The sequence below is a fragment of the Haliotis cracherodii genome, unplaced genomic scaffold, assembly GCF_022045235.1.
Source record: "Haliotis cracherodii isolate W230 unplaced genomic scaffold, xgHalCrac1.p SCAF_5, whole genome shotgun sequence".
In the NCBI taxonomy this organism is placed as follows: domain Eukaryota; kingdom Metazoa; phylum Mollusca; class Gastropoda; order Lepetellida; family Haliotidae; genus Haliotis; species Haliotis cracherodii.
Genome location: NW_027266308.1, coordinates 24424545 through 24692027, shown reverse-complemented (window position 1 = coordinate 24692027; position 267483 = coordinate 24424545). Strand labels below are relative to the sequence as shown.

The following is a 267483-nucleotide window of genomic DNA, read 5'->3' as shown; positions in this document are numbered from 1 at the left end:
CGCTGGACGGCCATGCAGTGGGGACAAGTTCTATTCACTGACGAGTCTCGTTTTCACGTCTGCCACAGCGATGGACGGATTCGAGTGTACCGACGTCGAGGTGAACGTTCCGTCAATCATTGTGTCATGGAAGAAAATCGGTTCGTGGGCGGCAGCGTTATGCTATGGGGTGGGATTACAGCAAGACAGAGGACCCGTTTGATAGTGGTAGAGGGAAATCTCAATGGACAGCGCTACCGCGACGAGATCATCGGCCCTGTTGTTCTACCGTTTTGCGTCGTCATGGTCCAGGCATTACCTTTCAACGTGACAACGCCTGGCCACATATTGCTCGACTTGTTCAGGATTCTCTTCAACAAAACAACGTGATTGTCATCCCCTGCCGGCCCGCTCCGATGATCTCTCACCAATCGAGTACATGTGGGATGAGATGGATCGGCGCCTTCGACGTCAACCACGTGTTTCACAGACACTCCAGGAACTTCGAAACATGCTCCAGCAGATATGGACAGATATCCAACAGGACTTTGTGCGACGCCTGGTCCATTCCTTGAGACGAAGATGTGTTGCTTGCATCGCAGCCAGAGGTGGACACACACGCTATTGATTTGTAAATTGACATTTTTGCATGTTCAGGCAAAAATGGCTGGTAGAAAACAAACAAATGAGGGCCAAAAACGTGGGTCTACATGGAGCGACGATGAACTGAGATGTCTTTTGGGAATATGGGAAGAGAATTGTATTGAAGAACAACATGAAAAACCCCAAACAAAAAATGGGTCTATTTATAAAACGGTTGCAAGCGAAATGCCTGAGAAAGGTTTCGAGAAAACACCAGATCAATGTAAAGTACGCATTCATACTCTAAAAAGATCGTACAGAGAATGTAAAACAAGAATAAAAAGAGTGGTAAGGGTAGGAAAACCTGCAAATTCCTCGAATAACTGGACGTCATTCTCGGAAACAGACCAGCAGCATCGCCGCTGAAAGTGATCGATACTGTAAGGAAGAAAGCTGGACTCTGAAGCTGGAAGAAGCTGATGATTGCTTGGTTGGTTGGTTGGTTGGTTTGTTGTTTAACGCCGCAGTCAGCAATATTCCAGCTACATGACGGCGGTCTGTAATTAATCGAGTCTGGACCAGACAATCCAGTGATTGATATAATGAACATCGATCCACGCAATTGGGATCGAAGACATGCATCAACCAAGTCAGCGAGCCTGACCACCCGATCCCGTTAGTCACCTCTTACGACAAGCATAGTCACCTTTTACGGCAAGCATGGGTTGCTGAATACCTATTCTACCCCGGAATCTTCACGGAAGCCGATGAAAGTGATAATGATGATAATGATTATGGGGATATTCCACAGTCTGTCAACGATGATATCAGGAACATTACACCTCTTGAGAGAGAAGATGATCACAGCAGGGAGAAGCAGTCGTCAGACACAAAAGACAAAAAGGATGAAGGATTGGTAGAAAAAAGGAAGAGAAGAATCAGCTGACAAAGTGAAGAGCGAAAAGAAGAGGATGCGAAAGACAAGGTTGGAAGCGGCGCTGAAGTCAGTCATGGGTGGATTTGGTGCAGCCAATGAGAAAGCAGAGGGCAAATTCGTGGTTATTGAAAGACGAAAACTTGATTTGGAGAAAGAAAATTTCGACTTCGAAAAGGCGAAAATAGAATAAGAGGAAAGACAGAAGAGGGAGGAACGTGAACATCAGCTCAAGATGATGAAGATGATTATGGGAGCAATCGGCTAACGACAGGCAGGGCAACCACATTCAATGCCATCATTCCCTGTGAGCATGAGTTCTATGCATTCTGGTGAAGGTCAGGTTTACAGAGGTCAAGGTCCTTCCTCATTCTCGTATTCAAGTCATGGTCAGTCGTCTGGCTATGTACCTTCATGGCCATCTACAGACACGGATAAGCAGGAAGAAGGCACATTTTTCAATTCGTGAAGAACTGTATTCCTATGAAGAATTAAGGACACAACATCCATTTACATACAGAACATTAAAGAAACAAAATTTATTTTAATTTGTGAAAACGTTTGATATTTGTTGATTTACACTTCACGTTCGAAGTCAAGAGTAATAATTCACTCTTGACTACAAATATGAAACTTTAAGTTTATTACGCTTTTTTTACTTGCACAAGGCTGTGCGAGATGATCATGTAAAAATCACATGAAAGCAAATATTATTAAAAAAGGTTGAAAACGTGTAACTCTCTGTCATTGTCGAATATGCACTTGCTTGTATGGTGTCGTAAAACAATGTTAACCAGAATTTTCTTTCTCTCTCTCCCTCTCTCTCTCTCTCTCTCTCTCTCTATTTGTTAGACGTAACTTTGAATGGTTTAGGCAATAAACAAATTAAAGAAATAATCTGTTCAGTTGAATAAAATATTATTTCCTTCAGTTAAGTAGCTAAAATGGCTGCTAAGTTTAATGATTCACACACAACAAATTGCTCAAAGTTCGTTGTTCAAGAAAGTCTGTGCAATGTCATCCCTAAGGGTCCTTGCACACGGACAGGTTCGTCACCTCCATCCTGTACGCCCACTTGTTCATCTGCGTCATCATCTGTGTCTTCATTCCCCTCATCCCTGTAGGTTTCATTGACACTCTCACAGATGTTATGCAAGACATTGCAACAGCCAATCACTGTGCAAGCAAACTACACATCGACATGTTCATGTCGGTAAACATGTATCGATGGTCACAAACTCCCTGTAGGATCAGTGAATAAAAACCCTTCCTGTTCGAGTACATGTATCAATATATCAGCGGCCAATGGAAATATGAACTATAGGATTATCAGGTTTATACGTAAAGATGAACTGTAAGAATATCAGGTGAAATGTGTGAAGATGAACTATCAATTTATCAGCGGCCAATGCAGCCAGTCTGTCTCTTCAAAGTGCTGCAGAACAACCATGTCATACCACTCCTTGTGTAATCGCCATGTGACTGTTTGGGGGCGATGATGGGAATGTGACTACCATCAATGGACCCTGCACAGTTAAGAAAATCCCATCTCTCCTCATACCCTTTTACCACATCCTTCAGGGCTTCCCGCGCAGGGAATTTGACATACTCATCCAATAGGACTTGCCTCGCACACCTGATGGACACAAACACACACAGTAGCCTTCCCAACACCAAAGCGATTACCGACTGTCCTGTACTCTGACGATGATGCAAGACAGTAAATGGCAATTGCTACCTCCTTTTGGACACCCAGTGGTTCTTCAACGGTGTCTTGGGAAGGAGAGAGTTCATCTTCAAGTCTTCTGCAAATGAAATCCAATGTTTCCTTCCTCGTTCTCTAGCCAGTCTGTCTCTTCAAAGTGCTGCAGAACAACCATGTCATACCACTCCTTCCACAATTTACTCCAAATTTACTTATGGGATTTATACTTTGTATTAATGCACAGCAAATATACTTTTGCTCACGTGTGTAAATTTGCATAAGTATGCAAATTTGCAAAAATGCATTTTTTTGCCGTATAAACAGAGTTTATAGTTTTATCCTTGACATCATTCATTGATGTTGAAGTAAATTTCACTTTGTGTCATCATGTCATAGCTAAAGTGCTGCAGAACAACCATGTCATACCACCCCTTCGACTGGGGTCTTCTTCTTATTTCTCTAACATTTGATCAACCCAGAGCTAGAGCTACACTAAAGAAATAGGGAAATGTTTTGCGCTTGCGGAAACTTTCCAGTCAGATTTTTTTTTATGACAGAATTTACTTATGGGATTTATACTTCGTATTAATGCACAGCACATATACTTTTGCTCACGTGTGTAAATTTGCATATGTGTGCAAATTTGCAATTTTTTGCCGTATAAACAGAGTTTTAGACAACTGGTCCACCCGTGCCCCCTAATCACCTTTTACGACAAGCATGGTCGCCTCTTACGGCAACCATGGTTTGCTGAAGACCTATTCTAACCCGGTTGTAGGAAAACTGTTAGGCTTTTTCCCTAATGGTGCTAGTAGTATTGCATGCATCAACCACGACAGCGAGCCTGACCATCGGACCCCGTAAGTCGCTTCTTACCACAAGAGTGGGTGGCAGTAGACCAGTTCAAGGGTTAAGTTCAAGGGTTAAGAGATAAAAAAGCAGTCTCGTTATATATGTGAATCACTAACATATGGTACCTTTGAAGATCCGGGTCAGAACAGGTTTTCAGCAACCCATGGTTGCTGTAAAAAGCGACCATGCTTGTCGTATGAGGCGACAAACGGGATCGGGTTGTCAGGCTTGCTGACTTGATTGATGCATGTCATCGTATCCCACTTGCGTAGATCGATGCTCACGATGTCAATCTCTGGATTGTCTTGTCCAGGCTAAAGTATATAAAGACCGCCGTTATATAGCTGGAATATTGCTGAGTGCGGTGTTAAACAACAAACAAACAAAGAACAAATATTTGGTTCGTGATATATTTATTGACAATTGTAGACAAGATGATAAACTATAACTGTAAAATGAAACAACTGTTGGCTATTTCTATTAATACAACATCGTTACAATTTGTTCCTCAAGTACTACTTCCAACAGCTGACATTACTTTGAACGTATGATTTTTAATGAAAGATACATTAGAAAATGACATAATAAATCCTTAAGTTTTAAGGTTTTATATTTACCCCGTGAGAGAAGGGTTGGGTGTTGGTGGGGTGCAGGGGTGAAACATACATATCATTTTTCAAGTCTTTGAATGGCATTTAGAAGTGATACGCATAAGGAAGAGAAGACAACTTCTTTATTATGAAACACAACGTTTCGGAGTATATGCTTACTCCTGCATCACCTCTACCAGATAATATTCTATTAATATGGTCTCTGCCTCTACCTTCTCATTAATTATGTTCATACATTTGATGTCATTCAAGAGATCGGATTCACTGAATGTAAAGGTGCTGTGTTAATAAAATGTCGAAAAAACATGACTTTTTTTCTCGGTCAGCCATTATGCATTCACAATCAAGAAAGGGATCGGCAATAAAATAACCTTACATTATAGGTTGGTGTTTGTGTTAATATTGGACGCGACGTTAAACCCCATTTCACCTCACCTAAACTGGTTCCATTGTTACAATGTTAGGTAGAGAGGTGCCCAGTCAATGTTTGTGTCCGCAAAGCGCTTAAGCTGGGCCCCGTCTCCAATATCACAATATAGGAGCCGGTACAGGCCAATGAGACAATAGCTGTGAGCGCCTTCGAAATATTAACATACACTATGTTATGTAATTTTTCATTGGTCGCTATTTTAAGACGACGCGCTACCCTTCTACAAAAGCCTCCACTGAGAAACGTCACAAACTACTTTAAGTCATTTTGTTAGATGTGCCACCGTCGGATGCAGGAAAGACCTTCAAACTTTAAATTGTAATTAATTGTAGGAAATTAAATTTCCAAAATTATTTTCATCATATATTTTACGTACATGATATCGATATGTAAGAGAAATGATAGTAAACATAGTCTAGCGTATTTCTTTGCATGAACATTTCGCAGGTTTTCGAATACACCCCGAAATTGTGCTATGCGAGAAAAATATTTATCATACACTTGTCAGAAAACTTTGAGCGAATAAAATATTCTCAGGTATTTGAATGAGATACGCATGTAGGAAGTTTATATATGTCGACATATGTAGAGCCACCCATAAAGTATAAATGTCGCATTGAAAATATTCCTAACTTTGTCTTTCCATTCCATGACGTCGAAAAAGTTTATTTTAAGAGGGTTGGTGTTCCATTTTAAGGAATAAAGAATAACTCGTAATAAATATGACGTGACTCTTCTGACAAAATAGAAATGTGTTGTACGACTCGTATGTGGTTGCAATATATTTATTGGATGATTACGTTTAAAATGATAAAACCTCTGTTGAAAATATTGAAATTGGAATAGAATAGCAATTACCCATGGCCGATGTTGATATTTTCTAGCTATATATTTTTAAACAACATTCAAATGCAATACAATTATTAATACCAACGAAATAAGTCAATGTCCGTTACTCAACAAATGGGCAGAATCATAATGGATGGTTTCTATTCATTCACCCAGTCATCACTTCTAACTTTGTACAACGTTGTAGCTGAGTGACAGCAGTATGAAGGTGACATTCCGTTTCAAAGTGTTACAAATAATACTATAGTGGTAATGTAGTCTAAGATTGCACCTGGGTGCGTCCAGAGGCGTGTTCAGGAGGGCGGGCGCTCGCGATATTACGCGAGCACGCGCTGTTGAACACAGCTAACCGCGCGAGTGTACGCGTGTACTCGCGATCGAGCCCGAGAGGTAGTTCGCCTCGTAATCCAAGATGGCGTCGCACATTGAACAAATGTTTGCCTTTGGCGAGAATGGAACCGATGTCAATAGAATAATCTTTAAGACTAGATCTACCATCAAAAAGTTATTTTTGCATTTTCAATATATTGACCCGTGATGATCAGGGAAGACAATAGGTCTTCCGCAACCCATATGTTTGCCGTAAGGATCGAGTGATAAGACTCGCTGACTTTGGTGATGCATGTCATCGTATCCCCATTGCACAGACCGATGCTCATGTCGATTGCTGGATTGTCTGGTCCAGCACAGGGACATGTAACTAATAATAAAAATAAACACTTTGTTATCATGAACATCAAAGTATGAACACATCAAACTTATGATGAAATTAAATGTGTGAATCTATGACACTTGTGGACAGGGCTGTTTTGATTCCCGGTGACGCCATTTTGGATGCTGTGCCGCGAGAGCGAGTACGCGCCTTCCGTTCAGAAAGGCGTGATATTGCCTCACTGTACTCTCGCGCGGGCGCTCGCCCTCCTGAACACGCCTCAGGTGTCGATTTTCTTTTAAACATGGATGGTATTTAGTAACTATTTACATAAACCTGTGTTAAGTGATTATGTTGATAATTTTCAAGATCGTTGTAAAGATGGTATGGGGTCTTATGGTATGCGTTCTTAGAAAACTGCTTTCCATATTACTGAACATGACAGACATGGGCATCATCCTCAAAAGGAGTTATCTCTGTGGCATCGAACCTTTTATTAATGCATTACAGCTATCCCCAAACAATCAGAGAGAAGAGGTTCTCTTACCTCGTCTCGGGCATTGTTGTCTTGCATATCTCAATATTTAGCATAATAAAAACATTTCTGCACAATGTACAGTTCATTATAACTGCATTGTCAAAAATATGTGACTCAACGTAAGGTAATGATGTAACACTGTCCAGATTAAAGAAATATCGTATACAACACTATATATATATAAACTTATCGATTTCTTGTCCAAACAAACAGGAGATTATCAAAGGTAGATACACGTTATGGCCTAGATCTACGTATAATATCATATCGAACATTGACAAATATCCAAAGTAGGCGAAAAAATGTATGAAAGATATGAAAAATCTACAAAATAATTATAACTGTAAACAGCAGGATACAATGATCGTGTGTGCTTTCATTCCAAGAAAGACCTTCACCTCCAAGAAATTACCTAATATGTTCAACAACGTTGGCGTATGACATCACGACCGGTGACCGACTTTTACAAAATGGCGTGTTCACTGTCAACAGTACGCGGGATTTTAAGATGGGACTTTCGTTAATTCAGGAATCGTGCATGCATAAATGTGACATGTAAGTAATCGGAAACATTCCGACAATTAGTGTACTGTTATTTGTTGTGATATTTTTCATTGAAACCAACGGAAATAGTCAGAAATTCCGATAAATACCGTTGTCGTTGTGCGTGATTTTGCGTCAGTCATGGCGTCACACAGGACGGAAATTTTGACAATTTCTGTTGAAAATATCAACCATTGCAATGTATCTATTTTAAGTTCCCTAATTCTCCATACGATTCTCTTCCCATGCATATTCTGAAATTGTTGTGCCAATGTATTCAATGAATAGACGAATGGATAGTTCAAAATAGGAGAAAATGCTACACTGTGTAAAATCTGAATTTTGCCCTGTTTACATTTCAAACAAGTGTAGTTTTTCGAGCACAGCGTTCGTTTTCACACCTAATTTATTTTGATTGATTTCATCTACACACTTTGTATTGGTGACAAGGACCATGTGTCATTTGCTTCTACTCTGTATGAGGAATTCAAGGATGTATGTATCGCAGCTGAGTATTAAATTAATGTGATGTTACAGGCATCTCATAACCGGTATATGTGAAACGTGATTTTGTAAACACTATCCAATATGACGGACTGTGACTGCTGCAGTTTGAATTTTATTCGACTTCACAGTGAGGGTTGAAGAGGAGGGACAAATATGTCCTTCTATCATCCAAGGGGAAAGCCTGTGTCAGTTTCTCTATTTCATAACATTTTTAGGAATTTTGTAAGCCTTCATTCTGGACAAGGTGTAAATGGACCTCGTTGCCCGAAAATCTATAAAATCTTCGGCCAACCTTTAGAATTCAGTACCGTATTCTAAAGGTGCTCCAAAATATAGAAGTGAATTCTTGTAAATAAATATGTCAACAATGCAGCTCTTTTAACCATTTAGAGGGCAGGATCTAATTGTTTTAGGTTTATGTGAATATACAAACGCAAACAAAATCATCGAATTTCAGAAATACAATTTTTCAAATATTTTCTGTCTTCACTTAGAATTCAACCCATGAACCACTTTTAATCTGCCTTAGCGCTCCAAAAAATTAGCGAGACTGTTGTCAGTTGATTTTGTTTGTCTATTTTCCACTCTATAAAATTGCCCGCCATCAGATTTTGGTTTAACCACAGCAAACGCAAGATGACACGCTTTTCACAGGTGTGTCCCTCCCTCCCCTGTATCGGTATATTAGCGTAGCCATTTTTGAAAATCACCGGATGTGACGTCAAATATACACGCTGAGTGTTTTTTATTTTGGCCTGTACCGGCTCCTAGCTTGGCGCAAGTTGACGACGCGCATAGGGAGCCGGGAACCAGCTTACAAAGCGCTAAGCTTGCGGCGCGTACAAAGCAGTGGAACCAGTTTAGCATTACTTCCCCCCGTCAACCCATCTACGCATGCGCGAAGCGGACATTTCAAAACTAAATTGGGGGTAATGGTATAACGAAAGTAAAGTCTGTAAACTTGATATTTGGTACTTGTGGCCTTGTGTTTTCAGGCATTTAACAATGAATCATACAGAGGAATATTCTGATGAATGGGAACTGAGCAAAGAAAATGTGAGACCGCGGAAACAAGGTCGCAATGTCTCCTCGCTGTCAGCTGCACTTCAACCGCAAGATGATCAAATGATGATCATCAAACAACAAAAACAGTAAGTCTAAACTATATACAATTATCTTAGACTACGTCTGTTGCCCTGTTGGTACAGTTTTCAGGCTGCCAGCTGTCGGGATGATAGTCAAGGTCCGATCAACCCATGGCTGCCTTTGATCAATGTTAATATATAGAACAAAGTAGGCATATGTGTCATTTTGAGCATCTGCTGAAGCTTAGAGCCATTAACATGATTCATGTTTGATTATGTTTATAATCAAGATTTATGATACTGCTTCACATATCTTACGTACCTTTTCGATCTTTGGGGTTAGTTGTGCTTGGGGTAAAGTAGGTTATCCCAAACTCTACCATTGTCTACCCTTAGGCTTTGAACCCCCCTTTCCAATCAAGCACCCTTTTGCGATCATAAGGGTTTGGTACACCTTTCCAATCAAATGCCCCTTCACAATCCTTTATTCCTTTACCATCCTTAGGGTTAACTGTGAGGTAGGGTATGGATTAACTATCTGTTGTAACAAAATAATTCAATGTAATTTGTGGAAACTGCATTGTCAACTTTTGAGGTTCACAGAGATGGCTACTGCGCATGTGCATAAACGTAAACAATCAGGTGCTGATTACTTGGTAAATGAGAACTAATTATTTGTGACAGCACCCGTGGTGAGGTGTTGGCTAATATTAGATAAACTCAGTTGCCTACCTTAGCTTCAAGCTGTCATCGCGAGTTCGATCCGAAATCCGAAAACGTGTGTCCGGTTAAGTGCACTACTCCTGATTTAACATTCCTGGTGATCTTTTGAAAACTATATATACTAAATTGTAATGTCTTTCCTAATTACAGAGTATTTGAAAGTGAGTTGCGGACATATGCAGGTCCCGATCCACTTGACACCTGGGACAGGTAAGCAGCAGCAATTTGATCATGTACATCATTCTCCGCATCTTTTTGTCACCTCGCATAACTAGAACATCATGAATCCCAATAATGAGGTAACTGAAAAGGGAACTCATACAGTCCATTGAATGTCATCATGGTCATACACAACATTGTTTAACGATAAATTATGCTAACATTTTATAAATGATTAATTCTGCATCATCTTGGACATGCTGAATGTGATATGGTGTATCAACAATGCTGCAAAGAACATGAAGACGTTGACTCCTTCAGTTTATCATGTCAGAGTATATTTGTCTTTTACTAGTGTTAGCCATGTTTACAAGTTTGTTATCTTATAATTATGTTTGTTTTCCATTCAGATACATTCGCTGGACAGATGAAGTATATCCTAAGGGTGGGAAAGTTGGCAAACTAAGAGCCTTGCTAGAGCGATGTGTTACAATTTTTAAAGATGAAGAGAAATACAAGAATGATCACAGATATGTTGACGCTTGGATAAAATTTGTGAGTTTTTACTATTTTAGTGGTCACGACTCCTTTCCGATCTTTAGTTCACCTTACAGTAATCTTGATTTGTGGAAGGTCTCTATGGTTGTTAAAATGGTCCGTATTTGGATAGATATAAGTCTTGACCTTGATCATTTTAAAGTACAGATTTGTTGTATCCTTTCTTGATGAATTGATGCAGCTTTAGGCTTGTCATCCCCTGATGTCTAAATGGTAACCTGTGAAGATCAGGGCAACCCATGCTTGTTGTAAGAGACGTCTAACGGGATTGGTTGGTTCTGCTTGCTGACTTTGTTGATGCAATATCATCATTTCCCAATTGCGTAGATCAATAATGCTCATGATATAAATCACTGGTTTGTCTGGTCCAGACTCGATTATTTACAGACAGCTTTCATAGCTTGAATATTACTGAGTGTGGCGTTAAACAACAAACAAACAATGCTAACATGATTTGTAATAAGTGACCACTGCAAAACTCATCTACTCAACACTTACATTGAATTATATCTGAACTCTGAATTCCAGGCCAACTTCTGCAATGATCCAGCAGAGATGTTTGCCTTCATGTTTGACCAGAGCATTGGTTGTGAGGTGTCCTTCCTGTACGATGCCTGGGCTACAGTGCTAGAGGATACAGGGAATACAAAGAAGGCAGATGCTATCTATCAAGAAGGGCTGCGAAGAAATGCTCAACCTGCTGAGTTCTTGATAAGAAAACACCAGTAAGTTACACTGATACAACCTAGTAATATACTTGTATGGGAAACAGACTTATTCAACAACTTGTTTTTGCTTAGTAAACAAGGGTAAACTATTTTGTTTGCCATTAAAACTGTTTTCAATATGTTAAAGTGAGTAAGTTGGTTTTAACACCATTTTTAACAGCATTCCTGTTTTATCACGGGGTGTCAGCTTAATATGGGAGGAGATCCCGAAGTGATGCAGGTCTCAGATCCTTACCACTTTGGTGAAACCCAGTCATAGGTTTCTGGCGTGCCCAAGGGATGCAACTCATCACAGCGTATTGCGGCACCTTAAACGACTGGGCCAAATAGGTATAGAATGCTCACATGGCAGACATTCAAAACCATTTACCCATGGATATTCTGTTGCCAAGTCTCCAGGGTCCGGTTCCACAAATCTATATTAGCACTTCAGCTGTAATAACTCTAGATATCTATCTAGACCTGCTCAGAGACTGATGTTCTTCCCCAAGGCTGCAGTAAATGTCAGTAAAACTTCCCAATTTAGTCTAGCTAATGTCACTGACTGCCTGTCTAACTTTGGCCACAGTACATCCAGGAACAAGCAGCTGCTGTGTTTAAGTGCTAACATTTGCACTTAATCGCTAATTATCACATCACTATTTGCTTAGGTAATCTGCTTATATTTGTTGGGTAGGTGGATGTTATCAATTTTGGATGACATTATGATATTTTATTTTGAGGTAGTGAATTTTTCCTGTGTTTTGTACAGAGAGTTTCAGGCTCGTGTTGCTCGTGGCCTGATGAGATCAGAGGTGATGGAAACAGAAGATAACCTCCTGGAAGAGGAACAGCGCACAGCTCTAGGCCCACTGAGAACTGTAGGAAGGCGCCACCAAGTTGGCACAGCCAGAACGGGAGCTGCCAAGAAATGTAAGTGTGGGAATAGGGGCAGTTGGGTAGCCTGGTGGTTAAAGTGTTCGCTCGTCACACCGAAGATATGGGTTCGATTCCCAACATGGGTACAATGTGTCAAACCCCTTTCTGGTGTCCCCCTTCGTGATATTGCTGGAATATTGCTAGTATGGGATTGCCAGCATACATCATGCTGTATTGTCAAATGTTCCTCAGAGAGGTTCTCAGGGTAGAATTTTGTTTAAGCATGAGCTGACTAGAATGTAGACACTCTATTTAATTATATATTTAGAGAGCATGATATTGGTGGCTTGATCATCGTCTACAGAGGATGTGAGAAGATGGTACAGTTATTGTTGTTACACTGGCAATAGGGGCTAAAACAAGGACAGGCCAGTTCAGAGTCAGTATGCTGTGTATGAGTGTGGAAGCCATGTAGAACAGTGTAGAACTGTGCATGGTATCTCACTGGGCTAGCAGTATAAAACTGTCATTAATCTGCAGTTGTACAAGCAGCCACACACACATGCATGCATGCACATTGTCATATTAGTGCAATGACTGTGATGTTAAATTCCATTTCACCTCGCCTCATATTTGTAGAAGTGAACACTGTTTGGGACCTTTTCAGCTTCGCATGGAGGTGTGGTAAAGTGTGACGCAAACAAGCCGAAACAGACAAGTGGTTCAGGCTTCCAGATCTACACTGATGAGAATGCAGAGATAGCCTGTAACCCCCAGCAGACCGGGGAGTGGGAGACTGTCCCCAAGACAGGCACCACCAACAGGGAGAATGAGCAGAAACCTGGTGTCTGGACAAAAGCTAGGGTAGGTGTCCTGATCTCATTAACCATTGTGGGAATATTTAGGCAGAATAGGTGACTCGATGCTTGTAAAGTACTCACGGAAATGAAAAAAACCCTGTTTTTCTCAATTAAAAAATCGACACAAAGTGTTACGTAGCTGTAAATACGAAATAACAAAACAACTCGAAAAGTACTAGTCTGGATTTGCTAGTTTGATCTCAGTGAACAATACAAAATGTACTTTACAGGAGGTAATTTGTCGGCACTTTCAACATTCAAAAATAAAACTAAGTCCAAATTGACATAGCAGAAACAGACTATAGGCATTATGCACCTGTTCACCTTGATCTACTTACAGCTGGTTATGCCCTGTTTCACAATAGTCTGTTTTATGTACAGTTTTACACACCTTTATGTGTAAAAAGGCATAAAAAAATTTGATACGCTGTATTTGTGCCACGGCCCAATTAGTACTAATTTAGTTGTTTGAATATTTACATATTTTGTACATTAACTGCATTTATTTAAGATCTGAGGTCGAAAAAACAGGGTTTTTTCATTTCCGTGAGTACTTTAGTAAATCTTATAAAAACCTGTCTCGGAATACCTTCTCTCCCCCCACCCCCCACTCTGCAGCTGATTCTGCAGATATACGGCATTCGACACCATGATATCTCACCAGACGCTCAATTTCCTATGGCTGACAGGTGATCAGAGCAGGAAGGGCACTTGTAGCGTGACAGGCGCTCAGACGATGAAGGGCACTTGGTGTGTGACAGGCTCTCGGCATTGGACAAGCTTTACCCAACTGAGAGGCTGTACGATGCTGATCGGGATGTTTGTGTCCTGTTGTGTCCCAAGGGCCTGAGGTTGAGCCCCAGATGGTACTATCCATGCTATCTGTGAAGGATAATGGGTTGTACTCCCATTCGGTCTTTCACCGCTCTCTGGCTGTTCACCCGGTTAACCACCCCCATAGTGGGGTTCCTCCACCGGAGGGGTGTCCGGTACTTCGCGTACCTGGACGACTTGCTAGTCGCAAATCGAATGACGGACACCCTGTCACGCCATCTCGTTTTCGCACGTCGGCTCTTGGAGCAATTGGGGTTGATTATCAATCTCCCCAAGAGCGAGTTAACCCCTTCTCAGAACTTGCAGTTCATCGGAGGTCGGTTCAACACAGTGTCCCATCGCCTCTTTGTCCCCCCAGACCGGTGGAACAAGATTCAGGCAATGATTGCCAAAGTCTTAGCGGTGCAACAGACTGTTCACTTTTGGGAACAGCTGTTAGGGCTACTTGTATCAGCCCAGGACTGCACCGAACGGGGTCGTCTCCAACTCTGCCCGCTGCAACGGTTTTTAATCCAGTTGTTAGCAACGGAGGTGAACAGTGCGACCGTCGCCCTCCCGGATCGGCTCCGACCGCCTCTGGAGTGGTGGACGGTCCCTTACAATGTCTTATCAGGAGTCTCTATGAGGCCCTACCGGGCCACGTTGAACCTGTATATAGACGCCTCTCTAGTGGGCTGGGGCGCCCATCTAGAGGGGGAGGGGAGCTCGGGGCTGTGGTGCGCAGACGAACTAGGTCTTCACATCAATTGTCTCGAGTTCAAGGCAGTGATCAACGCAGTCAATCACTGGAAGCATCGTCTCGTCGACGCCCGGCTCATGCTGGCGACCGACAACACGACGGTAGGGTCCTATGTGAACAAACTGGGGGGAACCCACAGTCACTCGCTACTCGATCTCACGTTCGAGTTTTACGCTCTGGTGGACAGTGTCCCGTGCCAGATACGCGCCTGTCACATCCCAGGTGTGCGGAACGTACTGGCCGATGCTCTATCGAGGCCTCGGGATCTGAGCCCCACAGAGTGGATGCTGAACCCAGTGGTGTTTCAGTGGCTGTGCGAACGTTTGGGTCGTCCGATGGTCGACCTGTTCGCAACGCGGTTCAACAATCAACTCCCGTTGTTTGTATCACCAGTCCCGGACCCGAGGGCCATCGATCACGATGCTCTCGCGTTAGACTGGACGGGCTTGGACGCTTATGCTTACCCGCCGACATCGTTGATACCACACATTCTAAGCCGGCTCCGAGGAGTTCGCTGTCGAATGTTACTGATCGCGCCCATGTGGCCGAACAGATCGTGGTACCCCGACTTGCTGACCCATGTCACGCAGTCGCCACTTCCTTTGATCCACCCTCACACCCGTCAGCTTCATCCAAACGCAGGGCAGTTCAATCTGCACGCGTGGATGTTGTCACCGAGCGTCTGAGGAGTAAAGGTTTTTCTCGCCGGGCGTCTCGGGCATACGTTAGTATGCATCGTGATTCTACCCAGAAGGTGTATAATGCACGTTGGGTTATTTTCACGAAGTGGTGTTGTAAACATCACATTCATTCGCCAGATAAGGTATCTGTGCAGGATATTGCTCCTTTCATGTCTCACTTACGAGAGACCCGGAAACTCCGGGGGTTCCATTGCCAACTATGTCTCGTCCGTTGCTACTGTACGGGACGTTGCTATGGGTACCAGTCTCTCCAAACAGCCGGTGATAACAGCATTTCTCCTCTCCTTTGCCACGGCGGCACGTGTATCCGACATTCATGCACTCAATGTCGCCAAGGTACGATTCGATAGGGGTGACGAAGGAGCGGTCCGCCTGGGCCTGCTCATGGGCTTCGTCGCCAAGAATCAGAGAATCGGGCAAACGGAGAGAGAATTCACTGTAAGATCACTCAAAGAAATCTTACATCCTGCTGATACTGAGGACAGAGCGCTGTGTCCGGTTAGGGCCCTTAAGTATTATCTTAAGGCTTCGAATGACCGTAGACAAGGGCGTGACCGTCTGTTCATATCGTGTAACTCTAATCGCACGGTTGACATAACTCGCAACTCGATTGCGTTATGGCTTCGTTCTGTCATCAATCTGGCGTACCGGTCTCGGGGGTTACCGGTAGCGTGGTCAAACCCGCATGAGATCAGGGCGCTAGCGGCAACATTTGCCCTACACTCGAATATCTCTGTTCGCAGAATATTACGAGGTTGTTACTGGCGTTCTGACTCGGTTTTTGCCAATCATTACCTCAAACAGGTCGCTGATGCCGTCGTGGGTAGATTTCGCTATAGCAGCAGTTGTGGGAGACAACAGCCTCGGTATAACAGTGGTAACGTATTACTTATAGAATATTCCGAATAGGAAAATTCTACAAAATCTCATAACTGCATCGACTGCCGTGCAGTGTACCATGTGTACAGTCATCTGGGCGTTGACAGCTGCTGAAGCTCAGTTGGACGTATAAGATAGCTACGCAATAAATCATAAGGAACAAAGGAGAATGAGGCATGGTTCGTTTCACAATAATACCTTGTTCTTTTATGACGTCTTTTCTAGAGATTTGGACATATGCTCGAAACTTGGCCTACAAAACAGAAATAAACTTACTTACTTACACTTCCCTTATTTATTTCTGAAGTACAATGGGCCCATTCTGACAATGAAATGAAGTAACCATGTCCTAATAATATCTGTTTACACTTTGCTTTTTACTATTCAAGTCTGATCATTGTCTAGGAAAGGGCTTGACACAGATGTGATAAGGTCTTACATTTGGTGCTCGAGTTTTCAATGAGCAATGTTCATAATGTCAATGTTGTACTTACCTGTGAAAATCCAGGTTAGAATAGGTCTTCAGCATCCCATACATGTCGTAAGTGGTGACAAACAGGATCGGGTGGTCAGACTCGCTGACTTGGTTGATGCATGTCATCTTTTCCGAGTTTCGTGAATTGATGCTCAAGATATCAATCACTGGATTGTCTAGCCCAGACTTGATTATGTACAGACCGCTGTCATTTAGCTGGAATATTGAAGGGTGTGGCTTTAAACAACAAACAAACAAAACATACTAACTTAACAGTATTATCTGTGTGACCCAACATGTCCACTCAGGTTCTGTGAATGTTAATGCTCTTCTTGAAACAGGTTCCCATGAAGAATGCAGCCCTGCTTGCAGCCAATGCCACCCCCAGTTTCACAGTCCATGTTGATGATTGTGTGGACCAACCTATGGTGTAAGCTTGGAAACTTTTCCTCTACCCACTATCAGAAATCCCCAGACAAAACATGTTTAGTAAACTATTTCTGGTACTGATAAACTAACAATTGCTAAATTATGCTTTAATACAACCATGTTATAACTAACATAAAAATAAAAATATACAACTGTATCTAAATCAAGGTCATGACTAGAAGTACATCCTCTCAGATCATTTTCACCTGTGATGACATAATATTCTCCTGGGCTATTTCAGGACACCACAGAAAGGATCAGTCCTTGACCCACAGGTGTTGAGGTATGTATAGTGCTAGCTGTTGTGATTGAACTGTCCAAATGCTACCCAGAGAGGCACGGATATCATGGGATTATTTTCCATGCTTATGAAATTTACTATTCAAAAGAAGTTACAGACTACCTGATTCTTACATATTACTTAGTCTGACATATTAACTTTAGTAACATGAAGGAATCGGGTGATCTTAACTTCTTTTGAGGAGTTTTGTCGGGATTTATAAAGATCCAGGTTAGAATACCCATGCTTGCTGTAATAGGCAACTATGCTTGCCGTAAGAGGGGACTAACAGGATCGGCGGTCAGGCTTGTTGACTTGGTTGATGCATGTCATCGTATCCCAATTGCGTAGATCGATGCTCACGATATCAGTCACTGGATAGTCTGGTCCAGGCTCAATTATTTACAGACCACCATCATATAGCTGTAATATTGCTGAGTGTTGTGTTAAACAACAAACAAATGGTAGGGATTTCTTATGATTATGGAAATGGTTATGTCGCTGTACTTTGTAGAATGTAACTACTTGTATTGTGTTGGTGTATACTGTATCTGCTTGTACTGTGGTGGTGTAGTGCTCGGAAGCCTGAGAAGCATGTCAACCCCCTAGCTCCCATGCAGCAGACCGCCCCGGCCGGGGGCCTGGAGATGAGGCCCATGTACAATAAGGGCAAGATCTACCGCGGCCTGGAGGAGTTTTCCTTTGAGGAGCTGCGAGGTGCACGCTGGCTGACCAAACAGAAGGCAAAGGAAGACCAGGACAGAAAGCTAGCAGAGGAGAGACAGAAAATAGAAGGTAAGACAGCTTGAACTCGGTAATACAGTGTGTGCCTGGACTTTTCTATTATTTCTGCAATTATTGACAATGAAGGGTTGAAAGTGGAGAAGTGCTTTAACATATGATAATATACTATGGGTAACTATCACTGACAAATGTTGAAGCTGACTTTAGCATTAATCTTCGCTCTCAAAATGATGCACTACATCCAAATGGGCAATCATTATCTGGGAAATGGCAAGTTCCCTCATACCAGTTTCAGTATTCAGAGGTAACACATATTCAAAGCTGATCATACTATCATACTGATCAGTGGATGTTTACTTGTAGAGGAGGCCATTCGTCTGAAGCAAGCAAGGGAAGAGCTGGTGAATTATCACCGCTCGATCCGTGAACAGTTACAGGCGGAGAAAGAGAAGATGATGGAGGATCTACGCAAGCAGATGGCATTGCAGCAGGAGCACCTAGAGAACCAGAGGTGGGAGATATTTCCTCCTTACACATGTGTTTAAACATACATGATGAAGCTGTTAAGAAAATTTAAGTCATGTCAGTTATTAGTTCTTCAAATTTGTTTCCAATACATAGATGATTTTATTGCAGGGATTTACCGGGGTTATTTATTTTGGGGATCCTGGGGACACAAAGCCTTTATTTGTAGGGTCCCGTCCCAGAGAAATGTAAAAGAATTGAATACAGTACTCTACCAAAAGTGACGTAAGATCGTGCATCCTCAGAGGCTATTAATAAGAAAAAGATATGGAGTTAACCAACTGAAACAAATTTACAGACACGTGAAGATCCTGGGTAGAATAGGTCTTCAGCAACCCATGCTTGCTGTAAAAGGCAATTATGCTTGTTGTAAGAGGCGACTAACAGGATCGGGTTGTCAGGCTCGATGACTTGGTTGATGCATGTCATTGATCCCAATTGCATGGATCGATGCTCATGATATCAATCACTGGATTGTCTGGTCCAGACTTGATTATTTACAGACTGCCGTCATATAGCTGGAATATTGCCGAGTGCGGCGTAAAATAACCAACCAACCAACAAATTTACAAGTGCTTGTGCTAGAAGATCGTGAAGTATTCGACTGTGTTTTATTTTTATATGATAGATTTAAATGGTATCAAATAATGAAATAGCAGCATTCATTCCTGCTCATGCTTACAAATTTCCTGCATCCACTGGCTGCAATTTTTATTTAAGTCAGACTAATTCTATTGTTTTCTGTTTTTAAATTTCTGGCCAGGGGCAAAAACTGGGTTCTGTGTTTTCTTGGTATGCAGAATTCTGTGACACAGGTCTTGATCCTAAAGCAATGTTAATGTCAATAACATGTATCAATTTGGATTTCCACCAAACCAAAGTTGATATGCAGTGATATAACTGAAATACTGTTCCAAGCAATGATAAATCCAACTCGTTCATTCACTTACTCTTTGTGTAGGCTCACACAGACGCAGCAGGCCCAGTGTGCCGTGGATCAGGATATTCAGCAGCATCTGCAGAGACAACTCAATATTAGCCACACCCCAGATACACAGGAGAAGAGCAGGTAAATACTGACACTCACGACAGATACACGGGACAACAGCAGGTAAATACTGACACTCACAACAGATACACAGGAGAACAGCAGGTAAATACTGACACTCACGACAGATACACAGGAGAACAGCAGGTAAATACTGACACTCATGACAGATACACGGGACAACAGCAGGTAAATACTGACACTCACGACAGATACACAGGAGAACAGCAGGTAAATACTGACACTCACGACAGATACACAGGAGTACAGCAGGTAAATACTGACACTCACTACAGATACACAGGAGAACAGCAGGTAAATACTGACACTCAAGACAGATACATGGGACAACAGCAGGTAAATACTGACACTCACAACACATACACAGGACAACAGTAGGTAAATACTGACACTCACGACAGATACACGGGAGAACAGCAGGTAAATACTGACACTCACTACAGATACACAGGGGAACAGCAGGTAAATACTGACACTCACGACAGATACACGGGACAACAGCAGGTAAATACTGACACTCACGACAGATACACGGGAGAACAGCAGGTAAATACTGACACTCACTACAGATACACAGGAGAACAGCAGGTAAACATGGTAAATACTGACACTCACGACAGATACACAGGACAACAGCAGGTAAATACTGACACTCACGACAGATACACATGAGTACAGCAGGTAAATACTGACACTCACGACAGATACACGGGAGAACAGCAGGTAAATACTGACACTCACTACAGATACACAGGAGAACAGCAGGTAAACATGGTAAATACTGACACTCACGACAGATACACAGGACAACAGCAGGTAAATACTGACACTCACAACAGATACACAGGAGAACAGCAGGTAAATACTGACACTCACGACAGATACACAGGACAACAGCAGGTAAATACTGACACTCACGACAGATACACATGAGTACAGCAGGTAAATACTGACGCTCACGACAGATACACAGGAGAACAGCAGGTAAATACTGACACTCACGACAGATACACGGGACAACAGCAGGTAAATACTGACACTCACGACAGATACACAGGAGAACAGCAGGTAAATACTGACACTCACGACAGATACACAGGAGTACAGCAGGTAAATACTGACACTCACGACAGATACACATGAGTACAGCAGGTAAATACTGACACTCACGACAGATACATAGGAGAACAGCAGGTAAATACTGACACTCACGACAGATACACGGGACAGCAGCAGGTAAATACTGACACTCACGACAGATACACGGGAGAACAGCAGGTAAATACTGACACTCACGACAGATACACAGGAGAACAGCAGGTAAATACTGACACTCACGACAGATACACAGGAGAACAGCAGGTAAATACTGACACTCACTACAGATACACGGGACAACAGCAGGTAAATACTGACACTCACGACAGATACACAAGAAAACAGCAGGTAAATACTGACACTCACGACAGATACACAAGAAAACAGCAGGTAAATGCTGCAACTCACACTCCAGATACACTGGACAACAGCAGGTAAATGCTACCACTCACACTCCAGATACACAGGACAACAGCAGGTAAATGCAGCCCCTCGCACTCCAGATACACAGGACAACAGCAGGTAAATGCTGCCACTCACACTCCAGATACACAGGACAACAGCAGGTAAATGCAGCCCCTCACTCTCCAGATACACAGGACAACAGCAGGTAAATGCTGCCACTCACACTCCAGATACACAGGACAACAGCAGGTAAATGCAGCTCCTCACACTCCAAATACACAGGACAACAGCAGGTAAATCCTGCCCCTCACACTCCAGATACACAGGACAACAGCAGGTAAATCCTGCCCCTCACACTCCAGATACATAGCACAACAGCAGATAAATGCAGCCCCTCACACTCCAGATACACATGACAACAGCAGGTAAATCCTGCCCCACACAATTTAGTTTATATCTAGACAACAGCAGATATTGAGATCCAAAATTGTCTTTTCAGTGAACGACTGACCCGCCAGCTCACCTTTGATGATATGACTTCCCATGGCAACACAGAGAATGTGCCCCCTGGTCTGTCAGCACAGTTGCTGGCATCACGAGATGCATGGAAGAAGAAGGAAGCCCACACGGACCCCTCCACCAGTCTCAACTCCAGCCAGAGGACACCAGTCTTCAATACTTCAGTCAGCTCCTGTCACTCTTCATCGGGGGCCAGGCCCAAGTCTCGGGGACCCACGCCAGACAGCAACAGTTTCTCACATGGACGGGGGGTCAGTGGTCTTGCAAAACTGTTTTTCATCATGATGCTCAAAAATACATTGAATGCACAAACGTTTGTCCAGAACATTTTGGAACAAGTTTGTCTGAAACTATGTGTATGTGTACCCTTGATAATTTCTATTGGTTTCTTGCCCCCAAATCTTTTCTTTCATACTTACAGAGTCACAATAAACTTACGGTCAATAAATTAATGTGAGTGATGAACCGTGGCCTAAAATGTTTATGAAATTAATGTGAGTAGATTACCTTTGAACTTGAAAACCTACCAAGCAAACAATAACATCAAGACTGCAGAATTAGAATACCACGATATAGTTTGAGAACTTCAACTGCTTGACATGTGATCCAAATCAATTAAATAAAAACAAAACAATTTCAAGTATGGCATTTTTGAATGGGATAGATGAGGCCATGTTGTTTCATGAGTTAGCCTAATACGTTGAGCGTCTTGAGGAATGTTATGTATTCACAACTGCTGTTACAGTGCTGTTTTCACTACGTGGGTGAGCAGTGTTTGTTCTTGTTATCATAAAAAATTTTTATGGGTTTCCAAAGGTGCAACTGACATAACTGCTTGATGAACTTGTGTGAAAGAAATGAACACACTTGCCACTGAACTTTGTTGGAAGCGCCTTCTAAATATAGCTGTATTACCTTTTTTTTTGTGAATATGACTTGACAGTGTACTCCAATATTTCCAGATAAAAATGTGTCACTTTATTAATGCAAAAAAGGGACACACATCTTGTGCATTAATTTCATGAATCATGATTTTCATTACAGGATTTTCTCTTTATATGCAAATTCTAATGTCCATTTGCTTGTTTCCATGGTAAACGTTGCTGTTTCAGAGTTTAGTTGCCCCATCTCCTACTGTGAACACTCAGGAAGCACTGAAGGTTGTCCGGGGAATGTTCAACGCCTCTCTGGACTGTGAGAAACAGTATGGCTGGCCTGGTGAGGAACCCACGGGAGAAGTCAGTGGAGGTGAGATAGATCCTGCCTTGTCATGGGGTACTGGGGCAGATTAGGTCCAGAGTACCATGCTTGTCATTCGACTAAACTGACAAATACATGGCCTGGTTTAATGTCTTGGATATAGGTTGTTGCTCTTGCAGTTAAAGTTTGATATGTATCATGTGTCATTTGTAATACCTCTGTAAAGAATCTTGCAATTCCATTTGTTAATTCATACAACATAATGAAACAATAAATTTCAATGTGGACACCAAATTGTGTAACTGACACTGACCTCAAATATTGCCTCATCACAAGATCAATATTGTCCTGTCACGCGTCTGCTAGAAAACAAGATGGCATCAGGTACTAACATTTCATGGTTCACAGCTAAGTTACTGTTATGAAACAGAGACTTCATGAACTTTAAAATGAATTTTTATGTAACAAAATAAAAGATTACTGTTTACAAGGTCAATATGCAATAACAAGGACCGCCGGATGGGACCCCTCAGGCGGTCAGACTGCCTCAGGGGTTGGGACCTTGTTTTCATATAAATATTTGTAGTATCATGTATCGCAATACAGGTGTGTATGTAACGTGTATTGTATGGAAGGCCACATATTGTAGTGCGTCAGATTTTGTGTAACGTTTCACCCTTATTACTTACTGTGACTTAAAACAACATTCTCTTACCAATTTTCTCGGAATTCATCTTCTGGTTCAGAACATGTATGGGTATTTACAGTCAGTGTTTATGTTTTTTTAGCTCCTGCTGCTGTGATAGCCCCTGTTGGCAGTCAGCCCTTCGCCATCTATGATGAATCAGAAGAGCAAGCTGTGCCAATGATTGCTCAACAGGATCCAGCTGTTGACAAAGAGAACACGTGAGTGATTGTCAGTTTGTAATGAATTGGCCTCCCTCTTGTTGACCCTTCACGTTTTGACATATCTGATGCAACACTTGGCTGATCAAGTTTCATTGATGATCCAATCAATGTTTTGTTTAAGCAGTGAAGAATATACATGAAAGGTACACTGTTGTGACAAGATTTAATAGGCTGAAAGGGTAGCCTTGTGGTTAAAGCGTTTGCTTTTCATGCCGAAGACTCAAGTTCGATTCCCCACATAGGTACAATGTAGGAATCCTGAAAACCATGAAATCAAGTAAAACCATACTTGCTCACTCACTCACTTGAGAATGGTAGTGATATTGTTTGATGTTAACTTCCAGGCCCCCAAAAGATTACAGACCTGCTCCTCGGCGCCACAACTTGTCTGGTTACCTGCAGCCATCAAAAGGTCTCCCTGTCGACCCTGATGGGGAGCAGGATATAGTCATGGTGGAAACTGTCAAGGTAGGCACATCTCTCCATCCCTCAGTGAAGCCACCTCTGTCTTCATCCCCAGCGACCGATATGAAAGGGAATAGGTTGTTCTGATGATTTGGCTTGCTGACTGTGCCATGAAACAACATTCACTCAGCCCTACCATGTTCAACGAAGGGGTCTCTTCAAAGTCCATTTATACTGTGCCAAATCCCATCACCAAGTGAATGCTCATGGTGCTACATTATCATTACCCCGATCAATGGATCAATGTGCTGTCAATTTTCATTCTCAGCCCCCAGGAATAGACAACCCAAGCTGCCTGTGAGGCACTAGAAGGTTAACAGTCACCTTACAATCCCATCCTACTTTTACCTTCCCTAGCTTGAACTCATTTCTGAAGCAATAAATGTTTCACACTATGCATTTGTCTTTCTACTTCGATCCTAAGTGGAAAACATGCTTCAAGTTAAATAAAGGTTCTAAACAACAATTCACCTGAACATATCTCACATCACCATGGTCACCTCCCAACAACCTAGGTCATACACATCTGTATGCTGATTGACCTACACACGCTGAACACATGATTTCCCTAGCCAACTCATTCTCTTGCTAACTGCCTCTTAGGATAGAAGAAGAAAGAGAAATGCATAGTGTGAGATAAGATAAGTGTATGAATATACAATTTATTGTAAAATTAACTGAAAATGTCTCTTACTCGTGCTGGAGGTCCAAAACCCAAAATTAAAAAAGTCTGTTTGTTCAGGTTATGTCAGGAGACGATTCTCCCGAAGACTACATCGAACACATGCCCATGACTGACATGACACTGGCGACCGTTGGATCTAGTGAGAGCTTTGCTTCTGCCGCCTGTCTTGCATCCACCCCTTATTTATCAATGGGGAAGTTACCACAGCTGCCGAACCCCCCACTCAGCCAAATCAAGGCACCCCAGGAACATCCTGATGACAGGTCACCTAAGACTCTGCAGAACACACAGCAGCCAAGCTTTGATGTTAGTATTGCACCACCATCTAAAACATCTCTCAGGTGAGTACTCAGCATTAGTCCTAAACTGGAACAATATAGAATTATTTTGTTACACCTCTTTTAAGAATCTTACAGTTCCATTGGTTAATCTGTGTTAGAGGACAAAACAATACATTTCAATGTAGACCCCGCAATCATTGATTTGTCACATGAGTGGAATTGACTTGTCATGTCATGAATATTGACGTGGCTGCTGGAAAACAAGATGGAATCTGGTACAAACATTTCACTGTTTGCAGCTGAGTTACTGTTATGAAACAGAGGATGGTTTAAAGGCTTCATAAAGTTTAAAGTGAATTTCAATATAACAAAACGAATGATTACTCTTGACGAGGTAAATATGTGAAAACAAGGACCCTCGGACCCGACCCCTGCTGTGGTCAGACTTGATCTCGGCCAGTAGACTAAGTCTGGTCAGAACACCTCAGGGATGGGGTCCTCAGGACCTTGTTTTCACATATTGACCCCATCAAGAGTAATTATTTTTAAAATGATGTGTGTATGCCAATAGTAAAGTATGTTAGCCTTTGTAGTGAAGCATGTCAGTTCAGAAACTATCTTTGTTTAGTCCTATCTTTGAGGGGAGTACCGAGGGCAGTGGTGAAGAGTCCAGGTGTCATCCCAGCCACCTCACCTCTAAACACCATGTGACCACCACAGAACTTTGTCCTGGCACCATCTCGGACAATCACATGCATCACGAGATTGACATTGCTGACTATGTGGCACCTGAGCCGGATGAGAAGACAGAAGCACTGCTGTCTATGTCCATAATGATCAACCCTCATGACCCTTTTGACCAAGCCGAGATTGATGAAGTCTTGTCCAGTCTGGAACGCCCTTTAGAAGAATACAGGAACTACTATCGTATCAATGCACCCTTGCCTCATATGATCACTTCATTTGTTCTTCTAGGTAAGCGTTCCTGGGATTTAATATTAACCTATCTCACAAATAATGTGCCCTGTTATTAAAGGTTTCTTTAAGAGTGAAACTACTTAAGTCACGAAGAACAATTTCAACATGCACTCAAGTTGATATGTCAAGTCCAGACTAGCATTTTCCCCCCAAATATTTGTGTGATAGCAAGCGATAACGGCATGAATCGTTAGAAACTCTGCACTGTTGACAATAGAATTGAATGAGCGAATGATTTGTCTCTTTCCAGGAACAGAGACCTACAACATCTCAAAATGTATTGGTGAAGGTGGTTTTGGCAGTGTGTACAAGGGAAGATTATTTGACATGGACAACTTGGATGATTTATGTGACATGGAGGGGGAGGAAAAAGCTCTCAAGGTAGGCAATACAATGAGGTCTTAACCTTGGTTCAACATCACTTATACATTCCAGTATTTCATTCGTATGTATATAATAAAAAGAGATCTTAACCTTCTTTCAGTGTAAGCAAAAGCATGAGGTCATAACCTTCTGTCCATGTAAGCAAAACAATGAGGCCATAATAACCACATAGTCCATGTAAGCAATATTGTGAGGCCCCAATTATCACTTCTCTCAAGTTAAGCAATATCACTCTGTCTTGGTCTCCTTTTCATCCCCTGCCGGGCCAGAATGGCTAAAGGGGGATAATGTCGTGGCACAGTCCGTCCGTCTGTCCTTTTGTCCGTCCGTCCCACAGAGGGTACTAAGCTTGTGAAATCAACTCCTCCTACAGTTTCCAGAGAATATCCCTGACACTCTACACACAAGATGTCGACATGTTGATGATTCGCATATCGCAGTCCCGTTTCATTTTGACGAATTTTGACAGAGTTACTGTCCCTGTTTTATGGAGCTTCATTTGCCTAATTGTGAGAGAGGGTACTAAGCTTGTGAAATCAACTCCTCCTCCAGCTTTTAGAGAATATCCCTGACACTCTACACACAAGATGTCGACATGTTGATGATACGCATATCGCAGTCCCGGTTCATTTCGACAAATTGTGACAGAGTTACCGCCCCTCTTTTACGGAGCTACATGAAATCTACTCCTCCTCCAGTTTCCAGAGAATAACACAATATCTAACTATAACTATAACTTTAGTTAGTTTCCTTGTATAAGGCTTTTGTGCGTGAGCTACATCCTTATGACATTAGCATTCAGACTGGATTACTCCCAGCAAAATGTTCTGCACAATTTGTTTCAAATGCAGTGCCATCTACTGATTTTATTTCATAAAATATAAAGAAAATATAAACTCGTTAAAACAATTCATGCAGGGGATGTTGTGCTCTCAGAGCACTCTTGTCTGTCTATGCAATATCATGAGGCCTTGTTGATTACGTAGCTGATCTATTTTATGTATAAAATCTGACAGATTTAAACTGACATGGAAATAGCTTTAAAACTGCCGAAGGAACATCCCCATGTTACCAAGCATTACTGTTTCAGAAATTACTAGGAAGACAAACCCAGTCTCATGTTTACACCTCTTGTACCTCTTGACTTGAGACCATCAGCTCGGGCAATCAATGTCAGACAATGTAAGGTTTGCAGGTAGTTCACTGAGGACTTCCTTCCTACAGCGTCAACCATTAAGCTTCCTGGCTGTTATTTCTTTATTCATGCCATCTTCACTTTCTTGAATGAAATGGAGATTTTTGTTTGGCAGGTTCAGAAGCCGGCTTGTCCCTGGGAGTTCTACATCTGCAATCAGATCAGTGAGCGCTTGAAGGAAATCTGTGACCCCATGGATGTGGTAAGCTCCATCATTCTGTTCTATGTACTATTAGTGATAGAGGTAACACCGGCTGTAAGTGGTACAGGTAACACTGGCTGTAAATGGTACAGGTAACACCTGCTGTAATTGGCACAGGTAACGCCTGCTGTAAGGGGTACAGGCAACACCTGCTGTAAGTGGTACAGGCAACACCTGCTGTAAGGGGTACAGGCAACACCTGCTGTAAGTGGTACAGGCAACACCTGCTGTAATTGGTAAAGGTAACACCGGCTGTAAGTGGTACAGGCAACACCTGCTGTAATTGGTACAGGCAACACCTGCTGTAAGGGGTACAGGCAACACCTGCTGTAATTGGTAAAGGTAACACCGGCTGTAAGTGGTACACGTAACACCTGCTGTATGTCACATTGTGTTTTTCAGAGTGATTCCCTGATGACTATCGACAAGGGTTATTTCTATGATGATGGCAGCTGTCTCATCAGTACATTACACACCAAAGGTTCCCTGCTGGTAGGTAACACCCTATGGTTTCTTCTGTCTCTGCTCTTGTCTAAGGGTAAACTTTCTGAACAGAATTGTTTCTAGACATCCGGCGCCTTCCTACGTTGTATATGAAATAGTAATAAATGGCTTTGTTCTTTGTAGTCGCTGGTGAACTATGTCCGCTTACAGTCCACGCTGCGTAACGACATGGAGCCGCTTGTGATGTTCATGACGATTGAGATGATGCATATGTTGGAGAAACTGCACAAATGTCACATCATTCATGGAGACATCAAACCTGATAACTTCCTCATCAGAGACATGTAAGGTTACCCTAGGCATAGACTGGGCATGACTGATTCTGCTCAGGCATGCTACTATAGGACTTAAATAAATTCATAAATAATCCTCTGATATGAGCTCCCTCGGAGACTGAGGCACCAGTGGTGGGACAGTATGATTTGGATTCAGGCCCTATTCAGTATGGTGACATTTAAGTGTAGGCATGTCTTGTAATGGATCCAGGGGCGGGCGGGTAACCTAGTGGTTAAACGATAGCTCGTCACGCCGAAGACCCGGGTTCGATTCCCGACATGGGTACATTGTGTGAAGCCCATTTCTGGTGTCCCCCGCCGTGATATTGCTGGAATATTGCTAAAAGCGGGGTAAAACCATACTCACTCACTCACTGTAATGAATCCATCTCTGCTTGTATTGTAAAACAGTTTAGTGTAGGTATGTCTTTTAATTGATCAAAACAGTTTAGTGTAGGTATGTATTGTGCTGGATCCAGCCCTGCTTGTATGGTGAGACAGTTTAGTGTAGGTATGTATTGTGCTGGATCCAGCCCTGCTTGTATGGTGAGACAGTTTAGTGTAGGTATGTATTGTGCTGGATCCAGCCCTGCTTGTATGGTGAGACAGTTTAGTGTAGGTATGTATTGTGCTGGATCCAGCCCTGCTTGTATGGTGAGACAGTTTAGTGTAGGTATGTATTGTGCTGGATCCTGCCCTGGTTGTATGGTGAGACAGTTTAGTGTAGGTATGTATTGTGCTGGATCCAGCCCTGCTTGTATGGGGAGACAGTTTAGTGTAGGTATGTATTGTGCTTGCTTCAGACCCTGCCTGTTTGGTGAGACTACAAAGGAAGAAGTATTTGGCCACTCTACTCAAACTCTGAAGCTGATCGACTTTGGGCGCAGCATCGACATGACCAGATACCCTCCTGGCACCACCTTCCTGGCAAAGAACACAACGACTGGCTTCCAGTGTATTGAGATGAGGACCGACATGCCCTGGACATATCAGGTTTGAACTCAACTCCAATCTTCGTCATGTTTATTATCTGTGGCTCATAGGCTCATTTTAGGTCACCTGACTAAGAGTCAAGTGAGCTTATGTCCACATCCTCTCTTTTCTAATAGTGATTTGCATGTTTTTGCAACCCATGCTTGCCGTAAAAGGCGACTATGCTTGTTGTAAGAGGCGACACACGGGATCGGGTGGTCAGGTTTGCTGAGTTGGCTAATGCATGTCATCGATTCCAATTGTGTGGATCGATGCTCATGATATAAATCACTGGATTGTCTGGTCCAAACTTGATTATTTACAGACTGAGATTATATAGCTGGAATATTGCTGAGTGTGGTGTTAAACAGCAAACAACAAAAAACAAAAAAAAGCATGTATTTTCATGATGATTTTACTTTTGTTAGAAAGTACCACTTGAATGAAACAAGACCCAGGCATTAAGAATCCTTTGTGATGCAAATAGTTGTGTAAATACCAGTCTATGTATGCAGATGCAAAATAAATCTCATCGAAAATAGGATTAGCCAATATTATGTACACCATGCTATAACTATTTGTGTCATGAAGGAAATGTTAATTTCTAAATGGATACATTTATCATGTTTATAGTGTTATACAGTACAGTTGTCCCATTCATTTTATGTTAACAAGTGATCTATGTAAGCACTCGTTTCATTTTCCACCTTTGGGATTTTCGGGTTAGAAAAGGTCCCCCAGCAACCTTTGCTGGTCATGGGAGGGAACTTAATGAATTGGGTGTTCAGGCTGTGTTTTGCTTACAATATCAGTCACTGTATTGTCTGGTTCGGTTGTTTCAGTCTTGTTATTTACAAGCCGTGCTGGGTTCGGCGTTAAACAGCAAACAAAATGTTTCCTTTTCATGGCCTTTTGAAATGACTGTGACAGTAGTTGATTGTTTTTCAGACTGACCTGTTTGGATTGATTGGTACGATACATGTTCTGGTGTTCTGTGACTACATGAAGGTGTACCAGTCACAAGGCGTGTGGCACATGACAAGCAGCTTCCAGAGGTAGGATTTCATGATGTTTTTATGTCCCCAAATGGAGTGGAGAAACATTGTTTTTGGATTAGTTCCTGTTGGTGTTGGCATTCCCATCCTATTCCAAGCCAAAACTTCAACATCGTTCAATGTTTTTCTTAGCATATGCATTGCTCATGAGCTTAACTGCTGCCTTTTGCCGTTATGAATTTTTTCTAAAATTTATTTTGTTATGTTTCTATGGAAACAATTTAGACTTCGTCTCAAACAACTTTAGACTTCGTTACATAGCCCTAACTCTCAAACCAATGAATAATGTTTTTACGTATCCTGCATTACTTATTAATGCATTCACTGCTTACCTTACGACAACAAGAAGGACAGCGTAACTGCGATGGTCCTGGGCGAAGAGATAAAGTTGTTGTTCTGAAGTCCCACAGGCAGGGATGTGAAGAAGGTGACCTTAGGTGTCATCAAGGTCACATGACCGCGAGGGTGGTCAGTAAAAGTGGGATTTCAGAACAACTTATCTCTTCACCCACGACCATCGCTGTTATGCTGTCGTTCTTGTTGTAAAAAAAATATTTAGATTTTACTAAGTTTTGTATTTAACTATACATGTGCAATGACCACATTGCTCAATAAAATTAAAATTTGAAAAACATGGAAAGGCAATATTTCTTCAGGGATTTGGGGGGTTTATCTTTGCAAATGGACACATTCTAGTCTTGTGTGTTATTTGGAGTGACTGGTGAGCAGATCAAGTTTTATTAGGGACCTATTCTTATTGCCTAGAACACATCTAGGTCTTTGAGTGGCATTTAAGAATTGGCTATGCAACTTATAACAAAATAGTATGAACGATCACATTCTTTATTATAATACAATTGTAGCAATTGTTGATTCTAACACTTGCTTAAATATGGTGTTTGAATCTATTGTCTCATCTCTCCTCAGGAAGTGGAATGTTGGTCTTTGGAAGAGTGTGTTCCATCGACTTCTCAACATACCCAGCTGTGATGAGTTGCCGGACCTGGCTGCCATCCGCTGTGAGCTGGAGGACTACTTCATGGCGAATCTTGTTACTAAGTACAACCAGGTGGCGCTCCACATCACCACTCAACTAGGTGAAAAAGTGAAAAACTGAGTGATGCCTACAACCACTTGGCTCTAAGTGTTGCCATGTGTGACTATGCTTGTTGTAAGAGGCGACTAACGGGATTGGGTGGTCAGACGCGCTGACTTGGTCGATACATGTCATTGTATCCTAATTGCGTGGACCGATGCTCATGATGTCAATCATTGGATTGTCTGGTCAAGACTCGATTATTTACAGACCGCTGTCATATAGCTGGAATATTGCTGAGTGGGGAGCAAAACAACAAACAAACAATTAAACCACAGGTTCATTTATCACCGTGGAAACAAGTATTCTAAAACACAGTACCAGTTCTCTAAAGCATGGGTGGATGTATCACCATGGAAACAGTGTACCAGTATTCTACAACACGGATATAGATCTCCATGAAAACATTGTATAGTGCTTCAAAATACCTTTGTGTGTATCTCCATGGAAACAGCATACTAGTTCTCTACAACACAGGTGGATGTATCACCTTGGAAACGATGTACCAGTGCTCTACAACACATGTATGTATATCTCCATGGAAACATTGTACCAGTACTTCAAAAAGACCTGTGTTACATCTCCATGGAAACAGCATACAGGTACTTTAAACAGGTGCATGTATCTCTGTGGGACTTATCTCTAGAATGCAAGGAATATATGTAATTCAGGGAGAAAGCTTACTTTAGAACACAGGTATCTATATTTCCATTGAAACTTCTTCCTCTTGAATCAAGGGGCATGTTTATCCAAGGAAAATGGCTTGCTCTAAGTTGAAAACAGAGCCATGAACCTCCAAGAAAATGTTTACTCAAAACCACATCCAATGATCCATGTCACTCAGAGAGACAGTTTCTGAACACAAATACCTGTATTACCAAGGAAACAGCTTTTTCCGGAATGCAAGGACATGTATTGTGGAGATTACAGCGGTAGAAACTAACATTTTTAGTCCACTAGTCTTTATAATGATAACATATAGCAAAACCCTTAAAATGGCAAATTTCTACTAGTCCTCATGATACCTCAACTATTGGTCAGTTTTGCAAGAACTACAGGACTAGTGCCAATTTCTAACACTGGATTACCTTCTAGTAGATCAACTAGGGAGTGTTTGACTCCTGCTGACTGTGGGCATCCTCTATCTGGATACTGAGTGTGCAGGCATGTAGGGGAGTATATATGTGAATGTGAACTGGTGGGATTGGCTGCAGAGTATATATGTGAATGTGAACTGGTGGGATTGGCTGCAGAGTATATATGTGTGATCTGGTGGGACTGGCTGCAGAGTATATATGTGAACTGGTGGGATTGGCTGCAGAGTATATATATGTGAGCTGGTGGGATTGGCTGCAGAGTATATATGTGAACTGGTGGGATTGGCTGCAGAGTATATATGTGAACTGGTGGGATTGGCTGCAGAGTATATATGTGAGCTGTTGGGATTGGCTGCAGAGTATATATGTGAACTGGTGGGATTGGCTGCAGAGTATATATGTGAACTGGTGGGATTGGCTGCAGAGTATATATGTGGACTGGTGGGATTGGCTGCAGAGTATATATGTGAACTTGTGGCTGCACAGCATTATGCTACTGGCATGTTGGCATGCAGGATGACTTCATGTAAAATAGCTCATACAAATGCTGAGACTATATCTGTTGCATGACTTTGAAGACATAATTTCTAACGTGTGAGGAACCATTTTCCAACATGACTAAATAGCAGGTGCCCTCTCACCATCTCTCTTCTCTCTGAGTATATTGTGTGTGAGAGTGTGTACCCCCAATATGTCAGTCAATGTGAAAAATTTCTGAAATTTCCACTTATCATGCCAAAGGCAATTTAATAATATATTTCAGTCATTTTACAAAAATTAACTGAAAAATCTGTCCATTTATTTTATTATGACATTGAATTCCAAATATGTTGACATTGAATTTCATCACCCAGTGACTGAAAATGATAGGATTTTAAGTACATGAAAGTGTGTGTGTGTTGTAAATTTCTTCTTATCCAATTAGTCTATTGTGATGTTTGAAAGCCCTTTTGAAATTCTTAATAATTTGTAGTCAATTAAATGGACAAATTTTTCAGGCATTTTGTAAATTGTCTAAGTGAATCACATTTTACACATTGACTGTAACACACACACATATATATAGTATACACATTTACTCAGGACTACCTAGTTAGAAGAGCCAACATTTAGCCTGAACCGTGCAGAGACAGACATCACCCTGTTTGGATAGACTGATCATCAGTTTGTTGGCAACAGATGTGGACTACACTGTATCTGCCTTGTACATATTCCTTCTGATCATGTGCACAGAGCTGCATGCTATCGTCTCTATCTAATCTTTTCTGTCAATATTGTAATGTTAAAGGCCTAGGAGTTGTACATAGTTTCATCATCAAACTGTACAGAATAAACCAATACCATGCAAGTTTTTATGACTTATTGTATAATATTGTTTTGTTTTATTTCTATATATTATGATTACATTTGTAAATGGTGCATTTTCAAAATATTGTGAAATGTTCAATTGACATTTTTGCAGTGTTATTTGATATGTAGAGATATCGGTCAAAGTAAATCTTTCCATATGATGACCTGGACACAGAAGCATCACAAATTCACAATAGGTGTTAATGATATGACACACATTATGCATGAAATCTCTCCGACTTGATTTGAATAAACATTCAAAGCGAAAGTCAGGGCGACATGTGATGTCAAACATTTGTGGCACTCTACCAGTATTTTATGTTTCTCTATGGCCATTATTTTTGTATTTGTTACATCATGGATGCAGTGACCTTATTTTCTTGAAAAATTAGGGTGAAAAAAACTCCATAAATCTATATTTACAACCTTTTTGTTTTTTGTTCACCCCAACGCATCATACCCGCAAATTATTTTGAGATTGCTGTTTAAATAAAAAATCATCTATAAAATTAATTATGCTCAAATTTGACATAATAATGGCCTGATCATTCAGTCAAAGAATTCCTTGCATAATATCAGCCCAGAGAGGGGAGGGTCCGGGGTTCGATCCCCGGCCGCGTCATACCAAAAGACGTTTAAAAATGGTACTTCTTGTTACCCTGTCTGGCGCTCGACATTAAGGGGCTAAAACAAGGACTGGTTGGCTCGGAGTCGGTATAATGTGTCTGAGTGGGGTATTCATGTTAAACTGCGGCATGGTATCTCAGTGGGCTAGTACTATTAATCGGCATCAGTACAAGCAGCCACACACACGTCACTATATAAGTGCAATAATCTTGGACGCGACGTTAAACCCCATTTCACCTCACCACCTTGCATTGTTCCTTGTCCTTGATATGCAGACTTTGCTGAAACTAACACCCTTTGACTTCCAAAGAAAATCAACAAAAAACAATGATGGTGTTAAACATGAGTTCATCATTTTCTTCTTCTAATTTATCCCCCCCTGCTGGAAATATTTGTAAAACTTTCTTTGACCCATTTTTAAAAAAAGAGCTTTTGAAAAAATGATATATTCCCTCCTACTTTGACAAAAACGATCTTTGATCCAAAAAATCAAAACATAAAGGCCTATCATGACTTGGTGTAAAAACATAGGAACCTTGCCAGAATCTGCTGTCATAGCCCCTGACCGTGAACCTTATCCTAAGGAAGTCTTTATGCTGCATGGGCAGATCAAATCAAATCATAGGATTTCCTGGGCATTTTGAGAACACCATTGATAACATCTAGATGACTGTTAGATCTTCTCAGCTGAGATAGAGGTACAACAACTTTATTATGTGGCAACAAGTAGTTCAATTGACATAGAAATTCCCTGAGACCGATGGACACTAAAATCTGAAGGTAAGAGGAGGAATGAGATTCAGTCTGTGCAACAGAGATTCATTGTGAGACATGTGCTGTTAAGTGCATCCTATCTTCCCTGCTAAATATAGACTGAAGTGGCACTGGCACAGACTGATATTATATTTCTGGTTAATCATTTTTAGAAAGTGCAATGGTAATATTGAATCGTGATGTACAGCCAGGGCAGATGACAAAGTGTCAGTCATTCAGTGCCTCACTCAAGCTAGTCTGCTGCCTGTATAGCACCAATGTCCACAAGGGTAGCCTTGTGATCCACTGCCTCAAGGAACTTGTTGAGATCTGAAGGCGAGATGCCAGTGCTGGCTGCATTGGTCATTGGATGGAAGTAGAGTCTGGTGTATGTGTCTCCTACAAAACGCGAATCCATGAGCAACTGCACATCTTTTGCTTTATCATTGATCAGCCCAAATACAGTGACGCTACCCTGCTGCAGTCCAAGCTTGTCGGACAGAACACTCTCGTCTGCAAACCGCAGCCCACCTGGTGCCTTCACAGCTTTAGCCAAGTCATTTAATTTAATGTCGGCATCATGTGCAGCACAGAATAAATACAGCTTCTTCTTCTTGTCTCTAAGAAACAGATTCTTGGCAAACATTCCCTCCAGATGAGCCACATGAGGAATTGCCTGCTCTACGGTATACACCTGGAACAGATATTAAACACTTAGTACATTTACAAAATAACTATCAGCAACCGAATTACCAATGATGGCTAAGAAAATTAATTTTGTCTGACTATGGATTTTCTACACAGCTCTAGATAACTTTTTGAGCAACTAAGTTTTTACTCGAAGGTTCTATTTTAATTGGGTTATTACATTTTTCATTGGGTTACCCATATTTTTTAATTCATCTATTCATCACTCTGTTGGGTTTTTCCCAAAATGTGTAAGCATTTTGGGATTTAAAAAAATAAACAAATTATGTTTTAGATGTATATAACAGTTCTAATTATAGGCTTGACTTGGAAAGTAAATTAGCTTGTAATCGTGTTTGGAAATTAGCACCTTTGTATGCATGCTGAAAAAGTTTCAATGCGTATTTACGCATGGTGTTTTCAAACAATTGAGTTTTCCATTTTATGAATGCGTTTCTGTATGCAAGTTAATTTTAATTGGTTAATTTTACTAAATTTAAAATAGTTAATGAGTGATATCCACTTCTGACTCCAATGCACTGAACATGTGTGCTAGAAAAGGAGTGTTTTAGGAAATGCATTTTAGTCATTGTTGAGTGGAGAGGAACCTATTCTGTTTTTAAATTTTGAGTTGGTTCATCGTTGATTAAACACATAAACCTGAATGCATCATGTCTGCCATGAATTTATCTTACCGACATGTTTTAATGTGACATTGTAAAAGAATTAACAAAAATTCAAAATTGATAGAAAACAGCTGTTTGAGCTGAGGTTAGCTTTGCTAAGTCACGTGACTTTCATCAACCCAGAAAGCGTGTGCGGCCTTTTGCTTTGAAGCGAGGTATAAGGGATTCATTCTGCCTATCATAAATCCAGGTGCAGTCTGTATTGCTCGTAGAGGGGTATAAGAGATTTATTACCCTGCTGAGAAATTTATTACCCTCCAAGGCCGGTTACACTGTATTTTATCAAGAATATGTGTATCAATCATATCTCTTCAGTCTGACATGGAGGCAAGATAAAAACAATTATGCAGTCTTTTACAAGTTGTAACTATAGAATATCTGCAGCATGGAGATTACACCCCAAAAATTTATCCATAATGAGTCTGTTCAAAGATATGTACTCAATAATGACCAACTAGGTAAAGATGACATGTAATGGGTTGTAGATATGATAAAATCGAAATATGTTAGTCTAACATTTCATGCGAATTTGAACCTAATATCCACTTGCTTGTATTGTCCAAATATAAGTCTTGAATTATCTCCCTTGCGCCAACCACACCTTGCCAGGGTGTTCGAGGCGAACAAGTTACTGTGTCAATGTATGAACAACACTTGGCATTCTTCATTATTTGCACACAATCCCGCTCCAGTATTCTCTACGTGTTCGCACCCTGTAGTAAATAATGCTTGTAGAATACAAGGAGCAAAAAATGTTGTAATTGCATTTCTCGTCAGCAGGGAGTTGCATCACCCGTGCACTCGCTCAGAAACTATCCCTCCGAACATGCACTAGAGTAATTTAAAGGACAGAAATGTGATGTACACCGTATACAACTGATCCTCGTACCTCAGGGTGTTCATGGGTATCACAGTCAAGTCCCATCTCCGCTAGCTTGGCCAGCAATTCTTCCTTTCCAACACGCGGCGTTTCGATTGACGCCATGGCTGCTGGACTGGTAAAGCGCGGCAAACACAAATCTCAAGATCATAATGGAATATATCGTCAAGCCGAAACCTCGGGTTTCGGCTTGATGGTTATGGAGGTTTACAGACTACCCTGGCCTAATTGGCGAAAAGGACGAGGTATGTACTATAATCAAGGACGGGTCCAGCATTTTTAAAAGGGAGGGGACAACACTCACCCTCCACCCTTCACCCTCTCTGGGTCAGCCTATGATAATTGAGGTAAGTATATTTGGATTGGATCTGCACAATTAGAGAAATGGGCTACACATTCATAAATTATTACAAAGGTTATATAAAATATGTTTATGTGCATAAGGGTGGACCTTCTTTTCAACACTAACATGCTTTGGACGTATGGCTGACTACAAATGTAGAGGTTAATCTAAATTGTGTCAAAAGAACAACGAAATGTTTTTGTAAATGTTTTAAACATGGGTCTTTGACCCAAGCTGATTTTGTTTGGATATATAGGTAAAGCTAGTATAAAGAACATCACCTTGGATCAAAATAGGATTTTCTCTTGAAGTTAAAACCTCGGCCTTGTTTGTGCACATTATGTCATATAAATTGCTTGTAATAACATGATACGGTATAATGTCTCAGGCGTTTAAAAGGCTAGTTACTGAACATGTTAAAGTTGTCAGGTACTTTAAAATTAAAATTTTCAGTAACGAGCCTCTTTCTTCTTCGTTCTTAATGACAACGGTGTGTCATTTGCTCACTGCATCTAGAGTTGTGTCCCTTGGGCATCTTCCCGCGGCAAGTGTGGCCACTTGCCACTTGCCTGTATCAAAGCTGAGGGAAAACAAGACTTTGTTTAATAGGCTAGTGAACGCTCTTGCCTCCGGAAGATGAGCTCGCCAGAAACCTGTCACTGTGTGTTCGAATCACGGTTCGCGCCGTCAGCAAAGTCACCACTACGGGCTTTCCTCCCACATGGCTGACACGCCGTTATATTACTGGAATACTGATCAACAGTGGCGTTAAATCAACTCACTCGCTCATTTCTGTAGCTCACTGAATCTTATCCTACCTCGTTCTTTGACCATGTTAATGTTTGTTTGTTTGACTCCGCACTCAGCAATATTCCAGCTATATGATGGCGGTCTGTAAATAATCGGATCTGGACCAGACAATCCAGTGATTAACATCATGAACATAAATCGATTGGGATCGATGACATGCATTAACCAAGTCAGTGAGCCTGACCACCCGATCCCGTTAGTAGCCTTTTACGGGAAGCATGGGTTCCTGAAGACCTATTATTCTACACTGGATCTTCACGGGAATCAGAGACCATATAATATTATATGGTCTCTGCGGGTATGGAATCCCCAAGGGAGCAACAGATTCATGATAAGGGGAGCTAGTTGATAAATGAGTGAGTTAGGTTTAAGGCTGCTTTCAGCAGTATTCCAGTTACATCATGGCATGTCAGCTTAATGTGGGAGGAAAGCCTGAAGTGATGCAGGTCTCCGATGTTTACCACTTTGGTGAAACCCCTGAGCACTGGTAAGGTGCTGACAAACCTAGAAACATAATGGGGAAAACGGGATTCAAACCCACCATCATAGGGTTCTGGCATGCCCAAAGTAAGTAACTCTGCACTGCGAATTGCAGCGACTGGGACACCCGTGAAGATACTTGATAACTTGATGAATACTACTAGTACAAGGAATCATTAATCAGGAGCATCAGATTCTTTATTGGTGAGGTGAAATGGGGTTTAAGGTTGTGTTCAAGATAATTGCGCTTATATAGTGACCTGCATGCACGTGTGTTTGCGTGTGTCTGCTAGTACTAGTCCGGACTAATGCTGATTTATAGTGCTAGCCCACTGAGCTACCATGCCACAGTTTAACAGTCCTTGTTTTAGCCCCTTAATGACGAGCAACAGACAAGGTAACAAGAAGTATGATCTTTTAACGTCTTTTGGTATGACGCGAACAGGGATCGAACGCACAACTTTCGCTCTGTGCAGACGCTTTACCACTAGACCATGGAGGCAGTCAGGTTCTTTATATTTTATGCAGTAGCAACCACTGGACTGGTGAACAGAGATGAGACCAGGCAGCGGCCTGACGTGAACAACAGATGCTGGAAGTAAAAACAGCTGTTTATTACAAAAGTGTAAGCATAGTACAAAATACATCCAGCAGATCTGCATACAGCAATTGCATAATCAATGCTCATAAATGCAACAATGGCATGTTGTGGAAACAAAGCTATTTATACAACCAGGATGAGGTCTGCCTCCTTCCGCTAGTGTAAAGGAATGCTTCAACAAGTGAGTGAGTTAGTTTTAACACTGCTTTTAACAATACATGTATTCCAGTTACATCGCAGTCCATCAGCTACTGTCAGGAAAGCCTCAAATGATGCAGGTCTCGGGCAATTACCACTCTGGTTACCCCCACGAGCGGTATGGTGCTGACAAACCTAGAAACATAATTTGAGATTCGAACCCATGATCTTAACTTTCTGGTGTGCCCAAGGGACTCAACTATGCACCGTGAATTGCAGCGCCTTAGATGACTGGGCCACTGTGCATCCTTCAACAAGTCAACTGAAGCTGGTTTACATGAGTTAAGATGATTGAGCACTGATCATCTTCACCAGTGAAGCTGGATATGGAGCATTTGAGTGAGTAAGTGTTGTTTTACACAACTGTCATCAACATTTGTGTTTAATCAGTCAACATGTAAATAATCAAATTTGGGTCTGGGCAACCAGTGGTTGAAAGCATGAGCAATGATCCTAGACAAGGATGACATAGTCAGGTCACACATAGTTAACACCTGATCATGATGATAACAATCATATAACTGGGTACCTACTTGCAGACTGAGTATTCACATTAATCACCACATGCCTTGGTGATATCGCAGACAATTGCATTGTAAAGGTAAGGAAAACAATAAGTGGAATTTACTTATGAATGAAAAGTTTGAAACATTGATTTTCATTTAATAGTGAATCTTGTGTCAAAAGAGAATGAAATATTCAATGAACAAGATATGGAAAATATCTTCAAGTTTTAAATAGGAACTACTATTGAAATGATAGTTGACTCCATACAAAATTGCTGATGAAAAGTAGGACCAATACCCGTCAACAAGAATTTGGGATCCAATCTGTCTAGTCCTGGGACCCATACACAAAATGATCTTGGCGCTACGACCATCGTAAGTCTGAGTTAAAGTATTGGATATTTCACAACTTTAACGGTACTGTTAAAGTATATGAGATTCGATCACCTTAGCACTACGACTGTTGTAAGTATGTGTTAAAGTATGGAATAATTGAACACCTTAGCGCTAAAATCGCTTTATGGAATGGGGTCCTGGTGTGCACTGGTGAGATTAGATCCACTAATCTTGACAAGAGACCATACTGATGTGAAGCAACACTGCAAACTATGGAGACATATGCACATTTTTCCATTTGTACTATCAGTATATCAACAGTATTGGTTAGCCTCAATGAGACGTGACATAAGCCAAACCAATATGTAGCATCCCGTCCTGTTGCGGCAGCAATAAATACCAGTCAATATTGGTTAAACAATCAGTGAAAGAGAAATAATCCAGGGTTGTATAAATGATTCACCTAAATAAAGGACATATTTGTATCAACAATCACAACCATTCACAATGGGGTGGGTGGTATTAGGGGTGAAACGATACAGCAAGGTCACGATACAATACGTATCATGATACATATCGCAATACACATGTTGGCATCAAATTGCATGGAAACTCCTTGATTAAATATTTCGGAGCATGTTCTAAAGGAAAAGCTAGCTGCAGATAGGTCTGTAGCTGCTACTTTTAGTAGTGAACTTGAAACACTAATCACAACACATTTTGAGATATTTGACTGACAAAATTGCTGGGGGGTCATTAAATAAGAAGTAAGTAATATATTTTAGCAAGTGTATCGTCTTGTATCTATACAGAAGAAAATGTATCGTGTACCATATCATTGCATGAAAACGTTACGATGCACCGGTTCACCGATTTATCATTTCACCCCTAGGTGGTATATGAGTGTGTGAGAGAGGGGGGAGGAGATTCACCGAACCAGCAGTACAGTACAAGAAGTGCAGGAAAGATATACTCAAATATATTGTAAAAAGGTTCAAAATGTACTAGTCATGAGGCTTGATTTTCAAAACTGTTGCTGGCCATTGTGAAGTTAAGGTCCACTGCAATAAAAATATACTCATCCAAGGGAGAAATGACTGCCCTTTATCACTTAGCAAAGGTTTGCTAATGTGAACTTTAGACCTCCAGTGGACATCAATATGCAGCAATATGTCCTACTGGTTTATCTGGTTCAGAATCAAAGCCATTTTTATTAGAACCAAGCACTGAATAAATATCTTAGTAAAACAACAACCCCACAACACGCAAATGTTGTCTCGCTTTCCATGAATGAAGATGTACATTGCAAGTTCAGGGTGCCATTGTACAAAACAATCTTAGCGCTAGGATGATCATAAGCCTATATTAAAGTAGTGGAGTTGCGATCACCTTAGCTCTATGATGAGTGTAAGCCTATGCTAAAGCATGGGAGTTACGATCACCTTAGCTCTATGATGAGTGTAAGCCTATGCTAAAGCATGGGAGTTACGATCACCTTAGCGCTAAGACCCCTTTGTACTACAGCATCCAGATTCTGAAACCAAGGATGTTTCATTTACAAGTGGATTACTGCCCTTCCTTCAAGGTCATACAAATCCCTTTACCATGAATCAAATGATATGTCTGTATAATATATATGAGTGTCTGAAAATACATGATGTCAACCCATAAAGAAAAATGAATTTGGATGTGAGAATGTGAAACAAACTTCAATACAAGACGCATGGAGTGCAGAGTTCCTGGAAACAGAACAGTTGGAACTGACTTTTGAACAAATGCTTTTGACAATCTTTGACATGATGTAGACACGTCATTTAATGACCAAATAATTCATGTAATGAAATATTTACCATAAGCACAGAAATCAATGCAGTCACAGAACAAAGGATGGCAAGGTTGTTGCTTTGTTTGTAACCATCACACAACATGTCTTACAAGGAACATGGATCTATTTTGACTAATAGAAGTTGTTACTACAAGCAACGTCTCCTTATGACTTCTCTGTGCCCTTCTGAGGACAACATCTTTTCCCTTCACATAGCTCTGAAGTTAAATATTAGTGATGGGACGATACCTTGGTGGATCGCAAATTTTTACTTCTCGATACAAGTACCGATCATAGTCGAACACTAAATAAAAACATTGATTCTTATCTTAAATGTTTGCATTAATGACTTAGACCAAACACTAATTAGTAGTGAAAATATTTTCATCCATTGTGCCACATTTCATACTGCCAACTGTAAATCGTCTCTTTTCCAGGTATTTGGCCATCCTGTCTATTGAAAAGATGGCTTACACAAGACAGATAAGAGCACTTGCAAGTATCATGATAGGTATCAGATCATGAGCATGATACGTATCGGATGTCACAGTAGATGTATCGTCCCATCTCTATTAAATATATGTATGGACGATCAGTTGGAAATATAATAAGAAAAAGATTATAAAATTTTATCACGACAGCTTAGGCACTGGTCATTTCTTACATGGTGGATGGGTCAGAGGCTTTTGATGCACTAATGTACTGAAAACACTGACCCTCCCCTCATGCTTGTCATATTTTTTTTTTATAACATGCCCCATGTCCTGGTACGTTTTTTCATGACCCTCCCCAAATATGTGTATTATTTTTTGGTGACCCTCCCCAGATTCTGTCGGTAACATCGCTGCAGTCAGTGTGGAAGCAGCCATTACAAGATCTTGAAATTTGAGCTTACCCCAAATGTAGTAACCCTTATAATTTTGCTTATGTCTATGTGAATGCCATCATAGTGAATTTTGAAAAGGTTTACGACTGACCATATTTCCCAGATGAATTTTTAACTTTTTGTTTGTTTGATCAGATTGGTCAGATTGCAGACAAACGGAAAATCACCCAACTTCTCCCTTACTTTTTTACTATACCAATTCCATGATAGTTGAAATGAAATAGAAATTCAAATTGACAAACAAAAGAATTTAACTGGGATAAGAGTATTCAGCATCAAGACTGTCATCACTTGTTTGTCAAAAATAATGGTCAGCCGGTCGCGAGTTCAACTTCAAGCATTGCTGTAGCCACCTGTCACAGTGGGGAGCTTTGACTGGCGGCAGCGATAGTATAGATATGCTCTGTGAAAGGGCTATCGGTGTGAGGAGCTTGCCAATCCCTACAACAAATGACTGGTCCCTTTGTATGCTCATGCAATAGCAGATTTAAATGAAGGATTTTTTCAGCCATTTCTTCATCACAGTAACTTCAAAAGGAAGCCAAACTTTCTTCAAGCTTGTTAATAAAAATACTTGATCAGACTATGTGAAATCGAAAAATAAAAGATGACACCCTGACTTATGTATAACAACACTACACATCCTACACAGAACTAATGCTGAGGTCTAAACACGAACTTGCTAGTTGATGTGCTACCAGACGGTTCCACAATCTTTATTTTACATTTCCCCATCAGTAAACACCACTACCAGACTCTGTTCCATAATCATTGTTCTATATTTCCCTAAAAACATTCAATGCCACTACCAGAGGAACTATTCCTGTCTATCAACTGTCTGATCAGTAAGAACAAAACTCTTTTAAGTGAAAATGTTTAGTGAAAGCCGCTCTTTTGATATTTCAGTATCTGAACTCTGTAATAACACTACATGGGTACAGAAGTCAGACAAGCATTTATTGTGTCTTCTTCTGAAGGCCCGTCCATTTCACTGACTCCTTGTATAACTTCTCCTGCAGCTCTTCATCCAAAGACTTGCCGGTCAGCTCACTCAAAGTGCAGTCTCTGAAAAACAGAGTAGAGTCTCGCACTGTAGAGAAAAAACTAATGTGCCCTTTGTTGCAGACAAGATTACAGTTCACTATTTTTATTCATTAAAAAACATTATTAAGCCCGTTTATTTCTGGACTAGACAGATTTCAGTTGTTCATAAATGGACAAAGTGAATTTAGGAGTATAAATTTGGTCTGGTATTGACAATGATCTGGATTAGTCAGAACCCAGGTTAGACATTCCAGTGTAAATAGTTGGTGATTTCATGAAGATTTCATGTCTATCAAAATGATGAGGTTGTCAAGGTTTCAGTCAAATTAAAAAGTGAGATTTTCTTGCTCTGTTATCATGGTTAGGAGCCTTATTGATTTCAAGATGATCTAAATTATTCACTTGATTTTCAAAATAAAAGCTTTCTTTTTTTTCACTTGTTTCATATATGTTTAGTCACAAGCCTCTGTTACAGTATGGAGATCAATGCCCAGAGTACACTTGAAACTCCATTATACAAACAATTTTATCATTTAAACATGCTAAAAGCCAGGAAATCCTAGGCATGGGTGGTGACCAACAAAGGATGATGATCAGGACAAATTTGGGATTCCAACCCATGAAAATAGGTTCCTTTTGTGCCTGGGGCACATAACTCTTCACTACTGACTGTGACACCTAAGAGAACATGGCCTCCTGTTCCCTAACAGTCTTGTATTCATATTCTTATATGTAAGTTATGTTAGTGGCAGTGGGAACTCGAATCTGTTGCTATCATGTAGGTACAGCAAGTCTCCTAGAAACTGCCCCATCCAGAGACTAAAGCAACCAAGGGCAGATAACTCAAATCACTTCCTGTCAAAATCACCACAGCAGGCAACATTTCATTTGCTGTCACCAACGTTCGCTACAAATATATTAACAGTTTCCACTGCCACTAATATTATATATGTCAATGGTGAGGTGCACTTAACTTGTGGTTATGCACCCTACATAACTTAACTAGTATACAGTGCAATACCCTGTGCACTCAAAAGAACCCACTCATCCGATGGTAGATGACCAGATGGTGGAAACACTATGCGTACATTCACCCAAAACACAAATGTCAAAACTTGTGGTGTCACCCTGGGCAAATGTGCCTCTGTTCACCCATCAGGGAATGGGTACCCAAAATGTGTTAAAAACTTCAAGCGCCCATAGGCAGCTTGGGTTGTATACTCCCCAGGGAGTTGAGAATGATAAAACTGAAATGCAAGCAGATCCACTGGTCGGGGAACAAATGAAACCACATTTGAGCAGATACTATTACGTGGATACCTGTGATATATAAATGTATTATATTAATAATAATAATAATAATAATAATAATAATAATAACTCATTCATGTCACTCAGAGAAATCTAAAACCATGTAAATATACCCCATGTCAACATGAAGAAGAACAATGTCCAAGGATTTGCGAGATGCCATTACAACGTGCTACAAAGACTACTTACTTGTAGTATTTTCCGGACACGCCATCTATAGATTTTGAGCATGCCAGAAGGAGTGTGGTTTGAGCGCCATCTGCTGGTGTCTTCATGACGAACCACACAATCGGAGAGAAGCTGACACGCAGGAAACTGTTGTTCTTGAAGGGGAGATGGCGATGTCCATTCGAGTTGACAATTCCAGGGTTGGTCACGTTCACGATTACCTTGGTGTCTGGAATATCAATAACCATTATTGATAAGTCTTAATGAACGAAAAACAATATCATACAGCACACAAATAATAGACTTCCAAATCACTCCCATAAGAAAGTATGTATTCAGAGCTCCAGATAAGCTTTACGTGTTGTGGGTATTTTACCCATGCATTTTAAAATCATTGGGTATCAGTAATTCTATCTGGGTATTCAAATCTCTGTTACCAACTAGTTTTTACACATGTGGGTATTTAAGTTAAATATTTAAAAACACTATTCATCTAGTCCCTGCAAACTGGCGTTGTGTGGGTTCGAGAGCTTTGTAGGACTGAAAAATACCACGATACTTTTTCCACAAGAAAGTGTGATGGCAAATGATCGTGATGTAACTGTCATCGTGGAGTTTGGCAAGGTTGACAGAATGCCCGTTTATAATTTCAAAATAAGTTGCTGATTTGCTAATCGAATACGCAGGGTTACTTCACAATATTTTGATGATACTCACAAGTTTTATTTTTGGAGCTTATCTGTAATGTTCGTTGCGTATTTGATACGCTTGGATTTTATTTTACTGCGTATTTCTGCATTTATGATGCATATTTTACGCAGATACACAGATACGCAGCTTACCTGGAGCTCTGTGTATTGCAGAGGTGGATCAAGGATTTTGGAAAAAGATCCCCCTTAGTTATAAACTCTGCTTATGTGAGTGAGTGAGTTGGGTTTTACACCACTTTGAACAGTATTCCAGTTATAACATGGTATGTAAGCACAATGAGGAAGAAAAGCCCAAAGTGATGCAGGTCTCAGAAGTTTACCACTTTGTTGAAATCCAGGAGCTCTTGTATGGTGCTGACAAACCTAGAAACATAATCAATGCGAACCGTGATTCGAACCTATGATCATAGATTTCTGGGATGCAACTCTGCACAGCGACTTGGCCATCTGTGCCCCAACGCTTATATCCTGCATGCAGTGAAAATGAGGGAAACAATGAATGACTGACTACACATAGACATACCATACTAGCTACCTAATCAAGCTGACATTCCTTGAGAGACTCCACTCGTTACAAAGCCCAATCCAGGAAGCATTGCTCAAGTGTCTGACAGTAAACATTAAATAATGGAGAAACTAATGTATTGTAGCTTGAAAAATGCTGATCAGGCAAAGATTTCTTTGTTGTTTAATTCTACACAAAGAAATATTCCAGCTGTCCTTCGACAGCCAGTAAATAATCAAGTCTGGTGCAAACAAATATGAATACAATGGCTCAGTATCTAAACAGAATACTGCAAACAATTCTGAATCTTAATGACCTCTCTCCTTGTATCAAAGCTTATCCAATCTACCGCGTGTTAAGCCTGCAGGTCTAGCAATGTAAACAGGTAAATGGGTACCAACTTGCCGGCCAAAACTAGTATTCAAAAGTATACATGGACCTTCCTGCAAACCAGTGTTTGACGTGAAGTGTAAACAAGTAAATTTACCTAGCTTTAAGCCAGCGATCCACATTTAGTATAAACATACCTACCTTTAAGCTAGCAGTTAATGTGTAGTGTAAAGAAGTAAACATGTACCAACCTTTAAGCCAGCAGTCCACTTGTAGGGTAAACAAGTAAACATATACCAACCTTTAAGCCAGCAGTCCACTTGTAGTGTAAAGAAGTAAACATATACCAACCTTTAAGCCAGCAGTCCACTTGTAGTGTAAAGAAGTAAACATGTACCAACCTTTAAGCCAGCAGTCCACTTGTAGGGTAAACAAGTAAACATGTACCAACCTTTAAGCCAGTAGTCCACTTGTAGGGTAAACAAGTAAACATGTACCAACCTTTAAGCCAGCGGTCCACATGTAAACAAGTAAACATGTACCAACCTTTAAGCCAGCAGTCCACTTGTAGGGTAAACAAGTAAACATGTACCAACCTTTAAGCCAGCGGTCCACATGTAAAGAAGTAAACATGTACCAACCTTTAAGCCAGCAGTCCACTTGTAGTGTAAAGAAGTAAACATATACCAACCTTTAAGCCAGCAGTCCACTTGTAGTGTAAAGAAGTAAACATATACCAACCTTTAAGCCAGCAGTCCACTTGTAGGGTAAACAAGTAAACATGTACCAACCTTTAAGCCAGTAGTCCACTAGTAGGGTAAACAAGTAAACATGTACCAACCTTTAAGCCAGCGGTCCACATGTAAAGAAGTAAACATGTACCAACCTTTAAGCCAGCAGTCCACTTGTAGTGTAAAGAAGTAAACATATACCAACCTTTAAGCCAGCAGTCCACTTGTAGGGTAAACAAGTAAACATATACCAACCTTTAAGCCAGTAGTCCACTTGTAGGGTAAACAAGTAAACATGTACCAACCTTTAAGCCAGTAGTCCACTTGTAGGGTAAACAAGTAAACATGTACCAACCTTTAAGCCAGCGGTCCACATGTAAAGAAGTAAACATGTACCAACCTTTAAGCCAGCAGTCCACTTGTAGTGTAAACAAGTAAACATGTACCAACCTTTAAGCCAGCAGTCCACTTGTAGGGTAAACAAGTAAACATGTACCAACCTTTAAGCCAGCAGTCCACTTGTAGGGTAAACAAGTAAACATGTACCAACCTTTAAGCCAGTAGTCCACTTGTAGGGTAAACAAGTAAACATGTACCAACCTTTAAGCCAGCAGTCCACTTGTAGGGTAAACAAGTAAACATGTACCAACCTTTAAGCCAGCAGTCCACTTGTAGGGTAAACAAGTAAACATATACCAACCTTTAAGCCAGCAGTCCACTTGTAGGGTAAACAAGTAAACATGTACCAACCTTTAAGCCAGCGGTCCACATGTAAAGAAATAAACATGTACCAACCTTTAAGCCAGCGGTCCACTTGTAGGGTAAACAAGTAAACATATACCAACCTTTAAGCCAGCGGTCCACATGTAAAGAAATAAACATGTACCAACCTTTAAGCCAGCGGTCCACATGTAAAGAAGTAAACATGTACCAACCTTTAAGCCAGCAGTCCACATGTAAAGAAGTAAACATGGACCTACCTTTAAGCCAGTGGTCCACGTGTTGTGTAAACAAGTAAACACGTACTAACCTTTAAGCCGTCGTGCCAAGTGTAATGAGTACAAGTTGACGGCCAGTTTACTCTGAGCATATGCTTGTCCAGGACTGTAGTCCTCTGTCATGTTGATGTCATCAAAGTTGATCTCTCCGAGGTTACTAGCAGCTGCAGAAGTGTTGACGATACGACTTGAACCGGACGCCTTCAGGACATCCAACAGTAGCTCCGTCAGCAGAAATGTACCTGAAACCAGACAGCAATGGGTGAAACCTACCAAACAAATGTTTTCTGTTGCACATAGCATTCATCTACAAACTCTAGATTACATTTCTTTACAACAACAACAACAAAAATAATAATAAACTTCTATCGCACATTACTCCATGCACAATGGTTTGCCAGCATGGTACCCATGATCATGGTAAACACCCGAGACCTGCATCTCTTCAGGCCTTCCTCTCACATCAAGCTGACATGCAGAGACAACTGGAATACTGTTCAAAGCGGCGTTAAAACCAAACAACTGACTCCAGAAACACTCCACTGGGGGCACCAGAATGGGCTTTACACATTGATGAGAATCGAACCCAGACTGTTGGTGTGACATGACATACGAACACTTCCACTACCAGATTCTCTCCTCCTCTCCTCCCCATGGAGGGCATAAGTAGAAAACAAACAGAAACTACAATATCTACCTAGATAGTTGACACCAAACTGCATCTCAAACTTCTCCTCTGTTAGAGTCTGGGGGCTCATCATCACGCCTGCATTGTTGATCAAAATGTCAAGCTTCTTTTCCTCTGTAAAAAAAACCCCATCATGTTAATTTGCAGCCAGGTAAATGAGGTACTACTTGACACAGGTTTCATTCTCACTACCGCTAAACAAAGATCTGGGGACATCCAATTACAGGTCACGTCAGACCGACCTTTGCGAACTTTGACTGAGCAATGTGATGACTGACAATAAGTCGACATTAGCCAATCAGAAGGCACCTTTCTTGGGCTGTATGGCACTAGTTTCAAACTGGTGAATATGCTTAAAAACATATTCTCGATTACAAATTTGAAAACTGAACAATAGAACATTCTGGAATGGCTAATAGATGGCCTAAATTGAATGGAATCAGTCATAAAACCTGTAACTGTTGTTCAGAATACAGTGTTATATTTTTCGAGGTTGCATGACGACTGTCACTTCCTGATCTGGTAAGCGACGCTCTGATTAGTCGGATGAAAGGTTGTTCTGATGTGACCAGTAATAGGATGTCCTCAGATCTTTGTTGAGTGGTAGCAATAGCAAGAACTAAGATCTGATTTTAATAAGACTGATCACAATCAAACTTCTGACAAATGTAAAATGCATTTGTGGTTTTATGTGTCCTATGTTAGATTTTATACCTTGAGTCCGAAGGGACGCATAAACTTAACGAGGGACACTTAAAACCATATATGTGATACTGCCACAATGAATTTATCTTGCCGACATGTTTCAATCTGCCATTGTCAAAAAATTAATTCAAATTGAAAATCAATAGAAAACAGCTGTTTCACTGAGCTGAGGTTAACAGTGTGCTGTGTCACATGACTTTCATTGACCTGTAAACAACGTACCCTTTTGGTTTGTAGCGGGCCATAACAGATCTATTCTCCCGCTTAGAAATCCACATGCAGTCAGTATTCTTTGTGATGGGGTATAAGGGATTTATTCTCATGCTCAGACATATATTTTTCTCCCAGACGGGATACGTAGTTTGTATCAAGATCGCGTGAATCAGATCTCAATGTTCTGACACAGAGGTAGGATAATGGGCTGTCAGTGGGTTGAACCAGGTTACAATGGGTCTTACCACTTACAGAGGTGAGGTAAAATGGGGTTTAACGTCACGTCCAAGATTACTGCACTTATAAAGCAATGTGCATGTACGTGTGTGTGTTTGTGTGGCTGCTTGTACTAGTCCGGACTGATGCCGATTTATAGTGCTAGCTCACTGAGATACCATGCTGAAGTTTAACATGAATACCTCACTCAGACACAGTATACTGACTCTGAGCCGACCAGTCCTTGTTTTAGCCCCTTAATGCTGAGCGCTAGACAGGGTAACAACAAGTATCATATTTTAACGTCTTTTGGTATGACACGGCTGGGGATCGAACCCCAGGGCTTCCACTCTCCGGACGCTCTACCACAAGACCAAGGAGGCGGTCTACCACTTACAGACCCCACAAGATTACAGTAAATACTACTGCTGTTAACAAAACCGTTTTATGGATATAACCATGACCCATCATAAAGAAATAATCCTCATATACATGGAACTGAATGGTAACAAATATTTAGACAGAGTTGGTTTCTCACTCTTCTTGAAAGCTTCCACAAACTCTCTGATAGACTTGAAGGAGCCCAGGTCACACTTCATGACGGTCACCTCCTGCTTGTGGAGCGTCTTCATCTCATTCGCAGCCTCCTGACCTCGAGCCTCATCCCGGCATGCTATGATCACCTTCGCACCTGCATGGACAACACAGAAACAAGCTACATTGGTATATCATCTTCACGGGGGTTCACACCGTCACTGACGTTGACATGTTAACTTACAACAATGATACCAAACAGATATGAAAAGAAGCGTGCTGATCTAGAGGTCAAATAATCAAGCAAAACAACTTGTCATTCTCGAACCCTGCTGATATAATAAAATGTGCATTCAATAAAGGTATTTTTCTGATAGCACCTTGATGTTTCTAAGCCCCTACCCATGATTAAACCATAGGTGTGGATTTATCACTATCAACAGGTAGCCAGCAGGGCTTGCTTCTTTTAAAAGTTACTGGCCCTTCTCCAAACTAACCTGCCTACAACCAAATGGTGGAGGCCACAAAGTGGCCGGACATGACGTTGCATAGCAACCTAGCAGGGCTCTGGAAATTGTAGAGAACTCCTCACCCCTAAAACTATTTTTCCTGAACTCTGAGATTAAGTCTTGGCTTCCATTTGCCTCGTTTCATGGCAATTTATGAGCAAATAAGGAAGTTGTTGTACACAACATTACAAAATGGTAACTGGTTGGCATTCTACCAAGATGATCGACCCCTGTATCAACCAAAATTGATCAAAATTATACAGTCTAAGATTTGCAATCTTGCACAACACTTCAAGTCAATCTGAGCTTGAACTTGAAATCCTTGGCATCTTTCTTCTCAAACATTCTATTTCAGACCACCTTGCAGACTTGCAGTATTATACCATACACATGAATTATAAGTTGGCCAGGTAGTGGTCACTTTTTTTAAAATGATCACGGTTAATGGTGACCATCCTGACAATGAGATAAACCAGTGAAAAATTCTGTCATAAAATTCATTCTGAAACCCACAAGTACAGGTAGGTGCTGACAGACCAAGGACCATAAGGTGACACCTACTATCAGTAGATCCTGGTACAGCTAGGGGATGCAACTCTGCACATTAGGAATGTTGGTAGCTCAGACCACTGTGGCACCACAGGAAGGTTAGGCAGTACTTGTACACTAGACATGCTCATTATGTTCAACAACACAAGGCTCATGACCCAACAGTTAGGAGTTGACCTACCTCTCCTGGCCATATATAACGCTGCAGCATTGCCGATCCCTGAGTTGCCACCAGTGATAATAACAACCTTCCCTTCCAGTTTTACTTCCTCCACAAACTGTGCGCCCCGCAACCATTGTCTGCAGATAATATGTGGATTAAGTTCATCATACACACATGAATACAGACATAATCATTCATTGCGTTATAACTACTCCATAAACAACACTAAACATTTAAACATTCCTGAGACTTGGAAGAAATGTAAGTAAAAATTCCCAAAATGGAAATAAACATTTTCCAATTCATATAGTTATAACTAGTGCTATGGCTTTGTAGAGATGACTTGTATTTCACTGATAACAGGATCAAGATAGATGAAGAGGCTTTAATGCTTACTTTAACATTATTTCATTGGATGTATTGTTAAAATATGTCTGAATTACAGAAAACATGAACTTCAAAGCAAATTCCAATTTTGAACAAAATAATGATTCTTCCCAATTTGACTGCCAAGGGCACTTAGTTTGGAATCATGGATAAATGCCTGTGTTTTGTTCATTATGATGTGTTATCAGCTTGCTCAGACTTCCACAGATATGAAACAAAATGATCACATTACAAGTGATTTTCCATCAGGAGAATTTATTAATTTTTACAGGGATAGAACTTAGAATCAGAAAAGTTGGCTTAGTTCGTATGACAAATAAGGTTAAACTTTTCAACATGTTTAAATGAAAATGACTTCTTACAGCTTGATTAAACACATACATAGGTCTTTGGGTTGGCTAGCTACAAAATTGTAGTAATGTACTACAGGAATGCATCAAGTTTACCAGGTTTACTGCCTCGACTGTGGGGAAATTTGACTTGTTCATCAGAAAATCACTGTAGAAGTGATTGGGTCAACTGTATATGATGTAGATTAAAGTGTAGCTAAGTGCTGATCATGCAACATTTTTACAAGGCTACCACACAGACCCTTATGGTAAAGAAAAAAACCACATGTTTTTCTTTTTATCATTACATAATCACGATAATTTAAGTTGCCTGATAATTGATGGTGCCTGTTTTTCAACCCTAAATGAAACCTTTCTGCCTCTGATCAGGAAAAGTGTAGTCTGTGCGCCTTGCTTAAAAAGACCTTGGAGATCCTTTTTGATAGGTATTTAATTTGTTTAACAAGATTACATTTCTACAATTTTCAAGTTGTACAATCCCACTTATAACAATATTGCGTTGTTGTTTTTCGAGTTATGGTGCAGCGTTCATTGAAAAGCAAAAACATTAATGTGCAAAACACTTTAAAAAGGAATGAATGAAATGAAACTAATAGCTGGTTTCATGGAACCATAACCAATAACATGCATAATGCATGAGCATTTGTGATCGAAATTAGAACAATGGTTCGTCAGTTTAGTCTGAATTAGAACTATACCTTGCTGCATAAAATATTCCGACAGTAACACCGATGATAATTGGCCACCAAGAGGTAAAAATCTTCTCAGGGTCAGGGAACGGCAGCTGTGGTGAAGACATGATGAAGGATCAATGAAAACACGCCCAGTAATGCACAACCGGTCCGGAACTCGTTTCGTGTAGAAAAAGGGGGAGGTCACTCTATTTTACTAATTCTCACGTTGACATGCTGAGTTCCATGTTAATTCTTCTGTGTTAGTACTTTTTTATGGTTTATTAGTTAGTTTAGCCATGTTTGCGTACATAAAATGATGGTCTACAGCGGGATCACCTTATTACTGCGGGACTATTGTCGGTAGCTTGTGTTTGATGGTGTTAATGTTGATAAACAGCCTTCTCTGCAGGATCGGTGCAACTTTGGCTTGACGGAAAGGTCAGCACGTGACAGTGAGTAAGTTCACAAGTTTATGTTATGTCCGCCAGTCAGGGAGTCACCTTTTTAACTTTCTAAAATTAAGGAAGGTGTTGCTCCTCCCATTTCCCTGTTGCTGATGACAAATTGTACACTATGTCCCATAGATCAATTTGTTTTCAAAATAATGATTAGTTTTTATGATTTTTTTCCATTGCGTCCATGTGCCACAAAAAATTTAACAATTATGCATCAGATTTGTTTGAGTGATTTAATATAACGATTTTTTTGCTTTTGCATTGACATAATGTTACTAATTTACCATCACATTTCAAACCAGGAGAGAACTTCTTATACCTGCTGACCGATATTACGATGTCTTATGAATAAAATGTGACTATTAAATTGTTCTGTAGAAGTTAATATATATGGAAAATCAACCTCCATAACAGCTATCACACAAACCAGCAATCTCCTTACCCATGGTGTGAGATTTTGCTCATAATATCAACCACTGGTTAATGTAATTGCTATAGATAAATCATAGTATTTTATATTGCCTGAAGGGATTGAACCAAACACTTTGACTGTCTTATATCAATCATGTTAATTATATTTTGTTTTGTAGACAATGGGTTCCTACAGTATGCCGAAGTATGCCGTTCCTTTAAGTGCTCTTGGTACATTCATGGGAGGAATATATCTCTTGAAGTGAGTGCAGATAGGCCAATGTGTGGGCGGCCATTCGGTAAAAAAATACAAAGTTGATAAAACAAATGATAAAGGACAAAAGTAAGCAATTATAGTCAAATGTTACCAAAAAAAATAATGTTACAAAAAAAGGTACATACAAAACAATGAACAACTCGCAAACCAAAGACTTTATATGTAAAGAAGGAACAATGTGTACTAAAGAACGTCAGTGCACAAAAAGGACACTAAACTGCTAAAGGGCAACGTTGACAATAAAGAAGGCCAATGGCACACCATTTTGTAAAACATTCCGAGTTTATATAGCTTGTTCTGCCATGTACATGATAAATGCATGCCAAATGATGTTGATTTCTTATATTCTTAACATTTTTTATGAATTAATATCGTGCTGAATATTTTTGTATCAACTTTAATCCCCTACCTGATGTGCTGTATACAGAGACTACATGGGCGGAGGGAAGTACACCGGTGAGGAGAGGTTGCCTGGACAGACCATCATCATCACTGGCGCCAACACTGGCATAGGGAAGGAAACGGCAAGAGATTTGGCCAGGAGAGGTATGTTACACTGGTCTGGATGAAGGTAATCTGAATGATGGATGGTCAGGCTGAAACGATACAGCAGGGTCATGACACGATAGATACATAGATTACGATATGAATTGTATCACAATAAGGATACCGTATTCGATGTAATAAGCACACAGGGCGCTCTCAAAATTAGAAATAGGGGGCGCTTATTGGAATTAAATTTTGGTAAAAAAACCAGAATTGAAAGATCATAAATTTTGTTGTTTGGCGAACGCAGAAAATAACCGCTGTCAATATTTTACCCCTTTAGATATATATGTCTCTTACAAATAATGCTACCTGCATGCTTGCACGTATTAACTTACATATCTATGTATTTGTGATAACTTAACTCCACCAAACGATGAGTAAAAACGATTGTCGACGCCCTTTGTTCCAAACAGGAAGTGCCGGTAATCAGCAGGTAAAGTTGAGAAATGAAATATAAACATCGGCTCTGTGTTTGTGATTTTCAAATATTACCTTATATTACTTACCTTATTTTTCGGTGAGATTGATGATGTATTTATCACGTCGCCAGTTCAACAATCAATTTATACAGCCTGTTAATAAAAATACTTCAACCACCTACCCAAGATTAATTTATAAATACAAAGATCCTAAAAAGTAGATCTAGTTTTTAATCATCATCGTTTTCAGAAGTAACCTTACTTCGCATAACAGCACTGTCACAGGCTAATTTGCTTATCATGTGACTGGACTTTTCTCTCGTTTTCATACAAACACTGAAATCGGAACAGACTGATGCTTTACATATTGTTTTGAGTAATTTTTTGCTACTAAAACTACGACTGTGAGGTGCACGATAATACATATTTATGCATCAAAGTGACCGTATCGCTACCTCTCCGTATGGCTTTGATGACACCATCAAATGAAAACTATGCAAATGGAAATAGTTCTTCGGGTTTTGAGATATTTTCTCACTGAAAGTTAACCATGACAAATGTTTTTCTTGATGTATAGACTCGTAAAAAAACGAAACAGAAGAAAACAAGATCATTGTTTATACATTGATAAATATGAGTTAGGCTGTCGCAGTATATGGTAAACCAGGTTTCATGGAAAGTGTTGAACAGAAGTTGGAAGTATTGTAGGGACATGATTTCTCCGAAATTATTATGTAAACATTCTTGAATGAAATTTTGAATAAAATTAATAAAATAGATTACAAACATAAGTCCAGATATACAATGAACACTTAAACAGAGTAAGAAAGGGGTTAACTTGCCTAATTCAATGCGGATCGAATGTTGATATTCTATTTCCAATGACGGATCATGACAGTCATATATACCACCGCCTGAAATGATACAAAGGAAAAGTCAGAGCATTTTATATACGAGAGATACATTTTTTCAGAATTTAATTGCCCACTATTAAGGGTGCGCATAACACAGGAGTGTGTATTATACTCGAATAAGAAAGTTTTGTGTACACTGATCAATCAGAAGGGGCGCTTATTGGCATTGTTCACTTGCCAATATATTAGCAAATATTAGAGCGGGGTGCTTATTACGTAGAATACAGTATTTACATCAAATTGTGTGGAAACGTCTTGATTAAAGAAATGTCAGAGCTGGTTCAAAAGGAAAAGCTAGCTGTAGAATCATTGTTTCGTAGTGACTATTTTAAGTATTAAACTTGAAATGATTATTACAACAGGTACAAGGACTGGTTGACTCGGAGTCAGTTTACTGTGTCTGAGTCGAGTATCCATGGTTTATTTCGGGATGGTATCAGTAAAACGCTATCTTTTTACTTTTGCAATATTGTTTATCTATAAAACAAGAAATGAATTGGCCTTGCCAAATTTTCTGTGAGTATGTGAGTTGGGTTAATGCTTCTTTTAACAGAATTAAAGTTTTTATCAGATATATATGTGGGAGGTAAGCCCCGAGTGATGACGGTTTGAAAACAAATTTGTCTTAGTCAATATGGATTAGTGATTAGTGTACATAAATGTATTTGTATGGCAGGAGGTCGGATCATCATGGCATGCCGGGATCTAGACAAGTGTGAGCGTGCCCGGGCGGAGATAGTGTTGGAGACGGCAAACCGCAACATCAAATGTCAGCTGCTGGACCTTGCTTCAGTCGGGTCGATCAAGGCCTTCGCAAAGGCAGTCAATCAAAGTGAGGAATAGCTTCTGTAACATCTGGTCAGTGGTTCTGCATATTCCAGTATGGCAATGTTTAGTGGGATTCTATTACATGTGACCATGTTCCATCATTTGGTGTACAGAGTTACTTCCCTTTGATGTGCCAGGATCCGCTGATGTGCAATGTCTTAGATTCGCCTTGATTATGACCCTTGGTCTGTTGCCTGCTTTCCTAAATAGTGGTACAAGTTTCTGACTTACTATCAAAAGCAGCAGTAGAGCCAATTCACTCAATCAGTTAAAAACTCCAATCTTAAATCATGAGCATTGTAATAGTCTCATTATGAACCCACTGTGTCTTGAATGTCTTGAAACAGGCCGACCACCTCTGTGGTCCAGTGGTAGAGCATCTGCCTGGAGAGCAAATGGTCAGGGTTCAAAGCCGCGTCACAGCAAAGGTGCTAAGAGATGGTACTTGTTGTTACTCTGCCTGGCACTCGGCATGAAGTGAATAAAATAAAGGATGAATTTGCTTATCAGTTGTGTGTGATATGTCTAACAAATATATTGAACTTTTTCAGATGAGAAGCGTTTGGACATTCTAATCAACAATGCTGGCATCATGAGATGTCCTAAACTCTTGACTGAAGACGGGTTTGAGATGCAGTTAGGCGTCAACCATCTAGGTATGTTTGAGATGCAGTTTGGTGTCAACCATCTAGGTGTGTTTGAGATGCATTTAGGTGTTAATAATCTAAATAGTTGTGAAAAGTTTTTAATGCAGTGACAGTAAATCATCCAAGCAGTTTTGAGATTTGTTCATTATTAACCATCCTTGTACGTCTGAGATGCAGCTCACTATAAAAAATCTAGGTAGGTTTGTGAAAGAGAGCTATAAATCATCTATATAGGTTTGAGTTAAAACTTGTCCTCCAATAAAATGCATATACTCTTTGTGTTTATCATATGATGAGTCACCAGTTTTGTTGACAATCAGGACATTTTCTGCTGACACATCTGCTGTTGGACAAGCTCAAAGCATCTGCTCCAAGTCGTATCATCAACGTATCCAGCCTGGCCCACAGCAGGGGTTGGATCAACTTTGAGGATTTGAACAGTGCAAACAGCTATGCCCCAGCTGCTGCTTATGAACAGAGCAAACTTGCCAATGTCCTGTTTACGGTGGAACTGGCAAAACGATTGAAAGGTATCACAGCCAGTCTCATGAAAATCAGATCTCAGTGCTCGCTACCACTACTCAAAGATCTTAGGACTTCTCATAATGGATCACGTCAGAACGACCTTTCGCAAATGTTGACCGACCAATGACATGACTTACAAGAAGCCAACATTAGCCAATCAGAAAGCAGTTTCCTCAAGATTTATGGCATTGATTTCAAACTGGCGACTTTCATTTCAGAGTATTTGACAAATTTCTCAATGAAATCTGAAAACCGCACAACAGAAATTTGTGGAACGTCTAATGGATGCCTGAGATTGTATGACAGTACTTGCAACGGCCTATGGAAAATCTCCTTCGTTGCAAATGATTATCTCATTGAAGGGAGAGATAGACTATGACTCGGACAGAATGCCCTGTATTAACCTTATTCAAGGTTGCATGATTAGAAAACACATTCCGACTGTCACTTTCCCAATCTGGTAAGCAATGCTCTGATTGGTTGGATAAAAGGTCATTTTGACGTGACCTGTAATGAGATGTCCTTAGATCTTTGTTTAGCTGTAGCGAGAACTAATGAGATTGGTACCACAGCCTTCTATATTGTTAAACCATCCTATTTCAAATGTTTCATGGTGACATATTTGTGTCAGGGTTAATCTTTCCCAGTTGGCCACTTTTATAAGGGGAGACACACTTGTATCTTAAAAGCATCTGTCTATCCGAGTATTACCTGAAACATGATGAGTTCTTCATACCATCGAAAAGATGTTTACCTGGTAACCAGGATCGCTGTAAGGACTGTTGGTGTTTTTTGACAGACACTGGCGTAACATGTAATGCTGTCAACCCTGGGCTTGTGAAGACGGAGATTGGCCGGCACCTGAGTGTCACCAAGTCCTACATCTCAAGCTTCCTGTTGTTCCCCTTCCTGTGGCTGATGCTGAAGACTCCACGGCAGGGAGCTCAGACAACACTGTACACTGCACTAGACCCCAGGCTGGCCACTGTCACAGGGAAATATTTCAGGTACTGTATGTCAGTACATGATTTAGTTTTACTATCAGACAATGCTGTACGCTGCACTAGACCCCAGGCTGGCCACTGTCACAGGGAAATATTTCAGGTACTGTATGTCAGTACATGATTTAGTTTTACTATCAGACAATGCTGTATGCTGTGCTAGACCCCAGGCTGGCTGCAGTCACAGGGAAATATTTCAGGTACTGTATGTCAGTACATGATTTAGTTTTACTATCAGACAATGCTGTATGCTGTGCTAGACCCCAGGCTGGCCACTGTCACAGGGAAATATTTCAGGTACTGTATGTCAGTACATGATTTAGTTTTACTATCAGACAATGCTGTATGCTGTGCTAGACCCCAGGCTGGCTGCAGTCACAGGGAAATATTTCAGGTACTGTATGTCAGTACATGATTTAGTTTTACTATCAGACAATGCTGTATGCTGTGCTAGACCCCAGGCTGGCTGCAGTCACAGGGAAATATTTCAGGTACTGTATGTCAGTACATGATTTAGTTTTACTATCAGACAATGCTGTATGCTGTGCTAGACCCCAGGCTGGCTGCAGTCACAGGGAAATATTTCAGGTACTGTATGTCAGTACATGATTTAGTTTTACTATCAGACAATGCTGTATGCTGTGCTAGACCCCAGGCTGGCTGCAGTCACTGGGAAATATTTCAGGTACTGTATGTCAGGACATTTCGTTTTACTATCAGACAACATTGTATGCTATGCTATACCCCAAGCTGGTCAAAGTCACAGGGAAATGCTCCAGGTACTGTATGTCAGTATATTTAGTTCTATTACAAGTTATATTCCTTCTATGCCCCTCGTATTGACCAATCAGATTCCACCTCTCATATCACTGGCATTTGCTTAACACAAAATGGCGGCACCCAGTCAAAAATGATCTGATCGATAATCAAGATCTATATTGTAACAAAACAAGTCTTACTCGTGAAGTGCATCAAGTCACTTGAGCACCTAGATTAAAAACATGAAAAGATTTGTAAATATCTGTTGACGCCCAGTTGGTGGTACACATGCTTTGCAAATCCTGCAGTCAACGGAAATCTGCACGTTGAGATCCATGTTGTTTACAAACCGGATGTCTAGTTGGTTGCGCGATTGTGATTGGACTATGCATAGACTTGTTAGACTCAAGAATTCCAGCCTAGTTCGGCCAGGTGGAAACTGGACCTTTGCAGCCTCTTCTGGTCCTAACTGCACAAAGTGATCTTAGTGCTAAGACTATGATAAGTGTATGTAAAAGTATATGAGTCTGATCGTCATAGCACTAAGATCACTTTGTGCAAGTGGGCCCTGGTGATCTTAAAGTCGCAGAAGAAAATTAGACAAAGTTCTTTGTTCAGTGAAAATGAGCCTTCCTCAAAAACACTGATTCCAAAATGGTAGTCCTATATTGAGCATAATGTGTTCCTGTTGCAGTGACTGTGAAGAGCAGGCCCTGTCCCAGCAGGTGGTGGATGAGGCGGTCATCAAGAGATTGTGGGCGATCAGTGAAAAATGGACTCGAATCACATGACAAACCACACCATTGAGAGTGATACTGTCTGGAGTATTGAGAACATTTTCTGGAAATTTGACTCGTGCTCTGAACCTAGACTGCAATGACAGATGAAGAGGTTGTGCACTTTCACCCTGTCATGTGTGGGGTTGTGTTTTTATGTAGATACAGTAAACTACATTTATAACGAACACGCTTATAATGAACTGATGGATATAACAAACTTTTTATTTGGTCCTGGCCATTTGCTGTATATTTCATCATATAAAATTGATGGATATAGCAAACATGGTTATAACGAAATAACAGATATAGCAACTCACCTTCTGGTCCTGTGTGTACTCTGTCGAGGATAATGTTTAAGTTTATCACAAGCTTTTAATCCCTAAGCTGAGGTTCTCACGTGTTACCGATCTGCCTATCAAAACATGCGTGGCCAAGCGCAGCTATTCAAAGCAACAATAAACAATTGAAGGCAATTATTTACACTTGCGTACTGACACCTTGTCCTCAAATTACATCCTCAATTAAAAAATAGTAACAATGACTTGGCTATAGCCTCTGAAATGGATATATTCTGTGTATAAAATTCGATGGCTGGAGTGAGGAAATCCGTCTTTCAACAAATGTTCAAAGCAAGATCGCAGAAACATGTTTTTATTTATGTTATGTATTATGAATAAACATAGTACATGTACATTGCACACTTTTGTTATTTATCAAGTAACTTGATGTGGTCACATAACTTGATCAAAGATGTCTTTCGGTCGAAATGCCTATAACAAAAACGGATAGAAGGAATTAAAACTAGTGGTCCCATTATAATCGTAGTTTACTGTATCTGGAAATGGGGGTGAATAAAGAATCAAAGAGATATCAACTTTATTTCAAATAGTTGCCGTGAGAACATGTGAACTTCAAGTCTTAGTAGTTCTCATTGGGGTTGAGGAGCACTGCTCATCCATCAGGGCCCACTTGTACAGAGCGTTGTTAGTGCTAAGATGATCGTAACTCCCATATTTTAACATAGGCTTACAATAGCCATAGTGCTAAGATTGCTTTGTGCAAGTGAGCCCAGGCGCTCGCCAGTACACTCAAAGGGAGCACAATGTAATGAACCATTTCATCTATGATCTAGTAAAGTCAGGCAAGGTGAAATGGGGTTTAACGTTAAGATTTTTGCATTTGTAACTACACGTGTGGGTGCATGCCTGCATGAGCTCTGCTTGTACTAGGTCAGATTAATGATGCTTTTAAACGAGGGTTACTTGAAACGTTCTGAGCCTCACATCGAAGGAATTGTTTAATAGTGAAATCGTATGTTACATGATGTCATAGAGGCGAAGTGGAAAATTGTTTCCTTGAGACAAGTTCGTGAAAATATGCAGGGGTCTGTGACCTTTGGAAAATGGACAAAACATGCAGTGATCATATCATTGCCAAGTAACAATTTTTGAAAAAGGTTTAGTTTCATTGACATGTGAACTATAAAGTTGTTTTGTACCCAACTGTGTAAATGTGTAAACTAAGTTATAGGAAATAGATCCTAAAGGCTCTGTAGCTCACCTATGTTTCTCTGGAATATTAGGGACGGTCTGTTGCCTGGTAGTTAAAGCGTTCGGTCGTCACGCTGAAGACCTGGGTTCGATTCCTGACATGGGTACAATGTGTGAAGCCCATTCCGGTGTCCCCCGCTGTTATATTGCTAGAATATTGCTAAAAGCGGCGTAAAACCATACTCACTCACTCACTCACTCTGGAATATTGCAATAGATCAGAAAGGTCACACACTGGTAAGGAAAAATAAGCACAAGAAGAAAACTCTACAAAACAGACATCCCCACAACCTGTTGATTACATAACACAATGATACATGCATAACTGGCATTGCAGGGGCCAACATTGCATGTTCACCATGACTGCCATCACACGGTGGGCAGCCACAGCCCTACATTTCTTTGTCAAATTTTACAGTTTGAAAATATCATCACAGCAATATGTAACATGTAATCGTTGTGCACACCTCATGATTACAGTATATAGAATGTACGGGAGAGCAGTTGCTGAGCAATGGGTGTTGATGACATTTTCGTTAGGGCAGACATTTTAAGTGGGATCAGAGCTCCGTGAGCAGATTTAAGAGACAACATTCCTGGGTTCACATACATAAAATACCAGGTTAATAAACGCTTAGGTTTCAGAGGAGATGACCAAAAAGCAGTCAAGACATGAAGGGCAGAGGTTTGGGCTGGATCAACATAAACATTCGATAAAAAATGGATTGGAATGTTATTTAGCATACCACATACTCTGCATATAAAAAGGGGACCCGTGAAGATCTGGGGTTGAATAGGTCTTCAGCAACCCATGCTTGCCTGAGACGCCACAAACGGGATCGGGTGGCCAGACTCGCTGACTTTGGTTGATGCATGTCATCATATCCCATGATGTCAGTCACTGGATTGTCTGGTCCAGACTCGATTATTTACAGACTGTCGTCATATAGTTTGAGTATTGCTGAGTGCAGCGTTAAACTACAAATAAACAAACAAACAAACAAAGCATATTATAAGAACAATGAAAGGTTTATTTCTACATCATAATAGAATGTTAGAAAATCTAGTAAACATGATAAAAAAAAATATGTACATGGTCACAAAACGAAAGCAATAAAGATGAAAAGACTTTTTTTGTGTGTGTGAATTTAACAAGGTCAGAACAAATGCCCAAGGATTTCAATAATTTCATTTTTATAGGTTCAAAGACGACTTTATTCTTAAATCTCCTCACTCTTCTCAATGATGGCCTAGTCTTCTGGGGCATGCAATTCGATGTATATAGTTGCAACCCTTCGATCGCAGTTACCCTGATTATGTTTCTGGGTTTGTTTTCATACCTGCGCTCGCGGGTTTCACCAAAGTGGTAAACGTCTGAGACCTGCATCACTTCGGGTTTTCTTCCTACATTATGCTGACACGCCGTGATATAACTGATATATTGTTCAAAGCCATGTTGAACCCAAGTCACTCACTCACTCTTCTTTAAAAATTGGCCGTTAGAGATTACTAGACGTTGGGGCTATCAAGAAGGATCCATATGGTTGGTGGACCTACGACGAGGAGGGGCACACGTCCAGTCCTAGTCTGTCTTACAGACCCTGATACAAATATATATCAAATACAGCCCATGCAAGTCTATAATGTTTGGCAAGTCTAGATTACTGCAGTATCATGAAAATGAAGAGAGTCACTGGGCTCCCTTTTATTATATTTTTATTAAGATAACTGAACAACTGTTTTTTTCTGTACGATATGTTCATTTCAGAGACTAGATGTTAGTCTAGTCCAGTCCTTGTCGAGGAGACGGTCTTGGGAATGGACAAGTCTTGCAAGAGGAAAGGGCAGGTCCCTGATACCAAAGTGGTATGCTATAGATAGTAAAGGACGTTGAAAGGAGAGGACAGAATTATGTTTGAGAAATAAGTGTATTGGTTAGGGTCTGGTAGAAAAATTGATGCAAATTGATGTAAAGACAGCTCAAGAAACATGGAGGCTATTGGAGATAAAGGTATAGAATTTGAGCTTGTGGTGGACACAAGAATATATTTATCTCACAAGTGCAGAACAAGAATATTTAAGAATTGACATAATTTATGGAGGTATTAACCTGAAAACCCAGTGTGCAAACTAAATCCGCGTAACGTATTCCGTTTTATACATAAGCAAAAAACATATTGACGATTACTCTTATAATTATATACGTCAACCTTAATAATTTCACAGACTGCTTATTTTATTGTTAACGCGACAAAAAATATTGCAACACAAGTGTCACCCATTGCATCATAAGTCAACCAGGAAACAATAATCCGTTACTGGGCTTGGCCTTAAAAAAATTGTCATGGAAACGAGCGCAAAAAAGTGTTTGCTTCGCCAACCATACGGAATCAGATGCAATTGTTTTTTATTGTAGAATAAATAACTCAGAAGCTTAAGTGACAGGGTAAGAGAAATGTAAGCATTGATACAAGAACGTATCTCCGTTCCATGAGTCAGAATTCGTCCCCGAATCTTTCTCTACATTTCCATTGGTTAAATAGGTTGCTGCAGACCCAGAGTGCAAGGGTTCAACTACACCTACAGTGTGTCAGTTGGGTATAACGCCGCTTTGAACAGTATTCCAGTTATATCACGACATCTCAGCTTGATGTGGGAGGAAAGCCCGAAGTTATGGAGATCTCAGATGTTTACCATTTTGGTGAACCCCACTAGGACGGGTGTGGTACTGAGAAACCAAGAAACACACTCAGGGCGAACCGGGATTCGGACACACGATCATAGGTTTCTGGCAAGCCTAGGGACGAAATTGCACAGTGTGGGTTCTACCAAAGGGTACACGTTTGCAGTATGATTTACAACGCTCACGAAGCTTCCATGCAACTAATGGCGGTGCGGTAACCTAGTGGTAACCTAGTGGTTAAAGCGCTCGCTCGTCACACCGAAGACCCGCGTTCGATTCCCCATTCAATGTGTGATGCCCATTTTTGGTGTCCCCAGCTGTGATATAGCTGGAATATTGCGTAAAATCACATTCATTCACTTACCAACAAGTAGTGTTGCAGAAACTGAATATGCGAAAACGTATGGCCGGCTGAAAACTCGTTAGGAATTAGATAGGCGGACTTTGTAGGTCCAGATAATGGAAGTTGACCAAGGATCGTAATCGGAGTCCACCTGGTATTCGAACAACGAAAAGCTGATGATTCTTGCAAGGCTTAGGGACAAAGTACTGCACAGCGACTGATGTAACATTGTGGTGTGAAATAGGATCTCCATAAACACATTGCCAGGTTTGTCTGGGTTGTTTTGCAGCGTGGATATCGGCCAGGCGCTGGCACAGATAGACAACTTGTCTTGCAGTCGAAATGCAACTCTATACTTGACTGCAGCCAGGCTTAATCTAGACGGTCAGCACAGATACCGGCATACGGTCTCTGGTCAGTACAATAATTACAATGATAGGTTTATGTATATATATATACGTCGTTTCTGTACAACAATGACGAAGAACGCAAAAGTATACAATGCTACTGTCCTGTTCACAGCATGTTTCCGTGGAAACGCAAATATATTTCTTCTAAAATTGTTAACAAATTATCTGAATCGCAAAATGCACAACTGGAGTACTTGATGCCCAAACGCCGTAAAGTGGTTTGTAGACAAACATACATTCAGGCAGTTATTTGCTAATTGGTAGCAAATCAAGGTCATATCAGAGTAACTTAATTTTTACACGCTTTTATTATGGACAAGTGTCGGTCCGTAATTCGTTATACCGTTATCTTTTCGGTTTTGGATATAGGTCCCATCAGTGCTTCTTATAAAAATGGCATGTATATATACCTCTTATAAAGTGCATTGGATAGCGCGTTGCATTTTATGACCAGCAACTTCGTCATGTTTCAACAGTAGAACCGATCACGCCTTATAGCGGGGACGGAAGGGGGCGTGACTACCGATGCTGAGGCACATGCTGCTCCAGATACGGGATCCATATGGTATGTATCTTAGATTAACCTAGGGGCAAAGGTCACGGCCACTTTTGTTGTTAGGGTGGACAGCTGGGGTGTATGTCTAACCACTTACTGACAACTCTCAATATTGGAAGAACAGAGTGCGGTTTGAATATAAGGTAAATGTAACATAGGTTCTATTGACAGTAATGTGTGCACAATCTCGCGTGTACTTTCCGACCATATATTTCTAGATATATAGGATCTAGAATCGTGATGGGAGGCAAAATATAACATATATTCATCATGATGTCGGAGGTCAGGACCTGGCTGGACTGGTGTGTCATCGTACCCAAATGTGTGGATTTAAGAGTCCCGTTAGCAATAACGGGATCGAGTGGTGAGACTTGGTTGAATCGTGTCATCGTATCAGAATTGCGTAGATCGATGCTCATGATGTCAATCACTGGATTGTCTGGTCCATACTGGATTTTTTTACGGATCGCCGTCATATAGCAGGAATTATGCAGAGCGTGGCGTTAAACAACATACAAGCACGCTCGCACGCACGCACACACGCACGCACGCACGTACGCACGCAATCACGCGCGTACACACACACCACAATATCTTGTCGCCATGCTGGGCTGTTGAAACCGCTGGATACTGTATATAGCTGAAATATCACTGATTACGTGATGCAGCAACCGAAATATACCACTAGCTATATAAGATTGGAAAAAGAGGATTTTTCCGTCGTTATATGGTCAAAAATATTGCCACGCAATTAACAGTCGTAACATAACACAAGATCAAGATTAGTGTAATTAGTTCCTCAGGAGATGAGAAAATGACAGGTCAACGGTAGATGTCGAGCTCTGATTTGGATTATATTAACTGCGACATCTAGCCTGAAATTGGGGTGCCATCTAGCCTTGAAGCAGTTTCCGAGATACATTTTGTGTTTCTTGTCACAGGTGTGTTCCGAATGTATTAGTAACTTCAATATAACATTGAAACAGCATTTCAGTTGTTTGTTGACTGAAAATTTTATCATGACTAAGCGAGACTAGGGTTGCGAATGTAGATCGTTACTGGAATGTAAGAAGGAATGTTGTATACATTGAAATGGGTGGGGCAATAAGGGCTACTCCAGCACAACAATCAGCTTCAGTTCCTCATCAGTGATGAATGGTTCAAATATGCGGCAATTATTCAATCCAGGTTTCCATCCAGGGCGTCATGATGGCGGGTTTCCTGACACTTGTCGTCACCACAATGATGCTGCTTCTTCACACCTACGGACACAGAGACACGGGCAACGTCGTGTCGTGGATGGATTCCCGGAAAAGTCCAGATGTCCATATAATAGGGTCGTTCGGTCAGTCTTCTGGAGTCACCATGCCTCATGGACATGCGTCATCAGACAGGCTATGTACGAGTCGTCATGGTGACAAGCGTTACAGAGTGTCCTGTGACGCTGACAAGGCCCCGCCTTCCCCTCTTCCCCAAGACGCAACCGTGTTTGAGTTCGATGAGTAAGTTGCACCAACATATTGATGTGGAGGGAGGCAAATATTCTATGGCCTTTGTGTTAACTGTGGCCATTGTCGTGAAATATCACGAGGGGAATAGTTTGTTTATCTAGATTGGCTTAGATAAAACTTGGGTTAAACAGATAATATAACAGCTGTCCTGGCCTGCGGATATTGATCATCTTCGAAGCCTCCCTTAAGGTCCTTGATAGAATTGGTCTTCAGCAATCAATGCTTGTCGTAAGAGTCGAATAACGGGTTCCGTAGGTCTGGGTCGCTGACTTTGTTGATGCATGCTGATGCATACCAATTGCGTGGATTAATGCTCATGATGTCAATCACTGGGTAATTTGTCCAGACTCGGTTATTTACAGACCGCCGTCATATAGTTGGAGTATTGCTGAGTGCGGCGTTTAACAACAAACACATATCTTCGAGGGTAACTTCTTTATAAAAGTGACATTGCGAAGTTAGTATGGTGTACAAGGGAGATTGATCTCTGGATATACGTGTGCTTCATAACGGTGTTAGGGCCCGTGAAGATCCGTGATAGAATAGGTCTTCAGCAACCCACACTTGCCGTAAAAAGCATCTGCTTGTCGGAAGAGGCGAGTACGGGTCACTACGGGATCGGGTGGTCAGGCTCGCTGACTTTTTTTATGTCATCGTATCCCATTTGCGTACATCGATGCTCATGATGACAATCACTGGATTGTCTAGTACAGACCCGATTTTTTTAAAACCGCCGTCATACAGCTGGAATATTGCGGCGTTAAACAACAAACAAACAAAACAAACATAACGGTGTAAGTATATATCTACACCGAAATTCATTGTAATAAAGAAGTTGTACATCCATAGCACTATCTCCCTTGTTCATCTTCGAGGGTTCTGTCATATTTCATGACCTCGGTTGCCTCTCTTGACCATCAATAAATCAATGATGGCTACGACTATCACACTTATAAAGGAGATAGGACAATCCAAGTTCCTGATTTCCATTATCACTGCAAGGCAAAAATTGAGACATTAAAATTGGATGTGAGTGAGTGAGTGAGTTATGATTTAACGTCACATCGGCAGTATTTCAGCCATATCGTGACGATAAAATTGGATGTGGAGTATTGAGTTAGTGATCATGATCAAGGCCACTTAACACTTGATTTGGAGCACGATAAATTCAAACTTGATGGGGTTATTGTCTTCGCACGAGTATACGTAGTAGTGTTGTGGTATATCATAATAGGTTTTCGTACCCATATGTGTGGATATAAGGGTCCCGTTGACCGCCTCCGTTGTCTAGTGGTAGAGCGTCCGCCCGGATAGCGGGTGGTCCGGGGTTAGATCCCGGCGGCGTCATACCAAAAGACGTTAAAATATGGTACTTGGTGTTACCCTGCCTGGCGCTCAGCACCAAGGGCTGGTCGGCTCGGAGTCACTATACTGTGTCTGAGTTGGGTATTAATGTTAAACTGCGGCATGGTATCTCAGTTGGCTAGCACTATAAAATCGGCATCAGTCCGGTCTAGTACATGCAGCCAAAAACACACGTGCTATACAAGTGCAATAATCTCGGACGCGACGTTCAACCTCATTTCACCTAACCTGTTCGATACACAAGACTGAAAAGGTGAGCTGCAGAGCCTTTGGTCCTATCTTATTGTCTAGGGTAATTCTTCCTACAGGAAAAGAATATCTTCATGCTCTCTATGTATGTGTCTATATATAGATATTCAATATTTAAATGAACAATCCAGCACACGTTCATGCAAGGTCTCACCCATAGGTACCCCAAAGATGAACGTCTATGGCCCGAGATCGGCAATGGCCACGTGGCCACAGTCGTCAAGGGCGACTCCATGTTCATGAATGGTCTGTATAACGGCAAAGCACGGGACAGTCACAGAGCCCGACTTCCGTCCACCGTGGCCGTCTCCATCACCTCCATTACCCCTAGCAACGTCACTAAGAAATTCGCCCTTGACATTGGCAGAGGTGAGATTCCACAGACGTATCTAAATATCACATTTATAAAATGGGACCCTCGAAGATCCGGGAAGGAATAGGTCTTCAGCTACACATGCTTGCCATTAAGGTGTCTATGCTTGTCGTTAGAGGGTATGCATGTCATCGTATCCCAGTTTGCGTAGATCGATGCTCGTGATATACATCACTGGATTGTCTAGTCCAGAATCGATTATTTACAGACCGCCGTCATATAGCTGGAATATTGCTGAATGTGGCGTTAAACAACAAATAAACAAAAATCAAATAAAACGGACCCATTTTGAAATACATGTTTATGCCTGTTAGCTAGATGAATCCAAGACATTTCTGATGAGGACTCGATGAGCTGTAGGCGCCCGTCTATAGATTAAGGCTCTATTTATGAGTGAGTGGGTGAGTTAGTCGGAGAGATATTATTTACGCCACATTTGACAATATTCCATTCATATTATGGCGGTTAGCATAGGCTTCATGCATTTTACCCATATGGGGAATCGAACCCGGACGTTCGCGTGATGAGTTGACGCTTAACACAAGGCTACCCGACCGCCCCTTATACTGATACATCAACATAAAACTATTACTTGTAAGAGTCGAGCGGCGACTAAAATAGACATCGTTGGTCAAAATGGCTGCCTCGACTCGATGACGCCTGAGTAGTGAACTCCCGGGTAACGTCAAGCCCTGTTCAGCGGAGTTGAGTTTATGAAAATGTATATACGAAAACACACTTAACGTCTCGATGCATATATGTGTATACACATGAAAGAGGGACTTTTTTCTTCTTATCTTTAAAAGAAATTTAAAAAAAAAAATTTAATGAAGGATTTTGTGCCACGATCTGGTGTCACTTTCCAGCCCCGGTGTTAAAGATAGTAATTAGTCCCTTGTGTGAACCTCTGACATTATCTTTATCTAATCAGGGGAGATTACTATAGATGTACACATAAAGTTGGGGTAGCAGACAAAGTGGTGTTTGAACAACTTAAATAACACATTATAGAAGTGCCAATTCCTGAGCCTAGTCTCTCTATTAATATCATAGTGAATATCAACAAGACATCGGCGATATAACATTATTCCTAAACGAATTTCAGCAAAAACATTATATAATCTGTATTCAAACTGAATCTTCCCGAGTCAAGGGAGTTAATCGACTGTAAAAGTCGAGTTTCCACATAGTCATTTAACTCCCTTGCCTCGGGAAGATGCAAAACTGGAAATATCTTCGAAATGTATAAATTGTTCAGTTCAAATCTATGTTGTACACAGAACGTTATTGAACATATAGTATTTATACAGTAAACTACGGTTATAACGAACTTAAAGGGACATAGTACATATATGCTTATAACGAACTACGGTTATTACGGACTAAAATTAGTGGTCCCTTTGAGTTCGTTATAACCGTAGTTTACTGTATATATATATATATATATATATATATATATATATATATATATATATATATTAGTTCGTTATAAGCATATATATACAGCATATATGCAACAAATGTCCAAATAAGTTCGTTATAGTGGTCAGTTCGTTATAAGAGTGTTCGTTATAAACGTAGTTTACTGTATATATAGATGTATTTTACTCTAGCATTTATCATGCTATTTAAATCTCTTATGGGCCGTTGGCCTGTTACTGAAACATATTGTCTGTCTGTATATCACAGGTGTATACTATGAGCGCTATGACGGAGATGGGTTCTACGTTGAACTACGTATGTATGCACACAGAGTGGTGACGAGCGTTATCGCCATAGAGCTGATCATAGCCGACACGTCCGGCAACCGTAACGGTGACGTCGCGGTGACCTTACACGTCAACAACGGCACAGCCAGTGACGATATCACTTGGACGAAGGTTGACGACAGCGGTCAGATCACGTGAGTTTAACTCACAATGTTTATATCTACAATGAATACACATAAACATTATTTGTAAATAAACGAGGGGGGTAATTAACTTGAGTGGAGCAGCTTGGTGACGGTGCGATACAAAGGCGTCCACCTGTTCGGCAATATTCGTGTTGGATGAAGATCAGTATTGACGAACGTTTGATCATGTTCTTGTTCTGGTGGGAGTGAGTTTGGTTTAACGCCGCTTTTAACAGTATTCCAGTTATATCACGACATGTCAGCTTAATGTGGTAGGAAAGCCCGGAGTGATGTGGATATGAGACGTTTACCATTTTATTGTGAAACCCACGAGCCCGGTCATAGTGCTGGCAGATTATGTGGGAAACAACGGTGATATACACAAGCTTCCTATGGAAATGAATCGCCAAACAAACAAGGAAATGAGTGATTGGTGTTAACGCCGTAGTCTCAAATATTCGACGTATTTCACGGCGGCATGTACATAATGGAGTCTGGACCAGGCAAACCTGTATTTGAAAAAAAATGAGCAGCCAAATGACGCAATCGAGGTGGAATGACGCCCATTCAGCCAAATCACACAGCCAGTCCCGATGAGAAATACTTGCTTTTAACAACATGCCTATTTTAACCAGGGTGGGCCTATTTTGACTTAAGGCCAAACGGGTCTCAAGGAATCCCGGCACGGATACGGGACACAGATCAGTGCGACACCCTTGACGTCCGGAGAAGCTATGCCCTCACACGTACAGAAATAGACACGGTAGTGATAAGCCATTTTGTATTCCACTAGTTCGAAGAGTGGCTACACCAAAGAAGCTGAGTACCCTGCGGTGGCACCGGTGACGCCGATGACAGTTTTTTCCAGCAACATCCCCAGCAGAGCGTCACTTCCGGGAGGCATCTCCAAGGAGGACGTTGTTTTCTTCACGTCTATCAGCACAGACAAAAGCAAGGCCATCGACGGCTTCAACCAAGGTCAGAGACAAGAAACCGTCATCAAATTAATCTGTCATCTAACTTGCAGTACTGATAATGGTGATAATGCCGTATTGGCATCTGGCTACTGTCTGGTTACTATGTTACTTTCTAGTGTACACATAGGTACTGGTTTTCAGAAGGGAATCGCCAAACTTTCTGTCTGAAATTTCTGTCGTTCAGACAGTCGTCTGGCTTTCTGTAAGTTCAGACAGTCGTCTTACTTTCTGTAAGTTCAGACAGTCGTCTGGCTTTCTGTAAGTTCAGACAGTCGTCTGACTTTCTGTAAGTGCAGACAGTCGTCTGGCTTTCCATATGTTCAGACAGTCGTCTGGCTTTCCGTAAGTTCAGACAGTCGTCTGGCTTTCCGTAAGTTCAGACAGTCGTCTCACTTTTTGTAAGGACAGAAAGTCGTCTGGCTTTCTGTAAGTTCAGACAGTCGTCTCACTTTCTGTAAGTTCAGACAGTCGTCTCACTTTCTGTAAGTTCAGACAGGCGTCTCACTTTCTGTAAGTTCAGACAGTCGTCTCACTTTCTGTAAGTTCAGACAGGCGTCTCGCTTTCTGTAATGTCATACATTAATTCAGACAGCCACACGCCCTTCTGTAACGAATGAAAATCTGAATGGAAATCAGGATTTAATAGCTACAGCAGGATAGTGCATGGGTTGTAAGGGAAATTAATTGTCAACATAATATATGTTGATGAAACAAGAAGATACAACTATGGTTTACCGTATCATACCTATCTTGTGGGGTAGTCAGTATGATTTGTTTCTTGTTGGGACAAACATCTGTAATTGACTTTTATTTTAAGAACATGAGTATCATAATTATGTTAGAAATGATAGATCTACGAATTGACACCTGTGCTGACTCAAAGCTCTAAATATAAATGATGGGATACATTTTACAAGGGGCAGAAATCTTTTATTTCAAACTATGATGACAACTGTGTATATTGCAACTGAGTATCTGACTGGTAGTTGGACGCGTGGTTGATTTTTATTTGGTATATTTCTAAAAGGTATTGTCATAATAAAATAATCAGATGTTGATATAAAGGTTACATTTAAAATCATTTGGTAATGAAAATGGTACAGCAAGGCGTGCGACTGTTTGAACTAATATATAATATTACAGAAAGCCAGACGACTGTCAGCACCTATATACAGTCACCTGCCTGTTTGAAATATTATAATAATTCCGGACAGTCGTCTGGCTTTCTGTAATGAAATCTGCTTTTAAAGACAGCCATATGGTTTCTATAATTTTACATACAGGTTCAATCAGTCACCTAACTGTGAATGATAAGTTCACAGATTTACGTGGCGTGAGTTAAATATAATGCGGAGATCGGACAACAAACAAAGTGTAATAGCAAGGGCGAATACAACATTTTCAAAAGGGAGGGGTACAAAAATATCAAAAATCCCCTTTCCCCACCACATCCCTCCAGATCCACCTATGTACACTGCTAATAAAATACGCTCATGTCTAATTGTAACTTATTCTTTGTTAGCTATGGCGTTAATGTCAAATGGGACGCTATACTCCTCCCACGTGGCTGCTTGGGGGGATCTTTGGGAGAAGGGTCGCGTAGATGTGGAGGGGAACCTCACCCTGGCCAGAATCAACTATGCCTGTCTCTACTACCTCACCAGTTCTCTCCCTTTGAAGGAGGATGCCGCCTGGCCATTCGTTGGCCTGTCGCCAGGAGGACTAGCCCACGGCGCCCGTGGAAAGGTAATGCATTTTCGTAGTGAACTGGACTTAGGTTGTTTGATTACGAAGCCCATTAGAATGCCCATCAGGACCATATTGGTATTTTGTTTTTTTTCTCTTTTAAGACTCGTAATTACGACTTTAAAAACTTGAACTACGAGAATAAAGTCGTAATTACGACTTTTACAACGATGATGATGAAAACCACCTGATATAATGACAAAGCAATAAACAGAATCTTATTATATATTATTTTTTCTCGTAATTACGAGTTTTGAAAAGTCGTAATAACGACTTTTTTTCTCGAAATTACGACTTTATTGTGGTTATTTCGAGTTTTGAAAAGTCGTAATTACGTCTTTATTCTCGTAATTACGAATTTTGAAAAACTTTGGGGCAGCCACACTGAAAGTCTTTAGTCCATAGCTGGAAAGTCTATACTGAGGAACAGTGTTGATTTGCTGTTCGAAGAGTTCTTGGTGGATTATGAAGCTGGAGCAGAATGGAGAGATAAGCTGGAGCCTGGTTGTTGACAAACTTGTAAGACAAAGACAGCATTTTGCATATGATCCTTGACTAAACCAGAAGCCAGTGTAGATGCTTGAGGACAGGAGTGATGTGTGACGTACGTGATGTCCTTGTCACAATCCTGGCTGCCGTGTTCTGCACTAACTGGAGACGGTCTAGCGTTTGCCTTGCAACCCCCACAAAAAGCTGTTTCCATAGTCTAGCCGGGATAACACCAAAGACTGAATCAGGTTCTTAGCCGCCCCTGTGGTGATGTGGTTCCTCATCTGACCAATGCATCCTAAGTGAAAGTAGCATGATCTGCAAAGCTGATTAACTTGGGCATCAAGGGTGAGGTTTGAGTCAATTATTATACCTCGACTTTTCACTTTGTCCATGAAGTCAGTCTGCGATTATCCAGTGGTAATGGTTGTCTCTGCTACACTGCAAAGATGTTTCGTTCCAGCTAGTAGGGCTTCGGTTTTGTCATCATTTAACTAAAGCCTCCTTGATGACATCAACGACTTCATGTCAATAGAGCCCTCAGTAATGTGCCCCAGCGAAACTGATGTTTCCGTTGCTTTAGATGAATTGAGCAGTTGTTTGTCGTCTGCTGGTTCAGTCAATGATTCCGTACCACCATCTGTAGTCTATTTGTATACAGTATAAACAACAGCGGACCTAGCACTGATCCTAAGGGAACTCCACACTCTATGTAGAAAGTATCTCCTGCTTGTCAATGATGACTGCTTGACTTCTACAGATAGGACCTAATCAGCCGTTAGTCGCCTCTTACGACAAGGATGGGTTGCTGAAGACCAATTCTAACCCAGATCTTCACGGGTTGAGTGATTTGGGAGGTTAACATTTTGGAGTATTCACATCACCATGGTCACTCCTAAGCTCCAAGCCACGGAGTCATATGACACAACCATGCAACATGGCAGATTATTGTATTTGGTTTGTGAGCACCATACCCATGCTAGTTGATTTCACCTAAGTGATGACCGTTTAAGACATGTGTTACTGTCCACAACATTACGCTGACGCTCAAAGTGGCATTCGTCAAAAAGCCCCCTTCGTATATCAAAGTCATAGGCACACTCACACCCTCCCCTTCCCTTTTGAAAACCAAATGCAATATGTAGGCCGTAAAAGTATCTACGAGAGATCTTCGATAGTTTAGACCCCTCCCTTTTAAAATGCTGGATCCGGCCTTGAAATTTGACAATAGTTACACATAATGCATATACTAATCAAAAGAAGTTAAAGAACACCCGATTTGTTTTTCATATGACTAAACAAGAAGTTAATCTGTGGCCATATACTAGTAATCATATAAAATAACCGGGTGTTCTTTAACTTCTTTAGAGTAGTATACATCAGTTACTCGTCCCCAGGATTATAATGGTCACGTGTTCTGGGACCAGTCCACGTGGATGTTCCCACCAATCATGATGCTCCATGCTGACCTAGGCCGCACGGTGGTTGGCACCCGCATACGCACGTTGAAAACAGCCCAGATGTTGGCCAACTCGACTGGATACCGCGGGGCCAGATTTCCATGGGAGTCGGCATTCACAGGTCCGATTTTCTTTCCACAGAAAGTTAGTATGGTAGTCAAGGAATACAAAACACGAAGTAGAGATTAATTTTAATTAATTGACGTCCCGTAATACCAAAGCCATATTTTAAGTGTAAAGCTCCCGATAAATACGAGAAATAGTTTATAAGTTTCATCCCGGATGCATCATACCTTCCCGTTCTGGGCATTTCTAAATGGACCGCCTACGTGGTCTAGTGGTTGAGCGTCCGCCCGGAGAGTGGCTGGTCCGGGGTTGATCCCCGGTGGCGTCATACCAAAAAATACCCGTCAAAAGATGGTACTTGTTGTTACCCTGCCTGACGCTCGGCATTAAGGGGCTAAAATAAGGACTGGTCGGCTCGGAGTCAGTACGTCGCTTTTTAAGTGCAATAATCTTGGACGCGACGTTAAACCCTATTTCACCTCACCTCACCACTTCTAAATGCCGTCTTAAGGGATAAACGAATATTACAAACACAAACACAGTTCTGTGTTTTTCGTTTAATCTTTGAGAACCTTTAATTTATCAGAGAAATAGTGTTTAAGTTTTGATCAGTTCATCAGAGGTTAATGTTTGTCATTCTGTGACACGTTGATAATGTTCATCACGCTGGGGGCGGAGGGGTAGCCTTGTGGTTAAAGCGTTCATTCGTCACACCCAAGACCCGGGTTCGATTTCACGTGTCCTCCGCCGGATGCTGGAATATTGCTGAAAGCGGCGTTAAATAATTCTCACTCACTTCATCACGCTGATTTTCAGATTCATCAGATCTGTGCTTGTGCTATAGCTGTTAATGACATATTTGGCAGTGTGTATACGGCTGAATAAAAAATCAAATGTTTCATGGGAAGAATACCTACAAACACGAGTGGGCACATATTGGTCTCGGTTCTTTGATACAATGTCAGCTGTCAAGCATGGCAATGTAAGGATAACATCGTATTCTTCAAATGACGCAGGAGATTTGACATTTTGTTATTGGTCGTAAAATGACTGACGCGGAGGATATTAACTGACGAGCCTAAGAACACAGATAAAAAATAGGTACCAAAACATACATGTATATTTCAGGAATGGAGACCAGTCCTTCAGAGGCTTGTGGTGATCTGGAACAACACATCACCGGCGACGTGTCCCTGGCGTTCCGCCAGTATCTCCAACTCACAAACGACACCGACTTCCTCACCCTGGGGCGGGGACTGGACGCTATCACCAACATGGCCGAATTCTGGGCCTCGCGGGTTGTCAAGAACACCACTACAAATCTGTGGGAAATACATGGTACGTCTGTCTGAACACTACCACAAAACTATTGGAAACAAGGGACATGTATGTCCATAAATAAAAGCGACAAAACCCTTTCCATATTTATAAGAAATATCTGCCCCAAACAGAGACGATTATACGGTACCATGAGCATGTGTTTATGAATCAGTATCAAATAGTGATTATACCAGGTGTTCGGGAAAAGGTGAGCGTATCCTGCCCCACAGGTGGCACCCGTCACAAACAAAAGCAAAGGCAAGTCAGTTGTTCACCTGAAAAAACATCGGAACATGGGGTACAAGTAAAAATAGGGAACTGCATTTTGTCACTGATGCGTCAAATTCGGAAATGTCCTCAACATGTCTACCATAAAACCTTTCGAAAGCTTTACTGGGGCCTTAAGTGTTGTAGCCTTGATCAAACAACTTCTGAGCAAGAGTTGTATGATGCTCTTTGAAATCTTAGTAGAAAGAGCATGCTCGATTGTGTGAAAGGTAGACACCGAGGGCTGGTGCTGCAGGAACATTCCTGGACATGAAGGGAAAGTTGACTGTTGGAAAGTTGAAGTCTTAAGGAGAGTGTTTTATCACTTTGAATCTTTATGCATAGATCTAATTACGAAAGAGATGAAGCGGTCTCACTGGTCGCCTATATTTCTAGTTCGTGTGAATAAAGCAGTGGAAAGAAGTTAGCGCAAAATATAATATCCATAAACACTACTCCATATATATTGGAAATAAATGGTATGAAACATTATACTAAGGGGAATAAAACAATATCTCCTTTCTGAGCCCTAGTAGAAAAGTTTCTGACTATGAAGAGTAAGTGAGTATGGTTTTACGCTGCTTTTAGCAATATTCCAGCAATATCACGGCGGGGGACACCGGAAAATGGGCTTCACACATGGTAACCATGTGGGGAACCAAACCCGGGTCCTCGGCGTAACGAGCCAACGCTTTAACCACTAGGCTACCCCACTGCCCCATCTGACTATTTAGAACAATACTACAACTTTGAGTTTAATTTTAACCTACTGGGATAGAGACTCGTGCGCGAATTTATACCTGCGTTCTCGTCCCCATCTGTCATGTCGCAGCTAGGGTGTGTACAGTGGTAAATCTTATTGAACAGGTGTGATGCCGCCGGACGAGTACCACTACAACGTTAGCAACTCCGTCTACACCAACACCATCGCCAAGCTCAGTCTACTGACCGGGGTGTACGCCAGCAAGATGGCGGGTCAGGTTGCCCCTGACAACTGGCAGGACATCGCCGACAACATGTACATCCCCTTCGACGACAAGTTACAGTATCACCCCGAGTTTGACACCTACACGATAGGTATAGGCTACATCTATGAAGTCAGTGTTTACTATTCAAAATAATGGCCGTTCTGTTACTGACATATGCATATAAATGGCAAGCCGACATCACTGGGTACTATTGAGGACAACTATTGTTTTTGGAGTAAAATTTCGAAAACAGCGTAAATGCCCATGACAACAAATTATTTTGTCATGATGCTGGGAGAGGGGAGGGGGGAGTTGATCTCAAGGTCAAGGAATGGCAAACATATTTGAAGGATCGTCTTTTTCCACACCGTAGGGATTATGGGAGACAGTCGACTTTAATGAAAACTGCATGCAATTGAATCTGGTCTTTGCTCCTGCTATCGATCACTTGTTTGCATAAACTTTTATTATTTTTTAGACTGCCGTGACAGCTAAAATGTTATGTAAAATCCAGTTCGCTCGTCTTTTTAGTTACTCATATCTAGATTCAACCACAGAACCAATCTCATTAAAATCAGACCCTAGTTCTCGCTATCGCTAAACAAAGACCCTTTGTTTAGCGGTAGCGTACGGAAGCCTTTTAGGGCCATTTGTTTTTTTGTAGCGAGAACTAAGATCTGATTTTAATGAGATTGTCACAGACCTGTTATAGGTATATTGATGGTCTACGATACGCCAGACAGGTGTAGGTATTTGTCTCTGTCTGCAGGCACGGTGGTGAAGCAGGCGGACGCGGTGATGCTGGATTTCCCACTGATGTCGCAGCTACCGCAACATGTGCTCAGGAATGACGTCACTATCTACGAGAAGGTAACCTCACTAATAGTGGATGAGTGAGCGATTTTGGGTTTAACGCCTTTGAACAGTATTCCAGTCATATCAGGTGTCCGCTTGATGGGAGGAGCGCGATGTGATGCAGGTCTCAGACGTTTACCACGACGTGAAACCCACGATTATGGTGCTGACAAACCTAGAAACATAATCTGGGCGAACCTGGATTGGAATCAACGATCATTGGTTTATGGTGTGTCCAGGAGACGCAACTCTGCACAGCGAATGTATTTGTTTGTTGTTTAAGGCCACACTCAGCAATATTCCAGCTATATGACGGCGGACTGTAAATAATCAAGTCTGGACCAGACAATCCAGTGATTGACATCATGAGCATCGATCTGTGCGAATGGGATACGATGACATGCATCAACCAAGTTAGCGAGCCTGACCACCCGATTCGTTAGTCGCCTCTTACGACGACAAACATAGTCGCCTCTTATGGCAAGCATGGGTTGCCCAAGACCTATTCTTCTCCTGGATCTTCATGGGTCTAGTTAATTAGGTATTACACGGACACCTGTGTGTCTGACTGCATCTGTCTCATATTATAATCATCGTCACTTGGAGTTGGCTATATTCCACTCATATCCGGATGGAAGATACCAGGAATGGGTTTCACACATTGTACCCTGGGGATTTGAACCCCGATCTCCGGCTCGATTAGCAAACACTTCAACCACAAGGCCACCAAGCGGTACTACTGTGATGAGGATGTCATAATCAGCAAATTATTCTGGCATTAATAGATACTGTCATTTTTTTTGAGTGCATGATTTTCTATAATGCGGTTGAAGGATTGATTTGTTTGGTTTGGTTTGGTTTGTTGGAAATTATGGAACTGATCTTAAGTGTCAAGGAAGACATTTGGATCACTGATGTCCAATTGTTTTGTCTGTTTGGCATTCATCATGATAATTATCTTCACTATCGGGATGTGGAATAAGACTTGTCTGTGCACGTGTGTGACTAGGTGACTCCAGGTGGCCCAGCAATGACTTGGGGGATCTTCGCCATCAACTGGTTGCAGCTAGGTGACAAGGTCAAGGCCGACTCACTGTTTCAGCGCACCATCTTGAATGTCCAGAAACCGTTTTATGTAAGTAGAGAATCACTTGAATATCGCACATGATTTGAATATTTATCGTAACATACAGAGTATCGTCTGATATTCCTATTTTCAAAGTACTGAAAATATGAATTTAAATCGTAGAGGTTTACAGCTTTGGTAAAACCTGAGAGCTTGTTTAACGTCCCAACAAACGAAGCAAAACACTGTAATGAAGAAAATAATTCTTCTTCCGGAATCAACAGATTTTATTGATTTCTCCTACTTAAAATATGTTTGATATTATTTCTCTATAATTCTGAATAATGACCAATGGTTGTGTCAGTTTTACTTATTAAACTTCAGAATCAACTGCAACTACAATAGCGCAACGTCATCATAATGGCTTGGTTTACTAGGAAGAATAAGTCCTTTGTTATAACACTGCTATTCATTGTCTAAATTCCCCCCAGATCTGGACAGAGAACGCGGATGGTAGCGGGGCCGTCAACTTCCACACTGGTATGGGGGGATATCTGCAGGCAGTTATTTTTGGCTATGGTGGATTCCGTATTGAGGATACACAACTAGCGTTCAACCCCAACCTCCCTCCGTCAACCACACGCTTCTCCATCACCGGCCTCGACTACGGCGGCAACTCCGTGGATCTGGCAGTGGACGCCACCAACATGACAGTCACTGCAACATCACTCGCCATCCCCATGACCGTCACAGTGTTTGGTCTTGGGGTCACTGATAATCTACTTCTTGACCAACCTCGGACATATGCTAGACAGAGGGCGGCTTTACGCATAACATTCAAATAGTCTTTACTGCCTGGAAATGAACAATTTCCAGATATTTTAATTTTTGTAATAACTTTATTAAAAAATAAACATTTTTTTATGATTGTATCTTTTTAATTTGACCAACAAAGCGTCACCTACGAGTGAGTGAATGGCCTTCACCTTCCACAGTATCGATAAGTGAAAATTGGCAGAACTCCCGGCCAAAACTACGAATAAACAATTCCTTTTAGGAAGTGGCTTGATGTTACATAGGTTATATTAGGGATTACTTTCTGATTAAAGTATACATTACAGTACTTTTGGGGTGGAGTCCATTGCCAGTATACACTTATCAGAGGGGTACACAAAGTACGTGATCTAGACTCCCATTGTCGACTTCCCTTCTGTGGAAGCCAAGCTGAGATAGTAAGGTGAATAGTTTGTTTGCTGGCGAGTAGATGCCTCACACGCCACCATAAAAAGTACTAGAATGTGTACTTTACTAAGAAAATGTAATCCCAAATATATAACATATTACAGGTTGCACACCGTAACCAGAGTAACCATCCGATCCTCAACTACTGGTACTGGAGACCTATACTGTACTGTCCAATGTATGATGAAACACATTCATCCACAAGGGGCAGATCTAGAATTGTGAAAGCCAACCACACCAAAGTTAGAAACAGGTCCACACATTAGGAGGTTCTGAAAGTTTCTGTCTGGGTAACACCATCGAGCATTAGAACAACGATGAGAAGTGTGGTTTCTAATAAATCTCCCACCTCTGTGCATTGTTGGCAAGGTGACAGTGTCCAGTGTCTCTTATCTGAGGCCATACATATTTTAGGTGAGGTAGTTATCACTTGTGCCTTGTATAATGTTGTATTTGTTGTTTGACTGGCACTCACCAATATTCCAGCTATATGACGGCTGTCTGTAAATAATCAGGTCTGGACAAGACAATCCATTGATATCATCTACGCAACTGAGATACAGTGACATGCATCAACCAGGTCAGCAGCCTGACCACCCATCCGTTAGTCGCCTCTTACAGCAAGCATGGGTTGCTGAAGACCAATTCTAACCCAGATCTTCTTAGGTCTATACAGCAGTAGTACTATTGCACATACAACTTACTCCACATAGTGGACAAGATTTGTGAACCTCAAACTTTCAACACTGTTGTGGGGCCACACATATCCCTAATGTTCATTTCAGAATTATGCAACAGGTAAATATGATATTCAGTATCAAGACATGAAAGTATTTCTATGATTTCCACTGTTGAGTGAGTTGTACAAAGCAGTCAGCAATATGTCGGCTTTATCAAGCAGGCATGAAAATAGTCAAATCTTGGTCAGACAAACCAGTAGTTGATGGTGTGTAAACGTCCAACGTTGGGGCACGATGACAACCACCGACCGAGTCTGACATCCTGATAGAATTTAGTAGGTAAATTACCGGTAATACCGTGCAATACTACTAAACAACAGAGAGACCGCTTCATTATTAAGTAAGGATAAGATATGTGGATGAACAACTTCTTTATTACCATTAGGAGTGACGTTTCAGTGTAGGTTCCAATACTGTCATCAAGCAAGCACTTCCTTGATAACAGTGTTAGAATCTACACCAAAACGTCGCTCCTAATTGTAATAAAGCAGTGTTCATCCATAGACTAACTTAGTACTCCAACTTCTAAATGCCTCTCAAAGAAGCGCTTCATTATTGGTGAGCTACACTAAGTCTATTCACACATGCTTCATTTCTAGAACTAAAACCAATGTTCATGAACATATGGTGGAAATAGCCAGTCTGGATCTTCTGGCGAATCCGACTCCACTGGTGCAAGGCAAAGAACAGTAGTAGTCCTACCAATGGGCACAAAACACAGTGTAATACAATCACATAGGTTTATTTCTTCATTCGCTATCAGACATGTCTGTACCCCCTCCTCCCCCGTCCGCCTCCTCGTCACTGCTGCCGTCGTTCCTGTCCCAGTCCTTCATCTTGGCACCCATCATGAAGTCGTCCCTTAAAATCTTCCACTTGGCAGACTCCTCTTCTTTTTTCAATGTCTGAAACATGGCAGAATTGTGATCCAAGATGCTGGAAATTGTCTGTCCACTGTCAAACCTGACACAGCGCTATAATATCAGTCAAATTATTGCAAAAAAAAGTATTAGACAGACGTTAATTAAAGGGAGACAAGACATGGAGAGAGACATGTAAACATCTAACCTTCAATTTTTCAAGCAACTTAAACAGACACTGAATACCTAGAGACAAAGTCTCAGCTTCACACAGTTCACATACAATGGACCGCCTCCATGGTCTAGTGGTAGAGTGTCCACCCAGAGAGTGGAAGCACTGGGGTTCGAACCCCGGCCGCGTCATACCAAAAGACGTTAAAAGATGGTAGTTGTTGTTACCCTGTCTGGCGCTCGGCATTAAGGGGCTAAAACAAGGACTGGTCGGCTCAGAGTCAGTATACTGTGTCTGAGTGGGGTATTCATGTTAAACTGCAGCATGGTATCTCGGTGAACTAGCACTATAAATCGGCATCAGTCTGGACTAGTACCAGCAGCCACACACAAACACACGTGTATGCATTATGAGTTAATAATCTTGTATGCAACGTTAAACCCAATTTGGCCTCGCCTCACATACAATGTTTAGATTTATACTTAAAACAGGCAACAGAACGTGGAACAGAGTCCCCCTTTAACTACCATATTATTATTTACTGTATGGGCCATGGAACTACATGATGTGAGTCATAATGGTATCGCGTCTGTTGAGAAAGTGACTTGTTTTGTTGGCTATAAAAATCTAGCAGAATCAGGTGTGTATTTTATTTCATTATTCCAAACTTATCCTATAGACTAGTTCCTGGCTGTATTTGTGTTGTGTCACCTTTTGATATGTGGAGAAGGAATATTTTCTTGGTGTGTTAGTTGTTTAATGCCGCACGTTGGCAATATTCCAGCTATATGATACCTGTATATGTCCAATATACACGTTTGATCCAATTCTATGTGGAAAGTTAATATAAGATGAAAGTCTTGTAACTGGTGACGAAACAATAGTCGGCAAATCATTACGATGCAATTTCATTGCATCAGCATCTCCTAGGAGTGATTGCTTCATCTCATCCAATCGATATCTCAGTGGAAGCCAAAACTGGATGATAAATAACATTATAATACCTCCATGTCAGAATGATGAACTCTGTTTGGTTCACGTAATCTTGATAAAATACTATGTATTCTGCCTTGGAGGGAAAAACATTTCTTAGCAGTAGTATAAATCCCTAATGCCCCACCACGAACAAGACAGGCTTTACATGGATTTCTGAGAGGCAGAATATATCCCTTATACTGCATGCTGCATGCTTTTTACAAGTAATTGAAAGTCACGTGACATAGCACAAGTTAACCTCAGCTCAATCGAACAGCTGTTTTCTATCAATTTTGAATTTGTTTTAATTCTTTTACAATGGCATATTAAAACATGTCCGTAAGATAACTTTGTTGTAGCATTATTGTGTACCCATCGTGATACTGCAACAGCTTGTATTGTATAAGGCCCTGACACAAACACACCCCCAATATCAGCTGATGCCACCAACAGCATATGATAGTTACAAACCGGTTCTTTCTTTATAACTTTTTTTGAGTCCTCCAACAATGAAGGTGTGGAGCCTTTCAGCATGTCGAGGAACTTTCCTTTAGTCATGGACCCCATCACTTTTTCACTTTTCTTAATGGATGACCCAGCTTCTGTGAGTTTCTCCTCCAAAACCTTCTGTTGCTGACGGACAGCATTGAATAGCTGGACCACACCCCTGTAGGTAGACAAATACAGTGTGAGAGTAAGCTGAGAAGGTAACAGTGCACGACACAGTGTCAGAGTAAGGTGATACTGTACTACAATACGGTCAAGGTATGCCAGTACTGGCATGACACAGTATGAGGGTTAGCTGAGAAGGTAACAGTGCACGACACAGTGTCAGAGTAAGGTGATACTGTACTACAATACGGTCAAGGTATGCCAGTACTGGCATGACACAGTATGAGGGTTAGCTGAGAAGGTAACAGTGCACGACACAGTGTCAGAGTAAGGTGATACTGTACTACAATACGGTCAAGGTATGCCAGTACTGGCATGACACAGTATGAGGGTTAGGTGAGAAGGTAACAGTGCACGACACAGTGTCAGAGTAAGGTGATACTGTACTACAATACGGTCAAGGTATGCCAGTACTGGCATGACACAGTATGAGGGTTAGCTGAGAAGGTAACAGTGCACGACACAGTGTCAGAGTAAGGTGATACTGTACTACAATACGGTCAAGGTATGCCAGTACTGGCATGACACAGTATGAGGGTTAGCTGAGAAGGTAACAGTGCACGACACAGTGTCAGAGTAAGGTGATACTGTACTACAATACGGTCAAGGTATGCCAGTACTGGCATGACACAGTATGAGGGTTAGGTGAGAAGGTAACAGTGCACGACACAGTGTCAGAGTAAGGTGATACTGTACTACAATACGGTCAAGGTATGCCAATACTGGCATGACACAGTATGAGGGTTAGGTGAGAAGGTAATAGTGCACGACACAGCGTGAGAGTAAGGTGATACTGTACTACAATACAGGCAAGGTATGCCAATACTGGCATGACACAGTATGTGGGTTAGGTGAGAAGGTAATAGTGCACGACACAGCGTGAGAGTAAGGTGATACTGTACTACAATACAGGCAAGGTATGCCAATACTGGCATGACACAGTATGAGGGTTAGCTGAGAAGGTAATAGTGCACGACACAGCATGAGAGTAAGGTGATACTGTACTACAATACGGTCAAGGTATGCCAGTACAGGCATGACACTCACCGTGTTGCTATTCTCTGTAAACGGCGTTCCCTGATTCTTTCCAGAGGATCTGGTTTCACTCGAAACATGTTATTCCACTCTCTTCTCTGTAAATGAAATTTTAATTCAACTAGGATTCACAAGCTTGTGGATCTAAATAAACAGATGTAATTTACACAATTTATTTTGACATGTCAGTTATGATTGTTAGACAGCTGCACAAATATTTTACAAACAACTTGAAACAAATATTATATAACAGACAAGACAACCATGATCAAATCTGTCCAAACTTTCAAGTTTGATAGTGACTGAATGAATGGTGTTTTATGACACTATTAACCAATATTCCAGCTAGATAAAGACACAAGTAAAGCACACAAGTTTTATCATGACAATATGTGCATCATAAGAACCTTTTCAAATTTTTCTCTTTTGTTCTCAACATCAGAATCACTGTCATCTTCAATAACTTTCCCTTCTTCTTTGTCTCTCTTTCTCTTTCGAACACGGATTTCTTTATCTGTCTGACCTTTAGCAAGAATAACTGCACCCTTCTTCTGAACAGTCTTGGTCAAAATGGCTGCCATGACGTCTGCCAGACCAGAAGGAGGTAGAGCGCCATCGGCTTTGGTGCTGTCAATCTTGGCGTCATCTCCATCATCTGAAGATATCAATCACTACACTGTTATACTTGTAGTCTATGTTATGTGGAGGTCATAAAATGAGGAATATATTAATATTCAACATAAACATGATAAAAGAGAATTATCATAAGAAATTTATCATTTCTAAAGACAAGATCAAATCCAGTTTTGGAGCACCTTTAGAATACAGTACCACAACTTCTTGAGACAACGAGCTATGCCGTAGGTCTCATGTCTCAAACACAAGCAACTAGCATGACTAGTTTTAGTGAGACTCCGTCGGACGTGAAATCGCAACCTTCGGATTGTTAGCCGGACAGCCAACCAACTGGGCAACTGTTTCCCCACTGTGAAACTCCCTAGTCATGCCTACGATGTTATGGAACTGAATGAAAAGGGTCGAATAGTTGACAGACGCTTACGAAGGTGACAGGTGGGCATGGTGTCTCGTGACTTTAGTCTACTGACGCTTACGAGTGAACCCGATACCATATGGCACATTCATCACATTCCATAATCTACAAGATACCGAGTGGCGAGGAATGAACCAATATGGCACAAACAGAAAACGATTCAGGTGTCAAGACGTCAAACTCGCGGGTATTCATGAATGACATGGTATTTAATAATTTATCAGGTGATCTTTGTGACAGAAAAGTGTGGTAGGGAACACTCTAAGGATAATGTGGTTCATAGTAAGGAATGCGGGAGGAATAAGCATGGGTAGAGACGCCACAAAGGTGACTCCGCTTTGGACTCATTACTGAATAAACGTAGCAGTGAAAGTGGCTTGCATTAATGTTCCAGGACAGTTTCAAGTAGCCAAAATATTCGACACTAAACCATTTCATTCTACTTTCTCAATGTTTTTGTGAGAAGAATATTAGGAGCCGCTATAGAAACTATAATAGCCACTGACATTAGATCACCGAGAGGAGCTTATGCACACTCGATGACCACTGACATCACAGGGCATTGTTTCGTTGGTTGACTGGCAACAAAACACTATAAATTACGTCATAGGGTATTGTGTCCTGTTTGAAATGTTTGCCGTACTGTATTCTAAAGGTAGGCCCCAGTTTTTTTTAAAATTTTGTTGTTGTGCCAGTCAAAAGGGAGCAGCGCGAAGACAGACAAGGCGACTCTGTCATAATGGCCCATTTGTGGTTAAAATGGACAACTGTCAGCATGGTTAGTGATCAGTAAGCAGCGACCAGCTGGTTAAACAAGGAATGAAACCAAAGTGTGTGTGTGTGTGTGTGTGTGTTTGCGAATGTACGTTCATGTTTATAAACAAAATTCATGTATGTTTATGTATGTATGAATGCGTATCGCTTAAGTAAAGGGGAATATAAGAAAAAATACATTACATTTGGGATGTTTTCGGGTCAGATGATAAGCACTGGTGTCGATGGGAATCTTATCCCGATAACACTAGACACCAAGAATCAAATCATGATTAGTATAGTTACTCACCGGTCGTTATCTCTTCTTTAATAGAGTCAGAATCAGATTCTGAGAAATTTTCTTGAACTCTCACGTGGGCCATGTTTATCCCGGAAGTGATATGAAAACAAGGAGTGCAAAAATACCGGAATGTGATAAAATATTATTATCGTTGTCATGTTATTCAATACAGATAATGTACAGAAATGTGACCAAAGAACTGCCATTCAGTTCAACGAAGTGTCATATTTTGAAATAACAATCTCATATAGGCCCCATTTATTTGTTTCGTATTAAATCATATTCCATTTTTTATTTTACATTCAGTCAACATCGGATTTCCTCGTTCGTTTTATAGAGACCATATGAACGATCTGAGATAAACATGTAGGAAACTGTACATCGTATTGAAAGCAGGGACAATAACTCTTGTTGTATCGGTAAGCGATGAAATTCATTTCACTCACCTATTTCATTATTTCTCCAAACTGGCTGCTTACACGGACATTATGTAACCTAAGAATATATATTGATAAAGTGTACAGGCTACTGCGTCTGCCAACGCGTTCATGATGTTGGTTTCACAACCTTTTCACTCTACACATTATTATTCTACTTACGCGTGCTTTCGTTTTATCTTTTATCTGTTCATAATTATTATAATTATTGTTTTATTTAAATGCAAATTGATTTTTTAAAATTAAGGACTGATGGAAGTTTGTTATCTTATTATCTGTTAATCTGTTCAGGTAAGTTCAGTAATAATTAACATGAATTTAGGAATGTACCTCTATTTTCAAACCCCTAATTTGAGATGTAAATCAAGTCAAGCCTCTAACTTAGAAGATCATGCTTTTAAGCTGCTTGAATTTATAGTGAAATTTGCATAATCCTTTTCCTGGGTAGGAAGTCTAACATTTGTCTAAGGGCAGAGCAATATTCTCATTGAAGTATTATGCTTGATTTAATCTGTTTCAGTCATCGAAGTGAGCTTTGCACAGAATAATAAATGATTAATTTCTGATTAGCAAGCTATGGGTAAAGACCACATTCTGCCTGACGCCAGCTCCCCCTCGACAAGTCGCCACCACACAGGAGGTAAGAGGAAACAAGTGGCTGCTAGCGCTGATCATCACCAAGAGCCGAAGAAATGGAAGAAAAAAGGAAAACAATACATCTCCAGCAGTTCTGCATCCCAAGGAAGACACTGTGACCAGTCCAACAAGAGAAACCAGTGTGCCATGTCATCTAAAAGGTTTCACAAGAAGAAAAGGAAGTCTCGCCAGACGACTAAAAGAGTTGAAGACACCTCAAGTGAGGCCTGTACTTCAAAGAGTCAAACTTCAGAAGCTCCTCATATCCTTTACATATCACTAGAACAAAACGAGGGTGGTATTTGTATCACAGATTTTACTGTGGACTTTCAAATTCAGTTACATGTAGAACTGAAACAGATGTTTACCATGTATACACAATGAATTGTTTGATAGGCATTACTTAGAAGTTGACCAATGACAAAGTAGACACAATTTATGGATAACAACTTCTTTAATACTGTAAAAAGTGACGTTTTAGTATAGATCCTTATACCGTTGTCAAGCATGTCAAGCAAGACTGAATGAGGTACTTACTTACTTACTGTGGACTGCTTCTGTCACACAATGGTTCACAAGTGAAATTAAAGTTGCACAACATAAAGAATATGTAGAATATATCTCAGTCACGGTGGACACTGTAAGTTGAAATTAACAGTGTAAAATGTAATATATATAATGATATATGTGCTGCATGTGCAAATAATGTGTTATGTATAGTAGCTCATTGCTATGGATATGCATCTGGATATGTTGATATACTAGTAGATACAGTGGAACCCAAATTAACTGGACCCCAGATATCCAGAAACCTCATCTATCAGATGATATGTTTACATGAAACAAATCATGCATAACAAAAAATGTTTCTGGATGCGGACTGTGAAATTCAGTTATCAACAGTGCAAATTACACACTATTGTGTCACAGTATGTGCAATTCATCATGCAGCATCTAACATCAAAGGTCGGGAACCATGTGATCACAGCGTTAATTTTATTCTGTTATTACACAATCATATCATAAAAAGTATTCATTAATTTCTGCTAAATTGTGTGTGAACAGACTGAGACCAACTCACTGTTATTTTCAGCAGCCACAGTCAGATTACCATTATTGTCACATTGAAATGAACGTTAGTTGACAGAGGATGGATACATATATCATAAATGCAATACTTTGACTTGTTAAAAGCCATTTTGTAGTTTGACTATTCTGTTTATTTTCTGAATGTATTATTCAGTTTGAAATTGTTGAAAGTGGAGGCTTGTACACTGACAGATTGTCCTTAACACTGAGCACAGATACCAGGCTTCTACTATGACCCAGATCAGAAGAAGTACTTCAAGATCCTGTCCAGTAATAACAATGTTAATGTTGTCACAAAGGAAAAAATTGAAAGGGATCAGGCCGAAAAACAGAGACTTAAAGATTTGTCTGAACTTGTGTCTTCAAATCAAACCAAACCAGATTCTAATCTCCCAAAACGGACGGCCAATTTGGTTCACCTACTGTGTAGAAGTGAAAGAGGTGATATTGGGCAGACACATCTTAAGAATCAGATGGTGATGTCAGACATCGGGTCTCTGAAACCAGCTGGGTCGTGGGTTGTGTTGGATGCTCCTCGTGGAGTCCACGAAGCCCTGGATCACATGCTGATGATGGACACTAGCCGGGACAAGGACAAGATCCTAGGACTGTGGTCAGTGAAGGAGACGGTGATGCAGAGACTGCAACTGTTGCATCTCGGGGAGAAGCAAAGGACAGACACCAGCGCCACTCTCTCGCTCAATATCGGTGCAACGGGGACTACGGTTCTTCAGTCATGGAATAAGATCTCTAACGTATGTTGGGCTCCGTTTATTAAGTCTCCCGATCGGAACCATGTGTTGTACACCACCATATGCCATACCGGCAACTCCTTCAGTTTAGCTTTCATCAGGAATCTGGACAAGACTCGGCGCCAAGAGGAGTACTTTGATTTTGATCTTGGGTCCAGGGCGACCTGGACGTGTGCGTGGAACTATGCCAGGCAACAGTTCAGTGTTGGGAGTGAGAAGCGCTCTCTGTTGGTGGACGTGGAGACAAGGCGCATGTGGGAGTTCCCATGCACCAGTGATCCCTTTGCTCAAATCTTCTCACCCAACGTGAGTTGTTCAGAATGAGGAAGGGCATGTTTTGTTGAATTTCATATTAATTGTTTTGATAGAAAAGGATTAAACCCAGTGATTCTGCCATACATGCCAGAAGCAATCATTAACAGACATTGTTATAATTTACTGTAAATCTGGGAAGTTTTGCGTCATGAAATTATCCAGAGCGTTTAAAACACTAGCCTTTCCTGCTTTTGGAACTTTTTGCGACACCCTGTTCATGAGATTACCAATGATCAAAGCTACTTCTGCATGTGTTCTTTTTAGTAGTCAGCGGCACGAGGAAAGGGTAACTCAGTGTTTTATTAACTATAGATGCATGTGTTGTTTTAGTTGGAGGTTGGAGTAGCATGTTTATCTAACACTATCGACTGGCTGGCATATGTCTGGACTGCTCAGTGTTATGTATACTAATAGACAAGATGTGGCAGGTCTGTAAATTTTTCTGATCAGACAAAGTGTAATTAAGGAAATGGGAGTACTTGCCTGCTGGCCAAACTTTCCAGATTTAGTTCTTTGAAATCAAATTATATATACCCCTGGTATGTTTAGCCTTTTACCGGTATATGAACATGCTAAATAGAGATTCTCACCGGATGGTCTTTTGATGTATTGTTTTATTCTATTTACCATCCAGCATGTAGAACATCATTCTTCCAAATGTGTTTGTAAACCCTGATATGCAGTGTCTTCAGTGTAAAAGGTACAGCTAACTGGCATCCGTGGCACTGGCAGAGGAATTATGAATGTAATTTGATTGTGATGTCATCGTAACTGATGATTTTACAGTGGTCTGCAAAGTATTTTGATGCAATTTGATTACATTAATGAGATACATCCTCCCGAGTCAAGGGAGTTAAATGGCTGTAAAAGTACACTTTTCCACCCTTATTGAACTAGGCTGGAAATTCTGGGCTCAATCGCAGTGCCACCAATGGCTTTTAGGAGTAATGTCCCTTCTATGTCCCTCATTGACCAATCAGATTCCACCTCTCATATCACTCGCATTTACTTCAAACAAAGTGGCGGCACCCAGTCAAGTCGATCTGATCGATAATCAAAATCTATATCGTGATAAAACTGTCTTACTTCATGAGCATCTTGATTGAAAACATGGAAAATATCTGTTGACGTTGAGTTGGCGGCACACATGCTTTGCAAATCCTGCAAATCTGCTTGGCAGATACACGATTTTGGACTATACATATTTTGGACTATACATAGAGTCATTAGTCCAACCAAAATATAATTCCATAATTCTAGCCTAGTTCAGCAAGGGTGGAAACTGGGCTTTTACAGTTGGTTAACTACCTTGCCTCGGCAAGATGAGGAGATATCGCCTTAGTGATTTCTCCAGTGGAAGCCAGTTTTGGATGATAAATCCATGACTTTCTACTACCTTCCAGTCAGGACACAACCTGTACAGTGGCGGGAGGAATGGGGTTGTCTTGTGCCATGACCTGCGCAGTCTGCCAACTCAACCAAACTCCTACCTCGGACACAAGACAAGCATTTCCTCCCTCAGGATTAGCAGCTCGGAAAATGAACTGTTCTCAAGTGACATTTCAGGAAGGGTAAGTGTTCTATGTAGGCCAGGGAGGAAGGCAACTGCCATAGTAGTTTGATGATCTAAAGATGTGGAGCTTACTGTGGTTTATAGAGGTGCATGAAATACTCAGGAATACGTATTCAGAATTAGAAACTAACAGTTTTAATCCACTAGTCCTTATGATGATAACAGTTGGGCAAAACCCTTAAAAATGATATCTTAACTATTGGGCAGTTTGGCAAGGACTACAGGACTAGTGCCAATTTCTAATGCTGCATATCGCAATACGTTGGAAAATGCTGGTATACTGTGCTTTTCAAAATCATCGATATTTTCATTTTGTTGGCAAAGTTTACATTAGTGAAAGGTGAGATTAAAATTTTTAAAATTGGAAATTAGCAACTTATTCCTGTGGTCATAAAAAGCGAAACTGTGTGCAACCAGCTTCCTGTATATGATGTGTCTATCATGCATGCATATGTAACCATAGTAATATCCAACGACATGGTTGATGAATATGAAGTTATAAAAAATATGCATGGTAAATCCAGCGTTAGAAATTGGCACTTGTCCTGTAGTCCTTGCCAAACTGCCCAATAGTTAGGTATCATAAGGGCTAGTAGAAATTTGCCCTTTTTAAGGGTCTTACTATATGTTATCATTTTAAGGACTAGTGGACTAAAACTGTTTGTTTCTACCGCTGGCAAATCCAATGTATGGGTCTATTTCTGGCTTAAAAAAAGAAAACATGATAAAACAAAATCAAAGATAATAATGCAGTGTGCAAATACTGTGACTTTTTTTAAAATTAAAGATATTTAATGATCCACAGATGGCGGCCTCATGCTCTACAAATGCTCAGGTTTTTAACAAATTACAGATGAAAGAACCCAGGCAATATACTGTGGTATGTATCACAGTACATGAATCATTGTTGCAATATATTGCAATATGAAACTCAGGCTAATACCTATTACAAGTGGTTAATGCTTTTCTCACGGGTGTTAATCGTGACTGATGGTTGTTAGAAAGTGTGGATCTTCTTCAATCCAGGTGAAGATGTGGGATGTGCGGATGCAGCGGGCAGTGATTGAGTATTCCGGACTCTTCAACCGATTCAGTCGGATACCACTACAGTTGGATGAGACAGAGCAGGTGTTGTATGGAGGTGAGTTGATGAGAGGGCAGGTGTTGTATGGAGGTGAGTTGATGAGAAGGCAGGTGTTGTATGGAGGTGAGTTGATGAGAGGGCAGGTGTTGTATGGAGGTGAGTTGATGAGAGGGCAGGTGTTGTATGGAGGTGAGTTGATGAGAGGGCAGGTGTTGTATGGAGGTGAGTTGATGAGAGGGCAGGTGTTGTATGGAGGTGAGTTGATGAGAAGGCAGGTGTTGTATGGAGGTGAGTTGATGAGAGGGCAGGTGTTGTATGGAGGTGAGTTGATGAGAGGGCAGGTGTTGTATGGAGGTGAGTTGATGAGAGGGCAGGTGTTGTATGGAGGTGAGTTGATGAGAAGGCAGGTGTTGTATGGAGGTGAGTTGATGAGAGGGCAGGTGTTGTATGGAGGTGAGTTGATGAGAGGGCAGGTGTTGTATAAAGGTGAGTTGATGAGAGGGCAGGTGTTGTATGGAGGTGAGTTGATGGGAGGGCAGGTGTTGTGTGGAGGTGAGTTGATGAGAGGACAGGTGTTGTGTGGAGGTGAGTTGATGGGAGGGCAGGTGTTGTGTGGAGGTGAGTTGATGGGAGGGCAGGTGTTGTGTGGAGGTGAGTTGATGGGAGGGCAGGTGTTGTATGGAGGTGAGTTGATGGGAGGGCAGGTGTTGTGTGGAGGTGAGTTGATGGGAGGGCAGGTGTTGTGTAAAGGTGAGTTGATGAGAGGACAGGTTTTGAATGGAGGTGAGTTGATAAGAGAGAGGTGTTGTATGGAGGTGAAGTGATGAGAGGACAGGTGTTGTATGGAGGTGAGGATGACGAGAGGACAGGTGTTGTATGGAGGTGAGGATGACGAGAGGGCAGGTGTTTTATGGAGGTGAGTTGATGAGAGGGCAGGTGTTGTATGGAGGTGAGGATGACGAGAGGACAGGTGTTGTATGGAGGTGAGGATGACGAGAGGGCAGGTGTTGTATGGAGGTGAGTTGATGAGAGGGCAGGTGTTGTGTGGAGGTGAGTTGATGGGAGGGCAGGTGTTGTGTGGAGGTGAGTTGATGGGAGGGCAGGTGTTGTGTGGAGGTGAGTTGATGGGAGGGCAGGTGTTGTGTGGAGGTGAGTTGATGGGAGGGCAGGTGTTGTGTGGAGGTGAGTTGATGGGAGGGCAGGTGTTGTGTGGAGGTGAGGATGACGAGAGGACAGGTGTTGTATGGAGGTGAGGATGACGACAGGGCAGGTGTTTTATGGAGGTGAGGATGATGAGAGGACAGATGTTGTATAGAGGTGAGTTAATGAGAGGACAGGTGTTGAATGGAAATGAGTTGATGAGAGGACAGGTGTTGTATGGAGGTGAGTTGATGAGAGAGCAGTTGTTGTATAGAGGTGAGTTAATGAGAGGACAGGTGTTGAATGGAAATGAGTTGATGAGAGGACAGGTGTTGTATGGAAATGAGTTGATGAGAGGATAGGTGTTGTATGGAGGTTATCGATTATGTATTAACACAGAAGTGTAAAAGAAGTGGTTTGTTTCAGCTGGACAGGACTGCTATACAAGATTCTGGTCTGTGAAGACTGGTGAACTGCTGAAGACTGTTCCCCCGCCATGCCCTGTAACAAGGGAGACAATCCCAGCAGTGCAGTACTCTACACGATGGGCCAATCGGGAAGGAAACACAGGCCTCATCATGGGAATAGGAGATAGGCTGTATTACTACTGTAGGTCTACGTGACAACATGGCGGTGGGGTATCCTAGTGGTTAAAGTGTTCTGCCGAAGACCCGGGTTTGATTCCCCACATGGGTACAATGTGTGAAGCCCATTTCTGGTGTCCCCTGCCGTGATATTGCTGGAATATTGCTATAAGCATTGTTAAACCGTACTCACTCACTTACTTCGTGACATCTCATTAATCATCATCTCTGCTTCTTGCATTCAGGGACTCTTGGCCAACATTGTGCTCTGATATTTACAAAACACATGCTGCACTAATGATACTACACTTGAAAGACTTCTTGGTTTGCTTCAATCTGTTTGCTAAGAACACAGTGTGATATTGTCATGTGTATGAGCCGAGCATCTTCCCGGGGCAAGAGAGTTAACTGACTTTAAAAGTCCAGTTTCCACCCTTGCCGAACTAGGCTGGAATTACTGGGCTCGATCGAAGTGCCACCAGTGGCTATTACCAGTTTTGTCCCTTCTAAGCTTCTCCTATGGACCAATCAGATTCCACCTCTCGCATCATCTGCTGACAATAAATTGGCGGTGCAAATGCTTTGCAAATCCTGCAATCGACCGAAATCTGCACGACAGTTAACGAACCGGATTTCGATTTCGGTGCACGGTTTTGATTGGACTATGCATAGACTCGTTAGTCCAGCCAAAATGTAACTCCATAATACCAGCCTAGTTCGGCAAGGGTGGAAACTGGACTTTTTGAATCAGTTAACTCTCTTGCCTCGGGAAGATGGAACCGAGAGACACAGCACTGTATTGTCAGTGATGGAACTTGTCTGTAAATGCAGCCAGTTTCCTTGGGCTTAATATTGAATGTTAAATTGATACTACCAGCCCTGCTGACACTGGTATTGAGTATGATGAGAGAAGCAGTGTTGTGGTATGAGACAAGAGAAGCAGCACTGTTGTCATGGTTGTGTTGCATGTATCAAGGCGAGTGTTGTTTATATGTTGTGCATGCTGATGCAGAGATAACCGTTGTGTTGAATACGCCCATGCTGAATGCTTGTGGCGCTGTAGTGTGTCATGTGAGCTGAGATTTACACAGGGGTTGATTTAACTGCTGGCCCGTTGGCTCGTGGCCAGTTAAAATTACGAAATGCTTGCTGAAACATAAAGTAGTCTGGCTAGTCAAAATTTCACCCCTTCTCTGTGTATGTTTAATTTTTTTAATTGGTCACTGCTCGTGAATCATGTTATTTTGATGAGAAAATATTCAGGGGGGATGTGGTCGTGTGAATGGGTAACTCAAAGATCATTTCAGTGGAATTACTCAACCAGTGGCCATTTTGTACATCATCTTTACTTGCTCTAAAAATTGGCATGAAATTAAGCAAATGGAAGCCAAGATTTAATCTCAGGGTGCAGGAAATGACGTTTCAGGGGTGAGGCGTTCTAAAGTTTTCAGAGCCCACTTGTTAACTTATTCGTGGGCTCCAACATTTAGTTTTGGGGCCAGTTAGTCAGGAGACAGGACAGTTACTATTGAAAGGAGCAAGCCCTGATGGCTACATACGTATTTGTTGTAAAATCTACCCCAGATTACAGCACCTTACCATGAGTTTTAGCCTCAAGGAAATGCATGTTCCATTGGCCTTTGCTCTCACATCAACATGATTAAGCCGACACAGTTTGATGTGAATGAAATACTGGCAGTGTTCTCGCTCATTAATTTACAGAGACTGTCTCTGTGGTCTCTTGGACCGAGCGTCTGCCGGGAGAGTCTGTGGTTCAGTCCCCAGATGTGTCATACCAAAGATGTTTAAAGATCGTACTTGTTACCCTGGCAAGTGCTTGTGTAAACAAGGATTGGTCAGCTCGGAGTCCGTTTAATATGTCTCAGTGTACTGTTCATGTTAAACTGCTGATGGTATCTCAGTGGGCTAGCACTATAAAACCGAATTGTTTGAGAGGCATTACTTAGAAGTTGACGGATGACAAAGTAGACACAATTTATGGATAACAATTTCTTTAATACTGTAAAGGTGACGTTTCGGTATAGATCCTTATATCGTTGCTTGACAAAGAAGTATTAAAGAAGTATTAAAGAAGTTGTTATCCATAAATTGTGTCTACTTTGTCACTATAAACCCAGCATAAGTCTGGATTAGTACAAGCAGATACACACACAAGCTTGCATGTGCAATATGTCACATGCTAACTATGGGTGATCCCCTGAATCGTATGGGTTTGACTAGTCAAGATGGTGTTGTGTACCTTGTTCATTAAATATGCAGAGAAATGTTAGGGACCAATTCTAACCTGCACAACCCACAAGGCACTGTGTTCAATGCCAGGACAGAATCCGTCCCCATTTACCATGCTACTTGTGTGACAAACATGTTGGATTGTGTGATCACACCATTCCTGGGATCGTTGCTCGTGCAATCTACCACCGATCTGCCCGGCCTAGACTTGATTATCTACAGGTCGCTATGTTTAAATCAGGAATATCACTTGGACTACCATGTTGGATTCACTCACTCTCTCTTCCAACACCAGTGGGGCGGTGGGGTAGCCTCAGGTTAAAGCGTTCATTCAACGAACTGAATGGTTGTGTTGGATTGTCCACATGGGTACAATTTGCGAAGGGTATTTCTGGTGTCCCGTCGTGATAATATTGCTGTAGGGTTTGCTAAAGGTGGTGTAACACTGTACTCACTCACTCAAACATCAGTGCCATTTCACTATGTTACAAATGTTACAGGGGCGGTCGGGTAGCCTAGTGGTTAAAGCGTTCGCTCGTCACGCCGAAGACCTGGGTTTGATTCCCGACATGGGTACAATGTGTGAAGCCCATTTCTGGTGTCCCCCGCCCCGTGATATTGCTGGAATATTACTAAAAGCAGTGTAAAACCATACTCACTCACTCACAAATATTACAATTGCTGAAGTATTGAAACTTATTTTATTGCAAAATATTGTACAAAGATGACAGGTACTATTCTCTCCATAAGTACAAACAATGACATTATTTTACTGATGTGATATGAAATAAATAATACAAAATCTAAACGAATCCATTGTGATTGTTTTTTGTATGACACTGGAGATATAACATGTATAATGCTGAAGAAACAGCTGGAGACATCAGGATGATATGCAGAGGAATTAAACAGGCAGTGATAGGTCCCTTCACCACTGACACAGCACCAAAAGGGGTGATTTACATCCAGGATCAGAGATCCCCGGATTCCAAAAGGCTGGGTATCCACAAAGGTGTCTGGAAACGGATACCAGGGATAGGGTATCCTGAAGTGTATCCACTACCAGATAACTAGATGCATTTTTGGTATCTGGTGGTATCCGACAGGAATCCAGCATATAGAAATCACCCCTTTTGGTGCTGTGTGATTTAATACCTCCAATTAAACTTGTAACAGATTACTAAAGGATGTAATGAATCTATTATCATGATGTATGGTGAAGAACCATAGTCCGGTTTCCCCAGATGTAGTGAATCACAGAATTATATGGTGTATTTACAGGGAATCAGATACAACTAATATAAACATCTGTCTTCATTCTAGTATGCGACAAAAAGTGGGTCATTTTTAGAATAGGTGCCAAATTCCTGTAGAAATATATGACAAACCTGTAGATGACCACTATTTACAAAAGCATACCTCTTGCTTGTGTTTCGTCTAACTTCATTGGCTAATACTTAGGAGGTGCACTGGTTATCACACTGGCATAGGTATCGACTACATGCTTTACAAAATACTCTATTGCACATGCCCTTATGAAAAATAACTTACATGAAAAATGGACAGAAGTGATCAGAAGTGACAGAAGCATGGGGGACTGGTCATTTCTTATAGGGGAGGGTGGGGTGCTCTGGTGTGGGGTGTTTGATCTTAGGACGATCAAATTTGCTGACACCCCACTATTTTAAGCTCTCCTCCCACCTTCAAACAAAAAATTAAAGTTGTGATATATTTTGGTAAGCCCACCCTCTTTCACTGCCAATCTCACCAGCCCAACTCCCCCTATAATAAATGACCAGTCCCTGACAATGAGTGCATTCTGTACATCACCCTATCCATCATCAGATCAACAACGACCAGGTATCTGCCCTTGGCCCGCGAGAAACTACTAACAGTGTGAGATTGATGTTTGTCTGCCTTCTTTTCCATAGCATCAGTGACTAACAGACAGAACTATCATCAATATTTCAGCTAGCATTATACTTATGGTATTATAAAAAATAATATGCAACTTCCACCAGGTTGCATCCATTGCCTAAGAAGAATTTGTTTTTAATGTTTCTATTTATATGGATATAATAGAGACATGAAAAGTGGCATGAATATGAACAGTAAAACAATCACAATAGTTATGTAAGTAGATAAAACATCAGAAATATGGCCACTTGTGTTAACCTTAAACTTTGTTCAAAAATATTTTGCCACACTTATTCAAGATACAGAATGCCTCTGTGTATATAAGTCAATAATATTCCCTATTTATTATACATATTGCTGTCTGTCTCTTCTGTTTTGTTCCCTTTGCAAAAAAGCCTATTGACCTTGTTAATGATGCATTCAGGGATTTACCTAGGTCCACTCAGAGACCGATATTTGTCCCCAAGTCTGCCGCTAAGGCAGCAAAATTTCCCAACATGGAATTAAGATTTTCTCTATTTACAATAATCATGTTGGACTAATAACTAATGCTATGGCTTAGTAGAGAGAACTTGTATTTTATTGACAACATGACCAATAAAAAAGAAAAGGAATTATTGTATTGAATACAATGTTGTAATACTTCTGAATCTAAGAAAATAATGACATTAAATATTCATGATTCCATATTTTGAAAATGAATGATTTTTTCCCCAATATGCCTACCAAGGGTACTTAGTTTGAAATCCTAGATATATCCCTGGCATTTATTAATATGTCTAGGCTAAGCCATGTACAGGATGATAACAATGGACAGATTGGTGTATATGTGGCTAATGCACAGATGTCTTCCCACCACTCATTGGTTCCCAGAATACCGAATTGGCGCTAATGGTTGATGATGCTGTAGGTATTGTCCATCATAGATGTGTGTCTGTAAACACCGTCTGTTCTCGGGTGTAACTGTAAGCAGGTCCATTCAGACTTTCTGCATCCTCATCATACTGCAATATAGAAAATGCATTTTGATTACCCCGTGCCCATTAAAGATCACTCTCTTACCCAGAGTTCCTTGCGGCCGGCAGCCAGCCAGCATAGTACCTCTGCCACAGGCCAGCGCCATGTGATGATTCATCAACTCGTTCACAGTTCATTCAAGATATTGCATATGCTTTCATCTGTTTCATGTTTGACAAGTCTACACATTTTTATAAAAAAGTGTCAAAGAATGGTTACGGTTCATTAAGAAAGTATCCTAAAACATGAAAATCTACTTGTTTTAGGGTAGTTATCCTTTGTTTACATTGGTTGTACGGCTCCACGTGCTGTCAACGAAGCCTTACAGAGAGCTAGCGATACGGTCACTTTGATGTATAAATATATATTGTCATGCAACTCACTGTCGCAGTTGTGGTAGCATATCTATTTAATTATGCAAAACAATATGTAAAGCGCCCTCAAATACTTGCATTAGTCCGTTCTTTACAGATTTCTGAAAAAGCGTGTTTATTTACAAACGAGAAAAGTCCGGTCACGTGATATGCAAATTAGCTTGTGGCAGTGGTGTTATGCTGAGTCACCACTGCGACGGAATGTGATTAAAGATACCACTGTTGAATAACAATAAGCTGATATAACACAGTGTTTAATACCAAAGCGAGTGCTTCTGTACTGCCGGAACTAGTTTTACTAACAAGTATTGAAAACTCTCAACATCGCTTGGCTTATTCAATGACATTGCATGTAGAGATGGTAGAGTCATGCACAATCGATGACTCCAGCAACCCTGTTGTTAGGCTGATGCACATGGCATTGTTTCGCTGGTGATTCTCGCACAAAATTTAACAAATTACATCATAGGTTTATCATGATAAAATCGCTTTAACTCATCAGATACCACAACTATTGACTTGTTTCATGAAATTGTATTACACGGGAGCTCGTTTATAGTCCGTCAACCATCATTTTGTCACCCGTTTTTTCACAATTATTTTCCATTAAACTCACAATCATGCAATGAAATTTGGTTATTATCAAATAGTAATCATTGACCTAACTATAAATACCAGTTTTATGTCTGAACAAAAAAATATTTTATGTCTGAACAAAAATAGTTTCTTCATTGTTATCATGTAATTTGTGACCGTTGACATTGCCTTGTAGTGGGGGTAGGGGGGATGTGTGTGTTTTAGAACAGACTATTTCATGTCTCACAACAATGACATAATGTGTGTCTAATATGCTTGCTGCATACATTAATCTTGAGACAGACACATACAGCTCATCGAGTCTTCAAACCCGTGAAGATACATGGTAGAACAGGTCTTCAGCAACCAATGCTTGTCGGAAGAGGCGACTATCAGGATCGCCTGGTCCGGCTCGCTGACTTGGTTGATGCATGTCATTGTATAGATCGATGCTCAGGATATCAATCACTGGATTGTCTGGTCCAGACTTGATTATTTACAGACTGCCATCATAGAGCTGGAATATTGCTGAGTGTGACGTTGTGTGACAAACAAACCAACACTCTATATGCCCTGATCTGCGGATACCCTGTGGCCTATCTGTCCCTCGAGGACAAGCATCATGACCTGATTCACAACTCATACATCACACGTACCCATCCACTATCGAAGTTCTTGTCCCAGTATGCATCCTCATCTTCTTCTGTTTTGGAGGAGCGGGAGAGTTTGTCGAAGGAGTAGCGCTCGTTTGTGGGATGAAGGAAAGCGGGGTTGATGACCCCCATGTCTGGGCCCTGGTAAGATGCTACATTCTGGGTTCGACTTGGGGCACGGACTTGAAAGTCCTGTAAAGATAAAACACTCTTGAATACATTATGTCTGAGACAGCATGGTGAGTGACATGATGATGGAATGGAGGAACACGGTGGTGCAATTATGTGGAATAGAGTGTCTGCCATGTCTGGAACTAAGGAATATTAGGTCTTTGAACATGTTGAAAGGCATTTAGAAGTGATACACGTAAGGAAGAGAATTTATGGATGTCAACTTCTTTATTATGAGGAACACAATGTTTCCGAGTACATCACCTGATGAAGGAGTAAGCATGTACTCCGAAATGTTGTCTTCCTCATAATAAAGAAGTTGACATCCATAAATTTTCTTCCTTAAGGAATATTAACAATAATTCCATTTTTGGTGTCCAATTGCTTCAGAAATATAAGGAACTAAGGAATATGAAATAATTGCCCCTTAAAACATATATCTTTTGGACAAAATTGTCAGGACACCAAACAACTCTTATGTTTCTCAAACCGTGACCAATTTCAATATTTTAGGTGATCACTGAAACAGGCACAGAGACAGTCTAGCAAACTCTGTGACACACACAAACACCCCCCCCCCCCCCCCCCCCTCCCCATTCATCCACACATAAATACAGGATAATGGAAGTTATCAGGCACAAATATTGAGTCATGTTATTTCAGAGAAAGAAACTGATTATTTGACTAAGGCCAATCAATATTTTGTTTCATGACTTTCTCACTCTCCAGACCACCCACTTTAACTGTTGCTGTATTAACATTTTGAATTTACCTCACTTTATAATCTATCAATGGCAAGTCCTTGATGCAGTTTGAGAACAGTCTTGGAGGTTAGATAATATGAGTCCTTTCAAAAGACCTTGACATGGTTTATAATAGAGACTATGTAATTATATAACTCACCGATTCTATGACGCTGCCATTTGAGGCATCGATGTAGTACGGCCTTGTCGTCAGTGGCTTCTGGACTCGGCTGTGAAGTGGCGCCCTCTCTCTCACGTAAGCCTTACGACCTCCGAATGACTTCACGCAGATGAAGACGACGAGGAAGATGAGGAAGAGTCCCAGGAAGACCATGATGATGATGAACCAGATCTCCTGGTAGAACGGTAGGTCGGTAACGACCTTGTCAGTCTTGGTGGGTACGGGCGGTGCCGTGGTGCCTGAAGGACAGTGGTCAGGCCGTGTTGAAGCATTTGGAAACTATAGTTCATGGATTCTTAAATATGATTATGACCATTTCATATATTTTAGTTGGCTGTGATATATAAACATTACATAAAAAGATTACATGTCTTTAGGGGAGGGTAAAAAAACAAAAAAACACGTATTTAGGAAGGGCCATGAAAAAACAGACATTTTATAATAAAATATTGAGTGCTTTTGTACTTTATCTTTTCAGGGAGTGTCATGAAAAAGGTGAACAATGACATAGGGAGGGCCATGCAAAAATATGATGAGCATTAGGGGTGGGTCATTATATTCAGTACATTAGCATCAAAAACCTTTGAACCTTCCTTCCCATCAATAGCACAAGATGATGACCTACCAACATTTCCTACAACACAAGATGGTGACCTACAACACAAGATGGTGACCTTCTAACATCACCTCAAACACAAGATGGTGACCTACCAACATTTCCTACAACACAAGATGGTGACCTACAACACAAGATGGTGACCTTCTAACATCACCTCAAACACAAGATGGAAACTTACCAACATTTCCTACAACACAAGATGGTGACTTACCAACATTTCCTACAACACAAGATGGTGACTTACCAACATTTCCTACAACACAAGATGGTGACTTACCAACATTTCCTACAACACAAGATGGCGACTTACCAACATTTCCTACAACACAAGATGGCGACCTACAACACAAGATGGTGACTTACCAACATTTCCTATGGCGCTGGGATCAAACACAACATTGGGAGACTCAGCTTGTCCCGTCTCCGTCACGGCCTGGATGACGAAGGTGATCACTGAAACAGGCACAGAGACAGTCTATGTGACACAAGCAAACGCCACCCCATTCATCCTCCCAGAGATTCAGAATAATAGAAATTTGTCAGCAATACTGAATTTTGAATCATGTTATTTTGAAAGAAAATTTTATCATGTGTGTAAGGTCAATCAATAAACATGTGTAAAAGATTTTAAAATCTGAACTTGTCAAGGTTGTCAGGAGCTGAAAAAATCACGCACGGGAATTACGCACGTTAAGAAGCCCAATGCTAACACCGTATTGCGTGCGTGCGTGCATGATTCCCGTGCACCCTTTCGAGTTGAATTGATTGGTTCAACTGTGTCATATGGCCCTGTAACGCAGGGGTAGCATTATGCAGATGGCTGTTTCAATGAATGCTCGTTCCACCTGAGACGAACATGTCTGGTTGTTGATGAAATATAGTGATAGCAAAATAGACAGATTTTTTATTCATGCACCGATTGTCTTTAAATGTAATATCCAGTTATGTATGACTGTTTAATAATCTCATACCAACTTTGACTGGAGTAGGTCCGATAGTTTTTCAAATTTTCGGTACCTTACATTACCTTCCAGACTATAGTTGGCCTATTCAATCTAAGCCCTAAGTGTTAGTTTTAATACATGGTACAATTTCAAAGAATACGTAGGAATAATATTTTTTTATACAGACTGACCATACAAAATACACATGTCCTAATAAACTGCCGGGCAAAAGAAAGTATACACCCATGTTTGATGGTGGCTAAACATGAAACAAACAAGAAATGGTTATTCGATGGTGATGTATTTGATATGGGTATCATAGCTGTGTTATGGACCTCACCTTTGGAGTGTTATGGTGAGTCTGGTAATAGTTTGATAAAGTTTGTAATTTTTGGTTCAAATCCAATTTTCAAGTGTAAACTTTCTTTTGCCTGGCAGTTTATATGTACACAATACTGTGGAGTTTTCAGATGGCTGTACAATATCTCACTGTTATAATGTGACAGGGCATTTTCTACTGGAACTTTAAGTTGCAAAAGACCTTTTTCTTTGAAGTAAATTAGGTCTATAGAGAGGTACAACAAAACCCTTCTTTATTTTAGCCCATTATCACATAGCAGGAATAGTCCATATTCCGGTTTGTGAGACCTCCAGTGATTTTAAGTGATGCTAATGATAAAATAGCCTCCTGTCTGTAGCAGATGTGGGCAGACGCTGCAAGAGACTCTATATAAGAAAATTATATGACCCGCAGATAAGCCGAAACCAGGAAGTGAAAGGCAAAAAACACTGCGAAGTTGGACTGCAAGACATGTGCCGGTACTTGCAGATATTCAATAATATAAGATGAAAAACGCTATAATTATATTGAAAAAGTCATTATTATTTGATATACTCAACGATGAGTTTGAGGGTAGCCATTTTGTCCTTTAGCATGTCCTTTGTCACTTGATCAACAAATTGAGTTTATTGATCCAGAAGACACCGCAGCAGAAAATCTTACCAAAATTCAGAGTTTGTAATAAGTTTTCGTGAACTAAACTTCAAGCATTATCCTCGTACCTTGTGCCTTGGTGTCCCTCTCTACACCGTGGCTCGTGCTGATTCCGCGGAACACTACCTTCCCATCAGCCATCACAATGTACTCCCTCAGGCGACTGTTGAGCTGGAAGCTTCCCGTCCAATCAACGACTGCTCTGGTGTCGTTGGTGGACAGCCGGGGAAAAGCCACGTACACTGGGACTGCAACACAATACCACCAAGTCTTACAGCGTGGGAGTCTTGGGAGTCTTAAAACACAAACTACCGGTATTTATGTAACGGGTAGTTATTAAATATATACTACAATCCAGGCTATACACAAGGATGTGTGGAACCACTGTCTACAGTCTCGTACTCAGCTTATCTTGACTCACAAACAAGGATAAGTACATTAGTACATTATAGCATGTTTTTATAAGACATAACACTTTCACAACCGATTTACATCAGACATATGACATGCTGCATATGTTAAGAAGGTTGGAATTACCAAGTAGTATAACTTATTCTGACGAAGTTGACACTTCTGTCACTGCCCCTTAATCTACAACAAGAGCCAACTTTACAGAGGACTGATTTCATTCCCATGCTTCTGATACTGCCACCTACTTGCTGGTTCTGTGATGGTGGAGACCCACTGTGGAAAGTCCACCCCTCCTGCCTCGTTCTCCGCCTGGATCTGGAACTCGTAGTTGGTGTAGGGGGAGAGCCCCCGCGAGGAGGCAAACAGGTCCAGTCCAGCGTACACCTCCCCTACATCCCCCGTGAGACAGCTCTGTGGGAATGGTTGGTCTGTCCGGGGACATGCTGTCCGCTGGTATAGCAGGTACCTGAAACGTCAACAATTTCTCATGACGAGGGTAAAAGCGAAAGAGAGTATTGTTTGGTATGTCACAATATGATGTCATGTCAGATCAAGGGAAGTGTGCACACCGCTTGACGAAATATCGACTTGGGGCGAAATATCGGCGTTGGAGCATGTCTGCATAGACCCCTGTGGTTGTACTCACCTCTGTATGTGGCCATTGGGCTTCTGGGGCGGCTCCCAGTTGAGAGTCACACTATTGCTGGTTTTCCCGGCCACCACCACCGCGGCAAGGCCACTTGGCTTGGCCGTTGTTGTGATGACCTTGACCCCTGCACTGTCTGTGCAGCCGCCACTTGTACAAGCGCGCACTTGCACCAAGTAGGTCGTGAAGGGCGACAGAGGTCGGGCGATCCCGGCCGTCTGCTGTAGAGTCACTCCTGAAGACGCCTGAATAGTTAAAATAATTTTCGTGAAATTTTCACCTTCTCTAAAACTCAGTGTATCAATCTACTGAAAAACGGAAAAAAGCAGGATAAAAAGGAATTCAATTCTGTTCTTTTCAGTGATCTGAAACCAACTGTTAAACTTGCTTATCTGCCTGCTACCTATTTTGCCTATTGAAATAAATTGACCAACAAAGTTGAACATATCACTGCCATGCAGCCTAGTAACTGAAGGTTTGATCAATTCACAAAAAAACACACTCTCTCTTCAGGTTTTCAAAACAGCGTAACCTTGTTAACTCAAAATCCCTTGGATCATACAATTACCTAAAGTTACCCATTACAGTGCAAGTATCATTAAATATTCTATCGGAATAAAAAAGTTGAAAGGTCTTAAAAGATATTTCGAATTAAAGGACTCTAATGGAAAAAGAATATCAAGTTTAGAAAAGTGTGAAAAGTGCCAGCAAATGTAAAGATGAGTGTTAATCTGGCTCAATAATTAGAGTATAAGTCTATAGTGTAAGGAAAGTCCTCTTACCACAGTGCGATTAACTAGAATGCTGTACTCCCGGATGTCTCCGTTAGGCTGCAGTGGTACTGTAATGGTGACTGTGATCGTGGTGGCAGTGGTGCCCTGCAACAGCAATGTCAGCAGTTACAGTCTGATATCAATGTTTATAACACATCTGTGATGTCATTCTGCAGTTTCCATTATTTTTCCGGAATGGAAGTTGAGTATGTGCTCTGCTGATGTTTAACATGCTCCGTAGCAAGCTGTTCTTTACAATGCTCTTTACAATGCTTTGTCGAAGTGTTAGAGTAGGGATGTGTATTAAGTTGGGGAATATCCTCGTAACTCTCCATTCCTTAAACAGAATTGGCCTCAACCTATGCTCCATTAATTAGAAGGAATGGAGACTTACTCGAATGTTCCACTCTACATAAGGTTATCATTTGAATTAGGGCTGGGACGAGTCCAGATTTACTATCCAGGTACCCACTGCCCTATAATCCGACCCTACCCGGGTACCCACTGTAGGTGTCAAGAGATAGGCACAAATGTCCAATTGGGAATGGTTTTACCATAGCCCTGGCAAAATGTATTTAGATACTCGTATAAAACGATCTGGTCATGCATGCACTGAAGTTGACAGAAGTTTTATTCCTATTCAAACATATATAGTCAGAAGGAATGTGTGCATAGTCAGAAAAGAAATGCCAACATTCGTCACTTGTAATGTAACTGTGGAAGTTCTAGATCATTTTTGCCATTTAACAATATATGACGTGACTAACCACAGGTCCGGGTAGTCCTGTTGGTATCCAGGTCCTACAGAGGAACCACCTGACCCAAGTACCCGAGTTACCCGTCCCAGCCCTAATTTGAATGACAGCTTTATACAACCTAATCTTATAGAAAACAACATAAAAAATCATGTAAAGACCAATAAACAGGGTGCAAACCCTTATATGTGGGTACCAGGGGTCCGGAAAATTTAAAATCCCAATCGGACATTTGCATTTAGGCCACGCCCCCTTCAAATAGCGTATTTTAGTACGACTTTTCACACACATTACAAGTTGTTACGTTTTCATAATATGATGAATTATTTCAATCTAAGTTGTTTAATTCACCGGACAATTAATAACAAATAATATCATTTTAGATATACATGGAAAACATACGTCTGTTTCTGTTATAATAACGATCTGTTAACGTAGTGAACGGTCTAATTAATATTCATGAGTTATATCTGCTCAAGTGTAACATTTGGATCGAGACTATTATCCCATATTTGGATATCACGTGACCACACGGGAAAAAGTGTTTTTTTAAACTAAAGATTATTTAAAAACAAGGCAGATAGTATAATCACAAATACTAAAATATCGTTGATAGCAATAGTTATTTTAAACCGGACATTAGAGATTCCCAATCGGACATGTCCGGCACATATGACGGTTTCCGGACCCCTGGTGGGTACATACCTCGGGGACCTATGGCCTCCTTGGTATATTTAGTCCTGTCAGGGTTTACAATCTCAAGTAATCCCAAGGAGAAGTAGTTTCTCCTTCAAGTATACACTGGTACTCACATCTACTGTAGGAGGAGCCACAAAGGTTGGCGGGGCCTCCTTGGTGACAACGAGTGCCCACATGCTGCCAGCGCCACCTACACTGTTGAAGGAGGTGACCCTGTACTGGTAGGAGGCGAAAGGCTTCAACTGTGGGTCTGAGTCTGTCATCCGTAGCTCTGTGTTGTTGTACACAGTCACAACATTCCCGTACACCGTGCCTGGAAAGAGGATAGGTGAATTGAGGTGAGGTGAGGTGAGGTGAGGTGAGGTGAGGTGATATCAGGTGAAATTGGGTTTAATGATGCATGTTAGATTATTGCACTGTGTGGCTGCTTGTACTCGTCCGGACTGATGCCGATATTATAGTGCTAGCCCACTGAGACACCTTGCTGCAGTTTTATATGAATATCCCACTCAGACACAGTATACTGACTCCAGTCCTTGTTAAACGCCAGGCAGGATAACAACAAACCATCTTTTGACCTCTGGACCTTCCGCTCCAGGTGGGTGCCCTACCACTAGACCACAGAGGCAGTTGAGAGAGGATGGATCACACATGGACCATTATCAGGTCAGGTATCTTAAACCTGGCCTGGTATGTAGAATACGAATTGCGGCAAATTATTCAAAGTAACCATAATGTTAAAAATGTCAAAACTTACCCCTGCCCCCAAAACAGCACTGACTTGGGCTTACAAATGAACAATATTTTGGAAGACAAGAATTTATGCAAAATCATATATGATTGGACAGATAATATTTCATGTAAATGCTGTTTGTTTGTTGTATACACTGCACTCAGCAATTTTCCAGCTATACGACAGCAGTCTGTAGATAATCGAGTCTGGACCAGACAATCCAGTGACTGACGTCATGGGCATTGATCTAATCTATTGTAATATGATGAAATGCACCAACCAAGTCAGCGAGCCTGACCACCAGATCCTGTTAGTCGCCTTTTGCAAGCATTGTTGCTTTTTACAGCAAGCATGGGTTGAAGAAGACTGAAGATTCTACCCTGGATCTTCATGGGCCTCAAGTATATGGAAACTCACCTGCAGTCTCAGTGACAACACGACGTCTCAGCACTTCGTATCTTGTTATCACCCCGTTCGGCTTCGTTGGTGGTATCCAAGTGACAAGGACCCCACTGTGAGCTCTCTGTTCATTGGCCAGTGCCAGCAATGTTGGTACTGCTTGTTCCTCTGGTATAGCCTCCATGGTCCTCTCTGTCACGCCTGCACTGAGCTCACACCCTCGCTGTGTGCATGCCTCGACACGAACCGTGTACTCTGTGTAGAAGAGGAGGTTGGGGATGGTGTAGGTCAGCTGGTTGGGTCCCCCTTCGTACACCTTATCATTGCCTGTGTACAGCTTGTAGCTAATGATAGCCCCATTGGGGTTGATTGGGGGCTGCCAAGTGGCTTGTATAGAGGATGGGGAGATGGGAAGGAGGGTTGGGGGACTGAGGCCCGTGGGTGAGGAGGAGTACGTCTTTGCCTTTGCAGCAGGACTTTCCACATTTCCCTTGCGGTTACGAGCAATGACGATGTAAGTGTACTCCGTCCCTGGCGCCAAGCTGTAATCTGTGTAGGTTGTTCGTAAGGCTCCTGTCACAAGACTGTCTGTGAAAATAAGCCTGCCTTCTCTTTTGACATCGTATGATGTGATGATGCCATTGGAATTGGTGGGTTGGCTCCAGGACACTTCTATTGATGTGGAACTCATGACTCTCAAGATGGGTGCTTCCATGCCAATCGGAGGGGCATCATTTGGTCTACCGGAGACTTCAGTACTTTGTGAACATCCACCACTGGTGCAGGCTTTAAGGACGAACTTGTACTCTTGATAAGGAATCAGCTGCCCTATGACAAACTCCATAGCTAATCCCTGATAAACCGACACACCATCCATGAGCAGCTCGTACCTGCTGACCTCCCCATTGGTAATCTGGGGCATCTGCCAGATGGCCCTTAATGTAGTGGAACCCATTGGTGCCAGCTGCGGTGGCAGAACCTGCAATGGAGCTGCCTCCTTCGTCCGGATGACTGTAGCATCACTTGTGGTGCATCCTCCCCCTGAACACGCAATCACTGTGTAGGAGTACCATGTGTAGGCCTCCAGCCCACTGTCAACATGGTTGAAGGATGCAGCTGCTGGGAAGCTGAGCGGAACACTGCTGTTTCTCTGTATCTGATAACTTTGCATGACACCGTTTGGACTGATTGGTGCAGTCCAATTTACCTGTAGAGAGTTGACATCATTCTCTACATGTCCTACTGTAGGTGCTGCCACTCCTTGTGGAGCAGCCTGGTCGGTGGACACTGTCTGCCAGGGTGAGTCCACGGAACCCTTGGAATTGCTGGTCCTTACCATGTACTGATACTGGGTGTAGGGCTGGACGTCCGTGTCCATGTACTGATACTCTGGCTTGTTGGTATCTGTGGTCATGTAGATGACCGTTGGGTCACTCACAGCACGCTTCCTACGAGAAACTGTCGGGGTATTGGTACGTCTCAGAACTTGGTAAGAAGAAATCTTGCCATTGGGATTGGCCGCTGGTTTCCATGATATGAGCACGTGGGTGGAGTTGGTGAAGGTTGGTGATGGAGGTGGCTGGCTGGCTGGAGCTACTTCGGCAGTGGTGAAGGTCTGCTTCTGACCTAGAGTACACCCTACCACAGTACATGCTTCTAGTTGGACCAAGTAGTCGGTGTAAGGTAGGAGTCGACGGAACTCAAACTCTCTGTTCAACCCTTGGTATATGGCAACATCAGATCCCACTTCATAGATGCGGAAGTTGGTGACCACGCCATTTGGCTTGGCTGGCATGTCCCACCTGAGAATGGCAGCTTGTCCACTGATAATCTTCTCAACCCGGAACACGCTTAATCCTGAAGGTGATGTCTGTGCAGTTTTTACTGGTGCTGTTCCACTGGTTACACTACCAGCTTTGTTGACAGCTTCAAGTCTTATTTCATAGTTGGTGTATGGTTGGAGCCCGCTGATGGATGTCGATGTCTTGGCAGCTTCCACTATGAGTGTGTTGGTTGGGCTCTGGACTGTCGGGTCTGCAGACACACCTTTGTATAATATCTTATACATGGTGATGACACCATTAGGTTTGGAAGGAGGAGTCCACTGAAGGGAGAAGCCGTAAGGGCCAGTTGTTAATACAAAAGGAGCACTTAGCTCCTCTGGAGGTGCTTCCAGGGTTCTGACCCGAGCCCAGTCACTCAAGCTCTCACCTTGTGCATTGAGAGCCTTTATCCTGTATTCATACACAGTGTATGGTGTTAAATCTGTTCCTGAATGAGTGAATGTTCGAGTGGATCCATCAACCTGGTTAATGAGGATTTCCGTGGGGTTTCCATACTTTCTCTGGTAAATTCTGTACATTGTGATCTGGCCATTTGGATTCCCAGGTTCTGCCCATGAGATGAGGATAGCGTCAGATGACCGGGCAACCAACAATGGAGGTTTCTGATTCAAGGGTGGTGCTTCCTCAGTGGTGACAGTCACACCGGGGCTTGTACCACAGCCATTCTGCACATTCTCCAGACAGGCCTGAAGACGCACCTCATACTGTGTGTATGGTGTGAGGTTGGACACAATGATGGTTGTCTGCGTCCCGACCCCCACCTCCACCTCCGTGCTCTGACCTACATTGAGCAGAACCTTGTACTGGTCAATGATCCCTTGGGAAGATATCACAGGGTCCCATGACACGGAGATCTCCTCGGAACCAAGCACCCTCACTCTCTGAGGAGGGGGGATGTTGAGGGGGGTTCTCTGGGGCATGATGACAGCAATGTTTGTGCTGGTTGTTTCTCCGGCGCTAGTGCGAGCAGTTACGGTGTAGGAGTAGACTCCACTTGATGTTAGGTTGGTGTCTGCAATGCTGAGGTTCAGGCCGTTGTATATGATGATGACACCAGACAGACCGATGCGGGTGATCTTGTAGCCTAGGAGAACTCCGTTCAGGGTAGTTGGAGGTTTCCAATAGAGTTGCACTGTTGTAGAGTCTATGATCACAACCTTCGGAGGATCCACACCTGGAATATAAGACATTTTGGTCTTTTGTTTTTGTCGGGTTTTTTAAAAGAAAAGAAATTTGATTGATATATTTTCTGATACTTAATAATGTATATATTTCATCACAGATCACCTGATACAGAAAGAATGGCCTTATTATTTTGATTAACAGATGTCTTTACTATACAGACCAATTATTAATGGTCCATTACATACAATTTCTTTATTATTTTGAAAATAAATGATGACAAATGGATACCAGAAGATGGACATTGTGGAAATGTAACTTATACCACATGTTTTGTGCTAGGTACCAAACAATAAACCAAACTCAATCATAAGTAAACTGAAAATGTCTAAACTTTCTTTAAATCAAAGCAACTTTCAGACAGTGTAAGGTCATAAGAAGATCTGTGATGTCACAGTGTCAAACCTTCAGGAGCTGCCTCATCTGTTGTCACGGTAACATTTTGGCTCTGTGTGCACCCTGCCTGGGAACAAACCTCAAGGACTGCTGTGTATGCTGTATATGGTGTCAGATCTGGGGAAAACAGAACAAAACACCTGAAAACCTGATTGTCTCTTAGTGAGCATAGACAAGTAACTCGTTTGTTTCCTGGTTCAATAGTGACAAAATCACATTTTCTCTCATGTGTTGGTCAAGTGGCCAAGTTGTGAGGCTGCCAACCCCTTTTGTTACGCAACATTTGGGGGTCTTTAGAGTGGATATTTGGGACTTAGCAGTGTGGTGTATGGAACACAACCAAAATAGTATTTGGTATTAGGTTTCAACATTTTAATAAATCACACACTTTTCTCAATAATATTCAGAATTCATGAGGTGAACAATGAGACTTGGAGTAAAAAATAGATGGATTTCGGGATTCGGGACAGGACACCCTCATGTGTAAAGAGCAATAATTCACTCTGTTGAGGTACATCGTCAAGCCGGAATCCAATGATCATAAATAAAACCAAAATTGCAAGATAAGGGATAGGTAATTCATTATAGGGGTTGGGGAGGGATGGGTGGTCCTTAGGGATTGGTCATATTTTGCTAACATTTTTATGTAACATTTTATCATTCCACACCCCACCAAAAAAAATCAACCACAAAAACAAAACGTCCCTAAATGTTTTTGATATATAATTGTTTTATTCTAATTTTTTTTGGTGATTCTACCTCGTCATTTGACATGACCAAGAGAATGTGGGCACCCTGAAGAGACAAGAGTGGTATTGCGAGTTGTCCTTACTTGTGACTGTGAGATCCCTGTCAGACACTGATTGGTTGTAGCCTCTGTCCAGATCTGGGAAGATAACTCTGTACATGGTGACAACACCATTTGGTTTGCCTGGAGGTTGCCACTGGATACGCAGGACGGTGGGGCCCTCGACGATCATAGTCGGGGGGAGGACGTCCTCAGGGGCAGCTTGTGCTGTGGCCACTTGCACCTGTACACAGGAAGTATGTACACACAGACTGTCCATGCTATCTCCATGGGTGTGAGAATCAGAAGGAGGTGTTGGAAATGTAAAAATATAGGGAGTGTTCTAAAATTAATTTGGCTGGTGAATTCTTTTTTTCAGGACTTGAGAGGGCCACCGGCCCTTGGTACAATATTTGGTTCACCATTCAATATTTGGTCAAAAATGGTTACAGGAATGAGTGAGTGAGTGAATTGTGTTTAAAGCTGCTTTCAACAGTATTCCAGTTACATTGCGGTGTGTCAGCTTAATGTGGGAGGAAAGCCCGAAGTGAGGCATGTCTCAGACGGTTACCACTTCGGTGAAACCCACGAGCATGGGTATGGTGCTGACAAACCTAGAAACATAATCGGGGCGAACAGGGATTCAAACCCACAATCATAGGTTTCTGGCGTGCCCAAGGGACACAACTCTGCACAGCGATTGTGGCGCCTTAGGCGAGTGGGCCACCCGTGCCCCCTACAGGAATGATGCAGATGAGATAAGATAAAAATAAATAGTTTAAATTGAAGTTCGTTGTAGTTACCAAGAAGCAATTGCTGACATAGCTTTATTGCATGAAATATGAAGCATGCTAAATTTCTGTTTACTGACTCTTATTTAGAAGACACAGAATAATGTCGTCATTAAAGTCGGATACATAAATATTTGCTGGGGGATATATTGTCGACAGAGATCAGTATATACCTCATAGACAAACAGAAAATGGTACTCATTCTCGATATAACCCTTATTACACACAATACAATTTAATCCCTCAGTGTATGTAAATATCCACCAGATTCAGTTGAGAGAGTGGTTGCTGTTATCAGTATGGTTCAAAAGTAGGGAGCGTCTGCTGAGGAGGGAGTACAAAATTCATTTGTCAAACGTCTCCAGCACATTCACTTTTGGCCACACTTTTTTAATTTTATGTTTCATTATGATTACAATTTATTCCAGCTTTTCCACTCAAGGTCAAAACATAATTACAAATAAATAGCTATGTCAATCATTTATTTATTCATATGAACCTCATTCTGCCATGGAATTAAAACTGCAGCTGGCTTCTTGAATCACTGATAGTGACATAGACATTGAATTTATATATAACATCTTATATTGTATAAGAGGACCTATATTACTAGCAGGAGACAACAAAAATTTGTTTTTGTAAATTTATATTTTTTTCAGCTGCTTTTCAGTAGGGGCGGCAGGCCCGTGAATGAAAAATAAAAAATATATGAAACAGGTTTCTCCTAAGTCATAAGAGTTTGTCATCTGCAGGCCGCAACATGACACTTCTCTAAATGAAGTATCACTTCTCCCCTCCAAGAGCAAATGCCTTAACTTTTTACAAACTGTAAAAGTTGGATGATGAATAGAATCTCACCCTCGTCTCTTCTGACATCAAATACATCATCACTCGCCGAAAAGAGTTTAAAACTCCTCTGCAAGTCTTTGCGTTTTTAACTCTTATCGCCAAAAGGGCGTGATCCTCCATGTATAATCACCAAAACCCTGTGGTTGCATTTACCGGTAGTATCGTCAGATCATAGGTTTTCGGACATTATACTTTTAGGACGGGCATGTTATTGCCATTGCTTGCCCAATAACAAGGGGTGTGGCATCCCACAGACATTGTAAATACTTAGATGATGGCCTGTTTTTAAGATATAGTCATCTTTATTAGTGAGTGAGATGTTTTATAGTTGTTCATGGGATTAATGAGACAATTACGAATGCTTAAGCGTCCGAAAACCCATAACATGGCGATAACAGATTTTTGTTGTTGCTAAGACTGTTGTTGATACAGTGAACTACTTACTGCATTGCTGTCAGTGCAGCCTGCCTGGGTACAGGCGGAGAGGATGTAGGAATACGTCTTGTAGGGCAGTACAGAGTTGTTATCTGTGTACTTCATATCCAGGCCTCGGTACAGCTCAATACCATCTCGCTTCAAGATATATCGGCTGATCACACCTGTGAAACAATTGAATGACGTCACTAATGTAGGTATTAATTGACATGAGCATGAACAGGGGGTTTTGGTGAGGTTAAATGGAGTTTAACTTCACATTTCAAGATTATTGCACATGCAATTAGTCTGGACAAGTGTTGGTGTCATAGTGCTAGCCCACTGAGATACCATGCATTCTAATGAATACCCCACTCAGACACAGTATACTGACTCTGAGCCAATCAGTCCTTGTTTTAGCCCCTTAATTCTGAATGCCAGGCAGGGTAACAACAAGTACCATCTTTTAACGTCTTTTGGTATGATGCAACCAGGGATTGAAACACGGGCAGACCCTCTACTCATTTGACAACCAAACAGAAGGTTTAGGTTTACATGTGGCGGTCCTGTGTGAGTGAGTGAGTTGGTTTTAACACCGCTTTAAACAGTATTCCATTATATCATGACATGTCAGCTAATGTGAGAGGAAAGCCAAATGTCTTAGACATTTACCACTTCAGGGAAACCCACGAGCACAGATATGGTGCTGACAAACCTAGAAAAATAATCGAGGCAAGCTGGGATTTAAACCCACGATCATAGGTTCCTTGCATGCCCAAGGGACACAACTGTGCAGAGCAAATAGCGGCACCTGAGACAACTGGGCCGCAAGGTCAAAATTCACAAATTAAAATATTGCACTGTCAACCCAGCAGTGAATGGGTACCTGGTAGGATGAGATGGTAATATGACAATAAACCTTCAAGTGCCTCATGAATATGGCAGCTATAGATTAACTATTGTAACATGAAAGAATTGGGTGTTCTTTAACTTCTTTTGAGTAGTATATATTTTTCATTTAAACAAATTCCTATTTTAGGGACAATCAGTGTCTTCTTGTAAATAGTGCCAGAGGATTTGGCATTTTCTGAAACGAGTTCCTGTAACTGAATTGTTGGAAACTTCTCATACAAAAAATGAATGGTTTATCTCACAAGTATATTCCAGCTATATGACGGCAGTCTGTAAATAATTGAGTCTTGACCAGTGACTGATATCATGACCATTGATCTACACAAATGGGATATGATGACATGCATCAACCAAGTTAGCAAGCCTCACCACCCGATCCCCTTAGTCACCTCTTAAGAAAAGCACTGTCACCTGTTACTGCAAGCATGGGTTGCTTAAGACCTATTAAAACCCGCCCATACTAGCTATGTACACTTACCATTAGGTTTTCCTGGCGTGTCCCAGGTGAGATAGATAATGTACAGCTGGTCAGGGTTGACCCGTGTGACTGGGGCCTTGACCTCACCAGGGGCCGCCTGCAGCGTCTGTACACCGACGTAGCTGCTGCTGCTGCTGCCAGCGCTGTTCACCACCGACACGGAGTACTCATAGTCAGAGTATGGGGAGAGACCAGTGTCTGAGATAAACAACAGTGGTTGAACATTAGTATCCATCACTTTAATGGAAGATATCAGCAGGGATGCGCAAATCTGAAAATACATCGACTTATATCTCCACTCTAAAAAATAATCAAAATCTATTTGTCTCAAATGAAGGGTACCACTACTAGCCCAGATAATCTCTTAAACATCTTTTTTTCATCAGTGTTTTAGTCTTGTGGGGCTGTAAACCAAGTCTACATTTCATCTGGACTTGCCAGACATCTTTCTTATCTCCATAATCACAAATCAGTGCTTGGACTGAATGAACAGATGACAGATCAGAGACAATGATGAGGTCCAGGACCAGGAGTGTCAAGCTAGTCACTGGTAATATTGTAAACTCAAATTTCAAGTGACAAATTTTATCCAGACACATTGGAGTATATTGTCCCATACACTACACTTGGGCAGAAACAATGACATACACAACAAAGCTCACAATAAACAATATAACATACTGAGTACTATATGTAAACTGTGCATCTCATCAAGTTCCAAGTGTGGTCACTTTGTTTACACATGTTGCACAATCAGTTATGACAGTCGCCAGTCATGTATGATGGTGTCTTTGTCATCGGTAAACTTGGCAAATAATCTTATATACATAAGAAAAACACTGCTTACTAACATAGTGAAAATGTCCAGTACAGCAATAGTTTGATCACATGTCAAGCAGTTAAGTTTGTGACAATATTATTCGCTCAAATGCTATCACCCTGTACTATCTCATGGAATTCAAAGTCTTGGTATTATTGCTTGATGTAATAGTTCAAAGACAAGGCTACTCGCATTAGTTTCAAGATGCATTTAGGCCAGTGGTTGACACTTGCATTAATTTGGTGACTCATTAATTTCATGATTTACAGAATTCAAAAAGCAAAAAAAAATTAGCGCCTTACAGGCAGCTTGGGTGGTATACTCACCTGGGAGCTGAGGACGATAATGATCCATTGACGAGGGTAATAACGTAGCGCTTTGGGCATTTAAGGAAGTTGCTTTAGTGAATTATAAATATGTGCATTATTATTAATAAATGAGTGCATGATGTTTCTGAAGGAGACCCTTTAGGATACTTTGGGTACGGGGTCAGCGAGGTCGTACCTGTGTAGGTCAGGTTGAGGCTGGACGACACCTTGTCCACGGCTGTACTGCATGACTCTCCTGGGGTGGTTGCAGTTGTCATGGAAACATGGTAACCACTGACTGAGCCACACGATGAGGTTGAATGATCAAAGTCACATCGGTCACAGAAGGCTGTGTTTCGTTGGTTGACTGAACATACTGCTCCCATACCACACCCTGAAACATTCAACATTGTTAACACTGTATTACCTTGTCCAGCAACATTGTCAACACTGTATTACCTTGTCCAGCAACATTGTCAACACTGTATTACCTTGTCCAGGAACATTGTCAACACTGTATTACCTTGTCCAGCAACATTGTCAGCACTGTATTACCCTGTCCAGCAACATTGTCAACACTGTATTACCTTGTCCAGCAACATTGTCAACACTGTATTACCCTGTCCAGCAACATTGTCAGCACTGTATTACCTTGTCCAGCAACATTGTCAACACTGTATTACCCTGTCCGGCAACAGTGTCAACACTGTATTACCTTGACCAGCAACACTGTATTACCTTGTCCAGCAACACTGCATTACCTTGTCCAACAACATTGTCAACACTGTATTACCTTGACCAGCAACATTGTCAACACTGTATTTCCATATCCAGGAACATTTTCAACGCAGTATTACCTTGTCCAGCAACTTTTCATTTACATTATAAGCACTGTGATATATCGGAGCCAGCAACATTTGGCTTACATTGTCAACAATGATCAAATTTGCATGTCACATTCAGACCTGGATCTGGTGGTTGTAGCTGCCACAGAAAGACACTTACTAGTGGTGGTGTTGGACATGTCAGCACAGACCTGTGTCTGACGGTTGTAGCTGCCACAGAAAGACACTTACTAGTGGTGGTGTTGGACATGTCAGCACAGACCTGTGTCTGACGGTTGTAGCTGCCACAGAAAGACACTTACTAGTGGTGGTGTTGGACATGTCAGCACAGACAGGCCTGGATCTGACGGTTGTAGCTGCCACAGAAAGACACTTACTAGTGGTGGTGTTGGACATGTCGGCACAGACCTGTGTCTGACGGTTGTAGCTGCCACAGAAAGACACTTACTAGTGGTGGTGTTGGACATGTCAGCACAGACAGGCCTGGATCTGACGGTTGTAGCTGCCACAGAAAGACACTTACTAGTGGTGGTGTTGGACATGTCAGCACAGACCTGTGTCTGACGGTTGTAGCTGCCACAGAAAGACACTTACTAGTGGTGGTGTTGGACATGTCAGCACAGACAGGCCTGGATCTGACGGTTGTAGCTGCCACAGAAAGACACTTACTAGTGGTGGTGTTGGACATGTCAGCACTGACCTGTGTCTGACAGTTGTAGCTGCCACAGAAAGACACTTACTAGTGGTGGTGTTGGACATGTCAGCACAGACCTGTGTCTGACGGTTGTAGCTGCCACAGAAAGACACTTACTAGTGGTGGTGTTGGACATGTCAGCACAGACCTGTGTCTGACGGTTGTAGCTGCCACAGAAAGACACTTACTAGTGGTGGTGTTGGACATGTCGGCACAGACAGGCCTGGATCTGACGGTTGTAGCTGCCACAGAAAGACACTTACTAGTGGTGGTGTTGGACATGTCAGCACAGACCTGTGTCTGACAGTTGTAGCTGCCACAGAAAGACACTTACTAGTGGTGGTGTTGGACATGTCAGCACAGACCTGTGTCTGACGGTTGTAGCTGCCACAGAAAGACACTTACTAGTGGTGGTGTTGGACATGTCAGCACAGACCTGTGTCTGACGGTTGTAGCTGCCACAGAAAGACACTTACTAGTGGTGGTGTTGGACTTGTCAGCACAGACCTGTGTCTGACGGTTGTAACTGCCACAGAAAGACACTTACTAGTGGTGGTGTTGGACATGTCAGCACAGACCTGGATCTGACGGTTGTAGCTGCCACAGAAAGACACTTACTAGTGGTGGTGTTGGACATGTCAGCACTGACCTGTGTCTGACAGTTGTAGCTGCCACAGAAAGACACTTACTAGTGGTGGTGTTGGACATGTCAGCACAGACAGGCCTGGATCTGACGGTTGTAGCTGCCACAGAAAGACACTTACTAGTGGTGGTGTTGGACATGTCAGCACTGACCTGTGTCTGACGGTTGTAGCTGCCACAGAAAGACACTTACTAGTGGTGGTGTTGGACATGTCAGCACTGACCTGTGTCTGACGGTTGTAGCTGCCACAGAAAGACACTTACTAGTGGTGGTGTTGGACATGTCAGCACAGACCTGGATCTGACGGTTGTAGCTGCCACAGAAAGACACTTACTAGTGGTGGTGTTGGACATGTCAGCACTGACCTGTGTCTGACAGTTGTAGCTGCCACAGAAAGACACTTACTAGTGGTGGTGTTGGACATGTCAGCACAGACAGGCCTGGATCTGACGGTTGTAGCTGCCACAGAAAGACACTTACCAGTGGTGGTGTTGGACATGTCGGCACAGACCTGGATCTGGTGGTTGTAGCTGCCACAGAAAGACACTTACCAGTGGTGGTGTTGGACATGTCAGCACAGACCTGGATCTGGTGGTTGTAGCTTCCACAGAAAGACACTTACCAGTGGTGGTGTTGGACATGTCGGCACAGACCTGGATCTGGTGGTTGTAGCTGCCACAGAAAGACACTTACTAGTGGTGGTGTTGGACATGTCGGCACAGACCTGGATCTGGTGGTTGTAGCTGCCACAGAAAGACACTTACCAGTGGTGGTGTTGGACATGTCGGCACAGACCTGGATCTGGTGGTTGTAGCTGCCACAGAAAGACACTTACCAGTGGTGGTGTTGGACATGTCGGCACAGACCTGGATCTGGTGGTTGTAGCTGCCACAGAAAGACACTTACCAGTGGTCGTGTTGGACATGTCAGCACAGACCTGGATCTGGTGGTTGTAGACAGAAAGACACTTACCAGCGGTCGTGTTGGACATGTCGGCACAGACCTGTGTCTGACGGTTGTAGCCAACAAAGTTGCAGCAGTCCAAGCCTCCTGATATCTTCTCCAGGCCACAACACAACTCATTGGCTGTCTGCCGCGCGACAGAGTCAGAGTAGTAGTGAACCTGGAAGCAAACAGTCAACATGTAGATCTTATTATGTGGACTTAAGGCTGTCTGTATTTTTTTCCAATCTCCCGCCCATCCTGAATTTTCATTCCCACGTGAAACAATAAAAGTTTTTGCATCATAATTCTTCCCACTGTAGGTGAAAATTATGCCCCAATGTGAAAAAAATACTACTATCTTTGTACACTCAAAAGAATCCTAGGTCAGCTTGATCTGTCTTTAGCAAAGTTTATAAGAAAATTCTTTTCCCAAGCAAAGCAACTTGATTGATGTCATAAATTAATTAAAAGACTGGTTCCTAGTGTCTCAAATTTCTAAAATATCATAAAAATAGTTCGCCTGACCACTCTCTTCCAGGTTGAGGTTGGACATGAGAAACAAAAAGAAATATGGATAGCCTAATCTCTGATCCTCTTGGTCATTGGGGGCGGTCGGGTAGCCTAGGGGTTAACGCGTTTGCTCGTCACGCCGAAGACCCGGGTTCGATTCCAGACATGGGTTAATGTGTGAAGCCCATTTCTGGTGTACCGGGGGTAAATTCAAACTCACTCACTCACTCACACTCTTGTTCATAGATATTGCAAAAACAAAGAAAGCTTATGAATTACACACACTCGCACGCAAAATTACCTTCGAGTGCCCTGTATCACTGGAGCAGCAGAGCGTGGTGTCCGCGTCGACGTACTGCGTGCCACAGCAAGTCTTGAGTGACTGTTGCAGGTACACAGCACCTACAGTGTCATTCCCACAGCACACAGCGGTATCGGTCACCACAGCACCCCCACAGCACTGGTGCCCATAACGGACAGATAGAGTTCCTGAACCACACAGACATACAGTCAGTTTACCTCCACCAACATCTCATCCATTGATGTTTATGTAGAGCATTTGACATGTTTCAGTGTCCTCATATACAAAAACATTGCAATGGTTGAAACAATTTTTCTAATTTTTGCAGGATTTGCACAGTTGAAAGTACATATTTCAATGCTTTTTCAGTGGAAAAGGCAAAAAGTAAGAAGGCTCACTAATACACTCAACTTCAACATACTTCTAATTTAAAATTTTAAAAAAATCTTTTTTTTTCCTCCGAAAATACACACATCTAAATCAAACTTTGCACTGTACTTGTTCTATTAGTATGGAAATCATTATCAATGCAGTAGTTTTCAAGTTATAGGTCGCACAAATGTTTAAATAAAAAAAGTCTAGTAATTTTTATTCAGAAAATCTAAATATTGAAATCAAACTTTGAGTGCACGTCTCCTATTGGTATAGAAAGTGTTCACCAAGTTTGAAAAGAATCTATGCAGTAGTTTTCAAGGTATAGGTCACACAAAATATCTCGGAAGGGCGGATTGACAGAATTCCTTGGTATAAATATATACCCCTACCCTTTTATAATAAAATAAAGACTGTTATAATCACCAGGGGTTTGCAACATAATATCCTGCATCCACTGAGGACAAATTTGTTCCTGAATTTAATACAGTAGAACATGGATATAGCAACTACAAGAGACCTGAGAAATCAGTTCGTTCGGAAAACATCTTGGCAAAAACAAAACACAATACACATACACGTTTATACACGTTTCCTCCCGCATCTACCAGTGATTCAGTCCAAAAATACCCAATGATACAACTTCAAAACTTTTTGATGCAATGGTTGGAAGAAATTGTATCTGAAATTTTTATTTTACCCGAATAATATATTCCAATATCGTGTTATTTTAGTTACAGCTTTCACTATATATATTTAAAATTATAAACACCATAAGCGTAGCGCTATGGTACAGGTGATTGCTATTGCTAAATATTTTTTGACGTATGGAACGATTTTGACCAGTCACCGTAGGGACTTCCAGCGCTACATGTATTTCGATTGCAAAAACATCATGTTGCCATTAAATAGTAAAACTGCTTCAAACATGACGTTAAAAAGACTAAGTATGGCATTTATGATATATGTATCCATTCTCTTGCAACTAAACTTCATTTCAAGGCGTAAACTGACCATGGTTGCTGTAAATAATGGTGAGTTGTGCAAGCTACCAATCATTTCACACACGATTTCACCGAAACATTATTGAATGAAATTTGTTTGTTTTACAGACAAGATTAGTCCAATTACATGGACAGGTAAGAGTAACATTATGCAAGTTTAACAAGGTTAAATTGTCACCAGTGATTGTGTTGATTCGCCGCGATTGTGTTGCTTCGCCTCTGATTGCATACAGCCAATTGTCACTGACAGTGAGATTTCTCAGTTCGCTATACACGTCACTAATAAGTGGTAGATGGGCTTTTCGGCGATCAGATATCAGTTTGCTATATCCGTTAGTTCGCTGTAGAGAGTTTGTTATGTATGTAAATTTTATATGATAATATACAGGACATAAATCGTGGATTTTTTAACAGTTTCTTGTATCCGTTTGTTAGCTCTATCTGTGTTCGTTATATCTGTGTTTGTTATATCCGTGTTCTACTGTATGTCCAAGAAAATTGTTTTCTAGAAGGCAAGTAGTTCTGACATCTAAACCATAATACTATTAAAATCATATTTACGCTTTATGCATTTTGGAAAATTGGTCTTGTGAATCTCTGGAACAAGGTCAGTTATTGGACCAAGTCATTAGAAACAAAAAAAAAGGACAAATATCGACGGTGTCGGTGTAATGAATAGCTACCAGCACAGCAAATCTGGGCCCCTGTGGATGAGTAGGGGACAGCCCCACAGCACTGGTCACCCATGCCGATGGACACCCGGTCTTCTCTGCTGTCTGGGCAGCATACCTCTCCAGCACGCACTGCCACATATCTGAAACATCACACCATCCTTGTCAAGTGCATCAAACAGACCTGTTTCTTGTGGGATGATGATTGTAGGAGTGGGTGCATATTGTCAGCCAGTTAATCATCAAGTGAGTGAGTGAGTGAGTGAGTGAGTGAGTGAGTGAGTGAGTGAGTGAGTGAGTTGGATTTAACACCGTTTTGAACAAGACTTCAGTTATGTAGGTCTCAGATGATTTGAACCAAGGGACACAACTCTCCACTATAGACGACTGTGCTCCAGTAAAAGTGTTGAAAGATCAAGGGTATTAACTATTTCATATTAACACGTGCATTATATTCTATGAAAAATTTGATTTATCAGTAAAATTTGTTTAGTAATCACACAGCAGAAGCATGTCACAGGTAGTCACATTGCTACATGAGACAGAATAATGCAAGCAAAGTCATTCTTCTTTTTTAACATCAAAACTTGTTAATGTTACATAATATAATCAATAGGTTGATTTCTGCCAAATGTCTTCAAAGCGCAAAGTTTTTCTGCATCATCTGTCTTAAAATGACATGGATTTCATATGGAATATCCCACTTAGAACCCAGGGTCCACTTGCACAAAGCGATTTTAGCACTATGACTATCACAAGTGTATGTTAAAGTATGGGAGTTACGATTGTAGCACTAAGTTCACTTTGTGAATGTGGCCCATTATCCGACAGATGTTCTGTCCCTGGCAATGCTCCTGACGATTCTCCTGACAGATAATCCACAACTCCACACATGTTATTTTATTACCCATAGCATTAGGAATATCAGTTCATGAAAATGGCATGTGCAGTAGAGCAAATATCAATTCTCGAGCATCAGTGTATTGTTTCTGTCATCCGGACAGCATTTTTAAAATCTTATTGTGATGTAAGTTTGGAATGACGTCACACTAGAAACGATGTCATAGCTGAAGACTGTTGATATATCTTTCAACATATTGTGGGTTTCTAGGACAGTTGTGGTGATTACTGCATTTTTCTAAAGAGGAGATCAAAAGGATTAAGAAAAAATAGGTAATAAAGAAATTATGTGTGTGTAATACTGATTTTACAAAACTTAAGAAAAAATTCATGTATTACGGGGAAATTATAACAATTTTGACACTCGTTTCGTAAAATCAGTATGACACACAATCTCAGATAATAATCTCTATCAACGCTGCATCCAGTGATGAAACAGCTACTGCAGCTCACCTGGTCCCACAGCACCTGTAGCCTGTGACTGGTCCATAGAACTTGCCCCCACAGCACACAGCATCCAGACTGGGACGGCTCAGGTAATCCTTGCCACAGCAGGCATAGCCAGACTTGATGTCATGCAGCGTCCCATCGCAACAGGTCTACACAGACAAACACATGTCATAAACCTACAGGTCTACAAACAATTCCAAGGTGCCCTGCTAACAGTTCAAAGGTGCCAACTGTACTTTATCCTGTGATAAAGTACACTTATTGAGTTACATCATAACAGACTGACGTCTGGCACTGTTCTAATTTCCTCCGCTATGATCTAACGTATCCTTGGTAACACTGTTCTTTCATTACCATCAGGCAACGTGGCACATCTACATCAATTTTCGGTGAAACATTTTTTTTAAACTTGTCCACTATTTGAATATTATTATGTTGCAAAAAAACCCAGCAAAATGATGTCCACCTTCCATTATGCTGCAGGCTTATCACAAACATATTCCAACCACTGTGTCTATGCTACAGCCGTCACAAAGTTGTCCGAGGCCTCCAAATTATGTCTGTTTCTGGACAAAGGAGTGGGTCAACTGCAGTCTACCCCAAAGGAATGAGCAATCCTTAAAAAGTTTCATAACTGCATGTACACCTGTTGCTCAGCGTAAGGCATTAAGGAAACAAAACAGATGCTATATTGATCTTTCTCCGCCATGTTCATCCCATGGTGCGCCATATCACGCCCCAGGCCGTCGATTCACGCCAGTTACGGCATCATGTAGCCTACCTCAACCAACTCGGTAAACACACTATTTTATGGCTTACAGTTTTCTAACATCAGTGGTGGAAACAAAGTTGCAACACGTCGTACAAGAAAACACTTCAACTCACAATAACCAGTGACATCAAACTTTGGTTGGCTTTGTTTACATTTTATAGCTCGGGCCCACAATGCACTAGTGAAATGTTTGGAGTCACATGATTAATTTGATGCAAATTAATATAAAAACTTAAATTTTAAAAATCCTACTTATTGCTGCATGGGATCATCTGTAGCCGCACACTGAACAGATAATGAAATATGATGTATCTAAATAACAAACTACCAATTTCAGTGATGTAGTACCATGTTCAAAACATAAATATGTCCCTTAACATAAGGGTGCAGGCAATTAGGTAGAAGAGCCCATCAGTTAGCCCTGTTCAAGGATTTTCAATTTATGTCACAGGTCATTATGGATTTGATTTCAAACCCGCTCAAATAAAACATAAGGTTAATCGTAAATTTGGCATGAAGAAATGATGTTTGCTCTACCCCCATGTGTAGTGTAATAAAGTATAGTTTTTTTATTTGTCATAACGTCAAAGCACATGGACGCAAGCATCCTCGGGCTTTAACTATAACTATAATAGTTAGTGAATGGCCTACGTGATTCACATTTTACACATTGACAGTAACATACTATACATGTAATATCTAATTGCTGTAAAGCATGTCTTGAGTGTGTTGGCTTTGCACTGGCCAATCATTTTGTTCATTGTGCTTAAAATATATATGACATATTTGACATGATCTTTAAGGCTTAATTTACGCATATTTTATATTAAACTGTCAGTTCCTACCTTAGCCCCTGAGTAGCACGACCCCCCACAGATGTTCTCGAGTACACCACACTGGACATAGGTGCACTTGGTCAGTTCTGGATCAGGGTTGGGTTGTGGACTGAAATATACCAAAAGAATATGTGAGTTCAGATCAGCTGGTAGAATGGTGATACTGTCATGAGCTGTTATATTTCTACCCTGCACATTGCCCAAAACACTCACTTGTATGTACATGGCATAACTAACACTATAACCCATCTCAAGAACTACACTGTACAACAAACGCAACTTTGTATAAAGGGCACACTGCACTGCATATGCAAATATTACATTGTAAAACAATCATTACAACGTAGTACAATCACTACAGTCTGCGATACAATACATTGGATAGCAAGCACAAAAATGATTATTCACAGACTGCCATCAGTGTGGCGTTGAACAACCATTAACATATTGACTTACACATCAGAACATTTCCTCATTGTCTTCCTCCAGACATCGTATCTGACTGTGATGCCATTGGGCTGGGCTGGGGCTGTCCAGGTCACCTGCACAGATGTCGCCCCCAAGGCCTGTAGGGAGGGGACGGACACACCCTGGGGTAAGGCCTCAGCTGTGGTCCCCAAGGCTATCTGACTCTGGGTGCAGTTGAACTGTGTACATGCTTCAATCTGGAAATGATAACATTATGAGTGAGAAATTACCCCTTACATTATTAAATTAAATTAAGAATAAGTACAGGGCATTTTCCAGTTAATTGCTCAAATGCACTTAGATCCTCATTGATCTTGTCAAAGGCTCTGGTCAGATATGGTGCAATGGAGTAGTGTGTCTACTTACCCAGATCTGATACAATAGAGTGGTAGGTCTACTCACCAAGAACTGGTGCAATGGAGCGGTGGTCTACTCACCCAGATCTGGCATAATGGAGTGGTAGGTCTACTCACCCTGATCTGGTACAATGGAGTGGTTGTCTACTCACCCAGATCTGGCATAATGGAGTGGTAGGTCTACTCACCCTGATCTGGTACAATGGAGTGGTGGTGTACTCACCCAGATCTGGTACCATGGAGTGGTGGTCTGCTCACCCAGATCTGGCATAATGGAGTGGTGGTCCACTCACCCAGATCTGGTACAATGGAGTGGTTGTCTACTCACCCAGATCTGGTACAATTGAGCGGTGGTCTACTCACCCAGATCTGGCACAATGGAGTGGTGGTCTGCTCACCCAGATCTGGTACAATTGAGCGGTGGTCTACTCACCCAGATCTGGCATAATGGAGTGGAGGTCTACTCACCCAGATCTGGTACAATGGAGTGGTTGTCTACTCACCCAGATCTGGTGCAATGGAGTGGTTGTCTACTCACCCAGATCTGGTACAATTGAGTGGAGGTCTACTCACCCAGATCTGGTACAATGGAGTGGTGGTCTACTCACCCAGATCTGGTGCAATGGAGTGGTGGTCTACTCACCCAGATCTGGCATAATGGAGTGGTGTGTCTATTCACCCAGATCCGGTACAATGGAGTGGTGGTCTACTCACCCAGATCTGGCATAATGGAGTGGTGTGTCTATTCACCCAGATCCGGTACAATGGAGTGGTGGTCTACTCATCCAGATCCGATACAATCGAGTGGTGGTCCACTCACCCAGATCCGGTACAATGGAGCGGTGGTCTACTCACCCAGATCCAGTACAATGGAGCGGTGGTCTACTCACCCAGATCCTGTACACGGTGTAGGGCTGTAGTCCAGGCACAACAATAGATCCAGCGGTGGTCTGGTTGGTGGGGATCTTGCGTCCGTCAATGAAGACATTGTATCCTGTGATGTCACCATTAGGCTTCTGTGGGTCCATCCATGAGATCCTCAAAGTCTGACTGCTGATGATCGTCAGTGTAGGAGGGGACAGTCCTGATGGTGCTGGAGACAGATAAGAGTGACACAAATCCATCAAGTCTGACAGAAAATCTGTTTGACATGAATCAATGTGTCAGGGATTCTAACTGACAGAAATCCATCGTCTGATATACATTCAGTGTTTGGGATTCCAACTGACACATGTATATTCTATGTTGTTTGTTTGTTGTTAATTGTGCACTCAGCAATATTCCAGCTATATGATGGCGGTCTTTAAATAATCGAGACTGGACCAGACAATCCAGTGATTGACATCATGAGCATTGATCCATGCAATTGGGATATGATGACATGCTTCAACCAATCAGCGAGCCTGACCACCCGATCCCATTATTCGCCTTTTATGGCAAGCATGGGTTGCTGAAGACCTACTCTAACCCGGATCTTCATGGGTCACATAGAATATGTGACAGATTCTGTCCATGTTCGTACCTCCATCCTCTGTGCGAGCTGTCTTGGCCTCACTTGTCAATGAAGCTCCACCATATATGGTCAGAGTGACTGTCACCGTATAGTCAGTGTTGGGGCTCAGATTCTGCAGCAGGGTGGAGTTGTCTGCCCCTGGCACCGTGCGGCTGAATGTTCTGTCAGTACTCGTGACGTTGACCCGGAAGACCTGCACCTCGCCCTGCAGCTCCTCAGGACCTGGAAACATGGTCATGCATCATTACACTTCTGGTGCCAATTGGCATGAATGGACATTCCTAGAACTCTTCTGTACAACAGCAGGGTTTTACATAGCCTCGTTAAAATGAGAGTCATTTTGACTCATCACCCATTTTTGGGGGGCATGGGGTAAGGGTCATTTTCTAAATTTGTTAGTCATGATTTTTCAATTGAGACCCCAGGCCTCGACAGGGCCTTTGACAGGCCTGGACATGCACGTTTGCTGCGAAATACACTGTGAGTGTTGTAAGCCCTAGCCAGCTGATTGGCTGGTATGTTGTCATGCTCTGGTGCTGGATGTGTTCAGAGAGGTTGGTAGAGCTTACAGCGAAGCAATATGACGCCTTTCTGAACAGAAGGCACATCCTCTCGCCGGGGATCAAAACAGCCTTATCCACAATTGTTATAGGTTCATACAAGTATGATTGGGTTCATACTTTGATGTTCATGATAACAAAGTGTTTAATTTTGATATTGAAAATATTTGTTTGTTGTTTAGAATAATCACAGCACTCAGCAATATTACAACTATATGACGGCGGTCTGTAAATAATTGAGTCTGGACCAGACAGTCCAGCAATTGACATCATGATCTACTCAATTGGGATACGATGACATGCATCAATCAAGTCAGCGAGGCTGACCACCCGATCCTGTTAGTCACCTCTTAAGGCCAACATATGAGTTGCAGAAGACTTATTCTCTACATACCGGATCATCACGGGTCAATATATTGAAAATGTAAAATAAACCTTTTTAATGGTAGATTTAGTCTAAAAGATTATTTCTTTTGACATCGGTTCGATTCCTGCCAAGGCAAATATTTGTTCAACGTGCGACGCCATCTTGGAAACTACCTCTCGGGCTTGATCACGAGTATACTCGTGCTATAATGCGGTCAGCTGTGTTCAACAGCTTGTGCTTGCATCATATAGTGAGCGCCTGCCATCCTGAAAACGCATCAGTTACACATTGCCACAGAAATTTAATAATAGACAGTGGAAATTCCAAGTTTCTATTTTAGGAGAGTTTCAGTCTCGTTTAATTTTGAAAGTTTGGGTATTTATTTAAGTGTAAACAACTAGCTGGGTAGCGGTCAGTACAAATAACATTATTGTAAATACTTCCCTTTTCGAATTTATTGCATCAGCTATGACTAGTAAAGTAATGTATGTGAGTATTTCAGGAATTTATTGCATCAAATACGTGTCATATAAAACCCTGCAGCAACATTTGCAGGTATAACAGAAAGAAATTAGCGCTGACCCACTTGCTCAAACCAATCTACTTTCAGTGACTGGCAGCAAACTTTAAAAAAATAAAAGTAAAACAAAATAAAATATAAAATTCAAATGAATATCTAAATTAAGTTGAATCAGATAAATCAAATAACTTAAATTACATAAAGAAATAACTGATTCATTTATTTATTTATTTATTTATTTATTTATTTATTTATTTATTTATTTATTTATTCATTTATTTATTAACTCACTCATTCAAAAGTTAGCATATTGTGTTGCAACTGTTACAACAGGTACAAGCAGTAACTGGTCTTACTTGGAACAGTCCACTGTACGAGGATAGAGAGGTGGTCCACGACTCGCAGGGTCACGTTGGCTGCTCTCCGAGGGAAGCCCCCAAATGTAGTGACCTCTGCAGATGCGTTGCTTGTCTTCTGTCCAATATCATTGAACACTGTGACCCGATAGGCATATGTTGTGAACATGGGCAGTCCTCTGTCCTCGTAGAACAACCCTGTACCAGTGTACAGGCTCTGCCAGACACCGACGTCATTGATAGTACCTGCAACAGATAAAGGACATTTTCATACCTCCATGTTAGAATGATGAGATCTGATTGGTCAACGTGATCTTGACAAAATATGATGCATTCCACCTTTGAGGGAAATAAATTTCTCAACGGGAGAATGAATCCCTTATACCCCACCATGAACAAGACAGGCTGCACGTGGATTTCCGAGAGGCAGAATAAATCATTATACCTCGTTTTGAAACAAAAAGCTGCACGCTTTTTCCAGTCAATGAAAGTCATGTGACATAACACAAGTCGAACAGCTATTTTCTATTTGAATTTGTTTAATTTTTTTTACAATATCATATTAAAACATGTCGGTAAGATAAACTTGTTGTAGCAGGATCACTTAGGGTACATAGGGTTTTATGCATCCCTCCCTAGGATGCATGGCGCGGGACTCATAAAAACACATGTACCCCGAGTGATCCTGCTACAACTCATACTGATGCAGTATTTCTGCTCTCATTCTTAGGACTAGAAATTAACATTATATCGAAGTACATGTTGCTATCAATAACTTTAGAGGCATTATTCCCCTTGGCACTGTCCCGCTAGGCCCCTAATGTTTTATGACACACATTAGTGCTGGTTGGCTCCTGATTGGCTGTTCCTTTCCCCAGGTTCACCATCATGGCCTGTTACTCGTTAAAACAAGGAAGACATTCAGAACAATCATAGATTTAATCAAGGCCTTATAAACCTCCGGTGACGTCATCCTATTGTTCTCCAGTCGGGTTAAATCTCATAAACAGGGACGTTGTAAAGTCCCTGGGATTTTATATAATATCCCTGATATTTTATAGGATATTCAAGTCATATTTGCTATTAAATGTGTTATAATATACCAGGGATTTTATATAATGTCCTGGGTATTTTGTTAATATAACTTCCATTCAGATGGTAACATGTAATGAAATGTAAAATCAAATGGCAAATATTTTCTTTATATTCCCGAGGATCGAACTCGCAACCTTCATATCTGTAGCCCATTGAGTGTACCACAAGGCTACAGAGGTGTTGATAAGCCACACTGCTTTTTAGAATGTCCTTTTCAAGATCCGTACGCCGGCATCAGTGAGAACAAAAATGTTGATAAATGTTGTTTTAAGGTTCAAAATCGGTTTATAAGTAGGATAATACACTTCTCCTCAGGTTGTTATGATTTTTAAAACCCTTTCCCTCGGGATGCGGGTTTTAAATATCATAACAACCCTCGGACGTGTTTTATCCTATACATATCTAATTGCAAGCAATCATGAATTTAATATCGTGAAACAACCAACAAACATTCTATCCATCATGTGTCCAATTGCAGATAAATAAAATACATGGCTCTGCTCCGGGTCTCAGAGCTCCAGATTTCAGTTATTGAATGTTTACTGTGGGGTTTCTATTTTAATTGGTTTATTACATTTTTCATTGGGTAACCAAATTTTGCACTCATCTATTCATCACTCTATTGGGTTTTCCCCCAAATTAGTGAACATTTTAAGATGTTAAAAGAATGCAATGATGCTTTAGACATATACAACTGTTCTAAATATATAGGCTTGACTCAGAAAGTAAATTAGCTCGTATTTGCGTATCGGAAATGAGTTTCTTTGTATACATGCTGAAAAAGCTTCATTATGGGTAATTATTTGAGCTGTTTTTATACATTAGAGTTTTTCATTTAATGCATGTGTTTCTCTCCATGCAAGTTGATTGAAAGTAACTGGGTTTTAAATATTTTTGGGGAGTATTTCAAGCTAATACGCTGCTTATATGTAGCTCTGCAGTCATATATTTAAACAACAAAACAACCAACCAACTGTATAACTTCCATCATTTAACATTAATAGCTGTCAAATCTTCAATAATCTATAAGTCCCTATCAATGGAATGATTCTCTGTCTAACAGCTGTCTAATCTTCTGTCTACAGCTCACTACTGACGAAGAATGACTCATTGTCTAACGGCTGTCTAATCTTCTGTCTACAGCTCACTACTGATGAAGAATGACTCATTGTCTAACTTCTGTCTACAGCTCACTACTGACAAAGAATGACACACTGTCTAACGGCTGTCTAATCTTCTGTCTACAGCTCACTACTGACAAAGAATGACTCACTGTCTAACTTCTGTCTACAGCTCACTACTGACAAAGAATGACTCACTGTCTAACAGCTGTCTAATCGTCTGTCTACAGCTCACTACTGACGAAGAATGACTCACTGTCTAACAGCTATCTAATCGTCTGTCTACAGCTCACTACTGGCGAAGAATGACTCACTGTCTAACGGCTGTCTAATCTTCTGTCTGGCCAGTTCATATCTGAGAGTTGGTCCATTGGGCCGAGTGGGTCGCTGCCAGAGGACGGAGATCATGGACTGGGAGACAGCTGTTGGTGTTGGAGGCTGCTGACCATCAGGAATGTCGGGACTCGTCATCTTTGTCACTCCGATACTCTCTGTACAACCGCCCGCTGCAGACACATGCCAAGCTTGTGTTATGCAAATATTCCAGTGTCATTGCAGTTTCAAAACATAATTTGATAAGAGTATTTTAGAGTTGCTATAAATCATCTGAGTTGCCTCCCTTACCTCACCAGAGGGCAGTATTCTACCACAGAGCTCACCAGCATGCTTGTCCTAGATTAAACTAGTACATGAAACAGTAGCATCCACCAGTCCTGTCTGTGTTTACTTACATGTACAAGCTGTGAGGGTTACAACATACTCTGTGTAAGGTGTTAGGCCCGTCATGATGGCGCTCCTTTGAGTGACATTGCGAACTTCCGTGCGTGGTTCCGGCAGACGGATGATGTAGAACTCGAGTTTGCCATTGAGCTGCAGTGGTGTCTGCCAGGTGACGTTGATGGCCGTGGAGTTGAGGACTGTCACTGTTGGCGGGTTCACTCCAGCCGGACCTGGGGGAGACATGGTGAGCATGGTCAATACAAGATTAGACCAATCTCATTCAAATCAATCTTAGTGCTACCGCTAAACAAAAATCTAAGGACATCCCATTATGGGTCATGTTAATGTCTATCTCACACTTCATGGGTCATGTTAATGTCTATCTCACACTTCAGTGGGATAAACATTTGAATGGAAGCGACTTCGCTCAGCCCATGGGAAGTACTGCATACAATATCGGCTATATATTAGACTTTCCAGAAGATTCTTCTATTTAGTTTACAGATTTTGATTTGAGAACTTTGTCCAGAAGAACTTCAAAGCATAGTCTGGATTGGAAGCCACCAGTTGGAAGTTTGAAATTACTGTCACATAGCTCGAGAAAGCTGCTTTCTGATTGGCTAATACCAACTTCTTATTAGTCATTTCATTGTCTATCAAAGTTTGCGAAAGGTCATTCTGATGTGACCTGAAATGGGATATCTTTCTTTTTTTTACTTAATAATATTGTGCATGTTTATAATACACCAACTCTAATCCCTCAAGCATGCTCAAAACGCTACATTACTAGCCCAATCAATAGATCAGTGTTCACCCAATTTTCAATCTCAGCTTCCAGTTAAAGTACAGAGATACTTTGAACAGATAACTTCTGTTTAAAAAAATTATTGCTACAAAATGAGACTTCCACCTCACAAATGTGAAAAGATCTAAAAATTCATGACTTATGCTCTTATCAAACATTTTCATTTGCATTACGTGATGGTTTTGTGGTGATGGTGGCCCATGGACCGGTTCCTTCCCCAGCGGTGTTGATGACGCGGACGCGGTACTGGTAGACGGTGTGCGGGGACAACACTGGGGATGCATCCACATGGGCGCGGTCAGCAGCAGCAGCGACGGTGGCCACCAGGGCGGCATTGTCCGTGCCATTCAGTCGCCTCTCCACCATGTACTGCTGCAGCACACCGTTTGGGTTGGAGGGTGCAGTCCATGTTATCTGCACCGTCGTCGGTGACAGTGCTGTGAGGTTGGGGGCCAAGATGCCATCAGGGACTGAAAGGAAAGGAAGGCTCTGAACCTGCAGTGATGTCGACATACATACATAAAGCCTATACACTTCAGATCTGGGGTAGAATAGGGCTTCAGCAACCCATGCTTGCCGTAAAAGACAACTATACTTGTCCTAAGAGGTGACTAACAGGTTTCGGTGGCCAGGCTTACTAACTTTGTTGATGCATGTCATCATATTCCAATAGCTTGGATCGATGCTCATCATGTCAATCACTGGACTGCCTTGTCCAGACTTGATTATTTACGACCGCAATCATATACAGTAAACTATGGTTATAAGGAACTCAAAGGGACCACTAATTTTGGTTCGTTATAACCGTAGTTCATTATAAGCATTTCGACTGAATTTCCTCATTCTTGTTGAGGGAGTAAAATGAGGAGGAGGTGTTGGTACTTAATCCAAATAATCCCTTGCCTTCAATTGTCTAGTGAGTTTGTTTTTCCGTTACAAGCGTGTTTGTTATATCTATTAATGGCGACATTTGCTAAGATATTGGCTAGTGAACAATCCCAATTAGCATCCCTTCCGACTTATTTATTCGCGTATCATACGTACTCGTGTGTTATATGAACCCTTAATTATGGGGCATTTAATTCTGGAAAAATATATCTGTTGTACATAAACATTTCAGACATAAACCACGAGATTTATCTTTCAACTCTGTTTTTTTCACTAAAATAACATTCTAATAAGAACCCCCTATTTCTAAATTTGAGAGCGCCCCGGGCGCTTATTACGGCGAATACGGTAATGAAATATACAGCCAATGACAGGACGATAAAACAGTTCATTATATCCGTCAGTTATGTTTTATTTTTCTACAAACACCAAGATGTATACTACACAAAAGAAGTTAAAGAACACCTGATTCATTCATGTTACTATAGTCAATCTGTTTCCATATCTCAGTAGAAATAACATGTTTTCAAATGGGGATGACATTAATAAGCAAGCAAAGAAGTTAAAGAATGGCCAATTCTTTCGCATTACTATATCTTCTTTTGTGTTCATTCCCATAGGGGAATTCATTACATAATTGAAATAGATATATAATTATATATAGGCCAAAAGTTTGAGACATATAACTACAGTTGATACAAGAGAGTAATGGGAAAGAATAGGGTTCCCTTAACTTCATTTGAGTAGGGGGGCACGGGTGGCCCAGTCGTCTAAGGCGCCGCGATTCGCTGTGCAGAGTTACGTCCCTTGGGCACGCCAGAAACCTATGATTGTGGGTTCGAATCCTGGTTCGCCCCGATTATGTTTCTAGGTTTGTCAGCACCATATCCGTGCTCGTGGGTTTCACCGAAGTGGTAAAAGTCTAAGACCTGCGTCACTTCGGGCTTTCCTCCCACATTAAGCTGACACGCCGCGATATAACTAGAATACTGTTAAAAGCGGCGTTAAACCCAACTCACTCACTCATTTGAGTAGTATAATTTCTAAAGCTGTGAAGCACACTTTGTAACACTAACCAGGTGAGGTAATCAATATCTATGTGAAAATGGGAGAACCAGTTATAGCTCAGAGTTTTAATGTTGGTTTGAATGGTCAGTGCTGAATGTGACTTGTCCAGGCTCTGTGTTCCTGATGGATTACCCACTAATTAGCTCTAAGCGTTATTTACCTGCTTGAAGCGTCCTGACTTGATTTGAGTCAGCACTCTTGGTACACCCACCAACAGTGCATGCTTCAATACTGTACATGTAGTAGCTGTACGGGATGAGATTGTTAGCCTGGAATGAGGTCTGGTTGCCAGGCAACTAAAATGAAGAAAGAAAAAAACTGTATATCAACAAGAGTTTGCTCAGAAAAATCATCTTGTAAATTTTGTATTTACAATCAGATTTACATAAACAGTCAAACCCACTTATCTCGAACCCGGTTATATCGAATGTACAGGGGCGGTCGGGTAGCCCAGTGGTTAAAGCGTTCGCTCGTAAAGCCGAAGACCCGGGTTCGATTTCCGACATGGGTACAATGTGTGAAGCCCATTTTGCCCATATTGCTGGAATATTGCTAAAAGCGGCGTAAAACCATACTCACTCACTTGAATGTACCGATATCCTGACCCTATTGTCCAATCCAGACTGCCTCACTAAATAAATATGTATAAATTTGCCCACTTATCTCGAATTCGAGATAGAAATACAGTGCGCTAGCTCGAACCTTGTATATGGTCCCTCCTTTGACTTTATATACAGCTTTGTACCTGTATCTTGGTTTGACTGTATGTACGTGTCAGATTCATGGCACATTCTCATATACATTTCCTATCTATGACAGAACTATGACATGTCAATAAATGTGATGAATTATGTAAAGTCTGATTTTATATGAATATATACACCCTAATCCTTGAAATACGACAGACACAATTCAGTCATGAAGTCATATGTAGGACGTATCTTACACATCATGTTTTGTGACAAAAGGATTTTACATTTCTACCACAAAGTATTTATTTTGACATAGGTTAGAGGTCTGCCATTAATATGAGCCAAAATGTGCCAAACCTACAGTCAAACATGCAACACTGAGTGAGATTTGTTTAAGGCTTCTTTGACCAGTACTTCAGATATGTCACAGCTTGATGTGGAGAAAAGCCTGAAGTGATGCAGGTCTAAGACGTTTACCATTTTGGTGAACTCACAAGCATAGATATGGTGCTGACAAACCTAGAAACATAATCAGGGCGAACACGGGATTAAACAAGGGCAAAAGTGAGCGTGGCTCACTAATACCCCCGATCCGCCTAGTGTGTCAGTAGTTTCAAATTAAATAATGGATAGGGTTAGGGTTTGAAAAATTCATAAAAAAATGGAAAATTAATATAAACAATTCTTTTCTTTTCACTGCACCCCTCCATATGACATAAGACTATATGTACTAAGTTTCAGATTAATCCACTGAATAGTTTAAGAGAAATCGCACGGACAAAGTTTTTGGACGGATGGACGGAACCTTGGTATAACTATATACCTCCGACCTAAAAGGTCGGGGGTATAAAAAACCCTACAATTACTGGTTTCTGGTGTGACCAAGGGACACAACTCTGCACAAATATTTTTTTTGGCACAGTAAATGCAATGATGGAAGTTTTGAAAGACAAATTCTGCAGGTCAGTAAGATATATGACTCACAGAGAGATAGGTCCCTCTCATAGATACAAGCTCCTCTATACTTACAGTGAGCCTGACTTGTCCATTCTCGTAGAGTCTGTATTCTCGTATGATGCCATTGGGGTTGAGGGGGCGTATCCAGGTGAGACTGATGTACCGAGCTTGGACCTCAGCAATTGTGGGTGGGTCAAGGCCGACTGGACCTGCACACAAGGATGAACAGAAAAACGATTAGCACAACCTCTGCAAGATAGTACTTGTAAAACAGAAGGAAAAGCAAATACTTTCATCCAATGGGTGGTCACTATTTTGGTCACAGTGAGTACTTATAAATGCTGATGAAGTATGGTAAAGATTACAGTTTACAGAGGAGTTAAACTGTCATTTTTGGGGAAACTTGTACATTGCAGCATGACAGGCCTTAAACAACAAATAACTAACAGTTTATATGAAACCATGCAATCTGCTTCAAATGTGAATGGTTGGCACAATCTGCAGTGTATAGTTCGTGGAACTCGAGTATTTGTCTGTATTTACCTGAGGATATAAACAAACATAGTCACAAGAAAAAGAGACAGAATGTTTATGTTCCGATATGGTACTGGCTCTCGTCCTCTATCTATTACAGGGGCGGTCGGGTAGCTCGTCACCCCGAAGATCCGGGTTCGATTCCCGACATAAGTACAATGTGTGAAGCCCTTTTCTGTTGTCCCACGCCGTGATATTGCTGAAATATTGCTAAAAGCGGCATAAAACCATACTTACTCACTATCTGTTACAGAGTTTCTGTAAAACTTTAGGGTCAGCATAACAATTTGTGTAAAACAGACAAATGGCTGTCTATTATGGATTTGGGCTCCTTTATTTCATTTTTTGGTTTATGATTCAGTAATTTAGATCAGTACTTTTTTTAACAAAAGTCATTTCAAACGTTTTTGTCAAAAAGTTAAATATATTGACATGTGTGATTAGCGCCAACTTGCACAAAGCAATCTTATGGCTAAGATGATCGTAACTCCCATGCTTTACAGGCTTACAATAGTCGTAGCGCTAAGATCGCTTTTTGCAAGTGGGTCCTGGAGTTCCACTCAAGACTTGTGATTTTCAGATATATTTTTTCTCCAATTTTAATCATAATTTTCAAAAATGTTAATCTAATGTTGGTGTCTTGGTAACTTACGATCCTGTTTGGTAACCTGCGGGACCCAATTGGAGTATGTGGACCCGAGACTGTTGAAGGCCTGGAGGCGGAACTCGTACTCATTGAAGGGCAGCAGGTTCTGCTTGAGGTACGACAAGGTGACGGTTGGTCCAAACACACTGAACAGAGAACATAGGTCAACCCTCAAATCTGAGGTATTGGTACAAAGGCATTGACGAAGGCATCAGTTTTTTCTCTCTCTTTTTTAAAGGCAAATGTATTGCAATGCAATTTTGCCATGATGGCTGTCTACTTCAATTAGCTTCATGTTAGTACAGTTTCAAACCCACAATAGCCAATATTAACATCTACATACTGAGCCTTATAAGCCATAAGTTATGAAGTGGAGGTCGGAGAGTGTATACGTCTGTTACTTATTGTCACCAGTACCAGGAACTTTATTAGGATCAGGACTGCATTAGGTCTTGCTTCTCATCACTCTCTAACATTATGTTAAATTTCACTGCAAAATCTGATGGTTTGATTTTGGGTGCAGATACCTGAACAACAGCCAGAACACGAATGAGTCAGTGAGTGAGTGAGTGTGGAGGCACCATACTGTGTCTGAGTGGGGTATCTTTGTTAAACTGCGGCATGGTATCGCAGTTGATGAGTACTATAAGCCAGCCTTTGTCCGGACAATAACCTAGAATGTGACATTAAACTCAATTTCACCTCTATTGTCACATGCCCGAGCAAGGTCTGCACACTTTCCCAAGATTGTGATATCAAGTTCTCCACAGAGAGTTTAATTCAGTAATATACGACTCATGGTCGTTGTTTATCGAACAATAAAACACTGCAGGGAGAATAAACCATGAGGGATGCAGCCCCAAGTGGTTTATTCTCCCATTCTCCCTGCAGTGTTTTATTTTACGATAAATACAGAATCTCACCCGAGTGTCTTTTGATATCAAATATATCAACGAGTGATGACATATTTGATATCAAAAGACACTCGGGTGAGATTTTATTTATCATCTAACATCATTCTTCCAACCTTTTCAGTTTGTAGACAGTAATAAGCAGTGTCTTAAGTGTAAAAAGTACTGCTGACAGCTTCAGTAGCAGAACCATTAGTGTGGTCATTTGATTGTGACATCATGGTACCTGTAACCAATGGCATCACAATGGTCTGCAAAGCATTGTGATGCAATTTCATTGCAGCGATATCTCCAATGTAGATATCTCCTGTGGGAACCAGTTTTGGGTGATAAACAATGACCACAAGTCATGTTTCTTCTTCTATAAGATATCAACATTTTGTACAGCTTTTGTACAGATGTCAATAACATGTACAAGCTTTAAAAACATTTACCCATATTTAAATAAGGCTGACTCCCTGTATACAAGCTGACCGCTTCAGTGTTGGACAAGTCCATTTTATGTACAGTGGGGTTAAGTTTAGTATTCTCAAATTGCAATGTTGATTATCTTCTGCACCTCTTCTCCCAATAACGATTGTCATATCCCTCCCACCTTTGGGCGTGATCGATCAGCCAGTGCAATCCTCTGCATCGCCCAGCTACATCTATGGGGACCAATTCACTAGACACTCCCCTCTAAAAAATAATGTCGTCCAATTTACAACATTCTCAACTTGCGAGTTCATGTTCGAATCTCGTCATGACGGAACAATGACGTCATGACAGAATCTCGTCAAGACAGAACAATGTTTTATTGTGAAACAGACCATGCATTGTTCTTTGCAATATCACGTAGCGATCTTATATTAGATATTTCACAAGCTGTACAATCCCATGTAGATAGGTTAATGGCTGACTTAGCACTGTGGAATATGTAATCAATTCCCATGAATCTAATAATAGCCACAGCCCTGTTGGTATTGCCTTTTCAAAATTGCCACTGTCTGTATAGAGCTCCTTCATGTCCTGTTTTGAAGTTTTCCCACACGAAAATATTCAGCTGTGACTCTGGTGCTGCTTATTGGACTACTTGAATAATGTCAATGTTGTGACCAGATACTAACACCAGACTCCTTGACTTTTTTACTTCAGAACTTAATTCATCATCTAAAACTGGCTTTCACAGGACAGATCATGCAATATATCTAGGAGATATTACTACAATGTAATTGCATCACAATGCTTTGCAGATCATTGTGACATCATCAGTTACCATGATGTCACAATTGATGACATCACAACTCTGTCTGCTACTGAAAGGGGCAGTCGGGTAGCCTAGTGGTTAAAGCGTTCGCTCACCACGCTTAAGACCTGGGTTCGAATCCTGACATGGGTATAATCTGTGAAGCCCATTTCTGGTGTCCCCGCCATGATATTGCTGGAATATTGCTAAAAGCGGTGTAAAAATCAAACTCACTCACTCACTCTCTCTGCTCCTGAAACCGGTAAGCTGTACTTTCTACACTCAACACACTGGTTATTACAATTGACAAACTTAAAAAGTTGGAAAAATGATTTCAATAAAAGTTTAAAACTTCTCTACAAGCCTCAGGGTTTTAAACATTTATCAATTTGAGTTGAAATATTTGATATTAAAATACACTAGAGTGGTATTCTTTAGATATTGACTTACTCCTGAATGATGGCACTTGGTCTCTTTTCTCGGAACTGCAGGATATAGGCGGCATCTTCCTCCGCATTGACCCGTCCAACGGCTTGCCAGGTGACCCTGATGGATGTGGAGGTCTCGGACACCAACACAGGTGGTGGGACACCGTCCGGGGCTGTGGACAAACACAGAGGTGCAGTGTGCTGACCACATGGCAGAACACTGGTGGACACACGCCATGGACATTGGGAAATGTAGCTTTGAACATTAACACAGAATTGTAATAATGAACACTTGGGTATTGTTATGTTGAACACTTGGATATTGTTATGTTGAACACTTGGGTGTTGTAATGTTAAACACTAAGTCTTGTCAATTGTTATGTTAAACACTTGTGAATTGTTATGTTAAACACTTGGGTGTTGTTATGTTGAACACTTGGGTATTGTTACGTGAACACTTGTGAATTGCTATGTGAACACTTGTGAGTTGTTATGTTGAAGACTTGGGTGTTGTAATGTTGAACACTTGGGTATTGTTATGTTGAACACTTGGGTAATGTTATGTTCAACACTTGGGTGTTGTAATGTTTAACACTTGTGAATTGTTATGTTGGACACTTGTGAATTGTTATGTTGGACACTTGTGAATTGTTATGTTGGACACTTGTGAATTGTTATGTTGAACACTTGTTCCCTAGGACAGAACTGATCCAATTAGGGTCAGCGATATGCTGACATGTCACCCAGAACTGATCCCAGTAGGGTCAGCCAGAACTGATCCCATTAGGGTCAACGATATGCTGACATGTCAGCCAGAACTGATCCCAGTAGGGTCAGCGATATGCTGACATGTCAGCCAGAACTGATCCCAGTAGGGTCAGCCAGAACTGATCCCATTAGGGTCAACGATATGCTGACATGTCAGCCAGAACTGATCCCAGTAGGGTCAGCGATATGCTGACATGGCGGCAAGAACTGATCCCAGTAGGGTCAGCGATATGCTGACATGGCGGCCAGAACTGATCCCAGTAGGGTCAGCGATATGCTGACATGGCGGCCAGACATAACCATGCTGTGGACAGCCTCCACTTGAGTTTCAGTTGTGGCATCTTCATGACGACCATCTTCTGACCTGACTTCATCATGTTCATCTCCTGTTAAACTTCTTCCTCTCTTAACTTCAGAAGCCCATTTCTCAACCGATGAATGAGAAGGGTAGTCATCCCAAAATGTGCTTGTCATATCTTTGCATATTTCCTTTGGTGTATTGACCTTCTTATGCAGGTTCTAATTACAGCTTATTTCACAGATCTCTCCTTTTATGCAGTTTCTCTCACCCACATCAAATTCTCTAGGTGACTTCTAATTTGTCATGTTTTTTTTGTATGAAAGTCATTTTAGGTGATAGATAATTGGAGATGTTAGTGGAAATATCACTCGTAACAAAAACAAATTTCACTAAAAACTATATGGATTCTACATGATAATTGGTTGTCAGCCGTTCCTTGATTTTGAGATTCTGAGCTACTTACATCCTGGGGGGAGGTCTGCCTGTGCGGTGGCGCTGAGGATGAAGCTGCGGGTGTTGGAGGCGTTGACCTGGACGGTGTAGCCCGACATGGGGATGAGCCCGGTGATGGTTATCAGCTGATACACTGTCGTGTCTCGATACAGGCTCCGCCGCTCTCGCACTATACTGTAGTCCCAGTTGTCTGCAATAAAATATGAACCATTTAACAGCTTGGTCAGTGAAAACATTTTTGAAAATACCCTTCAAAACAGGTTTTTGCTGGTCCACAGTTTAACCATGTGACAGGTAAATGCTCACTGAATGAATAGAGACTAGCCAGGTGAGGAGCCTTTGAATGCAGTAAGTCTGAATCATAAAGACCTGGGCATTTCCAGACCAATATTGAAATATAGAATTTGAGTTATGAGATGAATATGAAAATAAGCCTATATTTTCAGTTCACCTCAACTGTTTATTCCTGTCTTGATTTGGGGGTAATATAATACTGAAAGTTGAAAGACAGTACAAGGTTTGAAAAAGAGATCATGAATGAAAAAAATTGAGTAATTGAATGCAACAGCATTCTACGATACACAGCAAATGTAAAATCAAATCTGACAGTACTAAATTTTACATTTGAAACCTCATGCTTGGTTCCCAATTCAATTCAGCACCCCACCCGTGAAGAAGAATAGGTCTTCAGCAACCCGTGCTTGCTGTAAAAGGCGACAATGCTTGTTGTAACAGGCAGCGAACGGGATTGGGTGGTCAGGCTCGTTGACTAGTTGATGCATGTCATCGTATCGCAGTTGACTGGATTGATGCTCATGATGTCAATTACTGGATTGTCTGGTTGAGGCTTGATTATTTACAGAACGGCGTCATATAGCTGGAATATTGCTGAGTGCGGCATTAAACAACATACAAACCAAAAAAAACAATTCAGCACTGTCAAATCTCTAGGTAATTTAGTTCTTCTCTCAAAGTTTTACCTGGATCCTTGTAGAACAGTCCTTCAAAGTACACATCATAATATAACTTCCCATTGGGACTAGCAGGGGCAGTCCAGCTGGCATTGACTGAGCGAGAATCAGCGACGACGACATCCAGGAGGACGGTGCCGGCTGGTGGAGACTCCTGTGTCCGCGCCTGCACCTCCTCGCTGAATCCACAGCCGATGCTTGTGCAGGCCGCCACTTGGAATATGTGGAGGCTGTATGGCTGGAGACTAGCAACACGGAACTCTCTAACCAAGGTGTTGGAAACTTTGATGCCATTCTGGTAGAGGTCATACCGCACTATCGCGCCTAGAAACAGACAGTGGTTGTTACAAGAATCTTCAGGAGGGCACATCATGATTAGAATTGAATTCTATTGTGGTGTACCATAGTACCATAAAAATACCAGTTAACTAGGCCTGGTGCTTTCTCAGATGATGCTTCAGCATTTGCTTAACATTGAAATTTTTTGTCATTTGAAAAACTAGTGTCACAACCCTGTAGCTCACATGGATATGTAGTCAACAGTTTAAATTGTCAACAAAAACAATTACCATATTCGACTTATAAGCGCCCTGCACGGCGATATTTGCTATTATAGTGGCTAGTGAACAATCCCAATTAGCACCCCTTCTTATTGATGAAGTACACAAGACTTATCATTCGTGTGTTATACGCTCCCTGAGTTAAGGGCAATTAAATTCTGGAAAATTATATCTGTCGTATGTGAACATTTTAGGCTGTCAGCATAAACCACGAAATTTACGATCTTGCAACACCAAAATAATATTCTAATAAGAGCACAGGGCGCTTATTTGTTCAAATATTTCGGCATACACTCTAAAATCTTATGATTTGAAAAAATATACAAAGTTCAGCTCCATCAGCCTTGCAACTTCAGACGAAAAGACATTTACTGAGCCAAATATGCATTTTTTTTCAAGAGAAATTAGGAGCAAAGTCTAATACTGTATAAAATTGAAAATATCGTAAACAACCGGAATATATACGTTCAGTTCCACTACTAACTACACATGTACCAAGTTTCATTCCATTTTGAAAAATAAACCTGGTCATGTAGAGGCCATAACAGGTCTCAGTTTTCAGTACAGTCAAAGTGCAAAGGTCAGAATATATGTAGATCTGGGTTAGAATTAGTCTTGAGCAACTTGTGCTTGTTCCCCTGTGAAGATCAGGCATTCAGGTTGAGAATTGTTTCCTGGTAAACGCTACCTATCGTAAGTGGTCTATATTATGACTGCAGCACCTGACATCAGCAGAGAATGATCAACATTCCCACTTACCATTTGGCTGCTGGGGGACTGTCCATGTGACGAAGAGTTCGGAGGGACTGGGCGAGGTCACTACTGGGGCAGGCACGCCATCAGGGGCACTCTCCTCTGTGGTAACACTGCTGGGGTCACTCCGGCGACACCCACCTCCTGTACAAGCCTACAGGGACACAATGTTATACAATGTGACCAAGTTATATACAGGTTGGATAGAATGGGAGATTCGGATGGACCAATGTAGAGAATGGTGACATTGCCAGACTTATTTACAGTTTTGGTTTACAGATTTATTTCAGGAAAAACGTCTGGTTGGTAGGTGGTAAAGAAACAGAATAGATATATTTTGCATTCTATTTTTAAGCACTTTTCAGTGTTTTTGGAATCTGTAAACCAATTTAAACAAAGAAAATGTTGCTTCTTTGATTCTTTCTCGCTAGCCATTGACTTGCTTGTCCTACTTCTCTACTCATGCTAATGTGTGTCCAGTGGGCGTCCTATGATTGGCTACTCAGAATTGAGATACAAATTTTAAAAAAAAAATTATGTCCCAAATTCATGGTAGAATTCCGATTAAACATCTTACAAACAGAAGTAATTATCTGAATGCTGCCCTGGGCGTTCCTCACCGCAAGTCTGATGTAGTAGGTGGTCCCCGCAGTGAGGTTGGTGAGGATGTAGGAGGTGAAGGCGTCAGAGTTGTTGTACACAACCGGCCCGGGAGAACTTGCATCCAGAGACAGGTACAGAATATATCTATCCAGCATCCCGTTCAGCTGCTCTGGCTTACTCCATCTTACATCCACTCTGTTTGTTCCTGTAGCAGCCAATGGAATACCACTGTCCATCATGCATTGATGAGTGATCGGTGGCTTATTACACTGGTGGGTCAGAGGGAATCAGGGGAGGGTCACCAAAACATATGACTGTCATTAGGGAGGGTCATAAAAAAATAATACATGTATTTGGGGAGGGTCAGGAATAAATGGATATTTTATAAAAAATAAAAAGTGTGTTTTGGGTTTATCTCCTCAGGGAGGGTCGTGAAAAAAATGTACAAGGACATGGTGAGGGTCTACCACATAAATGATCAGCACCAAGGGAGGGTCATTATTTTCAGTACATTAGTGCATCAAAAACCTCTGACCCATCCCTGTTGTATTATATGACAGGTCCCTTATGAACCTGCCGCTTCATCAGCCTTAGTGACCTGTTAAGATCCGCGGTAGAATATGTCTTCAGCAACCAATGCTTGTCGTAAAAGGCGGCTATGCTTGTCGTAAGAGGCGACTAAAGGGATCGGGTGGTCAGGCTTGCTGACTTGGTTGATACATGTCATTGATCCCAATTGCATGGATTAATGCTCATGATTTCAACCACTAGATTGTCTGGTCCAGACTTGATTATTTACAGACTGCCGTCATATAGAAGTTATATTGCTGAGTACAGCATTAAACAACAAACAAACATCAATCTTGGTGATGTTCACAGCTGGGAATGGATACACAAATACAAAAGCACATTCCACCCTACCCATGATTCAATGATCTAGACTGGTGGCTCACTCGAAGATGCATGCTGAATGACATTGAAGTTATGGTTATGTTTAGGAATGCTTATGATCACATTGAAGACGAGACAAACACACTGATGGTTATAAAGAAAAAGATGATAAATAAAAAACTTAAACAACTGATGCTGAACTATTCTTTTGTCTTGATTTGAAGTGAAAATTGAACTGACAACTGCTTCTCTTAATATTCAATGTAGTGGAAACTGTTCCTCATAATGAACCATTCACCACTCTGTTTCACAAAACATAACCCAGTGCTGGAAATTCATGTCACTTCACCTTCTGGGTTAGAACTAGTCTTCAGCAACCCATGCTTGTTGTACGAGGTGACTAATGGGATTGGGTGGTCAGGGTCGCTGACTTGGTTGATGCATGTCATCATATCCCAGTGTTGTAGATTGATGTTCAATTCCTGGATTGTCCTCCAGAACTGATTATTTACAGACCACATTCATACAGCTTGAATATTGCGAAGTGTGGCGTTAAAAATACAAACAAAGAACAAAAAAAAAAAACAACTCCTTGCCGACTGACCCACCTAGAGCAAGTAGTCGAGGTCTGCTGACTGCAGAGGGTGGGAGTTGGGCAGTGTTGAGGACCACAGAGGGACTCTCCATACAGCCTGCAGACGTACAGGCCTTGATGTACAGGGAGTAGCCAGTGAAGACACGGAGGTTGGTCACGTTGAACTCCTTCCTGCCTCCAGTGTAGATGATCCGGTTGTCCATGTACAAGAAGTAGCCTGTGATGAGGCCGTTGGGCTTGGAGGGTTCACCCCATTTCACCAGCAGGTATGTTGGACCAGCTTCAGCAACAGGAGGCTGAACATTCTCCGGAGCTGTGAAACGGAACACACAAAGCTCTGTACATAACCTTTAGTTTTTATTAAAAGTACTATAGATTTTAGATATTTACATTAGATTACAAAGGTTATAGTACAAGGGTTAATAAGAATATTGACTAATATGTGACAGAAGAGGTAAAGGAAAAAACACTTTCCCCCTTGGTAAGTTCCCTCCTGTCAGGGTTTACAATCTCAAGTAATCCCATGGCGACATGGTTTGTCCAAGTTATATGGCAACACTTCACATAGATAACAAGAAAACATCAAGATACCTCATAGTGAAACAACACAGTGTGTTGCGGAATAAAAGGAATTTGATCAAAGCGTGCAATAGAAAAACCACATGCAGCATGGACCAACTGGATTCATGATATGTAAAATTGAACAACTTTTCATCACCTGCCCTGGTGGGAAAACAGTGGGTTACAAAGCTAAACACGATATGTGAGATTGCAGGTTCGATTCCTGCCATCCAAAATGGAAACTTTCATTTCCTGTCTTTGATTTTAGAATATTGGATATTTGAAACATCAAGTACAAATTTAGTACAAATCAAGTACAAAATTACAAGTATTAGTAACTCCTCATAGGAGGGTTTACAAATATTAGTAACTCCCCATAGGAGGGTTTACAATGATTGTAACCCTTTTAGGAGGGTTTACAATCAATCATCCATTGTAAGCCCACATAGGAGAGTTTCAATCATTGTAAACCAGAATGCAAGGCTATACATTTAAACTAATGTGCTCTGTGTGTGTGTGGGGGTGGGGGTGGGGTTGGGTGTAAAAAAAACCTCACAGGGTTTACACAATCACGTAGGAGGTTTATAATACATTTGATAATACATCAAAACATCAATAATGGGAAGAAAGACAAACATTGTTTTTGGACATTACTGCACAACAGCAACCCAAGGTTTTCAGATGAGCTCGTAAATCATATGGAAATTCTGTAGAAATATTTTACAGTCACAACTGCTTGTATGCCCCATGTTAATGTTTCAGCTTACCCTCTTCATCTGTGCGGATCTGTGTACCGTTCTGACTCTCCGTGCATCCCCCTGATGTACAGGCTGCGATCTTCATCAGGTAGTTGGTGTAGGGGATCACGCCAGACATGTTGGCTGGAACAGTGGATGCAAACATCAACAGAAGATCACCTCTCCAGACACTTGTCTGTGTGTCAACAGAAGACACAGCAAGACACTTATTTGCATTAGTCAACAGAACACACACCCGGACACTTATTTGTATTAGTCAACAGAACACACCCCCAGACACTCATTTGTAGTAGTCAACAGAAGACACTTCAAGACACCTGTCTGTACTTGTCAACAGAAGACAGTTCCAGACACATAGCCGTTTTAGTCAACAGAAGACTGTGGACGCTTGTGGATTTCACCATACCGGTGCCTTCGCCAATCAAATAGCTTTTCATTTCATAACCACACATACATGTTAACTAGTCTGTCATCATTCACCCCTGACTTTCAGGCGATGCTCTTCTCAGTATGAAATCTCAGGTGTTGGGCACTGACCTCCTCTTGTCTCCGCATCTGTGAACTCCATGAAGACAGGGGTTACATTCTGATTATCCTGGTTGTAAGCAGTCAGCACATACTTGGTCAGCAGACCCGATGTACTGGTCGGCTTCAGCCAGAACGCCTCAATGATGTACCCCGACAGGGCTCGAACCCTGTAGGGAGCGACCACGCCCACTGGCGCTGAAATAACACACAGCAGCATATAATACATACTTTTAAGATTGTCGATAAAAATATATTGTTATATAAACATTAGTTTAATGGCTTCATCGTTTCATGATATTAACACCCTGATTATGTTTCTAGGTTTGTCAGCACCATACCCATTCTCGTGGGTTTCACAGAAGTGGTAAACGTCTGAGACCTGCATCACTTTGAGACTTTCCTCCCACATGAAGCTGACACACCGTGATCACTGGAATACTGGTAAAGCGGCGTTAAAACCAACTCACTCACTCATGATATTAACAACAGCATGCTGCGTATGTGGTACACTGCATACGGTTATTTGTATATCCCTATGTATTCAAGTGATAGTCAGCACGCAAGCACACAGGCAAGTGGTGGTAGTTGTTGCCATGGAGCACCTAGCCTTACCCTAGAAAGGCAAGAGTGATATATTCCTATATTTTATATACCCACCACCAAAAGAAACGCAAACCATAGAAACATATAGAGAAAAGTATGTAAGTTAAGAAGAGATGTTACCAATCTGTATCACATAATGTTGGTTCGTTGGTTTGTTGTTTAACGCCGCTCTCAGCAATATTGCAGCTTTATGACGGCGGTCTGTAAATAATCGAGTCTGGACCAGACAATCCAGTGATTGATATCATGAGCATTTATCCATGCAATTGGGATCTATGACATGCATCAACCAAGTCAGCAAGCCTGACCACCTGATCCCATTAGTCGCCTTTTAGGACAAGCATAGTCACCTTTTACGGCAAGCATGGGTTGCTGAAGACCTATTCTACCCCGGAATCGTCATGGGTCATCACCTAATGACAAAACTAACAATCAGTCAAGTGTTACCACAGAGTGTCTTTATTCCTATCACATGATTTCCAATGACAAAACTAACAATCAGTCAAGTGTTACCACAGAGTGTCTTTATTCCTATCACATGATTTCCAATGACAAAACTAACAATCAGTCAAGTGTTAAAATATAGTGTCTTTATTCCTATCACATGATTTCCAATGACAAAACTAACAATCAGTCAAGTGTTACCACAGAGTGTCTTTATTCCTATCACATGATTTCCAAACTCTACACGCTAATCCTGCATGAGACAAATGGTGCATCTCTAATCATGAATCTATGATGTCACATGTGATTTGTTTATGAGCGTTTGTTAACACAACATACCAGTATGTTTGTTTGTGCATCTAACCAATCTAATATCTCTTGAATATGAGTAATTCTTCTCATATTAACCAATATATACGGTATTCACGTTTCTTTTGTTGGCGAGTGTATATCTAAGGTCATCTGACATGGTTAAAGTCATAAATATAAACAATAGTAACAATGAGAAGTGACATAGTTGCACACCTCATTCAGGATGGCTGACAGTCAATTTACAACACAACACAGGTATGCCGGTAAACCATCAACTACCAAAAATAGTCTTGTTTTTTCCAAATGCCTACATTTTGTAAACTAATAAAAACCAAGGTAACTTGTTGCTTACATCCTTCTCGTGTGCGGCCATAACCCCAAGGCCCACTGGATCCTCCAGCTTCATTAGTGGCCGTCACTCGATAGATGTAATCTGAAAATACATAGTGGCAACTAGCAGTGGCTGTTTCGGGTAGTTAGGGACCAGTCATTAATTATGGGGATGACGAAGGTTTTTGAAGAACTAATGTACTGAAAATAATGACCCTCCCCTCTTTCTTAACCCTCACAAAGTCCTTTTACATTTCTTTCACGGCCCCTCCTGAAAACACAAAATGCAAAAGCATTCTATATTTTATTACAAAATGTCCATTTTTTCATGACCCTCCCCAAATATGTTTATTATTTTTAATAACCCTGTCCAATGCACGTTCATTCTTTATGGTACACCCCTGTATCCCTCTGTCCTACCTCTCTATAATAAATGAGAAACACATTATCATGACATGATACAGTGACATCTGTCTAAACCGGACACTGACTTATCTGGATTTCTGTAAATACTGGACCACATTTATTGTCCCTATTTTACAGTATTCATTTACTGTCGCAATGGAAATTCACTGAAATTGAGGTAAAGAATGTTTAGGATGGAACGGATGCTCCCAAATCACAACAACAAAATACATTCATAAATCTATGGTTTATTTACACTGTTTCATAAAATTAACTATTGCACATGTAAATGTGTCTTCAATCTTGTGTTTTTATATTGTGTGTCTGATTTAGACAGATTCAACTGAAGTCACAGGGCTCCAGATAATTTTTCAGCATCAGGAGTATACATACTCCTTATTATTTCAATATAGGAGTACTGGAAAAACTATAGAGTACACAATGAAATTTAATGGATTAATTTTGTATTTCTTTTGTCTATTGTATAATGTACATCCCGCTTTAGGGTATTGTTTTTCCAGTTCTACTAGGCATTTTTTTTTGTATATGCAGAGATTACGATAACCATGTGTATGTTCTTGTCAAGTGAGCAGGAAACAGCAATAAGCTGTACATATGTTTTCTCACATCGATTAATGTAAACAATATTGAATGAAATTTTGAATAAAAATATTTAAAAAGTTTACAAACATAAGTCCAGATAAAAAGGCGAAAAGGTCTCCAGTATCAGCATACCAAAAAGGGCAACGGAGCTGGCTCATCAGAAAAACTCAAAACCCAAATCACCTGTGTACGGCTGTAATCCAGAGTCGTACGTGACATTATTCGTGCCCTCATACAAGGTGGTGACCAGCTTCTCCTCACAGGGCACCTGGGGCACACTGAATGGAGGGCACCCGTCCATGTTGAGGTTCATCACGTCCAAGGTCGTCAGAAAGTCATAGGTATAGCTGTACACACGCACGACCATGAAGTCAGCAATACAACCTCCAAATGCTGAAATTTGATCAAAGGTATGCACAAAACTGGGAACTTAAAATAAATCTTAGGGCAATTGACAAAACACTGCTTCGTATACTAACTCAACTAAGGTACTAACTACATAATTGTCCTAACTGCACAGACCTTGCATCAGTTTATCAGGGTACTGACTATTTGTTCATGAATATTTGTTCTGTTTTTTTCGTAATGCCCACGCAAACTTGAGTCAATTTTGACCAAATGCCTAATACTGCATAATGGCATTTAACTCTATAGAAGCATACACTAAACGTTTCTCAAACAGAAAAACTATTTTCCCTTCAATTGTAAAAAACCCAATACATACCTGAATCTTAAAATTGATTCATTATTGTTTCATTAAAAAAATCAAATAAAAATATGTAAATATACATCATATAAATTTATCACTTCTTTACAACAGGCAATAAAATCATGTTATCACCTCATTAAGTTAATGTATCTTTATAATGTTCTTGAATGTCAAAATAAAATCATGTTAATTTTAATTAATTTTAATTGCATATATTGTTCTGATAAACAAGACATGGAATTAACTGATACTGACAATATGTACAAGTTGAGCTCACCAACACATACATGCAATCAAGAACCCTTGATCAGAACATCAACACCTGCTGACAATTGCTCTGTATAAAAACTCAAGTCCTGTGCAGAGTTCAAAATATTTTTCAAACCGGGCAGCCGGGCAGCTGACCCATAAGTGTTGCCTGCCTATCCTCAAAGTTACCTGTCCGCAATCAGACATAATAAATATTGAAAAATCATGAAAAATAAGAGACAAATCATGTCTTGATTCATTTGAAATATTGCAAACAATTACTTGAGAGTCTACAAGGAGTCATAATAAAACTGAATACATGAAATTATCCTCCAGATAGTCAGGCAGGTGGAGGAAAATTTCATGCAGCCCGACAGAAAAGTTACCAGCCACGGGCAGGTGGGCAGGCAATTATTTCGGACACTGGTTCTGTGTGTTACAGATCATTTGCCCATGCAGCAGCTTCATTTAGGAATTCTCTTCTTGCCGACATCAAACAGTCTCCACACCTGGCCTCTTTCAAATGAGTTCTCAAAACACACCACTATTTCTATTTCCCATCAGGGGCGGTCGGGTAGCCTAGTGGTTAAAGCGTTCGCTCGTCACGCCGAAGACCCGGGTTCGATTCCCCACATGGGTACAATGTGTGAAGCCCATTTCTGGTGTCCCCCGCCGTGATATTGCTGGAATATTGCTAAAAGCGGCGTAAAATCAAACTCACTCACTCACTATTTCCCATCTGTTCCTAATCTCTAGCTATGTAGTAGTGTGAGCATACACTCCTGGATGGACATGGCACAAGAGAATTGCCACTATTATTATTATTATTATTATTATCATTATTGTTTTAACTCACGTTCTATTGGTAGGGAGAAGTTGTTTTCTTTGATGAATGTCTCTTCTTCCGATCCTGCTTTAATTCCACCTACTGATATGGGAGACATCGTTGGCACAGGAAGTGACACATCAGGATCCCCGTGGACGATGTTGGCACCATCTGAAAATGTCACGTTGGCTTGAAGACCGTTTTTCCTGAAAATCACATTCCTCCAGTTGCCATCACAAAGGTTGACGGTGTCAGTGTTGAAGAGGACAGTTGTGGTCTGCTGGCCGTCGCTGAACTCGAACCGAAGTACGCCCTGTATGAGTCCGGCGTACACGTAGATCCCGGTACCACCATGCACGAAGAACAGCAGGCCGGTGTGCATGGCAGTTCTAAAGGACAGGGACACCGTGAAGATGTCACCGGTGATGGGATAGACCGGTTGCTGTGCAAATCTTGCAAAACCTGGAAAAGATAGAACATTCATGATGTAGCACAATACTGAAGTGCCTTTTTGGGACAATTTGACATAAATTTCACTGAGTGAGTGAGTGAGTGAGTGAGTGAGTGAGTGAGTGAGGGAGTGAGTGAGTGAGTGAATGAGTGAGTGTTTAATGCCCCTTTTAACAGCATTGCAGTCATATATATCAGTGCGTGTCAGCTTAATGTGGGAGGAAAGCCCGAAGTGATGCAGGTCTAAGATGTTTACCACTTCGGTGAAACCCACGAGCACGGGTATGGTGCTGACAAACCTAGAAACATAATCAGGGCGAACCAGTATTTGAACCCACAATCATAGGTTTCCCAAGGTATGCAACTCTGCACAGCGAATTGTGCCTTTGACGACCGGGCCACCCGTGCCCCCCTCACTGAGAAATATCACCAGTGTCTTGACTGCACGTCAGAACTGAGAGTTCTGATAGTTTTCTAAGATTTGTTTGCTTCTGTGACATTATATATGTGTATTGTGAAGAATACTTGGTGATGTCTTCAACCACTGATAACGGATCACTCGTGTTGTGTCTGGACTGTCCTCTTAAAGATCATTTCTGCAGATACCTAGTGGCCTAGTTGATAGAATGTCTGCCCAGAGAGCGGAAGGTTGGGGGTTTGATTCCCGGATGCACGAAAAAAAAGACATAAAAAGATGTCTCTTGTTGTTACCCTGCCTGGCGCTTGGCATTAAGGGGCCAAAACAAGGACTGGTCGGCTTGGAGTCAGTATACAGTGTCTGAGTGGAATATTCCTGTTAAACTGTGGCATGGTATTTCAGTGGGTTGGCACTGTAAAATGCCCAAACTAGTACAGACTCACACAGACACACACACATACAGAGAGACAGACACACACACACTAATAAGAGCAATATTCTTGAATGTGACGATAAATCCCATTTCAGCTCAGCTCACCCCAAAATGATTCTTACTTCTGATCTGGAACCCCTGAAGATAATCTGTAGTTACAGCATTACATTTTCAATGTCCTCTGCACTACTGATAGCCCTGTATATATCTATGTGTCTTTGTGTAGAGAGAGATGTTTGTTTCAGATTCCTGTGTCATTACTAAGAAGTACAATCTTTCATTCCCCATTGCTGCGAAGTTATTAACTGGGATTCCTACCTTTGCCCATGAAGTGAGCACCCTTGTCCAGATTGAGGGGACATCCTTCCCAGTTGAGGAAAGCGAGATCATTGGCTACTGCATCCTCCCACTTCAGCTCCTGCCACACCTCCTCGGGGAACTCCTGTTGTAGGATCTCAATGTCCTTCAGACAGCCCTGGAAGCCGCTGCGGACAATCTGCAGATACAATATAACATGTAAATGTTCTTCAGGCAGCTCTGGAAGACATCTGCAGACAATCTACAGATACAATATAACATGACTATGTTCTTCTGGCAGCCCTGGAAGACATCTATGGACAATCTGCACATACAATATAACATGTAAATGTTCTTCAGGCAGCTCTGGAAGACATCTGCAGACAATCTGCAGATACAATATAACATGTAAATGTTCTTCAGGCAGCTCTGGAAGACATCTGCAGACAATCTACAGATACAATATAACATGACTATGTTCTTCTGGCAGCCCTGGAAGACATCTATGGACAATCTGCAGATACAATATAACATATCAATGTTCTTCAGTCAGCCCGGGAAGACATCTATGATCAATCTGCAGATACAATATAACATATCAATGTTCTTCAGACAGCCCTGGAAGATATCTGCGGACAATCTGCAGATACAATATAACATATCAATGTTCTTCAGACAGCCCTGGAAGATATCTGCGGACAATCTACAGATACAATATAACATGTCAATGTTCTTCAGACAGCCCTGGAAGATATCTGCGGACAATCTGCAGATACAATATAACATATCAATGTTCTTCAGACAGCCCTGGAAGATATCTGCGGACAATCTACAGATACAATATTACATGTCAATGTTCTTCAGACAGCCCTGGAAGATATCTGCGGACAATGTGCAGGTACAATATATTATATCAATGTTCTTCAGACAGCCCTGGAAGATATCTGTGAAACAATCTGCAGATACAATATAACATGTTAATGTACTTCCCACAGACCTGGAAAGTTTCAACTTTGGCTGGACAAATTCAATTTCTTGTTTACAAATTTCCTCAACAAATCAAGAAGCAGAAGGAAAAATAAAAATACATTCTATCTGACACACAAGGAATCTTACCCCAGCATTTTTGTCATTCAATTTGAGCATCTTGAAGTCTGTGGGGAGGCCGCCCACGTATACCCCTGTTGTCTGCCCAATGATAGATGTGTTTCTACAGTTTTTGTCCCTGACAGGGCTGTTACCTACAAGCCATGGATATATAAATAGTATTAGATGTCACAATAAGGCAATGAGAACTAATGCAGCAAACTAGACAAAGAATTAATATAAGGGTAACATAATTTTTCAGGGCATTATTATTTGCAGAAGCCAGAGGTCTTCCATTAACTGCACAACAAAGGAGGGCAGTTGAAAAGACTGATGGCTTCTGCAAATGATAATGCCCTGAAAAATAGCGTTATGTTATAATAGCTAAAATGGATAGAACATATTATCAAATAAAAATAAACAACAATATCGGTTTTGAAACATTTATCTCAATCAATCAATTGTTTTGCATCTTTATTGCATGCCAATTTCTACAGTCCAGTTGCATTCCAAGAAAGTGTGTTGTGCAACGCCGCACTCAGTGATATTACAGCTACATGACAGTGGTCAATAATTGAGTCTGGACCAGACAATCCTGGCCTGTAACTGACATCATGAACAGCAATCTACACAACTGAGATATGATGACATGCATCAACCAAGTCAGCGTGCCTGACTACCTGATTCTGTAAGTCGCCTCTTATGACAGGCCACTTTTAAAGCAGATCTTCATGGGGCATTCCAAGAAAGTCGACAACCAGAATGGTTATTTTCATATAAAGATTAGAAATGAAAAGTTCTATGTATGAAAACAGTAGTGTGATATAGAAACATATTTGTGTGGGTGTATTCTATTCTTCTGCATTATGTTGTACAATGTACACCATACCTAGCTACAACATATATACAAATATACAATGTATACCATGCATAAGTTAAATATATACTAAATAAAACATGCCTCAATGTCATACAGTAGTATACAAAATGTAAAACATTTATAAATTTACATAAAAAGGTGGCTAGAGATATAATTTTTTATATACATATACTGTGTACAGATATAACATGGGACATAGATTACAGTGAGACATGCCACAGTGAGACAAGCTGCAAAAAGACAGTGAGGCAGATGACATTCAGCATTAAGATATGGTTACAGTGAGCCAGGTAACAGTGAGCCAGGTAACAATGAAACAGGTAACAGTGAGACAGGTAACAGTTAGGTAACAGTGAGACAGTTAACAGTGAGCCAGGTAACAGTGAGGTAACAGTGAGACAGTTAACAGTGAGCCAGGTAACAGTGAGCCAGGTAACAGTGAGACAGGTTACAGTGAGCCAGGTAACAGTGAGCCAGGTTACAGTGAGCCAGGTGACAGTGAGACAGGTTACAGTGAGCCAGGTAACAATGAGACAGGTAACAGTGAGACAGGTAACAGTGAGCCAGGTAACAGTGAGCCAGGTAACAGTGAGACAGGTTTCAATGAGACAGGTAACAGTGAGACAGGTTACAGTGAGACAGGTAACAGTAAGAAAATGAGTGCAGTATTGAGGTGGAACGAGACACAGGTAACTTGGTGGTTAGTGGTGTGACACAGGTAACTTGAAGGTGTTACTGTTCAACTACTGTAGACAGAAAAGGATACCTTTCCAACCCTCGTCAACAATGACGGTGCCACTGGTTGCTGAACGCTTGGCAACAAAGTCGTGCCACAAATTGTCATCATAGTCAAGACCTTCATCGTTAGTTGTGGTCACTTTGCCCACACTTTTGCAACCTGGGATAGATTACAAGCAAGAGAGAGGTCAGAGTTAGAGCATAGAAGAACACAGATTCTCGACAAGGAATTCCCAAGGCAACATCCATTTCAAGATGGGGTATGAGTTGGTCAGTGTTTTGCTGTGATCAGGTGTGGTCCTTGGTATCATCTCTTGGTCCATATCTCTGATTACCCCTTGCAGACCCTGGGTAGCATTTCCATAAGTCAAGGTGCCACCTTCATACCCTGAGATACCATTTTCCTGACCCTCGGTACCAGTTCTATAACTCTGCATGGACTCTCACTCCATACCCCTTTGGTACCAACTCTATACCCCTGGGTGCCACTTCCATACACCTGGGTGCCACTTCCATACCCCTGGGTGCCACTTCCATACCCCTGGGTGTCACCTCCATACCCCTGGGTGTCACCTCTATACCCCTGGGTGTCACCTCTTTACCCCTGGGTGTCACCTATATACCCCTGGGTACCATCTCCATACCCCTGGGTGACACCTCCATACCCCTGGGTGCCACCTCCATACCCTTGGGTGACACCTCTATACCCCTGGGTGCCACCTCTATACCCCTGGGTGCCCGCTCCATACCCCTGGGTGCCACCTCTATACCCCTGGGTGCCCGCTCCATACCCCTGGGTGTCACCTCCATACCCCTGGGTGTCACCTCTATACCCCTGGGTGCCACCTCCATACCCCTGGGTGCCACCTCCATACCCCTGGGTCTCACCTCTATACCCCTGGGTGACATCTCCATACCCCTGGGTGCCACCTCCATACCCCTGGGTGTCACCTCCATACCCCTGGGTGTCACCTCTATACCCCTGGGTGCCACCTCCATACCCCTGGGTCTCACCTCTATACCCCTGGGTGCCACCTCTATACCCCCGGGTACCCCCCTCCATACCCCTGGGTGCCACCTCCATACCCCTGGGTGCCACCTCCATACCCCTTGGTCTCACCTCTATACCCCTGGGTGACATCTCCATACCCCTGGGTGTCACTTCTATACCCCTGGGTGTCACCTCCATACCCCTGGGTGCCTCCCCTCCATACCCTTGGATACCATTTCCATACCCCTGGGTACCATTTCCATACCCCTGGATACCATTTCAATACCCCTGGGTACCAACTCCATACCCCCGGGTACCCCCCTCCATACCCCTGGGTATCACCTCCATACCCCTGGGTTCCCCCTCCATACCCTTGGGTACCATTTCCATACCCCTGAGTACCAACTCCATACCCCTGGGAACCAACTCCATACCCCTGGGTGCCCCCCTACATACCCCTGGTACCATTTCCATACCCCTGGGTGCCCCCCTTCCATACCCCTGGGTACCAATTCCATACTCCAGAAGTCAAGGAGATACCAAAGCAGTCAGGATATATAGCTGTGATCAGGAGACACAGATGAGGTCAGGAGATATTTAAGCAGCGGTCTGGTAATATATATGAGGTCACTAAAATAGTTGTAGGCTGGAGATAGAGCTGAGGTAAAGAGATACAGATAAAGTCAAGAGATATTTAAGCTGAGGTCAGGAGACTTAAATGAGGCCAGGAGATACAACTGAGGTCAGGCACAGAGGAGGTTAGGAAATACTGTAGAGGTCAAGGGTCAGAAGCACAGTTACACAGCTGATATCTGACCTTCAACTTGGTCTAATTTGATGCGACCTGCACTAGCAGATCTAACAGCAACAACATTGTGCCAGACCTCATCTGCGTAGGAGACGTTTCCATCAGTTGTTGAATTTATTTCAGTGATTGTAAGGCAACCTGTTAAGTGAAGACATGTTTAAAATAATCTCCCGAGCATATGCTTAATAACCATTTTAGTAACCCCAAACAATGACAATCAATTCCACGCAGGCGGATTGTCTCTAAGGCTACGCTAATTAATTTCTTGTTTTAACAGACTGACTTTGAATATGTTGTCAGGGTTGAGATAAAATACAGGTATAAACATAAAAAAACAGTGTTCACGCTCTGTAAATCCACACAGATTTAAGCAAAATGCACACCAGTTTTTATGTCCAGAACTCAATACATGCAAAAACATGATGAAATCTATTCTTATAAATACATTTGTCAACAATAATAAATTTACAGAATTGACTTTTTCATTAAAAAAAGAAATGTAGACAACAATATGAAACTAGTGAATTTTTTCAGTGCAATAATTTGTCACAAGCCCCACCCATTCTATTATCAGCCAATCAGGAAACACTAGTCTGGTGTGTGGGTGTGGCCGAATGTTTTTCAGTTTGTGAAAACAAACACAAAAGAAAAGTGCTTGGCCAGCCAATCAAACGTGATAGCATTACTTGAAATCATTTTATTTGACATTAATTTCCTAATATATATGTTTAACAGTAATACCAATAAAAAATTGCAGTTTCAATCAAGAAATCCATTCTTAATGTTTTTTAACTTTTGGAAACTTTAGGGTAGGTCTATAAGTGAAACATTAAAATAGATTGGTAACGCTTTAAAAGCAGGAATAAAAATTCATCAAGCTTTTCTTGATTTTCTGACAGAATATTATCATAATCATTTCTTTTAGAATATCCTGAAAACAATAACATGCTATTAACATGAAATGATCCATTCATTTGGCAGTTATTTCATGATATCCCTGATAGTGTAAATATTATAAGAAACAGAAATAAGGAATTACCTTGTGTGTCAAATATAAGCCTTGGTCGACCATTCTCAAACTGTACGACAAAGAATTCATCCTGAGAGGGTGTTGCTGTGAAAAACACTAGGCCATTTTTAGCTTTCATGCGAAACTTGAAGCGTATGCCTGTGAAGGAAAGTAAAAACAGAACTGAAAATTGTTAATAATGTCAATCTGTACAAATCATAGGGGCGGTCGGGTAGCCTAGTGGTTAAAGTGTTCGCTCGCCATGCCGAAGACGCGGGTTCGATTCCAAACATGGGTACAATGTGGGAAGCCCATTTCTGGTGTCCCCCGCCGTGATATTGCTGGAATATTGCTAAAAGCGGCGTAAAACCATACTCACTCACTCACTGTACAAATGATAACATCTTTTATCATCTGGCTCCCACACGAGATATCGCTTGGGTGAGATCAAGTGATATCTACACTGTAATGTAGATATCACTGCAATGAAATTGCATCACAATGATCTTACCCGTGAAGCCAACATTCTGTGGAATAACATTCGGCAGGAACTTGTAGTAGCCTCCTCCAGGGAACCTGGTTCCGCTGACAACCTGTGCAGGTGACGACAGCGCTATAGAGGTCTTCTCGATCGTGTACACTGGCGGAGGCCCATTCTGAAAGGTGGGGGGTTCCCATGTGATCTTCATGACGCTGGAGTTGAAGCCATCTACAAAGGGTTTCCTCACATCAACTGGTGCTGCAACAGAAATCCACCTCCATTTAGTCTTCTAATAAGGATGCACACCATCATCGTGTTATCTGTGTTAAGCACTCGAAATTTATTTTTGTTGATACCCCATTTCATTCATTTTCTGATGATTGGTTAAAAGTCACAATTTTTTTAATATGAAAACTCCATGATGTGAATCAAACCTAAAACCTCGCATATCGTGGTAAGTTTTGTAAACCCTCTGTTTTCCCACTGAGCCACTGGGGCAGGTGTTTAGAAGTTAGAATTTTTACATGTCATGACTCCAGCTGGTCCATGCTGCTCATGTTTTTCTCTCACACTCTTTGATCGAATTCCTTTTATACCGCGACACACTGTATTGTTTCAATATAAGGTATCGCAATGTTTTTCTTATTTTGTTTCTGGTATTTCTTGCATTTTAACTGTTTATAAGTCGGGTAAAACACGCCTCCCAGTACTGTACAGCCCTATGCACTCTAAAGATCCAACTCATCCATTGGTAGATGACCCAATAGTGGACACATGAATACATACATACACCGGAAACACAAGTGTCAAAACGTGTGCTGTCGCTCTGTCACGGCAAGTGACTTAGTTCAAATATATACCCCGTTCACCCAGCAGGGAATGGGTACCGACATGTTAGCTGGATGTGAAAACCTTGCCCCTGCAGGCAGCATAGGTTGTATAATCCCCAGGGAGTTGAGAATGATAACTGGAATGCATACGGATCCAATGATCAGGGACAAAGTCTGGATAAGTGCGGTAGATAAATGTATAATATAATACATGTAATAATGAACACATTTAGTGTTCAAATCAACTAGCATGTTTATCTCATCTTATGCCCTTAAAAATTGACATTTTCAATCCACCACATGTAAAAAATGTGAACAGTCAGGTCATTCCATGAGACAAACTGATATGTTACAAGAAAGGCCAATATCCTACTTATTATCAGGCTTCGCATACTCATTTGGCACTCTGAGGAACAAGTAAAAGTCTGGCCTAATATACGATATCAGAGCTCCAGATAAGCTTTTGGTGTTGTGGGTATTTAACCCATGCATTTTAAAATCATTGGGTATCAGTAATTCTATCTGGGTATTTAAATTTCTGTTACCCACTAGTTTTTACACATGTGGGTATTTAAGTTAAATATTTAAAATCACTATTCATCTAGTCCCTGCAAACTGGAGTTGTGTGGGTTCGAGAGCTTTATAGGACTCAAAAATACCATGATACTTCCACAAGAAAGTGTGATGGCAAATGATTGTGATGTAACTGTCATCATAGAGTTTGGCAAGGTTGATGGAATGCCCGTTTATAATTTAAAAATAAGTTGCTGATTTGCTAATCGAATGCGCAGGGTTACTTCACAATATTTTGATGATACGCACAAATTTTATTTTTGTAGCTTATCTGTAATGTTTGTTGCGTATTTGATATTTTACTGCATATTTCTGCATTTCTGATGCATATTTTACCCAGATACGCAGCTTATCTGGAGCTCTGCGATATACTTACTGCCTAGGATCTACTGAAACCAAGTACACACAGATAACATGTGAGAGGGTGTGTGTGGTAGCCGAGTGGTTCAATCATTCACTGAAAATATTGAATATTGAGCATGTTGGGTTTGACACTACTTTGAACAGTATCCCAGTTATGTGATGAAGTGTCAGCTTAATGTGAGAGGAAAACCCTAAGTGATGCAGGTCCCAGATGGTTGCCACTTTGTGAAACCCATGAGGTTATGGTGACAAATATATTCAGGGCAAACTGGGGTTTGAACCCATGATCTTACATTTCTGGCAGGTCCAAAGGATGCAACTCTGCACAGCTAATTGAGGTGTCTTAGATGACTGGGCCACCTGTGCCCCCTTGAATATCATAATTCACAACTAATCACATACCTGCAAGGAGAGTTTTCCCTGTTCCCGCTGTGCTGTTGACGCAGGCAATGCTGTTGCAGGCCTCTATCTGAAACTGGTGTTCTGAGAAGGGTGTGAAGCCTTGCACGACTTTGTGGAACTCATTGCTTGGGGACTCATGGATTTTCTGCAAGATGCATGCGGTGCTGAGGTCACACAGAACATTGGCTCACAACATCAGGTCTTGAGGAATCATGTTGTTATTTTACCCTTTCCAATGCAAAGCCTACATTTATTGTATATATGTACATAGGCATTAATGAACTCAGCATTATATTCTTTGTAAATTACAAACATGAGAGTCAGAATATGTACCAATCAAAACAGCCTATTTGTCACAGGTCTTAGGACTGTGTATTTACTTGCTTCCCCCATTTATGTCACATTTTTTCATGCCCCCTCCCTAAAAACATGTAACATTTTTTCTTGCCATAAGGTCACACTTTTATGATTTTATGTTTTACGGATTTTCCAGCTTTTAAAACAATGTCGGTCGAAATAAAAAATACAAATAAATAGTTGTCAATCATTTATTCATTTTATATGAAAGTCATTCTGCTATGGAGTTAAAACTACAGCTGGCTTCTTGAATCACTGATAGTTATATAGATATGGAATTTATATATACATTTTAAATTGTATAAGAGGGTCTAGAAGGAAACAAAATAAAAAAAAACTTTTTATGTTCAATTTTTTTTTTCCAGCTGCTTTCCAGTAGGGGCAGCGGGTCCGTGAAACACCCACCACACACACCCACCCTCTTTCTCAGAGTCATTAATTCACATACACACCCTATATGACATGGTTTCTGAATATACCACCAAGACCAAAGGTGTGTGAAGGGAGTCAGGACATTGTTTAATGAGAGAAACGAAGTGTTGAAGGGCTCGTTGTTAAGGGTACCTACCACCCAGACCATCGGTGGAGCGAAGGGGTTGGCCAGGGTGTCGGTTCGGCTGTACTGATACACTCTGTAGGAGATGATGACACCGCGAGCTACGTCATCTTGAGGCTGTTTCCAGGTGACATTCAACTCTGTGCTACTCACACCTTTAATGACTGGCGGTGGGGTGAAGATAGGAGCTGAAATCAAACATCTCTCTTGAATGACTTGTTAGAGTTCGTGTCTTTTAGGGCTGGGACTCTGTACTTGGGTCAGGTGGGTCCTGAGTTGGACCGGACGGGACCACCCGGACCCGTTGTAATATATGTGATATATTGTTTAACGGAGCGGTAGAAACAATCATTTTTAGTCCACTAGTTCTTATAATGATAAGATATAGCAAACCCATAAAAATGGCAAATTTGTACTGGTCCTTAAGATACCTTAACTATTGGGCAGTCTGGCAAGGATTACAGGACTAGTGCCAATTTCTAACGATTTTAACTGCACTAATAATAGAAATCCATGGTAATACAAGTCGCTAATGTTTGCCTTTCTTTCTGACTAAACATGCAGTCCTTCTGACTTTTGTATGTTTGAGTTAAGATAAAGATTCAGTCAACTTCAGTGTATGCATTATCAGAACCTTTTATATGTGTACCAAGTTTTGCTAGGGTACCAGAAAATGAGTTCCTGATTAAACATTTTGTAATAGCGGTCGGGTACCCGGGTAGAAAATTTGGATTTGTCCCAGCCCTCGTATCAATCCACAAACGGACAAAATGAGGGAAAAAAGAAACGAAGGGGCATATGAACTGGATGAATGAAAGATGGGAACAGAGGGACGAATGAAAAGCGAAATAAACAGGAATAAATAAGAGGCATAACCAGATGAGGAATAAACAGAGGCAGCAGCAGAGATGAACACGAGGATACTGCAAAATGACTGATCTATTAGTTTAGATGGTTAAAGATATTTTCATTGGTCAGGACAGCCTGTTTACAGTTCCAGACATACCGTACCGTAATAAGCGCCCACAGCGATATTTGCTAATATATTGGCTAGTGAACAATCCCAATTAGCACCCTTTCCACTTGATCAATGTACACAAGACTAATTTATTTGTGTATAGTGAGGGAGTGAGTTGGGTTAAACACCGCTTTTAACATTATTCCAGTTATATCACGGCGTGTCAGCTTAATGTGGGAGGAAAGCCCGAAGTGATGCAGGTCTATGACATTTACCACTTCGGTGAAACCCGAGAGCACGGGTATGGTGCTGACAAACCTAGAAACATAATTTCGAACCCACAATCATAGGTTTCTGGCGTGCCCAAGGGACGCAACTCTGCAGAGAGAATCGCGGCGCCTTAGACAACTGAGCCACCTGTGCCCCCTTATTTGTGTATAATACGCACTCATGTGTTATATGCACCCTTAATTATTGGCAATTAAATTCTCGAAAATATATCTATCTTGTATAATACGCACAGATTCTTCTTTTATACCATTTCAGACTGTCAGCATAAACCACAAAATTTACAATCTTTCACCCTTGTTTTTTATCTCACCAAAATTATATTGTAATAAGAGCCCCCTATTTCTAATTTTGAGAGTGCCCTGAGCACTTATAACATCAAATACGGTATATACAAAGAAACATTTCTCAGTTGTAAGTTAATCCTGAAATTTGTCATTCTGGATGATTTGGATGAGGAAAGTAGCATCCGGATTAACAGGATTTCACAGTAAACATCCCACTGAGGCAGCAAGAGCTCACCTGCCTCCCAAGTTCTCCCCACTGTCCACGGACTGGCAGCCTTACCGGCATCGTTCTGGGCAAGCACCTGGAATACCAACAGTTCCATCACAATCTCACAACACTGAACACTGAAGTTTGGAGAAAACAGTCTATTCTTCATAGGTGTCAAGGTGAAACTGAGTAGAAAGGTATACTGTGCTCAAAGGTGTTACGCTAGTTTGGCTTGTATACTGGAGACTGCAGATACTGAAGGAAACGGTCCGTAGCAATAATGTAGCCCATGAGAAACAACCAGAGGCATCTAAATCATTTGTTTGTTTGCTTTTTGTTAAACACTGCACTCAGCAAGATTCCTGCTATATGATGGCGGTCTGTAAATACTTGAGTCCGGACCAGACAATCCAGTGATTGGCATCATGCAGTTGGGATGCGATGACATGCATCAACCAAGTCAGCGAGTCTGACCACCCCATCCTGTTAGTCACCTTCTACGACAAGCAGTCACCTCTTACGGAAAGTATTTGTTGCTGAAGACCTATTCTCTACCCCAATCTTCACGGGTCGCATCTCCAACAGGGATATTCAGGTACACTTAAACTAAGATACATTTCACATTTGCACAGTCTGCAGTAACTATTTTCGAAGGCTATTTTATAATAAAAACATATATTTCTTCTAAAACATTTACATTAAGCTGTAATTTCACATTTAGCGACATGGTAATGGGGCATTGTATTAAAACTATTTTCGAGGGCTACAGTGTGTGAAAAAAATAAAATCTTTTTAGAACATTTACACAACGTGTAATACAGCCGTATGTTTATTAAATAGGTGATCTCTTCACGGGCAAGTAATAAAGTATTTTATCACAAGTACCAATAAGATCTCAACATTCCAACATGGTGGCATGATAAAGGTGATTATCAAGCATTCCCTGTCATACTAATCATGAGGCTTTCATATAACAAACAAACAAACAAACTAATCATAAGACTGAAACACTGGCAACTTGCCTGAAACTCGTAGACAGTGAATGGCTCCAGGCTTTGTACTGTGAAGTTAGTGATCGGAGGTGGCAGGGCATTGTTCTGGGTTGAGCTGACCCGAGGGTTGTATTGTCCACTAGATGTGAAGATGCGCCGGAGGGGAGGGTTGCGGGTGCCGTTGACCCCTGGTACTCCTTGCATCCACAGCTCATAGAAGATTATAATTCCTAGAAACAGGTAAATAATAACAACATGGCTTATATAAGGTGGGTTGTATATTTTGCCTTGGAGTGAGTGAGTTTTGTTTAACACACCTTTTAACAGTATTCCAGTTATATCTCAGCATGTCAGTTTAATGTGGGGGGAAAGCCCAAAGTTCCACAGGTCTCAGATGTTCCATGTCAGATGGAAGGTCAAAGCTCGCGAAAGGTTATTCTGACGTGACCCGTAATGATCTTAGCGATGGCGAGAACTAAGATCTGATTTTAATGAGACTAGATTATTTACCATTTGGTTTGCTTGGGTGATCCCACTTGATGAAGAGCTCTGTGCTGCTGAGAGGGGTGATTCTTGGAGATGCCTGACCTTCTGGTACTGATGATAGAGTTGTGATCATGAAGACTGCGCTGGGGGAGCAGCCACCTGATGTGCAGGTGTGGGCAGAGAAGTTGTAGGTGGTGAAGGGGATGAGGTTGGTGAGGATAGCACTCAGTTCCGTACCCTCCCAGTGGGTCAGGTCTGTGGCAGGTTGACCCGGACTACGTGACACCAACTTAAATTTCTCCAGAGGACCATTCATTACGCTGGGATAGGTCCATGAGAACACTGCGCTGTGAGAGCCAACATCAGTCACTGTTAGGATGCTGTCATTGCTGGGAATTCCAGCTAAGGTTCGAAAGATGACAGTTGTGCTTCTTACACTCCCGAACGCATTCACTGCCTCGATGTTGTAGGCATAGTTTGTGAAGGGGAGAAGGTCGACGTCCTCATACTTCAGCTCTAAAACATACAACATTTGGGAGATAAGTGGATGGGACGACAAATGTGTCATACGACTCTTTCTCGAAAGTTGTTTCATCAAGGTTACAACATTCAAGGCCTCAGTAAAGCTTTCAAAACGGTTCATGGTAAAAATGTGGAGGACATTTCCAAATTTGATGCATCAGTGTCCAGAATGGTATCTGGCACAATTCCCTATTCAGGTGATGTGAGGTGAAATGGGGTTTAACATTGCATCCAAGATTATTGCACTTACATAGCGACGTGCATGCACGTGTGTGTGTGTGTGTGGCTGCTTGTACTTGTCCGGACTGATTTAGAGTGCTAGCACACTGAGATACCATGCCGTAATTTTACTTGAATATCCCACTCAGACACAGTATACTGACTCTGAGCCGACCAGTCCTTGTTTTGTCCCCTTAATGCCGAGCGCCAACCAGGGTAACAAGTACCATCTTTTAACGTCTTTTGGTATGACACGGCCGGGGATCGAACCCCGGGCCTTCTGCTCTCTGGGCGGACGCTCTACCACTAGACCACGGAGACGGTCTCCCTATTCAGACTGGAATCATATGTTACTGTGTTTCTTCAGGTGAACAAATTTCCATTAACGGGTGCTACTGGTGGGGCAGGATATGCTCATCTATTCATGAACACCTGGTATAATCGTTATTTGATAGTGATTCATAAACTCATGTGCATGAAATAGCAGAGATTTCTTACGAATATGAAAGGGTTTTGTTGCTTTAATTAAACTATTACATATCACTTGAGCCATGGATATGAGAAAGGAAAATTTAATCACGATGGACAGATGGAAAGAATTAAACAAGAGAGTGAAAGGGTCATACATCATAGCATGTCAGATTAATGTGGTAGGAAAGCACAAAGTGTTGCCAGCCAAGAGCTCCTGATAACCCTGAATTCCTGTACAACACCACTTATCACTACCGTCACTGATGCTGGCAGCAACTGAAGTGTTCCTGATGACCCTGTATTCCTGTACAACAACACTTATCACTACCGTCACTGATGGTGGCAGCAACTGAAGAGTTCCTGATAACCCTGAATTCCTGTACAACACCACTTACCACTACCGCCACTGATGGTGGCAGCAACTGAAGTGTTCCTGATGACCCTGTATTCCTGTACAACAACACTTACCACTACCGCCATTGATGGTGGCAACAACTAAATGGTCCCTGATGACCCTGTATTCCTGTACAACACCACTTACCACTACCGCCATTGATGGTAGCAACGACTGAAGCGTTCCTGATGACCCTGTATTCCTGTACAACACCACTTACCACTACCGCCACTGATGGTGGCAGCAACTGAAGTGTTCCTGATGACCCTGTATTCCTGTACAACACCACTTACCACTACCGCCATTGATGGTGGCAACGACTGAAGCATTCCTGATGACCCTGTATTCCTGTACAACAACACTTACCACTACCGCCACTGATGGAGGCAACGACTGAAGCGTTCCTGATGACATTGTATTCCTATACAACAACACTTACCACAACTACCATTGATGGTGGCAACGACTGAAGCGTTCCTGATGACCCTGTATTCCTGTACAACAACACTTACCACTACCGCCACTGATGGTGACAACAACTTAAGCGTTCCTGATGACCCTGTATTCCTGTACAACAACACTTACCACAACTACCATTGATGGTGGCAACAACTGAAGCGTTCCTGATGACATTGTATTCCTATACAACAACACTTACCACAACCGCCATTGATGGTGGCAACAACTGAAGCGTTCCTGATGACATTGTATTCCTATACAACAACACTTACCACAACCGCCATTGATGGTGGCAACAACTGAAGCGTTCCTGATGACATTGTATTCCTATACAACAACACTTACCACAACTACCATTGATGGTGGCAACAACTGAAGCGTTCCTGATGACCCTGTATTCCTGAGCAACAACACTTACCACTACCGTCACTGATGGTGGCAACAACTGAAGCGTTCCTGATGACATTGTATTCCTATACAACAACACTTACCACTACCGTCACTGATGGTGGCAACAACTGAAGCATTCCTGATGATCCTGTATTCCTGTACAACAACACTAACCACAACCGCCACTGATGGTGACAACAACTGAATGGTTCCTGATGACCCTGTATTCCTGAGCAACAACACTTACCACTACTATCATTGATGGTGGCAACAACTGAAGCATTCCTGATGATCCTGTATTCCTGTATGACACCGTTAGGATAGTCTGGGGGTCGCCATGTGAGTTCCATGGACGTGGTTCTTGGGTTGTGTGTTGGCGGTGGCTGCTGGGATGGCTCTGGATTATATAAGTAGTTCTTGATTTCAAATATTAGTGATGAGGAATGGCACCATATATAATTCTGCAATTTTTACTGTTGTATTTTTTTCAAGAGAGAATACCATTGTTAGCTGCTTGCCATGGCTGATATCTTAACTCAGAATTTGTTTCACTTTGTTTGTTGGTTAACATCACGCCCAGCAATATTCCAGTGGTGATGGCTATTTGTTTCACTTTGTATTTGGGGGATAGATTTGTGTTGGTCAGTCATTACTAATAGACAAATGAAACAACTAAGAAACACACACCCAGTCCCTAAAGACTGACCAGTTCCTAAATAGATCTATACAAAATTTATTGGAACAAAAAATAGAACTGTGTAACTTTTTCAGTCCCCCTCCCCTCTATATAGTTTTTATACATTTTGTCTGTTATTTTTTCATGACACTGACTCCCCCAGAATCTCACCTACAGCAACTGACCAGTCCCTGTGAATTTAATTACCCATAAAACTATGGTATGGGTTATTACCAGAATAACCTACTCCCCACTATGAATTACTGAACTTATCTGAATACTGTTATATGCTAAACTCAGGTCTACAGTAACGGATGAATAATTCCTTGATTCTTGGTTCCTGAATATTTGAATTAGAGATGAAACATCAGATCTGTCAAGTTTTATATGACTGTACTGGTAGCAAACTAGTCCACCATTTGAACCTCCTTTCATTGTTAATTCTGTTGTCAGTAACAAATGAATCAGCATTATATTCTATTCTACTTTAAATTTGGAAATTACTAGATTCTGATTGGTCATTCAGAGGTGGTTATTGTTATTTGAAACCACTGATTGACCAATCAGAATTGAATTTGGAACCAACAAATGCCTACGAACAATGAAAGAAGAAGAAGCACCTTCATCAAAGTGGCTGCTTCAATCAGAGGTTGTAACTGTGAATTTGATACCTCTGATTGATGCACCTGATTTGATGGAAGTGCTTCTTTCTCCGAAATCAATTAAGCACGCAGTTAAATCTACAGGTAACCTGGCTTGAATTTGCACTTTGTCTTTGCAGTTTACAAGGGCTATGCATGTGTCAACCGGTCTCACCTTTACTGCAGCCAAAGGGGTTGTTGGGGTCAAGGTTGCTGGCTCCTGCCACACAGACCTGACATGTCTTGCTGGTGACAAACTGCTTACAGAAACACTGGCCACTCACAGCATTGCAGGTGGTGTTGTGGCTTCCCGCGGCCAGACAGCCACACTCCGTACACCTGGAGACAATTGGTACACAGAAAATCTCACCTGTGTGTCTTTTGATATAAATAAATATCAACATGAGTCGATAATGGTTTAAAACTCCGAGTGAGATTCTATTTGTCATCCAAAATCATTTTCCTCATTTTGCAGTTTGTAAACAGTAATAGCCAGTGTCTTGATATAAAAAATAGAGCTGACCCTTTTCAGTGGCATTGTTTGTTTGTTGTTTAACGCCCTACTCAGCTATATTTCAGCTATATGACAGCGATCTGTAAATAATCCAGTGATAAACGTCATGCGCATCGATCCACATAATTGGGATATTATGACATGTATCATCCAAGTCACCGAGCCTGACAACTCGACCCCATTAGTCGCCTCTTACGACAAGCAGAGTCGCCTTTTACATCAAGCATGGGTTGCTGAAGACCTATTCTACAGCAGATCTTCATGGGTCTTTGATTGTGACATCATGTTAACTGATGCTATCACAATGGTCTGCAAAGAAATGAGATGCTATTTAAAAAAATTATGTCCGATGCAATTCACTATTTTGACATGTATCCTATGTTCCTGTGTTTCTTCAGGTGAACAATTGACTTGCCTTTGCATGTGTTTGTGATGGGTGCCACCGATGGGGCAGGATAAGCTCACCTTTTCATGAACACCCGGTATCGTCACTAACTGGTAGTGATTCACTAACACCTGTTCTAATATAGTTGGAATTGTACAGTGGACCCTGCTTTCAGTAGAGATTTCCTTAATGATCATAGAAATGTTTTGTCACTTTTATTTAAATCAGTTTGCATTGTGAGGATGTTCAGTTCATTTTCTATCATATTATAGACATATTTGATATATAAGAACACTGACTAATCTAGGATTTCAAACAAAGTGCCCTTGCCAGACAAATTAGGAAAAATCATTATTTTGTTCAAAATTTGGACTGTTTCTTATTTTCCTAAATTCCGGGGTATTTCAACATTAAATTTTAACATTGCATTCAATGCAGTAATGCTAAACTAATAGTAAACTAGGCATTAAACACTCTTCCCTTATGTTGGTCCTGTTATCAGTTAAATACAAGACACTGTACAAAGCCATAACATTAGTTACATGTAAAGAGTGAGTGAGTGAGTGAGTGAGTGAGTGAGTGATTGAGTTGAGTTTAACATGCTTTTAACAGTATTCCAGTTATATCACAGCGTGTCAGCTTAATGTGGGAGGAAAGCCGGTAGTGATGCAAGTCTCAGATGTTTACCACTTTGGGGATACTCCCGAGCACGGGTATGGTGCTGATAAACCTAGAAACATAATTGGGGTGAACCAGGATTCTAACCCACAATCATAGGTTTCTGGCTAGCCCAAGGGAAGCAACTCTGCACAGCTAATCGCGGCGCCTTAGACGCACCCACATTTTATAGAGATAAAAACAGGAATTGGGAAATGTTTAAGTACAATGTAGGAATCATTCCGGACATGTGCTCCAGACTTGGGGTCAAACATCAGCCTCTGAGCAGGTCTAGATAAATCCGTGAAGAAAGGCAAAAGAGTCTTCCCAAATATTTATGGTGAGAATGTATCCTGTCTGCACAAAGACAGAGACATGTTTCTGTATTTCCTCAAATATCCTTCTGTTATAGATCAAAACAAAATCAACTCACGTTCCAAAGAAGGCATTAAATTTGTAGTATGTTCCCAGACATTCTGCACATGTGCGACCTGTGACCCCGGATGATCCACCTTTGCATTCGCACTGTCCTGTCTGCGTGTTGCAGTTCGTGCCTGGCAGTGTTCCCATGGTGTTGCAGTCACATGACCTACAGCCACCACCAGGTGCCCGATCAACAAAGTACCCTGGTGATGAAGAAATAGAATTAAAGAAAAAAGCAAAGGGAAAAAAAGAATGGTTAGATTGTGTGTCCAGGCTTGCCATATTCAATGGTATTCTGATGAAACTATGAGTGTTCGGATTTTTATCACATAAAATTATTTAATGGGGCAAGACATGATGTCTACTTAATTTCTATGGTCTATGGTCTGTTTTCATATTCTGTAACTTTTCCTCTGCATACACAATTTGCATGACCTTGAACTTGACTTCTAGATGACCTTGAGTTTTCATATGACCTTGACCCTGTAACATCTACTACTCACCAGACTGACAGTCATCACACCTTCGACCCAGCCGCTGTGGGAGACAAGAACAGATGCCAGTGTTCTGATCACAAGCCAGCTGCGTCACATTCTGTACATCACCGAAAGTGGTGCCGGATGGATCACAATCACAAGTCTTACACCCCAGTGGGTCTGAGATGTTAAGACCCCATGTGTTGCCCTTACACACGTTACACCTTCGACCATCAACCCTCTCCTTACATACACACGCCCCTGTTGCCTTGTCACAGAGGGCCATTCCATTCAAGGTTCCTCTTGGGTCACAGATACAGGCTTCACAGCCCAGATCCGGAGATGATCCAAAGCTGTAGGCTCCGTCCTTGCACAGGTCACAGTTCTGTCCCTCGGTGTTGCCCTTGCACACACACTGCCCCGTGGTCTTGTTGCATACTGTTCCGGGCTCTGTTCCAGCGGCTGCGCACCCACAGGGAATGCAGCCCACAGTGAAGTTGTAGTAGTTGTCAAGGCACTGATCACACTTCTTTCCAAACACGCTAGCTTTGCATTGGCAGTCACCGGTGTTGGGCTCGCAGTACATGCTTGTGGAGCCAATGGGGTCACAGTTGCAGGGATTACATCCATCAGGATTGTTGACAGTCAGGTTGAAGAAACCAAACTGACACTGGTCACAGCGGTCACCTGTAGAAGAACAAGCATGAATCACATCTTTCCGTAATAGTTGTTGTTTGTTGTTTGGCCGCACTCAGCAATATTCCAGCTTTTTGATGGCAGTCTGTAAATAATCGAGTCTAGACCAGACAATCGAGTGCTTGACATCATGAAGTATTAATCTACACAACTGGGATATGATGATATGCACCAAATCAGTGAGCCTGACCACCCGATCCCATAAGTTGTCTCTTAGGATAAGCATCGCCGCCTTTTACGGCAAGCATGGGTTGCTGAAGATAATGTCAGTGTTCTGATAACCCGGAGCAACACATATATTAGATCCAGATATGGACATATATTAAACTTGAAGAATCATATGATGGTTTACCTTGAACATTCTTCTTGCAGTTACATTTGCCAGTGAGGGCATCACATGTAGCCTCGCCACCCACTGTGCCATGAGAGTTACACTGACAGGGGAGACAACCAGCTGGATTATCTGCCTGGAGGTTATAATACCCCTGCTTACAGCGGTCACACTGTCTTCCCTCCACCAGCACCTTGCAGCTGCACTGACCATCAACCTACAGGAACAAGCATCACCTTCATCAGAAACTTATACAGCTGACCATCAACTTCCAGGAACATACACTATTTCGATCAGAAACCTACAGCTGACCATCAACTTCAAGGAAGATACAATATTTCGATTAGAAACCTACAGCTGACCATCAATCTACAGGAGCAAGCATTATCTTCATAAGAAACCTACAGCTGACCATCAACTTCAAGGAACATATGTCATCTTTATCAGAAACCTACAGCTGACCATCAACTTCAGGAACATACGTCATCTGGATCAGAAACTTACAGCTGACCATCAACTCAGGAACATACACTATTTTGATCAGAAACCTACAGCTGACCATCAACTTCAGGAACATACACTATTTCAATCAGAAACCTACAGCTGACCATCAACTTCAGGAACATACACTATTTCGATCAGAAACCTACAGCTGACCATCAACTTCAGGAACATACGTCATCTGGATCAGAAACTTACAGCTGACCATCAAATTTCAGGGAACATACACTATTTCAATCAGGGAACATACGTCATCTGGATCAGAAACCTACAGCTGACCATCAACTTCAGGAACATACACTATTTCAATCAGAAACCTACAGCTGACCATCAACTTCAGGAACATACACTATTTCAATCAGAAACCTACAGCTGACCATCAACTTCAGGAACATACACTATTTCGATCAGAAACCTACAGCTGACCATCAACTTCAGGAACACACACTATTTTGATCAGAAACCTACAGCTGAAAATCAACTTCAGGAACACATGTCATCTTCATCAGAAACCTACAGCTGACCATCAACATCAAGAACATACATTATCATCATCAAATAAATTATTTGCATCCAGCTAGTATGTTTACATTTTAGGTTCACCCCTTTAAAGAAAAGCTGTGCACACTCCCACACCATATTTAGGCAACAGATAATACAAACTAACCTTAACACAGTCTGTGTCGCTGACGACCCCTGACGTGTTGCAGAGGCATGGTGTGCATACATCTGGGGAGAACATGCTGACTCCCGCAGGCCGGTAGTAGTATGGCAGGCATGTGTCACACTTCGCCCCGGTCGTGTTGTGCTTGCAGTCGACACACATACCCCCACCCCCTCTATCATGCTCATTGGGAAAGAGATCAATGGTTCTGTTGTATTGACACAAGTCTGCATGGCTGTAGCATTCACAAGGCTGGCAGTTGTAGCTATTGGTCTGGTCACCACGGCGGAACGGCTTGTTGTTGTACAGAGCAGCACACTGAGAACACTGGAACACAAACCAAGGTTAATGTGAAGGATAAGGACACTGGAACACAAAACCAAGGTTAAAGTGAAGGATAGGAACACTGGAACACAAAACCAAGGTTAAAGTGAAGGATAGGGACACTGGAACACAAACCAAGGTTAAAGTGAAGGATAGGGACACTGGAACACAAAACCAAGGCTGAAGTGAAGGATAGGGACACTGGAACACAAAACCAAGGCTGAAGTGAAGGATAGGGACACTGGAACACAAAACCAAGGCTGAAGTGATGGATAGGGACACTGGAACACAAAACCAAGGCTGAAGTGAAGGATAGGGACACTGGAACACAAAACCAAGGCTGAAGTGAAGGATAGGGACACTGGAACACAAACCAAGGTTAAAGTGAAGGATAGGGACACTGGAACACAAAACCAAGGCTGAAGTGAAGGATAGGGACACTGGAACACAAAACCAAGACTGAAGTGAAGGATAGGCCCAGGTAGCATGCCATCATCGGCCCTGCATCGGCCCAACGTCGGCTACACCATCGGCCCAACGTCGGCAAACTGCATCGGGCCGATGAAGTTTTGCTCATCGGATCGACATCGGCCCAACGCCGGCAAACGTCATCGGCCCTACATCGGCACTGCACCGGCCCAGCATCGGCCCAGCGTCGGCAAACATCGTCGGGCCGATGAAGTTTTGCTCATCGGATCGACATTGGCCCAACGTCGGCAAACATCATCGGCACTGCATCGGCAATGCACCGGCCCAGCATTGGCCCAGCGTCGGCAAACAATGTCGGGCCGATGAAGTTTTGCTCATCGGATCGACATCGGCCCAACGTCGTAAATCGTTATCTGGCCATCCTCCGGCAACTGTTATGGAATCAGCATTGGATGGACATCGGCCGAACGTCGACAATAATTATCAGCGCAGCATCTGCCATCTGCCATTGTCTTAAATATGCTGATGTCATCAGAAGTCATAACTGACAACATCTCATCTTAATATTTCATTGAAATGATGCCACAATAGAACTTTTCCAAGTGTAGTGTTAGGGTACATAAAACTAAACATTTCTAAAAGCTGCAGCTAGCCGTGATGTTAAAGTTACAAAGATAAAAGGTAAAACTAAAAAATACTGAATTTTTAAAAAGATAATAATTTTTTATCATAGTTAATACTTTGAAAACCAAATGTAATATAAATACTTCTAGCTGTACAAAACAATCGAAATGCTTACACTAATTACAGTACTATTTTTTATGTACCCTAATACATGTGTAGTTAATACTTATAAATAAACACAAAGAGCAAAATAGAATAATAAACTTTATTATTAATTAATTATTATTTACAAGAAAACAGTGTTACTACCTGCAACAAGGCGGGTGTGAAACATATATTCTCAAAACCTGTTTTAAAACACAGTCTAAACATATATTCCTCATATTGGCCTGCAAAATTTCATTTATGTGGCTTCAAATTCGTTTGCGAGACAAACTCCCCCCCTCCTATATTTCAATAAGTTAAAATAGCATGAAGCAAAGGCCATATATAACTCCATACAAAATAAGTTCTTATAACCATCTTCTGGAGTTTGTACCTTAGATAAGCACGGAAAGTTTCATTTATTAACTTCAGTAGTGTCCAAGAGAACCTGGCAGTATATGTACCAAGTTCAAAAACAAGGGTCATAACCCTGTGAAAAATATGTTGTCAACACCAAACTTTTTGGATTTCCTTGTTCCGTTGCAATTCAGCACTTTTGTTTCCAGATTCTCTATCTACACCTCTGTTTTTCAGTACACGTTTTCCTTATGCCATTTCTAAGCCTTGCTCCTGGAACTCGAAGCCATTCTTTTACACAGGTCACCATGTACTTGTCAGTGGCTTGTAAGAGCCCAGCTGCAGGCTTCCTCCTCAGCTTCTGTTTACAAATGATAGCAAAAAATGTCAGTGTGCATATTATAAGTCATTGCATGCACTCTCACAATTACAAGTAATGGACTTCACAAGTGTGTTAACATAATGGAATAATAGAATAAGTAATACCCTGTTCACATGCACCACCTTACATATGTGTGTATATTTTATTTTAAGTCTTGACACCTGTTAATAAATACAGGGTTCACTCAAGGAATTTTCTGCCATGGGCCCTTTATGTGACAATTTCATATATTCCCTAGGTACATCCGCACTTGCCCATACAGCACAATGTTAAAATGCCCCATTGTATTTGAAAATGTGGGCCTTTTTCCAAATTTAGGGGCTAAAAGCAGAAGGCCCCACCCTAGAATTATCGGAATCCCAGTAAGTAAATTGATGAGTTAATAATATGTGTAAATAAGTACATTGAATTATGTGTAATTATATACGCAAATAACATATCAACTCCCAATATTGTATGGTAGGTCCCTAATCTGTTTCTTATGTCAATTAAAAAAGATTTTATAACTGACATATCACCCTATTAATTTAGCCCAATAAAAATCCCCAATAGCCACATAACCCCGCTCCTCCAATCTTGCTGGAGAACAGTTTTAGGTGTGCAATCTCTCTTGTATGTCCATCAAAAATAAGTCAGCATGAAATTTCATTTGGAAGATTACCATAGTAAGTGTCAGGGGCCCTTAATAGGGCAAACATGATATTAATTAAATATATGCTTATAAATATTTCAAGCAGAAACATGTATCAGTTGGTTTGGTTTGTTGTTTAACGCCTCACTCAGCAATATTCCAGCTATATGACGGCGGTCTGTAAATAATCGAGTCTGGACAAGACAATCCAGTGATTAACATCATGAGCATCAATCCATGCAATTGGGATCGATGACATGCATCAACCAAGTCAGAGAGCCTCACCTCCCGATCCCATTAGTCGCCTCATACGACAAGCATAGTTGCCTTTTACGGCAAACATGGGTTGCTGAAGATATCTTCTACCCCGGATCTTCTATATGAATCAAAATTGGAGTAAATTTCCCATACTTGATACATCTAAAGAAATTTAATTCACTCACCAGTTCTCTCTCAGTTGGTCGATTTTGGAAAAGCTGCTAAGAGTTCATTCAGCTCATCCATGTTTGCCAATCTGATTTTCTTAAATAGAAATATAAGGATATTATATGTCAAGTTTGTGTAGCAGCAGTGAGCACTTAGCTATTATGGTGATGATGTCAAGAGGTTGAGGGGAATATTGCTCAAAACAGAAAAGTAACATTTAAATAAAGCTTTGGCCATACACAGATATCAGGTCCTTTCCTTAAGTCATACATCTTATCTCATATATTTGCACTTGTACATACAGTCCTTATCTGGAGCCATGTAGCAGAAATAATTTCCCAGGGAAAGTAGTTTCACGTTAATAGCCATAGCCACATCCATTGAAAAGCAGTGAGAAAATCCCCATATTGACATAATATTGAACAGATCCTGTGAAGTCTGGTTACCACAAAACAGATTTCATTTATTATATGATGCCAAAATATATGTAGATTACATCATGGTAAACCAAAACTGCAAATAAACGTTTATCATTAAAAGATCAGATACAAAGGTATGTACATATTACAAACACTTGTATGCAAAAAATAGCAGGAAAGTATTGGGGACAAGTAATTTTATGCAGTTTCATTGCTTGTAAACATAGGCAAAGGGATAATGATAAACTGACATAATATATCTTTAGTTAGAATAAATCAAATTTGAAACAAGGCTGTGGGTGATTTTCTACAATGGATAATGTCCTGAAAAATCTGTACTGAAGTATGTTCCTCAAAGTTTTACCATTTATTTGAAATTTGATTAAATAAATGACATTCTAAATTGTTTTGAATTATATATTTAGCATCATACCTTTGAAATAGTACATTTAAAAAAAAAAATTCAGTATTTCATCAAAAATCATAAATTACTTAACTAGATAAGACTACCATACCCCCCCCCCCCCCCCCCACCTAAAACACACACACACACACACACACACGCTAAAAATCCATTCTGAAATAGCCATATCTCAAATCCTCAATCGATCGATACAGATACCATACATAGGTATAAGATTTCTGATCGATTATAGGCCTAGGTCTATGTAAGGTATCCAACAGATCTTGATAAAATTGCCCACACCTGTAATACGCAGTGATCCGTATACTAAAAGAGCTGTCCTTTCATTTCGCCCATTATCCAGAAAAAGTTCAAAATTCGCAAGTAACTATGACATTAAAAAACATAAATTTTATTTTTTTTATTTAAACTTTTCGGTGATCGAAAACCAAACTCGGCAGTGAAGCTCCGTTCATCGATCAGTAGGAAACATTAGCTGAATCGCATGACATGCACACGCAATGCTGAAAGTTTCCGAAAGCCTCGTTATGAATTTCATGTTCACTGCTTTTTGCGCCGACAGCAATCACAAAATTGACTTGTAAATTCGAGTTTGTAATCAATTTCCTAACCTCATCCATCCCCACACTTAACAAATACGCCTGTGACAATGACAAATAAAGCAATGTTCATTCAAAAATACTAATGTAAGTAAATGTTTGGCTATTCATTTGCTTGCCGCTGTAATACTCTCACCCCGAGATTGCGACTCGTTGGTTGAACATCGCTGAATCTACATGGAAATAAAACATATCTTGTCATGTTTAGTATTTGCCCATATCCCCGCGTTTTGCTAGAAATATGTATATGGTGTTTAAAAAATATAAATAGAGAATCTAGTGAGGATGCAGTGTCACGACATATTCCACGGATTTTGACACTGACGTAGAATTGACAGGAGTGTTTCTCAAAACCTCCAAAACACATAGGCCTAGATTTCTCTACTCACATTGACACTTATGAATGTACACTGTTTCTCGTTTCAATTGTAAGGTTTGAAAATGAAATAAACACCTCGTAAATACAGTAATGAAGTAAACACTTACCGCAAAATAGATTTTCCCTCAGCCCTCCACACATCATCATTTCGTCGTCTGCTTGAAAAGACGCGCGTGAGTAACAGCGCTCTCTATAACAAGAGTAGCTTCCCTTGGAAACATTTTGTGAAAACGTTGGACCAACGTAACATAACCGCTCGCGATATTCCAAACTTTTGCCAATATCATGTAATTTGCTGAATGAATTGTAAGATGTGACGAATCCCGTCTGTATCTTCTCTGTCTGTTGTATATGTGCAGCCAAAATGGTCAGTGAATGTGCTTGATCTATTTAATTTAAAAATTAAAAATAAAGTTAATATTTTGATTTCGAATAGAATTATTGTATTATTCGTAAATATACTTGATCTATTATTTGTCACATTGTAATCGACAAATGTGTTTTTTTCTTTTATGTTATCATAACAAGATCAAATCATATATCAGGTTCAATGTCAGTGCCAGTCACCAGCATTGGCCCGACAGCGGACCGCTGCAGTTTGCCGATGCCGATATTGCCGGCGGTTGCCGATGCAAAGCCAACGTCGGCCCGATGTAGGTGTGCTAGCTGGGGGGACACTGGAACACACAACCAAGGCTGAAGTGAAGGATAGGAACACTGGAACACAAAACCAAGGCTGAAGTGAAGGATAGGGACACTGGAACACACAACCAAGGCTGAAGTGAAGGATAGGGACACTGGAACACAAAACCAAGGCTGAAGTGAAGGATAGGGACACTGGAACACAAAACCAAGGCTGAAGTGAAGGATAGGGACACTGTAACACAAAACCAAGGCTGAAGTGAAGGATAGGGACACTGGAACACAAAACCAAGGCTCAAGTGAAGGATAGGAACACTGGAACACAAAACCAAGGCTGAAGTGAAGGATAGGGACACTGGAACACAAAATCAAGGCTGAAGTGAAGGATAGGAACACTGGAACACAAAACCAAGGCTGAAGTGAAGGATAGGAACACTGGAACACAAAACCAAGGTTAAAGTGAAGGATAGGGACACTGGAACACGAAACCAAGGCTGAAGTGAAGAATAGGAACACTGGAACACAAAACCAAGGTTAAAGTGAAGGATAGGGACACTGGAACACAAAACCAAGACTGAAGTGAAGGATAGGGACACTGGAACACACAACCAAGGCTAAAGTAAAGGATAGGGACACTGGAACACAAAACCAAGGCTGAAGTGAAGGATAGGGACACTGGAACACGAAACCAAGGCTGAAGTGAAGAATAGGAACACTGGAACACAAAACCAAGGTTAAAGTGAAGGATAGGGACACTGGAACACACAACCAAGACTGAAGTGAAGGATAGGGACACTGGAACACACAACCAAGGCTAAAGTAAAGGATAGGGACACTGGAACACAAAACCAAGGCTGAAGTGAAGGATAGGGACACTGGAACACAAAACCAAGGCTGAAGTGAAGGATAGGGACACTGGAACACAAAACCAAGGCTGAAGTGAAGGATAGGGACACTGGAACACAAAACCAAGGCTGAAGTGAAGGATAGGGACACTGGAACACAAACCAAGGTTAAAGTGAAGGATAGGGACACTGGAACACAAAACCAAGGCTGAAGTGAAGGATAGGGACACTGGAACACAAAACCAAGGCTGAAGTGAAGGATAGGGACACTGGAACACAAAACCAAGGCTGAAGTGATGGATAGGGACACTGGAACACAAAACCAAGGCTAAAGTAAAGGATAGGGACACTGGAACACAATACCAAGGCTGAAGTGAAGGATAGGATCACTGGAACACAAAACCAAGGCTGAAGTGATGGATAGGGACACAGGAACACAAAACCAAGGCTGAAGTGAAGGATAGGATCACTGGAACACAAAACCAAGGCTGAAGTGATGGATAGGGACACTGGAACACAAAACCAAGGCTGAAGTGATGGATAGGGACACTGGAACACAAAACCAAGGTTAAAGTGAAGGATAGGATCACTGGAACACAAAACCAATGCTGAAGTGAAGGATAGGGACACTGGAACAGTGAGCGAGTGAGTTGGGTTTAACACTACTTTGAACTACTGTTACAGAAACTAGGTTCTAGTGGAGACAGCTTTCACTGTAACAGAACCTAGGTTGCAGTGAAGGATGGGTGCACTGTTACAGAACCTAGGTTGTAGTGAAGGATAGGTGAACTGCAACAGAACAGAGACTGTGGACGTCTTCTGGAGAGTTACAATGGCAGGGCAGTGAGTGGTGGTATTACCTGGTTTCCTAAAGTATGGCTGTCCTGTGTACAGTTGCATCTGTAGGGCAGGGTCGATATATCACAGTGCTCAGCATGGCCATGGCAGTCACATCTGAAACAAGCATGAAATACTCACATCCCCCGCCAATATGACATGTCGGGTGTGTGCAATGCATTAGCTCCTATGAACTATGTTCACTGGGCCTTTTTGAAAAGAAATATAGTACGTTTTTCAAGATCTGCTCCGGAAACTAGGATTACTGCCATTTTCAGTCTAAATCAAAGTCGTTGCCATGGAAACTCGAAAAATAACTTTTTTTAAAATCCCAAACTATCAAAAGGCACCAGTTCACCACTAGATCTATCAATGTGCCAAGTTTGGTGAAGAAATATGGTACGGTTTTCAAGATCTGCCTAATAGAGCACTACTGCCATTTTCAGTCTAAATCAAAGTCATTGCCATGGAAACTCAAAAAATAACTTTTTTAAAAATCCCAAACTATCAAAAGGCACCAGTTCACCACTAGATCTGTCTATGTGCCAAATTTGGTGAAGAAATATGGTACGGTTTTCAAGATCTGCTCCGGAAACGAAATGTGACGGCCGAATGGCACCCATTCCACTTCGTGGCGGGGGATAATTAGAAACTGACTGTATAGCTGTATATCCCATAGTATTTACCTGGCACTGACTGTATAGTCACATATCCCATAGTACTGACGGCACTGACTGTATAGTCATATATCCCACAGTGACTGACCTGGCACTGACTGTATAGTCATATACCCCATAGTACTGACCTGGCACTGACTGTATAGTCATATATCCCACAGTACTGACCTGGCACTGACTGTATAGTCATATATCCCATAGTACTGATGCCTGATTTGAGCATCCTGTCCTACGTAGTAATGGTCTCGGAAGTTGATACGGAGTTTCTTGGCCCTGACAAACTCGAACAGCTCTGGTGTGTTGTAGAATTCGTTGTGACCTGGTCTAGCCACTGGCTCTGGTGCCAGGATGTTGAAAGTGATGTTGCCACGGGAATATGGAATTTGCTCACCTCCCCTGAAAGCAGAAAAATAATATATATGACAAACCTTTTCTAATAAGGCACAGGAAAGCCATAATCTTTTGAATTCACAACTTTGAAAGGTTTTCTTCCTCTGCTAGGATCTGAGAGGTTCTGTAAAAGAATGTCCAATTTTGTATATTTGCATTTAGCACTAACTACTAAATGTCTTTATGGCGCATATTCAAACCATGGGCTAATTACCTCTGTAATTCAAGTACCCCTTATAACTAAATCATCCCCGGGTCAGCACCCTGCACTGTACCGGTGGCACTACACCTTACGTTTGGGGGCCACAAGCGTCACCCTTCCCTTGTTCCCCCAACTATAGCTCACCATTTGCGCACCATCTATCTTCAAGTACACATGTGTTTAGCCATACCTAATTGCTTTCGCTTTGTTCGTTTTCTTTGTTCACAATCGCATTTGTTTTGCTGATTTACACTTCAAATACCATCCATTTCAGCACTCGTTGTATCGGATTTATTTAGCTCCACTCTCGAAGTTCACCCCAGGGACATTTACCACTTGTTGATTACTGCCTACATCAACTTGACTTTCTGTGATGCCTCTCAAGAGAAGCGCAGCCATCAACCCCAGACTCGTGACCAACCAAGCAGGCAAGGACAACCGGGAGACAAACCCAGGGAGTATGTATAGTACAGGAGGCCAAAGCCGATGGTGAGTTTTCACATAACAGGAATATCGAAGGTGGCATGTCCAAGATTCCTCCCAACATATATATATATTTGCTGTTGGCACGGTAGTCACTTTGGGACCCCAATTTTATAGCTTTTACCAGCGGTCAAACAGGAATTGCAGATATAAGGACCAAGGGAAATCATTGCCTCGGCAATGGACAATGAATGTTTGGACCAAGGTCTAAGAATTGTCAGTCATCCTCTATATATGCTTGGCCTCAGCATTAAACACAACCAAAATCTATAAATCTTTGCCTATAGTCTCTGAATGTTTAACCTAGATCTGTACATGTACATCTCATAATTCTTTCATATTACTATAGTTATTTTGTAATGGCATGACAGATAAATGATAGTGAAATGAGAGAATCGTGTGGTCTTAACTTTTGTTGAGTAGTATATTTGACAACACTCTAGCTAGGTGTAAAGGAACACTCATTGTGGTCTGTGATTTATCGGCGGTGGGTTTGCCTAGTGGTTACACATTCTGCCATCACAACGAAGACCTGGGTTCGATTCCCCACAAGGGTACATTGTGTGAAGCCCATTTTCTGGTGTCCTCCGCCATGGTATTGCTGGAATATTGCTAAGGGCGGCGAAAAACAACACTCACTCAGTCACTGTGATGATGTTAGAAATCCAGTGGTCTCAAATCATGATATTTTCTTAATAATCTCTATGACAAAACATAACAATGAACACCTCACAATGCTTTTCAGACCACATACCATCCAAACTGTATACAGTTGACTGAAGTTGGCCGTGGCAGGGGACCATTGTTTGGTTGACCAAAGAAGGTCTGGCAATTGTCAGCATACAACTGCCACAGTTCCCACTCATCCGAACCATTCCGCTGACGCTCAATCACCACCCCCCGGGGCTGGGGGCTGTAGAACTGTATCACCACATAGAACACCTGACATAAAACAAAGAATAACAGTTATCAGCAATGTAGAATTCTTGTGATATCACTCCATCATTCTTTAATTTATTTCCCAGTAACAATATGGTTTGGAAGCTTTCCTTTCAAAGGAAATGCTTACCCTTTTTGCAAACACCTGGTGTCATCACTGATTTTCGTTCATATAATTTTGCCTCTTCCACCCAATTTGGAATCTGTTTTGGAGGACAATCCAGACTGGTTATTCTCTGGCATTGACATTTTATATTTATACACTAATTGCATTGAGTTGTACCTGTTGTTTCAACACATCCATAGCAAGGGCTATGTTTTTTTTTTAACTACATGTGCAAAATCTCTACTATGGCGACCATGTTGATAATTTGATCAGAAAATTTGCAAGAGCCTTTGTAGACATATACATCTGTGCCGGGGTCAAATGGGCAAACAAGTTTAGGTTCTAAAGCTTAGATGTTTCAAAGTAGATGAAAAAATGCTGTAAAATTAGACAAAGAGGGGTACATAAATGCCAACGCCAGTGCATAAAACAAATCATATATAAAAATTCATTATGAAAGATCTTGTGTGGATAAAGCACGAATATCTGGACTGTTTTTTTCTATATTAAATACTTATATACACCTGACGAAATCACTTGTTTATATATATAAATTTTGGTTTAAGAAATAACTGATGAGGGGGAGTTATCTATCATTCAATAAAACACGGCGGGCACAGTGTTTTATTGTGCGATAAACATTGACCTCAAGTTGTTAATTTCTTATATGAGATATTAGTATTATGTATAGCCTCTTTAAGGCTGTTAATACATGCTTTAAAAATATTTACCCATATTTTAATGATGACTTCCTGAATACAATCCTATCTCGGCAATGTCGGACAAGTCCATTTTATGAACAGGGGGGATAAGTTTTGGTATTTCCTTAATATTCTCACAAGCACGAACAATTGACAGCCATTACCTGTACCTGCTCTCCCATTACAGATTGTTATATCTTGCCCAGTTTTTGGTGCGATTGTTTGGCCATTGCATTTATTTGTGTTGCCCAGCAACATATAAGGGGAACAACTCACTACCCTTTTAAAAATAGGACCGCCTCCGTGGTCTAATGGTAGAGCGTCCGCCCGGAAAGCGGAAGGTCTGGGGTTCAATCCCCGGCCGCGTCATACCAAAAGACGTTAAAAGATGGTACTTGTTGTTACCCTGTCTGGCGCTCGGCATTAAGGGGCTAAAACAAGGACTGGTCGGCTCGGAGTCAGTATTCTGTGGGGTGAGTGGGGTATTCATGTTAAACTGCGGCATGGTATCTCAGTGAGCTAGCACTATAAATCGGCTTCAGTCCGGACTAGTACAAGCAGCCACACAAACACACACATGTACATGCACGTCGTTATATAAGTGCAATAATCTTGGACGCGACGTTAAACCCCATTTCACCTCACCACCTCACCTTTAAAACTAGCGTTGTTTTTCATTCTTTGCAATTTATCGCATAGTACTGAACATTAACATACAACATGAATGCATGATAAATTTTTATGGATAATAGGCATGAAAAAGTGTCGCATAGTCATGTTTTAAATATGTTTTGCATCACTTTTTCTAAAGTTAAATTGCCCCAAAGATGACCCCTCGTGCTTCACTATGCCACTGACCTGAAACTCATCCCCAAGATCAACTGTGATGTTCACTTGGCTGAAGAACTTAGAGATCCAGATGCTGTTACTGTCCCCGTCATTAGCGTACTCCAGCGGGTGGGACTCCTCGTTGATGCGAAGTCTGTCTTGACCGGCGTTGTCGGGGAGCCCGTTGGGAATACAGTAATGGGTCTGCTGCGGTTTGACTCGAGGATGTGATCCCGGACATCGGCACTGGGACTGGATCCGCACTGGCGGTAGAGTGCCTGTGTAGACTTCCTGTATTTCTCTGTAAAGGATAGGGCTCATTTTATATACTGAATATGTATCTGATATAGAAATATAGACAGTTCAAGTGTAACTGATTGGCTGACTCAGATATTATGAATACTCTCTATCTTAAAGTGCATGTGTGTACATTTCTGTATATCTTGAGCCATTTACTATGTAATCTTAAAGGGAGACTTGGCAGGCCCAACAATTTGGATTCTAGTTGTTCAGTCACCACTTTGTCTGCATGCTTAGGCTTAAAAAATATAAGAATTGGTTCTCACCCAATGTTTTTTGAAAATATAGTGTGGGCGGTGTCTTTTTTTTTGGTTGTTGTTTAAACTAGTATGTAACCAGATAAACAGTTGTGTAACCAGATAAACAGTTGTGTACTATCAATCAGGGAAAGGGCCTCCCTGCGTAAATGTATTCCTTGATGAGTGAAATAATGGAATACAGTATTTGACTAAAGGATTTTTTAATATTTAAAATGAAATAAAAATGAAACGTGCGGTGAACTTTATGATGATGCGAGCAGTGCCTGATTTAGCCTCAATAAAACATAATAATGTTATACAAAATTTATGTCTAGAGATTAATGATACCCTAAACACACAGAAACAATGTATGAATTTTGCACATGATTTGTTAGTTTGTCCATTGCTAAACATCGCTCTCCGCAATATTAGGGCATTGTGACACAAACCTGCAATTATTTGAGTGTGGACAGAACAATCCAGTGATTGGTGTTGTGAGCAATGATACATGCGGCTGGGGAATGATGACACGCAATCAACCAAGTCCCCAAGTCTGACAACCAGATCAATGTGGTCACCTTTCACAACCAACACAGTTTGCTGGGGACCTATTCTAACGCAGAATACCCATGGGGCTTCACACATGGTATTTATTACAATGTTCAAGAGTTGAATTTTACAGCTCTTTAGAAAAGGAGGGGTGTTTATTTACCTCAACATACACATTCCATATGTACGCAACTAAAATGTGGGACAATTTGCATATTTGGTAGTCATCATATTTTGGGGGGAAATGAATTAAACTTGGTACACCGCATCCCCTACAAAACTTCCAAATGTATGTTTACTGCAACTGGGCTGGTGCACCCTGCACCCCATCTACATCTGCAGATGAAGGTGTGACTCAGGCAGCAGGCTGTGGAGCAGTGGCCATCCCTCACCCCTCAAGCAGTTTCTCATCATGTCCGAGTTGTGAGTTGTTTCCTCTATATAGTTCTAGGGCTTGCATTTCGGTCAATCTAAGCCATCCCCGGGATCCACTCCCATGGTTCTTACGATCTTAAATTACCTGCCCTTGATTTTCATTAACATGTTACCAACCAATCAAAAGTCGAGTTTAGGAAAGTGAGTTGTCAGTGAGTTTTTCAAAGTTGTATTTCTTGAAAAACTCTATCGTAATCAATGGGACTGGCCGCCATGTTGTTGATATCGCCAAGCCAACATTGAGGCTGGTTTGTAGCTCACATTATGATTGGTCTGTTACACTGAGTAGCATAGCAAATCCACTGACTAATGCAAATCAAGGGCGGGTAATTTGAGATCGGGAGGATCATAGGAATGGATCCAGGGATTTGTGTTGGACTACCAAAATGTGAGCCATGGTGATATAGAGTATGAGTTATGGACATTTGAAGTCTTACCTGTTTGTCAGTGTAGTGGAGTAGAAATGGAAATTCTGTAGTCTTCCAAGAAATTGCCCCGTGCCTGAAAACATAAAAAAAAAGATATCAGTGGTCAATATCTTGCAGAACACTCATGGAACACCCATATCCCTGCCAATATGCTCAAGTGAGTGTTTGTTTGTTTGTTGTTTTAACGCAGCAATATTCCTGCTACATGATAGCGGTCTGTAAAAAAAGAGTCTGAACCAGAAAATCATGTGATAGTGAACATGTCTTGTGAACAACAGTCCTGGCCAAAGGGGTACAATGACATACAATCAACAAAGTCACTAAGACTCAGCCTTAGCCTCTTACAATCACCATTGGGCCTCTTCTAACCTGGAATCCCCACAGGGTGCTGGTGAGTGGAAGTCTCCAGTCCCTGAACACAAAAGCCACCTGGAATTTGTTCTAGACACTCGATGACACGGACTCAAAAAGTGATTACCATATTCGACGTAATAAGTGCCGCTCTCAAAATTAGAAATAGGGGGCACTTATAGGAATATTATTTTGGTGGAAAAAAACAGAGTTGAAAGATACATTTCATGGTTTATGCTGATGGCCTGAACTGTTTATATACGACAGATATATTTTTCCAGAATTTAATTGCCCATGATTAAGGGTACTTATAGCACACGAGTGCGTATTACACACAAATTAATAAGTCTTGTGTACATTGATCAATCGGAAAGAGTGCTAATTGGGATTGTTCACTTGCCAATATATTAGCAAATATCGCCGTGGCGCTTATTAGAGCGGGGCGCTTATTACGTCGAATACGATAATACACTGCTAGCTGACTGGTACCTTTAGTCATCTCAGCAGGAAGATGTTACTATGAGCAATCACTTTGAGCAGGGGTAATCAGTCATTATGAGATCTTATGGGGTTATCCTTTTGTTTCGATGAAATTAGAAAAAGAATATAAGAGACAAAATAATAAAAAAATGGACAAGTCATTAGTTGACCATATGACCAATAAGTAAGGATATACAAATGGTTCATGATTTATAATTCCATTCATTGATCTGAACAAGACAGTTCCATATGGACCTGTTCCTATATCTTTCAATGCAGATTTGTTTTTACAGAGGTCACTGAGGGTAACTGGTCAAAGAGGTCATGAGAGGTCATTGAAGGTCACTCACCATTAGACCTCTTGCCCATTCTGTACTGTCCAGATACATCTTCAATTTGACTGATGAGGGTGAAAGTTCGAACAGCTGAGAATCCTGGACCAAGGCCATTTAGGAAGAAACTGACTGCAGTGTTGTACACCTGAAACAGAGGAGAGGGTGGATAAATATGTACAGCGACTGGGTAGTGATGGTAGTGATGGACCATTAGGGGTATGTGTTTCCACATCTTAGATATAACAAATTAGGAACAAAAATTGTATGGTCCTTGGTGATAATACATATATTTCATTCCTAATATACTAATAGAAAAAAATAACTTAGCTTCATAAAAAGTTCAATAAAAATTGATTAATTTTGAAAATAAATAATGCTTCTTTCAATACATACTCAGAAAAGACATCTCCTTGACTTTAAGGTCGTGATTCAAAATTTACATGGCGTACAATTTGAATCTTTTGTTTGGTGCATCATACTCATACAAGTGTTTTTCATGTGAACAGCACACAATGAATGTTTAGCTATCAGCTCCTTGATAAAAACATTTTTGTTTAACTGTAAACAATGCCAACGGCCTCCTTAATATCAACCTCTATGCGCCGGGGGTATGCTACGAACAGTAATGGTGCAAAACAAAGTTGCCAGACATTTTAATGTTCATCTAAACACAATATCATCACTTTGGAGATGTTATCTGCAGCAGGGAAACACTCACGACTTGCCAAGGGCCGGTCATCCATGTGTGACATCACATCAACAAGACAACCATATTCGGTTGGTTCATCTATGGAATCGACACCAAACCAAACCCATGACTTGCCACAGGCCGGTCATCCATGTGTGACATCGCATCAACAAGACAACCATCTTCGGTTGGTTCATCTATGGAATCGACACCAAACTGCCACATTAACAGCTTGGACAATTACTGGGTTGAAACCAGTTAGTGGCAGAACCGTATGAGAGAGCACAATATCTGTCCCAAATCCAGTGATATACACCTTATATTGACATTGTTTATTGGAATGTTATACCACCTCCCTTTTAGGGCATGTCTCCCTAGCTGCTGTCACCAGGTGTGGGTTTTGTCAATGATTTTGTCATGATAAAACATTGATCAGACCAATGACCAAATATAATGTTATTTTCAACAATAAAACATTTACACAACTTTATATGAAGCACAATTACTTTTCTCCACTAGTATATGATATTTATGATATGGAAACACACAAAGGATATAATCTCTTTATCATGATTTGTAAGTCCTAGAATAATGGACGTTTAAGATATAATTTCAATCAGTTAGTAGCTTTTGAGACTCGCGTATGAACACAAGTTCTGAGTGAACCACCTAACTTATCATATAGTGACAAATGACAAGCAGCCATGGTTGTCGCCATGTTTTAGCAACTCACTGGGCAACGCCTATCTAGGCATATTGGGAATGTTAGTCAACAGTTTATTGAGTGAGTGAGTGAGTATGGTTTTACGCCGCTTTTAGCAATATTCCAGCAATATCATGGTGGGGGACACCAGAAATGGGCTTCACACATTGTACCCATGTCGGGAATCGAACCCGGGTCTTTGGCGTGACGAGCCAATGCTTTAACCACTAGGCTACCCGGCCGCCCCTCAACAGTTTATTGAGAAAGAAGGCATCAGATTGATATCTGAAGATAAAAAGCAGTTCCTGCTATGCAACCTCATTTGCATATCTATTGGGCATGATTTATTGGATAGGTTTATCGCATAGATAACACAAGCTTGTATATGATAAATACCTACCCTAGTCCAGTCAAGCCCAGTTAATCCAACATGGTTGGTTGCATATGTTTATATTGAATTTACAAGTATATCGAATTAGGCCTTCCAAACACTTGTGTTAATGTTTATTATATTTGTAAATTTATTACAGGCTTTGCTTGTGATTATGGTTAACCAGACTGTGTTGGCCCAGCAAATACAGGGCCATGTGACAGTCAGGTCATCTTCATCATACAGTAGGTTCACATAACTCATAAAAGGTCATCTTACAGAAGGAACACATACCTGATAAAAGGTCATTTTACAGTAGGGACACATAGCTCATAAAACGTCATCTTACTGTAGGGACACATACCTGATAAAAGGTCATCTTACAGATGGGACACATAACTGATAAAAGGTCATCTTACAGAAGGAACATATACCTGATAAAAGGTCATCTTACAGAAGGGTTACATACCTGATAAAAGGTCATCTTACAGCTCGGACACATAACTGATAAAAGGTCATCTTACAAACATAAAGGTTACATAACTGATGTAAGGTCATCTTAAAGAAGGTCATAAACTAACATAAAGGTCAGTTGACTGAAAAAAGGTCATCTTACTAATAGAAGGGTCACATTGCTGGGAATAACAGGTAAGCATATATATAACTGATCATCTGTTAATATGATAAGCTAAACAAGCATGAAATACTCGCATCCCCCGCCAGTATGACATGTCCAGTTGTGTGCAATGCATTAACTCCTGTGAACTATGTTCACTGGACCTTTTAGTAATGGCCTAATTGCAGCACTAAAAAAGTTATTACTGGTCTTCTGCAGATTATGATAGAATATGTAACTGTATTTGTAATGAGTAAGGATGAGACATATGGACAAAGAACTTCTTTATTACAATTAGGAGCGATGGTTTCAGTGTAGGTTCTAACACCGTTATCAAGCAAGTGCAGTACAGAGTATGGTTGACAAGAATATATAGTGTTTATACAGTTGAGAAGGTTTAAGATCAGTTACACTGTTGTATTTGTAATGAGTTGTGTTTCTGCATGAAGTTAGTCAGTGAATGCAACAACTGTGTCCATGACACTTTTGGAGGAACATACACTCAAGCAATCCAAAACTTACCAACAAAAAAAAGGAAATGTATTCACTACTGTGAGATGATATTATGTGCCAAGTTTGGTTGACATTGAAACTCGAAAGAATTAATTTTTTTAAATCCCAAACAATCAAAAGGCACAAGTTCACCACTAGACCTATCTATGTGCCAAGTATGGTGAAGAAATATGATACAGTTTTCAAGATCTGCTCCGGAAACGAGGACTACCGCCATTTTCAGTCCAAGTCAAAGTCGTTGCCATGGAAACTCAAAAAATGATTTTTTTAAAAATCCCAAACTATCAAAAGGCACCAGTTCACAACTAGACCTATCTATGTGCCAAGTTTGGTGAAGAAATATTGTACGGTTTTCAAGATCTGCTCCGGAAACGAAATGTGACGGACGCACAGAAGGATGGACAGACAGCACCCATTCCTATATCCCCCTTCCACTTCGTGGCGGGAGATCACAATAATCTGTATCTAAACAGTGTATTGAACATACTGGAGATATTTTTGAAACAAAATCATTGAAATGTGTCCCTAAATCAATAGAATGAATTGCTGATATCATTGAATTCTTGCAGTTTGTTTTTTCTATGAAGTAATCAAAAGCCTATATATCAGTGTGGTGATATGACAAAGATGCAGGACAATAGCAGAGGCCAGGACTGGAGACAGCTGGTGGCCGTCGACTCATGCATGGCTTCAGACCACACCTCAGACACCTACATATTGTAAATCAATCTCTGTCTGCTTACCTGAGAATCAACGTCATTACGGAAATGAAGCATGTGCAAATAGACAGAATTGATTTAAGTGAATATGAAAATACTTACTGTATGGAACAAGCTGGCACATCTGTGTGGACACGCCCCTTTGCTGACAGTTTACATCAATAACAGGAACGTGACTATAACTTACTTTTCAAGTTGGATAGGTAGGTTCAGTGAGGTAGGGTCTTCACCTGGTGACTTGGCTAACAGACTGGTGGAGTTCCTGGCCAGGGATTTAATATTGCTGGCTGGGTAGAGGGGTTTATGTTGAGGTAAGGGGGACTTATTGACCATTTAGGTCAAGATTATGGGTGGGATAAGGGTAGCTTGTTGACTGATGGAGGTCAAGGTCATGGATAGGATAAGGGTGGTTTGTTTACTGATGTAGGTCAAGGTTATGGGTGTGATAAGGGTGGCTTGTTGACTGATGTAGGTCAAGGTTACGGTTGGGATAAGGGTGGCTTGTTGACTGATGTAGGTCAAGGTTATGGATATAGGATGAGGGTGGCTTGTTGACTGATGGAGGTCAAGGTTATGGATATAGGATGAGGGTGGCTTGTTGACTGATGGAGGTCAAGGTTATGGATATAGGATGAGGGTGGCTTGTTGACTGATGTTGGTCAAGGTTATGGATAGGATAAGGGTGGCTTGTTGACTGATGGAGGTCAAGGTTATGGATATAGGATGAGGGTGGCTTGTTGACTGATGGAGGTCAAGGTTATGGATATAGGATGAGGGTGGCTTGTTGACTGATGATGGTCAAGGTTAAGGATATAGGATGAGGGTGGCTTTTTGACTGATGTTGGTCAAGGTTATGGATATAGGATGAGGGTGGCTTGTTGACTGATGTTGGTCAAGGTTATGGATGTAGGATAAGGGTGGCTTGTTGACTGATGGAGGTCAAGGTTATGGATATAGGATGAGGGTGGCTTGTTGACTGATGGATGTCAAGGTTATGGATATAGGATAAGGGTGGCTTGTTGACTGATGTTGGTCAAGGTTATGGATATAGGATAAGGGTGGCTTGTTGACTGATGTTGGTCAAGGTTATGGATATAGGATGAGGGTGGCTTGTTGACTGATGGAGGTCAAGGTTATGGATAGGATAAGGGTGGCTTGTTGACTGATGTTGGTCAAGGTTATGGATATAGGATAAGGGTGGCTTGTTGACTGATGTTGGTCAAGGTTATGGATATAGGATAAGGGTGGCTTGTTGACTGATGTTGGTCAAGGTTATGGATATAGGATGAGGGTGGCTTGTTGACTGATGTTGGTCAAGGTTATGGATATAGGATGAGGGTGGCTTGTTGACTGATGTTGGTCAAGGTTATGGATATAGGATGAGGGTGGCTTGTTGACTGATGGAGGTCAAGGTTATGGATATAGGATGAGGGTGGCTTGTTGACTGATGGAGGTCAAGGTTATGGATATAGGATGAGGGTGGCTTGTTGACTGATGGAGGTCAAGGTTATGGATATAGGATGAGGGTGGCTTGTTGACTGATGTTGGTCAAGGTTATGGATATAGGATGAGGGTGGCTTGTTGACTGATGTTGGTCAAGGTTATAGATATAGGATGAGGGTGGCTTGTTGACTGATGTTGGTCAAGGTTACTGATGAGGCATATTATTGATGAACCTAAATTATTAACTGGATAAGGCTGACTGAATGATACTATAATAACTCAATAAGCTATGGCAACTTGACTCAATGAAACACATTGGTGAAATGTAGTGGATCTATCAAAGTAATGAGGAAATATCCTATTTCAAAGCACTGTTGAACTACAAAGTATACTGTTCAACATTCTCTTCCACCTGAATCACAACAAACAGATCCTGCTCATCTTCATTGCCAAGTGTGCAAGCTACGCTGTGCTTGTTGTGTATCCATGGTTCAGCCTAGATATTGTCAGTCTGATAATCAGACCAATCCATCTCCACCTGAATAATTCATTGTTGCTTAATTAAAACCCCTGCTATCTCCTCAGGTCAGATTCTGGTGACTTCTAAAGCACAAATGTTACACAGTAGCCTGCAGGTAATTGGACCTAGATAGTAGGTCTGCTGCTCTAAGACATATACCTTCTGAATGGACTAGACTGTTAACAATTAGCAATAACAGGTTGCATTTGTAATTGAGGGACAGATTATTTGGTATTCTTTGCGGAGAGGGACGGCTGGGGTTTCAAAATAGAAAAAAAAATAGAAAAAAAAATGTGCTTCAAAAGAAAATGTAAAAATTAATTTTGCCTAAGGTTTTACCCATAATTATAACTGTTTGATGGATGTCCTTGAAAAAGCACCATGTTGTTAAACTGACATGATTTGGCCTGTCAGAGGTATACTTATGGTAAGGTCAGATTTGTTAAAACTTGTTTTAAAAATCCACCGACTCCTAAACAACTAATGAAAAGCAGTGTTTCTTTATTCAGTTAACCAGAAATAAATAAAATGTTAAAAAGAATTCTATTATTACATAAAAAAGCCAATCCTGAACTGAATTTTTAGGCCAAAAGTTGGTAAAACAAAAAAGAAAAAACCTGGCCTAACATTGCGTATAGCATACTGACAAAATTGACTTACCTGTAAACAAGGAAGACCCACTCTGACTCACCTGTATAGCAAGGAAGACCCACTCTGACTCACCTGTATAGCAAGGAAGACCCACTCTGACTCACCTGTATAGCAAGGAAGACCCACTCTGACTCACCTGTATAGCAAGGAAGACCCACTCTGACTCACCTGTATAGCAAGGAAGACCCACTCTGACTCACCTGTATAGCAAGGAAGACCCACTCCTGCTGGGGGATTGTTTCATCCAGGGTGATTGTGGCTGGAGACGTTCCTTTGTAATGGAATCTCACACCACTCGGATTGACACCCACTTCAAATATCACAGCGCCTGTGTCACCTCGAACCTTCTGTAAAATTGGGCTTGAAAAAAATAGAAAGAACAATAGTAACATTGCTGTGTACAAGATAACAATTCACATTATAAAATACATCTATTCTTGTCATCCTGTACAGGAGGAATAGGGGATGTTTGGCTAATCTTGTCCAACAACATGTTAAATCTCAATGAATGACCTAACAGACTTGACCTATCTTTTACACTAGTGATGTAATGATATGGCAATATAGAGTTGTACTGCGATAAGTGGCCGACGATATAATTCATAGATTTACAGCCCCTGTATTGCGATACATGATACGTTCCATGAAAGTTATTTTTTTGTAAACACATATGGATATAACAGAAACTGTTCGACAACCAGCTTACAGATTCTTTAGCATTTCCCGTGTGGCTAAAAATAACATAACATTCACAGTGCCCTCTAGCGTATATGTTTCTGCCCAATAATATCCCATCTTTGATCTCTAAAATTCAAAAACAAATTATTCAGGGTTGTGATTCACCCACAAAAAGGAAGAGTATCAACTTATGAAATAAATGTAACGTACTGGGATACAAATCGTATCACACCAATAGTATTGGGATACACTTCGTATCGCAACCCCACCATATCCTGCCACTTAATGTCCAATAACAAGATAAATTTCATTGAATGACATAACAGACTTGTTATTTTCGGGATTTAGGATCTTATCCATACAACTTCTGTTTAGATTGTAACATGTAAATGTTTCTCACAAGAAATTAATTATGCTTTATAACACATAATGAAACGTAATTTTAAGCGAATGACAAATGTTTTCTTTATATTCCCGTGGATCAAACACGCTATCTTCTTATCTGTAGCCCAGTGAGTGTACATGTAGGCTTCAGAGGTGCTGATAAATCACAATGCTTTTAAGAATGTCTTTTTCCAGTACGGTACGCCAGCAACAGATATTTTACACCTGTTTTCATTAGGGTGTTTGAAACATAAAAATATTGATAAATGTTGTAAGTTTCTTTTTTCAGTTTATAAGTTGGATAAAACACTTCCCCTCAAGATTTTATGATGTTTAAAAACAAAATCCTTGATTCTATTTAATATGTATCTACTTATCTGCTGAGTTTTTATGTACTAATCTTACTCTGAAAACCACATACCCAGTGATATCAAGGAAAGTAGCTCCATCATACAGTGTTCTTTCACTCAAGTCAAATGCTGATTTAATAGTTTCAGATAAATACAATCACTAACTACATACTACAGGACTGTATGTTTGTACTTCATCTTCTTTGAACATGCATGCTGTCTTCATCACTATCATTGAGATGAGTAGTATACATATATATATATTACATCATGGAACATCATTCATGTTGTTTTCTCCTGTGTGTGTTGGCATACCACCAGTAGTATGAAGCAAGCATCTGGGTTTTATCACATGAGTGTTTTTGAGTAAGGGAACACATTTTGATATTTAAGGGGTACTGTCGGTGGGAAATGTCAGTCTGTAAATAATTGAGTCTGGACCAGACAATCCAGTGATTGACATCATGAGCATCGATCCACACAAATGGGATAGATGACATGCATGAATCAAGTCAGCGAGCCTGACCAACCGTTACTGACAACCTCTGGTAAACCTAGTAACCAGCTCATCTTCCAAACCCAGGTTTTGTAATAGAGTATTGAAATCTAGGTATTGAAATGGGTCACTGCTAAACCTGCTTTGAGGTTTTACATTTAAACTGTAATACCTTAGTTTTACAATTGATGTTTTATAACCTTGTCTCTTGATGTTAACACAGTTGTGTTTGATGATTGATTAAAAGTGACAATTTTTTACACGAAAATTCCATGACATAAATTGAACCTGCAAACTCACATATTAAGTTCAGTTTCGTAACCCATTGTTTTCCCACTGAGCTACAGAGGCAGGTGATGAGAAGTTGTTCAATTTATCATGTCATGACTCCAGCCAGTCCCTGCTGCATGTTTTTTTCTCGCGGACACCTTGAGCAAACTCCTTTAAAATTTACATACACTGTATGTTTTCACTATAAGGTATGTCAATGTTTTCTTATTTTTTCTGGTATTTCTTGTTCATAAGTTGGATAAAACACCCCTCCTTTGACCCTCTGGCTTTTCCCTCTCTCATGGTTTAACATTTTCAACCAAAACCTTGGAGTCGTGTTTTATCCTGTTTTATCCTATCTCTAACACATTGTAGCCTGTAGCCTTGTATTAACTATATATTTTTAACCCAAGGGTGTGTCAGTAGCCTGGTATTAACTATACATATTTAGCACATGGGTGTGTCAGTAGCCTGGTGTTAACTATACATAATTAGCAAATGGGTGTGTCAGTAGCCTTGTATTAACTATACACTTTTAATACATGGGTGTGACATTAGCCTGGTATTAACTATAGAATATTAACACCAGAGTGTGTTAGTAGCCTGGTATTAACTATAGAATTTCAACACAGGGTGTGTCAGTAGCCCGGTATTAACTATAGAATTTTAACACATGGGTGTGCCAGTTGGTCTGCATTGGAAAATGAAGGAAATTTAGGTGTTTGTTTGTTCATTAAGTTTGTTGTTTAATGCTTCACTCAGCAAAGATACCATCCATATGACTGCTGTAAATAATCAAGTCTGGACCAGACAATCCAGTGAGCAACATCATGAGCATTGACCTATGCAATTAGATTGACATACATTAACCAAGTCAGCGAGCCTGACCACACCATACCATTGGTTGCTTCTTACTTCATGTAGGTCAGGGTTCTGAATTACATTAATCATATAAGGTGTCAACAGAATCTTATCCATGTTTTTTTGCTCATGACATAAAAAAGACTGAGAGTCCAAATGAAAAATACAGCATCATCACACTGGGCAGCCTTGTGGTTGAAGAGTTTGCTTGTCATGCTGATTGACGGGGTTCAATTCCCCAAATTCCCCAAATGTGAAGATCATCTCTGAAGTCCTCTGTGATACTGCTACAAGTGGCGTAAAACCAAACTCCCTCACTCACTCATCACAAATGTGTGCCAGTAGCATGATCAAAGTAGAATTATCAAATGGGCATGCATATCTGACATGAACATAGACTACTTTCTTCTGATGATGTCAGTAGGCCAATATGAACATAGAGTACCATCATGTGATGATACCAGTAGGCCAATATGAACATAGAGTACCATCATATGATGATACCAGTAGGCCGATATAAACATGTACTACTATCATATGATACCAGTAGGTTGATATGATCATGTAGTACTATCACATAATGATACCATTAGGCCGATATGAACATGGAGTACTATCCTATGATGATACCATTAGGCCGATATGAACATGGGGTACTATCCTATGATGATACCCGTAGGCCGATATGAAAATGTAGTACTATCATATGATGATACCAGTAGGCCGATATGAACATGTAGTACTATCGCATGATGATACCAGTAGGCCAATATGAACATGGAGTACTATCCTATGATGATACCAGTAGGCCGATATGAACATGTAGCACTATCATATGATGATACCAGTAGGCCGATATGAACATGTAGTACTATCCTATGATGATACCAGTAGGCCGATATGAACATGTAGTACTATCGTATGATGATACCAGTAGGCTGATATGAACATGTAGTACTATCCTATGATGATACCAGTAGGCCGATATGAACATGTAGCACTATCATATGATGATACCAGTAGGCCGATATGAACATGTAGTACTATCATATGTTGATACCAGTAGGCCGATATGAACATGTAGTACTATCTTATGATGATACCAGTAGGCCGATATGAACATGTAGTACTATCGTATGATGATACCAGTAGGCTGATATGAACATGTAGTACTATCGTATGATGATACCAGTAGGCCGAAATGAACAGGTAGCACTATCATATGATGATACCAGTAGGCCGATATGAACATGTAGTACTATCATATGTTGATACCAGTAGGCCGATATGAACATGTAGTACTATCATATGATGATACCAGTAGGCCTATATGAACATGTAGTACTATCATATGATGATACCAGTAGGCCTATATGAACATGTAGCACTATCATATGATGATACTAATATGACTATGCAAAGTTGGTCCACTTGTCATCCTAGTGCAGCAGCACTGCATCTGTTTCACCAACAATGTGTGACACTGTGTGATTTCCTGACACACAATCATACACCTGACATATTGTTTAACACAGCATAAAACCACAACTTGACCACTATGCACATGAACAATAAGCATAAAAATCTTGCAGTATGCAGATCTAGAGTTTTCCCGTCTATTTCCAAACTACCCCACTCCTCGCCTTCCATCATCAGTCAACATTTTCACATCTGAATCAGTCTTTTTATGTTTGCATTTTTTCTACTGCCCACATATTTTATTTTATTTTTCAATTTCTATTAAAAAGTCGAGTTCCATTACTCGTGAGGATAGGGAAGCAAGTGTGCGTTCACCTGACATGATAGATGCCGAAATGCCGAAAACAATGTCATATTTATGACATCATCGAAAAAATGACATCGTTCCATGACATTGTGTACAAAACTCCAATATTGATTTTTAAGCCCCAGGCCTGATGTGGACAGTTATGTTTTCGCTCTTTTCAGGGTGGTCAAAAAAGTACATATGAAGACTGATACATGGTGTATTAAGTGATAACAAGTACCAAGGGAGGATCATGAGTTTCACAATAGGCAGCATGTTAATACACCATCTGGAGCTGACTGTAAAGTGCAATACATTTATCCCAGTATTTTGGCTGGAGTTTTTCCGTGTTTCTGCAAATCTTATATGAATCACAGAATAAACACAGCTCCTGTCAGAGACATACATATTAACTGATGCACTTATGTGTTGATCAATACAGACTGCATGTACCTAGAGGCCAATCAATACCCTGTGTATAACCAGTGTGGGAGGCTCTCTGCCGTATTGACCCACCCAGGAGACGACGCAACAGGTTTATGAAACTCCACCACAGTCGCCAGTCACCAGAATCACAGCCAGATATTTGTGTGGAATCAGTAGTGAGGAAGCGAGTTGGGTTTTAAATCCACTCCAAAAGTATTCCAGTTATATCACGAATAAATGTCAGCTTAATGATGGATGATTATAATAAAAGTCGGAAGTGATGCAGGTCTAGGACGTATACTACTTTGGTAACACCCATAAGCACGAGTATGGTGCTGACTTAGAAACATAATCGCGGCGTATCGGGACTCGAAGCCACAATCAGTTTCAGGCGTGAACAAGGGCGCAACTCGGCACAGCAACTGATGTACCTTAAACTGAGTGGTCCACCCGTGCCCCCTGTGGAATAGGCTAGCTAACGGATCAGAATTTAAATAACGCTTACCTCAAAAGAATAACATACAACCATTTTCTTATGGTATTAATAATGCATTGAGCATAATCTGTAACAGATGCAAAAAGACAAAATTCCAAATTAAATCTAGTATTGGATGTATGGATTCCTGTCATCTGAGATGTAAGATTTTTACTCCCTATGGAATGGAGATGGGGGTATCTCTTACACATAAATGTTTAAGAGGTATTGCCATTTTAGTATGCATTTGATTGGTGTTTACTGAACTCTCGGCCCGTGAAGATCTTCAGCAACCCATGCTTGCCGTAAAAGGCGACTATGCTTGTCGTAAGAGGCGACTAACGGGATCGGGTGGTCAGACTCGCTGACTTGGTTGATGTATGTCATCGATCCCAATTGTGTGGATCGATGCTCATGTTGTCAATCACTGGATTATTTACAGACTGCCGTCATATAGCTGGAATATTGCTGAGTGCGGCATTAAACAACAAACAAACAACAAACTGAACTATCATGCAGTTTGTGGTGGGTTTGAACAAGAAGTAGTATTTAATGAGGTATCGGTTGTATTTACAAACTAGAATAAATTTTATCCTGATTAATATTGAAAACCCACAACTTTCAAATACGGATTATCAATCTTAAGTGAATATTGAAGCTCCTTCGCTTGGGACCTTATAGTATCGGATTGTATGGAGTTGCTTTTTGGGAGTCTTTTTGCTTCAAAGTTACTGTTAAATGGATCTAAACACACCTACAAATTGATAATTTTAAAACCAGTCTGAAATAATTTCTGATTTCTATAACAAATTCTTTTAAAACCAGTTTTAAGTGTTATTCCCCTTGTTACAAAGTATATGCCCATTTCTTTCTGCAAAGGAACTACTAAATAGAAAATCATAAAAATATAAGAATATTTCAACTATAAAATAACTGTTTATTGCTCTTATTCTTTCTGATCCACCCGCCCCCTATGATAAAGGAAAACTCATTCAAAGGAGAAAAATGTCAGTTTTTGTCTGAAGAAAATCTCATCTCAAGTTCATGAAATCACTTATACATTACATCACTGTTTATTCAGTATGCTGTGAAAAAATGTCTTTTCACATAAATCTTGAATAAAACTCTGCCCTTTCATAAATATGGAAAGTAAACTTCTCTTTGTTCGTTCAGCCATCAGCACAAGCTGGAATGCCCTGCTTAATCAAGCGTGAAGTTGTTATTCTTTACACCTTGCTCAGTCAAGCATGAGTTAGTGTGGTTTTATGCCACTGTCAACAACTTAATAGCCATATCACAACAGTTTAACATAATCAGGCAAATCAGTGGTAAGAACAAATGCATTGATCCATCTGTGTGTGTAGCACTGTCAGCCTCCTACACCACATCTCAAATATCTAGTTGTGTTTCTGGCAACCTGCGTGACAAATCATTTCACTTGTGACTCTGAATAGTTGATAATGTGTTGTCAAGAAAACTCATTAAAACAAACAACATGTATTCATTTTCTAGCTACTGACATACATTTGATAATGATTAGATTTTTGTACCTGCCTCCCCAGTAAACACCCCACCTCACATCATTTATGGTCACAAGTATCTACAAACTGCCCACAGAGGAAAACCAAATTGCCACATGTGGTCGTTTTTTTATTCCACTTGATAAAATACACCAGAAACATGCTGTACCAAACATACATGCTTCATGTGAACTCGATAGACACCATGAATAAAACTCCACATGTCCACAACTTATTTTGTACCAGGATCCTACATTACAGAACTAGTTTTATTTTTAGATTCAGATTAATTCATTTATTTACTCAAAACCACCCATGGTAGAACAAGAGAACAATATATAATTAACATTGGATAAATATACACAGAACAATTTAAGACATTGTATACATTGCATGTTTAAATTAACATCAGGGTGAAGGGTTTTAGGACTCATTGATAAGTACAGTGGTAAATTTACATATATTTCTTAGTGTTTAGTGCTGTTGTTGGAAAACAGCCAATTTATGGGTATTGGGGAGCTTATGATAATATTGGGGGATGTGTAGAGATCTATAGACAGCAAAGATTCACATTTAAATAGATAATGATATTCATCAGCTACTACAAGGGAGGTACATAGTTGGTTCTTCTCTCATGAGTTTTTTTCCATCTACTGGGAATCTATGATTACACGTTCTAAATTTTAATAGAGGGATAGATATGTAATCTAGCGCTGTGTGTGTATAACTTACCGTATTCAACGTAATAAGTGCCCCCTCTAATAAGCGCCCACGGCGACATTTGCTAAGATATTGGCTAGTGAACAATCCCAATTAGCACTCCTTCCGATTGATCAATGTACACAAGACTTATTTATTCGCATATAATACGCACTTGTGCGTTATATATGCACCCTTAATTATGGGCATTTAATTCTGGAAAAATAAATCTGTCGTACATAAACATTTCAGGCTGTCAGCATAAACCACAAAATTTATCTTTCAACTTTTTTTCACCCAAATAATATTCTAATAAGAGCCCCCTATTTCTAATTTTGAGAGCACCCTGGGCGCTTAGTACGTCGAAAACGGTAATAGTATAATGTAAGGCCCATATCACCTTTTTCAGCAGGTTACATAGCTCAAATATGTTTTTTACAATTTTAAAGAAACTTAAACAGCCGGATATTGCATTGTTTGCTTTTTATACATATATGAGATTTATTTTATCATGCAATATGTGACACGTAAATAGAATATTTTTCTTTCTTTTCTTATCAACCAAGTGAAATCTAAAGGCAGTCAAGCAGGACATTTATATATTGTAGGAACACAATAACTGCCAGTCATGTGCTATAATAACACAATGCACCACTATACTACACCATTACGCAGTGCTGTTGGCATGTTTGCCAGTGGTCTATAGTTATCTGACTCACAATATGTAAGCCCTAACAAACTGGAATTGCCCACACCTATTGCAACCATAACGGTTAAGACGATGTGCAGATCATTAATAACTGATTGGTGAAGTCAGTTCGGAGTAATTAATCGTTAATATTTTATCCCTTGCACTGACCATCTGCTGCCTAGCATTGAACAGCTCATCTGGTGAAGGGGGAGGTGTCGTTATACTGTATATCTCAAATCAGGAATTAATTTAATGGTATCAATAATTCTAGTATTAAGGCTTCGCTAATTCCTGTCTCTCTCTATTGATTGTTGTTTTACTTACTGCAATTGTGGGAAACTAGGCCATGTCTAGTTTACTGTTTACTGATATGTTGCAAATTATTTAGTTTGGAAAGATGTAAAATATATAAATGAATCTCTGCATATCAATGAAGAATTGTTGGTGTAGGTTGGTCTGTGGGGAAAATGTCATCTTGTTACAAGTACCTCTAGTTAGCTATGGCAGTGCATGGACGTCGCTATAGAAGTGCAATAATCTTGAATGTGAAGTTAAGCCCCATTTAACCTCATCTGCAGGTGTTTTCAGCTGCCCTGCGATCATTTTAACAATTTATTTATTGTCAGTTATTTATTGTTATTGACAGTTATTTATTGTCTAAATGTTAAAGTTGAATGGTTTTAATTTTTAACACATAAAAAACAGAAAGCCATTTAAACGTTTCCCTACTTACTTCTCTGAACAGCATATTAAGCCGACACAAGATCGATGTCCAGCAAAACAGATGACAGAGTAGTTTTCAGTACATAGCACTGCAAGGTAAACAGTGGGTGCAGACATGACAGTTTTCTGCAATCAACATCTGTGATTCAAATTACTTCCTGTCAAACGGTATTTTATCAAAACATGCATTATTACTATTATCATTATATTAAACTGGAATGGAAACAGCAATATCGTAGAAGAGCCTTCACATAAAGGAGAGTCTGTAGGGGGGGGGGGGGGGGGCATGTGTTAGGAGTGAGTGAGTATGGTTTTATACCACTTTTAGCAATATTCCAGCAACATGGGGCACCAGAAATGGGCTTCACGCATAGTACCCATAGTATAGGAATCGTCGCCGTCCCTCATTTGTCAATAGGCAGGACACTTAGTCAGTAATAATTTTATTCAGTCTGTAAGTTCTATGCGAATAGTTTATAAAATCTTTGGTCAGTAAATGCAGAAACATAATGTCTTATCTTCATTATTCTTTCGTTTTTTTCCAGAAAAATACAATAAGACACATTGAATACAATAAGACACATTGTTTAGACTTTTAATCTTTTCTGCCTCTACAATATCAAATAATGCCAGGTCAAATTCAGGATACACTCTGCACTCCATCTCAAATACATGCTTCCGTTTATACCCGTTCCCTTTCTTATTTCCACAGTATATTCCACACATCACATAAATTCGAATTCTTGCTCAGGTAGGTAAGTATTTTTATCACAAGGGAAGATAATAGGAGGGGGTGAAAATTGGGAAGAAGTTATGTCAGTGACTGTTTTGGTTTCAGGTTTGACCATGAGATTTAAGATCAACTATTTTCCAATCATAATTCATTTAAATGGATTCATATTTCCCTTCTCCCAGATGTGTCGGCTTTGCTTGGCATACAGGCCAGGGTATATTTAAAAAGTTTTGTGGTGTTGTATTTGTTGTTATTAACATTAATGGCGAGGGAAGATATTGCAAAGGAAACTTTAAACCTAAGATGTTTAACACTATTTAATTATTACTTGGAAATTGATTGTTTTTTCAAGCAAATGATACACATTTTCCCAGCACAAAAGAAAAAGATTTCTGAATCTTTTTCCTAAAATAATAAACACAACTGGAGAATACTAGAAACAAATGTTTTTCTGCTTTTTAAATTCTATTTTAACAGGTAAAATGAATTGCACTTTTTTAAGTAATTATCTGAAATCCACATTGTTGAAGTGGAACTATCCTTTTTTTTAAGCCCTTCGTGTAAGAAGTTTGGTTTTGTCTTAAGTTTCACTGAAACCCTTATGTCAGGTTAAAACAAACAAGAATCTTTAAAACTAACAGTTATTTAATCATTTATCCTGAATGCTTATATTACAGGGCTTGATTTAAGGAGCTTGATTTAACTTGCACCAGGTGCATGTTGACATTAAAATCAAGTTGCACTAAAGAAATCCAGGTTGCACCCAGGTTGAAACATAGGCCTGTCTGGTGCCAGTGTCACATAAGTTAATGATGCATTGCTGTAAAACGTAATAGGAACATGTGCACATGATCATATAAACAAGTACCCACAGTTTGATGACGTCAAGCCTAAGGCAGTATGACAAATTACATGTAACAAATGGATTAGTGATGTAGTATGGTATAAAGTTAACTTTAAGAGGTACTGTGAGAGTTAAAGATAGAATTTGTGTAGACACGTAAGGGTTAACCAGACACAAATTTGTAATATTTTGACATGCACTTTGTGCATGTAGACATAAATATTAGGTTGCATTTTTCAAAGATAGGTTGCTCTTGTATATGTTTTATGTAGCTAAATCAAGCCCTGTATTATCAATGCAAATGTTGTATATGTTTTTTAGTGGCCAGTACCTATATATTCCCTTCCTATACATAAATATTGGCATAAAAAAACAAAAGAATAAACAAGTATTATTGATCTGACTTTTGAAATAGTAAACAAAAGCTGTACACAGTTTGTCAAACATAAACAATCAATTAAATCCATACACACTGTAGGTATTAGTCACTGGCTAGAGGATGGTGTCACCATAAAATGAGTGAGTGAGGGGACACAAATATCGTGCTTCACAGAGAGTACCCATTGTACAACAGGAACCAGATCCTAACACACCTGCAGTGCAAAGTTTAGACTGCAAATGGAAAACAGACCAGGAGCAATGTACTTCTTTAAAAAACTAACGAAGCGACCCCATTTATCCAAAACTAATGGCCCTCTAAGGTTCTATGTACAGTAACATTTCTTACCCATCAACTGTATTGGCCATCCAGAACCACACGGTCAAGGTGAACGCACCGTTCAGCCCAACATCGGGACTTGTCGAAGGGAAGAGGTAACAGTTGTCTCCAGTCTGACTGATGAACCGGGAAAAATCAGCTGAACCACTCGTGGGTCGTTTGTTGACCATATCCAGGGAAACACAGGCTCCGAATCCAGGACTCAGAGCATCGGAAACTAGATCCACTGGGTTGGGTAATGAATATCTCCCTGGGCACGTTTGAACACAGAAGTTCTGTAAGCAAGTACCCACAGATGTCGCAATAGTTGAACTTCGGCAATAGGCATTTCTAACCGGTACTCCACAAGTGCTGTCAGACGGACTGGTAGAAATGGGCTTGTCTTTAGCGGCGTTAAAAAGCGGCGGGAATTGTCTTAGTTGAGGGTTCTGGCCAACACATGCCAACACAAAGTTGACCAAAATAAAAGTTTTGATTGACACAAACTTGTTTAAAGAACACGTAATGTATGATCTCCTATGATCAGTGTTCGTGAAAGTCCACCAATTGTCTGTAATTGTCCCCGTCATTGTTCTACAGATCTGAAGGCATTTCCCTTTCGGTGCCCGTTTCCTTCCTTTCCTCCTTCGGACTGTCACGCAATGCGCACTGGTTTGATGTTCACTTGATCAGAGTTGCATCGATCCCGGGACGTTGGAGTCCAGGTGTTGCGGGCGTATTGATGAGACAGTGCAGGATGGCCAGCAGCCACGCGTACCAGCCAGTTTCCGGCCACGCTCCATAGCATCGCTAGTTGCAGAACTTTGTAACGCGATCCATTATTTGGTATTGTGGTTCACAATGATGATCGTGTATTGAATGATTTCGACTGAAGAGTTATCCAGGTGTACGAATCACAACGTGTAGCTGATTTGTGAATATAGTTCTCACCACCTGTTGGTCTCTGAAACACACAGAAGGAATTTAATGTTCTTTGTATGCAGCAGTAAGTTGGAATGGTAGCAGCCTCAGACTTGGGACAAATATACCACTCAAAATAATTTAGAAAACACCGATTTTTTATGTGACTATCTTAAAATTGTCATGGCCATGACTGATTAAATATATTCAAATTTAAAAATCGGGCGTTCTTTAAAGTGTTTTGAAACATATCCCTAGGTATTGCCAGTTAGCGTAATCTCTGTTGAAGATTTCGGGGTATTAACAATTTTCACGGTTTTATTGTATACAATGTAGATGTATTGGTATTATTATGCTTTGGTGGTACATGGGGAATTGTTTGGTCTCTAAACTCAAAAATTTATTTTTGAAATGATTATGAGAAAAATGGCAATGAAATTCGTGTGAAGGGTGTATTCTCGCGATGCATTACAACAAATAAGGGAAAACACATCTTCGTGTCATAAACATTATGTTGCTTGGGTAGAAGATTTTCACAGAATGTCTGCACAATGTTAAGATTTTTGTTTTTTATGACAGACTAGCTGTACTGCTACATCAACGTAGAAGGGTAAGTCCTATGTAGCTACTCGAATATGTCTGCCTTGACATTGTATATGATGTTTGTGGTTCTCTCTCCACAACGTAAAAGTGATGGAATGTGTTGTTTATTTAGTTTGTTGAAATCTATGGAGGGTATAGAGTATAAAGTACCTGGAGCCCCCATGGATCCGCCTATCCGTCATACATATTGGGAACATTCCAAAAGCCGGTAAACGATTATGGGCGCGCGTCTTTTAAAGATGGTACATTTGACACACCGAGCCAAACCGTGACGGACAGATGGCGCCTATCGACACCCAACGTGAGAGGGCGACAGGCGGCGTGTGGCAGGTCGAGGTTAAATGACAACGTATGATATACGGGTATATGACATTCGAAATTGGATGTCGAGGCAGAATGACAAGGTACATATTCCAGAGGCAAGGGAGTTAACTCCTATGGTGTTTTATGATCAGTTAACTCCCTTGCCTTTGGAAAGATGGACAATGAAAGATACAGAGGTATATGACTTGCCGAGATCACATTGCAATGAATGTCATATAGGAATGTGACATGTGAGATTATATTAAACTGAAAGACAGATAAGTGTGTGTAACATGTCGACACAGTACGTATGAGTGAGTGAGTGTGTTGGGTTGATGCCACTTTTAATAGTGTTTTAGCTATATTATGGCGCCTTATGTGAGAGGAAGTGTTGCAGGTCTATGACCATTCGTGACCAATATGTCCCATCCCGGGACAGTAGGTTACAGAAACATGCGAGTGGTGACGAATGGTCTGAAATGTTCACCGTTTTGGTGAAACCAACGAGCACGGATGTGTTGCTGACAAATCTAGCAACATAATCGGGGCGAACTGGGAACACATGTTTCTGGCATTAAAGATGATATACAGGTATGTGACATGTCGTGACTGTAAGGCAATGAACGATATATAGTTTTGTAACATGTCGTGACTGCAAGGCAATGAATGATATATAGTTTTGTGACATGTCGTGACTGTAAGGCAATGAATGATATATAGTTTTGTAACATGTCGTGACTGCAAGGCAATGGATGATATATAGTTTTGTGACATGTCGTGACTAAGGCAATGAACGATATATAGTTTTGTAACATGTTGTGACTGCAAGGCAATGGATGATATATAGTTTTGTGACATGTCATGACTGTATTGCAATGAATGATATATAGTTTTGTAACATGTCGTGACTGTAAGGCAATGAATGATATATAGTTTTGTGACATGTCATGACTGTATGGCAATGAATGATATATAGTTTTGTAACATGTCGTGACTAAGGCAATGAACGATATATAGTTTTGTAACATGTCGTGACTGTAAGGCAATGAATGATATATAGTTTTGTGACATGTCATGACTGTATGGCAATGAATGATATATAGTTTTGTAACATGTCGTGACTGTAAGGCAATGAATGATATATAGTTTTGTGACATGTCGTGACTGTCAAGCAATGAATGATATATAGTTTTGTAACATGTCGTGACTGTAAGGCAATGAATGATATATAGTTTTGTGACATGTCGTGACTGTAAGGCAATGAACGATATATAGTTTTGAAACATGTCGTGACTGTAAGGCAATGAATGATTTATAGTTTTGTAACATGTCGTGACTGTAAGGCAATGAACGATATATAGTTTTGTAACATGTCGTGACTGTCAAGCAATGAATGATATATAGTTTTGTAACATGTCGTGACTGTAAGGCAATGAATGATATATAGTTTTGTGACATGTCATTACTGTATTGCAATGAATGATATATAGTTTTGTAACATGTCGTGACTGTAAGGCAATGAATGATATATAGTTTTGTGACATGTCATGACTGTATGGCAATGAATGATATATAGTTTTGTAACATGTCGTGACTGTAAGGCAATGATCATGAATGATATATAGTTTTGTGACATGTCGTGACTGTAAGGCAATGAACGATATATAGTTTTGTGACATGTCGTGACTGTAAGGCAATGAATGATATATAGTTTTGTGACATGTCGTGACTGTAAGGCAATGAACGATATATAGTTTTGTAACATGTCGTGACTGTAAGGCAATGAATGATTTATAGTTTTGTAACATGTCGTGACTGTAAGGCAATGAATGATATATAGTTTTGTAACATGTCGTGACTGTCAAGCAATGAATGATATATAGTTTTGTAACATGTCGTGACAGTAAGGCAATGAATGATATATAGTTTTGTGACATGTCGTGACTGTAAGGCAATGAATGATATATAGTTTTGTGACATGTCATGACTGCAAGGCAATGAATGATATATAGTTTTGTGACATGTCGTGACTGTAAGGCAATGAACGATATATAGTTTTGTGACATGTCGTGACTGCAAGGCAATAAATGATATATAGATATATATATGATACATGTCGTTACTATAAGGCAATGAATGATATATAGTTTTGTGACATGTCGTGACTAAGGCAATAACGATATACGAGATTGTGACATATCCAGATTGGATGGCGCTATGTGACAAACGGTATAATTGACATGTATGACATCCGACGAAATGGACATCATTATCGCTTTATAAGTGGTATATGATATTTTTTGTCGTTTCACGCCACATTCAGCGCTATTCCAGCTACACGACGGCTGGCTGTAAGTAATCGTAACTGGACCAAACAGTCCAGTGATTGACATCATGATCATCACACGACGCAAATGAGATACGATGACATTCAATCAGCCAGGTCACCGAGCTTGACCATCCGAGCCAGTTAGTCCTCCTACGACAAGCATAGGTTGCGGGGGACCTATTTTCTCACCCAGATTCCCCACGGATTTCAACAACATATATGTGGGGGACGAAAACTGAACGGGAAACATCAATCATATTATAAACAGGGGATGAAAGGTAACCACAGAGTGATATCTGAACAAGACGATACCTGACTATCATTCTCCTCAGTGCATGACACGGGTGTCTACAACCTCCATACACTCGTTCCCTCACCGGCAGGCGACACGCGTGATGATCACTTCTCGCTCCACTCACTGCGGGTACTGATGCAGGAATGTACACCGGTCGCGATGGATGTAGAAAGTCAGGTGAATGTCATCCTGATGATTTTTTAACACCTACCCCAACTTCGCAGAGTATGTTCCCACCGTCTCTCTTACAGAATGTTTATTCCCACTGTCTATGTCAGAGACGTATGCATTACATAGCCACAATAAAGAGAAAACTTGAATGACATTAAGTAGGACATGAACCCCCAGCATGCTATCATATACACTTGTAACTGTTCACACTCGAACGCGTGTGAATGAAAGCTTATGTTAATATATGCGGAGTAGTAGGAAAAGGTTTGGCGACTAAAGGATCGCAAAACGAGTTACCTCCCTTGTTGTTGTCTTTAACGATGCACTGACGTAGCCCAAATACAACAGACAAGGTACATTATCTCAGATATAAAGGTGCGTGAAAGATTACCATAAATAAGTCGACCCATGCCAGCATGCGTCAGATAGAAGAATGATTCAATTTTATATCTATAAGAACTATTGCTAAATATTTTCTGTAGGCGGTCCTCATATCGACGGGCCAAACAACGTCCGTTCTGATTCGTATTGAGAAATATGGCGGGGAACTTCACGTTCAGGACCCCCGTACCACCAGATGACAGAAAGTTAAAAAACAGATCAATCATTGAAGAATCTTAAAGTAATAAAAGTTTGCGAAGAACTACAAACTGTCTCACAGCATTCATTTTGAAAGAGGTGACGACCCTCTCTGAAAAGACACTTAATGAATGGGTGAGTGAGTGATCCGGTGAGTGAGTGAGTGTACTTTGTGCCCACGAAAGGATTAACGATTGGGTGAGCTAACAACCCCTTAAATGGTTCAAAATCTTCGTCGATCCTCGTAAAAAATAGAAAGTGAATAATATCTTATTAACGATCGCCAGGACATCTGTGCCTCCTTCCGAGTGAGAAGGAAATTAAGAGACACTCTGCAGGAGGTGAACGTAATGTTTCCTGGTCGTTGTTGTACACAACTTTGATGAATATACTTTCTGATCATCAGATATATGGCGGAATATCATATTAGCACAGTGTGGCACGTACAAGCTTTTGTTGAGAATCTTGTTGCCTTAGATTTATTTGTACTGTTAGAAATATCGTTATGTGGTTTCGTTGTTTCTTTTATAAGGCTTTGCTACCTTGTCTAACTTTCCATTGTTACTCAACCCTTACTACCCCATATCTTATGTCAAGACCCCTACTCAGTCGTCGAAGGAGCCGCAATTCGCTGTGCAGAGTTGCGTCCCTTGGGCTCATCAGAAACAAGCTCCTTCCCAGCGCGTGAAACGGGCTATCGCTGTGAGGAGATTGCATCAGAAACCGTGGGTTTGAATCCCGGTTATGTTTCTAGGTTTGTCATCACCATATCCACTCGTTAGTTTTACCAACGTGGTAAACTTCTAAGATCTGGATCTCTTTGGGCTTTACTCCCACATTGGGCTGACACAGACCGCGATCATATAGCTGGAATATTTGCTGAGTGTGGCGTTAAACAACAAACAAACCAACAAACAAAAGTGATATACCCAACTCTCTGTCTCTCTTCACTGTTATGTGCTTAAGCCGCACTTAAATGCGAATGAACAATTGTAATATTAATGTTAAACGGGAACCGCTGTCAACGTATCCCAATTGCGTGGATCGATGCTCATGATGTCAATCACTGGATTGTCTGGTGCAGACTCGATTATTTACAGACCGCCGTCATACAGCTTGAATATTGCCGAGTGCGGTGTTCAACAACAAAGCAACACAACAGCGCTCATTGTTGTGTTGGTTATGTCAGTGCATGCATACCATTCATCGTGTATTTATTGGTGTGTCTTCCCACGAAGACCTCGTTCCCTGTAAACAGCACGGCGTCAATATAATCAAGAGCTGAAATTATAGAGGACCCATACAAAGCGTCAATACCCAAAGCGTATAACCACTTACAGGAGCAAATATCATCCACATCTAAATCCCCATTCATGAATACAGTTATGGGACTCAGCTATAACGGCATCGCCATAACCTTTCAAAATTCAAGGCTTAGGCAATACCTACGCTGACGAAGAATCTGGCTCAAACCGATATCCCGGCACGATTGTTATATCTGATTTCACTGCAAACATCTGAAGCAATGTGTGGTAAACGTCGCAAAGAGACACCTGTTAATGTTATCCACCCCGACACTTAACGCTGCTTAGCGTTGTCCACAGGTGTGTACTCGAAACGTGTGATCATGTCACTTAGAGACAAAGGGACATAGCACCAGCCCTGTCTCTGTCAATGGAATCATGTGGCAGTGGTAAGACACGGGTATGTCAAATATTTAACTTTCTCAGTGTATACCGCCGTGCATGCGATAGTTAATAACCAAAACTATGTGGACGGAATGATAGTCTGTGGCATATTGTCACCAACCGATGTACGTATGGGTTTGTGTGTACATAATTTGTTTTGGCTGATTTGACAGTGTGTGCATGTACACACGCCATGACGTAGTGGGTATAGACTACAGCATGGTAACTCTTTGGTGACTTATAAACAATGATGAGGCATCGAGACCAGTCCCTCCTGTGGGAGAAACACATGTCTTTACTGTGTGAACAAAACGAGTGACATCAGAGTGGACGGGAGTCATGCAGTTTACAGTAAGATAAGACCGAGCCCGACACCTTGCAGAATGGCCAACACACTGACGGCCTACACGGCCAACAAGAAGATAGCAGAGCAGCTGCGAGAGGAAGAAAGAAAGCTGGATCTACAACGCTTGAAGATGGTGTCCAGGATAAGCAGGGAGAAGACCGAGCTGTTTGATACTCTCGTGAGTCTCAATGTACGCACGCCTCATCATGAGACCAAGTCTACAGACTTCGAGCGGGTCCAGCTGGCACAGGTGGAGCTAGATTCCCAGGGAGGCCTATCCCGGTCCTTGAGTCTGCATCAGAGGAAACGTTTGTGGCAGAGGCGGGTGACCCCGGTTATTGAGCTGACGGGGTCTGAGGTGTACTTTCAACTGCAGGAAGACGCTGACACGCGGCGAAAGCTGGAGACGGACGCCAGGACGAGCACCCTCCTTCACAAATCAAGGAACATTGCCCGCTGTTTGGAGGCCCTGAGTGTTGTTGAGGACAGGATTGGGCCTACGCTGACTCGGTCGCAAACCTTCACAGGAGAGGAGAAACCCTTGCCGTCCATCCCATATCAAAGAGCTAGCACTTCCATTGAAACATTGAAGGGCAGCTCCGGGGTTCAGGGTGTATTGTCAACAGGTGCGTGGTGTAGGAAGTCTGGTATTGTGGAAGATAACGGATCTGATATATCTACAATCAGAGGAGTTGATACGTCTGGTAGAAAACTCGGGGACGGCCATCTTGGAACTAACCCGCGGAAAGGAATGACTGTTTCGGTGAAGGAGCATGAACGCTCAGCCTCCGAGCCTGGCAGGAGAAAACAGGAAGAGGAATTGCAGGATAATCCCATTCATTCCTTTAAAAATCTCGTGTATTTCAATTTGTGGTGCATGCGGACGAAGACTGAAAAGTCCACCCAATGTCAAAAGCGAACTGTTAAAGCTCGTCAGTCATTGCTGAAAAACTACGTACCTATCCGAGGTGTGCCGAATGTGAGACGTGGACAGATACATAGTCCGAGTCGTTACACCCTGAGACGACAAGCCAGGCACTTCTGAGAAAACACGATGTAACCCTTGATGTGCCGATTGTCAGGCATGAACGGAATTGTATTCATGCGAGATTAATAATTTTTTATTCATTTTGATGTGAAACAATGGACGTGTTTGAAAAGCCAGAAGACCAAGAGCATGTGTTCCCATACGATATATTGGAAATGTATTGTATTTGTTGAGATGCCATTGTTTGTCTCTGGATCCGCCACTGGTACCAGCCTTGTCATCTGTACACACTCTTCCCAACAACCAGCGATGTCCCGCTGGTTTTACGAGACCAGTGCTCAGGTAGATACAGACTGGCTCAATGGGGCTATCCGTCATTTATCTGCCACATTGAAACTCACTACATGTACACTGGCTGTTATGAATGGTCCAATAAACGAATTATTAATATTGTAAAATGTTGTGCGCAATTGTCAGTACTATAGTGTCAAATGAAAGTAAAACATGATCTGTTTGTTTGTTTGTTGTATACCGCCGCACTCAGCAGTATATCAGCTATATGGCGGTCTAAATAATCGAATCCGGATCAGACAATCCACCGATTGACATCATGAGCATCGGTCTACGCAATTGGATTTGGATACGATGACATGCATCAACCAAGTCAGCGAGCCTGACCACCCGATCCCGTTAGTCGCCTCTTACGACAAGCATAGTCGCCTCTTACAGCAAGTATGGGTTGCTGAAGACCTATTCTACCCCGGATCTTCAAGGGTCCAGTAAAACATGAACGTTGCAGGGATGTATTAACATGAACTTATTCCCTTTTACCGACTTCAAATAGTTTTCCACGGTAATCCAACACGTATGACCCGAGCAACGTTGGAGATGGTGACACGCTGGGTGTCAAAAGTAAACCAACGTGTAAGCATATTTCTGATAATTATAGGAATATATAACTTTTAAAGAACTCTCTTCGGGTCGTTAATATACCTCGTCCTATGATACATGAAATTGTAGTATGGGGTAACAAAATAATAATCATAATATTTGGTTGTATTCTGTTATTGCTGTTGTGTGTTCACCGTCTGTGTATTCTGTTATTGCTGTTGTGTGTTCACCGTCTGTGTATTCTGTTATTGCTGTTGTGTGTTCACCGCCTGTGTATTCTGTTATTGCTGTTGTGTGTTCACCGTCTGTGTATTCTGTTATTGCTGTTGTGTGTTCACCGTCTGTGTATTCTGATATTGCTGTTATGTGTTCACCGTCTGTGTATTCTGTTATTGCTGTTGTGTGTTCACCGTCTGTGTATTCTGTTATTGCTGTTGTGTGTTCACCGTCTGTGTATTCTGTTATTGCTGTTGTGTGTTCACCGTCTGTGTATTCTGTTATTGCTGTTGTGTGTTCACCATCAGTGTATTCTGTTATTGCTGTTGTGTGTTCACCGTCTGTGTATTCTGTTATTGCTGTTGTGTGTTCACCGTCTGTGTATTCTGTTATTGCTGTTGTGTGTTCACCCTCTGTGTATTCTGTTATTGCTGTTGTGTGCTCACCGTCTGTGTATTCTGTTATTGCTGTTGTGTGTTCACCGTCTGTGTATTCTGTTATGCTGTTGTGTGTTCACCGTCTGTGTATTCTGTTATTGCTGTTGTGTGTTCACCGTCTGTGTTTTCTGTTAATGATCTATGTTGTAACGGGTTTACGGTCCGTGTATCCTGTTATTGCTGTAGGTGATTGCATGTAGGGAAGGTTACTGTATACTAACGGCTTGTGAGGGACCTTGTTTGAGACATATTTATTACTCAAAATGTTTGAAGCTGGATTGGCAAACAAATAAACTCATATAAATACCTCTCGAGATGCCATTCAATGTCATCAATCATTATGCACAGTCAAGTGTAAATACTAATGTAATTAGTGTGTGTAAAATAGTTTCAGAGTAAGGGACATTGCTGTTTGATAACGGCTTGTCAGCTGTAGAAAATGTTACGGTAAGATAATGGTTATTAAGGGACATTTAAGTGTAATAACCGTCTCTCATCTGTGGAAGAGGTTACGCTAGGATAATTTTTTTAGAGGTGTTAAAATGTGATAACGGACTGTCATCTGTAGACATTTTTACAGTTACTGTATAATAGTGATCATTACGTGACGTTACAGTGTGAGAACGGTCTCTCGTCTGTAGAAGATGTTACAGTATGATAATGGTTATTAAGGGACATCACAATGTAATTACGTCTTGTTACAGATCGAAAAGGTTACAATATGATAACGGTGATTAAGGGACGATACAGTGTAATAACGATCTGTCACCCGTAGAAAAGGTTACAGTATGATAACGGTGATTATGGGACGAGACAGTGTAATGAGCGTCTGTCACCCGTAGAAAAGGTTACAGTATGATAACGGTGATTACGGGACGATACAGTGTAATAACGGCCTGTCACCCGTAGAAAAGGTTACAGTATGATAACGGTGATTACGGGACGATACAGTGTAATAACGGTCTTTCATCTGTAGAAAAGGATACAGTATGGTAACGGTTATTAAGGGATTATTACTATTGTATTGAAGTGACTGTGTGCACTGTTTTAGTGGTTTTATTGAGTAGACTGTACACTGCTTTAGAAAAGGTCACCATCTGAGAATGGTTAGAAAGGGTCGTTACAGTCCGAGAACGGTCTGCGTCACATCCTGGACATGTTACAGTCCGAGAACGGTCTGCGTCACATGCTGGACATGTTACAGTCCGAGAACGGTCTGCGTCACATGCAGGACATGTTACAGTCCGAGAACGGTCTGCGTCACATGCTGGACATGTAACAGTCCGAGTACAGTCTGCGTCACATGCAGGACGTGTTACAGTCCGAGAACGGTCTGCGTCACATGCTGGACATGTTACAGTCCGAGAACGGTTTGCGTCACATGCTGGACGTTACAGTCCGAGAACGGTCTGCGTCACATGCTGGACATGTAACAGTCCGAGTACAGTCTGCGTCACATGCAGGACGTGTTACAGTCCGAGAACGGCCTGCGTCACATGCTGGACATGTAACAGTCCGAGAACGGTTTGCGTCACATGCTGGACATGTTACAGTCCGAGAACGGTCTGCGTCACATGCAGGACATGTTACAGTCCGAGAACGGTCTGCGTCACATGCTGGACATGTAACAGTCCGAGAACGGTCTGCGTCACATGCTGGACATGTAACAGTCCGAGAACGGTCTGCGACACATGCTGGACATGTTACAGTCCGAGAACGGTCTGCGTCACATTCAGGACATGTTACAGTCCGAGAACGGTCTGCGTCACATGCAGGACATGTTACAGTCCGAGTACAGTCTGCGTCACATGCTGGACATGTTACAGTCCGACAACGGTCTGTGTCACATGCAGGACATGTTACAGTCCGAGAACGGTTATTAAGGGGCGTCGGACAAGTTAAGTCTCCGCATGGTTTGTGTCGCCGGTAGTTCAGGAGACAGTATGAGAACTTATCCTCGCCTTGGGGTTGGTTTTGTCGTCAACAATCCAGGTCACAATAAGGCTATGCAAAACGATTAACATGATTCTGATTTATAGAATCATATCCGATTACAAAAGAAATTGTTATGGGGATCATCACACAAAGTAGCAGTTGTTCTGATTCAAGGTGTGTTTTACGAATAATCCTGAATCACCGATAAGAAGATAGACCTCGCTCATAAATTTCAGTACATAACGTTACATGTACTCGTTAATGCCGTTGTTTAAGTAGATGTACACCTGCTGCGTGCGTCGGTACGTACCTGTACGGTTTATTCTGAAACATACTTAACTGCCGGGCATAAGAAAGTATACACTTGAAAATTGGATAAGACTAAAAAATTACAAACTTTATCAAAACGTTACTATACTGAAAACAGTCGCCAAAACACAGTATACTTAAGGCCCAAAACAACGATACCCTTATCAAATACATCACCATCGAATAACCATTTGTGGTTTGTTTCTTTTTTAGCCACCCTCGTTTCGTTTGCCCGTCAGTATAGTTTTCGTTTTCGTTTGCCTATACGATATCCGTAGCGGCACTCAGAAATATTCCAGCTATATGACGACGGTCTGTAAATAATCGGGTCTGGACCTGATAATCCAGTGATTGACATCATGAGCATCGATCCACGCAACTGGGATACGATGACATGCATCAACAAGTCAGCGAGCCTGACCGATCCCGTCAGTCATCTCTTACGACAAGCATAATCGCCATTTACGACAAGCATGGGTTGCTGAAAACTTATTCTAACCCGGATCTTCACGGGTCACATTCAATATTGTGAGCAATAATCCGCGTCGATGATGTACAATGACACACCTTGAACCAAGTCAACGAGCCTGACAGCCAAATCTCTTCGGTGTCCTTATACGACCAACATAGATTGTAAGGGACATCAAACCTGTTCTAAACCGGAATCCCCACAGTGGGCAAAAAAAACCATGCTCTAGTTGCAATATTGCTGTTTGCGGCGTACAAAATACCATTAGCTGATTCCAACAAAACAAACAAGAGCACTGCAACTTCACACACTGACTTAACAGGGTTTCTAATCTTATAGCCGATATCCCGAACGGACGAGATCAAGGCCGCGGGGTTATGAAGTGTGTTGTGGTGTGTTATGGGGGTGTCAGTGACATTGCTTGAGAATGAGCTTTTTATTTTCCTCTAGAAGTCTTATCATATGTCGATAGATAAGTCTTTGGTGGGCATTTAGAAGTTGGAAGAACATGAATAAATGACATTGCTACAACTATTTTAATTCTTTGTCACGACGAAGAAGGAGCAAGAAGTTGCTCTGAAACGTCGTGATAAAGAATATCAGAATTTGCTATCCATAAAAAGTGGCATGTATTCATGTCTAGATGATGCTTGAAGACAGCACTTCCGCCTCCCCCCAATCCTCAATCTCTCCATACACCCTCTCTCTCTCTCTTTCCCTCTCTCTGTCTATCTCTCTCTCTGTATAACAGTAGGCGGACAGCTGACTGACTGATATAGAAGATTTAACGTGCGCTTTCCGACTGTAGCGTATTTCGCACACGGGCCTGGCCAGACCATTTAGTGTATTCCGAAAAGGGTGAAAGTGGTGTGTGCAACCCAAGAGGGGGCTTTTAGGGGTTGCTTAATTATATTGAATTTTTGGAATTTTTCAATTTGGAATAAATGCCGAGGTGGGTGGAGGATGGAACTAAGGGAGCCGGGTGAGGTGGGTGTTTAATGTTTATTGGATTTTGGATTGGTAGAATAATTAGTTTTTAGATGCGCTTAATTAGGTCTGTTTTGATTAGGAATACGCCTAGGGCCTTGAAGTTTTCTAGTTTATTTTGAGGGTTTAGTATTTCATCTAAAGTAGGAACCTTATTTAGATTGAGGGTGGTTTGTAGTGTGGTTCTGTGTGTTTTGTAGTGGGTGCAGTGGATGAGTGCGTGTTCTGTGGTTTCGGGTTGTTTGCAGTGGGGGCAGTTGCCTGTGGTGTGCCTTTTAAGTTTTTTTAGGTGGTTATATAGGTTAGTGTGTCCTGTTTGGAGTTTTGTAATTGATCTGTCAATTTTTTTTGAGGGGTGTAGGATTTTAGGTTTGGCTAGTGTAACTAATTACACGCACCCAACATGGCACCTCCTACACCTCACTTCAGGCACTTACAGGGAAAATGCCACTAAATCTACGCAGGGAACATCTAAGCCTTAATTTCTGGGCCGCGTCCCAAACAAACCCTCTCATCCAAAACTTAATTAACCAAAACATTAGCCCAAGAAACCAAGCTCTAGCTCGCAAACACCCCTTACTCACCCCAATATCCCAAAGAATAACTAACTACCTCAATGAACACCAAATTCAAAATCTTAAACAAAACTGCAAAAAATCAAATATCTTCACCCCTAAACTCAAAATACCCAAAATAGATACAACGCTAGCAAACCAAATAAATAAACAAACCGACCCAAACAGAGCTAAAGCCACCACACTCGCATACATACACGAAAATTGGCCAAATTGGTGTCACATATACACTGACGGATCTTCAGACCCGATCTCCAACCACACAGGCTTCGGAGTCCATACCACACTACCAGTTATATCCACAGTATCTTACCGACTCCCTAACAACCAATCTATATTCTTATGGGCATGGCCTCAGCCCTGCATAACCAACAATCTAAAAACAACAATAAAATCCTAATTCTCACCGACTCCCTTAGTGGACTACAAGCCCTCCAAAACAAAAATACCAAAAAACGACCTAAATTAATAAACCAAATACTTAAAAGCTCCAACGACCTAACAAAAGCAGGCAAACAAATAACCTTCTTGTGGATCCCCGCCCACGTAGAAATTTACGGCAACGAAAGCGCCGATAAAGCAGCTAAATTATCTCTCAAAATACCAGAAATAAGCCTAAACCTACCCATCTCAAAATCAGAAATTAAAAGTGTTAACAAACAAAAAATAACCAAAAAATGGCATAATCAATATCAAAACACAAATAGCCAAATCAAAAAAGTGCTCGGGCGGACAGCTATTGTTGTTCTGTAATATATCCTCTTACCGGCTTAGTGTCAATTTACTACCTCATTGACGACGGTCTAAACAATGCAAATAATCTGTGGGTTAAGGTCTCCCAAATCCCCGTATGCGTCTGGAAGCTGACACGCGGGCAGTGAGTGCTACAGAGCTGGCATTGCACACAACAATCACAACAAGAGCTACCCCGACGCTGCCAACACGTGCTTGTTCCTGTACATCATTCTACGGCACATATCACAAGAGTCTATAGATGCCCTGGCCATCCGGTGTGTGACACGGCCTAAGGTTTATACATCAACATGACAGGTACCTTCACGGTATGTCGGTGTGAGATGGCGTAAAAAAAACCCCAAACGGTGGGAAGTGCTTGATTACATGAGAAGTAACAGCTACAACACAGAATGGCGTTGGCAGGGGTGAAGTACTTCAACGCAGTGTCCACCAACAAGAGATTTGTAGTGAAACAGCATGATGAGATGCACCGGATAGACGCCATGCAGAGGAGAATGCTGGGACGAGTCTGGAAAGAGAAGGAAGACCTTCTCAATGAGTTCATCAAAATAAATGTACGAACACCTACCGGCTCTGCGGGTAGCCGCCACATTGAACTGAAGCAGATGGCAGTTGACCCCCGACTTGTCCTGCCCATGGACGGGAAGGCGCGGTGCTTGAAACACCAAGCCGTCATTGTCCCCGTCATTACCATCGACGGTCGGGGGGCAACACTTTACCCAAAGAAAGGCGCCAAACATGGACGCCATATTGAACTAACGTCTAAGGTGTTTGAGAGAATGCACAAAGCCAATAACATATCATCTAATCTGGAATATATTGCTAGTGGTAGCAGACGACAAGTTGTGTTTCAAAACGTTCCGAGTCAGACAACCACGAAACCCCGAGTGAAGACTTCCAAGGCCCGTGAAGCCGACCAACAGACAACGGATATAGAAGGGGATGCAATAGGGGAGAGAAGAAAGCATCGGAAAACTGAGTTGGACATCTGTCGCGCTAAGTCAGCTCCCACCGCTTAATATCATTAATGTTTTTATACATAATGTTTACATTGTTTGTATGTATGTTGCTATTGTAAAATACATGTTAATGTTTCTTTTGTGTTTGAGTATTTGTAGTTTTTACTGATGATTCGTAGATGGACTACGTTTAGCGGTTCCCCCTAATGCATGCATGCTAACAATCTATATACTGAGTCAGAGACCATATATCGATATATGGTTTCTGACTGAGTGTACATTCATGTTTAGCTTGGATCTACCCCATTTGTTAACCATGGTTTAGTTCTCATCACAGCGATGCTTGATTGTGCAAAACCTATGCTCTACGTAGAGACTTTGTAACTATGGTTCATTGAGGTCAACACCATCCTCAGAGGTAGGTTGTCCTCAGTGGAAGGTTTTCCTTAGTTGGAGGTTGTCCTCAGTGGGAGGTTGTCTTCAGTGGAAGGTTGTCCTCAGTGGGAGGTTATCCTCAGTGGGAGGTTGTCCTCAGAGGGAGGTTGTCCTCAGTGGGAGGTTGTCTTCAGTGGAAGGTTGTCCTCAGTGGGAGGTTATCCTCAGTGGGAGGTTGTCCTCAGTGGTAGGTCGTCCTCAGTGGGAGGTTATCCTCAGTGGGAGGTTGTCCTCAGTGGGAGGTTGTCCTCAGTGGAAGGCTGTCCCCTGTATAGATTCCCGGAAGAATGTTCCCCAATACCTCATGTTGGTCATAAAGACCGATGTTCATAGTTTCAGTCACTGGTTTGCCTGGTCCTGAAATGTGATGATGATCATGATTTACAATTGTCTTTGCTAGTTCATGTAGTCCTAAAAGAGTATTTATCAATCGCTTGTACGTTTTTACTACATGCTGACGGGGGTATAATAGGAAATAAAGAGCCCTGAACGAGGGAATATGCTTATACTGCTACTATTATATAGTTTCTCTTCAAAAGGTTATGTAATTACTTTAATATGAACATCTTGGGTAAAAAAAACCCAATTATACATAATATTTACTGAGCTTTAAAGGATTATACAAGTATTTCAAAATATTTGATAGTTACGGTGGCCCATAAGGGACATGGAGTCTGTTTTTCAATATTTTGATATTTCATTTACTGTTATCGTAACCTTTTGCAAATTTACACGATTAGTCATACAAATATGTGATAAATCATGTATAAAGAAGATATTGAATCGCTGAAAAGTGAAGCGGAAATGTCAAAAACTAAAACGAAAATGTCAAAAACAAAAACGAAAATGTCAAAAACAGAAGCGAAAATGTCAAAAACTAAAATGAAAATGCAGAAAACTATTTCCACCGCGGTGATAATATTTCCAGTACTTGGCGGTTGACTGGTGCCGTTAGGCGTCTTCTGATCTGTATGTGAAGGTAATCCCATAAATGTGCGCTGGGCAGGGGCTCATATCGGGAGAACATGCCGGCCAGGTAAAGCGTGAAAGCGTTATTTAGAAAGTTCTGTTGGAGCCTAAATTATTTTTATAAAATGTCTGGATTAAAAATTAAGATTGATAAAACAAAATCAATATGGATAGCCTCAATGTAAAGCTGTGACATCAAATTATGTCAGGATCTGAAACTAAACTGGCACAGTGGGGACTTAATCTGTGGGTAATCAACTTCTTAATTAAATTTTAGGGAATTGGAGGAAAAGAATTTTAACATTGATAGGTAAAATTACTTTTGTCTAAACCTTGGCCCCGTCAACCATAGAACATATATGTTCCTCACTTCCAAACCCTCCAAGTGAATTCATTGATCAACTAAACAAAATATTCTACAAATTCATTTGGAATGATATACGGGACAAAATAAAACGAACAACATTAATTAGAAAATATGACGAAGGCGGACTGAGAATGATAAAGGTAAGGTCTTTTATAATTTCTCTAAAACTGTCAGTTCTAAAAAAAAAACATCTTCAAAACAAAAACTGTAATAACCCTAGCTTCTTTCCACCAAAGAACATATTCCTACTTTGGGCCAACATTGAAAACTAGCTAACCCTTACTGGAGTGATGTTTTGGCTGCTTGGGGAACACTGTATAGAAGACACAAAATAACTCCACAAACATTGAAGAAGTGCTGCCAGAACCTCTTTGGTGTAACCATCAGTTTAAAAAACCTGATTTCGTTATAAGGAATTGTTTTTATAGGAAATTTACACGATTAAAGACGACTGTGATATCATTATAGATGATAAAATGCCATTCAATGAACTTAAAAGAAAATACCAAATTAAAGGCACAATTATTGACTATTACCAGGTTCTATTAAACGTACCAAAACCTGGAAAGATGCTATTAGAAATAGTCACATTATCTTAAAATAACCAACATTTAAATACGACTCTGATGGTGGTGGTGGAATGGGGTTTAACGTCGCGTCCAAGATTATTGCACTTATATAGCGACGTGCATGTACGTATGTGTGTTTGTGTGGCTGCTTGTACTAGTCCGGACTGATGCCGATTTATAGTGCTAGCTCACTGAGATACCATCCCGCAGTTTAACATGAATACTCTACTCGGACAGTATACTGACTCCGAGCCGACCAGTCCTTGTTTTGGCCCCTTAATACCCAGCGCCAGACAGGGTAACAACAAGTACCATCCGGGGATCGAACCCCGGACCTTCCGCTCTCCGGGCGGACGCTCTACCACTAGACCACGGAGGCGAACTTTGATGGACTTATTTGTAGCGCCTAAAGGCGCCAGTTATTTTTAGGATAAGACTATTACTACAGCAATTCTCCCATCAGTATGTGAAAAATGGGATACCATTCTTGGCTTAAATATATCATGGAAGGATGTTTTTATCAGATACAGACCACGTACAAAAGATGTGAAATTACTTGATTTTCAATATAAATGTATTCATCGCATCATCTATACAAAGATAGAATTGTTTGAAATGAAAATTCTCAATGATGATCTGTGCTCATTTTGTGAAACTGATACTGAATCTTTACTTCATGTATATTGGGATTGCAAGCATGTTGAAGAGTTTTGGGCCAAAGTAGAATGTTTTCTGAAAGCAAATTGTTCAAAACAATTTACGTTTACTAAATACTCTGTTTACATGGGTACATATCTAACATACTGTTAAATCACGTCATACTGGCATGCAAAACATCAAGTATTAAGAAAATCAAATTGTCACTTGAAAACTTTCTGAAGATTTTAATCGATATGTTTCGGATAGAGAAATCAATTGCACGCAAAAACAATACAATACGACAGTTTGACAGAAAACGGAAAAAAATGGCAAACTAATGGTCTTGTCAATATGTCTCTAATTTGAACAAGAACAATTTCCACTAATGTGCTGTAAGGATTTAGCTTCACACTCAGTTAATGATGTCTCCTGCGCATTTCGCCATTTGTAGCCAATAGTAATATTTTCTGTCTGCTGTAAACGTATATAAGCCACACCTAATAAGTATATTACATGTCATGTTCCTCTATGTAAAACAATGTGATATCATATACCGTATTGAATAAACCATATTTTAAAAAAGAAAGAAAAAGTCCTGTAGGAGCATTGTGTATACGGTCTCGCATTTTCTTGCTGACGACAATGCCACGTGGCTGTTGCTGAATGAATGAAACTTCATCCCGATATCTCTTGGTGATTAGATTGCCCTGAATAATAACGAGCCTCGTTTTGATATCACCGCCAATACCTCCCCAGACCATGACGCTACCGAGTTCTCTTAATCTCTACACACTGTCTGTCGACTGACCCTGTGTCCCAGCGCCGTCCCTGCCGTTACCGTCGCTGTAATTAAGCAGTTTCGGAGATGAATGTTCCGGATGTTGCGTCTTCAGTGGGCGTGGTCTACCGTTTCTCTGCCTGTCTGGTGAAGACGTTGTATCAATCTGGCAATGGTGACACGGATGCATTGAAATATTCTTGCAATGGCGGCCTTGTTGCGCCATATCAAGGGCTCTCTCCCTCCGTGTTAAAGGTGGCATATTTTCTTGGTGCTTTTGGTTGATGTGTTCATAACCAGTTCTATACAGTACTCTTTTCACGTGCATTTCGTTTTATGTATCCCAAAGTCATTTTGGCAAAATGATGATTCTCACAAAAATTGTCAATTTTTACCGCTTTTTTAAATTTCGGGAAAAGGAGTGCTTATGAAGATTATTTCTAGATTGGTCTAGAAGTTTGCGCTTACAATAACCGCTGCCTAATACAACAAAAAAGGTATATGTTTTGTTTTGTTTTGTTTTATAAACGGGTGTTTGTATTGAATGAAGAGTTAAGGGTTACTTCCCTTCCTATTTGACCTCTTGCAAATTGCGTTTCATTTCTGAAACCGCGCATGTGTGAAATTTGGGGTCGGCGGATCCCTAAACAAAGTGAAAACAATCTAATTAAAATCAGACCTAAGTTCTCGCTGCCGCTGAACAAAGCTTTGATTTTAATGAGATTGATGTGAAAGGTAATTATAAACAAAACGTCTTATGAACGTTATAGTCCTCACCGCTTGACATATCGCGATGATTAATTAACCAGGATAGCTGCATGTGTGCTTAAACGTATGATAGCGCTTAAATACTATATCTGCAGTGTTTTCTTTTCCTAGTTCGTGCTGGTGATGTTTGAATGCTGCCCACGTTGCTTAATATTGTCACTCGCAGTCAGCTGACTGCCCATCCTCAGTGCCGTGATCAAAACTCAACCGTGCATGATGTTTATCGCTTAGAAAAATGATATTTCTTTAAATGCGCACTTTGCAATCTATGCCATCACTGCAAGTAATATTCAAGTATTACTAAAAACGTAGATTTAGATCTACATACGTCTTTGGAATAAGTACACATGCAACAATCTTCGTTGATGACTATAATTATCGCGATATTTCGTGATTCTATTACACGTGGCGAGGACTATCAGTACATGTCCATTATATTCCCAAAGCTGATTGTACGTATGTGTTAAATTTTACAACCTCCCTGAATGCGCGATGTCAGGGTATATCGGCGAGTTAATATCATTAGACCTAAGAGTATTTAGGAGGCCTGATTTCGTTCATGTGCGTTACCTGATTAGTCGATAATAGATTACCCCGTTAAGGGACCGACCATTTGTAATTCTGGAGGAGGCTTTGGATTTTGTCTGGAGATGGGGGTGAAAAAAATAACAGCTAATATTTTTATGTAAATAAAAAACTCCATCTGCTTGAAAAAAATAATCTCATCCTCGATAAAAAGTCTCGACCGCAATATGCCCATCCTACTCAATACAGAGTACATCTTTGACAGCTAGATATGAGCATGATAGACAGTATGCCTGAAACACTTATTTATTAATAATCTATCAGCTGTATTTAAAAACTAAACAAAAAACCCCAACAAAAACAACAACAAACCAAAAAACCCGGACACCCCCAAGAAATCAAATGGTCCACCCCTTAATGCTCACTGGTATGTACTGTGTTGTGGACATGTTTAAATTATGAACATGTTTAGATAATGTTGTGTTTTTACGTGGTGTTTAGGTTGTGCTGTCATTCCATTGTGTCTAGACCCAAAACTTATTCACCCGCGGGTGTCCTCGGTTGTACACATTCCTATATATAAACATGTACAGATCTAAACATGCCTTGTATGTGTTTACATTCTAAATACACTTCTTACAGCGTTTGTATACCAGTGATTAGAAAATCCGGGGTAGAAAAGGTCTTCAGCAACCCATGCTTGCCATAAAAAGCGACCATGCTTGTCAGAGGCGACTAACGAGACCGGGTGGTCAGGCTCGCAGACCTGGTTGTTGTATGTCATCGTAATCTAATTACGTGGATCGATGCTCATGATGTCAATCACTGGATTGTCTGGTCCATACTCGATTATTAACAGATCGGCGCCATATAGCTGGAATAATGCTGAGATTGCGGCGTTAAACAACACACGTTAAATGTTTACTCACTCCTGGCGTTTACACAAATGGGGAATCGAACCCAGCCTTCAACGTGACGAACAAACGCTTAAATTACTAGGCTACGACACCGACCCCAGAGTGAACAGGGAGACCTATACAGGCACACCAGTGAAATTCACACAGTCGGGGTCTCTTTACGCGCTTTTTTAAAATAAACTAATAATATTCTGGGATTATGTATGGAGACATTATGTATGTGTTGTTTGTCGCAGACAAATGCTTTTTCACAACATTTTTGGAATAATAATAATTTTTTTCAAGCATTTTCTTGGACGATTCTTTTCATGTAAAACGAAAGCATTTGCCCAAAGATACATTTTTGAAGTAGTATTACTATCATACGATGTGATGAAGTGTACAAATACGCAATAATTTTATCAAATATGTTTCACAAATTTGGTCTAAAACAGCTTGCGCACTTTTGGCTTTGTATACAAAATTGCTTTTAGAGTTGCCCTACGAGTTTGTATAAGATTTATATTGTATACCAGCTATAACTGATTATAAAGAAGGGTGTAGACGATGACTGGAGTCGACAATGTGCAACTGAGAAAAACAAAAGGTTCGAACCGGCAAACTCCAGAACTACAGATCTGCACCAAATCGTATTGTCTTAGGGATGACCTCGAGTTACTTCCCTTCATTTATTGTCGGTCAACAAAGCGCAGGTGAGATCGGGTTTTGTGTCATTGTCTGACACTGTGTTTGTGTGCGGGCGTGTTAGCTTTAACTGTTGGTAAACAATATGAAATTCGCATAATGTATATAGCGGAAGGTCTCCGTTACTTGTTGGAGGTAGAAAGCTACTCATTCAGTTATGCATAGCAACGGTTTTCGGAAGCTTGTTTACATTAGCAACCCGAAGAGTGACCTCGTCCTGGTAAATTTTATTGCACTGGTCACAGCGCTTGATAATGTAATGGAATTGAATAATTTAATGTCGTCATCATTATGATGTTTGTTGCATTAATTATTTCATGCCTGTCCCAAAGTATGACTTTTTGTGATAAAGACCAATAGAATCATCTATGTATAACATTATAACAATCAGAGGCCATAAAACAGGAACTCGTTATTTTGGTTAGTAAATAATAATATATACCCACTATATATAAGTAGATAAATATATACCCCCAATATATTTATCTACTTATATAGGTGACACTTTTATTTACTGACCAATAACGAGTTCCTGTGGACCATATGGGTCTCCCTAATAATATTTAGTAGATTTTGTAGATCTATCTAGTACATGATATTGTGCCTTATAAGGTAGACACAATTTTATGGATAGCAACTTCTTTAAAACTGTAGAAAAGCGACGTTTCGGTATAGATGAGGGACATTGTACAGAATATATATACATGGAGTAGGTGGAGGATTAACGTTAGAGGATTAACAGCAACAAAAATTGCATAATTGATTGGGATTAACAGTAACAACAATTGCATACATGAGTGGGATAACAGATACGTCGTTTTTTACAGTATTAAAGAAGTTGTTATCCATAAAATTGTGTCTACCTTGTCACCCGTAAAACTTCTAAATAATGCCCATCAAACCATTAATCTTGCCTTATATCTGTCATTTTTGACAAGTAATTTTTCAAGCTGTTCAAAGGCAATTTCTGATTCTAAAAACTATATCCGTCAGACATCTTTGCGGTTCTATTGAAGACCTATATGTATTTTTATAGTTCTTTCATCACCATCAAAGTTGTGTTCTTGATGATCTTAACATATGATATTGAGGCGGCCAATTTTATTTTTTTTTTATTGGCAATGAATTAACAGAAAAACACACTGTTTCAGTGTAAAGCTGTATTATCTGTAGATTGAATGGCCCTCGATTGATTTTGGAACCAAACACACAGCACACTATGTTTATCTCATTCCACAACAAAATTAAAAATGCATTCTCTTCAGTTTGTGAGTAAAATGAAGTTGAATTGTTTGAATCCAATTAAGTTGAATTTTGAATCTTCAGCAAGCCAATGGCTTGTTGTAAGAGGCGACTAATGGGATCAGGTGGTCAGGCTTGCTAACTTTGTTGAACCAAGTCATCGTATCTCAATTGCGTAGATCATGATGCTAATCACAGGATTGTCTTGTCCAGAGTCGATTAGTCACTATCTTATAGCTGGAATATTGCTGAGTGTGGCGTTAAACAAGAAACAAACAAAAAAGTTAAAAAAATTGAATTCAAGAAACATCAATATTTTCGTAAGACGAAGTAGGTCGCTGCATAAACTCTTATATCAATTTACTTGAAACAAATATCTATGAGATGCTCTGAATGTCTGTGGTACAGCACCGACCTATATAACCGTTATACAAGTCTGTGGGTACAACTACTCTGTCAACAAATGTTAAGTTATCTCACCTAAAGAAAATGAAGCAAGCAACATTTAGTTCTATACTGCACACCACTGTTATGACGAGACACTGCTCATTGTAATGCAAAAGATATGTCACAGTGGGGGATAGAGAAGCTACAAATATCAAGTTTCTTCTTGTCCCTGCATCGCTCAGCTCTAAATTCTATTTAGTTAGATTTAATCAACAAGTAATCCTGCTCTGCATTAGAAGCTCAGTATGTTTGTCTCTAGAGGGACAGGTCATTTATTATTGGTGGAGTGGTGTGTGTTGAACTGTATCATATGTTGCTGACCCCCCCCCCCCCCCCCTTTATGTAACATTTTAATTGCAAGTCCCTAAATAATGTTCAAATCTATATAACATTTATTTGAAAAAAGAAAACCTTTCATTTTCTTCCAGTCCCCCACACCCCTCCCCCTACTTCCTGCCCCTAAAATTAATGACCAGTCCCTGATAAAGTCACTCACTCATTTGAACCCCTGTTTCATTCCTCAGCAGGAGCCTCAGTGACTACCAACAATGGCTGCTGCAGTGGAGACATGCACGCAAGAAGGGGGTCAAGACATGGACGAACCAGCAATAGAGCGGGACATCCGTAACTTTGTAGCAACGAAAACTGGGGAGAGGGTATACCTGTATTTAGCCGAGACATCAACCGTATCGATCAGACATGTCCGCAAATCTGGATCAACAGTGCTTGCCATTTTCTGGATCAAAGTCCTGCAGCATCAGAACAACTACCCAATGCAACATTTCCCGTACCGGAAGCTGTACGGGAGTGGCAGGTCAGGCGAGGACAGGGTGGTCCTGAGCGTTGATGGCGTGAAGCTGGCTGTGTTCATGTCGTCCGGGATGCTGCAGATCACGGGGACGTACGCCTTGGAGTGGTTTGTGGACCGGTTCCGAGGACTCATGGCTGCCTACACGTCCCCCATCGATCACCCACAGCCCCTCAGACCCACCCTCACCGACGCCCAGGAGTCCAGATGGAAGAGAGAGAAGCATCACATGAGAGAACAGTGTAGGTGACACTTGGCAGGGTGTTGATTATTTTATATTGCATTTTACTCATCCATGGGTCATTCTACCAGTCTTGTATCTGTTCTGCAATTCCTCTGCAGTGATGTAGACATAGTCACACCTTATACTGTTACCTATTTGCTGTCCTCAATGGACTCTTATATGTCACCATCAAAGTATCTTCTCAGTTCCATGTGTTAAGACTTTTGGTAAAAGAACATTCTCATTCGCTGCAGTGTCTCTATTGAACAATCTGCTGGATTGTCATCATCATTGCGTGATATTGCTAAAAGCTGTGTTAAACCTCACGCACTCACTCACTCACTCACTGAACCACCCACCCACTCACTCACTCACTCACTCACTCACTCACTCACTCACTCACTCACTCACTCACTCACTCACTCACTCACTCACTCACTCACTCACTCACTCACTCACTCACTCACTCACTCACCCACCCACTCACTCACTCACTCACCCATCCACCCACTCACTCACCCATTCACTCACTATTATTATTATTATTATTATTGGCCGTTGAAATAACTGATATTGCTATTTTACAGATTTTTGGACACAATATGTTGCTATCATTTTGTTTGTTATAAAAGAGTTAAAAAACAATTTTTGTTAAAATAATTAGAATTGGTTAAGCATGTTAAGAGGGGAACATGCTTGAGACAGATGAATTCTGGTTAAAAATCAAAGCAGGGATATATTTTATGTTACCTTTGACTGCAGTTTCTTCTAAAATAAACCCATGATATTACAAGATAATATTCATTTTAGTGATAGCAGAGACCATATAATATATAGTCTCTGGTGATAGTAAACTTGAAAGGAATGTAGGTGGACTGATAGCTCCTGATACAAATACCAGTCCATGAAATTACTGACTATGGTTGTAGTTAACTGTAGTTAAGCTTGGCTCATGTGTGCATGTTTAGTATGTGATGCGAGTGTGAAAGGTGTTCTTGGGTTCAGCTTACATTAAAGCAGTTAATTTTGGTTGGTGAAATAAAATAAACATTCAGTATGCTTTTACACACTTTTGAAAATAGAGTTGTCTATTTATGTTATTGCAGTTATTGCCTTGTCTTTCTAACAAGATTTCCTGGTTAATCTGACTTGCTGTCAAGCCTCACAAAACCCTTGTAATCTACACTTCACATGGTGGACTATCTTGTAGGATAAAGGGGGATAACTCTTGTGCATTTTAGGATCACAAGTCACCCCACAAGTGGTAGGCAAATGCAAATAGTAGACACACATGCACTAACACTTCTGGTTCAGGGTATGTATTGTCTCATCTTCCTGAGGCAAGGGAGTTAACTGATTTCCAGTTTCCACCCTTGCCGAACTAGACCAGAAGTATTTTGGCTGGACTAATGAGTCCATGCATAGTCCAATCAAAATCCCGTAATGAAATCGACATTCGAGTCATAAATATCATGGCAACTGCTGTGCCAAATTTGTTCAATTGCAGGATTAGTAGAGATTAGTAGAGCATGTGTAACGCATCAACTGGGCGTCGACAGATATTTTCCCAATCTTTTCATGTTTTTAATAAAGGTGCTCAAGTCATTTGATGCATTTTGCGAGGTAAAACCCGTTTCATTACCATAAAGATCATCTTGACTGGGTGCCACCATTTTGTTTGTAGCAATGAGAGATGGAATCTGATTGGTCAGTAGTGGGGACATAGAAAGGACTTAATTTGTAATAGCCACTGGTGGTGCTAAGATCGAGCCCAGAAATTCCAGCCTAGTTTGGCAAGGGTGGAAACTGGATTTTAAAGTCAGTTAACTCCCTTGCCTCGGAAAGATGGTATTATCAGGAAAAACATAGTAAGTATTGACTAGACGTCTTGAGTAGAGACATATGCAAATGATAATCGTGTATTATGCTATCGAAAATATTAATATTTAACTTGTCATAGGAGTACAGTGAAACTCATTCATCTAGACCCTGATGGTCCAGAAACCTGCCTTCTGGGTGATCTTGTTTGAGCATATTTATGGTTACTATGTAGACTTCTTCAAATTCATCATCAGTGAATCCTGGCCTTGGTGCATACAAGTGTATTGAAATGAAGAGCTATAATTCTAATATATCTAGTTGTGTTACAGTTAAGGCAAATTGGCCGGATGCGGCGCTGAGACAGGAAGTGAATGTGATGCATGATGGGGAAACTCACAGACAGGAACTGGAGAGGAAGGTCAAACCCCAGCTGCCTGACATGCTCAGTGACGAACACCAATACATTCACTCCGACCCTGAAGTTGTGAGTAGTTATTTTACCTTCTTGTTCATTGATGATGTCGTATTCATACAAAGTGGAGGATTATTGTAATGCTACATGTACAAAAAATTACTCTTGACGAGGTCAATATGTGAAAACAAGGACGGAGGACCAAACCAAGGTGGTCAGACTCTAGAAGGGGTCAGGTCCGAGGGACCTTGTTTTTGCATATTGACCTCATCAACAGTAATCATTTGTTTTGTTATACCGAAATTACCTTCAAAGTCTATGAAGCCTTCAAATCATAATCTGTTTCATAACAGTAACTTAGATGCGAAACCATAAAATGTTAGTTTACCAGATGCCATCTTGTTTCTAGCCGACGAGTCAATATTCATCACATGACAGGTCAATACTGATCATATGACGAGTCAATATTTGAGGTCAGTGTCAGCCACATGATTTAGGTCTTCATTGAAATGTATTGTTTCATTAAATGGTATGGATGAACCAATACAACTGCAGGATTGCAAGAGGTATAACAATTTTCATTGAACTGTATAGATTACTTAACATAAGATTTATTATAAGAATTGACAGTTAGGACTTAAGCTTTTTAGACCGTATAATAATATTATAGAGGAAGCAAAATCACTAGTAGGCTTGTGGATTGCTATGGCTTGAGGTGTAGGTGGTGGAGATGGTGGAAGAGTGGATCACTGGAGGGTTGAGCTGTAAGTGATGGAAGAGTGGATTGCTGTGGCTTGAGGTGTAGGTGGTGGAAATGTTGGAAGAGTGGATCACTGGTGGGTTGAGCTGTAGGTAGTGGAGATGGTGGAAGAGTGGATCACTGGAGGGTTGAGCTGTAAGTGATGGAAGAGTGGATTGCTGTGGCTTGAGCTGTAGGTAGTAGAGATAGTGGTGGGATGAGCTTGGAAGAGTGCATTACTGGTGTGTGTGCTGGCTACAGAGAGATGAGCTTTGGAAGAGTGGATTACTGGTGTGTGTGCTGGCTACAGGGGGATGAGCTTGGGAAGAGTGCATTACTGGTGTGTGTGCTGGCTGCAGGGGGATGAGCTTGGGAAGAGTGCATTACTGGTGTGTGTGCTGGCTGCAGGGGGATGAGCTTGGGAAGAGTGCATTACTGGTGTGTGTGCTGGCTACAGGGGGATGAGCTTGGGAAGAGCGTATTACTGGTGTGTGTGCTGGCTGCAGGGGGATGAGCTTGGGAAGAGCGTATTACTGGTGTGTGTGCTGGCTGCAGGGGGATGATCTTGGGAACAGGCTGCAGAAGCAAAGGTTCACCCTTTTCTCTGCTGTATATGTTGCAGCTGCCCGAGCTGGAACTAGAGCTGCAGACTGAGAGACTGAGAGCGGGCTGTGTTCTGGAGGGCCAAGTCCTGTACCGGATATGGAAGTCACTCCTCAACTCCTGGTTCCAAGATGATAAATGTGTTGTTTATATCGTCTCACCGCGTCTTGACTCCGGCAGACTTGCTGATATCTGCCGCTTGTATCTGAACCACCGCCTCACTGCAACACTTGGGGCACTGTGTGTTCCCATGCAGTTCAGTGGGGGGAAGCTACCAGACATCAAGAGAGACGCAATACTGAAGTTCCAAGCCAAAGATCAATTGCTGATAGAGTACAAGATATATGACAGTATTGTGTACCCCCAGAAACATTATCAGGCAAAGTTCATAGCATGTGTCAAAGACAGCACAGCCTCTGTTCTCCTGACAACTGCAGATTTCCATGGCAGCCATTTCCTGCAAAGTTGCACGGACACTGCAGTCTACCAGAACATGCCAGAAGAAGACTTCATGATTCGTTACCTTGGGCCCATCCTGTCCTCTGCAAACTGAGCCTGTCATATCCAACCTTGTCTATCTTGGCATATCCTACCTTGTCTATCTGTTAATCCTGTGATAGCCTACCTTATGTCTATCAGAACATAATCTACCTGTTCCGTCATAGCCTTTTCTCGAAATGTCCTTTTGTCCAAAATGTTTTTTTCCAATCTCCAGAACTACTAAGCTCTGTAGTTCTAGGTTAAGTAAATGCAATCTTTTGTGGATGTCTCACGTTGTTTTAGACATTTTTATGATTTGTTTTAATTCATTTCTACTTTTATGTATGTATATATATATATTATTTTTTTAGAACCCTCAGTCATGAATATTTTATTTGCACCTGACAATTCAGTATTATGGAATTCTTCCCGAGGCTCCTATAATGTTCACCATCACAGTAGTTAATGAGGAAAAAAACAATTTATGTTTAAAAAGTCAGTACTTTAAAATGAATTTGTTGTTGTTAACATTGAGTGTTTCAGTGTGTCTATATGTGTTTAATGTGTTCTATTTATACTTCATTATACTTAGAAGACAACTGATGAGAATGTATTAGGCTAAAAAAATAAGAGAATTGGTTCTCAGGCAATGACTTTTGAAAATATTGAGCGGGCGGGGGTCTGTTTTGTTTTGCTTGTTCAAACTAGGTTGTATTTTTATTATTTCTTGTTATCTAACTAGTATGTCTGGTTTTTTTGCTTGTTTATAACTTGTGTGTAACAAAATAAACAGCTATGTACCATCAACCTTGTAAAGAGCCTCCCAACATAAACAAGCATACAAACTCATGACCGAAACACAAGATGAGCAGGAAAGTAATTTGCATGTATTGGGAGGTAGCTGTGTTCTATATTGGATCACATTGTTTCTAAGTATTAGGTGGGGTTTTTTTTGGTTTTTTTATTATGGAAATAAAAACAAAATGTGCGGAAGTCTTTATGATGATGCGGGCGGTGCCTGATAACCAGGACTATTGTTGTTTTTAGTGTTAGAAATGAATTAAGTGTTTTTATCACTGGACACATACAATTTGGCTTTATTCTGGTTAGTTTAGACCAAGCCCATAATCCAGTACCAACATTACTTTACATGTATCAGGAATCCTACTTTCCCCGATCAGTATTACACACATTTACATTATACCTATGTATTTATGGCTTATAAACTTGTTTGTGAACCAAATAAACGTTTTTGAATACCAAGGCTCTCCTTGTTTGTGGGTATCTGGTGAACTACAACTTTAATAACATATGTGTAGAATGCAGTAACTCACTGAGTGTCTAACACTACAGCCTGGGGGTTAGTTTAGACATAGGATGCAGCAGCTCACCAAGTGTCTCACACTACAGCCTGAAGGTTATTTTAGACATGGGATGCAGCAGCTCACCAAGTGTCTCACACTACAGGCTGGGGTTTAGTTTAGACATAGGATGCAGCAGCTCACGAACTGTATCACACTACAGCCTGGGGGTTAGTTTAGACAAAGGGTGCAGCAGCTCACCAAGTGTCTCACACTACAGGCTGAAGGTTAGTTTAGACATGGGATGCTGCAGCTCACGAACTGTATCACACTACAGCCTGGGGGTTAGTTTAGACATAGGATGCAGCAGCTCACCAAGTGTCTCACACTACATGCTGAAGGTTAGTTTAGACATGGGATGCAGCAGCTCACGAACTGTATCACACTACAGCCTGGGAGTTAGTTTAGACATAGGATGCAGCAGCTCACCAAGTGTCTCACACTACAGCCTGGGGGTTAGTTTAGACATAGGATGCAGCAGCTCACCAAGTGTCTCACACTACAGGCTGAAGGTTAGTTTAGACAAAGGATGCAGCAGCTCACCAAGTGTCTCACACTACAGGCTGAAGGTTAGTTTAGACATAGGATGCAGCAGCTCACCAAGTGTCTCACACTACAGGCTGAAGGTTAGTTTAGACATGTGATGCAGCAGCTCACCAAGTGTCTCACACTACAGCCTGGGGGTTAGTTTAGACAAAGGATGCAGCAGCCCACCAAATGTCTCACACTACAGCCTGGGGGTTAGTTTAGACATGTGATGCAGCAGCTCACTAAGTGTCACACACTACAGGCTGAAGGTTAGTTTAGACATTGGATGCAGCAGCTCACCAAGTGTCTCACACTACAGGCTGAAGGTTAGTTTAGACAAAGGATACAGCAGCTCACCAAGTGTCTCACACTACAGGCTGAAGGTTAGTTTAGACATAGGATGCAGCAGCTCACCAAGTGTCTCACATTACAGGCTGAAGGTTAGTTTAGACATGTGATGCAGCAGCTCACCAAGTGTCTCACACTACAGACTGAAGGTTAGTTTAGACAAAGGATGCAGCAGCTCACCAAGTGTCTCACACTACAGGCTGAAGGTTTGTTTAGACATAGGATGCAGCAGCTCACCAAGTGTCTCACACTTCAGGCTGAAGGTTATTTTAGACATGTGATGCAGCAGCTCACCAAGTGTCTCACACTACAGCCTGGGGGTTAGTTTAGACATAGGATGCAGCAGCTCACCAAGTGTCTCACACTACAGCCTGGGGTTTAGTTTAGACATAGGATGCAGCAGCTCACCAAGTGTCTCACACTACAGGCTGAAGGTTAGTTTAGACATAGGATGCAGCAGCTCACCAAGTGTCTCACATTACAGGCTGAAGGTTAGTTTAGACATGTGATGCAGCAGCTCACTAAGTGTCTCACACTACAGGCTGAAGGTTAGTTTAGACAAAGGATGCCGCAGTTCACCAAGTGTCTCACACTACAGCCTGGGGGTTAGTTTAGACATAGGATGCAGCAGCTCACCAAGTGTCTCACACTACAGGCTGAAGGTTATTTTAGACATAGGATGCAGCAGCTCATCAAGTGTCTCACACTACAGGCTGAAGGTTATTTTAGACATGTGATGCAGCAGCTCACTAAGTGTCTCACACTACAGCCTGGGGGTTAGTTTAGACAAAGGATGCAGCAGCTCACCAAGTGTCTCACACTACAGGCTGAAGGTTAGTTTAGACATGTGATGCAGCAGCTCACCAAGTGTCTCACACTACAGCCTGGGGGTTAGTTTAGACAAAGGATGCAGCAGCTCACCAAGTGTCTCACACTACAGCCTGGGGGTTAGTTTAGACATAGGATGCAGCAGCTCACCAAGTGTCTCACACTACAGGCTGAAAGTTATTTTAGACATGTGATGCAGCAGCTCACCAAGTGTCTCACACTACAGGCTGAAGGTTAGTTTAGACATGTGATGCAGCAGCTCACCAAGTGTCTCACACTACAGGCTGAAGGTTAGTTTAGACAAAGGATGCAGCAGCTCACCAAGTGTCTCACACTACAGGCTGAAGGTTAGTTTAGACATAGGATGCAGCAGCTCACCAAGTGTCTCAAACTACAGGCTGAAGGTTAGTTTAGACATGTGATGCAGCAGCTCACCAAGTGTCTCACACTACAGCCTGGGGGTTAGTTTAGACATAGGATGCAGCAGCTCACCAAGTGTCTCACACTACAGGCTGAAGGTTATTTTAGACATAGGATGCAGCAGCTCACCAAGTGTCTCACACTACAGGCTGAAGGTTATTTTAGACATAGGATGCAGCAGCTCACCAAGTGTCTCACACTACAGGCTGAAGGTTAGTTTAGAGATAGGATGCAGCAGCTCACAAAGTGTCTCACACTACAGCCTGGGGTTTAGTTTAGACATAGGATGCAGCAGCTCACCAAGTGTCTCACACTACAGGCTGAAGGTTATTTTAGACATAGGATGCAGCAGCTCACAAAGTGTCTCACACTACAGCCTGGGGTTTAGTTTAGACATAGGATGCAGCAGCTCACCAAGTGTCTCACACTACAGCCTGGGGGTTAGTTTAGACAAAGGATGCAGCAGCTCACCAAGTGTCTCACACTACAGGCTGAAGGTTAGTTTAGACATGTGATGCAGCAGCTCTCCATGTGTCTCACATTACAGGCTGAAGGTTAGTTTAGACATGTGATGCAGCAGCTCACCAAGTGTCTCACACTACAGGCTGGGGGTTAGTTTAGACATAGGATGCAGCAGCTCACCAAGTGTCTCACACTACAGCCTGGGGTTTAGTTTAGACATAGGATGCAGCAGCTCACCAAGTGTCTCACACTACAGCCTGGGGGTTAGTTTAGACATAGGATGCAGCAGCTCACCAAGTGTCTCACACTACAGCCTGGTGTTTAGTTTAGACATAGGATGCAGCAGCTCACCAAGTGTCTCACACTACAGGCTGAAGGTTGTTTTAGACATAGGATGCAGCAGCTCACCAAGTGTCTCACACTACAGGCTGAAGGTTATTTTAGACATAGGATGCAGCAGCTCACCAAGTGTCTCACACTACAGGCTGAAGGTTAGTTTAGAGATAGGATGCAGCAGCTCACAAAGTGTCTCACACTACAGCCTGGGGTTTAGTTTAGACATAGGATGCAGCAGCTCACCAAGTGTCTCACACTACAGGCTGAAGGTTATTTTAGACATAGGATGCAGCAGCTCACCAAGTGTCTCACACTACAGCCTGGGGGTTAGTTTAGACATAGGATGCAGCAGCTCACTAAGTGTATTACACAACAGCCTGACGGCTAGTTTAGACATAGGAGGCACCCTTTTAAATAGCATATAAACAGCATTACAACAGAAACTTGTAAACAACATAAACCACCACAGCAGTCCCCTGCAAATAGTATAAACAGATTTAAACTATCAACAAAACAAACGGGTATATAGTATGTACATCGCCTGGTGTCGGTCAGTGTGGCAACTCTACAATCCCTTCTCATCGACACACAGTGAACACCAACTCGACATGAACAAACACACTGTTACTGTCACCAGGCACCGTCTACCTGTATCAATGAGCGGCAATGTATGCTACGCCATGGTCACATCGCTTGATTACGACACATATATGCTAACTGACTGATGACAGTCGTGTGTTTTGTTGCAGCATGCATTATGGGTAAAACCATTATCGTCTGTGTTGCACGGGCGCATACAAGACTTTGAAAACATTTTGTCCAATAGAATTTGACGTACTTTCGACTAGGTCGAAATAATAAATATTAAACTATCACAGGCTAAAATGTTGTTTTCTGTTATGTTACAAGGCATTCTCATAAATCAGATAGTGTGCTCGCTACCGCACGTCGTTTTTTTGTTTGTTGTTTAACGCCGCACTCAGAAATATTCCAGCTATATGACGGCGGTCTGCAAATAATCGAGACTGGCCCAGACAATCCAGTGATTGATATCAGGAGAATCGATCCACGCATTTGGGATACGATGACATGCATCAACCAAGTCAGCTAGCCTGACCATCCGATCTTGTTAGTCGCCTCTTACGACAAGCATAGTCGCCTTTTACGGCAAGCATGGGTTGCTGGAGACCTATTCTAACCGGGAATCTGCACGGGAGGGTCACATCATAGCAGTAGCGAGCACTAAGATTTGATGAGATTGGGTTCAATGGTGTTTATAGTTCATATAAACGCCTTTAAATTAATAGTGAGTGAGTGAGTTTGATTTTACGAAGCTTTTAGCATTATTCCAGCAACATCACGGCGGGGGACACCAGAAATGGGCTTCACACATTGTACCCCTTTCGGGAATCGAACCCAGGTCTTCGGCGTGACGAGCGAACTCTTTAATCACTAGGCTACCCGACCGCCCCTTTAAATTAATAATGGCGATAATGAGATTCGGTTTAATACACCATACAGGTAACGCAAATTGATTAGTCTCGAGTAAAAAAAGAGACGGTTGTGTACATGTAGCCTTGTGATTAAAACGTTATCTCGCCACGACGTAGGCATTTAATCCCGTTCAATCCCGTTTTTGGTTGTCCTCGCTGTGGTATGTCCTGAAAATTGTTAAATACGACATAAAACCACATGAAGTCCATTTCTGGTGTCCCTCGCCTCGATAATGCTGGAATATTCTAATAGCGGCGTAAAACCATACTCACTCTCTCACTCACGACTTTCAACACTCATTCTAATAATGCCGACCTTGCACAGACTCCCACGTATACTCGACACAACAAAAAAGGTGCAGGTGACGCTGACCTTGCACGCTTTAGATACACCCACTAGGACGGGTCAAAGATAGATGCCTGTAGCACGAGACATGCATTGTTCTATATTTATTTCACAATACGCCAGTAAGATAACACAGAAAACCATTGTCCTATCTGTGTGTTTCGCAATCTAACCGTAAGATAACACGTACGACTTAAAGGTTGATAATTTGAGCAAAGTTCCCCAGCTAATACTTCAGTCAATGATAAATGAAGGCAATTATTTCTGGCGTATTTATGTACAAAGTATTCGATATCGTATTTGTAATGGCTGAATGTCCTGTTCGGATAGTCTCTCAAACAAGGATTCGTAGTGTAGTGTCTATGTGTGGTGTGTGTGAAACTGCAGAGGAGACTTCGTTTCGATGAACAGTAAACTACGGTTATAACGAACACGCTTATAACGAACTGACGGATATAACGAACTAACTTTTTAGTCCCGACTATTTGCTGTAGTTATGCTGTATATATGCTTATAACGAACTAAAAATAGTAGTCCCTTTGTGTTCGTTATAACCGTAGTTTACTGTAGATCATATATATTATCTACTATTTCGAGTTCATATTAACACATGTTATAGCTTCTATGCATATCTGTTTATCAAGACGACATAGACAGGCCACACATCATCAGTGTGGAGTGTATAGATAATCATTTATGTCATAGTCAGCGATACCCGTGAAGATCGGGTACGTAGAGAATAAATCTTCAGCATGCATGCATTAAGAGACGGCTATGCTTGTAATGGCCACTAACGGGGTCAGGCCCGCTGACTTAAAAAATGGTTGATGCATGTCATCTCTTCCCAATTGCGTGGATCGATGCTCATGATATCAATCACTGGATTGTCTTGTCGACTCGATTATTTACATGTTATTTATTGGATGAACCAGTGGTTGAAAACTTCCGCTTCATGTCTGTAAAAATCATTAAAAATAAAGTAAACATGACCGGTCCTTAGCGCGACCTGGAAGCCGAAACAAGAAATGATGCAAGATTACAGCGACGTTGTTATAGAGGTCAGGAGTGCTCTTTCCCCATTTCTGCTCAAATAGCAATATTATATTGCTAAGAAAAGTCGTGTTCAAGGAAACAAAGGTCGCGTTCAGTTAAAATCTTTATGTTGGAGGAAAAAAAGGTAATGCATGACATTAGACGGTTACAACACGGGTATTGTATTGACAAACCTTGAAATATAATCAGGGCGGATGGGATTCGAACCAACGACCACAGATTCTGGCACGCCTAAGGGACGTAACGCAGCTAATTGCAGTGCCTGAGGTGGCTGGACCATTGGAATAGTGTTTTAACACATTTGAAACGGTCACAGTAACGGTAACGGTAATGGATTCCAAACATTTGGATGTTTAATTTTATCACCCAGTGACTGAAAATAATAGAATTCAAAGATAACGAAAGTCTATGTTTATTTTTAGATATTTTTGGCTTCTATACCTCGCACAATTATTCAGTTTGGTGTTTATAAGCCCTATGGAACTTCTTCAAATTTTTTAGTCAATCTGTTAAACAAATGGACAGTTTTCTCAGTCAATTTGTAAAATTACTGAATATTTAGGCATTTTATAAATTGCCCAAGTGAATCACATTTTACACATTTGCTGTAACACATATATGGTTGTCATTTCAATATTTTCATAGATGACACTCAAATATAACGCTATATTATAGCATGAACACAGTACATAGATCTTAATAATATTACTGAACTTAGCAATGTTTAAAATGGATGTGTCTAGTATGACTCTCATATTCTTGTATAAATAGAAAATTTTGCCATATTTGAAAGGTATCCAGTGTAAGCCAGCGCTCATGATATCAACCACTGTTTACATATCGACCTGATTCGTGCTCACTCTCTCTGTCATTCAACCTCATACACAGGAATGAGTAGCTTTAGATTTTAAATATATTTTTTTTCAAGATACGTATTTCTGTAGCTCAAAATGGATCTAGATCTATATCAGTCTTCGACGTTTCTGTTCCGAAAATATCTGCATTCGAAATATTCCCCTACTTGACTACATTATTTTACAGCGGATTTATATGGAACTGTAATATTTGAACGATGGTGTTTCATCCACCAACGTTTCACGTTCAGTCGAGCTTTCCAAGATAACCACTGGTCAGGTCATGGACGGCAAGCGTCATATGACCTAGCTATTCTCTGCGCATGTCCACTGCGGCTGTGAATCACTTCCGCGTGTTGACACTGAATCAAGTGATCACTTCTGCTTGTCGTCTCTCTTCTTTCGGAGGTTACTGCATTTAGTCACAAGAAAGCTTGACAACTCGCACAGACACCATGGCATACTCAGGAGGAACTATTGTGAACCCGGTACGTTCTAAATGTGCTATTCCATCACTGTATATTGTGTGTGCTTGTGAACTGTTTGTGGGGCTTCTTCTTCGCCTTTCTTGGAAGTGGGCGGGGCTTTCCTTAGAACGACTCGTGAAACGATATATAGGGAAATATCGCAATGAAGGAATATCACGATATCGAATTATAACCCATTATATACTTTTGTTTTATTTGTGTACAGGTACGAATTCTAATGAGGCAAACTCAAGTTAACACTTTAAATACCCAATATTTAGATAAATAAAGGCTTTTCTTATCTTCTTTGCTTATTGCAGCATGTAGACAATGGTAGATAATAATTAAAGAGATCAAAATCTCAAACATGATCTCATGAACAGGATGGTTGATAATAATTTAAAATTTTTTTAGATCAGAGAAATGAGAAATACTATTTTCATTTTGTTGTTGTAGGGGATGCTTTGCAAGTAATTAAATAAGCATACTGGGGAAGACAAGGCCGTAGTTAACTTTTTTTGACAGGGGGGGCAAGTATCACTGTCCCCAACTTGATTCAAATAAAACTGTTTTCTTTAAAAAAAATAATCTAAATCCCCCCTGCCCCCCTGGCTAGCTACGGCACTGGGGAGAACTTAACAAAAGTTCACCTAGCTGAGAGCCGCGATGGGGCCTGACAGTTACTTAGCCCTATATGTTGACCATTGGACCCTGGTACGGCTCTTGGCTAAAGTTCATCATTCTGATGAAGTGGTGAGAAAACAGTATTGAAGGCCAAAATACATGTGCTGGGGTATTTGCATATTATGGGACTATTAGGATATAACCATGAAGCAGTGTTAGAAATTGGCACTAGTCCTGTGGTCCTTGCCAAACTGCCCAATAGTTAAGGTAGAAATTTGCCAGTGTAAGGGGTTGCTATATGTTATCATGATAAGGAGTTGGGAACTAAATATGTTAGTTTCTGTCGCTATGAAGAATTGTGGGTTACATAAGAACAGACAATTAAGAGGTCGTGTAGCTGTTTTATAATGAGAACTTTGTAGAGCTTCATTAATTGTAACTCCCATGCTAAACAAAGACTCAGTGAAGTCACAGCGCTGATATTTCTATGTAAAACAGCAGAAGATGTTGGTAATCATGGTAATTACACATGTTGCACGCGAGCAAATACAATAAAGTATCTGTGTCTGGTCTGTGTAAAGATGAAATGGTTATTGTTATTTGTACACATATGTAATATAATATACCACTTTGTTTCCTTGTGTGTAATCATTGTTAAAGTTAGTTGGAGGAAACAATTAGTTTGTTCAAGATTCTGCAAAATCGATCACGAACAGAAAGAGGATGTATATTCCAAGCATGAGGAAAATGTATTAATAGATGGTAGAAAACATGCCAAATAGTCATGTATAGCTTGAAACCTTAAACATGTGTTAATAGATCTAATGTAGTACGTCAGATATGTTTTGAATATGAAACATTTGTGAAAAGTGTTTAGATGTTCCTGCAACATAAAATACATTCAATACAGCCCAGGTTGGAAAATGGCTTTGAGATGACAAAAGAAAGGAATAGAAACACCCCTTATCCCCAGACTTTCTCTGACCAGAAACATGTTTGAACATATCCTAGCTCTATCTGAGATCAGCAGCCCATATGAGGGACCCTCCCCAAAACCTGACTTTCTCTATCTGAGATCGGCAGCCCATATGAGGGACCCTCCCCAACACCTGACTTTCTCTATCTGAGATCAGCAGCCCATATGAGGGACCCTCCCCAACACCTGACTTTCTCTATCTGAGATCAGCAGCCCATATGAGTGACCCTCCCCAACACCTGACTTTCTCTATCTGAGATCGGCAGCCCATATGAGGGACCCTTCCCAACACCTGACTTTCTCCATCTGAGATCAGCAGCCCATATGAGGGACCCTCCCCAACACCTGACTTTCTCTATCTGAGATCAGCAGCCCCTATGAGGGACCCTCCCCAACACCTGACTTTCTCTATCTGAGATCAGCAGCCCATATGAGGGACCCTCCCCAACACCTGACTTTCTCTATCTGAGATCAGCAGCCCATATGAGTGACCCTCCCCAACACCTGACTTTCTCTATCTGAGATCGGCAGCCCATATGAGGGACCCTCCCCAACACCTGACTTTCTCTATCTGAGATCAGCAGCCCCTATGAGGGACCCTCCCCAACACCTGACTTTCTCTATCTGAGATCAGCAGCCCATATGAGGGACCCTCCCCAACACCTGACTTTCTCCATCTGAGATCAGCAGCCCATATGAGGGACCCTCGCCAACACCTGACTTTCTCTATCTGAGATCAGTAATCTACTTGAGGGACCCTCCCCAACATCTGACTTTCTCTGAGATCAGCAGCCCATATGAGGGACCCACCCCAACACCTGACTTTCTCTATCTGAGATCAGCAGCCCATATGAGGGACCCTCCCCAACACCTGACTTTCTCCATCTGAGATCAGCAGCCCATATGAGGGACCCTCCCCAACACCTGACTTTCTCTATCTGAGATCAGCAGCCCATATGAGGGACCCTCCCCAACACCTGACTTTCTCTATCTGAGATCAGCAGCCCATATGAGGGACCCTCCCCAACACCTGACTTTCTCTATCTGAGATCAGCAGCCCATATGAGGGACCCTCCCCAACACCTGACTTTCTCTATCTGAGATCAGTAATCCACTTGAGGGACCCACCCCAACACCTGACTTTCTCTGAGATCAGCAGCCCACTTGATGAATATACCCACGGGAGATCCTTTTTCTAACTGCTATGAATTCACACTTTCACAGCAATATTTGCATGTCATCCTTGTTCATGGACCATGCGAATCTTCTCATTACTCAATTTAGTTTATTGTGTGTTTTTTGTGTGTGTAACATCATGGACATATATACACTGTTGTGTGGTGGAGGCAGGGTTACTAAGGTAACAGTTATGGACTTGTTAAAGACTTCATAAATGATACCTTGTTATTTCAGACTATTCCATACAACTGCCCCATCCCAGGCGGCCTTCCGAATGGCAAGATGATCATCGTGCAGGGCACCTGTCATCACCACCACAACAAGTAAGTGTATATAATGTGTAACAATCCAACCCAGAGCCACATACAGTGATAGAGCAACTAGCCACATGCAGTGATAGAGCAACTAGCCACATGCAGTGATAGAGCAACTAGCCACATACACTGATAGAGCAACTAGCCACATACACTGATAGAGCAAACAGTAACAAACACTGATAGAGCAACTAGCCACATACAGTGATAGAGCAACTAGCCACATGCAGTGATAGAGGAACTAGCCACATGCAGTGATAGAGGAACTAGTCCCATACAGTGATAGAGCAACTAGCCACATACACTGATAGAGCAAACAGTAACAAACACTGATAGAGCAACTAGCCACATACAGTGATGCAGCAAACAGTAACAAACACTGATAGAGCAACTAGCCACATACAGTGATAGAGGAACTAGCCACATGCAGTGATAGAGCAACTAGCCACATACACTGATAGAGCAAACAGTAACAAACACTGATAGAGCAACTAGCCACATACACTGATAGAGCAACTAGCCACATACACTGATAGAGCAACTAGCCACATACACTGATGGAGCAAACAGTAACAAACACTGATAGAGCAACTAGCCACATACAGTGATAGAGCAACTAGCCACATACACTGATAGAGCAAACAGTAACAAACACTGATAGAGCAACTAGCCACATACAGTGATAGAGCAACTAGCCACATACACTGATAGAGCAACTAGCCACATACACTGATAGAGCAAACAGTAACAAACACTGATAGAGCAACTAGCCACATACACTGATAGAGCAAACAGTAACAAACACTGATAGAGCAACTAGCCACATACAGTGATAGAGCAACTAGCCACATGCAGTGATAGAGGAACTAGTCCCATACAGTGATAGAGCAACTAGCCACATACACTGATAGAGCAACTAGCCACATGCAGTGATAGAAGAACTAGTCCCATACAGTGATAGAGCAAACAGTAACAAACACTGATAGAGCAACTAGTCCCATACAGTGATAGAGCAACTAGCCACATGCAGTGATAGAGGAACTAGTCCCATACAGTGATAGAGCAAACAGTAACAAACATTGATAGAGCAACTAGCCACATACAGTGATAGAGCAACTAGCCACATACACTGATAGAGCAACTAGCCACATACAGTGATAGAGCAACTAGCCACATACACTGATAGAGCAACTAGCCACATACACTGATAGAGCAACTAGCCACATACACTGATAGAGCAACTAGCCACATACACTGATAGAGCAACTAGTCCCATACAGTGATAGAGCAACTAGCAACATACAGTGATAGAGCAACTAGCCACATACACCGATAGAGCAACTAGCCACATACACTGATAGAGCAACTAGCCACATACAGTGATAGAGCAACTTGCCACATAGTGATAGAGCAACTAGCCACATACACTGATAGAGCAACTAGCCACATACACTGATAGAGCAACTAGCCACATACACTGATAGAGCAACTAGCCACATACAGTGATAGAGCAACTAGCCACATACACTGATAGAGGAACTAGACCTATACACTGATAGAGCAACTAGCCACATACAGTGGTAGGGAAACTAGTCCCATACAGTGATAGAGAAACTAGCCACATTCTGATGGTGGTGCCTGAATGTTGCAGCTTTGCCATCAACCTGTGCGTGAGCCCCCAGATAAGCCCCTTGCCTGACACTGCCCTCCACTTCAATGTGAGATTCAACGAGAATGCGATCATCCGGAACTCGCAGCAGTACAATGCCTGGGGCCAGGAGGAGAGGGGAGGAGGGATGCCACTTCGGAAAGGGACCCCCTTTGAAATCATCATCCTGGCGGATCCTCATCACTACAAGGTGAACTCATGGACCACTTCGGTTTAGGGAAGCTTAAATATAAGGACACATTTCTCAGCCATTGAACACAGTAATACATGTTGCACTTGTGGGTATTTCGCCTCTAGACAGGAGTAAAATTAATCATTGGGTAGCACACTTTCTTACAACAAACATCAACTGCTTGCCCATGACATGTTTTCAGAAGTTATCAACCGGTATTTGTTTATTTTATAAGTTACGTCTTGATGGAGCTCTGTCAGCGTTTGTATTGACATTGTATGATAGCACTGTGCCTTCACCTCCACAGATTTCCATCAATGGCCGCCACTACACTAATTTCCGTCACCGCATCCCCAAGGAGAGTGTCCAGTACCTGATCATCTCAGGGGATGTCAACATCAGCTACATCAAGTTTGAGGGTGGTGCAGTAAGTCATCATCATCATCATAGTCCCTACGGAAATGTCACTATCACTACGGCAAGGATGTTTCTCTTGTTTCTGCCGCTGCTGCTCCAGATGCTGCTGCATAAAAGTCTCCATTCCTGGCACTGGGTGATGTCATATGAGATGCATCTTCCTGAAGCAATGGTGTTAACTGATGATGAAAGTCCAGTTTCCACCCTTGCTGAACTAGGCTGAAATTTTGTGGCTCGATCATAGTGCCACCAGTGGCTATTACGAGTTCTGTCCTTTCTATGTTCTTCCTACTGACCAATCAGGTTCAATCTCTCGTATCACTTGTATTTGCTTCAAACACAATGGTAGTGCAAAGTCAAGATGATTGGATCCATAATCAAGATCGATATCGTAATAGAAGGGGTCTTACCTCGCCAAGTGCATCAAATTACTTGAGTACTTTGATTAAAAACATGAAAAGATTTGGAAAATATTGCCCAGTTGACAGTACACATGCTTTGCAAATCCTGCAGTCGACCGAAATCAGTATGTTGAAATCAATGCTGTTTAGGGACCGGATGTCTAGTTTGTTACGCTCTTTTGATTTGACTATGTATATAACTCCAGAATTGCAGCCTAGTTCGGCAAGGGTGGAAACTGGACTTTTACAGTCAATTAACTCCTTGCCTCGGGAAGATGACAAGATAGGATGTTACGCCAGTTATGCAATATCAGTGTTATGGCTTTTTCAATTGATTCCTATACTGATAAGAGCAGCATAAGATAGGTGAAATGCTTGAGATATCATTTAGACTAAAATAAAGATGTATTTTGTATTGTTGTGCTTAATAAGTTGAACTTCAGGTACGAACTAAGATTATGGAACAGATACTTATACCGATATTAAATAGAGAAGACTATAGTAATATTTTATGTATGTTTCTCTGACGAAATGATCTTACGGTATTTATTAGCAATAAATCTCGAATTTGAAAGGATAATTCTACAGATATTGTTTCTAATGGTGTTTTAATTTGTAAATATGTATACATTGAAAATGGTAAGAAATGCACACTGTTTCCTTTTCAAGCCTGTTATGCCTCCGCAATACCAACCCCCCCCTCCAGGCTATGCACCCCCTGCAGGCTATGCCCCCCCTGCAGGTCCATCCATGTACATCGCAGGTCAACCAATGTTCCCAGGGGTAAGATCCACCATCACCACGTAGACTAGTTGCACCCCTCATCTTGTCATTGCACTCAACTTGTTGGTGCGAAGTCAGATTCTGTATCTGTAAATTGAGTTCTATTTGATAGAGAAAAAGGGTGGTGGGGTATTCTTGTGGTTAAAGCGTTCAGTCATCATGCTAAAGACCTGTGTTTGATTCCCTACATGGGTACAATGTGTGGAGCCCATTTCTTGTGTCCCCTGCCGTGATATTGCAGGTATATTGCTAAAAGCAGTGTAAAACCATGCTCACTCATTGACAGAGAAAACTCTTTTAACATTTCTCCTTGTGGGATGATGTGTTGGACAAGAATGAAATTCAAATATGGTTGTCTGCTAGGAATAAAAGGAAATTCAAATGTGGGTGGTCTGCTAGGAATAGAAGGAAATTCAAATATGGTTGTCTGCTTTGAATAGAAGGAAATTCAAATGTGGTTGTCTGCTAGGAACAGAAGGAAATTCAGGAATAGAAGGAAATTCAAATGTGGTTGTCTGCTAGGAATAGATGGAAATTCAAATGTGGTTGTCTGCTAGGAATAGAAGGAAATTCAAATGTGGTTGTCTGCTAGGAATAGATTCATCGAAACCGTTCAATAATTGATTTGACACAGCACATATTTTACAAAAATTGGTAAAAACGTCTTCATGTGAAAGAATCCTTTGTAGTGCTCGGTATGGAACAAGATGTTGCAAGGCTCATGCTTTTGGCTGCATACATACAAATATATAGATATTGTCAATATGTCAAACGTTCAACTACTCACCATGGTCATTGGGGCATATCGTTGAATGAGGATGTAATGAAATAGTGAGAGAGTTTTGCTTTATGCTGCTTTTAGCAATATTCCAGCAATATCACGGCAGAAGACACTAGAAATGGGCGTCACCCATTGTATCCATGTGGCGAATAGAACCCAGGCCCTTGGCGTGACGAGCGAACGCTTATACCAATAGGCTGCCCCACCGCCCCTGTCATGAATAAGTTAATGTAACCACACCTTAAATTTGTTATTTATAATAAATAATCTCAATTGTATGTCAAAGAAATTTTCTCTGTGACAATACGGAACATTCATTGGCCATAGAAACTAGATACAGATCTGATGTTGCACTTTCAAGGAGACTTGAGCTCATCAATAGACTTAATCATGTGAATATGTGGATAGTAAGATCTTAGGGTAGTCCATGTGGTATTCTATGCTATTGTGTTTGTGTCCAAGTGATCTGATCCATGTAATAGTTTATGTTACATTTAAAACTAATCCACACAGAATTAAATAACATTATCCTGGTGCTAATGCGAGAGATTATCTGACCCATATCAATATACATTATGTTCTTATCTCAGCAGTGCAAAGTTTATGGTGTGTTCTGAAATTACCATTTACCGGTACATCCAAGCTGTTACATTGTGTTTGTGCCTTTAGAAGATCTTATCTCATCCTTGTTGCTGCTTCATCATTGTGCTTAAACAGAACCTTACTTATCTAAGGATGATTTCATGAATTTGTGTTCGTGCTTGAGATGAGCTCATATCCCATCCTTGCAATATGTTACAGCATTGCATTGTCATGACTTTATAACTGTTTGTGCTTGAATACTCCTAGTCTGATCCTTGTATTAATCTGTAACATTTTAGTTGTTGATCCTTGATCCCTAACATTTGAGACCACATCCGTGGCCTAGTGGTAGAGCGTCCGCCCGGAGAGCGGAAGGTCCGGGGTACGATCCCCGGCCGCGTCATACCAAATGACGTTAAAAGATGGTACTTGTTGTTACCCTGTCTGGCGCTCGGCATTAAGGGGCTAAAACAAGAACTGGTCGGCTCGGAGTCAGTACACTGTGTCTGAGTTGGGTATTCATGTTAAACTGCGGCATGGTATCTCAGTGAGCTAGAACTATAAATCGGCATTAGTCGGGACTAGTACAAGCAGCCACACAAACACACACATGTACATGCACGTCGCTATATAAGTGGAATAATCTTGGACGCGACGTTAAACCCCATTGCACCTCACCTCACCTAACATTTGATCTTTGAACTCTGCCTCTGACTAACACACAGGCTCTTATTGTTGCCACGTCAGGTTAGAGTATCTCAGTATCAACCTACGCTTGTATGAAGCGACAACATTGATATGTTGGTCAGGCGACAAGGTGGTTTGCATGTCATTGTGAGTGAGTGAGTATGGTTTTACGCTGCTTTTAGCAATGTTCCAGCAATATCATGGCGGGAGACACCAGAAATGGGCTTCACACATTGTACCCATGTCTGGAATCGAACCTGGGTCTTAGGCATGACGAGCGAACGCTTTAACCACTAGGCTACCCGACTGCCCCGCATGTCATTGTGACCTGCTGGCGTGAGTTGTTGTTCATCATAGTAATCACTAGTTTGTCTTGTCCAGTCCTGTCCTGTCCTGTCTTGATTACTCAAAGGCTGCCATCATATATTTTGAATATTGCTGAGTGCAGAGTTAAGCAACAATCTAATCTTTTTAACAAGATTACCAAAATTGGCACACAGATAGGTCTAGTGGTTAACTTGTGCCCTTTTATAGTTTGGGAATTTTGAAAAAAAAATGATTTGAGTTTCCATGGCAATGGCTTTGACTTATACTGAAATTGGTGGTAGTGCTAGTTCCCGGAGCAGATTTTGAAAACCATATAATATTACTTGCCTTGCACACAACTGGACATGTCATATTGGCTGGGCATATGAATATGGGCCCCATTCCACAAAGCGATTGTAGTGCTATGACAGTCGTAAGTCCATGTTGAAGTATCAAAGTTACGATCCCCTTACTGCTAAGATCGCTTTGTGGTACAGACCACAGACCTTCGTGGTCAATATCACTTCACATAATTCTGAGGACATTCCATAACAGGCCACGTCAGAATGACCTTTCATCGGACAATCAGAGAATGTCAGAATGTGTTTTCTAATCATGCAACCTCGATCAACAGTTGCAGGCTTTACGACTGATTCCATCCAAATCATCCTATGTCTCTCTTCACTGGGATAAATATTTGAAACGGGAAAAGAAATTCCATAGCCCTTGGGAAGTACTGCCATACAATTTTTGCTCATCTATTCGACATTCCATAATGTTCTTTTGTTCATTTTTCATATTTTGAATTGAGAACTTATTCAAAATATTTATAAAGTGTAGTCTAGAATGGAAGTGGTAAAGCTGGAGAAAGCTGCTTCCTGATTGACAAATGTCAACTTCCTGACATTTCATTGGCTGTTCTGACATTACCAGTAAATGAATGGGATGTCCTCAGATTTTTGTGTAGCCATAGCGGGGACTAACATCTGATTTTAGTGAGATTGAACAACAAACATGTGATAACATGTCACTAACATCCTGTTTATATGCTTGAACCATGAGTCCTCACAACCACATAGTTTTAATTCATCATCTAGCAACATCTGTCTAAGTTCTATGGATAGCTGTATCATTTAAGGGGATGCTACTTGCTGTGCAGAATTGTCTCCCTTTGTTGTATCAGCTTGTGTACCATTGTGTGATATTGTGTGACATTGTATGGCATTGTGTATTGTGTAATTAACATTGTTTGACATTGTGTGATATTCTCTGATACTGTGTGACATGTGAGGTATTGGGTGTGTTTGTACAGAGCCCAGCTCCCCCGGCATATGCAGGTGCCCAGCCTATCTACAACCCGGTGAGTCATCATCTGTTGAAGAACCCAAGTATCAAACTCAATGCTTTTATGCACATTAGTCCCATGGGGATTTCAGTTTAGAATAGGTCCCCTTGAGGGTACCAACCCACTCCTCCCTTGAATCCCAAATACCATAAAATATTTCATTGTTCTCACTTGCATCCTCAATACTACTTAACACAAGTCTCAAAAGCATTGAGAAAAGGATGCGATTTGAAGTTAAATTACGGAATAAAATTGAAGAAAATAAAACATAAAATGGAATTTCAAATCAATATTTTTTAAAATGTTGAATCTGCGTACCAAATACAATTTTATTTACACCCCACATACCACACTCCTGAGTCCCGAATACCAGCAAGATAGACATTATACTTATATTGTGTTTTGTTGCAGCCTGTGCCTTTCACAACCAACATTCCTGGCGGCATCTACCCTGGCCGCATGTTGTACGTCAGTGGAATCCCCAACCCTAATGTTTCCAGGTGAGTGTACGCCTTGACTGTGTGTTTCACGCCAGGGGAGACCCCAGCCCTAATGTTTCCAGGTGAGTGTACGCCTTGACTGTGTGTTGCACGCCAGGGGAGACCCCAGCCCTAATGTTTCCAGGTGAGTGTACGCCTTGACTGTGTGTTTCACGCCAGGGGAGACCCCAGCCCTAATGTTTCCAGGTGAGTGTACGCCTTGACTGTGTGTTGCACGCCAGGGGAGACCCCCGTTCCTAATGTTTCCAGGTGAGTGTACGCCTTGACTGTGTGTTTCACGCCAGGGGAGACCCCAGCCCTAATGTTTCCAGGTGAGTGTACGCCTTGACTGTGTGTTGCACGCCAGGGGAGACCCCAGCCCTAATGTTTCCAGGTGAGTGTACGCCTTGACTGTGTGTTTCACGCCAGGGGAGACCCCAGCCCTAATGTTTCCAGGTGAGTGTACGCCTTGACTTTGTGTTTCACGCCAGGGGAGACCCCAACCCTAATGTTTCCAGGTGAGTGTACGCCTTGACTGTGTGTTGCACGCCAGGGGAGACCCCAGCCCTAATGTTTCCAGGTGAGTGCACGCCTTGACTGTGTGTTGCACGCCAGGGGAGACCCCCGTTCCTATTGTCATCAATGAATATGTACCCTGACAGTAGAGAACCCCTCCTAATGTCATCAGTGAATATGTACCCTGACAGTAGAGAACACCTCCTAATGTCATCAATGAATATGTACCCTGACAGTAGAGAACACCTCCTAATGTCATCAATGAATATGTACCCTGACAGTAGAGAACCCCTCCTAATGTCATCAGTGAATATGTACCCTGACAGTAGAGAACTCCTCCTAATGTTGTCAATGAATATGTACCCTAACTGTAGAGAACCCCTCCTTATGTCATCAATGAATATGTACCCTGACAGAAGAGAACCCCTCCTAATGTCGTCAGTGAATATGTACCCTGACAGTAGATAACCCCTCCTAATGTCGTCAGTGAATATGTACCCTGACAGTAGAGAACCCCTCCTAATGTCATCAGTGAATATGTACCCTGACAGTAGAGAACACCTCCTAATGTCATCAGTGAATATGTACCCTGACAGTAGAAAACCCCTCCTAATGTCATCAGTGAATATGTACCCTGACAGTAGAGAACTCCTCCTAATGTCGTCAATGAATATGTACCCTGACAGTAGAGAACTCCTCCTAATGTCGTCAATGAATATGTACCCTGACAGTAGAGAACTCCTCCTAATGTTGTCAATGAATATGTACCCTGACATTAGAGAACTCCTCCTAATGTCGTCAGTTATGGTTTTGTACTGGAATTAGAGTTATCTGCCTTTGATGTGTACATGAACAGGCAGACATGATTAGTCTTGACGTTTCTGGATGGTTGAGTGAGTGAGTTTAACGCCGCTTTTAACATTATTCCAGTTATATCACGGCGTGTCAGCTTAATGTGGGAGGAAAGCCCAAAGTGATGCAGGTCTCAGACGTTTACCACTTCTGTGAAACCCACGAGCACGGGTATGGTGCTGACAAACCTAGAAACATAATCGGGGCGAACAGGGATTCGAACCCACAATCATAGGTTTCTGGCGTGTCCAGGGGACACAACTCTGCACAGCGAATCGCGGCGCCTTAGACGACTGGGCCACCCGTGCCCCCCTTTCTGGATGGGACAGGTTCTAGTAGGATGGCTGTAAGAGTAACATGAGGGCAATCCGAGCCTTTTCGAATATAAAACAGCCATCACTCACTCACTGTTTCAATCTGGTTGTAGATTCACAGTGAACCTGATGTGCGGTCCGAGTGAACAGGGGGACATTGGCTTGCACTTCGATGTCCGATTCAACTATGGCGGTGCCTACAACCAGACTATCAGGACCCACAAGGTCGGCAGTACATGGGGAACCGAGGAGAAACACCAGAACTTCTTCCCCTTCGTGCCCAACGCCAACTTCGACATGATCATCCTCATTGAACAAGCCAGCATCAAGGTGAACATTTTATAGGATTTGATGTGCAGATCCTACTCAAGGACGTTTAGCTCTGAGCAGATCTGGGTTAGAATAGGTCCTCAGCAACCCATGCTTGCTGTAAGAGGTGACCATGCTTGTTGTAAGAGGTGACTATGCTTGTTGTAAGAGGTGACTAACGGGATCGGGTGGTCAAACTTGCTGACTTGGTTGATGCATGTCTTTGTATCCCAATTGCGTGAATCGAAGCTCATGATGTCAATCACTGGATCTTCTGGTCCAGACTTGATTATTTACAGACGGACGTCATACATCTGGAATATTGCTCAAACAACAAACAAACAAATAAGGAAGTTAAAAAATTTTGATGTTTTGTGCATGTTTATCATAAGGGCTGGGTAGTAAAATATATATGAAAAGGTATAAAAACTTTATTTGGTCAGAAATTGATCACGTGTACAGTACAGGGGTCTTCATATCTAGGGGACATAACTCTTGTTATACTGCTCAAAAGAAGTTAAGGACCACCCCATTCAATAGTTAATCTGTCTTGGCATGGCAATATGAGTGAGTTACAATTTAAGGTCACATCAACAATATTTGAACCATATATGAAAGAATGGGGTGGTCCTTAACTTCTTTCGTGTAGTATGGTTGGTTGCTCAGATACATTTTGATTCTGATGCTCTATATTTTACATTTTTACAAGAGAAAGGGGTTATAAGGGGTTTTACCTTGACTTACAAGAGTGGAGGTTCAGGGGACCCCCAATAATTACTTTTAAGGGTCATTGCAGGCAATATGAGGGTCCTGTAAATGATTGAAATGGTGTAGTGTACTGTACATTTAGATAGTTACTTAGGAGTCTGGAATGAATCAGTCATCATGTGAACAGTGGCCATGATTGATAGGTGAAATAACAGACGCCCATAACTGCTCTTGATGCGCTGTAGGTACAATGAATGTAATTGTGACGCAGTATACTATTTTCTGCATCCATTATCTACATTTGTGAGTTGCGTAAAACCCTGGTTAGGGAACAGATATCAAGATCCCTGTAATGCTTGAAAAAGATGATATGATTGTTAGCCTGTTAATTTTGACTTTTGTTTTACTGTTCGACAATATTGAGGCCAGATAACTAAAGTCAAAATATAAATGTAGGCAATATTGGCAGCAGAGAGTAACACAAGTGGTGTCCCCTTTTGCCATGTGACTTTGTTATCCCCCGCAACGAAGTGGAAGGGGGATATAGGAATGGGTAACTTCCGTCCATCCGTCGGTCCCTCCGTCCGTTATGTTTCGTTTCTTGAGCAGAACTAAAAAAACATGAGCGATATCTTAACCAAAATTGGCACATAGATAGGTCTGGTGGTGAACTTTTGCCCTTTAATACCGGTAGTTTGGGATTTTTTATCAAAGATTTTTCGAGTTTCCATTTCAATGGCTTCGACTTATACTGAAAATGGTGGTAGTGGTCGTTTCCGGAGCAGATCTTGAAAACAGTACAAATATTTCTTGCCTTGCACCTATGTCATATTGGCGGGGCATATGAGTATTTCATGCTTGTTCAACCAGCAGTGGCTGGGTACCCAGTACGATGAGATGGTAATGTGAGTGCAAAACTGCAAACCAAAACAGACAATTTGGGTTGTTTTCCATGGTTGGTTGGTTTGTTTGTTGTTTAACGCAGCACTCAGCAATATTCCAACTATATGATGGCGGTCTGTAAATAATCAAGTCTGGACCAGACAATCCAGTGATTGATATCATGAGCATCGATCCACGCATTTCGGATTGATGGCATGCATCAACCAAGTCAGCGAGCCTGACCACTCGATCCCGTTAGTCGCCTTTTTACGACAAGCATAGTCACCTTTTAGGGCAAGAATGGGTTGCTGAAGACCTATTCTACCCCAGAATCTTCATGGGTCTGTTTTCCTTGGAAATAAGAACCCAGAGTATATGCATACTGTTTTGTTGACAGTGTATGAGTCATGTTGCTCCACTAGCGTGCATGAGGGTGTAGATATGCCGGCTTATAAAATGCCTCCTTATAACTCGCTAACCTAAGACCCTATATTCCAGATTGCTGTAAACAACCAACACTTCTGTGAGTTCAATCACAGGATCCAGCCACTCAACAGGATTGACTACCTGAACGTCAATGGCGACGTCCGTCTCACATCCGTCAAGATTCAGTAGGTCAGCTGACCTTAGAAGGGAGAGAGTGGACACCGGCCTGACATGAATCAGCAAGACAGTTGGGACAGCTCTTTTTGTTGACTGTTAAAGATGTCTGTTCCTCGTCCTTGTTGATCGTTTCTAGTTTGGTTTAAATGCAATAATTAACAAATAAAATCATGTGTACATTGTCATCTGATTTGATATTAATACCTTCAATCAACATTACTTAAATCATGAAGACATATATTATTGAAGACACTAGGTATGTTTTAAGTTGTGATTTTGGTTAAAGGGTCAAGTAGTGCTCAAAGTTCTAGCACATGATCAGTAGTGGTATGTGGTTCACTGAATACTGATTCATTCATGGAACCTTGTTTGTTTGTTATAAAGTCTTTGTCTATATTGGTATTTAGGTATATTGTTGCATATGGGTTAACCACATTGTCTGTAACTGCATTTCCTGATCTAATTCTGTGACATTTGGAAATTGTTTCTTATCAGTAATAGCTCAGTAGAATCATCCCTGAGAAATCTGTTGCCTTGTTCTTTCAATGTTTTGTATGCCTAATATTGCAGAACAGTTACCTAGGATTTGCAATGTACAACAAAACTACCCTGGCCATGCATTGTACAAACCAAGGACATACAGTGTACAACAGTTACCTTGGTCATACATTGTACAACATAATTACCTACAACTTTTATTGTACAACATAGTTACTTAGAACTTTCATTGTACAACAGTTACATAGCACTTTCATTGTACAACAGAGTTACCTAGAACTTGCATTGTACAACAGTTACCTAGAACTTTCATTGTACAACAGTTACCTAGGATTATCCTCATGGTTACCCAACACTAAATTGTACTACAGCAGAGTTACCTAGTTACTCTTGGCTATGTCTTTTGAAGTCATGTGTTTTATTTTAGCATTTAGTTTCTGTTTTTTTCAATTACTGGTTGTAAATAAGTTTTTTACTGCTATTGTATAAGAAGGCCTTGTATGATTAATGTATTCACGAGGGAGCAAGTCACAGTCAGGTATACAGTGAGAGACTCATATACACCAAGCCTTTCACTAACAATACTAATAATTTTCATGTATTTTTTGTAATTCTAATAAAATCTTGTCTATTACTGTGATACAATGTAAACAGATTTATCTTCATACATGTTATAAAGTGTTGCTTAACAGTGTTCCTTGCAATATACAGCAATGTTGCCTAGGTTGTATAATGTACAACAATGTTACCTATGTTTAATGTACTGCAATGTTACCAAGACCATACACCTGATCCTTTTGTTGTTTCTTTTCTCAAGTCCTGTTAATTTGTTTTGTTTTAAATAATTATGTATTTTTAGATATATTAATATATCTTTTTTGGTGCAGTAAAGGTTTTGCTTATACTGCAATTTTATTTACATCGTGATGTAGAAGCATGTAAAAAGAAATGCTCAAGGTATTGTAAATTGCATATTGACAAAAAAGATGTAGTGTACAGTAAGTGTTATACCTTAAGCATTCATGTGGGTAGCCCTTTTGTTCTAATCACACATTTGATTGGTAATAAATATCTGATTTTCAGCTAAACCAAACACAAGACGACTTGCGTTTTCTTTTTAGTTCCTAAGGGTGGAAGGGGCATTTATTGTCTTCTTGTAACCGTTTTGATTTCATTTAATCTTGTGAAACATTGGACAGAATGAACTGAATAGAATTTTAAAAGTCTGATAAAATGTTTTGCATTTTTATTAAAATATGATTTCATTTTACAAATTTTACAGATCTGATCGATAATCAAGA

At 41.1% G+C, this 267483-nt stretch overlaps 10 protein-coding genes across 13 annotated transcripts; 6 read left to right on the top strand and 4 right to left on the bottom strand.

Moving 5' to 3' along the window:
* The first annotated feature begins 9102 nt into the window (after nucleotides 1-9102).
* Nucleotides 9103-33271, top strand: LOC139442740 (mitotic checkpoint serine/threonine-protein kinase BUB1-like). Its single transcript, XM_071223621.1, has 24 exons — nucleotides 9103-9333; nucleotides 10141-10200; nucleotides 10560-10704; nucleotides 11236-11432; nucleotides 12187-12347; nucleotides 12961-13157; nucleotides 17123-17211; nucleotides 17452-17493; nucleotides 18065-18285; nucleotides 18598-18745; nucleotides 19721-19828; nucleotides 21831-22101; nucleotides 22963-23098; nucleotides 23839-23956; nucleotides 24304-24427; nucleotides 25167-25450; nucleotides 26019-26365; nucleotides 26619-26749; nucleotides 28063-28149; nucleotides 28552-28641; nucleotides 28777-28937; nucleotides 29732-29921; nucleotides 30849-30955; nucleotides 31883-33271. The coding sequence occupies exons 1-24, from the start codon at nucleotides 9188-9190 to the stop codon at nucleotides 32070-32072; spliced, it is 3750 nt and encodes a 1249-aa protein (XP_071079722.1). The 5' UTR covers nucleotides 9103-9187; the 3' UTR covers nucleotides 32073-33271.
* Nucleotides 33272-35807: 2536 nt separating this feature from the next.
* On the bottom strand, nucleotides 35808-38248 carry LOC139443974 (prolyl-tRNA synthetase associated domain-containing protein 1-like). Its single transcript, XM_071224862.1, has 2 exons — nucleotides 38141-38248; nucleotides 35808-36572 (listed from the first exon to the last, which is right to left on the bottom strand). Exons 1-2 carry the CDS (start codon nucleotides 38234-38236, stop codon nucleotides 36132-36134), a joined length of 537 nt encoding a protein of 178 aa, XP_071080963.1. The 5' UTR covers nucleotides 38237-38248; the 3' UTR covers nucleotides 35808-36131.
* Nucleotides 38249-40357: 2109 nt separating this feature from the next.
* On the bottom strand, nucleotides 40358-55080 carry LOC139442715 (retinol dehydrogenase 14-like). Of its 2 annotated transcripts, XR_011651700.1 has the most exons (8): nucleotides 54926-55080; nucleotides 53509-53627; nucleotides 52274-52426; nucleotides 50611-50715; nucleotides 49946-50155; nucleotides 46661-46868; nucleotides 42901-45181; nucleotides 40358-42847 (listed from the first exon to the last, which is right to left on the bottom strand). XR_011651700.1 is itself a non-coding variant. In XM_071223594.1 (7 exons), exons 1-7 carry the CDS (start codon nucleotides 55024-55026, stop codon nucleotides 45073-45075), a joined length of 1005 nt encoding a protein of 334 aa, XP_071079695.1. In that variant the 5' UTR covers nucleotides 55027-55080; the 3' UTR covers nucleotides 40358-45072. The 2 variants fall into 2 exon arrangements, 1 of the variants encoding a protein (XP_071079695.1); XM_071223594.1 differs by having other exon boundaries at nucleotides 40358-45181.
* A 57-nt stretch (nucleotides 55081-55137) lies between these two features.
* Nucleotides 55138-63230, top strand: LOC139442716 (retinol dehydrogenase 13-like). The gene is made up of 8 exons (XM_071223595.1): nucleotides 55138-55357; nucleotides 55947-56029; nucleotides 56472-56590; nucleotides 58603-58758; nucleotides 59306-59410; nucleotides 59722-59931; nucleotides 60726-60933; nucleotides 62381-63230. Exons 2-8 carry the CDS (start codon nucleotides 55950-55952, stop codon nucleotides 62475-62477), a joined length of 975 nt encoding a protein of 324 aa, XP_071079696.1. The 5' UTR covers nucleotides 55138-55357; nucleotides 55947-55949; the 3' UTR covers nucleotides 62478-63230.
* Nucleotides 63231-67359: 4129 nt separating this feature from the next.
* On the top strand, nucleotides 67360-83483 carry LOC139442937 (protein-glucosylgalactosylhydroxylysine glucosidase-like). The gene is made up of 13 exons (XM_071223861.1): nucleotides 67360-67455; nucleotides 67928-68016; nucleotides 69196-69509; nucleotides 71293-71501; nucleotides 73195-73408; nucleotides 74193-74377; nucleotides 75899-76122; nucleotides 78009-78192; nucleotides 79266-79475; nucleotides 80592-80801; nucleotides 81462-81562; nucleotides 82557-82682; nucleotides 83105-83483. Exons 2-13 carry the CDS (start codon nucleotides 68014-68016, stop codon nucleotides 83456-83458), a joined length of 2334 nt encoding a protein of 777 aa, XP_071079962.1. The 5' UTR covers nucleotides 67360-67455; nucleotides 67928-68013; the 3' UTR covers nucleotides 83459-83483.
* A 1852-nt stretch (nucleotides 83484-85335) lies between these two features.
* Nucleotides 85336-90498, bottom strand: LOC139443255 (RRP15-like protein). Its single transcript, XM_071224225.1, has 5 exons — nucleotides 90424-90498; nucleotides 88717-88964; nucleotides 88322-88407; nucleotides 87074-87269; nucleotides 85336-85500 (listed from the first exon to the last, which is right to left on the bottom strand). Exons 1-5 carry the CDS (start codon nucleotides 90494-90496, stop codon nucleotides 85345-85347), a joined length of 759 nt encoding a protein of 252 aa, XP_071080326.1. The 5' UTR covers nucleotides 90497-90498; the 3' UTR covers nucleotides 85336-85344.
* An 878-nt stretch (nucleotides 90499-91376) lies between these two features.
* On the top strand, nucleotides 91377-100568 carry LOC139443363 (DDB1- and CUL4-associated factor 4-like). Its single transcript, XM_071224350.1, has 5 exons — nucleotides 91377-91749; nucleotides 92790-93634; nucleotides 95047-95214; nucleotides 96243-96357; nucleotides 97867-100568. The coding sequence occupies exons 1-5, from the start codon at nucleotides 91428-91430 to the stop codon at nucleotides 98061-98063; spliced, it is 1647 nt and encodes a 548-aa protein (XP_071080451.1). The 5' UTR covers nucleotides 91377-91427; the 3' UTR covers nucleotides 98064-100568.
* A 2248-nt stretch (nucleotides 100569-102816) lies between these two features.
* On the bottom strand, nucleotides 102817-217647 carry LOC139441966 (usherin-like). Its single transcript, XM_071222710.1, has 66 exons — nucleotides 217575-217647; nucleotides 213137-214070; nucleotides 201695-201854; nucleotides 195287-195416; nucleotides 194115-194178; nucleotides 192185-192455; nucleotides 190335-190522; nucleotides 188674-188901; nucleotides 187852-187945; nucleotides 180370-180693; nucleotides 179223-179418; nucleotides 178202-178861; nucleotides 177709-177901; nucleotides 175895-176058; nucleotides 174650-174799; nucleotides 171972-172463; nucleotides 171492-171691; nucleotides 170497-170563; nucleotides 168741-168916; nucleotides 167816-167960; nucleotides 165678-165905; nucleotides 165197-165325; nucleotides 164167-164295; nucleotides 160771-160895; nucleotides 159676-159853; nucleotides 158087-158518; nucleotides 156456-156665; nucleotides 155287-155367; nucleotides 153585-153770; nucleotides 153057-153170; nucleotides 151742-152041; nucleotides 150260-150447; nucleotides 149646-149793; nucleotides 148336-148650; nucleotides 147366-147545; nucleotides 145856-146006; nucleotides 143276-143415; nucleotides 142162-142298; nucleotides 140601-140736; nucleotides 138658-138954; nucleotides 137691-137909; nucleotides 137274-137465; nucleotides 134744-134989; nucleotides 132950-133162; nucleotides 132318-132520; nucleotides 131060-131268; nucleotides 130613-130712; nucleotides 128999-129144; nucleotides 127658-127788; nucleotides 125599-125786; nucleotides 124815-124965; nucleotides 121857-122054; nucleotides 120533-120730; nucleotides 119173-119327; nucleotides 117134-117332; nucleotides 116311-116418; nucleotides 112898-115897; nucleotides 111861-112060; nucleotides 110303-110398; nucleotides 109521-109765; nucleotides 109120-109340; nucleotides 108532-108711; nucleotides 106889-106978; nucleotides 105886-106145; nucleotides 104815-105003; nucleotides 102817-103195 (listed from the first exon to the last, which is right to left on the bottom strand). The coding sequence occupies exons 2-66, from the start codon at nucleotides 213694-213696 to the stop codon at nucleotides 103112-103114; spliced, it is 15687 nt and encodes a 5228-aa protein (XP_071078811.1). The 5' UTR covers nucleotides 213697-214070; nucleotides 217575-217647; the 3' UTR covers nucleotides 102817-103111.
* A 17788-nt stretch (nucleotides 217648-235435) lies between these two features.
* LOC139443346 (uncharacterized) lies at nucleotides 235436-243503 on the top strand. 2 transcript variants are annotated; one of them, XM_071224329.1, is made up of 4 exons: nucleotides 235436-235522; nucleotides 237728-238253; nucleotides 240385-240539; nucleotides 241829-243503. In XM_071224329.1, exons 2-4 carry the CDS (start codon nucleotides 237752-237754, stop codon nucleotides 242360-242362), a joined length of 1191 nt encoding a protein of 396 aa, XP_071080430.1. In that variant the 5' UTR covers nucleotides 235436-235522; nucleotides 237728-237751; the 3' UTR covers nucleotides 242363-243503. The 2 variants fall into 2 exon arrangements, with proteins under 2 accessions (XP_071080430.1, XP_071080431.1); XM_071224330.1 differs by lacking the exon at nucleotides 235436-235522 and adding an exon at nucleotides 235530-235590.
* A 7157-nt stretch (nucleotides 243504-250660) lies between these two features.
* On the top strand, nucleotides 250661-267274 carry LOC139442020 (galectin-4-like). Of its 2 annotated transcripts, XM_071222772.1 has the most exons (9): nucleotides 250661-250806; nucleotides 253799-253887; nucleotides 255530-255737; nucleotides 256027-256146; nucleotides 257207-257320; nucleotides 260989-261036; nucleotides 261433-261521; nucleotides 263296-263512; nucleotides 265580-267274. In XM_071222772.1, exons 1-9 carry the CDS (start codon nucleotides 250774-250776, stop codon nucleotides 265694-265696), a joined length of 1035 nt encoding a protein of 344 aa, XP_071078873.1. In that variant the 5' UTR covers nucleotides 250661-250773; the 3' UTR covers nucleotides 265697-267274. The 2 variants fall into 2 exon arrangements, with proteins under 2 accessions (XP_071078873.1, XP_071078874.1); XM_071222773.1 differs by lacking the exon at nucleotides 257207-257320.
* The last annotated feature ends 209 nt before the right edge of the window (nucleotides 267275-267483 follow it).

What these genes read in the sequence shown, in the direction of transcription:
- LOC139442020 (XM_071222772.1), top strand. Translation starts at nt 250,774, where the DNA reads ATGGCATACTCAGGAGGAACTATTGTGAACCCG. An exon ending in GAGGAACTATTGTGAACCCG is followed by an intron (nt 250,807 to 253,798) that starts GTACGTTCTAAA and finishes TTGTTATTTCAG; the next exon opens with ACTATTCCATACAACTGCCC. An exon ending in TCAAGTTTGAGGGTGGTGCA is followed by an intron (nt 256,147 to 257,206) that starts GTAAGTCATCAT and finishes TTCCTTTTCAAG; the next exon opens with CCTGTTATGCCTCCGCAATA.
- LOC139442937 (XM_071223861.1), top strand. An exon ending in ACCGTGTTTGAGTTCGATGA is followed by an intron (nt 69,510 to 71,292) that starts GTAAGTTGCACC and finishes TCTCACCCATAG; the next exon opens with GTACCCCAAAGATGAACGTC. An exon ending in CGCCCTTGACATTGGCAGAG is followed by an intron (nt 71,502 to 73,194) that starts GTGAGATTCCAC and finishes TGTATATCACAG; the next exon opens with GTGTATACTATGAGCGCTAT.
- LOC139441966 (XM_071222710.1), bottom strand. Translation starts at nt 213,696, where the DNA reads ATGACGGGGACAATTACAGACAATTGGTGGACTTTCACGAACACTGAT. An exon ending in ACCTCGACTACTTGCTCTAG is followed by an intron (nt 150,448 to 151,741) that starts GTGGGTCAGTCG and finishes TGGCTGCTACAG; the next exon opens with GAACAAACAGAGTGGATGTA. An exon ending in AACCCTCACAGCTTGTACAT is followed by an intron (nt 137,466 to 137,690) that starts GTAAGTAAACAC and finishes ATGTGTCTGCAG; the next exon opens with CGGGCGGTTGTACAGAGAGT.
- LOC139442715 (XM_071223594.1), bottom strand. Translation starts at nt 55,026, where the DNA reads ATGTCTTCACCACAGCTGCCGTTCCCTGACCCTGAGAAGATTTTTACC. An exon ending in GGAATATTTTATGCAGCAAG is followed by an intron (nt 53,628 to 54,925) that starts GTATAGTTCTAA and finishes TATTATCTGCAG; the next exon opens with ACAATGGTTGCGGGGCGCAC. An exon ending in GTGTCCGGAAAATACTACAA is followed by an intron (nt 45,182 to 46,660) that starts GTAAGTAGTCTT and finishes TCTGTTTTTCAG; the next exon opens with AGACTGCACTTTGAGTGAGC.
- LOC139443255 (XM_071224225.1), bottom strand. Translation starts at nt 90,496, where the DNA reads ATGGCCCACGTGAGAGTTCAAGAAAATTTCTCAGAATCTGATTCTGAC. An exon ending in AAAGAGAAAAATTTGAAAAG is followed by an intron (nt 88,408 to 88,716) that starts GTTCTTATGATG and finishes TTTCATTTACAG; the next exon opens with AGAAGAGAGTGGAATAACAT. An exon ending in TTACAGAGAATAGCAACACG is followed by an intron (nt 87,270 to 88,321) that starts GTGAGTGTCATG and finishes GTCTACCTACAG; the next exon opens with GGGTGTGGTCCAGCTATTCA.
- LOC139443346 (XM_071224329.1), top strand. Translation starts at nt 237,752, where the DNA reads ATGGCTGCTGCAGTGGAGACATGCACGCAAGAAGGGGGTCAAGACATG. An exon ending in GCATCACATGAGAGAACAGT is followed by an intron (nt 238,254 to 240,384) that starts GTAGGTGACACT and finishes GTTGTGTTACAG; the next exon opens with TTAAGGCAAATTGGCCGGAT. An exon ending in TTCACTCCGACCCTGAAGTT is followed by an intron (nt 240,540 to 241,828) that starts GTGAGTAGTTAT and finishes TATATGTTGCAG; the next exon opens with CTGCCCGAGCTGGAACTAGA.
- LOC139442716 (XM_071223595.1), top strand. Translation starts at nt 55,950, where the DNA reads ATGGGTTCCTACAGTATGCCGAAGTATGCCGTTCCTTTAAGTGCTCTT. An exon ending in CGCAAAGGCAGTCAATCAAA is followed by an intron (nt 58,759 to 59,305) that starts GTGAGGAATAGC and finishes GAACTTTTTCAG; the next exon opens with ATGAGAAGCGTTTGGACATT. An exon ending in GTTAGGCGTCAACCATCTAG is followed by an intron (nt 59,411 to 59,721) that starts GTATGTTTGAGA and finishes GTTGACAATCAG; the next exon opens with GACATTTTCTGCTGACACAT.
- LOC139443363 (XM_071224350.1), top strand. Translation starts at nt 91,428, where the DNA reads ATGGGTAAAGACCACATTCTGCCTGACGCCAGCTCCCCCTCGACAAGT. An exon ending in TCAAACTTCAGAAGCTCCTC is followed by an intron (nt 91,750 to 92,789) that starts ATATCCTTTACA and finishes AACACTGAGCAC; the next exon opens with AGATACCAGGCTTCTACTAT. An exon ending in CTCAAATCTTCTCACCCAAC is followed by an intron (nt 93,635 to 95,046) that starts GTGAGTTGTTCA and finishes ACTACCTTCCAG; the next exon opens with TCAGGACACAACCTGTACAG.
- LOC139442740 (XM_071223621.1), top strand. Translation starts at nt 9,188, where the DNA reads ATGAATCATACAGAGGAATATTCTGATGAATGGGAACTGAGCAAAGAA. An exon ending in TTCTTGATAAGAAAACACCA is followed by an intron (nt 11,433 to 12,186) that starts GTAAGTTACACT and finishes TGTTTTGTACAG; the next exon opens with AGAGTTTCAGGCTCGTGTTG. An exon ending in TCATGGTGGAAACTGTCAAG is followed by an intron (nt 24,428 to 25,166) that starts GTAGGCACATCT and finishes CTGTTTGTTCAG; the next exon opens with GTTATGTCAGGAGACGATTC.
- LOC139443974 (XM_071224862.1), bottom strand. Translation starts at nt 38,236, where the DNA reads ATGGCGTCAATCGAAACGCCGCGTGTTGGAAAGGAAGAATTGCTGGCC. An exon ending in ATACCCATGAACACCCTGAG is followed by an intron (nt 36,573 to 38,140) that starts GTACGAGGATCA and finishes TATCTGTTCCAG; the next exon opens with GTGTATACCGTAGAGCAGGC.